Source organism: Scyliorhinus torazame, chromosome 24 (genome assembly GCF_047496885.1).
Source record: "Scyliorhinus torazame isolate Kashiwa2021f chromosome 24, sScyTor2.1, whole genome shotgun sequence".
Classification (NCBI taxonomy): domain Eukaryota; kingdom Metazoa; phylum Chordata; class Chondrichthyes; order Carcharhiniformes; family Scyliorhinidae; genus Scyliorhinus; species Scyliorhinus torazame.
The window spans coordinates 45298604-45551861 of NC_092730.1; the positions used below are offsets into that span (position 1 = coordinate 45298604).

The 253258-nt window shown below is 48.5% G+C and overlaps 2 protein-coding genes, 1 long non-coding RNA gene and 16 other non-coding genes across 20 annotated transcripts; 3 read left to right on the forward strand and 16 right to left on the reverse strand.

Moving 5' to 3' along the window:
- Positions 1-1543: 1543 nt before the first annotated feature.
- Positions 1544-1626, reverse strand: trnal-aag (transfer RNA leucine (anticodon AAG)). Its single transcript has one exon. It is a non-coding gene; the product is annotated as a tRNA-Leu (tRNA).
- A 1153-nt stretch (positions 1627-2779) lies between these two features.
- On the reverse strand, positions 2780-2851 carry trnag-ucc (transfer RNA glycine (anticodon UCC)). Its single transcript has one exon. It is a non-coding gene; the product is annotated as a tRNA-Gly (tRNA).
- A 3121-nt stretch (positions 2852-5972) lies between these two features.
- Positions 5973-6055, reverse strand: trnal-aag (transfer RNA leucine (anticodon AAG)). The gene has a single exon. It is a non-coding gene; the product is annotated as a tRNA-Leu (tRNA).
- A 700-nt stretch (positions 6056-6755) lies between these two features.
- Positions 6756-6838, reverse strand: trnal-aag (transfer RNA leucine (anticodon AAG)). The gene has a single exon. It is a non-coding gene; the product is annotated as a tRNA-Leu (tRNA).
- A 377-nt stretch (positions 6839-7215) lies between these two features.
- Positions 7216-7287, reverse strand: trnag-ucc (transfer RNA glycine (anticodon UCC)). The gene has a single exon. It is a non-coding gene; the product is annotated as a tRNA-Gly (tRNA).
- A 675-nt stretch (positions 7288-7962) lies between these two features.
- Positions 7963-8045, reverse strand: trnal-aag (transfer RNA leucine (anticodon AAG)). The gene has a single exon. It is a non-coding gene; the product is annotated as a tRNA-Leu (tRNA).
- A 701-nt stretch (positions 8046-8746) lies between these two features.
- Positions 8747-8829, reverse strand: trnal-aag (transfer RNA leucine (anticodon AAG)). The gene has a single exon. It is a non-coding gene; the product is annotated as a tRNA-Leu (tRNA).
- A 377-nt stretch (positions 8830-9206) lies between these two features.
- On the reverse strand, positions 9207-9278 carry trnag-ucc (transfer RNA glycine (anticodon UCC)). The gene has a single exon. It is a non-coding gene; the product is annotated as a tRNA-Gly (tRNA).
- Positions 9279-9953: 675 nt separating this feature from the next.
- Positions 9954-10036, reverse strand: trnai-aau (transfer RNA isoleucine (anticodon AAU)). The gene has a single exon. It is a non-coding gene; the product is annotated as a tRNA-Ile (tRNA).
- Positions 10037-21257: 11221 nt separating this feature from the next.
- On the reverse strand, positions 21258-21340 carry trnal-aag (transfer RNA leucine (anticodon AAG)). The gene has a single exon. It is a non-coding gene; the product is annotated as a tRNA-Leu (tRNA).
- Positions 21341-40713: 19373 nt separating this feature from the next.
- trnas-uga (transfer RNA serine (anticodon UGA)) lies at positions 40714-40781 on the forward strand. The gene has a single exon. It is a non-coding gene; the product is annotated as a tRNA-Ser (tRNA).
- A 7021-nt stretch (positions 40782-47802) lies between these two features.
- trnak-cuu (transfer RNA lysine (anticodon CUU)) lies at positions 47803-47875 on the forward strand. Its single transcript has one exon. It is a non-coding gene; the product is annotated as a tRNA-Lys (tRNA).
- Positions 47876-62938: 15063 nt separating this feature from the next.
- Positions 62939-63011, reverse strand: trnak-cuu (transfer RNA lysine (anticodon CUU)). Its single transcript has one exon. It is a non-coding gene; the product is annotated as a tRNA-Lys (tRNA).
- A 6514-nt stretch (positions 63012-69525) lies between these two features.
- trnal-cag (transfer RNA leucine (anticodon CAG)) lies at positions 69526-69608 on the reverse strand. Its single transcript has one exon. It is a non-coding gene; the product is annotated as a tRNA-Leu (tRNA).
- A 4072-nt stretch (positions 69609-73680) lies between these two features.
- Positions 73681-73752, reverse strand: trnaw-cca (transfer RNA tryptophan (anticodon CCA)). The gene has a single exon. It is a non-coding gene; the product is annotated as a tRNA-Trp (tRNA).
- Positions 73753-74191: 439 nt separating this feature from the next.
- Positions 74192-74263, reverse strand: trnag-ucc (transfer RNA glycine (anticodon UCC)). Its single transcript has one exon. It is a non-coding gene; the product is annotated as a tRNA-Gly (tRNA).
- A 6758-nt stretch (positions 74264-81021) lies between these two features.
- LOC140400035 (histone H2B-like) lies at positions 81022-173955 on the reverse strand. Of its 2 annotated transcripts, XM_072489519.1 has the most exons (5): positions 172991-173955; positions 164315-164399; positions 128094-128178; positions 112261-112337; positions 81022-83071 (listed from the first exon to the last, which is right to left on the reverse strand). In XM_072489519.1, exon 5 carries the CDS (start codon positions 82997-82999, stop codon positions 82613-82615), a length of 387 nt encoding a protein of 128 aa, XP_072345620.1. In that variant the 5' UTR covers positions 83000-83071; positions 112261-112337; positions 128094-128178; positions 164315-164399; positions 172991-173955; the 3' UTR covers positions 81022-82612. The 2 variants fall into 2 exon arrangements, 1 of the variants encoding a protein (XP_072345620.1); XR_011937991.1 differs by lacking the exons at positions 128094-128178; positions 164315-164399; positions 172991-173955 and adding an exon at positions 112677-112742.
- A 17693-nt stretch (positions 173956-191648) lies between these two features.
- Positions 191649-200286, reverse strand: LOC140400038 (uncharacterized). Its single transcript, XR_011937992.1, has 2 exons — positions 199393-200286; positions 191649-193802 (listed from the first exon to the last, which is right to left on the reverse strand). It is a non-coding gene; the product is annotated as an uncharacterized lncRNA (long non-coding RNA).
- Positions 200287-239866: 39580 nt separating this feature from the next.
- Positions 239867-252540, forward strand: LOC140400036 (histone H2B-like). The gene is made up of 2 exons (XM_072489520.1): positions 239867-239887; positions 252029-252540. The coding sequence occupies exon 2, from the start codon at positions 252101-252103 to the stop codon at positions 252485-252487; it is 387 nt and encodes a 128-aa protein (XP_072345621.1). The 5' UTR covers positions 239867-239887; positions 252029-252100; the 3' UTR covers positions 252488-252540.
- The last annotated feature ends 718 nt before the right edge of the window (positions 252541-253258 follow it).

Below are 253258 nucleotides of genomic sequence, written 5' to 3' on the forward strand. Positions count from 1 at the left end.
TAACTTCGGTAGTAGGGAAGATGCTGGTATCTATCATCAAGGAAGAAATAGCGAGGCATCTGGATGGAAATTGTCCCACTGGACAGACGCAGCATGGGTTCATAAAGGGCAGGTCGCGCCTAACTAATTTAGTGGAATATTTTGAGGACATTAACAGTGCGGTAGATAACGGGGAGCCAATGGATGTGGTATATCTGGTATATCTGGATTTCCAGAAAGCCTTTGATAAGGTGCCACACAAAAGGTTGTTGCATCAGATAAAGATGCATGGCATTAAGGGGAAAGTAGTAGCATGGATAGAGGATTGGTTAATTAATAGAAAGCAAAGAGTGGGGATTAATGGGTGTTTCTCTGGTTGGCAATCAATAGCTAGTGGTGTCCCTCAGTGATCAGTGTTGGGCCCACAACTGTTCACAATTTACATCGATGATTTGGAGTTGGGGACCAAGGGCAATGTGTCCAAGTTTGCATACGACACTAAGATAAGTGGTAAAGCAAAAAGTGCAGAGGATATTGGAAGTCTGCAGAGGGATTTGGATAGGCTAAGTGAATGGGCTAGGGTCTGGCAGATGGAATACAATGTTGACAAATGTGAGGTTATCCATTTTGGTAGGAATAACAGCAAAAGAGGTTATTATTTAAATGATAAAATATTAAAACATGCTGCTGTGCAGAGAGACCTGGGTGTTCTAGTGCATGAGTCTCAAAAAGTTGGTTTTCAGGTGCAACAGGTGATTAAGAAGGCAAATGGAATTTTGTCCTTCATTGCTAGAGGGATGGAGTTTAAGACTGGGGAGGTTCTGCTGCAATTGTATAAGGTGTTAGTGAGGCCACACCTAGAGTATTGTGTTCAGTTTTGGTCTCCTTACTTGAGAAAGGACGTACTGGCACTGGAGGGTGTGCAGAGGAGATTCACTAGGTTAATCCCAGAGCTGAAGGGTTTGGATTACGAGGAGAGGTTGAGTAGACTGGGACTGTACTCATTGGAATTTAGAAGGATGAGGGGGGGATCTTATAGAAACATATGAGATTATGAAGGGAATAGAAAGGATAGATGCGGGCAGGTTGTTTCCACTGGCGGGTGAAAACAGAACCTGGGGGCATAGCCTCAAAATAAGGGGAAGTAGATTTAGGACTGAGTTTAGAAGGAACTTCTTCACCCAAAGCGTTGTGAATCTATGGAATTCCTTGCCCAGTGAAACAGTAGAGGCTCCTTCATTAAATGTTTTTAAGATAAGGATAGATAGTTTTTTGAAGAATAAAGGGATTAAGGGTTATGGTGTTCGGGCCGGAAAGTGGAGCTGAGTCCACAAAAGATCAGCCAAGATCTCATTGAATGGTGGAGCAGGCTCGAGGGGCCAGATGGCCTACTCCTGCTCCTAGTTCTTATATTATCCAGTTATGAACTGGGGTTCTCCCTGTGAGGTCTTGCTGTGCGAATGTAAGCAGGAATCTCATTCCCGGAGGCCACCGCTTCCCCATTGAATCTTCCTGGGGTTGCACATTTTGCTGGAGAAACGTAACCACGTGGAGGAAAAGTTAATGTCAGAAGTAGGATTCGAACCCACGTCTCCAGAGGAGACTGCAACCTTAACGCAGCGCCTTCGACCGCTCGGCCATCCTGACGCGCTGTAACCAAAGATATGCTCCATCGGCGAATCGATTTAAATTCAATTTTCATCTTCATTTCATTTCAAACTCGATGTGGTTTTACTATTTTTGAACGCCAGCCAGACTCTTGTATCTGAGTGCGATCGTTCTCCAACACGCTGTGTGTTAAGGAGCTCTCATTTCTGCATTGATCAGTTTGCTCTATTCAACAAAGTCCGTACTGCCGCCTATCTGTTCCTCACACGAAGGTATTAAGAATCTAAGATCTGAGCGGCGTGATGGATCCAATTAGACAGTTGCATCTTGGCGACTGGAATCTCTCTGCACAGCTGCTTCTGGTGCTGCTTTCACAGGCTAGTAGCCTAATAAACCCTCCAGTGTCCACACACGAGGATGTTCATGCTGTAAAGGCTGCAGACGAACATTCTGGGAGAAGCCAACTTGTTTACATCCGCCAATACAACATGCCAGACTATTTACAACAAGGGAAGTGGAAATTTACGCGGAGTCCTGGGATCATTATTAATTCCTGATCCAGAGTTACTGAGCAGATCATGCCGTCATGAACTTGGCTTCTGCCTGTGGGAACTTGCTGTGCGAATTTAAGCACGAATCTCACGTCCCGAGGCCACCGCTTCCCCTTTGAATGGGAGGTGTTGGATCTTCCTGGGCCTGAACATTTTGCTGGAGAAATGTAAGCACGTGGAGAAAAGTTAATGTCAGAGGTGGCATTCGAACCCTCGCCTCCAGCAAGACAGTTTGGCCATCCTGACGAGCTGGGGGAAATGTTATGCTCCGTGCACAAATAGACATAGACATAGAACATACAGTGCTGTAGGAGGCCATTCGGCCCATCGAGTCTGCACCGACCCACTTCAGCCCTCAATTCCACCCTATCATCCTCATCCCGCAACCGGATAATCCTTCCTACCTTTGTGGACACGAAGGGCAATTTTGCATGGCCAATTCACCGAGCCTGCACGTCTATGGGATGGAGGAGGAAACCGGAGCACCCGGGGTGAAATTCACGCAGACACAGGGAGAACATGCAGACTCCGCACAGACAGTGACCGAAGCCAGAAATCGAAACTGGAACCCTGGTGCTGTGAAGCAACTGTGCTAACCACGATGCTACCTTGCTGTCCAAAATTTCGAAATAAATTTCTTCTGCGATGGCCGAGAATCGAACACGGGTCAACTGCTTGGAAGGCAACTATGCTCACCACTGTACCACCATCGCTCACAGACCCGCTTTAAATTATATCTTCATTCGCATTTTATTTCTAATCAGTTGCGCTTTTCCTATTTTTGAACACCAGCCATAATCCTGAATCTGAGTACCGTCCTTCTCCAAGCCGCTGGGGGTTAAGGAGCTTCGCATTGATGCATTGATCATGTTGCTGCAATCAACAAAGACCGAACTCCCGCCGACCTGTTCCTCACACGAAGGTATTGAGAGTCTAAGATCTGAGCGGCGTGAAGGATCCAATTATACAGTTGCATCCTTGCGACTGGAAACTCTCTCCACAGCTGATTCTGGTGCTGCTTTCACAAAAAAGTAGCCAGAGAACCCTTCAGTGTCAAAACAGGAGGTCGCTCATGCTGTAAAGGCGGCAGAAGAACTTTCTGGAAGAAGCCAACTGATTCACGTCCGACAATCCAACCAGCCAGACTATTTACAACAAGGGAAGTGGAAATTTACCCGGAGTCCTGAGGTCAGTATTAATTCCTCAACCAGAGTCACTGAGCAGATCATCCCGTCATGAACTGGGCTTCTGACTGTGGGGTCTTGCTGTGCGAATTTAAGTGCCAATCTCACGTCCCGAGGGCACCGCTTCCCTCTTGAATGGGAGGTATTAGATCTTCCTGGGGTTGAACATTTGTTGGAGAAATGTAACCTCGTGGAAAAAAAGGCAATGTCAGAAGTAGGATTCTAACCCACGCCTCCAGAGAAGACTGCGACCTTAACGCAGAGCCTTCGACCGCTCGGCCAGCCCGACGAGCTGGCGACAACGTTATGCTACGTGCACAAATAGACATAGACAGAGAACATACAGAGCAGAAGGAGTCTATTCGGCCCATCGAGTCTGCACCGACCCACTTAAGACGTCAATTCCATCCTATCACACTCACCCCGCAACCCAATAATCCTTCCTACTTTTTTGGACACTAAGGGCAATTACGCATGACCAATTCCCCTAGCCAGCGCGTCTTTCTGCTGTGGGAGGAAACCGGAGCACCCGGGGTGAAATTCACGCAGACATGGGGAGAACGTGCAGACTCCGCACAGACAGTAACCCAAGCCGGGAATCGAACCTGGAACCCTGGAGCTGTGAAACAACTGTGCTAACCACGGCGCTACCTTGCTGCCCAAAATTTCGAAATAAGTTTTTTCTGCGATGGCCGGGCATCGAACCTAGATGAAATGCTTGGAAGGCAGCTATGCTCACCACTATACCACCATCGCTCACTGAAGAATTTTAATTCTATCTTCATTGTCATTTCATTTCTAATCAGTTGTGCTTTTCCTATTTTTGAACACCAGCCAGAGACCTGTATCTAAGTGCCGTCCTTCTCCAAGCCGCTGGGGATTAAGGAGCTTCGCATTGTTGCATTGATCAGTTTGCTGCAATCAACAAAGACCGAACTCCCGCCGACCTGTTCCTCACACGAAGGTATTGAGAGTCTAAGATCTGAGCGGCGTGAAGGATCCAATTATACAGTTGCATCCTTGCGACTGGAATCTCTCTCCACAGCTGGTTCTGCTGCTGCTTTCACAAACAAGTAGCCAGAAAACCCTTCAGTGTCCAAACAGGAGGACGTTCATCCAGTAAAGGCGGCAGTAGAGTTTTCTGGGAGATGTCGACTGAGACACCTCGACAATCCAACCAGCCAGACTATTTACAACAAGAGACGAGACATTTACCCGGAATCCTGGGATCATTATTAATTCCTCAAATAGAGTCACTGAGCAGATTATCCAGTTGCGAACTGGGCTTCTGCCTGTGGGGTCTTGCTGTGCGAATATCAGCAGGAATCTCATTCCCGGAGTCCACCGCTTCCGCATTGAATGGGAAGTATTGGATCTTCCTGGGGTTGAACAATTTTTGGAGAAATGTAACCTCGTGGAAAAAAAGGCAATGTCAGAAGTAGGATTCTAACCCACGCCTCCAGAGGAGAGAGCGTCCTTAACGCAGCGCCTTCGATCGCTCGGCCCTCCTGACGAGCTGCAGAAAATGTTATGCTCCGTGCACAAATAGACATAGAACATACAGTGCAGAAGGAGTCTATTCGGCCCATCGTGTCTGCACCGATCCACTTAAGACCTCAATTCCATCCTGTCACCCTCACCCTGCAACCCAATAATCCTTCCTACCTTTTTGGCCACTAAGGGCAATTACGCATGACCAATTCCCCGAGCCAGCTCGTCTTTATGCTGTGGGAGGAAACCGGAGCACCCGGGCTGAAATTCACGCAGACATGGGGAGAAAGTGCAGACTCCGTACAGACAGTGACCCAAGCCGGGAATCGAACCTGGAACGCCGGAGCTGTGAAACAACTGTGCTAACCACGGTACTACCTTGCTGTCCAAAATTTCGAAATAAGCTTTTTCTGCGATGGCTGGGAATCGAACCCAAGTCATCTGCTTGGAAGACAGCTATGCTCACCACTAGACCACCATCGCTCACCTAAGAACTTTAAATTCTATCTTCATTGTCATTTCATTTCTAATCAGTTGTGCTTTTCCTATTTTTGAACACCAGCCAGAGTCCTGTATCTGAGTGCCGTCCTTCTCCAAGCCGCTGGGGGTTAAGGAGGTTCGCATTGCTGCATTGATCAGTTTGCTGCAATTAACAAAGACCGAACTCCCGCCGACCTGTTCCTCACACGAAGGTATTGAGAGTCTAAGATCTGAGCGGCGTGAAGGATCCAATTATACAGTTGCATCCTTGCGACTGGAATCTCTCTCCACAGCTGCTTCTGGTGCTGCTTTCACAAACAAGTAGCCAGAAAACCCTTCAGTGTCCAAACAGGAGGACGTTCATCCAGTAAAGGCGGCAGAAAAGTATTCTGCGAGAGGTCAACTGAGACACCTCAATAATCCAACCAGCCAGACTATTTACAACAAGAGAAGAGAAATTTACCCGGAATCCTGGGATCATTATTAATAGCTCAAACAGAGTCACTGAGCAGATTATCCAGTCATGAACTGGGCATCTGCCTGTGGGGTCTCGCTGTGCGAATATCCGCAGGAATCTCATTCCAGGAGGCCACCGCTTACCCATTGAATGGGAGGTATTGGATCGTCCTGGTGTTGCAAATTTTGCTGGAGAAAGGTAACTACGTGGAGGAAAAGGGAATGTCAGAAGTGGGATTCGAACCCACGCCTCCAGAGGAGACTGCGACCTTAACGAAGCGCCTTCGACCGCTCGGCCATCCTGACGCACTGTGGCCAAAGATATGCTCCATGCCCAAATCGATTTAAATTTAATTTTCATCTACATTTCATTTCAAACTAGATGTGGTTTTACTATTTTTGAACGCCAGCCAGACTCTTGCATCTGAGTGCGATCGTTCTCCAACGCGCTGTGTGTTAAGGAGCTCTCATTTCTGCATTGATCAGTTTGCTCCAATCAACAAAGTCCGTACTCCCGTCTAACTGTTCCTTACAGGAAGGTATTAAGAGTCTAAGATCTGGGTGGCGGGAAGGATCCAATGAGACAGTTGCATCCTGGCGACTGGAATCTCTCTGCACAGCTGCATCTGGTGCTGCTTTCACAGACAAGTAGCCGAATAACGCCTCCAGTGCCAAACACGAGGATGTTCATGCTGTAAAGGCGGCAGAAGAACTTTCTGGAAGGAGCCAGCTGATTCACGTCCGACAATCCAACCAGCCAGACTATTTACAACAATGGAAGTGGAAATTTACCCGGAGTCCTGGGATCAGTATTAATTCCTCAACCAGAGTCACTGAGCAGATCATCCAGTCATGAACTGGGCTTCTGACTGTGGGGTCTTGCTGTGCGAATTTAAGTACGAATCTCGCGTCCCGACGCCACCGCTTCCCCATTGAATGGGAGGTATGAGATCTTCCTGGGGTTGAACAATTTTTGAGTAATGTAACCTCGTGGAAAAAAAGGCAATGTCAGAAGTAGGATTCTAACCCACGCCTCCAGAGGAGACTGCGTCCTTAACGCCGCGCCTTCGACCGCTCGGCCACCCTGACGAGCTGCAGAAACGGTTATGCTCGGTGCACAAATAGACAAAGAACATACAGTGCAGAAGGAGTCCATTCGGCCCATCGAGTCTGCACCGATCCACTTAAGACCTCAATTCCATCCTATCACCCTTACCCCGGAACCCAAAAATCCGTCCTACCTTTTTGGACACTAAGGGCAATTACGCATGACCAATTCCCCTAGCCAGCTCGTCTTTATGCCGTGGGAGGAAACCGGAGCTCCCGGGGTGAAATTCACGCAGACATGGGGAGAACGTGCAGACTCCGCACAGACAGTGACCCAAGCCGGGAATCGAACCTGGAACCCTGGAGCTGTGAAACAACTGTGCTACCTTGCTGCCCAAAATTTCGAAATATGGCTTTTCTGCGATGGCTGGGAATCGAACCCAGGTCAACTGCTTGGAAGGCAGCTATGCTCACCACGATACCACCATCGCTCACTGACGAACTTTAAATTCTATCTTCATTGTCATTTCAATTCTAATCAGTTGTCCTTTTCCTGTTTTTGAACAACAGCCAGAGTCCTGTATCTGAGTGCCGTCCTTCTCCAAGCCGCTGGGCGTTAAGGAGCTTCGCATTGTTGCATTGATCAGTTTGCTGCAATCAACAAAGACCGAACTCCCGCCGACCTGTTCCTCACACGAAGGTATTGAGAGTCTAAGATCTGAGCGGCGTGAAGGATCCAATTATCCAGTTGCATCCTTGCGACTGGAATCTCTCTCCACAGGTGCTTCTGGTGCTGCTTTCACAAACAAGTAGCCAGAAAACCCTTCAGTGTCCAAACAGGAGGACGTTCATCCAGTAAAGGCGGCAGAAGAGTTTTCTGGCAGATGTCGACTGAGACACCTCGACAATCCAACCAGCCAGACTATTTACAACAAGAGACGAGACATTTACCCGGAATCCTGGGATCATTATTAATTCCTCAAATAGAGTCATGAGCAGATTATCCAGTGATGAACTGGACTTCTGCCTGTGGGGTCTTGCTGTGCGAATATCAGCAGGAATCTCATTCCAGGAGGCCACCGCTTACCCATTGAATGGGAGGTATTGGATCGTCCTGGTGTTGCAAATTTTGCTGGAGAAACGTAACCACGTGGAGGAAAAGGGAATGTCAGAAGTGGGATTCGAACCCACGCCTCCAGAGGAGACTGCGACCTTAACGCAGCGCCTTCGACCGCTCGGCCATCCTGACGCACTGTGGCCAAAGATATGCTCCATGCGCAAATCGATTTAAATTTAATTTTCATCTTCATTTCATTTCAAACTAGATGTGGTTTTACTATTTTTGAACGCCAGCCAGACTCTTGCATCTGAGTGCGATCGTTCTCCAACGCGCTGTGTGTTAAGGAGCTCTCATTTCTGCATTGATCAGTTTGCTCCAATCAACAAAGTCCGTACTGCCGTCTAACTGTTCCTTACACGAAGGTATTACGAGTCTAAGATCTGGGTGGCGGGAAGGATCCAATGAGACAGTTGCATCCTGGCGACTGGAATCTCTCTGCACAGCTGCATCTGGTGCTGCTTTCACAGACAAGTAGCCGAATAACGCCTCCAGTGCCAAACACGAGGATGTTCATGCTGTAAAGGCGGCAGAAGAACTTTCTGGAAGAAGCCAGCTGATTCACGTCCGACAATCCAACCAGCCAGACTATTTACAACACTGGAAGTGGAAATTTACCCGGAGTCCTGGCATCAGTATTAATTCCTCAACCAGAGTCACTGAGCAGATCATCCAGTCATGAACTGGGCTTCTGACTGTGGGGTCTTGGTGTGCGAATTTAAGTACGAATCTCGCGTCCCGAGGCCACCACTTCCCCATTGAATGGGAGGTATGAGATCTTCCTGGGGTTGAACAATTTTTGGAGAAATGTAACCTCGTGGAAAAAAAGGCAATGTCAGAAGTAGGATTCTAACCCACGCCTCCAGAGGAGACTGCGTCCTTAACGCCGCGCCTTCGACCGCTCGGCCACCCTGACGAGCTGCAGAAACTGTTATGCTCGGTGCACAAATAGACATAGAACATACAGTGCAGAAGGAGTCCATTCAGCCCATCGAGTCTGCACCGATCCACTTAAGACCTCAATTCCATCCTATCACCCTTACCCCGCAACCCAATAATCCTTCCTACCTTTTTGGACACTAAGGGCAATTACGCATGACCAATTCCCCGAGCCAGCTCGTCTTTATGCCGTGGGAGGAAACCGGAGCACCCGGGGTGAAATTCACGCAGACATGGGGAGAACGTGCAGACTCCGCACAGACAGTGACCCAAGCCGGGAATCGAACCTGGAACCCTGGAGCTGTGAAACAACTGTGCTACCTTGCTGCCCAAAATTTCGAAATATGGCTTTTCTGCGATGACTGGGAATCGAACCCAGGTCAACTGCTTGGAAGGCAGCTATGCTCACCATTATACCACCATCGCTCACTGAAGAACTTTAAATTCTATCTTCATTGTCATTTCATTTCTAATCAGTTGTGCTTTTCCTATTTTTGAACACCAGCCAGAGTCCTGTGTCTGAGTGCCGTCCTTCTCCAAGCCGCTGGGGGTTAAGGAGCTTCGCGTCGTTGCATTGATCAGTTTGCTGCAATCAACAAAGACCGAACTCCCGCCGACCTGTTCCTCACATGAAGAGATTGAGAGTCTAAGATCTGAGCGGCGTGAAGGATCCAATTATACAGTTGCATCCTTGCGACTGGAATCTCTCTCCACAGCTGCTTCTGGTGCTGCTTTCACAAACAAGTAGCCAGAAAACCCTTCAGGGTCCAAGCAGGAGGACATTCATCCAGTAAAGGCGGCAGATGAGTTTTCTGGGAGATGTCGATTGAGACACCTCGACAATCCAACCAGCCAGACTATTTACAACAAGAGACGAGACATTTACCCGGAATCCTGGGATCATTATTAATTCCTCAAATAGAGTCATGAGCAAATTATCCAGTGATGAACTGGGCATCTGCCTGTGGGGTCTCGCTGTGCGAATATACGCAGGAATCTCATTCCCGGAGGACAACGCTTCCCCATTGAATGGGAGGTATTGGATCTTCCTGGCGTTGCAAAGTTTGCTGGAGAAATGTAACCACGTGGAGGAAAAGTTAATGTCAGAAGTGGGATTCGAACCCACATCGCCAAAGGAGACTGCGATATTAACGGAGCGCCTTCGACCGCTCGGCCATCCTGACGCACTGTGGCCAAAGATATGCTCCATGCGCAAATCGATTTAAATTTAATTTTCATCTTCATTTCATTTCAAACTAGATGTGGTTTTACTATTTTTGAACGCCAGCCAGACTCTTGCATCTGAGTGCGATCGTTCTCCAACACGCTGTGTGTTAAGGAGCTCTCATTTCTGCATTGATCAGTTTGCTCCAATCAACAAAGTCCGTACTGCCGCCTACCTGTTCCTCACACGAAGGTATTAAGAGTCTAAGATCTGAGCGGCGTAAAGGATTCAATTTGACAGTTGCATTCTGGCGACTGGAATCTCTCTCCACAGCTGCATCTGGTGCTGCTTTCACAGACAAGTAGCCGAATAACGCCTCCAGTGTCCAAACACGAGGAAGTTCATGCTGTAAAGACGGCAGAAGAACTTTCTGGGAGAAGCCAACGGATTCACCTGCGCCAATCCAAGCAGCCAGACTATTTACAACAAGGGAAGTGAAAATTTACCAGGAGTCCTGTGATCATTATTAATTCCTCAACCAGAGTCACTGAGCATATCATCCCGTCATGAACTTGGCTTCTGCCTGCGGGGTCTTGCTGTGCGTATTTAAGCAAGAATCTCACGTCCTGAGGCCACCGCTTCCCCATTGAATCGGAGGTATTGGATTATCCTCGGGTTCAACACTTCGCTGGAGAAATGGATCCTCGCGGATGAAAGTTGAATGTCTGAAGTGAGATTCGAACACTCGTCTCCAGAGGAGACTGTGACCGAAACGCAGCACCTTCATCCGCTCGGCCATCGGTACGCGCTGTGACAAACGGTGTGTTCCGTGCACGAATCGATTTAAATTCTATCGTCATTGTCATTTCATTTCAAACAAGAACAAAGAACAAAGGAAAGTACAGCACAGGAACAGGCCCTTCGGCCCTCCAAGCCCGTGCCGACCATGCTGCCCGTCTAAACTAAAATCTTCTACACTTCCTGGTTCCGTATCCCTCTATTCCCATCCTATTCCTGTATTTGTCAAAATGCCCCTTCCATGTTACTATCGTCCATGGTCCCACCGCCTCCTCCGGCAGCGAGTTCCAGGCACCCACTACCCTCTGTGTAAAAAACGTGCCTCGTACATCTCCTTTAAACATTGCCCCGCGCACCTTAAACCGATGCCGCCCAGTAATTAACACCCCTACCCTGGGCAAATGCCTCTGACTATCCACTGTGTCTATGCCCCTCATAATTTTGTAGACCACTATCAGCTCGCCCGTCAACCTCCGCCGTTCCAGTGAGAACAAACCGAGTTTATTCAACCGCTCCTCATAACTAATGCCCTCCATACCGGGCATCATCCTGGTAAATCTCTTCTGCACCCTTCATAAAGCCTCCACACCCTTCTGGTAGTGTGGCGACCAGAATTGAACACTCTACTCAAAGTGTGGCCAAACTAAGGTTCTATACAGCTGCAACATGACGTGCCAATGCTTGTACTTAGTGCCCCGGCCAATGAAGGCAAGCATGCCGTATGTCTTTCTGACTACCTTCTCCACCTGTGTTGTCCCTTTCAATGACCTGTGGACCTGTTCACCTTGATCTCTCTGACTTTCAATACTCTCGAGTGTTCTACCATTCACTGTATATTCCCTACCTCCATTAGACCTTCCAAAATGCATTACCTCACGTTTGTCCGGATTAAACGCCATCTGCCATCTCTCCACCCACGTCTCCAAACGATCTAAATCCTGCGGTATCCGCTGACTGTCCTCATCTCTATCCGCAATTCCACCAACCTGTGTGTCGTCTGCAAACTTACTTATCAGACCAGTTACATTTTCCTCCAAATCATTTATGTTTTCTACGAACATCAAAGGTCCCAGCACTGATCCCTGCGGAACACCACTAGTCACAGCCCTCCAATTAGGAAGGCACCCTTCCATTGCTGCACTCTGCCTTCTATGACCTAACCAGTTCTCGATCTAACTTGCCAGCTCACCCCTGATCCCGTGTGACTTCAACTTTTGTGCCGGTCTACCATGAGGGACCTTGTCAAAGGCCTTACTGAAGTCCATATAGATAACATCCACTGCCCTACCTGCATCAATCATCTTTGTGACCTCTTCGAAAAACTGAGTTTACCTTGACAATCCAACCAACCAAACTACTCACAACAAGAGAAGAGGAATTTTACCCGGAGTCCTGGGATCAATGTTAATTCCTCAACCAGAGTCACTGAGCAGATCATCCAGCCATGAATTGGGTTTCTATCTGTACGGTCTTCTTGTGCGAATCGAAGCAGGAATCTCATGTCCTGAGGCCACCGCTTCCCCATTGTATCTGAGTTATTGGACCTTCCTGAGGTTGAACATTTTGCTGCAGAAATTTAACCTCGTGGACGAAAAGTTAATGTCAGCAGTGGGATTCGAACACACGCCTCCAGAGGAAACTGCCACCTGAATGCAGTGTCTACGATCGCTCGGCCATCCTGAGACGCTCTGGCAGAAGCCCTCCTCCGTGCACAAATCGATTTGAGATCTTTCTTAATCATCATTTCATTCTAAACTCGATGTGATTTTCCTATTTTTGAACCACAGCCAGAGTCTTGCATCCGACTGGCATCGTTCTCCAAGCCGCTGGGGGTTATGGAGCTTCTCAACGCTGCATTGACCTGTTTGCTCCAATCAACAAAGACCAAACTGCCGCCGACCTGTTCCTCATTATTGAGAGTCGAAGATCTGAGCGGCGTGAAGGATGCAATTAGACTGTTGCATTCTTGCGACTGGAATCTTTCTCCACAGCTGCTTCTCTTGCTGCTTTCACAGACAAGTAGCCAAAGAACCCCTGCAGTGTACAAACAGGAGGACGTTCATCCAGTAAAGGCAGCAGAAGAGGATTATGTGAGAGGTTAAATGAGTCACCTCGACAATCCAACCAGCCAGACTATTTACAACAAGTGAAGAGGAATTTTGACCGGAGTCCTGGGATCCATATTAATTCCTCAACCAGAGTCACTGAGCAGATTATCCGGTCACTAGCTGGAATTTTGCCAGTGGGGTATTGCTGTGCCAATTTAAGCAGGAATCTCACGTCCTGAGGCCAACGGTTCCCCATTGAATGGGAGGTATTGGATGTTTGGTGGTTGAACATTTTGCTGGAGAAATGTAACCTCGTGGAAGAAAAGTTAATGTCAGAAGTGGGAGTCGAACACAGGCCTCAGAGAAGACTGCGATCTTAATGCTGCGACTGGGACCTTAAAGCAGCGCCTTCGAACGTTCGGCCACCCTGCCGCGCTGTGGCAACAGATATGCTCCGTGCACAAATCGATTTAAATTCTATCTTCATCGTAATTTCCTTTCAAACAAGATGTGCTTTTCCTATTTTTGAACCCCAGCCAGAGACCTGCATCTGAATGCGATCTTTCTCCAAGCCGCTGGGGGGTTAAGGAGCTTTTCATTGCTGCATTGATCAGTTTGCTCCAATCAACAAAGACCGAGCTGCCGCCTACCTGTTCCTCACGCGAAGGTATTGAGAGTCTAAGATCTGAGCGGCGTGAAAGCTCCAATTAGACAGTTGCATCCTGGCGACTGGAATCTCTCTCCACAGCTGCTTCTGGTGCCGCTTTCACAGACAAGTCGCCAAAGAACCCCTTCTGTGTCCACACAGGAGGAAGTTCATCTCATGTCCTGAGGCCACCACTTCCCAATTGAACCGGAGGTATTGGATCTTCCTGGGGTTGAACATTTTGTTTGAGGAACATAACCTCGTGGAAGAAATGTTAATGTCAGAAGGGAATTCGAATGCACGCTTCCAGAGGAGACTGCAAACTTAACGCAGCGCCTTCGACCGCTCGGCCATCCTAACGCTTTGTGACAAAACATATGCTCCGTGCACAAATCGATTTAAATTCTATATTCATCGTAATTTCTTTTCACACTTCATGTGCTTTTCCTATTTTTGAACCCCAGCCAGAGTCCTCTATCTGAGTGCCGTCCTTCTCCAAGCCGCTGGTGTTTAACGAGCTTCTCATTGCTGCATTGATCAGTTTGCTCCAATCAACAAAGACCGAGCTGCCGCCTACCTGTTCCTCACGCGAAGGTGTTGAGAGTCTAAGATCTGAGCGGCGTGAAAGCTCCAATTAGACAGTTGCATCCTGGCGACTGGAATCTCTCTCCACGGCTGCTTCTGGTGCTGCTTTCACAGACAAGTAGACAAAGAACCCCTTCAGCGTCCAAACAGGAGGACATTCATCCAGCAAAGGCGGCACAAGAGGATTCTGGGAGAGGTCAACTGAGTCACCTCGACAATCCAGCCAGACAGGCTATTTACAACAAGAGAAGAGGAATTTGACCCGGCGTCCTGGGATCAATATTAATTCCTCAACCACAGAGCAGATCATCCAGTCATTAACTGTGCCATTGCCTGTGGGGTTTTGCTCTGCCAATTTAAGGATGATTCACATGTTCTGAGGCCACCGCTTCCCCATTGAATCGGAGGTATTGCATCTTCCTGAACTTCAACGTTTTGCTGCAGAAACGTAACCTCGTGGAGGAAAAGTTAATGTCAGAAGTGGGACTCGAAGCCACGCCTCCAGAGGAGACTGTGACCTTAACGCAGCGCCTTCGGCAGCTCGGCCATCCTGACGAGGTGTGGCCAAATATATGCTCCATGCACAAATCGATTTAAATTCTACCTGCATTTGCATTTCTTTTCAAACTTGATATGCTTTTCCTATTTCTGTAACCCAGCCAGAGCCCCGTATCTGGGTGCCATCCTTCTCCAAGTCGCTGGGGTTTGAGGAGCTTCTCATTGCTGCACTGATCAGTTTGCTCCAATCAACAAAGACGGAACTGCCGCCGACCTGTTCCTCACACGAAGGTATTGAGAATCTAAGATCTGAGCGGCGTGAAGGATCCAATATAACAGCTGCATCGTGGCGACTGGAATCTCTCTCCACAGCTGTTTCTGGTGCTGCTTACACAGGCAAGTAGCCGAATAACCCCTCCAGTGTCCAAACAGGAGGAAGTTGATCCAGTAAAGGCGGTAGAAGAGGATTCTGGGAGAGGTCAACTGAGTCATTTCGACAATCCAACAAGACAAGCTATTTACACCAAGAGAAGAGGAATTTTACCCGGAGTCCTGGGATCAATATTAATTTGTCAACTAAACTCACTGAGCATATCATCCAGTCATAAGACCATAAGACATAGGAGCGGAAGCAAGGCCATTCGGCCCATCGAGCCACTCCACCATTCAATCATGGCTGATTTCAACTCCATTTACCCGCTCTCAATACAAACCCTTCATTCCTCGAGAAATCAAGAATTTATCAACTTCTGTCTTAAAGACACTCAACGTCCCGGCCTCCACCGCCCTCTGTGGCAATGAATTCCACAGACCCACTACTCTTTGGCTGAAGAAATTTCTCCTCATCTCTGTTCTAAAGTGATTCCCTTTTATTCTAAGGCTGTGCCCCCGGGTCCTAGTCTCCCCTGCTCATGGAAACAACTTCCCTACGTCCACCCTATCTAAGCCATTCATTATCTTGTAAGTTTCTATTAGATATCCCCTCAACCTCCTAAACTCCAATTAATATAATCCCAGGATCCTCAGACGTTCATCGTATGTTAGGCCTACCATTCCTGGGATCATCCGTGTGAATCTCCGCTGGACCCGCTCCAGTGCCAGTATGTCCTTCCTGAGGTGTGGGGCCCAACATTTCTCACAGTATTCTAAATGGGGCCTAACTAACGATTTATAAAGCTTCAGAAGTACATCCCTGCTTTTATATTCCAAGCCTCTTGAGATAAATGACAACATTGCATTTGCTTTCTTAATTACGGACTCAACCTGCAAGTTTACCTTGAGAGAATCCTAGACTAGGACTCCCAAGTCCCTTTGCTCTTCAGCATTATGAATTTTGTCCCCGTTTAGAAAATAGTCCATGACTCTATTCTTTTTTCCAAAGTGCAAGACCTCGCACTTGCCCACGTTGAATTTCATCAGCCATTTCTTGGACCACTTTCCTAAACTGTCTAAAACGTTCTGCAGCCTCCCCACCTCTTCCATACTACCTGCCCCTCCACCTATCTTTGTATCATCGGCAAACTTAGCCAGAATTTCCCCAGTCCCGTCATCTAGATCGTTAATATATAAAGAGAACAGCTGCGGCCCCAACACTGAACCCTGCGGGACACCACTCGTCACCGGTTGCCATTCCGAAAAAGAACATTTTATCCCAACTCTCTGCCTTCTGCCTGACAGCCAATCGTCAATCCATGTTAGTACCTTGCCTCGAATACCATGGGCCCTTATTTTACTCAGCAGTCTCCCGTGAGGCACCTTATCAAAGGCCTTTTGGAAGTCAAGATAGATAACATCCATTGGCTCTCCTTGGTCTAACCTATGTGTTATCTCTTCAAAGAACTCTAACAGGTTTGTCAGGCACGACCTCCCCTTACTAAATCCATGCTGACTTGTCCTGATCCGACCCCGTACTGACAAGAATTTAGAAATCTCATCCTTAACAATGGATTCTAGAATCTTGCCAACAACCGAGGATAGACTAATTGGCCTATAATTTTCCATCTTTTTCCTTGTTCCCTTCTTGAACAGGGGGGTTACAACAGCGATTTTCCAATCCTCTGGGACTTTCCCTGACTCCAGTGACTTTTGAAAGATCATAACTAACGCTTCCACTATTTCTTCAGATATCTCCTTTAGAACTCTAGGATGTATCCCATCTGGGCCCGGAGATTTATCAATTTTTAGACCTCTTTGTTTCTCTAGCACTTTCTCCTTTGTGATGGATACCATATTCAACTCTGCCCCCTGACTCTCCTGAATTGTTGGGATATTACTCATGTCTTCTACTCAGGCCACACTTGGAGTATAGTGTTCAATTCTGGTCGCCACACTACCAGAAGGATGTGGAGGCTTTAGAGAGGGTGCAGAAGAGATTTACCAGAATGTTGCCTGGTATGGAGGGCATAAGCTATGAGGAGCGATTGAATAAACTCGGTTTGTTCTCACTGGAACGAAGGAGGTTGAGGGGCGACCTGATAGAGGTATACAAAATTATGAGGGGCATAGACAGAGTGGATAGTCAGAGGCTTTTCCCCAGGGTAGAGGGGTCAATTACTAGGGGGCATAGGTTTAAGGTGAGAGGGGCAAGGTTTAGAGTAGATGTACGAGGCAAGTTTTTTACGCAGAGGGTAGTGGGTGCCTGGAACTCGCTACCGGAGGAGGTAGTGGAAGCAGGGACGATAGGGACATTTAAGGGGCATCTTGACAAATATATGAATAGGATGGGAATAGAAGGATACGGACCCAGGAAGTGTAGAAGATTGTAGTTTAGTCGGGCAGTATGGTCGGCACGGGCTTGGAGGGCCGAAGGGCCTGTTCCTGTGCTGTACATTTCTTTGTTCTTTGTTCTTTGTACTGTGAAGACTGACGCAAAGTACTTATTTAGTTCCTTAGCTGTTTCCTTCTCTCCCATCACTAGATTACCAGGGACATTTTGGAGCGGCCCAATGTCTACTTTTGCCTCCCGTTTGTTTTTAATGTATTTAAAGAAACTTTTATTATCAATCCTAATGTTACTTTCTGGCCTACCTTCATAATTGATCCTCTCTTTCCTTATTTCTCTCTTTGTTATCCTGTTTGTTTTTGTAGCCTTCCCAATCTTCTGACTTCCCACTACTCTTTGCCAGATTATAGGCTTTCTCTGTTGCTTTGGTGCATTCCCTAACTTCCTTTGTCAGCCATGGCTGCCTAATCTCCCCTCTGATAACCTTTCTTTTCTTTGGGACGAACATCTGTACTGTGCCCTCAATTACTCCCAGAAACTCCTGCCATTGCTGTTCTACTGCCTTTCCCACGAGGCTCTGTTCCCAGTCGATTTTCGTCACTTCCTCCCTCATGCCCCTGTAGTTACCCTTATTTAACTGTCACACCTTTACATCTGATTCTATCTTCTTTCTTTCAAATTGGAGATTGAATTCTACCATGTTATGATCACTGCCTCCTAAGTGTTCCCTTACTTTAAGATCTTTAATCAATTCTGGCTCATTACATATAACTAAGTCCAGAATGGTCTGTCCCCTCGTGGGCTCCATCACAAGCTGTTCCAAAAAGACCCCTCCTGGAAACATTCAATTAATTCCCTTTCCTTGGGTCCACTGGCAGCATTATCTACCCTGTCCACCTGCATATTAAAGTCCCCCATGATCACTGTGACCTTGCCTTTCTGACACGCACTTTCTATTTCGTGGTGCATTTTGTGACCCTGGTCCTGACCACTGTTAGGAGGCCAGTACATAACACCCATTATGGGTTTTTTTTGCCTTTGTGGTTCCTCAACTCTACCCACGCAGACTCCACATCATCTGACCCTATGTCGTTTAGTGCTATCGATTTAATTTCATTCCTAATTAACAAGTCAGCCCCGCCCCCTCTGCCCACCTCTCTGTCTCTTCGATAGGTTGTGAATCCCTGGAGGTTTAAATGCCAGTCCTGAACCCCCTGCAACCACGTCTCTGTGATGCCTACCACATCATACCTGCCAGTCACAATCTGGGCCACAAGCTCATCTACCTTGTTCCGTACACTGCGCACATTTAAATATAGCACCTTTAATTCTCTATTGACCGTCCCTTTTTGTTTTCTTAGTGTGGTGGACCTTGGTTTACTGAGGCTTTCCATACACTGTGTCATATTTTGTGGGACGGGAACTATCGTAACCTCTCCTGAGTTCTGTCTTTTCGTGCGTTATTGTATTCCTAAGCAGCTACGCTTCCCACTGATTACTTCACCTCATGGTTCCCTGACTCCCCTCGCCCCCCCCCCCCCATTCTCTAGTTTAAAGTCCGACTGACCACCCTATTTACTTTTTTCGCCAGAACATTGGTCCCAGCTCGGTTCAGGTGGAGACCATCCCAACGGTATAGGTCCCCCTGTCCTAAAACTGATGCCAGTGTCCCATGAAAAGGAACCCCTCTTTCCCACACCACTCTTTCAGTCACGTATTATCTTCCCTTATTCTTGCCTCCCTCTGCCAATTTGCACGTGGCTCGGGCAGTAATCCGGAGATTATGACCCTTGAGAACCTGTTTTTTAATTTGAATCCTAGCTCTTTATAATCTCTAAACAGGTCCTCTTTTCTAGACTTTCCTATGTTGTTGGTATCGACATGGACCACAACAACTGGGTCCGCCCCCTCCCTCACCCGTATCCTTTCAAGCCGGTCAGAGATGTCCCGCACCCTAGCACCGGGCAGGCAACTTATAATGTGGGACCCTTTATCCTGCTCACAAAGGATACTATCTATCCCCCTGATAATAGAATCCCCTACAACTACAACTTGCCTATTTACTCCCTCCCCTTGAATGGCCTGCTGAACCATGGTGCCCTGGTCAGCTGACTCATCCTTCCTGCAGCCCTGTTCGCCATTCACACAGGGAGCAAGTGCCTCATACCTGTTGGACAGGGTCAAGTGCTGAGGCTCCTGAGTTCCTGACTGCTGCTTCCCGTTACCTGCCTGACTTGCAGTCGCACCCTGCTGTCCCTGGCCACCGGCAGGATTTAAACTACTCCTGTCATGAACTGGGCTTCTGCCTTTCGGGTCATGCTGTACGAATTCAAGCAGGAATCCCATGTCCTCAGCTCACCGCTTGCCCATTGAATGTGAGGTATTGGATCTTCCTGGGGTTGAACATTGCGTGGAGGAAAAGTTAATGTCTGAAGTGGGATTCGAACCCACGCCTCCAGAAAAGACTGAGACCTTAACGCAGCGCCTGCGACCGCTCGGCCACCCTGCCACGTTGCGACAAAATGTATGCTCCGTGCACAAATCTATTTAAATTCTATCTTCATTGTCTTTACATTCCAAGCTTGATGTGATTTTACTATTTTTGAACCCCAGCAGAGTCTTTTGTCTGAGTGCCATCCTTCTCCAAGCCGGTGGTGTTTAAGAAGATTCTCATTGCTGCATTGAACAGTTTTCTCTAACCAAGAAAGTCCGAACTGCCGCCTTACTGTTCCTCACACAAAGGTATAGAGAGTCTATGATCCGAGCGGCGTGAAGGATCCAACTAGACAGTTGTATACTGGCGACTGGAATCTCTCTCCACAGCTGCTTCTGGTGCTGCTTACACAGACAAGTAGCCGAATAACCCCTCCAGTGTCCAAACAGCAGGAAGTTGATCCAGTCAAGGCGGCAGATGAGGCTTCTGGGAGAGGTCAACTGAGTCACTTCGACCACCCAACAAGACAAGTTATTTACAACAAGAGAAGAGGAATTTTACCCGGAGTCCTGGGATCAATATTAATTTGTCAACCAGACTCGCTGTGCATATCATCCAGTCATGAACTGGACTTCTGCCTGTGGGGTCATGCTGTGCCAATTTAAGCAGGAATCCCATGTCCTGAGCTCACCGCTTGCCCATTGAATGTGAGGTATTGGATGTTCCTGGGGTTGAACATTTCGTGGAGGAAAAGTTAATGTCAGAAGGGGGATTCGAGCCCAGCCTCCAGAGGAGCCTGCGACCTTAACGCTGCGCCTGCGATGCTCGGCCAGGCAAAACACATGCTCCATGCACAAATCGATTTAAATTCTACCCTCACCGACATTTCATTTCAAACTTGATGCTCTTTTCCTATTTTTAAACGCGAGACAGAATCCTGTATCGGAGAGCCATGCTTCTCCAAGCCCCTGGTCGTTAATGACCTCCTCATTGATCAGTTTTCTCCAATCAACAAAATCTGAACTGCCGCCTAACTGTTCCTCACACGAGGTATTGAGAGTGTAAGATATGAGTGGAGTGAAGGATCCAATTGGAGAGTTGCATTCTGGCGACTCGAATCACTCTCCATTGCTGCTGCTTTCACAGACAAGTAGCCGAAGAACCCTTAAGTGTCCAAACAGCAGGAAGTTCATCCAGTAAAGGCGGCAGAATAGGATTCTAGGAGAGGTCAACTGAGACACCTCGACATTCCAACCAGCCAGACTATTTACAACAAGAGAAGAGAAATGTTACCCGGCGTCCTGCGATCAATATTATTTCCTCAACCAGGCTGACTGAGCAGATCATCCAGTCATGGGCTGGGCTTCTGTCTGTTGGGCCTTGCTTTGCGAATGTGAGCAGGAATCTCATGTCCTTACGTCACCGCTTCCCAATTGAATCGGAGGTATTGGATTTTCCTGGTGTTGAACGGTTTGCTGGAAACACGTAACCTCGTGGAGGAAAAGTTAATGTCAGAAGTGGGATTCGAACCCACGCCTCCAGAGGAGACTGCAATCTTAACGCAGCGCCTGCGACCGCTCGGCCATCCCGACGCGCTGTGATCAAAGACATGCTCCATGCGCAAATCGATTTTAATTCAATTTTCATCTTCATTTCATTTCAAACTAGATGTGGTTTTAATATTTTTGAACGCCAGCCAGACTCTTGTATCTGAATGCCATCCTTCTCCAAGACGCTGTGTGTTAAGGAGCTCTCATTTCTGCATTGATCAGTTTGCTCCAATCTACAAAGTCCGTACCACCACTTGCCCATTGAATGTGAGGTATTGGATCTTCCTGGGGTTGAACATTTCGTGGAGGAAAAGTTAATGTCAAAAGTGCGATTCGAACCCACGCCTCCAGAGAAGACTGCGACCTTAACACAGCGCCACAGCCACTCGGCCATCCTGATGCGCTGGCGTCAAAACTACGTTCCGTGTACAAATCGACTTAATTTCTATCTTCATCGTCATTTCATTTCAAACAAGATATGCTTTAGCTACTTTTGAACCCCACCCAATGTCCTGTATCTGAGTGCCATCCTTGTCCAAACTGCTGGGGGTTAAGGAGCTTCTCATTGCCGCATTCATCAGTTTCCTCCAATCAACAAGGACCAAAGTCCCGCTCAACCTGTTCCTCGCACGACGGTATTGAATGTCTAAGATCTGAGAGACGTGAAGTATCCAATTGGAGAGTTGCATTCTGGCGACTGCAATATCTCTCCACAGCTGCTCCCTGTGCTGGTTTCAGAGACATGGAGCCGAACAACCCCTCCAGTGTCCAAACAGGTTAACGGTCATCCAGTCGAGGCGCCAGAAGAGTGTTCTGGGAGAAGTCAACTTAGTCACATCGACTGCAGTGTGGGTAGCTGAAGAACAGGTGTCCAAGACCGGATCAGACTGAAAGCAAAACTTTGATACCAATAAAGAAAATCGCAGATGTGCTGCTGACAAATAGCAACTTGTTTCCGTTTGGTGTGAGTGAGAACACGAATAGCAGAGGATGGTTTCAATCCATCGACTTCTGGGTTATGGGCCCAGCACGCTTCCGCTGCGCCACTCTGCTCGTGGTTGACTCTCTTCGGGGTCGGACTTGAGGCAAGATTTGAAGAAATCAGTAACAGCGTGATTAATGTTCCCAGAGAGTGAAACTTCCGTCACGAACTTCATTCTATGAAAGTGATTCCAGTCACTCCCCACTTTCCCATCAGAATAACGTCACAGAATCAATCACATCACGTTAACAGAACAACCATTCAGCACGAAAATAAATTATCTGAACTATGCTGACCAGTATTAGTGCGTTCAAAAGTGTGTTCCTGTTGAAAGAAAAAATACGGAAGTGAATAGTTGTGTGGCTACCGCAAGGCAGTAATGTTGTAGCTCCTGATTTAAGGAGCAGAGTGCGCAGTGGAAGCGTGCTGGGCCATTAGCCAGAGGTAGAGGAATCGAGGCTATTCTCTGCTATTTACGTTCTCCCTCACACCAAAAGTTAACATAACGCAGATTCATGTTTGCTTTGCAGCAAATACCTATCAGAAACTTTTTGCAGTCTCATCCTGACATTAGTCCCAGGAATGAAGGAGGCAGCATGGCACATTACAACATTGTAAAGCTCACACATAGGGAACCACAGAGAAAATTCTTTAAAGTCTCAGACGGTCTGACAGCATCTGAAGGGAGAGAAAAGAGCTAACGTTTCGAGTCCAGGTGACCCTTTGTCAAAGCTGGACGGAAACGTTATCGAGCAGTACCCCACAGAGGGGCAATATAGATATAGAACGATATCCAGTAATAACTCACAGGGGGCCAACAAGGAAATAAAGCTTTATCGAGCAATGAATCACAATAGAAACAGATTTCCCATTTTCCCTCTCGGACGGATGTGAACAATCCAACCAGCCAGACTACTTACAAGAAATGAAGACGAATTTGTCCCGGAGTCCTGGGATCAATATTCATTCCTCAACCAGTTTACTGAAGCAGGTTATAGAGTCATTAACTGCGCTTTTGCCTGTGGAGTCTTGCTGTGCGTATTTAAGCGGAATCTGATGCCCTGAGACCAATGTTTTTCCACTGAAAGGGAGCTATTGGATCTTCCTGGAAAAATTTAACCTCGTGGAGGAAAAGTCAAAATCAGGGGTGTGAGTGGAACCCACGCCTCCAGAAGGGACTGCGACCTGAATGTAGCTCCTTAGCCGCTCGGCCATCCTGATGCTCTCGCGTCAAATTTAAGATCCGTGCACAAATCGACTTAAATTCTATCTTCATCGTCATTTCCTTTCAAACAAGATATGCTTTTCCTAATTTTGAACCCCAGGCAGTCCTGTATCTGAGTGCCATCTTGTCCAAACTGCTGGGGGTTAAGGATCTTCTCATTGCTGCATTCATCAGTTTGCTCCAATCAACAAGGACCAAATTCCCGCTCAACCTGTTCCTCGCACGACGGTATTAAATGTCTAAGATCTGAGAGACGTGAAGTATCCAATTGGAGAGTTGCATTCTGGCGACTGCAATATCTCTCCTAAGCTGCTCCCTGTGCTGGTTTCAGAGACATGGAGCCGAACAACCCCTCCAGTGTCCAAACAGGTGAACGGTCACCCAGTAGAGGCGCCAGAAGAGTGTTCTGGGAGAAGTCAACTTAGTCACATCGACTGCAGTGTGGGTAGCTGAAGAACAGGTGTCCAAGACCGGATCAGACTGAAAGCAAAACTTTGATACCAATAAAGAAAATCGCAGATGTGCTGCTGACCAATAGCAACTTGTTTCCGTTTGGTGTGAGTGAGAATATAAATAGCAGAGGGTGGTTTCGATGCATCGACCTCTGGGTTATGGGCCCAGCATGCTTCCGCTGCGCCACTCTGTTCGTGGTTGACGCTCTTCGGCGTCGGTCTTGAGGCAAAGCTTGAAGAAATCAGTAACAACGTGAACAACGTTCCCAAAGAGGTGAAACTTTCTTCCCGAACTTCATTCTATGAAGGTGATTCCAGTCACTCCCACTTTCCCATCAGAACAACGTCACAGAAGAAATCACATCACCTTCACAGAACAACCACTGAGCACGAAGGTAAATTAACTGAAATATGCTGACCAGAATCAGTGTGCTAAAAAGTGTGTTCTTGTTGAAAGAATAAATGAGGAAGTGAATACTTGTGTGGCTACCGCAGAGCAGTAATGTTGTGTCTCCTGGTTTAAGGAGCAGAGTGCGGCAGCGGAAGCGTGCTGGGTTATTAGCCTGAGGTCGAGGATTCGAGGCTGTTCTTTGCTATTTACATTCTCCCTCACACCAAAAGTAAACATAACACACGTTCCTGTTTGCTTTGAAGCAAATACCTATCAGAATGTTTCTTGCAGTCTCATCCCGACATTAGTCCCATGAATGAAGAAGACATAAGAACATAAGAACTAGGAACAGGAGTAGGCCATCTGGCCCCTCGAGCCGGCTCCGCCATTTCATGAGATCATGGCTGATCTTTGTGGACTCAGCTCCACTCTCCGGCCCGTTCACCATATCCCCGAATCCCTTTATTCTTTAGAAAGGTATTAATCTTTTTCTGAAAAACGTTTAAAGAAGGAGCCTCAACTGCTTCACTGGGCAAGGAATTCCAGAGATTCACAACCCTTTGGGTGAAGAAGTTCCTCCTACACTCCGTCCTAAATCTACCTCCCCTTATTTTGAGGCTATGCCCCCTGATTCTGCTTTCCCCGACCAGTGGAAACAACCTGCCCGCATCTATCCTATCTATTCCCTTCATAATTTTATATGTCTCAATAAGATCCCCCCCGCATCCTTCTAAACTCCAATGAGTACAGTCCCAGTGTGCTCAACCTCGCGTCATAATCTAATCGCCTCAACTCTGGGATCAACCTAGTGAATCTCCTCTGCAGTCCCTCCAGTGCCAATATGTCCTTTCTCAGGTAAGGAGACCAAAACTGAACACAATACTCCAGATGCGGCCTCACCAACACCCTATACAATTGCAGCATAAACTCACTAGTCTTGAACTCCATCCCTCTAGCAATGAAAGACAAAACTCGATTAGCCTTCTTAATCACCTGTTGCACCTGCACACCAACTTTTTGCGACTCGTGCACCAGCACACCCAGGTCCCTCTGCACAGCAGCATGTTTTAACATCTTACCGTTTAAATAATAATCCATTCTGCTGTTATTCCTCCCAAAATGGATAGCCTCAGACTTGGCAACATTGAACTCCATCTGCCAGACCCTATCCCATTCACCTAACGTATCCAAATCCTTCTACAGACTTCCGGTATCCTCTGCACTTTTTGTTTTACCACTCATCTTAGTGTCGTCTGCAGATTTTGACACATTGCACTTGGTCCCCAACTCCAAATAGTCTATGTAAATTGTGAATAACTGCGGGCCCAACGCTGATCCTTGAGGGACCCCACTAGTTACAGGTTGCCAACCAGAGAAACACCCCTTTGATCCCCACTCTCTGCTTTCTGTTAGTTAACCCATCCTCTACCCATGCTACCACTTTACCCTCAATGCCATGCATCTTTAGTTTATGCAGCAACCTTTTGTGCGGCACCTTGTCAAAAGCTTTCTGGAAATCCAGATATACCACATCCATTGGCTCCCCGTTATCTACTGCACTGGTAACGTCCTCAAAAAATTCTACCAAATTAGTCAGACACGAACTATCCTTTGCGAACCCATGCTGCGTCTGCCCAATGGGACAATTTCCCTCCAGGTGCCCCGCTATTTCATCCTTAATGATAGATTCCACCATTTTCCCTACAACCGAAGTTAAGCTTACCGGCCTATAATTACCCGCTTCCTGCCGACCTCCTTTTTTAACCAGTGGTGTCACGTTTGCTACTTTCCAATCCTCTGGGACCACCCCAGAGTCTAGTGAATTTTGGTAAATTAGCACTAGTGCGTTTACAATTTCCCTAGCCATCTCTTTTAACACTCTGGGATGCAGCCCATCAGGGCCAGGAGACTTGTCCACCTTTAGCCCCATTAGCTTGCCCAATACTGCCTCTTTAGTGATTACAATCATCTCAAAGGTCCTCACCAATCATATCTTTATTTCCATCAGTCACTGGCATGTTATTTGTGTCCTCCACTGTGAAGATTGACCCAAAAAACCTGTTCAGCTCCTCAGCCATTTCCCCGTCTCCTATTATTAAATCTCCCTTCTCGTCTTCCAAAGGACCAATATTTACCTTAGCCACTCTTTTTTGTCTTATATATTTGTAGAAGCTGTTACTATCTGCTTTTATGTTCTCAGCCAGTTTACTTTCATAGTCTACCTTACTCTTCTTTATGCCTTTTTTTAGTAGTTTTCTGTTGTCCCCTAAAGACTTCCCAGTCCTCTAGTCTCCCACTAATTTTTGACACTTTGTATGTTTTTCCTTCAATTTGATACTCTCCCTCACCTCCTTAGATATCCACGGTCGATTTTTCCCCTTTCTGCCGTCTTTCTTTTTTGTCAGTATGAACCTTTTCGAAACACTGTGAAAGATCGCTCGGAAGGTTCTCCACTGTTCCTCAACTGCTTCACCATGAAGTCTTTGCTCCCAGTCTACCTTAGCTAGTTCTTCTCTCATCCCATTGTAATCGCCTTTGTTTAAGCACAAAACACTAGTGTTTGATTTTACCTTGTCATCCTCCAACTGTATTTTAAATTCCACCATATTCTGGTCGCTCCTTCCAAGAGGATCCCGAACTATGAGATCATTAATCAATCCTGCCTCATTACACAGGACCAGATCTAGGACCGCTTGTTCCCTTGTAGGTTCTATTACATACTGTTCCAGGAAATTATCCCGGGCACATTCTATAAACTCCTCCTCAAGGCTGCCTTTACCAACCTGGTTAAACCAATCGATATGCAGATTAAAATCTCCCATGATAACCGCTGTACCATTTCTACATGCATCTGTTATTTCTTTGCTTATTGCCTTCCCTACCATCCTGTTACTATTTGGTGGCCTATAGACTACTCCTATCAGTGCCCTTTTCGCCTTACTATTCCTGATTTCCACCCAAATTGATTCAACCTTGTCCTCCATAGCACCAATATCATCTCTTACTATTGCCCGGACGCCATCCTTAAACAACAACGCTACACCACCGCCCTTACCGTCCATTCTACCCTTTCGTATAGTCTGAATCCCTTGAATATTTAACTCCCAGTCGTCACCATCTTTTAACCATGTTTCAGGAATGGCCACTAAATCATAGTCATTCACGATGATTGGCGCCATCAACTCATTTACCTTATTTCGTATACTCCGAGCATTCAGGTAAAGTACACTTATGCTGTTTCTTACGTCTTTGTTATGAATCCTAACACCTTGATCAGTAACTTTTCGCAATTTATTTTTCCTCTTACCATTTCTCCCATTTTTCCTTGTCTTTGAACCCATATCTCTACATAATAACCTGTCACGTAACCTGCTGCCTTAATCTCCATTAACCATCATACTGTCCATAGCTTTACATTTCCCTTCCCCCCAACCTGCTAGTTGAAAGTCCTTGTGACCAACCTATTTATCCTATTCGCTAGAACACTGGTCCCAGAATGGTTCAGGTGAAGTCCGTCCCAACGGTACAGGTCCCTCCTGCCCTATTACTGATGCCAATGCCCCATGAAATGGAATCCCTCTTTACCGCACCACTCCTTTAGTGCGGGAAACTTCTCTAATTTTCTCAACCCTATGCCAATTGGCACGTGGCTCGGGTAGCAATCCAGAGATTATAACCCTGGAAGACCTGTTCTTTAATTTAGTCCCTAGTGTTTGATAATCCCCAAACAGGTGCTCTTTCCTAGTCTTACCTATGTTGTTAGTCCCCACGTGGACCACAACAACTGGATCCTCCCCCTCCCTCTCCAAAATCATTTCAAGCCGATCAGAGATGTCCCTCACCCTGGCATCGGGCAGGCAACATACCATGTGGGACTCTCGATCTGGCTTACAAAGGATGACATCAATCCCGCTAATTATAGAATCCCCTACAACTACCACTTGTCTTTTTGCTCGCCACTCTTGAATGGCTTCCTGTACCACGGTGCAGTGGTCAGTCAACGCATCCTCCCTACAGCCCTCTTCCTCATCCACACAGGGAGTAAGTACCTCCTGCCTGTTGGACAAGGTCAAGGGCAGAGGCTCCTCAACTCCTAAACTCAGGATCCTCCTACATGCCTCCCTTGCAGTCACACCACTCTGTCCCTGACCACTGTCCGAATTAACAGTACTTATTCTACCGGGTGTGACTGCCTCCTGAAACAAAGCGTCCAGCATGAAACATTGCAACATTGTAAAGCTCACACAGAGGGAACCACGGAGAAAATGTTTTAAAGTCTCAGCAGGTCTGAAAGCATCTGCAGGGAGAGAAAAGAGCTAACGTTTCGAGTCCACGTGACAATTTGTCAAAGCTGCACAGGAAACGTTATCCAGTAGTACCCCATAGAGGGGCAATATTGATATATAACGATATTCAGTAATACCTCACAGTGGGGCAATAAGAAAATAAAGCTTATCGAGCAATAAATCACAATAGAAACCGAGTTCCCAACTTCCCCTCTCGGACGCATGTGAACAATCCAACCAGCCACACTATTTATAAGTTGAGAAGACGAATTTTACCCGGGGTCCTGAGATCAATATGAATTCCTCAACCAGAGTCACTGAAGCAGGTTATCGAGTCATTAACTGGGCTTTTGCCTGTGGGGTCTTGCTGTGCATATTTAAGCAGGAATCTCATGACCTCAGGCCAACGCTTTTCCAATGAAATTCCTGAGGTTGAAAATCTTGCTGGAGAAATTAAATCTCGTGGAGGAAAAGTCAATATCAGGAGTGGGATTCTAACCCACGTCTCCAAAAGCGACTGCGAGCTGAACGCAGCATTCTCGACCGCCTGGCCATCCTGATGCGTCGTCGTCAAAACTAAGCTCCGTGCACAAATCGACTTAAATTCAATCTTCATCGTCGTTTCATTTCAAACAAGACATACGTTTCCTCCTTTTGAACCCCAGCCAGAGTCCTGTATCTGAGTGACATCCTTCCCCAAGCCGCTGGGGGTTAAGCAGCTTCTCATTGCTGCATTGATCAGTTGCTCCGATCAACAAAGACCGAATTCTTTCTATCCGTTCCTCACACGAAGGCACTGAGAGTCTATGATCGGAGCGACGTGTAGTATCCAACTGGAGAGTTGCATCCTGACGACTGGAATTTCTCTCCACAGCTGCTTCCGGTGCTGCTTGCACAGACAAGTCGCCGAGAGAAATCCTCCAGTGTCCAAACAGGTGAACGTTCATCCAGTAGAGGGAGAAGAGTGTTCTGGGAGAAGTCAACTTAGTCACCTCGCTGCACTGTGGGTCGCTGAAGAACAGGTATCAAGGAGCGGATCAGACTGAAAGCAAAACTTTGATACGAATAAAGAAAAAGGCAGATGTGTTGCTGACAAATAGCGACTTGTTTGCTTTTGGTGTGAATTAGAAAATAAATAGCAGAGAATGGTTTCGATCTATCGACCTCTGGGTTATGGGCCCAGCACGCTGCCGCTGCGCCACTCTGCTCGTGGTTGGTTCTTTGCGGGGTCGGACTTGAGGTAAAGTTTGAAGAAATCAGTAACAACGTGATCAATGTTCCCAGAGAGGTGAATCTGTCGCGCCGAACGTCATTCTATGAAGGTGATTGCAGCCATTCCCCACTTTCCCATCAGAACAACGTCACAGAAGAAATCACGTCACCTTCACAGAACAACCATTCAGCACGAAACTGAATTATCTGAACTGTGCTGACCAGAATCAGTGTGCTCAAACGTGTATTCTTGTTGAAAGAAAAAATGAGGAAGTGAACAGTTGTGTGGCTGCCGCAGGGCAGTAATGACGTACCTCCTGGTTGAAGGAGCAGAGTGCGGTTGGGAAACCGTGCTGGGCCATTACCCTGAGGACGAGGAATCGAGGCTGTTCTCTTCTATTTACATTCTCCCACGCACCAAAAGTAAACATAACACACGTTCCTGTTTGCTTTGCAGCAAATACCTATCAGAAATTTCTTGCAGTCTCATCCCGACATTAGTCCCAAGAATGAAGGAGACAGCATGACACAGTGCAACATTGTAAAGCTCACACATAGGGAACCACGGAGAAAATGCTTTAAAGTCTCAGCAGGCCAGGCAGCATCTGGAGGGAGAGAAATGAGCTAACGTTTCTAGTCCACGTGACAATTTGTCAAAGCTGCACGGGAAACGTTATCCAGTAGTACTCCACAGAGGGGCAATATTGATATATAACGATATCCAGTAATACCTCACAGTGAGGCAATAAGGAAATAAGGTTTATCGAGCAATAAATCACAATAGAAACCGAGTTCCCAACTTCCCCTCTCGGACGCATGTGAACAATCGAACCAGCCACACTATTTATAAGTTGAGAAGACGAATTTTACACGGGGTCCTGGGATCAATATGAATTCCTCAACCAGAGTCAGTGAAGCAGATTATCGAGTCATTAACTGGGCTTTTGCCTGTGGGGTCTTGCTGTGCGTATTTAAGCAGGAATCCCATGACCTCAGGCCAACGCTTGTCCAATGATCTTCCTGAGGTTGAAAGTCTGTCTGGAGAAATTAAATCTCGTGGAGGAAAAGTGAATATCAGGAGAGAGATTCTAACCCACGTCTCCAAAAGAGACAGCGAGCTGAACGCAGCATCTTAGACCGCCTGGCCATCCTGATGCGTCGTCGTCAAAATTAAGCTCCGTGCACAAATCGACTTAAATTCAATCTTCATCGTCGTTTCATTTCAAACAAGACATGCGTTTCCTCCTTTTGAACCCCAGCCAGAGTCCTGTATCCGAGTGCTCCAAATATGGCCTTACCAAAGTTTTGTACAGCTGCATCATCACCACACGGCTCTTAAATGCAACCCCTCTGTTAATGAACGCTAGCACACCATTGGCCTTCTCCACAGCTCTATCCACTTGAGTGGCAACTTTCAAACATCTATGAACATAGCCCACAAGATCTCTCTGCTCCTCCACATTGCCAAGAACCCTACCGTTAACCCATTAATCCGCATTCATATTTGTCCTTCCAAAATGGACAACCTCACACTTTTCAGGATTAAACTCCATCTGCCACTTCTCAGCCCAGCTCTGCATCCTATCTATGTCTCTTTGCAACCGACAATAGCCCTCCTCACTATCCATAGCTCCACCAATCTTCGTATCGTCTGCAAATTTACTGACCCACCCTTCAATTCCCTCATCCAAGTCATTATTGAAAATCACAAACAGCAGAGGACCCAGAACTGATCCCTGCGGTACGCCACTGGTAACTGGGATCCAGGCTGAATATTTGCTATCCATCACCACTCTCTGACTTCTATCGGTTAGCCAGTTCGTTATCTAACAGGCCAAATGTCCCACTATCCCATGCCTCCTTACTTTCTGCATAAGCCTACCATGGGGATCATTATCAAATGCCTTAGTAAAATCCATGTACACTACATCCACTTCTTTACCTTCATCCACATGCTTCATCACCTCCTCAAAGAATTCAATAAGACTTGTTAGGCAAGACCTACCTCTCACAAATCCATGCTGACTATCTCTAATCAAGCAGTGTCTTTCTAGATACTCAGAAATCCTATCGCTCAGTGCCCTTTCCATTACTTTTGCCTACCACCGAAGTAAGACTAACTGGACTGTAATTTCCAGGGTTATCCCTATTCCCTTTTTTGAACAGGAGAACGACATTCGCCACTCCCCAATCCCCTGGTACCACCCCTGCTGACAGTAAGGACGAAAAGATCATTGCCGACGGCTCTGCAATTTCATCTCTTGCTTCCCATAGAATTCTTGTATATATTCCGTCAGGCCCGGAGGACTTGTCTATCCTCAACTTTTACAAAATGCCCAACACATCTTCCTTCCAAACAAGTATTTCCTCGAGCTTACTGTTTCACACTATCCTCTCCAACAATGTGGCCCCTCTCATTTGTAAATACTGAAGAAAAGAACTCGTTCAAGACCTCTCCTATCTCTTCAGACACAATACACAATCTCCCGCTACTGTCCTTGATGGGACCTACCCTCGCTCTAGTCATTCTCATATTTCTCACATATGTGTAAAAGGCCTTGGGATTTACCTGGATCCTACCCGCCAAAGATTTTCCTTGCCTCTCTTAGCTCTCCGAATCCCTTTCTTCAGTTCCCTCCTGGTTATCTTGTATCCCTCCAGCGCCCTGACTGAAATTTGTTTCCTCAGCCTTACAGATGTCTCCTTCTTCCTCTTAACAAGACATTCAACCTCTCTTGTCAACCATGGTTCCCTCACTCGACCATCTCTTCCCTGCCTGGCAGGGACATACATATCAAGGACACGTAGTACCTATTCCTTGAACAAGTTTCACATTTCACTTGTGTCCTTCCCTGCCAGCCTATGTTCCCAACTTATGCACTTCAATGCTTGCCTGACAACATCGTATTTACCCTTCCCCCAATTGTAAACCTTGCCCTGTTGCACGCATCTATCCCTCTCCATTACTAAAGTGAAAGTCACAGAATTGTGGTCACTATCTCCAAAATGCTCCCCCACTAACAAATCTATCGCTTGCCTTGGTTCATTACCAAGTACCAAATCCAATATGGCCTCCCCACTGGTCGGACAATCTACATACTGTGTTGGAAAAGCTTCCTGGACACACTGCACAAACTGTGGAGAAGATACTGCGTGATAGGATCTATTCACATTTGGAAGAAAATAGACTTATCAGTGATAGGCAGCATGGTTTTGTGCAGGGAAGGTCATAACTTAGAAACCTAATAGAATTCTTTGAGGAAGTGACAACGTTAATTGATGAGGGAAGGGCTGTAGATGTCATATACATGGACTTCAGTAAGGCGTTTGATAAAGTTTCCCATGGCAGGTTGCTGGAAAAAGTGAAGTCGTATGGGGTTCAGGCTGTACTAGCTAGATGGATAAAGAACTGGCTGGGCAACAGGAGACAGAGAGTAGTGGTGGAAGGGAGTGTCTCAAAACGGAGAAAGGTGACTAGTGGTGTTCCACAGGGATCCGTGCTCGGAGCACTGTTGTTTGTGATATACATAAATGATCTGGACGAAGGAATAGGTGGTTTGATTAGCAAGTTTGCAGATGATATTAAGATTGGTGGAGTTGCAGATACCGTGGAGGACTGTCAGAGAATACCGGGAAATATAAATAGATTGGAGAGTTGGGCAGAGAAATGGCAGGTGGAGTTCAATCCAGGCAAATGCGAGGTGATGCATTTTGGAAGATCTAATTCAAGAGCGGACTTTACGGTCAATGGAAGAGTCCTGGGGAAAATTGATGTACAGAGAGATCTGGGAGTTCAGGTCCATTGTACCCTGAAGGTGGCAACGCAGGTCGATAGAGTGGTCAAAAAAGCATACAGCATGCTTGCCTTCATCGGACGGGGTATTGAGTACAAGAGTCGGCAGGTCATGTAACAGTTGTCTAGAACTTTGGTCAGGCCACAGTTGGAATACTGCGTGCAGTTCTGGTCGCCACATTACCAGAAGGATGTGGATGATTTAGAGATGGTGCAGAGGAGGTTCACCAGGATGTTGCCTGGTATGGAGGGTGCTAGCTATGAAGGAAGGTTGAGTAGATTAGGATTGTTTTCATTGGAAAGACGGAGGTTGAAGGGGGATCTGATTGAGGTCTACATAATTATGAGAGGTATATACAGGGTGGATAGCAACAAGCTTTTTCCAAGAGTGGGGGTATCAATTACAAGGGGTCACGATTTCAAGGTGAGAGGTGGAAAGTTTAAGGGAGGTGTGCGTGGAAAGTATTTTACGCAGAGGGTGGTGGGTGCCTGGAATGCTTTGCCAGCGGAGCTGGTAGAGGCGGGCACGATAGCGTCATTTAAGATGCATCTAGACAGATATATGAACGGGCGGGGAACAGAGGGAAGTAGATCCTTGGAAAATAGGCGACAGGTTTTGGTGAAGGATCTGGATCGGCGCAGGCTGGGAGGGCCGAAGGGCCTGTTCCTGTGCTGTAATTTTCTTTGCTCTTTGTTCTTTGTAAAGAGTTTCCACTCAATGTTTGGGAAGTTGAAGTCACCCATGACTACTACCCTGTGATTTCTGCACCTTTCCAAAATCTGTTTCCCAATCTGTTCCTCCACATCTCTGCTAATATTTGGGCCCACAGAAAACTCCCAACAAGGTGACCGCTCCTTTCGTATTTCTGACTTCAACCCATACTACCTCAGTAGGCAGATCCTCCTCGAACTGTCTGTCTGCAGCTGTTATACTATCTCTAATTAGCAATGCCACCCCCCCCCCCCACCACCTCTTTTACCACCCTTCCTAATCGTATTGAAATATCTATAACCAGGGACCTCCAACAACCATTTCTGCCCCTCTTCTATCCAAGTTTCTGTGATGGCCACCACATCGTAGTCCCACGTACCGATCCATGCCTTAAGTTCACCCACCTTATTCCTGATGCTTCTTGCGTTGAGGTATACACACTTCAACCCATCTCCGTGCCTGCAAGTACTCTCCTTTGTCAGTGTTACCTTCCCCACTGCCTCATTACACGCTTTGGCGTTCTGAATATCGGCTACCTTAGTTGCTGGACTACAAATCCGGTTCCCATTCCCCTGCCAAATTAGTTTATACCCTCCCGAAGATTACTAGAAAACCTCCCTCCCAGGATATTGGTGCCCCTCTGGTTCAGATGCAACCCATCCTGCTTGTACAGGTCCCACCTCCCCCAGAATGCACTCCAATTATCCAAATACCTGAAGCCCTCCCTCCTACACCATCCCTGCAGCCACGTGTTTAACTGCACTCTCTCCCTATTCCTAGCCTCGCTATCACGTGGCACCGGCAACAAACCAGAGATGACAACTCTGTCTGTTCTGGCTTTTAATTTCCAGCCTAACTCCGTTTATTACCTCCACACCCTTTTTCCGACCTACCTCGTTGATCGCAATGTGCACCACGACTTCTGGCTGCTCACTCTCCCCCTTAAGGATCCTGAAGACACGATACGAGACATCCCTGGCACAGGCACCCGGAAAGCAACATACCTTCTGGGAGTCTCGCTCGCGACCACTGAATCTCCTATCTATTCCCTTAACCATTGAATCTCCTATTACGATTACTTTTCTCTTCTCCCCCCTCCCTTCTGAGCCCCAGACCCAGACTCAGTGCCAGAGAGCTGGCCGCTAAGGCCTTCCCCCGGTAGGTCACCCCCCCCCCCCCCAACAGCATCCAAAACGGTATACTTGTTTTGAAGAGGAACGGCCACGAGGGATCCCTGCACTGTCTGCCTGTTTGTTTTCTTTCCCCTGACTGTAATCCAGCTACTCTTGTCCTGCACCTTGGGTGTGCTTACCTCCCTGTAACTATTCTCTATAACCCCCTCTGCCTCGCGGATGATCCGAAGTTCATCCAGCTCCAGCTCCAGTTCCCTAACACGGTCTCTGAGGAGCTGAAGTTGGGTGCACTTCCCTCAGGTACAGTCAGCGTGGACACCGTATCCCTCACCACCCACATCCTACAGGATGAGCATGTAACTGCCCTAGCCTCCAACCCTTCTTATCTTACAGAATATAGCTGCCCTGTGGATCAACTGGACTTCCGGCCTCTGACTCTGCTCCCAGTCAGCTGCACACTATATAAACTCCTGGTTCCGTTCTCGCTCTTTGCTGAAATGAAATTAAAGGAGCACCTTACTAACTCCTCACCTAACTCCCTCAGTCACCAAACACTCACTGTAGCAGTCAAATGCACCAAATTCATCACTCAGAGGAAACAAAGTGTGCACTGTAGCTGGATCACTTTTATACCGTGAATCTAGCCTCTGGAGACTGGCCTAATCCAATTAGCTAATTAATAAGCTCCAGCTGCAAGTACCTACAAGTAGAACCTTTGTTTAAAGCTTGATGAAAATTCACCTTCTCAACCAAACAGGAACTTTTAGGTTAATTAACTAAATAAAAGAAAGACTAGACTTTAGATCAAAATTAACCCTTATACACCCTCAGTCACGAAACTCTCACTATAGCACGCAAATGCACCAAATTCAGAACTCAGTGAAGAACGCCTCCAGTGGACAAACAGGAGGAACTTCATTCAGTGGAGGCAGCAGTGGAGGATTCTGGAAGAGGTCAACTGAGTCACCTCGACTGTACTGTGGGCAACCGAAGAACAGGTGTCAAGGAGCGGTTAAGCGCCAAACACGTCCCTCCCTACTTTTCCTCAAAACTGCTCCCGCGTTCAGTCAATGGTACCATATCGATCGCACAGATGTTAAAAAGTGCTTTGCAGGGTTCGTCCGGGATTGGAACCCGGGACCTCTGGTATTTTATCGCAGCAGAATTTCCTACGTGAGAATCGCCAAAGCGAGAATCATACCCTTAGACAAACGAGCCACCTTCTGATCAACGTCCCGCTGAAACAATCTTACCATTACTTCCCAACCGAAGCTTATTTTATTAACTCAATGGGCTTCTTAATTCCTGTTGAATTTGGTTTGGTTGTTAAAGTAAAATCCAAATAAACTATTTTTTGTCCCTTGCTTATCTTATCGGGATCATTAGGTCAATTTGGTTCTTTCTGGTTTGTTGGCCTCCACTGCGAACAGAACAATAGACATCCGGGACCAATCTTTATAAATAGAAGCGTCGAGCACATTCTTCATAATGCAGATTCTTCATAAAATCCTGAAAGAGAATTGGAAAATGTTGGATTACTCGGCTGGTCTGGCAACATCTGTGGAGAGAGAAAGAGAGTTACAGTTCCGAGTCAAGTATGACCCTGCTTCTCATACTCTGTTTCCCTCTCTACAGATGCTGCCAGGCCTACTGGGATTTTCCAGCATTTTCTATTTTTATCACGGGACTACCGCCAGCTCTCGGCGACCAACGTGGACACCGTGGGCAAAATGGATTTCGCCTGATCTGTAACTATTCAATGATTCTCTAAACGAGAGTGTAAGATCTGATCAAAGTGAAGTATCCAATTGGAGAGTTGCATCCTGGAGATTGGAATCTGTCTCCACAGCTGCTTCCGGTGCTGCTTTCACAGACAAGTAGCCGAAGAACCCCTCCAGTGGACAAACATGAGGAAATTCATCCAGTGGAAGCGGCAGAGGAGGATTCTGGAAGAGGTCAACTGGGTCACCTCGACTGTACTGTTGGCAGCCGAAGAACTGGCGTAAAGAAGTGGTTAAGCTCTAAACATGACCCTCGCTCCCTCCCTCCCTTTCCTCCAAACTACTCCCGATTTCAGTCAATGGCACCATATCGATCGTACAGATTTAAAAAAGTTATTTGCACAGTCCGCAATCTGAACCCGGGATCTCTCTCATTTTATGGCAGCAGAAGATCCTAACCGAGAATCATACCACTAGACCAACGAGCCAGCCGGTGGTCAGCGTGCCGCTGACACCATTTTACCATTACCTCCCAAGCAAAATTTATTTTATCAACTCAATGGGCTTTTTAATTCCTGTTCAATTTGGTTTGGTTGTTAAAGTAAAATCGAAAGAAACTCTTTTTTGTCCCTTGCTTTTCTTATCGGGGTCATTGGGTCAATTTGGTTCTTTCTGGTTTGTTGGCCTCCGCTGCGAACAGAACAATAGACATCCGGGACCAATCTTTATAAATAGAAGCGTCGAGCACAAGGGCAATGCCGTTATGGAGATTCTTCATAAAATCCTGAAAGAGAAATATAACATGTTGGATAACTCGGCTGGTCTGGCAACATCTGTGGAGAGAGAAAGTTACAGTTCCGAGTCCAGTATGACATTGCCTCCCATTCTCGGTTTCCCTCTCAGTCAATGTCTGGTACTGTATGTGAGGGTGGGATTCAGTCTCTATCAGACATTGGTACTGAATGTCAGTGTGGAAATCTTTCTGTATTTATCAATCACAATTCTTGTTTGGGAAACGTGAGATGAATACGTAACATCCGCATGGCTGTAAGAGATAGAGAAAGTCACACAGAAAGAGACTATCAGGATACACACAGTGACACACAGAAAAGGTTCAGTGCAAACCAGCAAGATACTGAGATGGAGAAATTGGGTATTTAGGAAAATGTGTTTTCTGCTGCACACAGAGAGGCCCTGTTTGTAAATGTATATCCTGCTGTGTAACCGTGCTCTCTGATGTGTAACTGAGCTCTCAGCCGTGTAACTGAGCTCTCTGCTGTGTGACTGTTCTCTCTGTCGTGGAACAATGACTCTGCCGGTGACAGATCTGCACTGCACTGCACTAATTGGAGGGCTGTGACCAGTGGTGTTCCACAGGGATCAGTGCTGGGACCTTTGCTCTTTGTAGTATATATAAATGATTTGGAGGAAAATGTAACTGGTCTGTTGAGTAAGTTTGCAGACGACACAAAGGTGGGTGGAATTGCGGATAGCGATGAGGACTGTCAGAGGATACAGCAGGATTTAGATTGTTTGGAAACTTGGGCGGAGAGATTGCAGATGGAGTTTAATCCGGACAAATGTGAGGTAATGCATTTTGGAAGGTCTAATGCAGGTAGGGAATATACAGTGAATGGTAGAACCCTCAAGAGTATTGAAAGTCAAAGAGATCTAGGAGTACAGGTCTACAGGTCATTGAAAAGGGCAACACAGGTGGAGAAGGTAGTCAAGAAGGCATACGGCATGCTTGCCTTCATTGGCCGGGACATTGAGTATAAGAATTGGCAAGTCATGTTGCAGCTGTATAGAACCTTAGTTAGGCCACACTTGGAGTATAGTGTTCAATTCTGGTCGCCACACTACCAGAAGGATGTGGAGGCTTTAGAGAGGGTGCAGAAGATATTTACCAGAATGTTGCCTGGTATGGAGGGCATTAGCTATGAGGAGCGATTGAATAAACTCGGTTTGTTCTCACTGGAACGAAGGTGGTTGAGGGGAGACCTGATAGAGGTCTATAAAATTATGAGGGGCACAGACAGAGTGGATAGTCAGAGGCTTTTCCCCAGGGTAGAGGGGTCAATTACTAGGTTTAAGGTGAGAGGGGCAACGTTTAGAGTAGATGCACGAGGCAAGTTTTTTACGCAGAGAGTAGTGGGTGCCTGGAACTCGCTACCGGAGGAGGTGGTGGAAGCAGGGACGATAGTGACATTTAAGGGGCATCTTGACAAATACATGAATAGGATGGGAATAGAGGGATACGGACCCAGGAAGTGTAGAAGATTGTAGTTTAGTCGGGCAGCAAGGTCGGCACAGGCTTGGAGGGCCGGTTCCTGTGCTGTACATTTCTTTGTTCTTTGGTTGTGTCAAATCATTCCCTATTGTGTAAATGTGTTCCCGGTTGTGGAAATCGATCCGTCTGAAGCAGAACCTTTCTGCGCCATTACGGAGACGAAATTTCAATTCCAGATTTATTCAATCTTGTCACCAAGGGTTAGTTCACACCCCTGGATTCCCAGTCAAGCGACATAGTATTATGAAGACAGTTAATTCAGCATGAATATTTGAAGATACTAATATGGAAGCGCCCAACGTGGGGCTCGAACCCACGATCCTGAAATTAAAAGTACCATGCTCTACCGACTGAGCGAGCCGGGATGGTGCTGCCCTATTGATTAAACCTCTTCTTGCAGAGTAGCGGCGGTGCTCATTCGGAGGGTCAGTGTTGACTCGTTGGGTCGAATGGCCTCCTTCTGCGCTGGAGATTTTACGATTGGATGATACAAGGAGGTTGATGCGGTGGAGTCCTTCTGCCATACCGCCCACTCCTGACACCATGTAAAAATGCTGGTCTCTCAATGACTGGCGACCAAGGTCTTGTAATAACAAATAATTAAATTAATAATTGAGCAGCCCCTCCTGGATTGTGCTCTGGCCGCGATCCGGGGAGAACTGCTCGAATCCAGACACGTGATCATGTTAGTTGCGTCATCAGGTCATCACGTGACTATTCGGCCTGCACAGGTCTCCTTCTGTGCCGTAATTTCTAGATTCCATCATTTTAATTTTCTCCCAGACTGGGAAGCGTGGTCCTGTTCCATTTGAATTTCTAATATATTTCCAATGTAACTGATGTTGTTACACAAACTATTTAATCAGTGGAATTGTGCGTTTAGGGAGTTGAGATTTTCGAGTCTCTCAAGGCTTCTCTCCAAATCCAATGGCCATTTTCCACGAAGTTTCAACCCCACCTCACATAAACACTATTAGAACATAGAAAAATACAGCACAGAACAGGCCCTTCGGCCCACGATGTTGTGCCGAACCTTTTTCCTAGATTAATCATAGATTATCATTGAATTTACAGTGCAGAAGGAGGCCATTCGGCCCACCGTGTCTGCACCGGCCGACTATTGGTCGCTCGAATGGAATAACTTCCTGGAGTGATTCCAGGCTGGTTTTAGAATGTATTCCATCGACCAAATAACTAATGAATGACACAATGAACGCAGCTGCGATGGCCGAGTGGTTAAGGCGTTGGACTTGAAATCCAATGGGGTTCGAATCCTGCTCGCAGCGACTGTGATTCGAAATGTTTGCTCTACTCCCCGCACAAGCCGCTGACTCGAAAATTAATACGTTTTCCGATTGTTTGTAAATAAGCGGTTTCAACGTTAATCAAGTTCAGTCAGATATTTAACATTTTCGGGGGGGGGGGGGGGGGGGGGGACACTGAACGAAATATTCAGATGAATAAGGAACTCACACCCAAAACAGCAATCAGGAAATAATAAGGGAAGGGAAAGTCTGGGAACCAAGAGGTGAAGTAATCAGTGGGAAGCCTAGCTGCTTAGGAATACAAAAAAGCATGAAAAGACAAAACTCAGGAGAGGTTACGATAGTCCCCATCCCACAAAATATGACACAGTGTATGGAAAGGCTCAGTAAACCAAGGTCCACCACACTAAGAAAACAAAAAGGGACGGTCAATAGAGAATTAAAGGTGCTATATTTAAATGCGCGCAGTGTACGGAACAAGGTAGATGAGCTTGTGGCCCAGATTGTGACTGGCAGGTATGATGTGGTAGGCATCACAGAGACATGGTTGCAGGGGGTTCAGGACTGGCATTTAAACATCCAGGGATTCACAACCTATCGAAAAGACAGAGAGGTGGGCAGAGGGGGCGGGGTTGCCTTCTTAATTAGGAATGAAATTAAATCAATAGCACTAAATGACATAGGGTCAGATAATGTGGAGTCTGTGTGGGTAGAGTTGAGGAACCACAAAGGCAAAAAAACCATAATGGGATTATGTACAGGCCTCCTAACAGTGGTCAGGACCGGGGGCACAAAATGCACCACGAAATAGAAAGTGCATGTCAGAAAGGCAAGGTCACAGTGATCATGGGGGACTTCAATATGCAGGTGGACTGGGTAAATAATGCTGCCAGTGGACCCAAGGAAAGGGAATTCATTGAATGTTTACAGGAGGGCTTTTTGGAACAGCTTGTGATGGAGCCCACGAGGGAACAGGCCATTCTGGACTTAGTGTTATGTAATGAGCCAGACTTGATTAAAGATCTTAAAGTAAGGGAGCACTTAGGAGGCAGTGATCATAATATGGTAGAATTCAATCTCCAATTTGAAAGAAAGAAGGTAGAATCAGATGTAAAGGTGTTACAGTTAAAAAAAGGTAACTACAGGGGCATGAGGGAGGAACTGACGAAAATCGACTGGGAGCAGAGCCTAGTGGGAAAGACAGTAGAACAGCAATGGCAGGAGTTTCTGGGAGCAATTGAGGACACAGTGCAGAGGTTCATTCCAAAGAAAAGAAAGGTTATCAGAGAGGGGATTAGGCAGCCATGGCTGATAAAGGAAGTTAGGGAATGCATCAAAGCAAAAGAGAAAGCCTATAAATGTGGCAAAGAGTAGTGGGAAGTCAGAAGATTGGGAAGGCTAAAAAAACAAACAGAGGATAACAAAGAGAGAAATAAGGAAAGAGAGGATCAAATATGAAGGTAGGCTAGCCAGTAACATTAGGAATGATAGTGAAAGTTTCTTTAAATATATTAAAAACAAACGGGAGGCAAAACTTGACATTGGGCCGCTCCAAAATGACGCTTGTAATTTTGTGATGGGAGACAAGGAAATAGCTGAACAACTAAATAAGTACTTTACGTCAGTCTTCACAGTAGAAGACATGAGTAATATCCCACCAATCCCGGAGAGTCAGGGGGCAGAGTTGAATATGGTAGCCATCACAAAGGAGAAAGTGCTAGAGAAACTAAGAGGTCTAAAAATTGATAAATCTCCGGGCCCAGATGGACTACATCCTAGAGTTCTAAAGGAGACAGCTGAAGAAATAGTGGAGGCGTTAATTATGATCTTTCAAAAGTCACTGGAGTCCGGGAAAGTCCCAGAGGATTGGAAAATCGCTGTTGTAACCCCCCTGTTCAAGAAGGGAACAAGGAAAAAGATGGAAACTTATAGGCCAATTAGCCTAACCTCGGTTGTTGGCAAGATTCTAGAATCCATTGTTAAGGATGAGATTTCTAAATTCTTGGAAGTGCAGGGTCAGATTAGGACAAGTCAGCATGGATTTAGTAAGGGGAGGTCGTGCCTGACAAACCTGTTAGAGTTCTTTGAAGAGATAATAAATAGGTTAGACCAAGGAGAGCCAATGGATGTTATCTATCTTGACTTCCAAAAGGCCTTTGATAAGGTGCCTCACGGGAGACTGCTGAGTAAAATAAGGGCCCATGGTATTCGAGGCAAGGTACTAACATGGATTGACGATTGGCTGTCAGGCAGAAGGCAGAGAGTTGGGATAAAAGGTTATTTTTTGGAATGGCAACCGGTGACGAGTGGTGTCCCACAGGGTTCAGTGTTGGGGCCACAGCTGTTCTCTTTATATATTAACGATCTAGATGACGGGACTGGGGGCATTCTGGCTAAGTTTGCCGGTGATACAAAGATAGGTGGAGGGGCAGGTAGTATGGAGGAGGTGGGGAGGCTGCAGAAAGATTTAGACAGTTTAGGAGAGTGGTCCAAGAAATGGCTGATGAAATTCAACGTGGGCAAGTGCGAGGTCTTGCACTTTGGAAAAAACAATAGAGGCATGGACTATTTTCTAATACTGGCATTGGAGCGGGTCCAGCGGATATTCAAACGGATGATCCCAGGAATGGTAGGCCTAACATACGATGAACGTCTGAGGACCCTGGGATTACATTCATTGGAGTTTAGGAGGTTGAGGGGAGATCTAATAGAAACTTACAAGATAATGAATGCCTTAGATAGGGTGGATGTAGGGAAGTAGTTTCCATTAGCAGGGGAGACTAGGACCCGGTGGCACAGCCTTAGAATAAAAGGGAGTCACTTTAGAACAGAGATGAGGAGAAATTTCTTCAGCCAGAGAGTAGTGGGTCTGTGGAATTCATTGCCACAGAGGGCGGTGGAGGCCGGGACGTTGAGTGTCTTTAAGACAGAAGTTGATAAATTCTTGATTTCTCGAGGAATTAAGGGCTATGGAGAGAGAGCGGGTAAATGGAGTTGAAATCAGCCATGATTGAATGGTGGAGTGGACTCGATGGGCCGAATGGCCTTACTTCCGCTCCTATGTCTTATGGTCTTAATATTTCCTGCAACGTTTGGAAGGAGAAGCAGCAACGGCAGCGAATGGAAACGTGGTTTGGTTTCATTCAGCTGAATGTATTTCTGGGTAAAAAGATCGTGGCAGAAATCGAACATATTTTTAAAATATTTTCTTGTTCTCTTTCCTTTGCCTCTCTATCTGTTTCTTTGTTTCTTTCTCTCTCCCTCGCTCATTGTTTTTGTGCTTCTCCGAGGACTGACTGGATACACAGTGAAACTCAGCCCCATCTCATCCCAACTCTTTTGGACCAACACGTCCTGGTGATGGGCGGTCCTGAATCAGTGGAAGAATCGACAACCTATTCCAGAGTCAGATTCATTCCATATTTGTAATATACCAATCATTCTTCGGATTGTTACATATCTTCTGCAACAATCTGTCTTTGTATTCAGTTAAATCGCTTTGCGAGAGTCTCTGGGACTGTATGAGAGTCTGTCATTCATTCAATATCTTTCATTCTCTGAAAATCTGTGTTAAGGTTGAACTAAATCTGTAATGATCAATCTCTGATATTGTTATTGAGTGAATAAAATCATTATGTTGTTTGCTAGTTTCCGTTAAAACGTCTGCATATCAGAATCAGGACAAAACTTTCAGTGGCAGTGGGCATGCGCGTGTGTTGGGGGAGGTGCATTTCGACATTTGGGTGGTGAATGACTCTTTCTCTGTCAGCCCCTGCTGTGCACAGTAACAAGTCTGACAACACCAGGTTAAAGTCCAACAGGTGTGTTTCAAACACTAGCTTTCGGAGCACTGCTCGTTCCTCAGGTGAATGAAGAGGTATGTTTCGGATACATATATAGAGGCAATGTCAAAAATGCAAGACAATGCTTTGAATGCCAGCATTTGCAGGTAATTAAGTCTTTACAGGTCCAGAGATTAAATGAAAATGAAAAAGAAAATCGCTTATTGTCACAAGTAGGTTTCAAATTAAGCTATCGTGAAAAGCCACATTCCGTCGCCTGTTCGGGGAGGCTATTCCGGGAATTGAACCACGCTTCTGACCTGACTCGGTCGGCTTTTAAAGCCAGCGATTTAGCCCTGTGCTAAACCAGATAGGGGTAACCCCAGGTTAAAGAGGTGTGAATTGGCTCACACTAGGGCAGTTGGTAGGATTTCGCAAGCCCAGGCGAGATGGTGGGGGATAAATGTAATGCGACATGAATCCAAGGTCCCGGTTGAGGCCGTACTCATGTATGCGGAACTTGGCTAGAAGTTTCTGTTCGGCGATTTTCCTTGTCGCGCGTCCTGAAGGCCGCCTTGCAGAACGCTTACCCGGAGATCAGAGGCTCAATGCCCTTGACTGCTGAATTGTTCTCCTACGTGTTCTCTGGTGTGACATGTGAATATTCGATTTATTCTCTATCTGCAGACTCTGTTGCTTTGTGTGGCACAGGTCTCCCCAGACCAACGAGCCAGCCGCTGATTTGATCTCACTTGAAGCAACTTTTAATTGCGTCCAAAGCCCATCAGTTTCCCCACACAATTATAAATTAGAAATATGAAAGGACAATGTGACATTTATCTCTCTGTTCTGGAGCTGATCAGAAGCAGTGATGTCAGTTTGCACCACTCGCCAAGTCGGTCTGTGGATGCGCTTCGCCAATCACGTGGGTAATGTAACTCTGCCAGCCAGTGGGTTCATTTGGCATTTTAGGAGAAATTCGAAGCCATCATGACTTCATCAGTGGCCTCATGGTTAAGGTGTGAGTGATGTTAATCATGATGTGATCAAATGAGTGTCTGTTTCAGTCTTTCCGCAGGGAGTTTTCATGCTGAGGAGAAACATGTTGGACATGGTCTGGGAATGTTTCACTCCGGTCCATTCCCAACATATCCTGCCCTGATGGGATGGGCTTTTCCTTCCAATCGTTGCAGAACACTTTTTAAATATTGATTAATATTCGTTAATTATCATGTATTAAGTATTGTTTCATATGTTTAGTGTAGTTTATTTAAAAATACTAATTACCAGACGCGATAAATTTTTACTTTCATTCCCGAAACAGCCAAATTGGGTGAAAACCATCAATGAGATGCAAAGGGAGCCCCGGTCATTTGTGTTGCCAGTGGTTTGTTTGTGGAGCTGAGTAAATATCCCGGAGCAGAGCGGCTGCGAGCGGGGTTCGAACCTCCGCGGGGATACAATAATGTGCGTTTGCCGTTTGTGTCCACACATTTGGCGAGGAATGGAGCTGCTGCTGCCCGGGGAGCTGGACAAGCAAGAAGCACAGATATTGACCAACTGCACCCGCTCCAAATAGATTACCCAAACTACTGGACAAAACAAAAACAAGCACAACTGATCTTTTCAGAAACTATGTCAGTCTCTACGAAAACAATATGCCAACACCGCTTCAAGATTCGATTTGCTGTAAGAATTCACTATGAACTGTCTCAATGTCAGCCGTAATTCCTTACCAGCTCTCAGATAGAAGCTGGCTGTTTAGAAGTTTCCTTCACTTTTCTAGGTCCGGCTCAGTAAAAATCAATCACACCCCCATGATCTGCTTTTCTCCTGTTCTCAGACACATCCACTTTGTACAAGTGCGCACGAAATGATTTGCAGAGTAAGAGTCAGACTCGTTAGCTCTCGATCCCTTTATCCCAGAGCCACCTCACAACCAGGAATGGAACTTCTTACAGAGCAAGAATGGAATAGTTTGTCGATTCTTCTACTGATTCACGGCCGTCCATCACCAGGACGTATTCGTCCAAAAGAGTTGGGATGAGATGGGGCTGAGTTTCACTGTGGATCCAATCAGTCCCCGGAGAAGCACAAAAACAGTGAGTGAGGGAGAGAGAAAGAAACATATAGAGAGACAACAGAAAGAGAACAAGAAAACATTTTTTTAAAATGTTCCATTTCTGCCACGATCTTTTTACACAGAAATACATTCAGCTGAATGAAACCAAACCACGTTTCCATTCGCTGCCGTTGCTGCTTCTCCTTCCGAACGTTGCAGGAAACGTTATTATTTATTGATTGTTGCTTTGAGTGTGAACTCCTCATTTATCTTTATGTTTCGTTTAGTTTCCAAAAAGAACGTTTTTCGAAAAAACTGAATTCGATAAATGTTAATACCGTTAACAGACATCCAACCGAAATTCCGATTCATTGTCGAGCCGGCAGCTTCCCCGGGGAGTTGAACAAACATTTCGAATCACAGTCGAATCTGCGGGGGGGGGAAACGCTATTGGATTTGAAGTCCAACGACTTGACAACTCGGCCATCAAAGCTGCATCATTCAACAGTAATTTGGTCGATAGAATACATTCGAAAGCCGGCCTTGGATCACTCCAGGAAGTCATTGCATTCAAGCGATCAAAGCGTCCGGGGTTTATGTGAGGAGGGGTTGAATCTTGTGGAAAATAACCATTCGATTTGGAAAGAAGCCTTCAGATATTCGAAAATCTGAGTTCCCTAAACGCACAATTCCACTGATTAAATAGTTTGTGTAACAACATCAGTTACATTGGAAAAATATAAGAAATTCATGTTCCTTTTCAAATGCAGCAGCACTAAACTTCCCAGTCTGGATGAAAATTAAAATGATGAATCTAGAAATTAGAGCACCGAGGGAGACCAGTGGAGACCGAATGGTCACGTGATGACGCAACTAAAATGATCACGTGTCTGGATTCCTGCAATTCTCCCCGGATCGCGGTCAGAGCACAAGCCAGGAGGAGCAGCTCAATTATTAAATCAATTATTTTTTTATTACAACTCCTTGGTTTCCAGTGATTCAAAGACAACCATTTCTATATGGTGTCAGGAGTGGACATTATAGCAGAAGCATTTGAACGCATCAACCTCCTTGCTTCATAGAATCGTAGATTCTCCAGCGCAGAAAGCCATTCGGCCCAACAAGTCATTCCTTACCCTCCGAATGAGCACCGCAGCCACTCTCCGCAAGAAGATGTTTCATGGGCAATGCAGCACCAGCTCGGCTAGCTCAGTCGGTAGAGCATGGAACTCTTAATACCAGAGTCGTGGGTTCAAGTCCCATGTTGGGCGCTTCCTTACTATTATCGGAAAAGATTGATGCTGAATGAACTGTCTTCACAACAAGAAGGCAAGGTTATGTCGCTGGACTGGGAATCCAGAGGTCTGGACTAACCCTTGGTGACAAGATTTAACAAATCTGGAATTGAAATTTCGTCTCAGTAATGGCGCAGAAAGGTTCTGCTTCAGGCGGATCAATTTCCACAACTGGAAACACATTTACACAACAGGGAACGATTTGACACAACCACAGTGAAGATCTGTCACCAGCAGAGTGACGGTTCCGACAGAGAGAGCACAGTTACACAGCAGAAAACACATTTTCCGAAAAAAACAGTTTCTTCATATCGGCACCTTTTCTGTGTGTCATTGTGTGTGTGTCCTGATAGTCTCTTCCTGCATTTCTCTGTGTCTTTCTCTGTCTGTCACAGCCGTGATGATGTTACGGATTCATCTCACTTTTCCGAAACAGTAATTGTGATTGACAGATGCAGAAATATTTTCACACTCACATTCAGTACCAATGTCTGATAGAGACTGAATTCCACTCTCACAAAAGGTACCAGACATTGACTCATAATGAAGGCATCCTGCTCTCACAACCTGTTCCAGAGACTGAGGTGCAGACTGTTCCCTCCACTCGCGAACACTACCTGTGATTTACAGATACAGAACAAATCTCAGTCAGGTGAGTAGCAGAGTTTGAAGGGTACGACATGTATTCCACAATCGCCTTCTCTGCGCCAGATAATCAGACGCAGTCGACATACGGTGTCTGTGTTGTTTTAACAAGAGTTTTACACAAGAACCGGAACACATTTACACAATATCAGGGTATAAGACGGAGGAGCAGAAATAGACCATTCAGCCCATCGAATATGCTCCGTATTTCAATGAGATCATGCTTGATCTGATATATGACGTGTTATGACCTCATACGGTGGCACGTTGTCACAGTGGCTACCTCACAGCGCCCGCGATCCGGGTTCAATTCCAGCCTTTGGTCACTGACTGTATGGAGTTTGCACTTTTTTTCTGTGTCTATGGGTTTCCTCCGGGTGCTGCGATTTCCTCGCACGTCCAAATGTGTGTGGGCTAGGTGGAATGCCCATGCTAAATTGCCCCTTTGTGTTTATAAAGTTGGGTAGTGCGTTACAGGGATGTGGTTGGGGCATAGGGACTCTTTCAGAGGGTCGGTGCAGAGTCGATGGGCCGAATGGCCACCTTTTACATTTTAATGATTTCATGATGATCCTCATGCCCACTTTCCCGGCTTTTCATCTCTAGATTTCATGATTAACCTTTTTAACCAATACTCCAACTGAGCCTCAGGTACCAGTAACTCCTCAATGGGCGCTAATTTTCCGGCTGCCAATCATTTGATCAGTCTGAGGGAAGTCGCATCCTGGAAACATCATAAATTGATCCAGTTCCAAAGTAAATTAAGTCGCTTCAGTCCCTGATAACCAAAGGCTGCTTTCCCCGTTGACGGTGAGATCTGACTGATGGTGATTTAACCTGAGGATCACGATACCTCAGCCGAGTGGCAAGGCTGCGAAGGCGGGGTTTTCCTGATTCAGTTCTATTGTAACCGTGTGATCTGAATCTAATTAACCTGGTTCTCACTCTGTTAATATTGTCTCACGCTGATGCAGACCTCACCGATTGGATAGACGAGTGATCGTTCTTCAGTCTCGTCATGGACGAATCCGCTAAATATTAGACCATAAGACCATAAGAAATAGGAGCGGAAGTAAGGCCATTCGGCCCATCGAGTCCACTCCACCATTCAATCATGGCTGATTTGAACTCCATTTACCCTCTCTCTCTCTCCACAGCCCTTAATTCCTCGAGAAATCAAGAATTTATCAACTTCTGTCTTAAAGACACTCAACGTCCCGGCCTCCACCGCCCTCTGTGGCAATGAATTCCACAGACCCACCACTCTCTGGCTGAAGAAATTTCTCCTCATCTCTGTTCTAAAGTGACTCCCTTTTATTCTACGGCTGTGCCCCCGTGTCCTAGTCTCCCCCTGCTAATGGAAACAACTGCCCTACATCCACCCTATCTAAGCCATTCATTATCTTGTAAGTTTCTATTAGATCTCCCCATAACCTCCTAAACTACAATGAATATAATCCCAGGATCCTCAGACGTTCATCGTATGTTAGGCCTACCATTCCTGGGATCATCCGTGTGAATCTCCGCTGGACCCGCTCCAGTGCCAGTATGTCCTTCCTGAGGCGTGGTGCCCAAAATTGCTCGCAGTATTCTAAATGGGGCCTAACTAATGCTTTATAAAGCTTCGGAAGTACATCCCTGCTTTTATATTCCAAGCCTCTTGAGATGAATGACAACTTTGCATTTGCTTTCTTAATTACGGACTCAACCTGCAAGTTTACCTTTAGAGAATCCTGGACTAGGACTCCCAAGTCCCTTTGCACTTCAGCATTATGAATTTTGTCACCGTTTAGAAAATAGTCCATGCCTCTATTCTTTTTTCAAAAGTTCAAGACCTCGCACTTGCCCACGTTGAATTTCATCAGCCATTTCTTGGACCACTCTCCTAAACTGTCTAAATCTTTCTGCAGCCTCCCCGCCTCCTCCATACTACCTGCCCCTCCACCTATCTTTGTATCATCGGCAAGCTTAGCCAGAATGCCCCCAGTCCCGTCATCTAGATCGTTAATATATAAAGAGAACAGCTGTGGCCCCAACACTGAACCCTGCGGGACACCACTCGTCACCGGTTGCCATTCCGAAAAAGAACCTTTCATCCCAACTCTCTGCCTTCTGCCTGACAGCCAATCGTCAATCCATGTTAGTACCTTGCCTCGAATACCATGGACCCTTATTTTACTCAGCAGTCTCCCGTGAGGCACCTTATCAAAGGCCTTTTGGAAGTCAAGATAGATAACATCCATTGGCTCTCCTTGGTCTAACCTATTTATTATCTCTTCAAAGAACTCTAACAGGTTTGTCAGGCACGACCTCCCCTTACTAAATCCATGCTGACTTCTCCTACTCCGACCCTGCACTTCCAAGAATTTAGAAATCTCATCCTTAACAATGGATTCTAGAATCTTGCCAACAACCGAGGTTAGGGGACTTTCCCTGACTCCAGTGACTTTTGAAAGATCATAACTAACGCCTCCACTTTTTCTTCACTATCTCCTTTAGAACTCTGGGATGTAGCCCATCTGGGCCCGGAGATTTATCAATTTTTAGACCTCTTAATTTCTCTAGCACTTCCTCCTTTGTGATGGCTACCATATCCAACTCTGCCCCCTGACTCTCCGGAATTGTTGGGCTTTTACTCATGTCTTCTACACTGAAGACTGACGCAAAGTACTTAGTTAATTCCTCAGCTATTTCCTTGTCTACCATCACTAGATTACCAGTGTCATTTTGGAGCGGCCCAATGTCAACTTTTGCCTCCCGTTTGTTTTTAATGTATTTAAAGAAACTTTTACTATCATTCGTAATGTTACTGGCTAGCCTACCTTCATATTTGATCCTCTCTTTCCTTATTTCTCTCTTTGTTATCCTCTGTTTGTTTTTGTAGCCTTCCCAATCTTCTGACTTCCCACTACTCTTTGCCACATTTATAGGCTTTCTCTTTTGTTTGATGCATTCCCTAACTTCCTTTGTCAGTCATGGCTGCCGAATCCCCCCTCTGATAATCTTTCTTTTCTTTGGGATGAACCTCTGTACTGTGTCCTCAATTACTCCCAGAAACTCCTGCCATTGCTGTTCTACTGTCATTCCCACTAGGCTCTGCTCCAAGTCGATTTTATCAGTTCCTCCCTCATGCCCCTGTAGTTACCTTTATTTAACTGTAACACCTTTACATCTGATTCTACCTTCTTTCTTTCAAATTGGAGATTGAATTCTACCATATTATGATCACTGTCTCCTAAGTCATCCTTTACTTTAAGATCTTTAATCAAGTCATGCTCATTACATAACACTAAGTCCAGTATGGCCTGTTCCCTCGCAGGCTCCATCACAAGCTGTTCCAAAAAGTCCTCCTGTAAACATTCAATGAATTCCCTTTCCTTGGGTCCACTGGCAGCATTATTTACCCAGTCCACCTGCATATTGAAGTCCCCCATGATCACTGTGACCTTGCCTTTCTGACATGCACTTTCGATTTCGTGGTGCATTTTGTGCCCCCGGTCCTGACCACTGTTTGGAGGCCTGTACATAACTCCCATTATGTTTTTTTGCCTTTGTGGTTCCTCAACTCTACCCACACAGAGTCCACATCATCTGACCCTATGTCGTTTAGTGCTATTGATTTAATTTAATTCCTAATTAACAAGGCAACCCCGCCCCCTCTGCCCACCTCTCTGTCTTTTCGATAGGTTGTGAATCCCTGGATGTTTAAATGCCAGTCCTGAACCCCCTGCAACCATGTCTCTGTGATGCCTACCACATCATACCTGCCAGTCATAATCTGGCCCACAAGCTCGTCTACCTTGTTCCGTACACTGCGCGCATTTAAATATAGCACCTTTAATTCTCTATTGACCGTCCCTTTTTGTTTTCTTAGTGTGGTGGACCTTGGTTTACTGAGCCTTTCCATACACTGTGTCATATTTTGTGGGATGGGGACTATCGTAACCTCTCCTGAGTTTTGTCTTTTCGTGCTTTTTTGTATTCCTAAGCAGCTCCGCTTCCCACTGATTACTACTTCACCTCTTGTTTCCCTGACTTTCCCTTGCCCCCCAATCTTTAGTTTAAAGTCCTATTGACCACCCTATTTACTCTTTTCGCCAGAACACTGGTCCGAGCTCGGTTCAGGTGGAAACCATCCCAACGGTATAGGTCCCCCCTGTCCCAAAACTGATGCCAGTGTCCCATGAAAAGGAACCCCTCTTTCCCACACCACTCTTTCAGCCACGTGTTAACTTCCCTTATTATTGCCTCCCTATGCCAATTTGCACGTGGCTCGGGCAGTAATCCGGAGATTATGACCCTTGAGGACCTGTTTTTTAATTTGAATCCTAGCTCTTTATAATCTCTAAACAGGTCCTGTTTCCTAGACTTGCCTATGTTGTTGGTACTGACATGGGCCACAACAACTGGATCCTGCCCCTCCCTCTCCAGTATCCTTTCAAGCCGGTCAGAAATACCAGGCAACGTACCATGCGGGACTCTTTATCATGCTCACAAAGGATACTATCTATCCCCCTGATAATAGAATCCCCTACAACTACAACTTGCCTCTTTACTCCCTCCCCTTGAATGGCCTGCTGAACCATGGTGCCTTGGTCAGCTGACTCATCCTTCCTGCAGCCCTGTTCGCCATCCACACAGGGAGCAAGTGCCTCACACCTGTTGGACAGGGTCAAGGGCTGAGACTCCTGAGATCCTGACTGCTGGTTCCCTTTAACTGCCTGACCTGCAGTCACACCCTGCTGTCCCTGGCCACTGGCAGGATTTAAACTAGTTACTCTGACAGGTGTGACTGCCTCCTGAAACACAGTGTCCAGGTAAGTCTCCCCCTCCCGGATGTGCTTCATTGTTTGAAGCTCAGACTCCAGCTCATCAACTCTGAGCCGGAGCTCTTCGAGCAGCCAACACTTACTGCAGATGTGGTCGCTGCAGCTCGGAATGCGATCTGCCAGCTCCCACATCAAGCAGCTCAAGCACATCACCTGACCAGCCATCACTGATTAATTAATTAGTTTAATTTAAGTTTACGAGTTAAGCTGTGTTTTGTTTTAAATGTGGTGCCGATTTGCTATCAACCACAATATGAAGGCACTTTCTGGAAAGTTTACCTTTCAACCAGCAATAGTCTCATCGTACCACAATAATTTACCATTAATCTGCTCCAAGTATACTTTCACGACTCGCTGAAAGAATATAATCTCTATTTCCTGGGGAATAAAGCCAGGCAGGAGTAGAAACCTGTAACTGAATGATCAGAAAATGTCCATCGTGAAATGTGTGTTCCGATGATCGACGGATTCCTCTGTGAAGCCGGGAGCGTTTGTTTTTGCTGTCAAATGCTGGTTGATTCCAGTCTTTCAGCGGGGGCCTTTCACACTGTGTGGAAACATCTTGGAAATAATATTGAAGTGTTTCACATCAGTCCATTCATAAAAGTCCCTGAATGTGATGGGAATTCATTTTATTGAAAAACACTGCATTTCCAACATTGAACACGGGGCTGGAGTCAAAGATCATGGAATTTACAGTGCAGAAGGAGGCCATTCGGCCCTTCGAGTCTGCACCGGCTCTTGGAAAGAGCATCCTACCGAACGTCAACACCCCCACCCTATCCCCATAACCCACTAACCCCACCCAACACTAAGGGCAATTTTGGACACTATGGACTACATCGACAAACAGTGATTGGTTACAGTGCGGAACAAGTGGACAAACAAAGTAAATCCATGAGCAAGAGCAGCATAGGGCGTCGTGTATAGTGTTCTTACAGGGAACAGATCAGTCCGAGGGAGAGTTGTTGAGGAGTCTAGTAGCTGTGGGGAAGAAGCTGTTCCTATGTCTGGATGTGCGGGTCTTCAGACTTCAGTGCCTTCTGCCTGATGAAATAGTCTGTAAAAAGTCAAACCTGGGTGGGAGGGTTTCTGATAATGTTGTCTGCTGTCCTGAGGGAGCGGGAGTTGTAGGCAGAATCACTGTGCGTGTGGCATGCTTGTGTGATGGGTTGGGCTGAGTTCACCACATTGCAGTTTCTTGCGAAGTTGGACCGAGCAGTTGCCATACCAAGCTGTGATGCAGCCCGATAGGATGCTCTCTATGGCGCATCTGTACAAGTTTGTGAGAGTCGAAGCAGACATGACGAATTTCTTGTCCTTCCTTCGGAGATAGAAACGATGTTGGGCTTTCTAGATTGTTGCATCAACGTGAGTGGACCAGGACAGACTGTTGGTGATGGCGACCACCAGAGTTGTAAAGCTATCGACCATCTCCACTTAGCACCCATTGATGCAGACGGGTGTGTGTGTTGTGCAACGCTTCATGGCGTCGATGATCAGTTCCTTGGTCTTTCCGATATTTAGAGACAGGCTGTTTTAGGTACTGTTATGGGCGAGGCGTTTTCCGAACCCCAAAATGTATCAGAAAGTTCTACCGATCTCTCCCTTAAATTGATTTGTTGCTTTTGCTAGCACATGGCTTTTTCCCTAGGTGTGGGATTACAATTATGGACACGTGGGTTTTTAAACACAAAACATTGTTTATTCCATGAACTCAACTGAACATCTTAAATAAACATTGGATCTCTTACCACAGCTTACTTCAAAGATAACTCAGAAAATATCGCAACAGTAAATAATTCCTTAAACTGTTCCTTCAAACTTCCAAGAGACTTAACACCTTGAAACAGAATCACATCAGGTTAAAGGCTTTACAATCATCAGTTTAAATCACCCAAATGATCCAAAGATGGTCTTTTATGTCAGAGATCCAGCTCCCTGCTAACACAGACACTCCCAAGCTCTTTTCAAACTTGCAGCTCCCTGGAAACACACAGACACACACAAGGTGCTTTTTAAACTGAAAGTAAAAACCTGAAAAATGGCTGACCTAAAGCCCAGCTCCACCCACTCTCTGGCATCACTGTTTTCTTAAAGGTACATTGCTCAAACATCCATGTCTTAAAGGTACTCTTACATGACACCTCCACCCAAGAAAAAAAAACTTCAATTTCAAGATGGTTTCATTTTTCACTTTTGCACCATTCACTAAGAAATATACACAGTAAATATACACTTTCGCTTAAAAAAAAACAACACATGCAAACAGGTATAATAATATAGTCCATTTTTTCTTTGTTATTCTTCCTCCAACCGAAATCCTTCTCGATTGACAGTCTCTTTGAACAAAATCTCTGCACGAGATCTCTGCACGGGGGCAGCACGGTAGCCTTGTGGATAGCACAATTGCTTCACAGCTCCAGGGTCCCAGGTTCGATTCTGGCTTGGGTCACTGTCTGTGCGGAGTCTGCACATCCTCCCCGTGTCTGCGTGGGTTTATCTCCGGGTGCTCTGGTTTCCTCCCACAGTCCAAAGATGTGCGGGTTAGGTGGAATGGCCATGATAAATTGTCCTTAGTGTCCAAAATTGCCCGTGGGGTTACTGGGTTATGGGGATAGGTTGGCGGTGTTGACCTTGGGTAGGGAGCTCTTTCCAAGAACCGGTGCAGACTCGATGGGCTGAATGGCCTCCTTCTGCTCTGTAAATTCTGTGATAATGATCCATCCATTCCTCTACTACTCTGCATTTCTCTTTAGAATCAGATACTTTAGTTCAATCTGACCACATAGTCCCTTGCAATTCTCCAATACAGGGACATTGGTGATCACAGCTTTCAGGCAGTCAAATGCCTGTTGAAAGTACGCTGTCCATTGAATATTTTTACGTTTCTTCAGCAATTCCATCAGTGGAGTAATCACGCCACAAAACGTTTGCACTAAAGTTCGATTAAATCCACTCATTCTAAGAAATCGCATTATTTCCCTTCCCCTTGAGGATATCAGAAACTCCTCAAGGAAAGTGACTCGGGCTCCTGCAAATTCACTTTCGGCTAGTTTCATTACCAACCCCGCCACCTGAAGTCGATCGAAGAACTCCATACGATGCTTTAAATGTTCTTTCCATATCTGGAAGTTGGAAATAAAAGCAGATTGTCCTACTTTCTCAATGCAATCATTCGAACGTGGGATAGGGTAAGAGTCAGTTCTTGTAACTGCATTCACCTTTCTATAGTCCACATACAACCGTTGGGTACCGTCTGGTTTAGGTACCATCACTATGGGTGAGCTCCATTGGCTGCTACCCACTTCAATTATGCCATTTTAAGCATACTCTCAATCTCTTTGTTAACCTGTGCCAATTTTAAAGGATTAAGTCTATATGAATGTTGTTTGATAGGAACAGCATTTCCTACATCTACATCATGTATAGCCATTTTAATACTACCCAATTTATCACTACAAACTTGCCCATGTGATTTCAATAACTCTCTCTGGTCAGTTCGTTTTTCCTCTGGAAGGTAACTTAACAATTCATACCAAATTTTAAGAACATCCTCATTATCCAATTTAATTTGAGGATGTCAAATTCACAGTCATCTGGATTTGGTTCGTCACTTTGAGTTAGAATCATTAAAACCTCCTTTTTCTCTCCTTCCCTTTCAAAGTACCTTTTAAGCAGATTCACATGACACACTCGGTGAGTCTTCCATCTATCTGGTGTTTTTACCACTTAATTCACCTCATTTAATTTCCTTTCAATCTGATACTGTCCACAAAACCTAGCTTTTAAAGGCTCCCCTGCCACTGGTAACAACTTTATCCCCACTGGCAAAACTACGAACTTTGGATTTCTTGTCCGCTACCCATTTCATTCCATTTTGTACAACTTTCAAATGTTGTCTAGCCAATTCACCTGCTCTATTTAATCGTTTCCTAAAATTTGACACGTAATCCAACAGTGTAATTTCCGATTTCGCACCCACCAATTTTTCCTTAATCAATTTAGGCGGACTAAAGGACTAAATTTGGTAGACTCATTAGGTGCATCCCTAATTGCAAACAATACGAATGGGATTCATTTATCCCAATCCTCTGGTTAACCTTGACAATACGGCCGCAACATTGGCTTTAATGTCTGATGCAAACTTTCTGACGCTCCCTGCGATTCTGGATGGGACGCAGTTGATTTAAATTGTTTTATTCCTAAGCTATCCATAACTTCTTTGAATAACTTTGAAGTAAAATTAGTTCCTTGATCGGGTTAAATTTCTGGTGGTAGTCCATATCTAGTAAAGAAATGAAGTAACTCCTCCACAATCCTTTTAGCTGTAATATTACGTACTGGAATGGCCGCTGGAAACCTAGTAGTCACATCCATTACAGTCAAAAGATATTGATTCCCACTTTTTGTTTTAGAAAGCGGTCCTACACAATCGATTAGGACCCTTGTAAAAGGTTCCTTAAATGCTGGAATGGGTATTAAGGGCGCTGGTTTTATCATTGCTTGAGGTTTCCCTATCACTTGACATGTGCGACATGATTTATAAAATTTAACTACATCTTTATGTAGTCCAGGCGAGTAAAACAATTTTGGATTTTAGCTTGTGTTTTCCTTATTTCCAAATGACCTCCCACTGGTACCTCATGTGCAACTCGCAACACCTCCTTTCTATACCCTATCGGCAATTCTACTTGATGATCTTCTGCCCACTTTTCATCCGCCTGCATATGTACAGGTCTCCATTTTCTCATCAGGCCATCATGTTTACGGTAATAACACACTGGTATACTCTCAGATTCCTCTTCCGTATATGCTTTCTGATATATCCGTTTTATTTCTACATCTTTCTGTTATAACTCCGCAAATATTCCTGAACTAAAAATATCCGCCTCATCCTCCACCTGTTCTTGTTCTTTTTCAACCATCTGATCAAAAATTGTTGCTGATAATTGCACTTCAACTTCACCTTTACTCTTTGATTTCTCCTCTTGTCTTAACCTGTAACTTTGCGACCTTGTTACGACACAAACCGGAAAAATCCCAGGATATTCGTCCTTCAACACTTCAGTTGACTGATTTTCCACTGGCTTATCAACCACAGTAGGCATCACTCCCACCCGCGATGCAGGTATATCATTACCCAAGATAAACTGTATTCCTGGACAAGATAGTTTATCTATTACTCCTACTACCTCTTCACCATTCTTCACTGGACTTTCCAACTTCACCTTATACAATGGAACGCGGCTCCTCTCACCCTGAATTCCACATATCACCACCTTTTCTGGCAACATTCTTCCCAAACTACATAATTCCTCATTTTTACCATTAAAGATTGACTAGCCACTGTATCTCAAAACATTGTGACTTCTTCACCTGCTCCTCTTGATACACATAAGTAAATTCTACCCACACAAGTAAATTCTTTAAATACATCTGGCACCTTCTTAACAATTACTTCTTGAACAGGCTGTACAATTGTTTGCACCTCCTTCGCGTCCCTTGGGATTTCCTTTACCACTCTTACAAACCCCACCGTCTTATCCTGTTTTACCACATCACCCTTCTCAGTGCTTGTCTTCAACCACCAACACTGTGACTTTAATGACCTTGTTTATTACAGTGAAAACATTTGAAACTTTTCATTTCTTTTCCACCCTCCTGGATTTCTTTTTTAATCAGAGGTACACTCCCTTGATTGTCTCCCATCATATCACCTTTACCTTTACCACTTGAGTATTTCTCATGTCCCCAGTTTCTATCCCTCATCGGCTGAAACTGATGTCGGAAAACAATCTTTGATTTATGAACGTATTCATAATCATCTGCCATTTCTGATACTAATTTCGCAGCTCTAACCTTCTGTTCTTCCACATGAGTTCTCACTACATCAGGAATTGAATTTTTAAACTCCTCCAAAAGTATAATTTTCTGAGAACGTAATACATTTGGTCTATTTTCAAAGCCCTTATCCACCTATCAAAATTACTCTGTGTCAGCCTTTCAAATTCCATGTATGTTTGACCAAATTATTTCCTTAAATTTCTAAACCTTTGTCTATAAGCTTCAGGCACTCGCTCAGATGCACTTAAGATGTGTTTCTTCACCTGCTCATACGTTCCAGATTCCACCTCCGGTCGTGATGCAAACACTTCACTAGCTCTACCTACCAGCTTTGTTTGAATCAGTAACGCCCACATGTCCTGTGGCCATTTCATTTGTTTAGCTACCTTCTGAAATGAAATGAAAAAGGCTTCTACTTCCTTCTCGTCAAACCGTGGCAGTGCTTGGACATATTTAAATAGATTCCCACCAAGCCTTCGACTATGACGCGCTTTCACACTATCCTCATCACTATCATCCAGCTGTACGTTTCCCTTTACGTCTGCCAATTTTAACTGATTGTCATGTTTCATGGCCATTTTCTGAAGTTCAAACTCGCTCTCTTTATCTTTTTCCCTCCTCTGTATTTCCATTTCTTTTTCTTTTCGTTCTGCTAGGACTATTCTTTCTTTTCGCCTTTCTGCTCTCTCCGTTTCTTTTTCCTCTCTCTCTCTCTTTCTCTTTCTTTTTCCTCTCTCTCCCTCTCGTATTCAAGCCGCTTTCATTCTTTCTCATGTTCCATTTGTTTAATTTGCAACTGAATTTTTGCCATTTCCAATGAATCAAACTCTATCGCATGCAAATTTAAATGCTTAACCACCACCATAATTACTTCACCTTTTCGCATTTTGTCAGGTAAGGTTAACTGCAATGTTCTTGCCAAATCTAACAGTCTGCTTTTCGTTTCTGCCCGTAAAGTACTTCGTGTGACATTCTCCACCCCCAAAAACTTCTGAGCCTCTGAAAGAGCCATTGTTCACAACACTCTCCCCACGTAAACTAAAATACCACACCGGAAAAGGAACAATCCTTCACTGTCTTTAAGTTCACAAAAGCCAATCCAATAGATAGACTTTTATCCCGGACGAGCCCCCAATTTCTATGGGTGAGGCGTTTTCAGAACCCCAAAATGTATCATGGAGTTCAACCAACCTCTCCCTTTAATGTATTTGTTGCTTTTCCTAGCACACGGCTTTTTCCCGAGGTGTATTATTATTATACAATTATGGACTCGTGGGCTTTTAAACACAAAGCACTGTTTATTCCATGAACTCAACTTAACATCTTAAATAAACATTGGATCTCTTAACGCCCCTTACTTCAAAGATAACTCAGAAAATATTGCAACAGAAACAATTACTTAAAATGTTCCTTCAAACTTCCAAGAGACTTAACACCTTTAAACAGAATCACATCAGGTTGAAGGCATTACAATTATCAGTTTAAATCACCCAAATGATCCAGAGATGGTCTTTTATGTCAGAGATCCAGCACCCTGCAAACGAAGACACTCCCAATCTCTTTTCAAACTTGCAGCTCTCTGGAAACACACAGACACACACAAGCTGCTTTTTAAACTGAAAGTAAAAATCTGCAAAATGGCTGACCTAAAGTCCAGCTCCACCCTCTCTCTGACATCACTGTTTTCTTAAATGTACATTGCTTAAACTTACATGTCTTAAATGTACACTCACATGACAGTGCACTATGCAACTATGTGATTTATCTACCTTCTGTATCTGATTCGTCATTGTTTGGGATACGACCTACCGCAGTGGTATTATCCACAAACGTATAGCTTGAGTTGGAGCTAAATCCTGCCACACAGGATATGCCTCCATATTCAGCGGGACCGACAATGACAAGACTGAAGAACGATCACTCGTCTATCCAATCAGTGAGGTTTGCCTCACTGTGAGACAAGATTAGCAGAAGGAAAACCAAATTAATTAGATTCAGATCACACGGTTATACTAGACCTGAAACATGAAAACCCCGCCATCTCACAATTCCCGTTCCAGCCTCCCCGAACCGGCGCCGGAATGTGGCAACTCCGGGCTTTTCACAGTAACTTGATTGAAGCCTACTTGTGACAATAAGAGATTATTAGTATTATTATTATTGCTCCTCGCCTGAAGTATGGTGATCCTCAGGTTAAATCACCACCAGTCAGATCTTACACTCAAAGGGCCTATGGTCATCAGGGACTTGAGCGACTTAATTTATTTTAGAACTGGATCAATGTATGACATTTCCAGGATGTGACTTCACTCAAGACTGGCCAAATGACTGACAGCCGGGAAATTAACGACCATTGAGGAGTTACCGCTACCTGAGGCTTGGTGGGATTGCTGGTTTTAAAGGTTCATCATGAAATCTAGAGATAAAAAGCCGGGAAAGTGGACATGAGCATTATCATGAGATCATTAAAATGTAAAAGGAGGCCATTCTGCCAATGGACTCTGCAACGATATTCTGAAAGAGCCTCTGTGTCCCCATCACATCCCTGTAACACCACCCAACTTTCTGAACACTAAGGGTCAATTTAGCATGGACAGTCCACCTAACCCGCACACATTTGGACTGTGCGAGGAAATCGGAGCACCCGGAGGGAACCCACACAGACACGGAGAGAAAGTGCAAACTCCACACAGTCAGTGACCAAAGGCTGGAATTGAACCCGGATCGCGGGCGCTGTGAGGTAACCACTGTGACAACGTGCCACATTATGAGGTCATAACACGTCATACATCAGATCAAGCATGATCTCATTGAAATACGGAGCATATTCGATGGGCTGAATGGCCTACTTCTGCTCCTACGTCTTATACCCTGATATTGTGTAAATCTGTTCCTGTTCTTGGGCAAAACCCTTGTTAAACCAACACAGACGCCGCATGTCGTCTGCATCTGATTATCTGGTGCAGAGAAGGTGATTGTGGAATACATGTCGTACCCATCAAACTCTGCTACTCACCTGATTGAGATTTGTTCTGTATCTGTAAATCACAGGTAGTGTTCGCGAGTGGAGGGAACACTCTGCACCCCAGTCTCAACAGTTTGTGAGAGCAGGATTCCTTCATTATGAGTCAATGTCTGGGACTGTATGTGAGGGTGGGTTTCAGTCTCTATCAGACATTGGTACTGAATGTCAGTTTGGAAATGTTTCTGTATCTATCAATCACAATTACTGTTTGGGAAAAGTGAGATTAATACACAACAGCAGCACTGCTGTGACAGACAGAGAAAGATACACAAAAAAATCAGGAAGAGACTATCAGGACACACATACAATGACACACAGAAAAGGTGCCGAGATGGAGAAACTGTTTTTTTAGGAAAATGTGTTTTCTGCTGCACACAGAGAGGTCTTGTTTGTAAAATTATATCTTGCTGTGTAACCGTGCTCTCTGCCATGGAACCGTGACACTGCCGGTGACAGATCTTCACTGGAGTTGTGTCAAATCATTATCTGTTGTGTAATGTGTTCCCAGTTGTGGAAGTAAGATCCGTCGGAAGCAGAACCTTGCTCCGCCGTGACTGAGAAGCAATTTTAATTCCATATTTATTAAACTTTGTCACGAGGTTAGTTCAGACCTCTGGATTCCCAGTCAAGGTTATGTCCCTGTTATGAAGACAGTTCATTCAGCGTCAACATTTTCAGATAATAACAAGAAAGCGCTCAACGTGGGGCTCGAACCCACGACCCTGGGATTAAGAGTCGCATGCTCTACCGACTGAGCTAGCCGGGTTACTGAGGCGCTATTTATTAAACCTCTTTTTGAAGAGAGTTGCTGCGGTGCTCATTCGGAGGGCCAGTGCTGACTTGTTGGGCCGAATGGCCTACTTCTGAGCTGGATATTCTACGATTCTGTGATACAAGCATGTTGATGCGGTAAGTCCTTCTGCCATACTGCCCACTCCTGACACCATGTAGATATGCTGGTCTCTCAATGACTGGCGACCAATGACATGTAACTGACTTAATAATTGAGCAGCTCCTCCTGGCTTGTGCTCTGACCGCGATCCGGGGAACTGCCGGAATCCCGACACGTGACCATTTTAGTTGCGTCATCAGGTGACCATTCGGCCTGCACAGGTCTCCTTCTGTGCTGTAATTTCTAGATTTCATCATTTAAATTTTCTTCCAGACTGTAAAGTGTGGTCCTGTTCCATTTGAATTTCTAATATATTTCCAATGTAACTGATGTTGTTCCACAATCTATTTAATCGGTGTAATTGTGCGTTTAGTGAGCTGAGGTTTTCGAGTCTCTCAAGGCCTCTCTCCAAATCCAATGGTCATTTTCCACGAAGATTCAACCCCTCCTCACATAAACACCGGGGCCCCGTTGATCGTTTGAATGCAATAACTTCCTGGAGTGATTCCAGGCTGGTTTTAGAATGTATTCTATCGACCAAATTACTAGCGAATGACACACTAGACACAGCTGCGATGGCAGAGTTGTTAAGGCGTTGTACTTGAAATCAATGTGGTTTCCCCGGGCTGGTTCGAGCCTTGCTCGCAGCGACTGCGATTCGAAGTGTTTGCTGAACTCCCCGCGCAAGCCACTGAATCGGAATGTTTGTAAGTGAACGGTTTGAACCAAGATCAGAATCGGTCAGCATTTGTTTTGGAAACTGAACGACATATAAAGAAGCTCGCACTCAAAACAACGATCAATAAATAATAACGTTTCCTGCAATGTTTGGAAGGAGAAGCAGCAACGGCAGCGAATGGAAACGTGGTTCGGTTTCATTCAGCTGAATGTATTTCTGGGTAAAAAGATCGTGGTAGAAATGGAACATATTTTATCTCTCTATCTGTTTCTTTGTTTCTTTCTCTCTCCCTCACTCACTGTTTTTGTGCTTCTCCGGGGACTGATTGGATACACAGTGAAACTCAGCCCTATTTCATCCCAACTCTTTTGGACGAATACATCCTGGCGATGGGCGGTCCTGAATCAGTGGAAGAATCGACAAACTATTCCATTCTTGGCTCTGTGAGAAGTTCCATTCCTGGTTGTGAGGTGGCTCTGAGATAATGGGATCGAGAGAGAACGAGGTGACTGCAGTCTGACTCTTACTCTGAAAACCAGTTAGTGCGCCCTTGTACAAAGTGGATGTGTCTGAGAACAGGAGGAAAGCAGATCACGGGCCTGTGATTGATTTTATTGAGCCGAACCTTGAAAAGTGAACCAAACTTCTAACCAGTCGGTGCCTGTATGAGAACTGGTAAGGAATTACGGCTGATATTGAAACGGTTCATCTTTAATTAGTTACAGCAAATCGATTCTTTCAGAGGTGATGGTGTATTGTTTTCAGAGTCACTGTCATAGTTTCTTAAAATATGATTTGTGCTTGTTTTTGTTTTGTTCAGTAATTAGGGGAATCTATTTGGAGCGGGTGCTGTTGGTCAATATCTGTGCCTCTTGCTTGGCAGCTCCCCGGGAAGCAGCAGCTCCATTCCTATCCAGATCTGTGGACACAATCAGGAGATCCAAACTATTGCGCACTGCTGCCATCTCCTGGCTGAAAGCAAGTTGTGCAACAAGGGAACGAGGTATTCGTGACACGTTTCAATTGGAGCAAAATAACATTAACATGGTTAAATATTATTACTGTAGTAATCACATTTAAATCCCCAGATATCTGATTTCTGACTGAGCGATCCAGCTCATCCCGATTTATCGGAAAATGAAGGATTCCCATTACAACCGTATTGGTTACAAGAATATCCAATCTCTGATTTAATACATTCTCTCTCTTCATTGCTTGTGTATTCGTTCTATAAATACAGGCAAAGTTTGAAGAAATCAGCAACAGAGTGATCAATGTTCCCGGAGAGGTGAAACTGCCGCCCCGAACTTCATTTTATGAAGGTGATTCCAGTCACTCCCCACTTTCCCATCAGAACAACGTCCCAGAAGAAATCAAATAACCTTCACAGAACAACCATTCAGCACGAAAGTAAATGATCTCAACTATGCTGACCAGAATCAGTGTGCTCAAACGTGTGTTCTTGTTGAAAGAAAAAATGAGGAAGTGAATAGTGTGGCTACCGCAGGGCAGTAATGGTGTAGCTCCTGGTTTAAGGAGCAGAGTGCCGTAGCGGAAGCGTGTTGGGTGATTAGCCCGAGGTCGAGGAATCGAGGCTATTCTCTGCTATTTACATCCTCCCTGACACGAAAAGTAAAAATAACGCACGTTCCTGTTTGCTTTGCAGCAAATACCTATCAGAAACTTTCTTGCAGTCTCATCCCGACATTAAACCCAGGAATGAAGCAGACAGCGTGACACATTACAACATTGTAAAGCTCACACAGAGGGAACCACAGAGAAAATGCTTTAAAGTCTCAGCAGGTCTGACCAGATCTGTAGGGAGAGAAAAGAGTTAACGTTTCGAGTCCAGATGACACTTTGTCAAAGCTGGACCGGATACGATATCCAGTAGTACCCCACAAAGGGGCAATATAGGTATAATGCGATATCCAGTAATAACTCACAAGGGGCATATAAGGAAATAAAGCTTTATCGAGCAACAAATCACAATAGAAACCAAGTTCCCATCTTCCCCTCTCGGACGGATGTAAACAATCGAACCTGCCGGACTATTTACAAGAGAAGACGAATTTTACCCGGAGTCCTGGGATCAATATTAATTCCTCAACCAAAGTCACTGAAGCAGATTATCGAGTCATTAACTGCGCTTTTGCCTGTGTGGTCTTGCTGTGCGTATTTAAGCAGGAATCTCATGTCCTGAGACCAACGCTTTTCCATTGAAAGGAAGGTATTGGACATTCGTGAGGTTGAAAATCTCGCTGGAGAAATTTAACCTCGTGGGGGAAAGGTCAATGTCAGGAGTGGGATTCGCACCCACGCTTCCAAAAGAGACTGCGACCTGAACCTTTGACCGCTCGGTCACCCTGATGCGTTGTCGCCGAAACTAAGATCCGTGCACAAATCGACTCAAATTCTATGTTCATCATCATTCCATTTCAAACAAGATATGCTTACCCTACTTTTGAACACCAGCCAGAGTCCTGTGTCTGAGTGTCATCCTTGTCCAGGCCGCTGAGGGTTAAGGAGCTCCTCATTGCTGCATTGATCAGTTTGCTCCAATCAACCAGGGACGAATTCCCGCTCTACCTGTTCCTCACTCGAAGAAATTGAGAGCCTAAGATCTGAGCGACGTGAAGTATCCAATTGGAGAGTTGCATCCTGGCGACTGCAATCTCTCTCCACAGCTGCTCCCGGTGCTGCTTTCACAGACAAGTAGCCGAAGAATCCCTCCTGTGTCCAAACAGGAAAACGTTCATCCAGGAGAGGTGCCAGAAGAGTGTTCTGGGAGAAGTCAACTTTGTCACTTCGACTATACTGTGGGTAGCTGAAGAACAGGTGTCAAAGAGCGGATCAGACTGTAAGTAAAACGTTGATACTAATAAAGAAAAAGGTAGATGTGCTGCTGACAAATAGCGACTTGTTTCCGTTTGGTGTGATTGAGAATATGAATAGCAGAAGATGGTTTGGATCCATCGACCTCTGGGTTATGGGCCGCTGCTCCACGCTGCTCGTGCTTGACCCTGTTCGGGGTCGGACTTGAGGCAAAGTTTGAAGAAATCTCGAACAGCGTGATCAATGTTCCCAGAGAGGTGAAACTGCCGCCCCGAACTTCATTCTATGAAGATGATTCCAGTCACTCCCCACTTTATCATCAGAACAACGTCACACAAGAAATCACATTACCTTCACAGAACAACATTCAGAACGCAAGTAAATTATCTGAAATCTGCTGACCAGAATTACTGTGCTCAAACGTGTGTTCTAGTTGAAAGAAAAAATGCGGAAGTGAATAGCTGTGTGGCTACCGCAGGGCAGTAAAATCGTAGCTCCTGGTTTAAGGAGCAGAGTGCCGCAGCGGAAGCGTGTTGGGGCATTAGCCCAACGTCACGGAATCGTGGCTATTCTCTGCTATTTACATTCTCCCTGACACAAAAAGAAAACATAACGCACGTTCCTGTTTGCTTTGCAGCAAATACCTATCAGAAACATTCTTGCAGTCTCATCCCGACATTAAACCCAGGAATGACGCAGACAGCATGACACATTACAACATTGTAAAGCTCACACATAGGGAACCACAGAGAAAATGCTTTAAAGTCCAGGTAACTGTTTGTCAAAGCTGGACTGGAAACGTTATCCAATAGTACCCAACAGAGGGGCAATATAGAGAAATAACGTTATCCAGTAATACCTCACAGGGGGCCAATAAGGAAATAAAGTTTTATCCAGCAGGACATCACCATAGAAACCGAGTTTCCAACTTCCCCTCTCGGACGGATGTGAACACTCTAACCAGCCAGACTATTTACAAGAAGATAAGACGAATTTTACCCGGAGTCCTGTGCTCAATATTAATTCCTCAACCAGAGACACTGAAGCAGATTATCGAGGCATTAACTGCGCGTTTGCCTGTGTGGTCTTGCTGTGTGTATTTAAACAGGAATCTCATGTCCTGAGACCAACGCTTTTCCACTCAAAGGGAGGTATTGGATCTTCCTGATGTTGAAAATCTTGCTGGAGGAATTTAACCTCATGGAGAAAAAGTCAATATTAGGAATGGGAGTCGAACCCACGCCTCAAGTGGAGACTTCGATCTAAACGCAGCAGCTTAGACCACTCGGCATTGATCAGTTTGCTCGAATCAGCAAGGTCCAATATCCCGCTCTACCTGTTCCTCAGACGAAGGTATTGAAAGTCTAAGATCTGAGCGACGTGAAGTGTCTAATTGGAGAGTTGCATTCTGGCGACTGCAATCTCTCTCCACAGCTGCTTCCGGTGCTGCTCTCACAGACAAGTAGCCGACGAACCCCTCCAGTGTCCAATCAGGTGAACGTTCATCCAGTAGAGGCGGCAGAAGAGTGTTCAGGGAGAAGTCAACTTAGTCACCTCGACTGTACTGTGGCTAGCTGAAGAACAGGTGTCAAAGAGTGGATAAGACTGAAAGCAAAACTTTGGTACCAATAAAGAAAAAGGCAGAGGTGCTGCTGACAAATAGCAACTTTCTTCCGTTTGGTGCGATTGAGACTATGAATAGCAGAGGATGGTTTCGATCTATCGACCTCTGGGTTATGGGCCCAGCACGCTTCCGCTGCGCCACTCTGCTCGGTGCTATTTATTTTTGTGGTCGGACTTGAGGCAAAGTTTGAGGAAGTCTGTAACTGCGTGATCAATGTTCCCAGAGAGATGAAACTGCCGCCCCGAACTTCATTTTATAAAGGTAATTCCAGTCACTCCCCACTTTCCCATCAGAACAACGTCACAGAAGAAATCACATCACCTTCCATAGAACAACCATTCCGCACGAAAGTGAATTATCTGAACTGTGCTGACCAGTATCAGTGTGCTCAAACGTGTGTTCTTGTTGAAAGAAAAAAATGAGGAAGTGAATAATTGTGTGGTTACCGCAGGGCAGTAATGTTGGAGCTCCTGGTTTAAGGAGCAGAGTGCCGCAGCGGAAGCGTGCAGGGCAATTAGCCCGAGGTCGAGGAATCGAGGGTATTCTCTGCTATTTACATTCTCCCTCACAACAAAAGTAAACATAACACGCGTTCCTGTTTGCTTTGCAGCAAATAGCTATCAGAAACTTTCTTGCAGTCTCATCCCGACATTAGTCCCAAGAATGAAAGAGACAGCATGACACATTACAACATTGTAATGAACATATAGGGAACCACAGAGAAAATGCTTTAAAGTCTCAGCAGATCTGACAGCATCTGGAGGGAGAGAAATGAGCTGACGTTTCGTGTCCAGGTGACCCTTAGTCAAAACTGCACGGGAAGCATTATCCAGTAGTACCCCACAGAGGGGCAATATAGATATATAGCGATATCCAGTAATAACTCACGGGGGGCCAATAAGGAAATGAAGCTTTATCGAGCAAGGAATCACAATAGAAGCAGAGTTCCCAACGTCCCCTCTTGGACGGATGTGAACAATCCAACCAGCCAGACTATTTACAAGAGAAGACGAATTTTACCCTTCTGTTTGGATCAATATGAATTCCTCAACCAGACTCACCGAAGCAGATTGTCGAGTCATGAGCTGGGCTTCTGCCGGTGGGGTCCTGCCGGTGGGGTCTTGCTGTGCATATTTAAGCTGGAATCTCATGTCCTGAGACCAACGCTTTTCCATTGAAAGGGAGGTATTGGATCTTCCTGAGTTTGAAAATTTTGCTGGAGAAATTTAACCTCGTGGAGGAAAAGACAATATCAGGAGTGGGATTCGAACCCACGCCTCCAGAAGAGACTGCGACCTGAACGCAGCGCCTTAGACCGCTCGGCCATCCTGATGCGTTGAAGCACAAACTAAGATCCGTGCACAAATCGACTTAAAGTCTGTCTTCATCTTTATTACATTTCAAACAAGACATGCTTTCCCTACTTTTGAACCCCAGCCAGAGTCCTGTATCTGAGTGCCATCCTTGTCCAAACCGCTGGTGGTTAAGGAGCTTCTCATTGCTGCATTGATCAGTTTGCTCTAATCAGCAAGGTCCGATATACCGCTCTACCTGTTCCTCAGACGATGGTATTGAAAGTCTAAGATCTGAGGACGTGAAGTATCCAATTGGAGAGTTGCATTCTGGCAACTTTTTCCTTTGGACCCACGGCGAAGAATCACTGAAACGACTGCACGATGACATCCATAAGTTCCATCCAACCATCAGGCTCACCATGGACTACTCTCCAAAATCAGTTGCATTCTTGGACACACTCGTCTCCATCAAGGGCGGTCACCTCAGCACTTCGCTTTACCGCAAACCCACGGATAACCTCACACTTCTCCAGCTTCCACCCTAAACACATTAAAGAAGCCATCCCCGATGGACAAGCTCTCCGTATACACAGGATCTGCTCAGACGAGGAGGAGCGTAACAGACATCTACAGACATTGAAAGATGCCTTCGTATGAACGGGATATGGCGCTCGACTCATCGATCGACAGTTCCAATGCGCCACAGCAAAAAAACGCACTGACCTCCTCAGAAGACAAACATGGGACACAACCGACAGAATACCCTTCGTCGTCCAATACTTTCCCGGAGCGGAGAAACTACGACATCTTCTTCACAGCCTTCAACACATCATCGATGAAGATGAACATCTTGCCAAGGTCATCCCCACACCTCCACTACTTGCCTTCAAACAACCGCACAACCTCAAACAAACCATTGTTTGCAGCAAACTACCCAGCCTTCAGAACAGTGACCACGACACCACACAACCCTGACATGGCAATCTCTGCAAGACGTGTCAGATCATCGACATGGATACCACCATTACACATGAGAACACCACCCACCAGGTACGCGGTACATACTCGTGCGACTCGGCCAATGATGTCTACCTCATACGCTGCAGGAAACGGTGTCCCGAAGCATGATACATTGGCGAGACCATGCAGACGCTGCGACAACGAATGAATGGACATCGTGCGACAATCACCAGGCAGGTATGTTCCCTTCCAGTCGGGAACACTTCAGCAGTCAAGGGCATTCAGCCTCTGATCTCCGGGTAAGCGTTCTCCAAGGCAGCCTTCAGGACGCGCAACAACGCAGAATCGCTGAGCAGAAGCTTATAGCCAAGTTCCGCACACATGAGTGCGGCCTCAACCGGGACCTGGGATTCATGTCGCATTACATTCATTCCCCACCATCTGGCGTGTGAAATCCTACCAACTGTCCTGGCTTGACACAATTCACACCTCTTTAACCTCAGTCTAACGCCGGCATGTCCACATCAGAATGATACAGGCATAGATGGTTTCAATTATGAGGACAGTTTAGAATTATAGATGATGGCTTGACACAATTCACACCTCTTTAACATGGGGTTACCCCATCTCTGGATCTGTAAAGATTTAATCACCAGCTAATGCTCGCATTCCGTGTCCAAGCATTGTCGGGCATCTTTGAATCTGTCTATATATATGTTTGTGGACCATACCTCTTCATTCACCTGAGGAAGGAGCAGCTCTCCGAAAGCTAGTGAAATCGAAACAAACCTGTTGGACTTTAACCTGGTGTTGTAAGACTTCTTACTAGAATTATAGAATGGTTCCAGCACAGGGTGCGGCCATTCCGCCCACCGTGTCCATGAGCCCAGAGCTGGAAAATCTCAGCAGACCTGGCAGCATCTGTGGAGCGGGAAACAGAGAATGGGAAGCATGGTCAGACTGGACTGGAAACTGTAACTCTGTTTCTCTCTCCACAGATGCTGCCAGACCAGCCGAGTTATCCAACATTGTCTATTTCTGTTGCAGCCTTGCCTTTGTGCTGGGCGGTTCTATTTATTTATTTCTGTGTAAATTTAGAGTTCCCAATTCTTTTTTTTTTTCCGATTAAGGGCCAATTTTGCGTGGCCAATCCACAGACCTTGCACATCTTTGGGTTGTGGGGGGTGAAACCCAGGCACACATGGGAAGAATGAGCAAACTCCACATGGGCAGTGAGCCAGGGCCCGGATGACGCTTCTATTTATGAAGACTGGTCCCGTATGTAACGTATGGGCACTGAGTGCAATTTAGGACGGCCAATCCACCTAATCCACCTAATCCACGACTTTGCACTGTGGGAGGAATCCGGAGCACCCGGAGAAAACCCACGCAGACACGGGCAGAAAGTGTAGACTCCGCACAGACAGTGAATCGAACCTGGTACCCTGGCACTGTGAAGCCACAGTGCTAGCTACTTGTGCTACCGTGGTTTGTGCCCAGAGAAGTTATTGCAGCGAATATATCAGTGGAGAACACGTGAAGAAATGAAAACGACATTTTAAGACCGTTTCACTATGGTGTGGAACTGATATATCAAATAAAAAACCGCACGCTTGTGCACCCAGGTAACTGGCTGAATGCAATGGTTGTATGCAACCCCGATAAACCTTTGATTTATTTGCTGAACAAGAATTTCCCCATCTCCGCCTTAAAAATAATCAATGTCCCGCTTCCGCGGCCTTCTGAGGCAGAGTTCCAAAGTCGCACAACTTTGAGAGGGAGAAATTTCCTCATCTCCGTCCGAAAAGAGCGACATCCTTGCTTTTAACTGCCCAGTAGTTCTGGAGCAGTGAGATTGAACCAACTGTTTGGGCAGCACGGTAGCACAATGGTTAGCACAGTTGGTTCAATATTCTCAGATAATAATATGGAAGCGGCCAACGTGCGGCTCGAACCCTCGATCCTGGGAGGTAGACTCCCATGCTCTACCGACTGAGCTATCCGAGCTATATCTTTGCACTGTGGGACCCACGCAGGCACGTGCAGAACGTTCAGACTCCGCAGAGAGAGTGAATCGAACCTGGTACCCTGGCGCTGTGAAGCCACCGTGCTAGCCACTTGTGCTACCGTGCTTTGTGCCCAGAGAAGTTATTGCAGCGAATATATCAGTGAAGAACACGTGAAGAAATGAAAACGACATTTTAACACCGTTTCACCATGGTGTGGAACTGATAGTCAGTTTTGGATAGTCAGAGGCTTTTCCCCAGGGTAGAGGGGTCAATTACTAGGGGGCATAGGTTTAAGGTGAGAGGGGCAAGGTTTAGAGTAGATGTACGAGGCAAGTTTTTTACGCAGAGGGTAGTGGGTGCCTGGAACTCGCTACCGGAGGAGGTAGTGGAAGCAGGGACGATAGGGACATTTAAGGGGCATCTTGACAAATATATGAATAGGATGGGAATAGAAGGATACGGACCCAGGAAGTGTAGAAGATTGTAGTTTAGTCGGGCAGTATGGTCGGCGCGGGCTTGGAGGGCCGAAGGGCCTGTTCCTGTGCTGTACATTTCTTTGTTCTTTGTTCTTTGATATATCAAATAAAAAACCGCACGCTCGTGCACCCAGGTAACTGGCTGAATGCAATGGTTGTATGCAACCCCGATTATTTGCTGAACAAGAATTTCCCCATCTCCGCCTTAAACATAATCAATGTCCCGCTTCCGCGGCCTTCTGAGGCAGAGTTCCAAAGTCGCACAACTCTCTGAGAGGGAGAAATTTCCTCATCTCCGTCCGAAAAAGAGCGACGTCCTTGTTTTTAACTGCCCAGTAGTTCTGGTCTCACCCACGAGCAGTGAGATTGAACCAACTGTTTGGGCAGCACGGTAGCACAATGGTTAGCACAGTTGGTTCAATATTCTCAGATAATAATATGGAAGCGGCCAACGTGCGGCTCGAACCCTCGATGCTGGGAGGTAGAGTCCGATGCTCTACCGACTGAGCTATCCGAATGTTTGATGAAACTGCTCAAAAATATAAACTGAGCGGGTCAATCTGAAATATCCGGAAAGATATACCAGCATTGCGGCTTTGAACGGAGTCATTTCAGGAACATTCCCACAGAGAGAAATTCCTGGAACCAGCGGCAGAAAAACATCCTGAGCTTGACGTGATTTGAACACGCAACCTTCTGATCTGGAGTCAGACGCGCTGCCGTTGCGCCACAAGCCCAAGTGCGGACCACTGCGGGTTTCTCCTCATAGATTTATGTTTTATTTATACCCAACTGTGTGAAAGAAACGCAGAGAAGTCAGATTGAGGGATATTAAAGGACCATGAAGTAAAGCAGCTGTACCACGTGGTTAAGGTGATGCACAATAATCCATTGTGCTCTGTACACGTGGCTTCAAATCCCATCCTCGTCTGTCACGTGTCTGTTGTGTCTGGTCCACTTCATGAGGCTGAAGTGAAAATGCTGTGATTTTTAGCTTTTGTCGGAGGGCTTGGACAGTGAATAGTCGAACACTGTCCATATTGAAACCACATTAAAAATGTTCAGAAAGTTACTTATTTCACTCCTCGCTGTACTTGCCACTAAATTCTGAGTGAGAAACTTTCTCTTCCTCAGTTTGAAACTCACAAAGAGGTGCAAAAATTGCAAATTTATTATTGCGATGGCCGGGAATCGAACCCGGGTCAACTGCTTGGAAGGCAGCTATGCTCACCACTATACCACCATCGCTCACGGGATGGAAACGTGTCCTTTTGGTTCTTTAGATCAGTTTGATTAACTGTTTCGTAACAAATACTTACTTTGCGTAAGTTATTTCACTCCAATTTAAAATGCTCCTGAATGAAAGTGTCCGTGTCGCACGGCTCCTGTTCAGCCAGGAGATGGCACCAGTCCACAATAAATGTACATTCTATGTGTCATTACACAGGACACTTCCTCTCGCCTGAGACCTTAACTCGTCCCTGTGTCCTGATGCTGCCATTTTCACCCTATTTCAGTAATCATAGAATGCCTCCAGTGCGGAAGGAGGCCATTCGGCCCATCGAGTCGGCACCGACCCTCGGAAAGAGCACCCGATTTCGGCCCAATCGCACCTAACCTTTCGAATACGTCAGGATGGCCGAGCGCAGGTCGCAGTCTCCTCTGGAGGTCAGGGCTCGAATCCCACTCCTGAAATTGACTTTTCCTCCGCGAGGCACCATCCAAACCTGGAACCCCTCCCTAACAGCACTGTGTGTGTACATACACCATATGGACTTGCAGCGGTTCCAGAATCCCCTCACCGCCCATTCTCACGGTCAATTAATGATAGATTGTAAATGTTTGGCCGAATCAGCGACAATCACAGCCAGAGAGACCTGCAATAACCCTCAGGGCAGGAAAGGCAACTCATTGTCCTTTGACCCAAAAGCAAAATACTGCGGATGCTGCAAACCCGAAACAAAGACAGAACATGCTGGAAATATTCAGTTGATCCGGTAGCTTCTGTGGAGAGAGAAACAGGTCGTTCCAACGAAAGGTCAGGTTGTGAAATGTTAACTATTTCTCTTTTCACAGATACGACAGATCTGTACAGTATTTCCAGTATTGCCCTGTGATTAGCTGAACATCCTCAGACTCTGTACCTTCGTCCAGTAAAGTGTCTGTTCACTGAAGAAAAATCTGGACTCAAATCCCAGCCCAGCCTTATTGCGTTTGACCACCTGTGCGATTGAGAACTTCCTCCACAACAGGGGAAAATGTGTTGGATTTCTAGTCGGAAAATATGCCTTTTGCAGGGTTAAATTCAGTAGAATATCTACAGAGATTGTAACGCAAGGACTGATTTCAGCTGCCATCATCCAGTTGTTAAATCTCTCCACTAGAAACCCACTGGATTTTCCCCTTTGACTTGAGTCCTGCTCCCAGAGGATCTGTTCAGTATTTTCAATAATATTATATTTTGAATGCTCTGTATCCAGAGAATTGTGACGCTGAAATTGCTCACCCTTCTCCTCATTGTTATCTACTCTGCAGGTATTGACTACACCGTCTAATGGAGACACGCTCACAGGGCTGTGAGAGAGGCTTTCTTTCAGGCGTGAGGCCTCTTTTGGTCCATCAACAGCAACCGGATGCCTGCAGAGAAACTCGGAATACCGAGCCCCTCTTCCCAGGATGAACTTAATCAGGGACAAGATGTTGTTTGAAGAGATAATCAAAGGTCTGAGGATTTGGGTTGAGGTTCCTGGACTTTTGTGAAGAGACCAAGGTGGTGGAGCAATGTGACAATAGCAGGATACGAGTTTGGGATATTATCCAGTCTGTGCTGGGGGGCTGCGGGAAGGACGTTGTCTTGTCTGCCCACCCAAGCTGAATGTTGGGATTGAGCTGGTGTTCAGATTCCGAGAGGAATGTGAAATCCTTTCACTGAGTTTCAAGCCCACAGTGCGGTTGAGTGTCTTGAGTTACAGGAAGATACAGACGGGATGGTCAAATGGGCAGAAAAGTGGCTGATGGAATTTAACGCTGAAAAATTAGATGTGATCCATTTGGTAGGGATTTTCGCAGCAACTTCATTGCAGTGTTAATATAAGCCTATTTGTGACAATGAAGAATATTATATTATTATTGTAGAACTAATGTGAATGGCCTGACACTGGAAAGTCCTGAGGAACAAAGGTCATAGATCTCTGAAGGCAAGGTTAATAGGGTGGTGGAAAAGGCATTTGAGATACTTGTCTTTATCAATCGGGGCATGGATTACAAAAGCAGAGAGGTCATGGTGGAGTTGTATAGAATGTTGGGGAGGTCACAGCTGGAGTACCGTGTGCAATTCTGGTCACCACATTCTAGGAAATATGTGACTGCACTGGGTGCGTTGCAGAGGTGATTCAGCAGGATGTTGCTTGGGATGTAGCATTTAGGATATGAAGAGAGGTTGGATAGGCTTGTTTTCTCTCTCTCGCGGGAACAGAGATGACTGAGGGGTGATCTCATCGAGGTGTACAAGATTATGATAGGTATAGACAGGGCGGATAGGGAGCACCTGTTCCCTTCAGTCACAAGGGGACACTGTATTATTCTGTGATTCTGTTACAGATCAGATCTTGGAGGTATCGCTGCTGTATTCCCAGGAGGTGGTGGTCTGATCCGGAGAGCAAAAGCTTCCATCGAGGACGGGGTTCTCAATAAGAACAAACTGGAGGTGTGGGATGTTAGAATTGTGCTCAGCACTGATTCATTTTTATTCATTGTTGTGTCCTAGAATAAACACGTGGATTGTAGCTGTCCATTAAAAACAAAAATAGAATTCGGAAATTTCTGGCCAGTAACTTCACCATGTCCACGTTACATCACTCAGCACCCTCAGCTGCATCACATCTGGTCCACGTTTCCTCAGCAGAGAGCACAGTTTCACAGCAGAGAGCACAGTTTCACAGCAGAGAGTACATTTCCACTGGAGAGATCGCAGTTTCTCAGCAGAGCACACAGTTTACGGCAGAGAACACAGTCCCACAGCAGAGAACACAGTAACACATCATAGAGCACAGTTTCACAGCAGAGAGCACATTTCCACAGGAGAGGTCGCCGTTTCCCAGCAGAGGCACAGTTCACAGCAGAGATCATATTCCACAGCAGAGAGCAGTTACACAGTAGAGATCTCGGTTCCACAGTAGAAATCACAGTTCAGCGGGAGAGAATATACTGAAATATCGGAAAGCAGTTTAATTAACATCAGGGAAGACCTGTCAATAACAGAGTGAAGATGCAGATAACACAGTTACACAAGAGGAAAGAGGGGAGATTTTACAACAAAGAACAAAGACAAAGAAAAGTACAGCAGAGGAACAGGCCCTTCGGCCCTCCAAGCCTGAGCCGACCATGTTGCCCACCTGAACTAAAATCTTCTAGTCTTCCTGGGTCTGTATCCCTATATTCCCATCCGATTCATGTATTTGTCAAGATGCCCTTCAATGTCACTATCGCCCCTGCTTCCACCACCTCATCTGGCAGCGAGTTCCAGGCACCCACTACCTTCTGTGTAAAAAACTTGCCTCGTACATCTCCTGTAAACCTTGCCCCTCACACCTTAAACCTATGCCCCCTAGTAATTGACCTCTCTACCCTGGGAAAAAGCCTCTGACTATCCACTCTGTCTATGCCCCTCATAATTTTGTAGGCCTCTTTCAGGTCTCCCCTCAACCTCCGTTGTTCCAGGGAGAACAAACCAAATTTATTTAACTGCTCCTCATAGCTAATGCCCTCCATACCAGGCAACATCCTGGCAAATTTCTTCTGCACCCTCTCTAAAGCCTCCACATCCTTCTGGTAGTGTGGCGACCAGAATTGAACACTATACTCCAAGTGTGGCTTATCTAAGGTCCTATACAGCTGCAACATGACTTGCCAATTCTTATACTCAATGCCCCGGCCAATGAAGGCAAGCATGCCATACGCCTTCTTGACTACCTTCTCCACCTGTGTTGCCCCTTTCAGTGACCTGTGGACCTGTACACCTCGATCTCTCTGACTGTCAATACTCTTGAGGGTTCTACATTTCACTGTATATTCCCTACCTGCATTAGACCTTCCAAAATGCATTACCTCACATTTGTCCGGATTAAACTCCATCTGCCATCTCTCCACCCAAGTCTCCAAACGATCTAAATCCTGCTGTATCCTCTGACAGTCCTCACGCTATCCGCAATTCCACCAACCTTTTTGTTGTCTGCAAACTTACTAATCAGACCCGCTACATTTTCCTCCAAATCATTTATATATACTATGAACAGCAAAGGTCCCAGCACTGATCCCTGCGGAACACCACTAGGCATAGCCCTCCAATCAGAAACGCACCCTTCCATTGCTACTCTCTGCCTTCTATGACCTAGCCACGTCTGTATCTATCTTGCCAGCTCACCCCTGATCCCGTGTGACTTCTTCACCTTTTGTACCAGTCTGCCATGAGGGATCTTGTCAAATGCTTTACTGAAGTCCATATAGACAACATCCACTGCCCTCCGTGCATCAATCATCGTTGTGACCTCTTCGAAAAACTCTGTCAAGTTAGTGCGACACGACCTCCCCTTCACAAAACCGTGCTGCCTCTCTCTAATACGTCCATTTGTTTCCAAATGGGAGTAGATCCTGTCTCGAAGAATTCTCTCCAGTAATTTCCCTAACATCGACGTAAGGCTCACCGGCCTGTAGGTCCCTGCATTATCCTTGCTCCCCTTCTTAAACAAAGGAACAACATTGGCTATTCTCCAGTCCTCCGGGGCGTCACCTGAAGACAGAGAACACTGGAACTTAATGGGAGCACTTTCTATATATGATCAGTCAGTCGATGCTTGTGTGCGTGTGTGTTTTCTTGTGTAAGGTGAGAGTGTCCAGCTGCTGCGCGTGTGTGTGTGTGTGTTCAATTGTTGGTGAGTGACACAGTGGAATTGTGCCGCCAGGGTGCGCTGTCGAGCACATGTGGTCCTGATGAACAACATTGCGGAAGTGAGGAATTGTGTCGCTTCAACGCAATACTAATAATCATAGAGCAGAGTGTGCTGGGCCCATAACCCAGAGGTCGATGGATCGAAACCATTCTCTGCTAGTTATTTTTTATACTTTCCGTTACAGTAAAAAGAAACATTTAGCTTCTCACCACAAGTGTATCTGACATTTCTTTCCAGGAAACGGGTTTTTTACTCGGCTGGAAGGGGGTTCCAGCAAACACTTAATTTGTGCAACCAATGTCTGAAATGGCATTTACTCCCACAGGGACACACGCTGTAAATGCTGCAAACACACACAGGCTTTCCATGATTGCAGAATGTTCAGCACCATTCACAACTCCTCTGTTAATGAAACAGTCCATGTCCAAATGCAGCAACCTGGACAATGTCCAGGCTTGGGCTGAAAAGTTCCAGGCAAAGACCATCTCTAATAAGTGAAAATCTAACCATCGCCCCTTGACATTCACCGGAATTCCCATCACTGAAACCCCACTGCCAACATCTGACTGATTGCCACTGGCCAGAAACTGAACTGGCCATATAAACACTGTGGCTAGAAGGCAGGCCAAAGACTCGGACTCCTGTGGCGAGGCACTCACTCCCTGACTCCCCAAACCCTGTCGACACAGCATAAATCAGGAATGTATTGGAATAATTTCCATTTCCTTTAATAGTTGCAATTTCAACAACACTGAATAGGTTTGACACCATCTAGGACCAGGCATCCTGCTTGATCGGTACCCCATCCATAAACACTCACTCGCTCCACAACTGATGCAGAGTGGCAGCATGTATACCAGCTACAGGATTCACTGCAGGAAGTCACCAAGGCTCCTTTGGCAACACCTTCCAAACCCACATCCACCACCATCTAGAGAGGGACAAGGGCGGCCGACACCGCGACCTGGAGGCTCTCCTCCAGCCACTCACCATCCTGTATTAGAACTATATCTCTGTTACTTCACTGCAGCTGGATTAATTATTTCTCTGATGTAGTGTATCTGTCTCTGTGTATATCTGTGTCTGTGAGCACATGCGTGTTTCTATATATGTGTGTGTATTTGAGAATTTGTGTGAATGTTTATGTGCCTGTGTGTGTATACCTGTGTGTGCGGGTGTGTACAACTGTTTGTGTATAACGCGTTTGACTCTGTATACTGTGTGTGTACACGTGTATATACCTGTGTGTCTATGTTTGTGTATCTGTGTGTGTGCAACTGTATGTATAATGTGTGTGGGCCTGTACACTGTGTGTGTATCTCTGTGTATACGTGTGTAAAGCTCTGTGTGTATACCTGTGTGTGTGTATGGGAATACGTTTGTGTGGTGTGTGTGCACGCAGTCTTCCGTTTGTATGTCATTATTGTTTCCTCTCTGAGAGTCTTTTAACCATTTCTAAATCTCTCAGAGGTACAATTGTTGAGTCTGATTGCTTTTTGTGATTGCTATTTATGAGTGAGTACAGTGTCTTTCAGCATCTTACTCTGAACAACCGTTTGAGAATAATCCTGAATCTGTCATGCTCCAGGGCTCAGTGTGAGGATGGATCTTAATCTAAACATGTGTTTGGGGATTATCCTGTACCTGTCAGGCTCTGTGACTCAGTGGGAGGATGCGATTCAGGATGTGACCTTTCAATCTCTGGGACAGTTTATAAATTTGCATTCATTCCACGTAAATTTCCAGCACAGAAAGAAACCATTGCTGTGGGAGGTTTGAAGCAAACAATGTGAGAATTTTGGACCAGCATTTAATATCAGAACACAATTGTGAAAGATAATGTAACCTTCAATCTGATACTGGATTGCTCTGGAAGTGAAACTCAGGTTGTACACATGATTTGATCTGTGACACTCAGTCTGATTCGGAGTCAACATTTTGACATGAATGTAAAATGGACCACAGTCTGGAATTGCTGCAGTATCTTCCATCTGGAACAGATTCAGTGAGGATTTTGCAATAGTTTGCAAGTTACAGCTCAGTTCATAGTCAGCGAAATGAGATTGTATCTTTTATTTTCATAAACTTTGTCGCTTTCAGCATATCTCAATCTGAGAATGCACCTGATATTTGTGTTTGCAACTAATGTATTTGAGAGGACACACTCGGAGGATTAGTACAGCCACCCCTGATGTGAGTGATGTGGCTGGTATTTAACTCGAATCCCAGAGTACATTATTAAGATTAATTGTGTAATTCTTAACCGGAATCCATGTGTCAGTTTTCTCTGATATTGATTATTTCACTAAGCTGCTCCATTGTGGAACTGATACAGTGATGATGAGAATGGGTGAGAATTTGCACTGGGATTTATGGGGCCTCCTGTCAGTGGTACTGTGTTAGGGTGACATGGACACAGCGTCTGTCTCTCCTGCTGTTTGATTGATGGGTTGAAACTGTGTCCCTGGAACGATTTCTGCTGCCTGAGACTGTGGAACTGATGATCTGTCTGTGTCTCTTTGCTCTGTCAGTGACAATGTACGGATTGTGTGTGACAAGGAGCTGGCGACACTCTTCCCAAAAACTTGTTTGGAGGAAACATCACATTTATTCATCTGCAGAATATTCTGGTATTTGTCGGTGGAAACAAATTATATTTAAAACTCAAGGACAGTCAACAATTAACCAATCACAGGCCAGGGAGAAGAATGTGGAGGTTTTGATTGGCTGACATTTTCAAATTCGAAACTCCCGCCAATTTCAGTTCAGGAAAATCCCAAATAACGGAACGGCTCCATGTTCAGGAAACTATTTTCCCTCCCAGAATCCGGGCGCTATTTTCGGAACAGTTTGATTTTGTCAATCTCTTCTCTGTAACCGGCGACCCCGTTCAGCAATTTAAAACGGAGCAAATCTCAGCTCACTGCAAAAGCAGAAACATCGAGATTACCAACCAACTCCTTCACACAGGCTTCACAGGGACAGAGAGAAAGGGCTGATTTCGGAACCTCTCTCCTGAAAGCGGCCGGGAATGTTACTGGGAAGTGTGGAGAGAATCACCGACTCTATCCAGCCGGTGGAACAGGCAGCTTTGTGTCCGGAGAATAGGGAGGGCCGGGGAGAGGCAGATCTTAAAGCGCGGCAATGGACTCAGGTCCTGTGTGTGCTCAAATCTCGCTGGTTCCGTCCCCTGGGAAAACTGCGGAACAACAGATCAGCCCGAAAATAACCTCTCAATTCCCGCCTTTACTGTGTCCCGAGAGCGGGAAACACATCACCCGAAAGAAAAAAATAATAATTTCCTTATTAATTTAACTCACCAGTTGTTAAACTCTGAATATGGTTATCATTAAATAGAAAGAATTCCCTCCTGAAATTGTGTTTCTCCTCATTGTCCGTCACAAATGCCAGACTGCGTTAAAAATCCGCTCTCAATTCAGTTTGATTCTCTTCTGTGTGAAAGTGTCTGTGACGGGCGGGTATGAAGCCACATTCACAACATTCTGGAACGGGACAAATCTCTCTCCTCCACAAAGAGATTTCTCATCAAGTCAATGCGGGAAAAGATGGTGCAGCTTTTTCACAGAGATTGTGGGTGGCTCTTAAAAGAGCCGTTGTGTTTGGGGTGGTTTTCAGTCCTTGTGGAGTTTTACTTGGAGCTGGTGTACTTGGTCACCGCCTTTGTCCCTTCCGACACGGCGTGCTTGGCCAGTTCCCCGGGCAGCAGCAGGCGCACGGCGGTCTGGATCTCCCGGGAGCTGATGGTGCTGCGCTTGTTGTAATGGGCCAGGCGGGAAGCCTCACCCGCGATGCGCTCGAAAATATCGTTGACGAAGGAGTTCATGATGCTCATGGCCTTGGAGGAGATGCCGGTGTCGGGGTGAACCTGCTTCATCACTTTGTAGATGTAGATGGAGTAACTCTCCTTCCTCGACCTACGCCGCTTCTTGCCGCCCTTTACTGCCGGTTTCTTAATGACTTTCTTGGCTCCCTTCTTGGAAGCTGGTTTCGATGTTGGTTTCTTCTCATCAGCCATCGTCAATTTCACCCAGAAATAAAGCAAACCCCTTCCGAGCGCTGATTAAATAGACAGAGCCTCACGTCTATGCTAATGAGGAATGGGGAAAGGAATGATTGTGATTGGACATTGTGAAAATGAGGACAGCCAGTTACGTTCTGTTTATTTGATTGGAGATGTAAACAGACCAATCACATTTAGGAATTTCCCCCAATCAGAAACCTTCTTAATACAAACAGGGAATCCATTTCAGAAAGAATGTCTCCAGTCCCAGTTTGTCAATGTGTAAAGATTCACCGGGAAATGTGACCTAGCTGTCGGTGAGAGGGATTGTGCGGCAGTCTGGGATTCCTTCAGGAACTGTGAGTGTCTTGTAATGTGTGTGAGTGTGGGATTTACTCACTCTCCGATACTGTGTGTGAGTGTGGGATTTACTCACTCACTGATACAGTGTGTGAGTGTGGGATTTACTCACTCTGATACAGTGTGTGAGTGTGGGATTTACTCACTCTCCGATACTGTGTGTGAGTGTGGGATTTACTCACTCTCTGATACAGTGTGTGTGTGTGGGATTTACACACTCTCTGATACAGTGTGTGTGTGTGGGATTTACTCACTCTCTGATACAGTGTGTGAGTGTGGGATTTACTCACTCTCTGATACAGTGTGTGTGTGTGGGATTTACTCACTCTCTGATACAGTGTGTGAGTGTGGGATTTACTCACTCTCTGATACAGTGTGAGTGTGGGATTTACTCACTCTCTGATACACTGTGTGAGTGTGGGATTTACTCACTCTCTGATACAGTGTGAGTGTGGGATTTACTCACTCTGATATAGTGTGAGAGTGTGGGAATTACTCACTCTCTGATACAGTGTGTCTGTGGGATTTACTCACTCTCTGATACAGTGTGTCTGTGGGATTTACTCACTCTGATACAGTGTGTGAGTGTGGGATTTACTCCCTCTCTGATACAGTGTGAGAGTGTGGGATTTACTCACTCTCTGATACAGTGTGTCTGTGGGATTTACTCACTCTCTGATACAGTGTGTGCGTGTGGGATTTACTCACTCTCTGATACAGTGTGAGTGTGGGATTTACTCACTCTCTGATACAGTGTGTGAGTGTGGGATTTACTCACTCCCTGATACAGTGTGTGAGTGTGGGATTTACTCACTCTCTGATCCAGTGTGTCTGTGGGATTTACTCACTCTCTGATACAGTGTGTGAGTGTGGGATTTACTCACTCTCTGATACAGTGTGCGTGTGGGATTTACTCACTCTCTGATACAGTGTGTGAGTGTGGGATTTACTCACTCTCTGATACAGTGTGTGAGTGTGGGATTTACTCACTCTATGATACAGTGTGTGAGTGTGGGATTTACTCACTCTCTGATACAGTGTGCGAGTGTGGGATTTACTCACTCTGATACAGTGTGAGAGTGTGGGATTTACTCACTCTCTGATACAGTGTGAGTGTGTGATTTACTCACTCTCTGATACAGTGTGTGAGTGTGGGATTTACTCACTCTCTGATACAGTGTGAGTGTGGGATTTACTCACTCTCTGATACTGTGTGTGAGTGTGGGATTTACTCACTCTCTGATACAGTGTGAGAGTGTGGGATTTACCCACTCTGATACAGTGTGAGTGTGTGGGATTTACTCACTCACTGATACTGTGTGTGAGTGTGAGATTTACTCACTCTCTGATACTGTGTGTGCGTGTGGGATTTACTCCCTCTCTGATACAGTGTGTGAGTGTGGGATTTACTCACTCTCTGATACAGTGTGTGAGTGTGGGATTTACTCTCTCTCTGACACAGTGTGCGAGTGTGGGATTTACTCACTCTCTGATACAGTGTGTGAGTGTGGGATTTACTCACTCTCTGATACAGTGTGAGAGTGGGGATTTACTCACTCTCTGATACAGTGTGTGAGTGTGGGATTTACTCACTCACTGATACAGTGTGTGAGTGCGGGATTTACTCACTCTCTGATACAGTGTGTGAGTGTGGGATTTACTCACTCTCTGATACAGTGTGTGAGTGTGGGATTTACTCACTCTGATACAGTGTGTGAGTGTGGGATTTACTCACTCTCTGATACAGTGTGTGAGTGTGGGATTTACTCACTCTCTGATACAGTGTGTGAGCGTGGGATTTACTCACTCTCTGATACAGTGTGTGTGTGTGGGATTTACTCACTCTCTGATACAGTGTGTGAGCGTGGGATTTACTCACTCTCTGATACAGTGTGTGAGTGTGTGATTTACTCACTCTCTGATACAGTGTGTGAGTGTGGGATTTACTCACTCTCTGATACAGTGTGTGAGCGTGGGATTTACTCACTCTCTGATACAGTGTGTGAGATTGTGATTTACTCACTCTCTGATACAGTGTGTGTGTGTGGGATTTACTCACTCTCTGATACAGTGTGTGAGCGTGGGATTTACTCACTCTCTGATACAGTGTGTGAGTGTGTGATTTACTCACTCTCTGATACAGTGTGTGAGTGTGGGATTTACTCACTCTCTGATACAGTGTGTGAGTGTGGGATTTACTCTCTCTCTGATACAGTGTGTGTGTGTGGGATTTACTCACTCTCTGATACAGTGTGAGTGTGTGGGATTTACCAACGTTTTACAGTTCCAGCAGAACCTGCCTGTTCTTAAACTCTGTGCCTCGGCTAATATAGTCTGTGGTATCATGGGCCTGGCATTTTTAAGCTCAGGGTCGTGTCCTGTGGGTGGATCTCGGGAAGGTTCCAGGATGGTGGCGGTAATCAAGATTGCGGGGGGAAGCTGCAAGCTGACCTGAGGGCCTGTATCAAAGATGAATTCTAGCAGCAGAGGGAACAACTGTGAAAAGACCTCATCAAGGCCACTGAAGGGACTTCCGGTTGCGGTGATGCCTAGCTAGCCGCACGTTTTGGCGGCTCCAGCTCCGACGGACCTTCGGGCTCTTTTAAGAGCCCCAACGGGGAATTTTTCGACGCGCAACCCGGTGTGGGGTGTGTGAGAAGGGAGTCCCCCCCAAATGAAGGAGGAAAAAACCGGCGGCGGCGGCTGCAGCGCGAGGAATCGTCGACCAAAGGGTCAGAAAGAGAGAAGTACAAGATGGCGGCGGAGAAAGCGCAGGCGACATGGAGGCCTGAGCAGGATGAAATTGTGAGATGGTGCGTGGAGCTGCTGAAGAGGGAGGTGCTGACCCCGTTGCTACAGGCAATTGAGGGGCTCAAGGAGACATTAAAGACCCAGGAGACTGAGCTCCACGTGGTGGAGCAGAAGGTGACAGACATTGAGGACGAGATCCTGGGCCTGGCGGTTAAGACACATACGCATGAGGCACTTCATTAAAAGTGTACTGAAAGGATCGAAGCCCTAGAAAATGGAGCGCGAAGGAAGAACCTTCGGATACTGGGTCTCCCTGAGGGTGTGGAAGGAGTGGACTGTGGAGCGTATGCAAGTACGATGCTGAGCTCACTGATGGGTGCTGAGGCCCCTACCGGCCCCTTGGAGGTGGAGTGGGCAAATCGGATTCCGGCGAGAAGACCAAAAGCGGGAGAACCACCCAGGGCGATAATCGTGCGATTTTACCGCCTTAAGGATAGAGAAGAGGTCCTGAGATGGGCTAAAAAGGTGCAGAGTAGCAGATGGGAGAATGCAGTGGTACGGGTATACCAGGATTGGAGTGCGGAGGTGGCGAGAAGGAGGGCGAGCTTCAACCGAGCCAAAGAGTTGTTGCATAAAAGGAAGGTGAAGTTCGGGATGCTGCAGCCGGCAAGACTATGGGTCACGTATCAGGAGAGACACCATTATTTCGAGATGGCGGAGGAAGCATGGACCTTCATCAAAGAAGAGAAATTGGATCGGAACTGAGGGACTGATGCTGCAGGAAATGTTATTGTTAATGTTATGGTTGAAGTTAATTGAGAAGTAAATTGGGAAGGGGGGAGACATTGGGAAAATGTGGGCGCCGGTGAGGGAGGAAAGACGGAACATAGTTGGGGAATGGGGAAGGGGAGGGGGAGGGGAAAGGGAGCTGCGCCATAAGAGGCGGGTCAGGTAAAGGGATGTTACCGCACCAGAAAGAATAAGGCGGGAAGACAGGCGCAAGGCGGATGGGAGTTCCCCACACGGGGGGGTCGAGGAGTGAGCAGGAGTAGCCGGGGTCAGTTGAAGTCAGCTGACTTACGGAAGTAATATGGGGGGGGAGCAATCATGCTAGAAAGAGATCTAGCGGGGAGGGGGGTAGGGAGGCGGAGGGGGGGGGGGACAACTGGGTTGCTGCTGCGGAAATCCAAAAGGAAATGGCTAAAGAGTGGGTGGGCGGGGATGGTGTGCGACGCTGGGGGAGCGAGCGGGAGCGCGGAGGCGGGATATGGGACTGGCCTAGAGAAGGTAATGGCTAGTCGACACGGGAGGGGGGCAGGTAGCCCCTCAGTGAGGCTGATCACGTGGAACGTGAGAGGCCTGAACGGACCGATTAAAAAGGGCCCGACTGCTCGCGCATTTGAAAGGACTAAGGGCAGACGTGGTTATGCTCCAAGAGACGCACCTAAAGGTGGCAGACCAAGTTAGGCTAAGGAAAGGATGGGTGGGACAGGTGTTCCACTCAGGACTGGACGCAAAGAATAGAGGGGTGGCCATTTTGGTGGGGAAACGGGTAGCATTTGAAGCAAAGAACATCATAGCAGATAGCGGAGGTAGATATGTAATGGTGAGTGGCAGGCTGGAGGGAATGGAGGTCGTGTTGGTTAATGTGTATGCCCCAAACTGGGACGATGTGGGATTTATGAGACGGATGCTGGGGCGTATACCGGACCTGGAGGTAGGAAACTTGATTTTAGGAGGGGACTTTAATACGGTGCTGGACCCGGGGCTAGATAGATCCAGCTCAAGGACCGGAAGAAGGCCGGCAGCGGCCAAGGTACTTAAGGGGTTTATGGACCAAATGGGGGGAGTGGATCCATGGCGATTTCTTAGACCTAGGGTTAGGGAGTTATCTTTCTTCGCCCATGTCCATAAAGTGTACTCCCGGATAGATTTTTTTGTTTTGGGAAGGTCGTTGATCTCTAGGGTGGAAGAAGCTGAGTACTCAGCCATAGCGGTTTCGGATCATGCCCCACATTGGGTGGACCTGGAATTAGGAGAGGAAAGGGAGCAGAGAACACTCTGGCGATTTAGATGTGGGACTGATGGCGGATGAGGGAGTGTGTGCAAGAGTGCGGGTGTGTATTGAGAGATACCTGGAGGTCAATGACGACGGCGAGGTCCCTGTGGGAGTGGTATGGGAAGCACTAAAAGTGGTGGTCAGAGGAGAGCTGATCTCCATTGGGGCCCACAAAAGGAAAACAGAGGCCAAGGAAAGGGAAGGATTACTGGGGGAGATTTTAAGGGTGGATAGGGAATTTGCAGAGACCCCGGAGGAGGAATTGTACAGGGAGAGGAGACGACTCCAGACGGAATTTGACCTTCTGACCACCAGAAAGGCGGAGGTACTGTGGAGGAAGGCACAGGGGAGGAGGTATGAATATGGGGAAAAGGCTAGTCGCCTGTTGGCTCATCAATTGCGAAAGAGGGCAGCAGCGAGGGAGATAGGAGGAATTAGAGACAAAAGGGGAGACACGGTGCGAAGGGCAGGAAAGATAAATGAGGTGTTCAAGACCTTCTATGAGGAACTGTATAGGTCTCAACCCCCAGAGGGAGAGGAGGGGATGCGGCAATTCCTGGACCAATTGAGGTTCCCAAAAGTGGAGGAGCGGGGGGTGGTAGGCCTGGGGGCACCGATTGGGGTGGACGAGGTTATTAAGGGACTGGGAAGCATGCATGCAGGGAAGGCCCCAGGACCAGACGGGTTCCCGGCGGAGTATTACAGAAAATATGTGGACTTGTTGGCCCCGTTGATGGTGAGGATGTTCAATGAGGCCAGGAAAGGGGGTCTCTACCCCCAACGATGTCGGAGGCAACGATATCGTTAATTTTGAAGAGGGATAAAGATCCGTTGCAGTGCGGGTCCTATAGACCCATTTCATTATTGAACGTGGACGCCAAATTGTTGGCAAAGGTACTGGCATCGAGGATAGAGGACTGTGTCTCGGGGGTGGTGCACGAAGACCAGACAGGGTTCGTAAAAGAGAGACAACTGAATGTTAACGTGTGACGACTATTAGGGGTGATAATGATGCCCCCAGTGGAGGGGGAGGCAGAGATAGTGGCGGCAATGGACGCAGAGAAGATTTGATAGGGTGGAGTGGGAGTATTTATGGGAAGTGTTAAGGAGGTTTGGGAACGGGTTTATTAGCTGGGTTAGACTTCTTTATGGGGCTCCAACGGCAAGCGTAGTTACAGTTCGACATAGATCGGAGTATTTCCGACTATATAGGGGAACAAGACAGGGATGCCCGCTGTCTCCATTGTTGTTCGCGTTGGCAATTGAACCTCTGGCCATGGCATTGAGAGACTCCAGGAATTGGAGAGGGGTGATTAGAGGGGGAGAAGAACACCGAGTCTCGTTATACACGGATGACCTATTGTTATACGTGTCGGACCCAGCGGGGGGGGGGGGGGGGTGATAGAGGTTATGCGAATTTTGAGGGGGTTCGGGGATTTCTCAGGGTATAGGCTAAACATGGGGAAGAGTGAATTATTTGTGATACATCCAGGGGACCAGAGTAGAGAGATAGAAGGCTTGCCTCGAAGGAAAGTGGAAAGAAACTTCCGATACCTGGGGATTCAGATCGCTAGGAGCTGGGGAACCTTGCACAGACTTAATCTGACACGGTTGGTAGAACAAATGGAGGAGGACTTCAAGAGGTGGGACATGCAGCCTCTATCGCTGGCGGGCAGGGTGCAAGCAATTAAGATGATGGTCCTCCCGAGGTTCTTATTTGTATTGCAATGTCTCCCTATACGAATCACCAAGACCTTTTTTAATAAAATAGACAGGAGCATCACGAGCTTTGTGTGGGCAGGGAAAGTTCCGAGAGTAAGGAGGGGGTTCCTTCAGCGGAGTAGGGACAGAGGAGGATTGGCACTACCGAACTTGGGAGATTACTATTGGGCTGCCAATGTGGCAATGATACGTAAATGGATGATGGATGATGGAGGGTGACGGAGCGGCGTGGAAAAGACTGGAGAGAAAGTCCTGTAAAGGGACGAGTTTAGAGGCGCTGGTGATGGCGCCGCTACCGATCTCACCTAAAAAGTTTACCACAAACCCGGTGGTGGCGGCAACATTGAATATCTGGGGACAGTGGAGGCGACAGAGAGGGGTGCGGGGAGCCCTGGTGGGGTCCCCAATCGGGAACAACCATAGGTTCGCCCCAGGAAGAATGGATGGAGGATTTCAGAGCTGGTACCAGTTGGGAATTAGGAGGGTGGGAGATTTATTTATAGATGGGACTTTTGCGAGCTTGGGAGCATTGGAGGAAAAGTATAAGTTGCCCCGGGGAAATTTCTTGAGATATATGCAGGTGAGGGCGTTTACTAGACAACAGGTGAGGGAATTTCCGTTGCTCCCGGCACAGGGGATACAGGACAGGGTGCTTTCAGGGGTGTGGGTCGGAGAGGGCAAGGTGTCAGAGATTTACCGAGAGATGAGGGAAGAGGGGGATGAGTCGGTGGGCGAACTAAAAGGAAAGTGGGAAGAAGAACTAGGGGAGGAGATAGAGGAGGGTATGTGGGCTGATGCCCTAAGCAGGGTAAATTCCTCTTCCTCATGTGCCAGGCTTAGCCTGATTCAATTTAAGGTGCTACATAGAGCACACATAACGGGAGCAAGATTGAGCAGGTTCTTTGGAGTGGAGGACAAATGTGGGAGGTGTGGCGGGAGCCCGGCAAACCACGCACATATGTTTTGGACGTGCCCGGCAGTGGAAGGGTATTGGAAGGGAGTGACGGGAGTGATTTCGCGGGTGGTGAAGGCCCGGGTCAAACCAGGTGGGGGTTAGCTCTATTTGGAGTTGCGGAAGAGCCGGGAGTGCAGGAGGCGAAAGAGGCCGACGTTGTGGCCTTTGCGTCCCTAGTAGCCCGGCGCAGGATCCTACTCATGTGGAAGGAGGCGAAACCCCCCCGGACTGGAGGCCTGGGTAAATGATATGGCGGGGTTCATTAAACTGGAGCAGATAAAGTTTGCCCTGAGAGGATCGGCTCAAGGGTTCACCAGGCGGTGGCAGCCATTTCTCGACTACCTAGGGGAACGTTAGAGGGAAGACAGATGACCAGCAGCAGCAACCCAGGGGGAAGGGGGGGGGGTGGGGGTTAGTTTAGTTTAGGTCAAAGATAAAGGGGTTTTGCTACTTGTGTATTGTTAAAAATTTCTGTATTGTTATTGTTGCGTTTGTTTTGTAAGAGGGGAAAAATTGTTGTTTGGGAAAAAAATTTCAATAAAACATATTTTTTAAAGAACATATTGCGGGGGGAATGGCCAATGGTCACGACCAGCTTTTAAAAGTGCCGGCCGTGAGGCCGTTTTAAGATTAACTGCCATCCGCGCCTGCCCACCTTATCAAGTAGTGCGCAAGGTGGACCGGCTCCTCCTGATGTCAGTGCACAATCCCAGGCCAGTTATTTTCAGCAAATTCTGGACTCCTCCCACCGGAGGCGGCGCCAGAGAGCAGGTCACATGCCCCGTACGCTGACATCACGTGTTCTGGGCCCGAGAGAGATTCCTCCATTTTGCAGCTGCCAGCAGTGCTGGAGTGAACTCCAGGGCCTCTGGTGAACAACCCATGAAGAAGCTGAAAACAGGAACAAAGCACCACAATGATGATTAGGGGCAGCACGGTAGCATTGTGGATAGCACAATTGCTTCACAGCTCCAGGGTCCCAGGTATGAATCCGGCTTGGGTCACTGTCTGTGTGGAGTCTGCACATCCTCCCCGTGTGTGCGTGGGTTTCCTCCGGGTGCACCGGTTTCCTCCCACAGTCCAAAGATGTGCAGGTTAGGTGGATTGGCCATGATAAATTGCCCTTAGTGTCCAAAATTGCCCTTAGTGTTGGGTGGGGTTACTGGGTTATGGGGATAGGGTGGAGGTGTTGACCTTGGGTAGGGTGCTCTTTCCAAGAGCCGGTGCAGACTCAATGGGCCAAATGGCCTCCTTCTGCACTGTAGATTCTATGATAATCTATGATTATTTCAGGGGTGGGTTTATAAATTGTGCCACCGCAATCAGGAGTCAAATTTCATGGGTGTTACATGTCGGGAATTACTGGCAAATGAATGTTTAAAACCTCAAATTGTCAAAGACATTTGAAGAGTAAGCAGGGCGAGTTCAAGGACAAACCTCTGTATTTTTTTCAACGGATGCAGTGAGATCTTCAATCATCAGCTGAAGTCATTATCAGAAATGTAACATTGAATAACAAAGCAAGTGAGATCGTGGGGACCGAGCAGGCCCACCTGTCACATTAAAGTCAAGTGAAAATGGTGGGTCGCGAAGATCAGCCGGCGATGGTCGCAAAGGCCGCCCAGCGAGGGTCCCGAAGGATGGCCGGTTGGTAAAAATGGGACCCCAGTTAAAAAGTTTGATCCACACTGCCATAGGCTTCCTTACCCATTGTATCCAGCTGCTCTGCCACCTTGAGGTACTGGTGTACATGCACACCAAGATCCCTCCGGTCCTTCGAGCCTCCCAGCGTCCTGCCATTTATCATGTATTCTCTTGCTTGTTTGTCCTGCCCAACTGCATCTCTTCCAGATTGAATTCAGTTTGCCACTGATCAGTCCATCTGTGTCATCCTGTATTCGAAGGCTATCCTCCTCAATATTTACCACCCCACCAAATTTCATATTCGCAGCAAACTTACTGATCAACCCTCCTATATTCATATCTAAAGCATTTGTATCAACCACAAACAGCAAGGGCCTCAACACTGATCCCTGTGGAAAACCACTGGACATAATCTTCCAATCAGAGGCTAGGGGCTGGTTTAGCACAGTGGACTAAACAGCTGGCATGTAATGCAGAACAATGCCAGCAGCGCGGGTTCAAATCCCGTACCGGCCTCACCGAACTGGTGCCGGAATGTGGCGACTTGGTGCTTTTCACAGTAACTTCATTGAAGCCTACTTGTGACAATAAGCAATTATTATTATTATTATTAGAAAAACACTCCTCCACCAACAGCCTCTGCTTCCTGCCACTCAGCAATTTTGGATCCAATTTGCCAAATTTCCTTCAGTCCCTGGGGCATGTGTCTTCACATCAGTCTCCCATGTGGGACCGGAGGAAAAGCCTTGCTGAAGTCCAAGTAGATTACGTCAAATGCATTTCACTCATTGACACACCTGTTCAACTCTTCGAAAAATTCAATCAAGTTGGTCAGACATCTCCTCCCCTTAACCAAACCACGCTGATCTTTTAATATCTGCCTCTACAAATGCAGATTAATTCTGTGTCTCAGATTTGCTTCCAATAGTTTCCCCACCACACAGGTTAGACTGACTGGCCTGTAGTTTCCTGGTTCATCCTTTCCTCCCTTCTTCAATAATGGTACCACATTGGCGATCCTCCAATCCGCCAGCACCTCTGCTGTGGCCAGAGAGGAATTGAAAATTATTGCCAGTGTCCCTGCTATTTCCTCGCTTGCCTCACTCATCAGCCTGGGATACATTTCATCTGGCCCTGGAGTTTTGTCTACTTTGAAGCCTCCCAGTCAGAACCTCCTCTCTGTCTATATTAATCTCTTTAGTTTTATTACAGTCCTTCTCCCTGATATCTATACCCACACTGTCTTTCTCACGGGTGAACACTGACACAAAATACCCTTTTAGAACTCCACCTACATCACCCGGCTCTACACACAAGTTACCACTGTGATCCATCATGGGCCTTACTCTGCCCCAAGTTATCATTTTACACTTAATGTACTTGTAGAACAACTTAACAACTTTATTTTACCTGCCAGTATCCTTTCAGTATCTGGTGCGACCGCATTTGGAGTATTGCGTGCAATTCTGGTCGCCGCATTATAGAAAGGATGTGGAAGCATTGGAAAGGGTGCAGAGGAGATTCACCAGAATGTTGCCTGGTATGGAGGGAAGATCTTAAGAGGAAAGGCTGAGGGACTTGAGGCTGTTTACGTTAGAGAGAAGAAGATTAAGAGGTGACTTAACTGAGACATACAATAGGGCAGCACGGTGGCACAGTGTGTTAGCCCTGCTGCCTCACGGCGCTGAGGTCCCAGGTTCGATCCTGGCTCTGGGTCACTGTCCATGTGGAGTTTGCACATTTACCCCATGTTTGCGTAGGTTTCGCCCCCACAACCCAAAGATGTGCAAGTTAGGTGGATTGGCCCCACCAAATTGCCCCTTAATCAGAAAAATGAATAGGGTACACTACAAAAAATTAAAAAAAAATAAAATAAATTGAGTCATGCAGGATGATCAGAGGATTGGATAGGGTGGACAGTGAGAGCCTTTTTCCTTGGGTGGTGATGTCTTGCACGAGGGGACATAGATTTAAATTGAGGGGAGCTAGATATAGGACGGATGTCAGAGGTAGATTCTTTACTCAGAGAATAGTAAGGGCGTGGAATGCCCTGCCTGCAACAGTAGTGGACTCGGCAACACTAAGGGCATTCAAATGGTCATTGGATAGACATATGGACGATAAGGGAATAGTGTAGATGGGCTTTAGAGTGCTTTCACAGGTCGGCACAACATCGAGGGCCGAAGGGCCTGTACTGCGCTGTAATGTTCTATCTTCATGTCTCCTTTTTGCTCTCCTCATTTCCGTTTTAAGTCCCCTCTTGCACATTCTGTACACCTCTAGCACTTCTGCTGTTTTGAGCCCTTGATATCTGCCACAAGCCTCCCCTTTTCTACTGATCCAATGCTGTATATCCCTCCATATACATGGTTGACTGGATTTGTTGGTCTCACCCTTTTCTTGATTGGAACATGTTGGCCGTGTACTCTCCTATTTCCTTGCTGAATGTGTTCCACTGTTCTGTCACAGATTTACTGAAAGGTGTCTGCTACCGATCCACTCTGGCCAAATCATATCTGTTCTTATTAAAATCAGCCTTCCTCCATTTGTGAACTTTGATCTCAGGTCCATCCATCTCCTTTTCCAGAACTATCTTGAATCTAATGAAGTTAAGATCACTGTCTGCAAAATGCTCCCCCAACGATACTTCAACCACTTGTCCAGCTTCGTTACTGAAAGTGAAGCCCAAGACCGCTCCTCTCTTGTCTGTCCTTCTACGTACTGGCTTAAAAAGTTCTCATGGATGCATTTTAAGAATTACGCTCCCTCTAAACCGTTCACACTATGACTACCCCAGTTCATATTGAGGAAGTTGAGATCCCCCACTGTTCCCACTATCACAACCCTATTACTGTTCCACTTCTCTGAAATTTGCCTCCATATTCACTCTTCTATTTCTCTCGGATGGTTAGGGGGCCAATGGAAAACTCCAGCAATGTGATTGCTCCTTTTTGGTTTTTAAGTTCTACCCATTTGGCTTCAGTATAGTTCTAATATCTGGGCCCCGCAAGGCTGCCTACTTAGCCCCTTACTATCCTCCCTGTGCACACATGACTGCGTGGCCAAATTTGGTTCCAACCCCATCTACAAGTTTGCTGACGATACGATCATAGTGGGCCGGATCGCAAATAATGACGAGTCAGAATACAGGATGGAGATCGAGAACCTAGTGGAGTGGTGTAGCGACAACAACCTCTCCCTCAATGCCAGCAAATCTAAAGAGCCGGTCATTGACTTCAGAAAGCTAACAACTGGACACACCACTGTCAGCATCTATGAGGCCGAGGTGGAGATTGTTCGCAGTTTCAAATTCCTAGTGGTTCACATCTCCAAAAATCTGTCCTGGTCCACCCACATCGATGTTACCACCAAGAAATCTCAACAGGGCCTTTACTTCCTCAGGAAACTAAGGAAATTCGGCATGTCCACATTAACTCTTACCAACTTTTACAGATGCACCATAGAAAGCATCCTAGCTGCTGCATCACGGCCTGGTATGGCAACCGCTCGGCCCAAAACCGCAAGACACTTCAGAGAGTCGTGAACACAGCCCAGTCCATCACACGAACCTGCCTCCCATCCATTGACTCCATCTACACCTCCCGCTGCCTGGGGAAAGCGGCAAGCACAATCAAAGACCCCTCCCACCCGGCTTACTCACTCTTCCAACTTCTTCCATCGGGCAGGAGAAACAAAAGTCTGGGAACACGCACAAACAAACTCAAAAACAGCTTTTTCCCCACTGTTACCAGACTCCTAAACCACCCTCTTATGGACTGACCTCATTAATACTACACCCCTGTATGCTTCACCCGATGCCGGTGTCTATGCAGTTACATTGTGTACCTTGTGTTGCCCTATTATGTATTTTCTTTTATTTCCTTTTCTTTTCATGTACTTGATGATCTGTTGAGCTGATCGCAGAAAAATATTTTTCACTGTACCTCGGTCCACGTGACAATGAACAAAATCCAATCCAGTTGAAGAGCTTTCTAAGATGTCATCTCTCCTTACTGCTGTAATTCATTCTCTGATCAAAATTGTTACACTCCCTCCTCTTTTACCTCCTGCCCTATCTCTCCTGGAGATCCTGTATCCTGGAATATTGAGATCCCAATCCTTCCCCTCTCCCAAGCGTGATTCAGTGACAGCAAATACATTATAACCCCATGTTCTCACTTCATCTGCCTTGTTCGTCTAACTCGAAATCTCGCTGTGATATAGAACGCATACTTACTGTTTACTGCTAAGTTAGTGTGTGTGAGTTTTATCCTCAATGTCCCTGTGATATATAATGCATATTTTACTGCTTCCTGCTCAGTTACTGGTGTGTCAGAGTGAGAGAATGTGAGTGTGTGTGCGTGTGTTTTATTTTCAATGTCACTCTATGATATATAACACGTATTTTACTGCTTACTGATCAGTTATTGATGAGTGAGTGTGTGTTTGTGGGTGTGAGAGAGTGTGAGTGACCGCATTAATGTGTGTGAAAGTGTGTATCACCCTCACTGTCTCTCCTTGATACAGAACACATATTTTACTGCTTGCTGCGCAGGTACTGGTGTGAGTGTACGTGAGAGAATGTGTGTGAGAGAGAGGGCATGTGTGTGAGAGCGAGCACGTGTGTGTGAGAAAGAGCGAGCGCGTGTGAGAGCGCGCGTGCGCATGTGAGAGTGAGCGCGCGTGAGAGAGCGAGCGCGCGTGTGAGAGCGCGCGCGCGTGAGAGCGATTGCGTGCGTGAGAGCGAGCGCGTGAGAGCAAGCGCGCCTGTGAGAGCAAGCGCGCCTGTGAGAGGGAGCGTGCGTGCAAGAGGGAGTGCGCAGGGGCGTGCGATAGAGAGCGCGCGTGTGAGAGGGAGCGCGAGTGAGAGCACGCGCGCGTGAGAACGAGCGCACCTGTGAGAGGGAGCGCGCCTGTGAGAGGGAGCGCGCCTGTGAGAGGGAGCGTGCGTGCAAGAGGGAGCGCGCAGGGGCGTGCGATAGAGACCGCGCGTGCGAGAGGGAGCGCGCGTGCGAGAGGGAGCGCGCGTGCGAGGGGGAGCGCGCGTGCGAGGGGAGCGCGGGTGTGCGAGAGGGAGCGCGTGTGCGAGAGGGAGCGCGTGTGCGAGTGGGAGCGCGTGTGCGAGAGGGAGCGCGTGTGCGAGAGGGAGCACGTGTGCGAGAGGGAGCGCGTGTGAGAGAGGGAGCGCGTGTGAGAGAGGGAGCGCGTGTGAGAGAGAGAACGCGTGTGTGTGAGAGCGTGTGTGTGAGCATGTGTGTGTGAGCATCTGTGTGTGTGAGCATGTTTGCATTTTACCCTCTTTATCTCTCTTTGACATATTACACATATTTTACTGTTCATGCCCAGTTACTGGTGTGTGTGAGAGAGAGAGTGCGAGCGTGTGTTTTCCCATCATTGTCTCTCTATGATAGATGATGCATTTTTTACTCAGGAACTCTTGTGTCAGAGAGTGTGAGTGTCAGAAAGTGTGTGAATATGAAAGAGTGCGAGTGTGTGAGGGAGCGTGTGCAAGTGAGTGTGTCAGTCTGTGTCAGGGAGAGTGAGAGAAATAGTCTGCAGGAGTGTGAGTGTGTGGGGAGAGAGTGTGTGTTTTACCTTCATTGTCTCTCTGTGATATATAACATATTTTACTGCTCAGTCACAGGTGTGTGAGTGTGTTTTATCCTCACTGTCTGTCTATCAGAAATAACATATTTCACTGCTTACTGCTCAGTAACTGGTGTGTGTGTGAGAGAGAGATTGTGGGGAGAGCGCGTGTGAGCATGTGTTGAACCCTCACTGTCCCTCTGTGAAATCAGCAAGAAGTCTTGCTGGAGAGGGATAGGGCCATACGGCAGGGCAAGGTTTATAATTGGGGGAGGGGGGAATTTCCGGTTGCGGCTATGCGGAGCTAAGTCGCACATTCGGCGGTTCCCGCAAAAACAGACTTTTGGGCTCTTTTCAGGGCCCCTAACGGCACTTTTTCGACGTTTCCCGGTGTGGGAAGGAGTCTACAACAGCTCCCCGTCAGTATATGGCTTCAACTAGGAGCGGGGCGAAAAAAAAGGTGGTGGACCCGACGAAGGTGTGAGGGAAGAAGGACAAAATGGCGGCGGGCGGAGACCAGGCAGCGTGGATGCAGTGGGCGGAAGAGCAGCAGGAGGGTATCCAGCGCTGCTTCAGAGAGATTAAAACGGACCTGCTAGAGCCGATGAAGGCGTCGATTGATAAGCTGCTGGAGACACAGACGGCCCAGGGAGTGGCGATCCGCGAGGCTCGACAAAAGACCTCTGACAATGAGGACGAGATCTCAGGCCTGCCGGTAAAGGTGGAGGCGCACAAGGCGCTCCACAAGAAATGGCAGGAGCGGTTCGAGGAGATGGAGAATCGGTCGAGGCGGAAGAATCTGCGGATTCTGGGCCTCCCGGAGGGGCTGGAGGGGCCGGACGTGGGGGCCTATGTGGTCACCATGTTGAACTCACTGATGGGAGCGGGGTCCTTCTAGGAGCCCCTGGAGCTGGAAGGGGCCCATCGAGTGCTGGCGAGGAGGCCCAAGGCTAACGAGCCTCCGCGGGCAGTGCTGGTGAGGTTCCATCGGTTCGTCGATCGGGAGTGTGTGTTCAGGTGGGCCAAGGAGAGGAGCAGCAGGTGGGAGAACGTGGAGGTTCAGATATATCAGGACTGGAGTGCGGAGGTGGCGAAGAGGAGGGCCGGGTACAATTGAGCGAAGGCGGTGCTGCACAGGAAGGGGGTGAAGTTTGGCATGTTGCAGCCGGCGCGACTGTGGGTTACCTACAAGGACCGGCACCACTATTTTGAGTCTCCGGAGGAGGTGTGGGCCTTTGTTCAGGTCGAGACGTTGGACACAGATTGAGGGTTGGGACGGGTGATTGGGGACTATGGTTGATATGCTATGTTTATTTTTGTTTCGAGGGGGGGGCTTTTGTATTGCTCCGGGTTTCTTTTTCTTTGTGTTTTCCTCTTTTAGGTCGGAGAAGGTGGCTGGGGCGGGTTGGGCACTGTTTTGGTTGGGTTGGTCGGGGGGGGGCTCTTGAAGGTGAGATGGAGCCTTGCGGGGCAGGGTGAGGCCCGAGTCAGGGGTGAGGGGACAGGGCCTGTAAAAGGAGCTGCGTCAGAGGTGGCGGGGCCTGGTAGGTGGAAAGCGCGGGCTTTATCCCACGCTGAAGACTGGAGGGGGCGGGGCCGGGGCAGGGAAGCGAGGGTTGTTTCCCGCGCTTAGAACAGAAGGCGGAGGGGGAGAGTGTAAGGTTTTCGGGCAATTCGGCCCTTTTTGGACTGCCCAAGAATAAAACCCAGAGACTGTAAACTGGACATTTCTCAGCCAAAAGAACGTAACCAGATTTCCCAGCAGGCTTGGTCCGCTGAGCCGAGTAGGGGCATAGGTATTTACAAACCCCCCCCAGGAGCTACAAGGAAGAAGGAGCCAGACAACTAGATAAGATTAAACACAGAGACAAAGGGGCATGGTAATGCTGTAAGGGGCCTGCCTGCAAGCAGGACAATGGGATGGTCATAGCCCCATGCAGATGTAAATGACTTTGCCTCCACCAGAGCAGTATCCAATCAACACCCCATCAACATAGCAGCGATCTCCAGAGCAGATGGAAGACTTTGAAAATCTTCACAAGAGAGCTTAACCTTGTTATCCCAAAAAGCAGACTGTCTGGGCTCAGTATATTGCGCTGGAAAAGCCCCTTGAAGATAAACGGTAGAAAAAACCAAGTTGGAGGCGGACCTGGGGGAGGTACTCCAATCCTGACAGAAGCCACCGGCAGGAACTCACTGGGTGGAGGGGGCGGAGTCGGCGCCAAATTCAAATCGCGGCAGGTCTGCCTGGCTGGAAGAGCGGACCTGCGAGGAGAACCCGGAAGCTAACAGCTCTGACCGGCTCAAAGGGGGCGGGACCAGCGGGAACTTTAAACTTGGACCGATACAACGCAAAGGGGGAGGAAAACCCGGAAGTCGACAGCTCTGACCGGCTCAAAGGGGGCGGGACCAGCGGGAACTTTAAACCTTATGGATTCAATGCAAAAGGGGCTGGCCGAACACAGGAAAAAGCCAGGTAAAACATATATAAAAGGGGCTGTGTTTCGATTGAGGGTCTCTTGGCTTGACCTCTCCACCTTTGACTTGACCTCCTGCAGCCTGTGACTGTAAGTACCCTGCAGCAGCTTGCAAAACTCCCTTGACCTTGATAGTGGTTGAGGCTTTGGGGAAGGGGACTTGATTTGTGTTCTGTGTCATTGCTAAAACTGTGTAACAATAAGATTTTACGTTGTGTCCGTTATAGTACTTTCTGAATAGACTTAGTTTGTGTTAGAGTTTAAGATTTCATTATAATTTCTTCTGTTTGATGATTTTGACCTGGGTTTTGCAATAAACCTTGATTTGCTGATAATTGGAGTCGTTTAAATTCTTCAATCTCTCACCAGCGATCTCTGACCAAGTCATTGTTAAGATATTCCTCACCTTAATTCCGGGATCGAGAATCTAGGGTCATCTTGAACGATTCACTCAGGACAGGCTGCTGGTTAGGTAATAAACAGCAGTGTCCTATTCTCTCTCTTGGGAAAGCTACTCCAGCGAAGTAGGAACCGGGTGGGTGTTGCACCACCGGCAAGAGAGAGAATCACCTGGGCATTGGTGGGGGTCTGGATATCTGTGTGATATAAGCCTCAGGCTTCCGGTTAGGGATAAACGGCAGGCTTGATTCAGTGCTCTCTTCCGTGGAGGTGTCCCAGTGCGGCATTCCCTGGCCTCTGAAGTTTCAGTGCCAGCTGGAGAGAGACACACACAGATACTCAAACCCCAGATATCGGCCCAGTAGTGGAGTAGCAGAGATGGCACCCTCTACAAGAGCCTATGGATGGGGACGGGAGAGGAGGGTGTGCCACACAATGGGAGGAGTCGAAGGAGAGGCGGGAGTGGCCGGGGTCAGCAGGAGTCAGCTGACTTGCGGAAGGGCAATGGGGGGAGTAAATCAGCTAGGATGGGTCCTAGCCGGGGGAGGGGGGTTGGGTGGGGGGGAATCGAGTTGTTGCTGCTATGGTCAAGGAGGAGCTGGAGCGAGTGAGGGGGGGTCGAGACGGGGGTATGCCGCTGTGGGGAACGGGCTGGGTGTGGGGTGCGGGCGCGTTGCTGGCCGAGGAAGGGTCATGGCTAGTCGGCGGGGGAGGGGGGCGGGTAGCCCCCTGATCCGGCTGATAACCTGGAATGTAAGGGGACTGAATGGGCCGATTAAGCGGGCCCGCGTGTTCGCACACCTGAAGGGGCTCAAGGCGGATGTGGTTATGCTTCAGGAGACACACCTGAAGGTGGCAGACCAAGTAAGACTGAGGAAAGGGTGGGTAGGTCAGGTGTTTCACTCGGGACTGGATGCCAAAAATCGAGGGGTGGCGATCTTGGTGGGAAAGAAGGTGTCGTTTGAGGCGTCGAGCATTGTGGCAGGTAATGGCGGCAGGTACATAATGGTAAGTGGTAAGTTACAGGGAGAGAGGGTGGTACTGGTCAATGTGTATGCTCCGAACTGGGACGATGCAGGTTTTATGCGGCGTATGTTGGGTCGGATCCCAGACTTGGAAGTGGGGGGCCTGATAATGGGGGAGACTTTAACACGGTGCTGGACCCGGCACTGGATCGCTCCAGGTCTAGGACGGGTAGGAATCCGGCGGTGGCTAGAGTGCTGAGCGGGGTTTATGGACCAGATGGGAGGGGTGGACCCTTGGGGATTTGCAAGGCCGGGGGCTTGGGAATTTTCATTCTTCTCACATGTCCATAAGGCTTATTCCCAAATCGACTTTTTCACCTTGAGTAGGGCGTTGATAGCGAGAGTAGAGGATACTCAGTATTCAGCAATAGCCATTTCGGACCACGCCCCGCATTGGGTGGACTTGGAGATGGGGGAGGAGAGGGACCAGCGCCCGCTGTGGCGCTTGGAGGTGGGGCTGTTGGCGGACGAGGAGGTGAGCGAGTGGGTCCGAGGAAGTATAGAGAGGTACGTGGAGACCAACGCCAACGGGGAGGTCTGAGTGGGGATGGTATGGGAGGCACTGAAGGTGGTGGTGAGGGGAGAGCTGATCTCCATTAGGGCCCACAAGGAGCGGAGGGAGTGGGGGAAGAGGCTGGTGGGGGAGATGGTGAGGGTAGACAGGAGGTATGTGGAGGAGCCCGAGGAAGGATTGTTGAGGAAGAGACGTAGCCTCCAGGCCGAATTCGACCTGGTGACCACCAGGAAGGCGGAGGTGCAGTAGAGGAAGTCCCAGGGGGCGATTTACGAGTATGGGGAAAAGGCAAGCCGGATGCTGGCGCATCAGCTTCAGAAGCGGGACGCAGCTAAGTTAAGGACAGGGGGGGCGGGGGCGGAGTGGAGCTGGCTTCACTGGGGTCTTCAGGGACTTCGACGAGGAATTGTACTGATCCGAGCCCCCACGGGAGGAGGGAGGGATGGGCCGCTTCCTGGACCAATTGAGGTTTCCAAAGGTGGAAGAGGGACTGGTGGCGGGATTGGGGGCCCCGATTGGGCTGGAGGAGCTGATCAAAGGGATAGGAAGCATGCAGGCGGGGTAGGCACCGGTGCCGGACGGTTTCCCGGTCAAATTCTATAAAAGGAAAATGGACCTGTTGGGCCCGCTGTTAGTTAGGACCTTCAATGAGGCAAGGGAGGGGGGGGTTTGCCCCCGACGATGTCCCGGGCACTGATCTCCTTGATCCTGAAGCGGGACAAGGATCCCCTGCAGTGTGGGTCTTACAGACCGATTTCCTTGCTAAATGTAGATGCCAAGGTGCTGGCGTAGGTCTTAGCCATGAGGATTGAGGATTGTGTGCTGCAGATAATCCATGAAGACCAGACGGGGTTTGTGAAGGGGAGACAGTTGAACACGAATGTGCGGAGGCTTTTGAACGTTATCATGATGCCGGCGAGGGAGTGGGAGGCGGAGATAGTGGTAGCGATGGACGCTGAGAAAGCCTTCGATAGGGTAGAGTGGGGGTATCTGTGGGAGGTGCTGAAGAGGTTCGGGTTTGGGGAGGGGTTTGTCAGGTGGGTTAGGCTGTTGTATGAGGTCCCGATGGCGAGTGTGGCCACAAACAGGAAGAGGTCCGAGTACTTTTGGTTGCACCGAGGGACGAGACAGGGGTGTCCCCTATCCCCCCTGCTCTTCGCACTGGCGATTGAACCGCTGGCTTTGGCACTGAGGGAGTTAAGGAACTGGAGGGGGTTGGTGCGGGGTGGGGAGGAGCATAGGGTGTCACTTTATGCGGACGACCTGCTGCTGTATGTGGTGGACCCGGTGGGAGGAATGCCGGAGATAATGAGGATTCTTAGGGAATTCAGGGACTTTTCGGGGTACAACCTCAACATGGGGAAGAGCAAGCTGTTCGTAGTTCACCCATGGGACCAGGAGATGGGGATTGGCGAGCTCCCACTAAAAAAAGCAGAGAGGAGCTTCAGGTATCTGCGAGTCCAGGTGGCCAGGAGCTGGGGGGCCCTGCATAGGCTTAACTTTACAAGGCTGGTGGAGCAAATAGGGGAGGAGTTCAAGAGGTGGGACGCGTTGCCGCTGTCCTTGGCGGGTCGGGTGCAGTCAATCAAAATGAAGGTGCTCCCAAGGTTTTTGTTCCTGTTCCAGTGCCTCCCCGTGTTTATCCCGAAGGCTTTTTTCAGGCGGGTTAACAGGAGTATAATGGGGTTTGTGTGGGCGCGAGTACAGATAGGGGGGCACTGGCGCTGCCCAACCTCTGTGGATACTTTTGGGCCGCCAATGCGACGATGGTGTGCAAGTGGGTGATGGAGGGGGAGGGGACCGCATGGAAGAGGCTGGAGACGGCATCTTGTGTGGGTACGAGTCTGGGGGCGATGGCAACAGCGCCGCTGCCGCTCCCTCCAAGGAGGTATACCACGAGCCTGGTGGTGCTGGCTTCCCTCAAAATTTGGGGGCAGTGGAGGTGGCACAGGGGGGAGGTGGCGGCCTTGGCAGGGACCCCATTACGGGGGAACCACCGGTTCGCCCCAAGAAGAACAGGTGGAGGGTTTGCGGGGTGGCACAGGGCAGGGATATGAAAGTTGGGGGACCTGTTTGTGGACGGGAAGTTTGCGAGCCTGGGTGAGCAGGAGGAGAAGTACGGGCTCTCCCCAGGGAACACCTTCAGGTACTTACAGGTAAGGGTGTTTACCAGACGGCAGGTGACGGAATTCCCACGGCTACGGCCACACACAGTACAGGACAGGGTGCTCTCGGGGGGGTGGGTGGGAGTGGGGAAGATCTCGGAAACTAAACAGGTGATGCAGGAGGAGGAGAAGACCTTGGTGGTGGAGGTAAAGGGTAAGTGGGAAGGGGATTTGGGAGAGGAAATTGAGGAAGGGACGTGGGCAGACGCCCTGGGGAGGGTGAACCGTTCCTCATCGTGCGCGAGGCTCAGCCTCATACAGTTTAAGATGCTGCACAGGGCACACACACCGGGACAAGGATGAGTCGGTTTTTTGGGGGTGAGGACAGGTGTGTTAAGTGCTCAGGGAGCCCAGCAAACCACACCCATATGTTCTGGGCATGCCCAGTGCTGGAGGAATTTTGGAAGGGCGTTGCGAGGACGGTGTCGAGGGTGGTAGGATCCAGGGTCAAGCCGGGCTGGGGGCTCGCAATATTTGGGGCGGCAGAGGATCCGGGAATGCAGGAGGAGAAAGAGGCCGGAATTCTGGCCTTTGCATCCCTGGTAGCCCGGCGAAGGATTCTTCTTCAGTGGAAGGATGTGAGGCCGCCAAGCGTGGAATCCTGGATCAACGATACGGCGGGGTTTATTAAGTTGGAGAGGGTGAAATTCGCCTTGAGAGGGTCGGTACAAGGGTTCTTTAGGCGGTGGTAACCGTTCTTAGACTTCCTGGCAGAGCGGGAGACATTGGTCAATGGCAGCAGCAACTCGGGGGTGAGGGGGTCACTTTATTTTTTTGTTTTTGTTATTTACACTGGAGGGTCTCAGGGGTTGTATATACTTGTTGTATTAAGTCAGGGCGTTAATCTTAATTTATTATTCATGTACAGGGTGGGGGGGGAGGGGATATGGAGGGTTGTTTTTCTGGACTGTGTTTTGTACTTAACCCTGGTGGGTTTCTTTTTCATTTTGTTATTGATATTTTATGAAAACCTTTAATAAAAATGTTTTAAAATAAAAAAAATAATTGTGGGAGGGTTAATGATGATGTGATTAGGCAAGAATTAGGAAGCATAAGATGGGAACAGAAACTGTCAGGGAAAAGCACAAATGAAAAGTGGAGCTTGGTCAAGGAACGAATACTGCGTGTCCTTGATAGGTATGTCCCTGTCTGGCAGGGAGCAAATGGCCGTGTGAGGGGACCATGGTTCACAAAAGAGGTTGAATGTCTTGTCAAGAGGAAAAAGGAAGCGTATGTAAGGATGAGAAAACAAGGTTCAGTTGGGTCGTTTGAGGGTCAGAAGGTGGCAAGGAATGAGCTTAAAAAAGGGCTTAGGAGAGCTAGGAGGGGGCAGGAGAAGTACTTGGCGGGTCGGATCAAGGAAAACCCCAAGGCATTTTCCTCTTATGTGAGAAATAAAAGAATGACCAGGGTGAGGTTAGGGCCGGTCAAGGACAGTAGTGGAAACTTCTGTGTGGCATCGGGATAGGAGAGGCGTTGAATGAATACTTTTCTTCAGTATTCACCGAAGACAGGGGCTCTGCTATTTGTGATTTTAATAAATGACTTGGAGGAGGGGACTGAAGGGTGGGTCAGTAAATTTGCTGCTGACACCAAGATTGGTGGAGTAGTGGATGAGGTGGAGTGCTGTTGTAGGTTGCAAAGAGACATTGATATGATGCAGAGCTGGGCCGAAAAATGGCAGATGGAGTTTAACCCCTGATAAGTGCGAGGTGATTCATTTTGGTCGGACAAATTTGAATGCGGATTACAGGGTCAACGGCAGGGTTCTGAGGAATGTGAAGGAACAGAGAGGTCTTGGGGTTCATGTCCACAGATCTCTGAAGGTTGCCACTCAAGTGGACAGAGCCGTGAAGAAGACCTATAGTGTGTTAGTGTTTATTAACAGGGGGCTTGAGTTTAAGAGCCGTGCGGTTATGCTGCAACTGTACAGGACCCTGATGAGACCACATTTGGAGTACTGTGTGCAGTTCTGGTCACCTCATTATAGGAAGGATGTGGAAGCATTGGAAAGGGTGCAGAGGAGATTTACCAGGATATTGCCTGGATTGGAGGGTAGGTCTTATGAGGAAACGTTGATGGATCTAGAGCTTTTCGCATAGGAGCGAAGGAGGATGAGAGGCGACTTAATCAAGGTTGAAAGATGATGAGGGGGATAGATAGAGCGGACGTTCAGAGACTATTTCCTCGGGTGGATGTAGCTGTTACAAGGGGGCATAACTATAAAGTTTGGGGTGGGAGATATAGGAGGGATGTCCGAGGTAGGTTCTTTACTCAGAGAGTGGTTAGAGTGTGGAGTGGACTGCCTGCTGTGATAGTGGAGTCGGACATTTAGGAACTTTCAAGCGGTTATTGGATAGGCACATGGAGCACACCAGAATGACAGGCAGTGGGATAGCTTGATCTTGGTTTCGGACAAAGCCCGGCACAACATCGAGGGCCGAAGGGCCTGTTCTGTGCTCTGCTGTTCTATGTTCTAACAACACCAGGTTCAAGTCCCACAGGTGGTGCTTCGAAACAAACCTTTTGGACTTTAACCTGGTGTTGTGAGACTTCTTACTGTGCTCACCCTAGTCCAACGGTGGCATCTCCACATCATTTCTGTGATATATAACACATTTTACTGCTCAGTAACAGGTTACATAGATTACATAGAACATACAGTGCAGAAGGAGGCCATTCGGCCCATCGAGTCTGCACCGACCCACATTAATCCCTCACTTCCACCCAATAACCCCTCCCAACCCTTATGGACACTACGGGTAATTTAGCATGGCCAATCCACCTAACCTGCACGTCTTTGGACTGTGGGAGGAAACCGGAGCACCCGGAGGAAACCCACGCGGACACGGGGAGAACGTGCAAACTCCGCACAGACAGTGACCCAGCGGGGAATCGAACCTGGGACCCTGGCGCTGTGAAGCCACAGTGCTAATCACTTGTGCTACCGTGCTGCCCGTGTTGGAGAGTGTGCGAGTGTGTGTTTTATCCTCACTGTCTGTCTATCATACACAACATATTTTGCTGCTCCCTGCTCAGTTGCTGGAGTGTGTGAGTATGTGAGAGTGGCGAGAGTGTGTTTTACCCTCACTGTCCCCCTGAGACATACAATGCATATTTAACTGCTTACTGCTCAGTGACTGGTGTGTGTGAGAGAGCTTGAGTGTGTGTGAGAGATAGTGTCTGTATGAGAGTGTGAAGTTGTGATTTGCCCTCATTGTTTCTCCGTGATATATGATGCTTACTGGCGTGTGTGAGTGAGAGAGTGTGTGAGTGAGAGAGTGTGTGAGATCTCTCAGTGATGTCTAACACATTGTAATATTCTGTTACCGGTGTGTGTGTGAGCGAGAGAGTGTGAGCAGCAGTGTGTGTGTGGGTATCAGTTTTCTCCTCACTGTCTCTGTGATATATAATGCATATATTAGTGTCTGCTGCTCAGTCACTGATATGTTTCAGACTGGGTGTGCGTGAGAGAGAGCTGGTGTGCATGAGAGAGAGAGCGGGTGTGCATGAGGAGAGCGGGTGTGCGTGAGAGAGAGCGGGTGTGCGTGAGAGAGAGCGGGTGTGCGTGAGAGAGAGCGGGTGTGCGTGAGAGAGAGCGGGTGTGCGTGAGAGAGAGCGGGTGTGCGTGAGAGTGGGTGTGCGAGCGAGTGAGTCTATGTGTATTTAACCCTCATTGTCTCTCTTTGATATATAACACATATTTTGCTGTTGCTGCTCAGTTACTGGGGTGTGTGGTGAGTGTGTGAGAGAGAGAGTGAGAATCTATTTGACCATCACTGTCTCTGTGATATATGATGCATATTTTACTGCTCACTGCTCAGTTACTGTTGTGAGAGTGTGTGAATATGAGAGTATGTGAATATGAGAGTGTGTGTGAGAGAATGTGTCACTGTGTGTTTGGGAGTGTCTGAGTGGGAGAAATAGTCTGTGTGAGTGTGTGTGTGTTTTACCTTCATTGTCTCGGTGATATTAAACACATATTTTACTGCTCAGTTACTGGTGTGCGAGTGTGTGTTTTACCCCCACTGACCCTCTGCGATATAAAATGCATATTTAACTGCTTACTGCTCAGTGACTGGTGTGTATGTGTGTGTGTGAGAGAGAGTCTGCGAAAGAAGCAGCAAGAGTGAGAGAGAGAGACAGCGTGAGTGTGTGGGAGAGTTAGTGTTTGCAAGAGAAATAGAGTGTGAGTTTTACCCGCACTGTCTCTCCGCGATATATAATGCATATTTTTCCGCTCAGTTACTGGTGTGAGTGTGTGAATGAGATAGCGTATGAGTGTGTGAGAGACAGAATGTGTGAGAGAGAAGTAAATATGAGTTATATAGCATAAAGAGTCAGTGAGGGTAAAGACACACTCTCACTCTCAACACTCACTATCTCTCACACACACAGACCTGTAACTAAGCAGGAAGCACAAGAATATTCATTATATGTCACAGAGAGACAGTGAGGTAAAAACACACACTCATGGATAGATAGTCCCAAAAGACGTGCTGTTAGGTAATTTGGACATTCTGAATTCTCCCTCCGTGTACCCAAACAGGTGCCAGAATGTGGCGCCTAGGGAATTTTCACAGGAACTTCATTGCCGTGTTAATGGAAGCCTACTTGTGACAATAAAGATTAGAAGATAGAGTCATATTAACCTCAATGTCTCTCTGCGATATATAATGAATATTTTACAGCTTACTGCTCAGTTAATGGTGTGTGTGGGAGAGCATGAGAGAGATAGTGTGTGTGAGATGGAGGGAGTGTGGGTGAGATTTTTATCCTCACTGTCTCTCTATGATATAGACACATATTTTACAGCGTACTGCTCAGATAATGGTGTGTGTGAGTGCCAGTGTGTGTGTGGGAGACATTGAGTGGAAGTTTTATCCTCAGTGTCTCTGTGATGTATTACACATATTTTACTGCTTATGGCTCAATTCCTGGTGTGTGAGAGTGTGTGTGAGAGGGTGAGTCTGTGAGTATGTGTGAGGGATGGTGAATGTGTGTGAGAGCAACAGGGTGAAAAGTTGATGTGCTGCTGATGGGCAGCAGGGTGGCACAGTGGTTAGCACTGCTGCCTCACAGCACCAGAGGCTGGGTTTGATTCTGACCTCAGGCGCCTGTCTGTGCGGAGTTTGGGTTTCCTCCGGGTGCTCCAGTTTCCTCCCACAGTCCAAAGAAGTGTAGGTTAGGTGGATTCAATATGCTAAACTGTCCCTTGGTAGGGTTACAAGGAGATGGTGGGAGATTTGTCTTCGGGTAGCATGCTCATTCAAAAGGTCAATCCAGACACGATGGGTTGAATGGCCTCCTTCTGCACTGTAGGGTTTCTATGAGAGAGAGTGTTTTACCCCCTCCCCCCCCACCCACCCCATCTCCTTTGATACACTTCGCCCTGAGTGCTAAATCTATCTGTTTCTTAAAAAGGGCAGCACAGTAGCAATGTGGATAGCACAATTGCTTCACGGGTCCCAGGTTCGATTCCGGCTTGGGTCACTGTCTGTGCGGAGCCTGCACATCCTCCCCATATGTGCGTGGGTTTTCTCCGGGTGCTCCGGTTTCCTCCCAAAATCCAAAGATGTGCAGGTTAGGTGGATTGGCCATGATAAATTGCCCTTAGTGTCCAAAATTTCCCTTAGTGTTGGGGGGGGTTACTGGGTTATGGGGATAGGGTGGAGGTGTGGGATTAAGTAGGATGCTCTTTCCAAGAGCCGGTACAGACTCGATGGGCTGAATGGCCTCCTTCTGCACTGTAAATTCAATGATAAAAAAAAAGACCCTCACTGATTCTCTCTGATTTATAACAAATATTTTACTGCTTACAGCACACACACACTCTCTCCCTCTCACACACACACTCCAGTCACTGAGCAGTAATCAATTAAATATGCAATATATACCACAGAGATACAGCGAGGGTAAAACATGCACTCACTCTCTCACTCACACTCACTCAGTCACACAGCAGTAACTGAGCAGTAAGCTGTAAAATATGTGTTATACATCATAGAGAGACAGTGAGGGTAAAGCACACACACACATATTTTACAGCTTACTGCTCAGTTACTGCTGTGTGACTGAGTGAGTGTGAGTGAGAGAGTGAGTGCATGTTTTACCCTCACTGTATCTCTGTGATATATGTCACATATTTAATTGATTACTGCTCAGTGACTGGTGTGTGTGTGTGAGAGAGGGAGAATGTGTGTGTGAGAGAGAGAATGTGAGTGAGTGTGTATTGACCTCACAGTCTCTGTGATATACAATTAATATATTCTTGATTACTGCTCAGTTATTGATTTGTGAGTGTGTGGGAGAGACAGTGCGTGGGTGTGTGTGAGAGAGAGAGTGTGAGAGACAGAGTGTGAGTGAGTGTGTATAAACCTCTCTGTTTCTGTGTGCGATATATGACATATTTTACTGCTTAATGCTCAGTTATTGGTGTGTGTTTCACCCTCAGACTTTCTGTGATATTCACTGCATATATAGTGCTTCCTGCTGAGTTACTTGTGAGTGAGCATGTGCATGAGAAAACGTGAGTGTGTGTTTTACCCCCACTGTCTATTTATGATATATGGCATATTTTACTGCTTACTGCTCAGTTGTTGGTGTGCGAGTGTGAGTGTGTGTTTTCCACGGTAGCTGTCTGTCTCAGTTATGGGTCAAGTGTTAGGGGGAAACTTAATTTGACTCACTAACACTCTGTCTCTGTGCTTGCATTTGTAGCTGTCTGTCTCTGTTATGGGATTCTGGGTTTAATCTCCGTCTGTAATATTATTTACATTTACACGAGAAGACAGGTAATCTCAGTCTGTCCACCTCTCTGATGTGCAAGATTTTATTGTGTTTTCTGTACTTGTCAATACCTGTTTTGTGAGTTAAGGGTGAACATTCTGTTCAGTATTCATCCTCCATTATTACTTTTAGTGATAACATTGATATGTTAAATGATCTATTTCCATGTCTGTTTCATGAGAATGACACTGTACCATTATATCTGAGATTGTGTGAGATATTTGGATGGGAATTTTATATTTTGTTTTGGGAGGTGTCTCGGTAGAAGTTTATGATTAATTCGGCACTTTTCAATAAGCTGTACTATCCGACCTTTTACTTGTACCAAAGGTTCACAACTTGTGAGATGAAAGGATGGCCTGACAATTTGATAAGTGTCCCTTTGGAGAACAATTTAAATGTATCATTTTTCTGTTAATGCCTTATTCAAGTGCTTTGCTTCTGAAATATTTTAAACTAAGAAAGTTACAAAAAAGTGCCAATGGATACTTGCACATTGATTGCTGAATCTATAGCCTAATTAATACTATACTGATTACTTTACAGATGAAACGCTGTTGTCAAAAGTTGATCCAACGTTCCATGAGAGAGTAGGGGTGAATTGTGGAAAATTATCCCACCTGCCCTCTCGTGTATCTGTAAATAATATTTACATTTTCTCCAGAAGTCCAGATTTACTTGAATTTCTTCAATTGGATAAAGAGGACTGTTGGATTGGACATGTTCATCTGGGACTTGAGGTCTCTGCGAATCTGACTGCTTCTGCTCAGTGACGGTGGAGCTGATGTTGTGTTTGTGTCTCTGCAATGTTGCATTAATATTGTACTTACAGTCAGTTAGAAGGAGACGGCTGCACATTCACGTTGCTGAGGAATCATCATCACCATCTTGGAACTCATCTTTTCGTCTGTTGAACGAGGAAGAAGAAAACAAATTTCTTGTAAGTTAGGGTCAGATGAGGTCAATGATAGATCAATCCATTCTTTCAACTGATAATCAGTAAAATAAAGAAAATACTCTCCAAATCCTAACCCAGAATCAGACAAATAAGCCAGGCCCAGAAAGAGCTCTCCCTTCCCCCCGCTCACTGCAAGTCCCGGAACAAGATCGTGCTCCGCTGCGCCTCTTGCAAACAGCCCCCGATTCTCACTGAACTCCCCCCGAGTCAGTAATGATCTCTGAGCCTCTTTCCTCACACTCCCAAATGGAGGTGCTGCTGCAATGAGAACGCTGTTTCCTCGCTGACCTGGGCTCTGACATTGACATTTCCCTCAGTTTCAACAAAGCGATTCCACTCACTGACCAAATGGAGTGTGCGGGAGAGGGGCTGCGCATGCGCTCTAAATCTCGGAATGACGACAGGCAAGCGGTTACGCCGGGCATGCGCAGATCCCCAAGCAATTCCGCGTTGAGAATCAATGGGAGTATTCCCCATTTCACTGTCATCGCATAGAGAGCAAAACCTCCTACAGAGCCCGTGTTGGGGGGACTGTGTGTGTGGCTGCAAATGGCCCTGTGCCCTCGGGCTCAACCAGTCACCTTTTGTAGCTGTGTGTTTGTCCCAACAAGATATTCAATTTGCAGTCATTGCCTGCAGCTTGTTTGTTATTACACTGTCACTCAGCCCCTCAAACTCACACTTTCTGCAAACTACCATTTCACTGACTGACTTCATTTTTCATAGAAGCACACAAGTTATTTTCAAAAATATACTTTATTTATAAAATCCCTTGAAATAAACATGGTCAAACATTTCAAATTGTCATCACAATAACATCGTTTTGTACAATAATATTTACATTTTCTCCAGAGGTCCAGATTTACTTGAATTTCTTCAGTGAGATAATGAGGACATTACACACATTTCAATATTTACATTACAATTCTTCTCAAAATATTTACATCAGTCATGTTCCACCCTGTAAAGCTTCAATAATTTTAAACATTTCGTGTTAATCACACATACGAGGTGGATTTTACACAGTTACCAGCCCCTCTTTAGTGTTACTCACACAGACCCGGGGTTTTACCCGGTTACCAGCCTCTTGGTGTACATTTGCTGCAAGAACTTACACAGTGGCCTTTCCCCATTGAGCCTTGGTGCCGGGTACCCCAAGCTTGAGTGCGTCCCTCAACACGGAGTCCTGGACTTTGGAATGTGCCAGTCTGCAACACTCAGTCGAGGACAATTCTTTACCCTGGAAGATCAACAGGTTACAGGCAGACCAAAGAGAGTCTTTCACCGAGTTTATGATCCTCCAGCAGCAGTTGATGTTTGTCTCAGTGTGTCCCCCTGGGAATAGCCCGTAGAGCACAGATTCCTGTGTCACAGAGCTGCTCGGGCTGAACCTGGACAAATCCCACTGCATCTCTCAAACAAAGAACAATACAGCACAGGAGCAGGACCTTCGGCCGTCCAAACCTGTACCGGTCATGATACCAAACTTTGCCAAAACCCTCAGCACTTCCTTGTGCCGTATCCCTCTCTACCCATCCGATCCATGTGTTTGTCAAGATGATTTTTGACCGCAGTAATGCAGCTGCTTCCACAACCTCCCCTGGCAACGCGGTCCATGCTCTCCCCACTGTCTGTGTAAAAAAACCTGCCTCGCACATCCTCTGTAAACTTTACCCTGTACACCTTAAATCTATGCCCCCTGGTGACTGGCCCCTCCACCCTGGGAAAGATTGCCTGCCCATTCACTCTATCCATGCCGCTCATAATTTGGTCGGCCTTTATCAGATCACATCTCCGTCTTTCTAATGAAAACAGTCCGAGTCTATTCAGCCTCTCCATAAAGCTCACTTTCCAGACCAGGCAACAGCCTGATAAACCTCCTCTACATCCTCTCCAAAGCCTGCACAGCCTTCTGGTAAGGTGGCGACCAGAATTGTGCACAATATTCCATTTGCGTCCTTACCAAGGTTCTGTACAGCTGTAGCATAACTTGCCAGTTTTTATATTTAATGCCCCGTCCAATGAAAGCTGGCATTCCGTCTGCTTTGTTGACAACCTTGTCCACTTCCATTGCCACCTTCAAAGATCTGTGGACCTGCGTGTCCAGATCTCTCCGACTTTCTATATTCCTAAGAGTTTTGCCATTTACGGTATATTTCCCCTCTATGTTAAACCTACCAAAATGCATTACCTCCCATTTGTCCAGATTAAACTCCATTTGCCATTTCTCTGCGCAAGTCTCCATCCTTTGTATGTCCTGCTGTATCCTCTGACAATCCTCAACACTCTCTGCCGCTCCCACCAACCTTGGTGTCATCCATGAACTTTCACTCTCCAGACCTTATTTGGAAAGGCACATTCCACATGGAGGTGAGTGACCATTTCGCGCCTCCCCCCCACCCCCCCCCCCAGCCACTTCGAGGGCAGCGTGTGACGGCGTTGAGACTTCGGGAGTGCATGAAGGATCTGCCGGGAGAGTCCTGCTCACCACCAGCCAAGCTGGGGCTTGGTGCTTGTTTGAACGTTCTGGTGATGAGATGATCTGCCAGATGCCTCTGAGAGTCCGCTCAGGGGAACCATCTGACATGATCCACCGTCTCTTTTTCCCTAAGGGCCTCGAGGACATTACGTGCAGACCACTGCTTGATCGCCTTGTGGTCAGAGGTGTTTTCCTGAACAAATGTTTCCATGAGGGACAGGTGTTACGACATGGTCCAACTACCAGAGCATCCTGCGGCAATGAGGCCAGACACATCGTTCGTAACACCGGGGGCAGGTAGAACCTCAGTACGTAGTGACACTTGGTGTTTGTGTACTGGGGGTACACGCACAGCTTGATGTAGTCACACACAAAGGTGAACATCGGGGAGGCCGGCCTTGTGTATGTTTCTCCCTCCATTATCCAGAGATTTGTACATGCTGTCCCTTCTGTTTGTATATGGGTCCCTGTGATCTCCAGATGAACCTGATGATGACTCGGGTGACTGCTGCGCGCAGGACTGGGGAATGGGCCAGACCTGCGCCACGTCCAGCAACACCGAGATCCTTCCCATATAATTACTACAGTGCAGAAGGCCATTCAGTCCATCGAGTCCACAGCGACTCTCTGAAAGAGCAAACCTACCCAGGCCCACTCCCTCGCAACTCCACCTAACACACACCCCGAGACACAAAGGGTTAATTTCGCATGGCCAATCCACCGAACCTGCGTATCTTTGACTGTGGGAGGAAACCCACACAGACACAGAATGTCAGGGTCAGAGTGAACCCGGGTCCCTGGCGCTGTGAGGCAGCAGTGCTGACCACTGTCCAGCCCATCATGTTGCAGTTTATACGTGTTGTTCAGCGCGCTCTTTTCACTTCTGTTTGGAATATAAAATGTGGGTTGGAGCAGGCAGGAGGAGGAGCTGGCTGATCAAAGACATTTCACTGCTCCCTCTGTCACTCAGTCTGCTCCCCGCCTCTCTTTCTCAGTCAGGTCGGGGCGGGCTGTATAATAAAGGAAAGAGCAGCAGCTCGTCTCTCATTCAGCAGCGATTTGACTGAACAAGCATCATGTCTGGCAGAGGGAAAGGAGGCAAAGGACTGGGTAAAGGCGGAGCAAAGCGGCACCGCAAAGTGCTTCGTGATAATATCCAGGGCATCACCAAACCAGCAATCCGCCGCCTGGCTCGCCGTGGCGGCGTCAAGCGCATCTCGGGTTTGATCTATGAGGAGACTCGCGGGGTGCTGAAGGTTTTCCTGGAGAATGTGATCAGGGACGCCGTCACCTACACTGAACACGCCAAGCGCAAGACCGTCACCGCCATGGATGTGGTTTACGCTCTCAAACGCCAGGGCCGCACTCTCTATGGATTCGGCGGCTGAGGAAATCCATTTGACAATTTAACAAAACACAAAGGCTCTTTTAAGAGCCGCCCAAATCCTCACATTGAGAGCACTGACCTGAGAATGGCAGCAGCATAATGTACCGAGCAGGTTTACGAGTAAGGAGGCAGTGTAGCGTTAAAATAGACCAATATTTCCCATCATTGATCTCTCTTTTCACATTCCAAGGCGACATGAACCTGCTGTAGAGTCTGAATCACAACAGCTTTCTCCCAAGTCAGACCTGAACCGCACATAGTGAATATTGTAATGAGAGCGGGAATGAAATCTGAAACCCCATTGCACATAAATGGTCAGTTTAGGAAAGCCTGCCCGCTAAACACTGCCGTCCCCCGGTAAATACCAACCATACAGGGTAAGCTCATTCCAGCCGGAAGCCTCTGGGAAATTCTCACAAACACGGCACTAAGCTGATCGAGAACAGGTCACCCTTTTTCAGATAAAGTGAGTGGCTCTGAAAAGAGCCTTTGGGTTATTAGGTTAAAGAATGGTCGCTTCACTTCTTGCCGGCGCCAGCGCTGCTTTTCTTGGGCAGCAGCACTGCCTGGATATTAGGCAGCACCCCGCCCTGAGCGATGGTCACCCCTCCCAGCAGCTTGTTGAGCTCCTCGTCGTTGCGGACGGCCAGCTGCAGGTGCCTGGGGATGATGCGGGTCTTCTTGTTGTCCCGGGCCGCGTTGCCGGCCAGCTCGAGGATTTCAGCGGTCAGATACTCGAGCACAGCAGCCAGATAGACCGGGGCTCCGGCCCCCACACGCTGGGCATAGTTGCCCTTTCTCAGGTGCCTGTGAACACGGCCCACCGGGAACTGCAGTCCAGCCCGGGAGGAGCGAGACTTGGCCTTGGCCCGAGCTTTACCGCCGGTCTTTCCTCTTCCAGACATTGTCCCAATCTCACAAACACTTTCCCACAGAATGAGGAAACCCGCCCACATTCACTTCTCTTATAGCTTCAGGAGGAATGGCGGTGCACACATTGCTGATTGGTTATCTGAACAACATTGTGGAGCCTGGCAAAAACTGACCAATCAGATGTCTGTTTGAAGCACCAATCAGGAGACTCCACGGTGCTCAGGGCGGAAAGTTTGGGCGCCAAATGTTCCGATTCCAACCGAATATTTATTTCAAAGCTTAAAAGAGCGCGAAAAGATAAGAGATCAAATTAAACAGGGACCGTAAAACATGTGAATAAATCATTTGAGTTTTGAGTATAAGATTGTTGGATTTTCTCTCTTTCCCGAGTCCAGTTTCCCTTTATCGGTCAGTTTCTGATTTCAGGTTTTCTCTCGAACAGAACAAACCCAAAATAAATTAAAGCAAAATAATGCGGATGCTGCAAATGTGAATTAATGAGAAAATGCTGGAAAAACTCAGCATATCTGGGAGAATCTGTGGAGAGAAACGTTTAAGATCTGTAGAAGGGACATTTAGATCCGAAACGTTAACTGACTCCACAGGTTTAATCCGGCTGCTGTTTAAAACGCTCTCAGCCGTCGGCAGTGTCTAATTTAGAGCCATCTGCAAACAATAACATTTGTTCCCATTGTAGACTGCTCCCGCTTCCTCAGTGTTAAAAGTGGAGTGAGCAGTTTGGAGCTAGTGTCAGTATTGAAATGGAGTTTTCCCACCACCGGGGTGCTCCAAATAAACTGATCGATTATTGAGAGGAAACCCGAACATAAATGCAAAAGGAGGTTTTGGACTTCTATTCTCTCCAAATCCAGCTGCAGCGCCGAGTATGAACGAGTCAGAGGCCAAAGAGTCACCGAGCAGTAACTAAATGATGGGACTTTATAGACAAGACACAAAGATCGACAGGACGATAACTCGGCATTACACAGGATGTTGTTCTAGTGAAACGCTATTAAAACAGGTTTGGCTATTCACAATAGAAATAAACCAGTAATTAAAAAAATTATGGTTTGGCTGCTTTCCAGAAGTTGTGAGTGGCTCTTAAAAGAGCCGTTGGGTTTGATGAGTTTGAGAACAGTTTTACTTGGAGCTGGTGTACTTGGTCACCGCCTTTGTCCCTTCCGACACGGCGTGCTTGGCCAGTTCCCCGGGCAGCAGCAGGCGCACGGCGGTCTGGATCTCCCGGGAGCTGATGGTGTGGCGCTTGTTGTAATGGGCCAGGCGGGAAGCCTCACCCGCGATGCGCTCGAAAATATCGCTGACGAACGAGTTCATGATGCTCATGGCCTTGGAGGAGATGCCGGTGTCGGGATGAACCTGCTTCATTACTTTGTAGATGTAGATGGAGTAACTCTCCTTCCTCGACCTTCGCCGCTTCTTACCGCCCTTTACTGCCGGTTTCTTAATGACTTTCTTGGCTCCCTTCTTGGAAGCTGGTTTCGATGTTGGTTTCTTCTCGTCAGCCATCGTCAATATCACCCAGAAATAAAGCAAACCCCTTCCGAGCGCTGATTAAATAGACAGAGCCTCACATCTATGCTAATGAGGAATGGGGAAAGGAATGATTGTGATTGGACATTGTGAGCATGAGGACAACCAGTTATGTTCCGTTTATTTGACTGGATATAAAAACAGACGAATCAGAATTAGGATTTTGCACCAATCATAAACCTCAGATTACAATCATATTACAGTACGAAGTCTTACAACACCAGGTTAAAGTCCATCAGGTTTGTTTCCATGTCACTAGCTTTCGGAGCGCTGCTCCTTCCTCCGGTGTACTCACTCTCTGATACAGTGTGTGTGTGGGATTTACTCTCTCTGATACAGTGTGTGAGTGTGGGATTTACTCACTCTGATACAGTGTGTGAGTGTGGGATTTACTCACTCTCTGATACAGTGTGAGTGTGAGTATTACTCTAGCTGAGGCCTAACCAATGTTTTATACAGTTCCTGCATAACCTGCCTTTTCTTAAACTCTGTGCCTCGGCGAATAGAGACAAGGATACCATCGGCCCGGAGGTTTCAAGCTCAGGGTCGTGACCTGTGGGTGGATCTCGGGAAGGTTTCAGGAGGGTGGTAGTTATCCAGATCGCGGAAGGAATGGCCAATGGTCACGACTAGTGTTTACAAATGCCAACCATGATGGACGTTTGAGATTGTCGGCCATTCCGCGCATGCGTCTCTTATCAAGTAGTGCGCAGGTCCGGAGCCCAGCAAGTTGGACTGGCTCCTCCTGATGTCAGTGCGTTGTCCCGGGCCTGTTTTGTTCAGCAAATTCTGGAGTCCTCCCACCGGAGGCGGCGCCAGAGAGCAGGTCACACGACCCGTATGCTGACATCACGTGTTCTGGGGCCGAGTGAGATTCCTCCATTTTGCAGCTGCCAGCAGTGCTGGAGTGAACTCCAGGGCCTCTGGTGAACAACCCATGAAGAAGCTGAAAACAGGAACAAAGCAGCACAACGATGATTATTTGAGGGGTGGGTTTATAAATTGTGCCACTGCAATCAGGAGTCAAATTTCCTGGGTGTTACATGCAGGGAATTACTGGCAAATGAATGTTTAAAACCCTCAAAATGTCAAAGACGTTTGAAGAGTAAGCAGGGCGAGTTCCAGGACAAACCTCTGTAATTTTTTTCAACGGATGCAGTGAGATCTTCAATCATCAGCTGAAGTCATTATCAGAAATGTAACATTGAATAACAAAGCAAGTGAGATCGTGGGGACCAAGCAGGCTCACCTGTCACATTAAAGGCAAGTGAAAATGGTGTGTGTGTGTGAGAGAGAGTGGGTGTGTGTGAGAGAGAGTGGGTGTGTGTGAGAGAGAGTGGGTGAGTGTGAGAGAGAGTGTGTGTGTGTGAGAGAGTGGGGGTGTGTGTGAGAGAGTGGGTGTGTGTGAGAGAGAGTGGGTGCATGTGAGAGAGAGTGGGTGGGTGTGAGAGAGTGGGTGTGTGTGAGAGAGAGTGGGTGTGTGTGGAGAGCGGGTGGGTGTGAGAGAGAGTGGGTGGGTGTGAGAGAGAGTGGGTGTGTGTGTGAGAGAGAGTGGGTGTGTGTTTGGGAGAGAGTGGGTGTGTGTGAGAGAGTGGGTGTGTGTGAGAGAGAGTGGGTGTGTGAGAGAGAGTGGGTGTGTGTGAGAGAGTGGGTGTGTGTGAGAGAGAGTGGGTGGGTGTGAGAGAGAGTGGGTGGGTGTGAGAGAGTGGGAGTGTGTGAGAGAGAGTGGGTGTGTGCGGAGAGTGGGTGTGTGTGAGAGAGAGTGGGTGGGTGTGAGAGAGAGTGGGTGTGTGTGTGAGAGAGAGTGGGTGTGTGTTTGTGAGAGAGTGGGTGTGTGTGAGAGAGTGGGTGTGTGTGAGAGAGAGTGGGTGTGTGTGAGAGAGTGGGTGTGTGTGAGAGAGAGTGGGTGTGTGTGAGAGAGAGTGGGTGTGTGTGAGAGAGAGTGGGTGTGTGTGAGAGAGAGTGGGTGTGTGTGCGAGAAAGAGTGGGTGTGTGTGAGAGAGTGGTTGTGTGTGAGATAGAGTGGGTGTGTGTGAGAGAGAGTGGGTGGGTGTGAGAGAGAGTGGGTGGGTGTGAGAGAGTGGGTGTGGGTGTGAGAGAGTGGGTGGGTGTGTGTGGAGAGTGGGTGTGTGTGAGAGAGAGTGGGTGGGTGTGAGAGAGAGTGGGTGTGTGTGTGAGAGAGAGTGGGTGTGTGTGAGAGAGAGTGGGTGTGTGTGCGAGAGAGAGTGGGAGTGTGTGAGAAAGAGTGGGTGTGTGTGAGAGAGTGGGTGTGTGTGAGAGAGTGGGTGTGTGTGAGAGAGAGTGGGTGTGTGTGGAGAGTGGGTGTGTGTGAGAGAGTGGGTGGGTGTGAGAGAGTGGGTGGGTGTGAGAGAGAGTGGGTGGGTGTGAGAGAGAGTGGGTGTGTGTAAGAGAGAGTGGGTGTGTGAGAGAGTGTGTGTGTGTGTGAGAGAGAGAGTGGGTGTGTGTTTGTGAGAGAGTGGGTATGTGTGAGAGAGAGAGGGGATGTGTGTGTGTGAGAGAGAGTGCCTGTGTGTGAGAGAGAGTGGGTGTGTGTGAGAGAGTGGGTGTGTGTGAGAGAGAGTGGGTGTGTGAGAGAGAGTGGGTGTGTGTGAGAGAGAGTGGGTGTGTGTGAGAGAGAGTGGGTGTGTGTGAGAGAGAGTGGGTGTGTGTGAGAGAGAGTGGGTGTGTGTAGAGAGAGTGGGTGTGTGTGAGAGAGTGGATGTGAGTGTGTGTGTGTGAGAGTGCATGTGTGTGAGAGAGTGTGTGTGTGTGTGAGAGAGTGGGTGTGCGTGAGAGAGACTGGGTGCGTGAGAGAGAGACTGGGTGCATGTGAGAGAGAGTGGGTGTGTGTGAGAGAGAGTGGGTGTGTGAGAGAGAGAGTGGGTGTGTGAGAGAGAGTGGGTGTGTGCGAGAGGGTTGGTGTGTGAGAGAGAGAGAGTGGATGTGTGTGTGAGTGTGTTTGTGAGAGAGTGGGTGTGTGTGAGAGAGTGCGTGTGTGAGCGAGTGAGCCTCTGTATTTTACATTGTCACTCTTTGATATGTAACAAATATTTTACTCTTGCTGCTCTGTTACTGGGGTGTGTGTGTCTGTGAGAGAGAGAGTGTGTTTTACCATCACGGTCTCTGTGATATATGATGCATATTTTACTGCTTACTGCTCAGTTACTGTTGTGTCAAAGAGTGTGTGAATATCAAAGTTTGTGAATATGTGAGTGTGTGTGAGGAAGTGTGTGCGAGGGAATGTGTCACTATGTCTGCAAGAGTGTATGAGTGTGAGAAATAGTCTGCGTGAGTTTGTATGTGTTTTACCTTCATTGTCTCTGTGATATTTCACACATATTTTACTGCTCAGTTACTGGTGTGCGAGTGTGTTTATCCTCACTATCTGGCTATCATATATAATATATTTTACTGCTTACTGCTCAGTTACTTCAGTGTGAGAGTGGCGAGAGTGTGTTTTACCCTCACTGTCCCTCTGCGATATATAACACATATTGAACTGCTTACTGCTCAGTGACTGGTGTGTCCATGTGTGAGGCAGTCTGAGAGAGAGGGACTAGGAGTGTGAGAGAATGAGTGTGTGTGAGAGTTAGTGTTTGCCAGAGAAATAGTGAGTGTGTGTCACACTGTCTCTCATTGTCCCTCTATGATATATAAAGCATATTTTACCACTCAGTTACTGGTGTGTGTGTGTGTGTGTGAAGAGAGAGTGTATGAGTGTGTGTGAAAGAGAATGTGTGAGAGAGAGTGAAATACGAGTTATATAGCACAGAGACAGTGAGGGTTAACACAAACTTACACTCTCTCTCTCACACGATCTCTCATACACACGCACTCTCTCTCTCTCTCTCACACACCAGTTACTGAGCAATAAGCAGTAGAATATTCAATATATATCGCAGAGAGACAGTGGTTACTATCACAGAGGTTACCACACACACTCATAGGTCGATTGTCCCGAAAGACGAGTTGTTAGGTAATTTGGACATTCTGAATTCTCCCTCCCTGTACCCAAACAGGCGCCAGAATGTGGTGACGAGGGGCTTTTCACAGAAACTTCATTGCAGTGTTAATGTAAGCCTACTTGTGACAATAAAGATTATTATAAGACAGAGTCATAGTCTATCTATGACTCTATCTGTGTGTATGTGTTAACTTCACTGTCTCTCTGTGATATATAATGAATATTTTACTGCTTACTGCTGTGTGGGTGTGTGAGTGAGACAGTGTGTTTGGGAGTGAGACAGTGTGTTTGGGAGTGTGTGTGTGAGTGAGACAGTGTGTTTGGGAGTGTGTGTGTGAGTGATACAGTGTGTTTGGGAGTGATACCGTGTGTTTGGGAGTGTGTTTGTGAGTGAGACAGTGTGTATGGGAGTGTGTGTGTGAGTGAGACAGTGTGTTTGGCAGTGTGTGTGTGAGAGTGAGACAGTGTGTTTGGGAGTGAGACAGTGTGTTTGGGAGTGTGTTTGGGAGTGAGTGTGTGAATGAGACAGTGTGTTTGGGAGTGTGTGTGTGAGTGAGACAGTGTGTTTGGGAGTGTGTGTGAGTGAGACAGTGTGTTTGGGAGTGTGTGTGAGTGAGACAGTGTGTTTTGGGAGTGTGTGTGTGAGTGAGACAATGTGTTTGGGAGTGTGTGTGTGAGTGAGACAGTGTTTTTGGGAGTGTGTGTGTGAGTGAGACAGTGTGTTTGGGAGTGTGTGTGAGTGAGACAGTGTGATTGGGAGTGTGTGTGTGAGTGAGACAGTGTGTTTTGGAGTGTGTGTGTGAGTGAGACAATGTGTGTGTGAGTGAGACAGTGTGTTTGGGACTGTGTGTGTGAGTGAGACAGTGTGTTTGGGAGTGTGTGTGAGTGAGACTGTGTGTTTGGGTGTGTGTGTGTGAATGAGACAGTGTGTTTGGGAGTGTGTGTGTGAGTTTTACCCTCACAATGTATCTGTGATATATAACACATATTTTATTCTTACAGGTGTGTGTGAGTTTTACCCTCACTATGTATCTGTGATATATAACACATATTTTACTCTTACAGGTGTGAGTGTGTTTTACCCTCACTCTGTATCTGCGATATATAACACATATTTTACTCTTACAGGTGTGTGTGTTTTACCCTCACTATGTATCTGTGATATATAACACATATTTTACTCTTACAGGTGTGTGTGAGTTTTACCCTTACTATGTATCTGTGATATATAACACATATTTTACTCTTACAGGAGTCTGTGTGTTTTATCCTCACTATGTGTCTGTGATATATAACACATATTTTACTCTTACAGGTGTGTGTGTGTTTTACCCTCACTGTGTATCTGTGATATATAACACATAATTTACTCTTACAGGTGTGTGTGTATGTTTTACCCTCACTATGTATCTGTGATATATAACACATATTTTACTCTTACAGGTGTGTGTGTGTTTTTTTCTCACTATGTATCTGTGATTATATAACACATATTTTACTCTTAAAGGTGTGTGTGTGTTTTACCCTCACTATTTATCTGTGATATAGAACACATATTTTACTCTTACAGGTGTGTGCGTGAGTTTTACCCTCGCTATGTATCTGTGATATATAACACATATTTTACTCTTACAGGTGTGTGTGTTTTTCCCTCACTATGTATCTGTGATATATAGCCCATATTTTACTCTTACAGGTGTGTGTGTGTGTTTTACCCTCACTATATATCTGTGATATATAACACATATTTTACTCTTACAGGTGTGTGTGAGTTTTACCCTCACTGTGTATCTGTGATATATAACACATATTTTACTCTTACAGGTGTGTGTGTGTGTTTTACCCTCACTATGTATCTGTGATATATAACACAAATTTTACTCTTACAGGTGTGTGTGTGTGTTTTACCCTCACTATGTATCTGTGATATATAACACATATTTTACTCTTACAGGTGTGTGTGTGTGTTTTACCCTCACTATGTATCTGTGATTATATAACACATATTTTACTCTTACAGGTGTGTGTGTGTTTTACCCTCACTATGTATCTGTGATATATAACACATATTTTACTCTTACAGGTGTGTGTGAGTTTTACCCTTACTATGTGTCTGTGATATATAACACATATTTTACTCTTACAGGATTCTGTGTGTTTTACCCTCACTATGTATGTGTGATATATAACACATAATTTACTCTTACAGGTGTGTGTGTGTTTGTTTTACCCTCACTATGTATCTGTGATATATAACACATATTTTACTCTTACAGGTGTGTGTGTGTTTTACCCTCACTATGTATCTGTGATATATAACACATATTTTACTCTTACAGGTGTGTGTGTGTTTTACCCTCACTATGTATCTGTGATACATAGCACATATTTTACTCTTACAGGTGTGTGTGTGTGTGTTTTACCCTCACTATGTATCTGTGATATATAACACATATTTTACTCTTACAGGTGTGTGTGTTTTACCCTCACTATGTATCTGTGATATATAATGCCTATTTTACTCTTACAGGTGTGTGTGTGTGTTTAATGCTCACTATGTATCTGTGATATATAACACATATTTTACTCTTACAGGTGTGTGTGTGTTTTACCCTCACTATGTATCTGTGATATATAACACATATTTTCTCTTACAGGTGTGTGTGTGTTTTACCCTCACTATGTATCTGTGATATATAACGCATATTTTACTCTTACAGGTGTGTGTGTGTGTTTAATGCTCACTATGTATCTGTGATATATAACACATATTTTACTCTTACAGGTGTGTGTGTGTTTTACCCTCACTGTGTATCTGTGATATATAACACATATTTTACTCTTACAGGTGTGTGTGTGTTGTACCCTCACTATGTATCTGTGATATATAACACATATTTTACTCTTAAAGGTGTGTGTGTGTTTTACTCTCACTATGTATCTCTGATTATATAACACATAATTTACTCTTACAGGTGTGTGTGTGTGTGTTTTACCCTCACTATGTATCTGTGATATATAAAACTTATTTAACTGCTTACTGCTCAGTGACTGGTATGTGTGTGAGTGAGAGTGACTGAGTGTGTGTGAGAGAGGAAACATCTGTGTGTGAGAGAGAGTGTAAGTGTGTGTGACAGTCGTGCGAGTGTGTGTATTGCCCTCATTGTTTCTCTGTGATATGTAACAAATATTATACAGCGTACTGCTCAGTTAATAGTGTGTGTGTGAGTGAGATAGTGTGTGTGAGTGAGTGAGTGTGTGAGAGGGAGTGAGATAGTGTGAGAGAGAGGCAGGGAGTGATTGTGTGTGTGTGAGAGGGAGTGAGTGTGAGTTAGATAGTGTGTGTAAGTGAGAGTTTGTGAGTGACTGTCTGTGATATATACCACACATTTTACTGTCTACTGCTCAGTTATTGGTGTGTGAGTCAGTGTGAGAGTTTGTGTGAGAGTGTGCATGTGTGTGTGTGAAAGAGAGTGTGTAAGTTTGTGTTTTACCCTCACTGTCTTTCTCTGATGTATTACACATATTTTACTGCTTATGGCCTAGTTCCTGGTGTGAGAGTGTGTGTGTGTGTGAGAGAATGTGTGAGCGAGAGTGAGTGAGTGTGTGTGTGAGGGAGAGTCTGTGTGAGGGCTAATGAGTGTATGTGTGTGTGAGAGCAATAGAGTGAAAAGTGGATGTGCTGCTGATAGGCAGCAGGGTGGCACGGTGGTTAGCACTGCTGCCTCACAGCATCAGAGACCTGGGTTTGATTCCGACCTCGGCGACTGTGCGGAGTTTGTACATTCTTCCCGTGTCTGTTTGGGTTTCCTCCGGGTGCTCCGGTTCCCTCCCACAGTCCAAAGATATGCAGGTTACGGGGGTTTGGATATGCTGAACTGACCCTCGGTGGGGTGACAAGGAGGGGGTGTGAGATTGGTCTTAGCGTGGCGTGCTCATTCAGAGGGTCAATGCAGACACAATGGGTTGAATGGCCTCCTTCTGCACTGTAGGGTTTCTGTGAGAGAGAGAGTGTTTGTGAGTGTGTGAAAGAGACAGTGTGTGTGTGTTTTACCCTCACTGTTTTTCTCTGATATATAACAAATATTTCACTGCTTACTGCTCAGTTACTGCTGTGTGTCTGTCTGAGTGAGCAAGTGAGTGAGAGAGTGAGTGCATGTTTTACCCTCACTGTATCTCTGTGACATATGTCACATATTTAATTGCTTACTGCTCAGTGACTGGTGTGTGTGTGTGAGAGAGAGTGTGTATGTGGGAGAGTGTGAGTGAGTGTGTGTGTATTAACCTCTGTGATATACAATTTATATTTTCACAGAATTTACAGTGCAGAAGGAGGCCATTCGGCCCATCGAGTCTGCACCGGCTCTTGGAAAGAGCACCCTACCCAAGATCCACACCTTCACCCTATCCCGATAACCCAGTAACCCCACCCAACACTAACGGCAATTTTATTGATTACTGCTGTGTTCTGGATTTGTGAGTGAGTGTGGGAGAGACAGTGCATGGATGTGTGAGAGAGAGAGAGAAAGTGTATGAGAGACAGAGTGTGAGTGAGTGTGTACAAACCTCACTGTTACTCTGTGCTCTATATAACATATATTTTACTGCTTCAGTGATTGGTGTGTGTGTGTGTGTTTCCCCCTCAGACACTCAGCGATATATAATGCATATGTAATGCTTACTGCTAAGTTACCTGTGAGTGATCATGTGCATGAGAAAATGTGAGTGTATATGATATATGGCATATTTTACTGCTTACTGCTCAGTTGTTGGTGTGCGAGTGTGAGAGTGTGTTTTCCACTGCAGCTGTCTGTCTCTGTTATGGGTCAAGTGTTAGGGAAAAATCTATTTGATTCTGTAACTCTGTCTCTGTTCTGTGTGCTTGCATTTGTAGCTGTCTGTCTCTGTTATGGGATTCTGGGTTTAATCTCTACCTGTCCACCTCTCTGATGTGCGTGATTTTATTGTGTTTTCTGTACTTGTCAATATCTGTTCTGTGAATTAATGGTGAACTTTCTGTTCAATATTGATCTTCCATTATTACTTTTAGTGACAAAATTGATATAACAAATGATTTGTATCCACGTCCGTTTCCTACTTGTGACAATAAGCGATTATTATTATTATGTATTTTGACCTAAGAAAGTTGTAAAAAAGTGCAAATGGATTGCATCCACATTGATTGCTGAATCTGCAGCCACATTAACACTGTGCTGATTACTTTACAGATGAAACGCTGTTAACACAAGTTGTCCAACGATCCATGATATGGAGGGGGGGGGGGTGAATTGTGGAAAATTACCCCACCTGCCCTCTCGTGTATCACTGTTGGATTGGACATATTTATCTGGGACTTGAGGTCAATGTGAGTCTGACTGCTTCTTTTCTCTGTGACGGTGGAGCTGATGTTGTGTCTGTGTCTCTGCAATGTTGGATTAATATTGTACTTACTGTCAGTTAGAAGGAGATGGCAGCACATAAATTTTGCTGAGGAATCATCATCTTGTTCTTGGAACTCATTTCTTCATCTGTTGAACTAGGGGGAAGAAAGCATATCTCTTGTAAATCAGGGTCAAATGAGGCCAATGATAAATCAATCTATTCTTTCAACTGATAATCACAGAATTTACAGTGCAGAAGGAGGCCATTCGGTCCATCGAGCCCATCTTTGTAAAGAGCATCTCACGCCTCCACCCTAACCCAGTAATCCATGCCTCCACCCTAACCCAGTAACCCATGCCTCCACCCTAACCCAGTAACCCATGCCTCCACCCTAACCCAGTAACCCCAACTAACCTTTTTGGACACTAAGTGCAATTTATTAGGGCCAATCCACCTAACCTGCACATCTTAGGACTGTGGGAGGAAACCGGAGCACCCGGAGGAAACCCACACAGATACGGGGAGAACGTGCAGACTCCGCAGATAGCAACACAAGCCTGGAAATCGAACCTGGTACCATAGAGCTGCGAAGCAGCCGTGCTAACCACTATGCTACCTTGCTGCCCCTAATCAGTAAAAGAAAGAAAATACTCTCCAAATCCTAACCCAGAATCAGACAAATAAGCCAGGCCCAGAAAGAGCTCTCCCTTCCCCCCGGCTCACTCCAAGTCCCGGAACAAGATCGTGCTCCGCTGCGCCTCTTGCAAACAGCCCCCGATTCTCCCTGAACTCCCCCCGAGTCAGTAATGATCTCTGAGCCTCTTTGCTCACACTCCCAAATGGATGTGCTGCTGCAATGAGAACGCTGTTTCCTCGCTGACCTGGGCCCTGACATTGACATTTCACTCAGTTTCAACAAAGCGATTCCACTCACTGACCAAATGGAGTGTGTGGGGGAGGGGCTGCGCATGCGCCCCTAATCTCAGAATGATGTGGAGATGCCGGCGTTGGACTGGGGTGAGTACAGTAAGAAGTCTGACAACACCAGGTTAAAGTCCAACAGGTTTGTTTCGATGTCACTAGCTTTCAGAGCACTGCTCCTTCTTCAGGTGAATGAAGAGATATGTTCCAGAAATATAAATAGAGACAGATTCAAAGATGCCAGACAATGCTTGGAATGTGACCATTAGCAGGTGATTAAATCTTTACAGATCCAGAGATGGGGTAACCCCAGGTTAAGGAGGTGTGAATTGTCTCAAACCAGGACAGTTGGTAGGATTTTGCGGGCCAGATGGTGGGGGATGAATGTAATGTGACATGAATCCCAGGTATTACATTCACCCCCCACCATCTGGCCTGCAAAATCCTACCAACAGTCCTGGCTTGACATAATTCACACCTCCTTAACCTGGGGTTACCCCATCTCTGGATCTGTAAAGATTTAATCACCTGCTAATGCTCGCATTCCAAGCATTGTCTGGCATCTTTGAATCTGTCTATATATATGTTTCTGGAACATACCTCTTCATTCACCTGAGGAAGGAGCAGCGCACCGAAAGCTAGTGACATCGAAACAAACCTGTTGGACTTTAACCTGGTGTTGTAAGACTTCTTACTGTGCTCACCCCAGTCCAACGCCGGCATCTCCACATCACGACTAGCAGGGGCGGGGTTACACCGGGCATGCGCACATCCCCGCAGCAATCCCGCATTGAGAATCAATGGGAACATTCCCCATTTCATAGTCACCACACGTGGAGCAAAACCTCCTCTCGAGCCCGTGTTGGGGGGACCGTGTGTGTGGCTGCAAGTGGCCCTGCGCCCTAGGGCTCAACCAATCACCTTTATAGCTGTGTGTTTGTCCCAATGAGAGATTCAATTTGCAGTCATTGCCTGCAGCTTGTTTGTTATTACACTGTCACTCAGCCCCTCAAACTCACACTTTCTGCAAACTACCTTTCCACTGATTTACTTCATTTTCCTGAGAACCATAGAATTACCACATTGCAGAAGGAGGCAATCTGGCCCATCGAGTCTGCACTGACACTCAGAAAGAGCAGCCCACCTAGGACCACTCCCCACCCGACCACCATAAATCTGCATCCCTACGTAATCTACACACCCTTTGATACAAAGCGGTAATTCAGCATCGCCAATCCATCTAACCTGCACATCTTTGGCTTGTGGGAGAAAAACAGAGCACCCGGAGGAAATCTACACAGACACAGGCAGAATATGCAAACTCCACACAGACAGTCACCCAACGCTGGAATTGAACCAGGATCCCTGGCACAGTGAGGCAGCAGTGAAACCAATGTTCCCCTTCCAAATGTATTCACTCCCCTGGTTCACTCGCTCTCCAGGTTTACTCGCTATCCAGGTTCACTCACTCCCCTGGTTCACTCACTCCCCTGGTTCACTCACTCCCCTGGTTCACTCACTCCCCTGGTTCACTCACTCCCCTGGTTCACTCACTCCCCTGATTCACTCACTCTCCTGGTTTACTCACACCCCTGGTTCACTCGCTCCCCTGGTTCACTCACTCTCCTGGTTCACTCGCTCCCCTGGTTCACTCGCTCTCCTGGTTCACTCGCTCTCCTGGTTCACTCACTCCCCTGGTTCACTCACTCCCCTGGTTCACTCACTCCCCTGATTCACTCACTCTCCTGGTTTACTCACACCCCTGGTTCACTCCCTCCCCTGGTTCACTCACTCTCCTGGTTCACTCACTTCCCTGGTTCACTCACTCTCCTGGTTCACTCATTCCCCTGGTTCACTCACTCTCCTGGTTCACTCTCTCCCCAGATTCACTCACTTTCCTGGTTCACTCACTCCCCTGGTTCACTCTCTCCCTGGTTCACTCACTCCCCTGGTTCACTCCAAGATCGATACCGGCAGCCATCAGCAGAACAAAACACCATCCATCTGCATATTAATGAGCAATCCCCGGGAACAATGAGCAACATTTAGACACATGAAGCCAAACCAGACTCTTTGGCGCCAGCAGAAGCCTACACAATGGGAGGTGAACGACTACCTCAGGACTGCCCATCGATCAGGGAACCGCTCCAGCATTGGAGAAAATCGAACCAAGTGATTGGGACAAAGTCCAATCACTTGGAACCAGGTACAGGGTCCACCCCGAAAGGCGGGAAGCCCCTGGGGACTATAAGAATCAAGCTCAAGTTCAAATCGCCCCTCTGCTTGACCGGGTCACTCAGCAACACGAACCAACCCTCGACAGTTACCGGTCCAGCCACCGCTGATATCTAGTAAGTCTTACTTCAACGCTCGCTACGAGATAGGCGCTCCGAGCTACCAATCTGTACCAACTTCGAATCCCCAGGCTCAGAACACGAACCAAAGGCCATTTGTTTCCCTGACCTGGTGGGCCAGTTCCAAGTTAAGTATTGGCCTGTTAGTCGTAGAAGTAGCTCACACGGAGAATTTATACATGAGTAGTGATTACTGTGTATAATAAATGTGCTTTGATTTAAATCTTACTAAGCGGTGTATTGGATTATTGATCATTACTCGGACTTGAACCACATGGCGGTATCAGAAAGATACCTGGCGACTCAAGAGCAAAGGTGATAAAAAAGAGCAATTAAACTAAGGCAAAAGTTAGCAACAGCCCTCACTGTGAACACTGGACACAGTGATAACACGTGTAACACTGGCCCTCACTGTGAACACTGGACACAGTGATAACACGTGTAACACTGGCCCTCACTGTGAACACTGGACACAGTGATAACACGTGTAACACTGGCTCTCGCTGTGAACACAGCTGCCGTGTTGTGGGTGAAACGGTCACTGTCCCTCCTCCACACAGAAAGTCCAGGTCTATCAGATCATCTTTATTTTTAAAATTTGCTGTTTGGATCAGAATGGTCAGAATCTGTGTCACTGTGAAAAGCTCCACTCTCAGAGGGGGTGGGATTATTCTTTAACTGGGGGTCCCTGCTTGTTGAGTTTGCGGTTCAGTGTTACCGGGCAGTGCAGGAGGATAACATTAAACCGGAAAATCTCCACTGATAGAGAGGAGATCAATTGTATTTTCACCTTCAAGGGAGGTGTGTCATCAATGAATTTAGATTTTAAAATATGACTGGCTGCTGCCGGGTATTTAGGTAAACAGAAAATAGGGAGCAGAAAACTCAGAGAGTTGAACAGTAATTAAGACACGGGTTGGGAACAAGTGTTGAGAAGAGGGAGAATTCTGCCCTGGGAAATGTCATTTCCAGACCTTGTGTGTGGATGTGAATATTGTGGAAGAGAGAGTGTGTGAAAGGGGCGGGCCAAACAGGAGAAACCAACTGTGTTTGTGTGTCCGCTCTGACCAGGAGATCTCCCAATCCCTCTGGGACTAAATGAAAATATTTTTCATTCCAACAATCCCCCTGTTCCCCTCCTACTTTTCCAAGATGGATTTCAGGGCAGTTTCGATGCTGCTTTCCAGATTTCTGTGGAAAGGTTGGGAAAATGAGAGCGATCGGGTGAGAGAGCGCGAACAGTGCATCAGTAAAACGGGGTTAAATGCAAAATGGAGCCTTCAAATCGCGTTAAACCTTTTCTACAGCAAACATGAGAGTGTGAGAGACAGGAAGGAATTATCCTGGGACACTGTGGAGCTGGAATTTGAGTGGAATTGGAGAGTTTGGGACGAGAGAAAAACACAGAGAGCAGCAGCAGCCTGGAGCTGAGAGCAGGTTGTCTCCGCCCCGTCCGCTCGCTGCCTTTAAGTTGCTCAGTGCCGCCACCAGAGGCTTCATTTCTCACCCACATTGACGGAGAGATTTTGTGCAGAGTCTCGGACATGAGCGATAGTGCAGCCGCCGAAACGGCTCCTCCAGCCGCCGCCCCAGTCAAGGCTGTCAAGAAGCAGAAGGCGGTTCCCCGGAAGAAACAAGAAGGTCCCGGGCTGGGCGAGCTGATCCTCCAGATTGTGGCGGAAAGCGGCGATCGCAAGGGGGCTTCCTTACAGGCCATAAAGAAGGCGCTGCGGAGCAAAGGGGTCGATGTGGATAAACGGGGGGCCCAGATCAAGCAAAGTGTCAGGAGGAGTGTGGACAACGGCAGCTTGGCTCAGGTCAAGGGCACGGGCGCCTCCGGCTCCTTCAAGATCGTTAAGAAGACAACCGGGGGGAAAGTGAGAAAGACCGGAGCAGGCCAGAAACCTTCAGTGAAGAAAACAGCAGCCAAGAAATCTCCCAAAAAAACAGCAGCCAAGAAATCTCCCAAGAAACCAGCAACCAAGAAATCTCCCAAGAAACCAGCAGCCAAGAAATCTCCCAAGAAACCAGCAACCAAGAAATCTCCCAAGAAACCAGCAGCCAAGAAGGCGGCAACTCCCAAAAAGAGCGCGAAGAAAGCAGCCCCGAAGAAAAAGTCACTTGTGAAAAAGACCACGGGCAGAATAAATCCGACCCAATTGAAGGCCAAGCCCAAAGTGAAATCAGCAACGGCTAAGAAACCAGCAAAGAAGTGAAAGAAGGCGAGCAAATTGTAAACCTCTGAACCCAAAGGCTCTTCTCAGAGCCACCCACATCTCTCAGGAAAGAGCTGATCCCCCGACCAATGAATCGCTGTCCCGGTGCTGGGAGCAGATTTCAGACAGAAATGTCAATCCAGTATTGCCGCTCACTCGCTGACATGCTCTGCACCGGGCCTCTCCCCCCACTCTGCACTAAAACACAGGGATGTTGCTGCCTCTTCCTAAACGGGGATGTGTCCGGGGGAACAGTCACAGTTTGTGTTAGTTTCATTATTCACAGATTCAGGGGAGAGTCTGTAAAAGAGTTAACATGGCGGAGAAATCCCGCCTCACAACTTAAACACTATATCAGCTGGAAGGGGTGTTAGTAAAATTCCCAACCGTCTGGGAGAGGAGTTGTGGAGATGGAATCGGAGCTGGGGTTGAAATGGGAGCAGATAGTTGGGCTGGGTCTTCAAAGGAGTGAACTGAGGCGGGAATATTACTGACAAGTCTGGATTTAATAGATCCGCGTTTCTAACTAGCTGCTGTCTGATGTTGCAGTTTGTACGTGTTGTTCAGCGCCCTCTTTTCACTTCTGTTTGGAATATAAAATGTGGGTTGGAGCAGGCAGGAGGAGGAGCTGGATGATCAAAGACATTTCACTGCTCTGTCTGTCACTCAGTCCGCTCCCCGCCTCTCTCCCTGACTCAGTCAGGTCGGGGCGGACTGGATAATAAATGAATGGAAGGACTTGGTTTCACGCGTCATAAATGAGATACCACGATTTTGTTAAAGTTTGTACTGTTATAACAGGAACTCCTTTCCTATCACTGATTTCTCTTTTCACATTATAAGGCGACATTGATGTGCTGTACAGTCTGAAACAAAACCTTTCTCCAAAGTCAAACCTGTAACCGCACATAGTGAACACTGACATTGTAACGAGAGCGGGAATGAATACCTGCACAGTTTTATGCATCGAATGTGACAAAAAAGGGACCAGGAATCATCGAGAAGTTTTTGATGTTTCCAATTTGGGACTGATTTTCTCAAATATCCGTTACTTGTCCCTGTGAAATTGTACCTGCTGGATTTTATTAGTCTACTTTCGGACATGAATGTTCAGCGTCAGAATTTGATCAGAAGCTCGGTTTACATAACTGATCTGTAAACACCGCCTCCTCCATCCATCTCCCACAGAACAGTCGCTGAACGAATCAGCCAATTTTCCCTTTAATATCTATCGCTCTTTGCATTGAAAGAACCGATATCGCTGATCAGATAAAAATGAGACAGAATTCCGCCCCTCAATACGAGCTTTATCCCAGTCTGTTGTAGAACAATCAGGGAGTGAATCTGAATTTAATCCGGGTGCTCAGGCAGTGGGTCGAATCTGAGACAAAAATGGGACCAGGAATCATTGAGAAGTTTTTGATATTTACAACTTGAGGTTGAGTTTGTCAGTTTTCTCAAATATCCGTTCCTTGTCCCTGTGAAATTGGCGGGCTTTTTGAAATTGATGGGGTGTCAGTTGCAGGTCCACCAATCAGGGCCCTGATATCCTTCCCAATCATCGCTCTTTTCAAACTTGTCCACGGGATCGGGCTGCATCCAATGAGGAGAAGTGGGCGGTCACTATAATGTCTTAAATAGGCAGCGAGAGAGCGGCGCCAGCATTCTCAGCGTGTGCCTTTCCCCCAGTTTCACATCATGGCCAGGACCAAGCAGACAGCGCGCAAATCGACCGGAGGCAAAGCTCCTCGCAAACAGCTGGCTACCAAAGCGGCCCGCAAGAGCGCTCCAGCCACGGGCGGAGTGAAGAAGCCCCATCGCTACAGACCCGGCACTGTGGCTCTGAGGGAGATCCGCCGCTACCAGAAATCCACCGAGCTGCTGATCCGCAAACTGCCCTTCCAGCGCCTGGTGCGAGAGATCGCTCAGGACTTCAAGACAGACCTGCGCTTCCAGAGCTCCGCCGTCATGGCCCTGCAGGAGGCCAGCGAGGCTTACCTGGTGGGGCTCTTTGAGGACACCAACCTGTGCGCCATCCACGCCAAGCGAGTCACCATCATGCCCAAAGACATCCAGCTGGCCCGCCGCATCCGCGGGGAACGCGCCTAAAACTCTGCTTCACCAATAACAGCAACAAAGGCTCTTTTAAGAGCCACCAAGTCTGTCAGGAAAAGAGCTTCAACACCCAATCCCCCAGTTGAGATGCGGTGATTTAGAATATTATCATCGGCAGTATCCCTGCATTCGGAAGCTTTAGTGAGAATTAAGCGAATGGACAACAGGTCACCCTTGTCCGGAGGGAGTGGGTGGCTCTGAAAGAGCCTTTGGGTTATTGGATTCCTCCCGGTCCCAGCGCTGGTTCAGAATCGCTCAATCGACAAATAAAAGCTGCGACCTCCTGTTACTGATTCCAATGCCTCCAAGTTACAATTAACGCTTCATTGCAATGGAGTTTCTCTCGTCTCATGGCTCCGACTAAGAAACGAATCACATACATTAACCCAGATAGTTATTGCAGAAACATCTACACATTAAGTAGCAGAACAGAATCTGAGTGACACAAAACAATTCGCTCTTTTTCCGATAAAGTGAGTGGCTCTGAAAAGAGCCTTTGTGTTATTAGATTAAAGAATGGTCGCTTCACTTCTTGCCGGCGGCAGCGCTGCTTTTCTTGGGCAGCAGCACGGCCTGGATATTAGGCAGCACCCCCACATTCACTTCGCTTCAGGAGGAATGGCGGTGCACACATTGCTGATTGGTTATCTGAACAACATTGTGGAGCCTGGCACAAACTGACCAATCAGATGTCTGTTTGAAGCACCAATCAGGAGACTCCACGGTGCTGAGGGCGGAAAGGTTGGGCGCCAAATGTTCAGATTCCAACCGAATATTTATTTCAAAGCTTAAAAGAGCGCGAAAAGTTAAAACAGAAAATTGAACAGGGACCGTAAAAACGAGACTAAATCACTGAGTATAAGATTGTTGGATTCTCTGTCCGTAATCTACAGTTTCCCTTTATCTGTCAGTTTCTCATTTCGGGTTTTCTCTCTAACAGAACAAACCCAAAATGAATTAAAGCAAAATAATGTGGATGCTGCAAATACGAATTGAAGAGAAATGCTGGATAAACTCAGCATGTCTGGGAGAATCTGTGGAAATGTTTCGGATTTATAAAAGGGGCATTTAGATCCGAAACTGTCTCCACAGATTTTTACAACCTGGAGTCCAATCGAGTTTAATCTGGCTGCTGTTTAAAACGCTCTCAGCCGCAGACAGAATGTCTAATTTACAGCCAACTACAAAACTTATTTTAAAAATTCCATATTGTAGACTACTTCAGTGTTAAAAGTGGAGTGAGCAATTTGGAGCTCGTGTCAGTATTGAAATGGAGTTTTCCCACAACACTGGTGTGCTCTCAATAAACTGATCGATTATTGAGGAAGCCTGAAAGAGAAAGGGAGGTTTTTGGAAACCTGAACACAAATTGAAAGGGAGGTTTTGGAGTTCTATTGTCTCTCCAAATCTAGCGACAGGGACTGAATATGAACAAGTCAGAAACCAAAGACACACAGGGACACCGAGCAGTCACTAAATGATGAGACTTATTTTCAAGGCACGAAGATCGACCGGGCGATAACTGGACATCACCCAGGATGTTATGTTCCAGTGAAACCCTATTTGAACCGATTTGGCTATTCATAGTCTAATAATAATTTAAAAACGATGGTTTGGCTGCTTTCCAGAAATTGTGGGTGGCTCTTAAAAGAGCCGTTGGGTTTTGATGAGTTTGAGAACAGTTTCACTTGGAGCTGGTGTACTTGGTCACCGCCTTTGTCGCTTCCGACACGGCGTGCTTGGCCAGTTCCCCGGGCAGCAGCAGGCGCACGGCGGTCTGGATCTCCCGGGAGCTGATGGTGCTGCGCTTGTTGTAATGGGCCAGGTGGGAAGCCTCACCCGCAATGCGCTCGAAAATATCGTTGACGAACGAGTTCATGATGCTCATGGCCTTGGAGGAGATGCCGGTGTCGGGGTGAACCTGCTTCATCACTTTGTAGATGTAGATGGAGTAACTCTCCTTCCTGGCTCGTCTCCTCTTCTTGTTGCCTTTTACTGGTACCTTCTTCTGGGTTTTCTTAGCGCCCTTCTTGGGAGCTGGAGCTTTCTTGTCCTCAGCCATGGTCGGAGCAAACTGCAGACACACAATAACTGAGAACTGCCACACCTGCCCTTTTCCAGAATAATCCGCATTAGCTATGAGGAGCGGTTGAGGAAACTCGGTTTGTTCTCACTGGAACGACAGGTTGGGGGCGACCTGATAGAAGTCTACAAAATTATGAGGGGCATAGACAGAGTGGATACTCAGAGGCTATTCCCCAGGGTAGAGGGGTGAATTACGAGGGGGCATAGGTTTAAGGTGTGATGGGCAAGGGTTAGAGGAGATGTACGAGGCAAGCTTTTTTACACAGAGGGTAGTGGGTGCCTGGAACGCGCTGCCAGAGGAGGTGGTGGAAGTAGGGTGGAAGCTGGCCAGTCAGATTCCCCCTAATTGACACATTGCTTTGACTCTGGGCCTCCCTCTGCAGCAGCACATTCTCTCTGCTGGTAATAACACGTCACTCTCCAGGGTCTGTCCTGGGTGCCGGCTATACCGCGCATGCGTGCCCACTCAGCCCGATCAGGCAGTGCGCAGGCGCGGTACACACCGGGCCGGACCGCCTCCTCCTGACGTGGATGATTGCTTATGGCGGTGAAGAATTTGATGCTTTCCAAAAGTAATTGAACGTTAGGAAACTGCGTGTAGAAAGCCAAACCTACTACATGTTCCCCACACTGCAATGACATATTCAAGAAAATGGTTAGTTAGGGAACTGCCAATACACTGGCTGCGCTGAACAACAGTTTTATCGCTATTTTCCAGAGGAGAAGTTTCAGATTTTGAGGGAGAATTGATTGGTGAAAACTGCTTCGAGACCCCAGACTCAAATACTAACTTAAAACTGACTCCAAATGTACAAACTGAGCTTCTCTTACCTGTGACAGCGCATTAAAAATACGGCACAACTCCATGAGGTTTTCAGAGTTCCAGCGTAGCGTGTCCGAGGAGTGCCCAGTACGGAGTAAAACAAGCATTCTTTTGCTATTACACATCACAAGGATCCACATGTTCAAGGTTGGATTTTTCATCCTCAAAAGGATGAAGACAGCACAAAGGAACCAGCTGAACTCTGCACCTGATACACGCACTGCCCTCACCTCTAAACCTGATTGGAGTGAGATCATAAGGACCAAGCAAGTTCACCTACTGGATTAAAGGTAAGAGAACATAGTGGGTCACGGAGGTCAGCTGGTGTGGGTCCCAAAGGCTGGCCAGCATGGGTCCCAAAGGATGGCCGGTTGGTTAAAATGGGTCGCAGGTAAAATACAGTTTAAAAGTACTGCTCTGTAAAATACTGCTGATTCAGTTCATCCATTTTCCCTTCATTTACCAGGACTAACTGATGTTTATTAATCCCGCCCTTCATCCGGAAGTAGAATCCAGAATGTTTGATTTCAAACTGGGGCTCATGTGAACATTGCTGCGAATGTTTTGGATAAAATGTGAGAAGAGCAGTGACAACAACATTGTGAAAAACCTGACTGAAATAAAACCCTGCTGTGGGTTTATGGGCCACCTGTCTGTTTACAATCCAGATGTATGGATTCATCTGTAATACACATTTTTTTGTTTATTACACTATTCCATAATGCTCAGATTCTGGCAGAGAATGATTTATTTTAACTCCAGCATTTTGCCCGTGTATTCTGCGTGGCTTTAAAATGAATATGATAGTTGCACAAATCTGGCAGCTCCTAATCGATGTGTGTAAGTTTACTATGAAAACTTCTTGGAATACATGAACTGGAGTCGCAGATATTAAAGATATTCTCAATGTATTACGGCTGGAATGTATTTTTCAATTATACAAAAAATGTCAGCAAAATCCAGCTCCATCACTGTGCCATAGACAGTATCGGTCATTGATGTAGTACATACTAATGTAATTGATGTAGTACATACGTTACAGATAAGAACATTCATACCTTAAGCAGAATGGAAAAGGCAGTTTCAGACACCAGGACGAGACCAGGTCTCATGCAACAAGAGACCTGAGCAATGACATATTATAAGAATTATTATTGGTAAACATGCAGTAACGGAAGAAGAAACTGAAGAAGAATTTTAAAATCCAGGTTTGGCAGTATGTCATGGTGCACCTGACAGAGAAAGTGCTGCAAGCTGCTCAGAACTGGATGTCAACTATTCAAGTGGGGACTGGAGAAGCTTTCAACTGGAGCAGAGTTCATAGATTTCATAGCATTTACAGTGCAGAATGTGGCCATTCGGCCCATCAAGTCTGGAATGGCCCTTGGAAAGAGCAAACTAATAATAATAATCGCTTATTGTCACAAGTCGGCTTCAATTAAGTTACTGAAAAACCCCTCGTCGCCACATTTCAGCGCCTGTTCGGGGAGGCCGGTACGGGAATTGAACCCACGCTGCTGGCCTTGTTCTGCATTACAAGCCAGCTGTTTAGCTCACTGTGCTAAACCAGCCCCACAACTACCTAAGCCCACACCTCAACCCTCTCCCCGGAAACCTTCCCTAACCTTTTTTGGACACGAAGGACAATTTAGCATAGCCAATCCACATAACCTGCGCATCTTTGGACTGGGAGGAAACCGGAGCACCCAAAGGAAACATGGGGAGAACGTGTGACTCAGTTGACTGTGTAAACCAGGGGAGTGTTCAAATCATATTCAATTACAAATTGGAAACCAGGGGAGTGACTACATCAGTGGTGTGGGTAAACCAGGGAGTGTGGAAATCAGGGGAGTGTTTAAAACCAGGGGACTGTCCAAGACCAGCCAATTGTCCAAAGCCACTGAAATGTATCAGCCAGCGCACTGTGTGAGCCAGGATAGTGTATAAACTAAATTCAATTTCAAATTGGAAAGGGGTGAAAATGAAGTCAATCAATGAAATGTTTTGCTGCTGGAGGAGAGAGTGGGACCACCTGGGGCCGGTAGCTGCCCCCTCCCGGGGTGAAGACCCTGCCTCCAGCCTTTTGTCTTTCCACCGCCGTGCCTGAGGTGGGAGTGGGTCCACCTGGGGACTGTTGCTGTGCCCCCTCCCTGGGTGAAGGCCCTGACCTCTGTCCTCCCACCCCTCTGCCTGAGGTAGGACCACCTGGGGCCTGGTGCTGTTCCCCCTCCCGGGGTGAAGACCCTGCCTTTTGTCCTCCCGCCCCTCTGCCTGAGGTGGGAGTGGGACCGCTTGAGGCTGCTGTGAAGACAAAGGACTTTGTCTTGGGCCCCCACAGGGCTGAAGAGCGCCGCCCGCCCACTTCTTTCACCCCCTGTGGCGGGTGTGGCAGTTGCCACTCTGCTTCAGGCCCCTCCGGGTCTGAAGAGCGCTGCCCGTTTACAGTGACTATCTGCTGTTGCCCTGCAGCACCTTCCCCTGTGGCACCTGCTGTTGTGCCACGTCCTTCCCCCAGTACTCGGATTTCAGTTACATGGCTGTGCTGTACCAAGTGTGGGCATGGTCAGTACCCCAGGGGCATCCTCCACTCTGCCGGGGGCAGGGCGGCCAAGAATCTATGTGGGGGCAACAGCCTCTCGACCCTCGGCGGCCCCCTCGCCCTTCCGCCTACTAACGCGGCAACTTGGGGTCAAATGTTATGCCCACCCCACCATGGCCATCGAGGCGTGCACTCGTGCGATGGCCGAGGTCATCGGCCTCTTGGCCATCGTAGCCGCCTCTAGGATGTACGGCAAAGCCGTGTTTTTCCTGCGGGCCGAGCAGGCGGTCTACCGTGTCCTGGAAAGGGGGCTCACAGTGGGTGGGACACACATGGCCGTGGACCCGCTGGAGGCCATCGCCGAACGTGTCTCCTCCTCCCCCATCTCAACCTCCTGGGGGAGGTCAGGTCCGGGGTGGCGCCGCTGACACTCGGCCTCGGGACCCTTCCCTCCGTCATGTATACTCGGAGCGTCAGGCTTTTGCCCGCCTGACCCGGGAGGAGGTCACGCTGGGAGGTTTTGTGGTTCCCCACCAAGGGAAGGATCATAAAGTGATCTGGTCTGCGGTGCCATGCCTGAAGTGGGCTGGGGCATATTCGCCGGAACTGCCCCACCCTAACGGCCGCTGCCAACACCATCTCCAGGTCGGCCGTGGCTGGCACTGCCTCCCTCTCCTCTACCACCTCTTCGTCTGCCCAGCAGCCGGCCCCCGACAACACCGCGGCTGCTGGCGGGGGAGAGGGAGACTCCAATAGACCAGAGGCAGCCTAAAAAGGCCAAACGGAAGACGGCGTGACGGTCAGACCGAATCCATCCACACCTTGGCCCCATCACGAGTACTGACCCCGTGCCCGTCCAGGGGCCTGCGGCAGCCACCAGAGTCCCTATATCTTCGGGTCGTGGGCGGACGACGGCGAGGAAGGCTCCCCGCTCACAAGGCCCAAGCAGATGATGCCAAGGAGCCCAGGATCCAACCCGGAGCTGTTCCCGGGGTCTTTCCGGGTCTCTCCGAGGGCCCGGCATCGGCGGCGGGGTCAGTGTCGCCACGGAGGGGCGGGAGGGGGAGCCTGCGAGGAACCCGCCTGAGGGTGATCCTGGGGGTGGGATCGACTCGGACCAGGGGGAGCAGCGACAGGCTGTTCTGTTCCTTGGGGGGCTCCTGAGGGAGTGGAGGGGGCGACAACCCTCTAGTCCCTCTGAGCAGAGTTATGGGTGATTGGTGAAGGACACACGCTACAACTGACTTGGAGGTAACCATAGCCAGACTCAACATCCACGGCAGCAGGGACGCGCATCACCGTTTCCAGTGCTTCTCTGTCCTCCGGGACGCATAGTACGGGGTGTGCGTCCTGCAAGAAACCCACGCCATTCCGGGGGACAAAGCTAAGTGGACCCTGGAGTGGCAAGGGGGAGTCTTCATGAGTCACTTGGCCCCACGTTCGGGCGGGGTGGCTATCTTGCTGGCTCCACATTTTCAGCCAGAGAGCTGGAGGGTCAAGGAGCCAGTGCCAGGCCGTCTGTTGCATTTATCGGTCCTCGACGGGGACATGGTGCGTCACTTTGTGAATGTATACGCTCCCTGGCCGGGCCACAGCAAACGGCTTTCGTTGACAAAGTGTCCACTCTTCTTGGCACCATCCCTGTGGGCGAGTGCATCATCCTTGGAGGGGATTTCAATTGCACCCTCCAGGACAAGGACCATGGTAGAGTCCAGTGCAGCACGCAGGCGGTGGTGAAGTTAAGGGACCTGGTCAGGTCCTTCGACTTGGTGGCCGCCTGGAGAACTCTCCATCCTGAATCGCAGGTGGACACATTTGTGGGCCCTCAATTGGGAGCGTCCAGAATCGACCGTCTTTACATGTCTAGGACGTACTTGCCCAGCGTTCCGACGGCCTCTGTGGAGCAGGTGCCGTGCTCGGATGACCACCTGGTGTGGGCGGGGCTCGGCCAGCTCCGCGCTCAGGTACGGTCCGCGTACTGGCACTTTAACAACCTGCTGCTGGAGGACAAGCGGTTCCTGGACTGGATTCGCCTTTTCTGGGCCGGCTGCAGAAAGAAGCGGGGTGCCTTCCCCTCCTTGAGGCTATGGTGGGACGTGGGCAAGACTCATGCCCGCGCCTTCTGTCAGAGGTACACAAAGCGGTCGACGGCAGGGCGGAAATCCACGATCGCCAACTTGGCTGAAGAGGTCTTCGATCTAGAGTCACGTCTCGCTCAGCCTGATGAGGACCCGGCCCTGGGGCTGCTGTACAGAGAGAAGACGGGCGTGCTGCGGGACCTGCAACTTGTCGGGTCCCACGGCGCATACGTGAGGTCGCGGATCAGTTTCCTGACAGACATGGACCGTGGCTCCCCCTTCTACTCGCTGGAAAGAGGATGCAGGGCCCGTCAGCCGACGACGGTCCCTCGTCTCGGATCCGGAGGGGGTCAGGAACCTAATAAGGGACTTTTATTCTGACCTCTATACTCCGGATCCGTGCAGCGAGGACGCTTGCAGAGTGCTGTGGGAGGACCTGCCGCAGGTCGGCCCGGAGCAAGTCAGGAGGCTCGACCAAACCGTCAATCATCAAGACCGGCGCCCTCGACAGCTTGTCAAGGGGCAAGACCCCAGGGCTGGATGGGCTGACCGTGGAGATCTTCAGTGCGTGCTGGGACGTCCTGGGGAGTGACTACGCTGTGTCCTGGGGAATGTATCGTGACCGGGGAGATGCCCCTTTCGTGGTGCAGGGCCGTTATGGCGACCGGTCTCCCTCCTCAGCACGGACTACAAAATATTTGCCAAGGTCATGTCTTTGCGCCGTGGCCCTGTGCTGGACCACATGATCCACCCTGACAGTCCCACACCGTCCCGGACCGCACCATTTACCATGATCCACCCTGACAGTCCCACACCGTCCCGGACCGCACCATTTACCATGATCCACCCTGACAGTCCCACACTGTCCCGGACCGCACCATTTACCATGATCCACCCTGACAGTCCCACACCGTCCCGGACCGCACCATTTACCATGATCCACCCTGACAGTCCCACAACGTCCCGGACCGCACCATTTACCATGATCCACACTGAAAGTCCCACACCATCCCGGACCGCACCATTTACCATGATCCACCATGACAGTCCCACACCGTCCCGGACCGCACCATTTACCATGATCCACCATGACAGTCCCACACCGTCCTGGACCGCACCATTTACCTAGATCCACCCTGACAGTCCCACACCGTCCCGGACCGCACCATTTACCATGATCCACCCTGACAGTCCCACACCATCCCGGACCGCACCATTTACCATGATCCACCCGGACAGTCCCACACCGTCCCGGACCGCACCATTTACCATGATCCACCCTGACAGTCCCACACCGTCCCGGACCGCACCATTTACCATGATCCACCCTGACAGTCCCACACCGTCCTGGACTGCACCATTTACCATAATATCCATCTGGTCCGGGACATCCATCATTCCCAGACGACTGGGATGTTGAGCGCCTTCCGGTCTCTTGACCAGGAGAGGGCGTTCGACAGGGTGGGGCACGAATATTTGCTCGGCCCTCTGCAAGCCTTCAGGTTCAGGACGCACTTTGTCGCCCGGATCCGATTACTGTACGCTGCCTCGGAGTGTCTGATTAAGGTTAACCTGTCCCTGACGGCGCCCCTTCGCTTTGGGAGAGGAGTGCGTCAGGGCTGACCAACTTTATTCTCTCTGCGTGGAGCCTTTCCTGCGCCTCCTGCGGAGGAGGTTGTCGGGGCTGTTTCTGTGCGAGCCGGGCATGGCGGATGTAGCCATCTGGGATGGCCACTTCCAGAATACAAAATGGACTCTCGCAAAGAATATAGGGAACTGTGGACAATGCTAGAAAACAAGCAGGCACAGAGCCTGAATGGATATTTGGGAAACAGCTCCCAGACGGAATTGAAACTATGGGTCGATTAGCATATTGATGGCCCATCTCCGGGAAACAAAGGAATGACACTCAGGTCACCGATACTATTGCAGGCATCCCGGCGCCAGTTCCCCAACCGAAAAGCACAAACAAAGCAAGGCCAACGGCCACCTGAGACACGCCCAGCCATCAGGGCACCCACCCCTTTATTGGTCAAGATCGATAACAGTGATCGAGAAGCGGCCCAATTAATTGGGACCAAGTTTAAGGCCCACCTAAAAGCGCGCAAAGCCCCTCCAAGGATAAGAAGGAACCCCCAGGAGAGATTCACTCTCTTGGACTTGGCTCTCAAAGCACAGAGACCCATCCACCAGCATCACCAGAAGCAAGTAAGTTCAAGGTCAACGCTCGCTACCAGACGGACGACCTTCGCTGTTCTCCTGTGTATCTTCAAACCCAACAGCCTCAGATCCAAACAACGGCCATTGTTCCTCTGACAAAGTGGGCACCCGAAGTTAAGTACAGGCGTTAGCGTTAGAGATAGTTTAGTTTGTAGTACTGTTGTGCATGAGTAGAGCTGACTGTGTGTGTAAATATATAGTATTGACTTTGAACTAACTAACTTGTGTATTGGCTCTTTGATCAGTATTCGGGATTGAACCTTGTGGTGGTATCGAGAGATACCTGGCGACTCTAAAGTAAACATAATTAGGATTAAGGAAGGCGACCATATTGACTGCCATATTGATTTTCCAAGTGATTTTTCACAGTGCTCTGCAAAGGTTTATACCAACAAAAAGGAAGGACGGTAAAAAGAGAGACAATCGACCGTGGATATCAAAGGAAATAAGGGAGAGTATCAAATTGAAGGAAAAAACATACAAAGTAGCAAAGATCAGTGGGAGACTAGAGGACTGGGAAATCTTTAGGGGGCAACAGAAAGCTACTAAAAAAGCTATAAAGAAGAGTAAGATAGGTTATGAGAGTAAACTTGCTCAGAATATAAAAACAGATAGTAAAAGTTTCTACAAATACAAGGAAACCGGGTTCTCCGGTTTCCTTGGTGCAGCACGGTAGCATGGTGGTTAGCACAATTGCTTCACAGCTCCAGGGTCCCAGGTTCGATTCCGGCTTGGGTCACCGTCTGTGCGGAGTTTGCACGTTCTCCCCGTGTGTGCGTGGGTTTCATCCGGGGTCTCCGGTTTCCTCCCATAGTCCAAAGATGTGCGGGTTAGGTGGATTGGCCATGCTAAATTGCCCATAGTGTCCAAAATTGCCCGTAGGGTGGGGTTACTGGGTTATGGGGATTAGGTGGGGTTACTGGGTTATGGGGATAGGGTGGAGGTTTGGACCTTCGGTAGGGTGCTCTTTCCAAGAGCCGGTGCAGACTCGATGGGCCGAATGGCCTCCTTCTGCACTGTAAATTCTATGTCTATGTAAAACAAAAAAGAGTGGCTAAGGTAAATATTGGTCCTTTAGAGGATGAGAAGGGAGATTTAATAATGGGAGATTAGGAAATGGCTGAGGAACTGAACAGGTTTTTTGGGTCGGTCTTCACAGTGGAAGACACAAATAACATGCCAGTGACTGATGGAAATGAGGCTATGACAGGTGAGGACCTTGAGAGGATTGATATCACCAAGGAGGTAGTGATGGGCAAGCTAATGGGGCTAAATGTAGACAAGTCTCCTGGCCCTGATGGAATGTATCCCAGAGTGCTAAAAGAGATGGCTAGGGAAATTGCAAATGCACTTGTGATAATTTACCAAAATTCACTAGACTCTGGGGTGGTCCCGGCGGATTGGAAATTAGCAAACGTGACACCACTGTTTAAAAAAGGAGGTAGGCAGAAAGTGGGTAATTATAGGCCAGTGAGCTTAACTTCGGTAGTAGGGAAGATGCTGGAATCTATCATCAAGGAAGAAATAGCGATGCATCTGGATGGAAATTGTCCCATTGGACAGACGCAGCATGGGTTCATAAAGGGCAGGTCGTGCCTAACTAATTTAGTGGAATTTTTTGAGGACATTAACAGTGCGGTAGATAACGGGGAGCCAATGGATGTGGTATATCTGGATTTCCAGAAAGCCTTTGACAAGGTGCCACACAAAAGGTTGTTGCATAAGATAAAGATGCATGGCATTAAGGGGAAAGTAGGAGCATGGATAGAGGATTGGCTAATTAATAGAAAGCAAAGAGTGGGGATTAATGGGTGTTTCTCTGGTTGGCAATCAGTAGCTAGTGGTGTCCCTCAGGGATCAGTGTTGGGCCCACAACTGTTCACAATTTACATAGATGATATGGAGTTTGGGACCAAGGGCAATGTGTCCAAGTTTGCAGACGACACTAAGATAAGTGGTAAAGCAAAAAGTGCAGAGGATACTGGAAGTCTGCAGAGGGATTTGGACAGGCGAAGTGAATGGGCTAGGGTCTGGCAGATGGAATACAATGTTGACAAATGTGAGGTTATCCATTTTGGTAAGAATAACGGCAAAAGGGATTATTATTTAAATGATAAAATATTAAAACATGCTGCTGTGCAGAGAGACCTGGGTGTGCTCGTGCATGAGTCGCAGAAAGTTGGTTTTCAGGTGCAACAGGTGATTAAGAAGGCAAATGGAATTTTGTCCTTCATTGCTAGAGGGATGGAGTTTAAGACTAGGGAGGTTATGCTGCAATTGTATAAGGTGTTAGTGAGGCCACACCTGGAGTATTGTGTTCAGTTTTGGTCTCCTTACTTGAGAAAGGACGTACTGGCACTGGAGGGTGTGCAGAGGAGATTCACTAGGTTAATCCCAGAGCTGAAGGGGTTGGATTATGAGGAGAGGTTGAGTAGACTGGGACTGTATTCGTTGGAATTTAGAAGGATGAGGGGGGATCTTATAGAAACATATAAGATTATGAAGGGAATCGATAGGATAGATGCGGGCAGGTTGTTTCCACTGGTGGGTGAAAGCAGAACTAGGGGGCATAGCCTCAAAATAAGGGGAAGTAGATTTAGGATTGAGTTTAGGAGGAACTTCACCCAAAGGGATGTGAATCTATGGAATTCCTTGCCCAGTGAAGCAGTAGAGGCTCCTTCATTAAATGCTTTTAAGATAAAGATAGATAGTTTTTTGAAGAATAAAGGGATTAAGGGTTATGGTGTTCGGGCCGGAAAGTGGAGCTGAGTCCACAAAAGATCAGCCATGATCTCATTGAATGGTGGAGCAGGCTCGAGGGGCCAGATGGCCTACTCCTGCTCCTAGTTCTTATATTTATAACCAGATAAACAGAGCAACACAGTGGTCCTTTCGGCTTACGCTGATGATGTGCTGCTCATGTTCATTGACCCCGGTGACCTGCGGAGGATGCGAGAGTGCCAGGCTGTGTACTCCGCCGCATCTTCTGCTGGGATCAACCGGGCTAAATGTTCCGGACTCCTGGTCGGTCCGTGGCAGATGGACCCCCTCCCAGAGGAGCTCAGGCCCTTCAGCTGAAGCCGGACCAACATCCTCTACTTGGACCAACATCCTCGACTTGGGAGTCTATCTTTGCCCGGCAGAGGAAGCCTGGCCGGCGAACTGGCAGGAGTTGGCGACCAAGGTCACCGCTCGCCTGGGACGCTGGACAGGACTGCTCCGAGTGATGTCCTACAGGGGTCGAGTTCTCATCATAAACCAGCTGATAGCCTCCATGTTGTGGTACCGGCTGGTCACTTTGACCCCTCCCCCTGACTTTGTCACAGGCATCCAGAGAACTCTGATTCGGTTCTTCTGGGACAATGGATTGCACTGGGTCGCTGCGGAGGTCTGCAGTCTCCCGCTTGCGGAGGGCGGTCAGGCGCTGGTGTGCCTTCGCATCCAGATCACGACTTTACGCCTTCAGACTCTGCAGCGATACCTGGACGTTGAGCATCCTCCACGATGGTGTGCCCGGGCGAAGTATTTCTTCCCCCAGGTGCACGGCCTGAACTACGATGTGCAGCTCCTGTTCGTTGACCAGCAAGGTCTTCAGAATTCTTTGTTGATGCTGCCTGTCTTGTACCAGGACCTTCTCAAAGTCAGGAACAGGGTCCCCACGTGCCACAGCTCTCCGCTGTCAGGAGTAGTGGCTCTCGTAAGGGAGCCGCTGCTCAGGAATCCGCACCTCTGCCAATAACCATTCCGGTGGCTGGCGGAGCGGAGGGCTGCGGATGCCGGGGTGACCAGGATCGGGGACGTGCAGGGTGGCAGAGGAGTGGACTGGATGACGCCCTACGAGCTCTCCGAGCACGGTGCTGTGTCCATCCAGCACGCGGCCAAGCCCATCCGAGGCCTCAAAACGGTCGTGCTCGGCCCCTTGGACTCGAGACGGCGCAGTTGTGCGGTGGCATCCCGTCTGAGCGGACCCCTGCTGAGACGGAATTCCATGTTGGTCTCAGGCCCCGGAACCTCCTCCGGCCGCCGGTACCCCACAACCCCAGCCGCCACACGGAAACACTCCCCCGTGCCTTTTCGTACCACGCAGATGGGTTTCCTGTGCGGCCTGCTCCCAACTGGGACAACGTAAAATTCATGAAAAAGACCATGGCAGAAAGATCCTACATAGCGACGCACCAACTGATCATGGTGGGGTGTGGGGGGACTTTAACTGTGTCCAGGACCCAAGGACAGACAGGTCAAACCCCAGAGCAGGGAAGACCTTGAACATGGAGAAGGAACCCGGTCGCTTCATGGGGCAGAAGAGGGTGGTGGACACATGGAGGATCACCCACCCAGGGAAGAAGGAGTTCTCCTTCTTCTCCTCAGTCCACAACGTATACTCGAGGATTGACTTCTTTGTGGTTGGAAAATCGGTGCTCCAAGGGCTGGTCAAGGCAGAGTACTCCGCAATCATAATCTCCGACCACGCTCTACAGTACATGGAAGTGAGGTTGGGGACGGGCACTACCCAATGCCCCACATGGACATTGGACACTGCCCTATTGGCCAACAAGGACTTCAGTGAGAGGGTTTCACAGGCCACAGCGGAGTATACGACAAACAAGATTGGTAGAGGTCTCATCCTCCACGTTCTGGGAGACGCTGAAGGCCGTGATTAGAGGGGAAATTGGGCAGAACGGTGGCGCAGTGGGTTAGCACTGTGGCCTCACTGCGCCGAGGCACCAGGTTTGATCTCGGTCACTGTGTGTGGAGTTTGCACATTCTATCCGTGTTTGTGTGGGCTTCGCCCCCACAACTCAAAGATGTGCAAGTTAGGTGGATTGGCCACGCTAAATTGCCCCTTAATTGGAAAAAAAATAAAAATTAATTGGGTACTCTAAATTTTAAAAAGAAAATTGGGAAATTATTGCCTTTAAAGCGCAAAGGGAGAGCGGCTAGGCCTCAACAGCAGAGCTCTTGGCGGAAAGGAAAAAGCTACAAATGGACTTTGACCTGCTCTCCACGAGGAAAGCAGTGCACCAACTCCGCCAGGCATGGGGACGCCTACAAAAAAACAGGGACAAAGCCAGCCGCCTGTTGGCACACCAGCTGAGAAAGCAGGCAGCCACCAGAGTGATCGCGCAAATTAGGGACAACAGAGGCACACTAGAAACAGACCCAAACAAGGTTAACAAGACCTTCGAGGACTTTGACTGGCGACTGTACACCTCAGAGCCCCCAACAGGGGGCTCAGGGATGAAACAGTTCCTTGATAGACTAGACATGCCAGTCGTGGGGGAGGACAGAAAATGGGGCCTGGGAGAACGGCTAGAACTGGGAGAGATCATGGAGAGTATAAGCTCCATGCAGGCAGGTTCCGGGCGGACTTCTACGAAACATTTGTGACAGCACTGGCCCCACACCGGAGGAAGATGTTCACAGACTCGCTGGCAAGGGGCAGACTGCCACCTATACTAGCACAAGCCTCAATCTCGCTAATACCTAAGAAAGACCCGACTGAATACGTTTCATACAGACCCATTTTGCTACGAAAAGTAGACTCCAAAATATTGGCCAAGATCCTCGCCAAAAGACTGGAAGACTGCGTACCAGAGGTGGTCACAGAGGATCAAACGGGCTTTGTCAGAGGTAGACAGCTAACATCGAACATCAGGCACCTGCTGAACGTGATCATGATCCCATCTGGGGTCAGAGCACCCGAGGTGATCGTTTCCCTGGATGCAGAAAAGGCCTTCGACAGAGTCAAGTGGAAGTACGTTATAGAGGTGCTGGAGCAGTTCGGGCTCGGATCAGGGTTCACCTCCTGGGTGGAGCTCCTGTACAACGCTCCAATGGCGAAGCAACACCAGCTCCCAGTACTTCCAGCTCCACAAGGGCACCAGGCAGGGATGCCCGCTGTTACAGCTGCTGTTCGTTCCAGCGATCGAATAATTAGCGATCGCTCACAGAACAGCAAAGAACTGGAGAGGGATCCGAAGAGGAGGCAGAGAGCATAGAGTCTCACTCTTTGCAGATGGCCTGCTCCTCTACATCTCGGTCCCACAAAGCAGCATGAAAGGAATCATTGCGCTCCTGAAAGAGATTGGTGCCGTCTCGGCCAATTAAACACAATATGAGCAAATGTGAGATTTTCCCGGTGAACCCGCAAGAGGGAGGGGCAGCACTGGTGGGACTGCCGTTTAAACAATCCCAACACAAATTCCACTACCTGGGGATCCTAATCGCTCATCACTGGATGGGGATCCACAAATGGAACATGACCAGTCTGGCAGAGGAAGTCAAAAAGGACCTGCAGAGATGGAACACACTCCCACTCTCCCTGTTGGGGAGAGTACAGACAATCAAAATGGACGTTCTGCCCAGAAACCTCTTCCTATTCAGATTGATCCCAATCTATATCCCCAAGGCCTTTTTTAACTCACTGGACAAGTTAATCATGGCGTTTGTATAGGGGGAAAAGAATGCTAGGATCACAAAGAAGGTCCAACAGAAACCAAAATCCAGGGGAGTGCTAGCCCTCCCAAATCTTCAATTCTAACACTGGGCAACGACAGCGGCATCTTTTACCAAGATGGCGCCGCAGCGAGGCAACTCTCAGCGAGCTCTCCCAAACAGATCCACTTTTTACTTAACTTATACTCGTTCTAATCTTTTAAAAATTAATTCTAAAACTAACATTATTACTAACCTCTCTCTTTTATCTTCTCTTGCAGGCTTGAACATCCTCCGAAGCCCTTGGAGACCTTTTGACCCAACCCGACCTGACCTCCGCGACCTGGAAGAAGATCGGGCCCAAACCGGAAGTGAAGCCCCGACCTCGATTTGGAGCCGACCCGGACCTCGGAGCTCCAAACCCGGCCTAACTACCGACGCCAGCCCCCGGATCGCCTTGCCCAGTCCCCAGAGCTCCCGACCCCCGACGGCAAGACCCGGCCCAACGCGACCCCCAGAGACCCGCCCAGCGACCCGACCCTGAGAGGCCCGCCCAACAACCCGACCTACCTGGTGATGGAAGAAAGAAAAATCCACGTGGAGGCCCGAACGGGCCCACTTCAAAATTCTACCGCAGCAGCACCCAGGGAGGGAACAGACCATGGGACCCAGCCCAACCTGCCTCAGGAAACCCCTGCCCACGACCCAGGACTCCCGAAACGGCGGAGACCCCGTGCGAGGACCCAAAAGTGCTGCAAGGTATTCCCGTGCCCGCAGAAGGCCGGGACCCATCCGGATCGCAAACGTGCCCCCCTTGCAACCCCTCTACCTCAACCAGTGCCCGGGACCCTGCCAGACGCGACCCCAGTTACGTAAACAGCACCCTTGTCCCCGCCAGCACCCTGGACCCCGCCAGACACGACCACCTACCTTCCACATGAACTGACATCTGCCATCGGATCCCAGGATCATCCAGCAGCAGCCGCCAACCGAGGAAGCGAGGGAAACGCGGCGGTCTGCAGGTTAGACTGAAGCAACGTGGTTTCAAGACCCCTCTCCCCAGCATACTCCTGGCAAACGTCCAAGCGATCGAAAACAAGCTGGATGAACTTAACACCAGACTTACCTCTCAGAGGGAAGTAAGAGACTGCTGTTTGCTCTGTTTCACAGAGACATGGCTCACCCCCGCCTCACCGGACTGTGCCATACAACCTGAAGGCTTCTCAATTCACCGGGTGGACCGCACGGCATCATCAGGCAAAGCGAAGGGTGGAGGGGTTTGCCTCCTCATCAATTCCTCCTGGTGCTTGGATGTGACGACTCTGGCGACCCACTGCTCCCAGACCTGGAATACCTGACCGTGAAGTGCCGCCCATATTATCTTCCACGTGAGTTCACTTCAGCCATTATCACAGCGGTCTACATCCCACCCCAGGCAGTAGTGAGGAAGGCGATGGACGAACTATACACAGTAATAAACAACTACGAAACAGAACACCCGGAGGCCTTGTTCATCATGGCTGGAGACTTCAACAAGGCCAACCTCAAGAGTGTACTGCCAAAATTTCACCAGCACATCTCCTGTCCCACCAGAGGCGACAACACTCTTGACCACTGCTACTCAAAAATCAAGGGTGCCTACCGTTCCATCCCCCGACCGCACTTTGGGAAATCAGACCATAGGACGGTGCTCCTTCTCCCGGCATACAAGCAGAAACTCAAGCGGGAGAATCCAGCTAAGAAGGTTGTGCAGTGCTGGTCCGAGGAGACAGAAGAGCTCTTAGAGACAGTGGACTGGTCCTTATTTAAGAACTCAGTGCCCAACTTAAATGAGTGTGCCACCACCGTCACAGACTTCATCAGCAAATGTGTGGACGACTGCATGCCAAAGAAAGCAGTACGTGCGTTCCCCAGCCGGAAACCATGGCTCAATCGCGAGACTGACTCCCTACTGAAGGACAGATCTGAGGCGTTCAAGGTAGACGACCCTGACCTATACAAGAAATCCAGGTACGAGCTCCGCAAAGCCATCCGGAATGCCAAGAGAGAAGATCAAACCAAGCTAGAGTCAGACAGACTCTCGGCGGCTGTGGCAAGGACTAAACAATATAACGGGCTACAAAGCGAAGCCGAACAGTATCTCTGGCAGCAGCGCACCCCTCCCCGATGAACTTAATGCATTCCATGCTCGGTTCGAGCAGGTAACCAACAATCCGCTGGCGAGTGCCCCAGCAGCCCATAATTCACCCATACCCACCATCACAGCTTCCGAAGTCAGATTGGCCTTCCTGAAAGTGAACCCTCGGAAGGTGACGGGCCCAGACGGGATCCGTGGTCGTGCACTCAGAGCCTGCATGGAGCAGCTGACAGGTATTCACGGACATCTTTAACCTGTCCCTACTCCATTCCGAGGTCCCCACCTGCTTCAAGAAGACCACCATCATACCGGTACCAAAGAAGAACCAGGCAACGTGCCTCAATGACTACCGACCAGTGGCCCTGACTTCAGTCATAATGAAGTGCTTCGAGAGGTTGATCATGAAGTGCATCACCTCCAGACTCCCAGAACGCCTTGATCCACTGCAATTCGCATACCGCTGCAACCGGTCCACATCAGACACCATTTCCCTGGCCCTACACTCATCCCTAGAGCATCTCAAAAACAAGGACTCCTACATTAGACTCCTATTTATTGACTACAGCTCCGCCTTCAACACCATAATCCCAGCCAAGCTCATATCAAAGCTCCAAAACCTAGGACTTGGCTCCCCACTCTGCAACTGGATTCTCGATTTTCTTACCAACAGACCACAATCAGTAAGAATGAACAACAACACCTCCTCCACAATAGTCCTCAACACCGGTGCCCCACAAGGCTGCGTACTTAGCACCCTACTCTACTCCCTGTAAACACACGACTGCGTGGTAAAACTTGGTTCCAACTCCATCTACAAGTTTGCTGATGACACGACCATAGTGGGCCGGATCTCGAATAACGGTGAGTCCGAATACAGGAGGGAGATAGAGAACCTAGTGGAGTGGTGTAGCAACAACAAACTCTCCCTCAATGCCAGCAAAACTAAAGAGCTGGTAATTGACTTCAGGAAGCAAAGTACTGTACACACCCCTGTCAGCATCAACGGGGCCGAGGTGGAGATGGTTAGCAGTTTCAAATTCCTAGGGGTGCACATCTGCAGAAATCTGTCCTGGTCCACCCACGTCGACACTACCACCAAGAAAGCACAACAGCCCCTATACTTCCTCAGGAAACTAAGGAAATTCGGCATGTCCACATTGACTCTTACCAACTTTTACAGATGCACCATAGAAAGCATCCTATCAGGCTGCATCACAGCCTGGTATGGCAACTGCTCGGCCTAGGACCGCAAGAAACTTCAGAGAGTCGTGAACACCGCCCAGTCCATCACATGAACCTGCCTCCCATCCATTGACTCCATCTAAACCTCCCGCTGCCTGGGGAAAGCGGGCAGTATAATCAAAGATCCCTCCCACCCGGCTTACTCATTCTTCCAACTTCTTCCATCGGGCAGGAGATACAGAAGTCTGAGAACACGCACAAACAGACTCAAAAACAGCTTCTTCCCCACTGTCACCAGACTCCTAAACGACCCTCTTATGGACTGACCTCATTAACACTACACCCTGTATCCTTCATAAGATGCCAGTGCTTATGTAGTTACATTGTATATGTTGTGTTGCCCAATTATGTATTTTCTTTTATTCCCTTTTCTTCTCATGTACTTAATGATCTGTTGAGCTGCTCGCAGAAAAATACTTTTCACTGTACCTCGGTACACGTGACAATAAACAAATCCAATCCAATCCAAGAGAGATGGGATGGACAAAGGGGGCAGAAGCCGAGTGGATGCACGCAGAGGAGACCCCCTCAAGGGGACCTCCCCCCGGGCCCTCACCAAGGCGGCTCTCCCAAGAAACACTCCAGCAGCCCAGTGGTGATAGCCACCTCCAGACGTGGAACCAACTACGGCAGCAATTCGGACTCACCAAAATATCCGACAAAGCCCCCATCTGCAATAACCACAGGTTCACACCAGCACTCACCGACGCCACCTTCAAAAGGTGGAGACAGGATGTGGGGGACATTGACAGTCAGGGACCGATACACTGACGGTAGGGTCACAACACTGGAAGAACTGACGCAGAGATTCCAACCAGCTAAAGGCAACAAACTCAGATACCTGCAGCGACAAAACTTCCTCGAGGAAGGAGACAAGGACATAACCACGACCACCATGACAGACACTATTGGAAGAGCTACTGGGCGCAGACATCCTAGGCAGAGGGAACTGTAGTGACATGTACGAACAACTGCTAGAGAGGACCGACACCGAACTGGACACGACAAGGAGGAAATGGGAAGACGACTTGGGGTTCGAAATAGGGTGGGGATTCTGGAACGACGCACTGCACAGGGTCAACTCTCCCTCCGAGGCTCAACCTAACGCAGCTAAAAGTGGTACACAGAGCCCACTTGACCAGAACCCGAATGATCAGGTTCTTCCCAGAGGTGCAGGATAGGTGTGACCCCTGCCAAGGAGGCCTGGCCAACCACGCCCACATGTTCTGGTCTTGCCCCAGACTTGGTGGGTAGTGGACAGCCTTCTTCGAGGCAATGTCCAAAGTGTTAGGGATGAGAGTGAAGACATGCCCGAAAGTGGCAGTCTCTGGGGTATCAGACCAGCCAGATCTCTTCATGGGGAGGAGGGCGGATGCCTTTACCTCCCTGATCGGCTGCCGTAGAATTTTGCTCGGCTGGCGATCAGCAGCACCACCTAAAACTGCAGACTGGCTTCCCGGCCGATCGGAATTTCTCCAAATGGAGAATATCAAATTCACCATCCTTGGTCGGAAGAGCGCTTCCACAAAACATGGGAGCCATTCACCCGACTGCTCCGAGACCGGTTTGTGGCCAACACATGAATAAATAGCGAGTAGCCCGGGAGAAATAGCCAGGACGAGACAGAAAGAGGAAACCGAGGGAGGGGTGGGGGGGGAAGGTGATGTAACAAAAGCCAGCCAGCAAGAAAGAATGGGGGCAGCAGTGAAGGGGAGAAACGGGACAAAAAGGGGTAGCCAGAAGGGGGAAGAGAAGGAAACTAAAACGGGCGAGGGGGGGGGGGGGGTGTGCAGAGCACAGGGGAAGACGACAGGAGGAGCAACCACAGCACGGTGAGAGAACGCAAAGAAAACTGGGAAGGGGAAACGAACAATTGCCCAGTTAGATGATTAGTGAAAAGGAAAGAAGAGAGGGGAGGAAAGACCCCTCCTGTCTGGGTATATTTCCTGGAGCCTGTGTTTTGTTTTGTCAGGTATATACCTTTATCCACAACCTGGACAAAACTGTATTTTAAATCAATTATTAAAAAAAAGGAGACCATCGGGGCGGGGTGTCAGGGAGAGGGGAACTGGGCGGGGGGGTCAGGGAGAGGGGAGCTGGGCGGGGGGGTCAGGGAGAGGGGAGCTGGGCGGGGGGGGGGGGGGTGTCAGGGAGAGGGGAGCTGGGCGGGGGGGGGAGGGGGGAGGGGAGCTGGGCTGGGGGTGTCAGGGAGAGGGGAGCTGGGCGGGGGGGTCAGGGAGAGGGGAGCTGGGCGGGGGGGGGGGTGTCAGGGAGAGGGGAGCTGGGCGGGGGGTGTCAGGGAGAGGGGAGCTGGGCGCGGGGGGGGTTAGGGAGAGGGGAGCTGGGCGGGGGGGGGTCAGGGAGAGGGGAGCTGGGCGGGGGGGGTCAGGGAGAGGGGAGCTGGGCGGGGGGGGTCAGGGAGAGGGGAGCTGGGGGGGGGGAGGGGAGTTGGGCGGGAGGGGCGGGAGAGGGGAGCTGGGCGGGGGAGGGGAGCTGGGCGGGGGGGGAGCTGGACGGGGGAGGTGGGTCAGGGAGAGGGGAGCTGGGCGGGGGGGGAGCTGGACGGGGGAGGGGGGTCAGGGAGAGGGGAGCTGGGCGGGGAGAGGGGAGCTGGGCCGGGGGGGGGGATCAGGGAGAGGGGAGTTGGGCGGGGGGAGGTTAGGGAGAGGGGAGCTGGACAGGGGGGGGGGGGGGCGGGGGTCAGGGAGAGGGGAGTTGGGCGGGGGAAGGGGAGCTGGGCGGGGGGGGGGGTCAGGGAGAGGGGAGCTGGGTGGGGGGGGGGTCAGGGAGAGGGGAGCTGCGCAGGGGGGGGAGGGTCAGGGAGAGGGGAGTTGGGCGGGGGGGGGGGTTAGGGAGAGGGGAGCTGGACGGGGGGGGGGTCAGGGAGAGGGGAGTTGGGCGGGGGGGTTAGGGAGAGGGGAGCTGGATGGGGGGGGTGGGGGGGTCAGGGAGAGGGGAGCTGGGGGGGGGGAGCTGGGCATGGGGGGTCAGGGAGAGGGGAGCTGGGTGGGGGGGGTCAGGGAGAGGGGAGCTGGGTGGGGGGGTCAGGGAGAGGGGAGCTGGGCGGGGGGGGTCAGGGAGAGGGTAGCTGGGCGGGGGGGGTCAGGGAGAGGGGAGCTGGGCGGGGGGGTCAGGGAGAGGGGAGCAAGGTGGGGGGGGTCAGGGAGAGGGGAGCTGGGTGGGGGGGTTCAGGGAGAGGGGAGCTGGGTGGGAGGGGGTCAGGGAGAGGGGAGCTGGGTGGGGGGGGTCAGGGAGAGGGGAGCTGGGCGGGGGGGGGTCAGGGAGAGGGGAGCTGGGCGGGGGGGTCAGGGAGAGGGGAGCTGGGCGGGGGGGGGTCAGTGGGAGGCGAGCTGGGTGGGGGGGGGGGAATAGGGAGGATTGTTTGCTGAGCCAGATGGCGACAGTCTGTTATTAGAGACAGCGAAGAAGAAGCCTTTGTTTCTGGACAATAAATGAAAACGAACGGCAATTTTTTTTGTTTTTTGAAAGTGTGAAAACAGAGGGATGTGCGCAACAAGAAAGTGTGGAAACCAGTGGAGCTTCTAAACGATTGGAAGTGGTTCAAGCAGGGGAGTGCATAAATCAAATGAAAATCGCTTATTGTCACAAGTAGGCTTCAAATGCAGTTACTGTGAAAAGCCCCTAGTCGCCACATTCCGGCGCCTGTTCGGGGAGGCTGGTACGGGTTTCGAACCGTGCTGCTGGCCTGCCTTGGTCTGCTTTAAAAACCAGCGATTTAGCCCAGTGTGCTAAACCAGCCCAGCAAATACACCCTTTATACGCTAAAGCAGAGGATGTATGAAGCCGGGGAGTGTGTAAAGCAGGGGAGTGCGTAAAGCCGGGGAGTGCGTAAAGCAGGGGAGTGCGTAAAGCCGGGGAGTGCGTAAAGCCGGGGAGTGCGTAAAGCCGGGGAGTGCGTAAAGCCGGGGAGTGCGTAAAGCCGGGGAGTGCGTAAAGCCGGGGAGTGCGTAAAGCCGGGGAGTGCGTAAAGCCGGGGAGTGCGTAAAGCCGGGGAGTGCGTAAAGCCGGGGAGTGCGTAAAGCCGGGGAGCGCGTAAAGCCGGGGAGCGCGTAAAGCCGGGGAGCGCGTAAAGCCGGGGAGCGCGTAAAGCCGGGGAGCGCGTAAAGCCGGGGAGCGCGTAAAGCAGTGGAGCGCGTAAAGCAGGGGAGCGCGTGAAGCAGGGGAGCGCGTAAAGCAGGGGAGCGCGGAATGCAGGGGGGTGCGTAAAGCAGGGGAGTGCGTAAAGCAGGGGAGTGCGTAAAGCAGGGGAGTGCGTAAAGCAGGGGAGTGCGGAATGCAGGGGAGTGCGTAAAGCAGGGGAGTGCGTAAAGCAGGGGAGTGCGTAAAGCAGGGGAGTGCGTAAAGCAGGGGAGTGCGTAAAGCAGTGGAGTGCGTAAAGCAGGCGAGTGTATAAAGCAGGGGAGTGCATCGAGCAGGGGGATGTATAGAGCAGGGGGATATACCAAGCGGGGGGGTGTGTGGAGGGATGGGTTGTGGAGGGGGGGGGGGAGGGGGGGGGACTGTGGGAGGGGGGGGTGGGAGGGGGGTGAAGGGGGGGGGTGGAGGGGGAGGGGTGTGGAGGGGGAGGGGTGTGGAGGGGGAGTGTGTGGAGGGTGGGGTGGAGGGGGGTGTGTGGAGGGGGGGGTGGGGGGGGGTGGAGGGGTGTGTGTGTGTGGGGGGGTGTGTGGGGCGGTTGGAGGGGGGGATGTGTGTGGAGGGGGGAGTATGGAGGGGGGGTGGAGGGGGTGGGGGTGTGTGGTTGGGGGGGGTTGTGGTGGGGTGTGGGGGGGTGGGGTGGGGTGTGTGTGGAGGGGGCATGTATGAAGCAAGGGTGTGTATGAAGCAGGGGGGTGTACAAAGCAGGGGGTTGTATAAAGCAGGGGGGTGTATAAAGCAGGGGGGTGTATAAAGCAGGGGGGTGTATAAAGCAGGGGGGTGTATAAAGCAGGGGGGTGTATAAAGCAGGGGGGTGTATAAAGCAGGGGGGTGTATAAAGCAGGGGGGTGTATAAAGCAGGGGGGTGTATAAAGCAGGGGGGTGTATCAAGCTGGGGGGTGCATCAAGCAGGGGAGTGCATCAAGCAGGGGGGTGCATCAAGCAGGGGAGTGCATCAAGCAGGGGAGTGCATCAAGCAGGGGAGTGCATCAAGCAGGGGAGTGTATCAAGCAGGGGAGTGTATCAAGCAGGGGAGTGTATCAAGCAGGGGAGTGTATCAAGCAGGGGAGTGTATCAAGCAGGGGAGTGCATAAAGCAGGGGACTGTATAAAGCTGGGGACTGTATAAAGCTGGGGAGTGTATGAAGTAGGGGACTGTATAAAGCTGGGACGGTATAAAGCATGGGAGTGTAGAAAGCGGGGGGGAATAAAGCAGGGGGATGTACAAAGCAGGGGGGTGTATCAAGCAGGGGGGTGTATAAAGCAGGGGGGTGTATAAAGCAGGGGAGTGCATAAAGCAGGGGGATGTACAAAGCAGGGGGGTGTATGAAGCAGGGGGGTGTATGGAGCAGGGGGGTGTATGAAGCAGGGGGGTGTATAAAACAGGGGGGTGTATGAAGCAGGGGGGTGTATGGAGCAGGGGGGTGTATGAAGCAGGGGGGTGTATAAAACAGGGGGGTGTATAAAGCAGGGGGGTGTATAAAGCAGGGGGGGTGTATAAAGCAGGGGGGTGTATAAAGCAGGGGGGTGTATAAAGCAGGGGGGTGTATAAAGCAGGGGGTGTATAAAGCAGGGGAGTGCATAAAGCAGGGGACTGTATAAAGCAGGGGACTGTATAAAGCAGGGGACTGTATAAAGCTGGGGAGTGTATGAAGCAGGGGACTGTATAAAGCTGGGGACGGTATAAAGCAGGGGAGTGTAGAAAGCGGGGGGGTGTATAAAGCAGGGGAGTGCATAAAGCAGGGGGATGTACAAAGCAGGGGAGTGCATAAAGCAGGGGGATGTACAAAGCAGGGGAGTGTATCAAGCAGGGGGAGTGTATGAAGCAGGGGGGTGTATGAAGCAGGGGGGTGTATGAAGCAGGGGGGTGTATGAAGCAGGGGGGTGTATGAAGCAGGGGGGTGTATGAAGCAGGGGGGTGTATACAGCAGGGGAGTGTATACAGCAGGGGAGTGTATACACCAGGGGAGTGTATAAAGCAGGGGAGTGCATAAAGCAGGGGGATGTACAAAAGCAGGGGGTGTACAAAGCAGGGGAGTGTATAAAGCAGGGGAGTGCAGAAAGCAGGGGGATGTACAAAGCAGGGGAGTGTATAAAATAGGGGGTTTATAAAGCAGGGGGGTGTATGAAGAATGGGGGTGTATGAAGCAGGGGGGTGTATGAAGCAGGGGGGTGTATGAAGCAGGGGGGTGTATGAAGCAGGGGGGTGTATGAAGCAGGGGGGTGTATGAAGCAGGGGGGTGTATGAAGCAGGGGGGTGTAGGAAGCAGGGGGGTGTAGGAAACAGGGGGGTGTAGGAAACAGGGGGGTGTAGGAAGCCGGGGGGTGTATGAAGCCGGGGGGTGTATGAAGCCGGGGGGTGTATGAAGCCGGGGGGTGTATGAAGCCAGGGGGTGTATGAAGCCGGGGGGTGTGTGAAGCCGGGGGGTGTGTGAAGCCGGGGAGTGTATAAAGCAGGGGTATGTACAAAGCAGGGGAGCGCATAAAGAGGGGAGAGCGCATAAAGCAGGGGTATGTACAAAGTATGGGAGCGTATCAAGCAGGGGAGTGTATAAAGCAGGGGGACTGTCTAAAGCTGGGGGAGTGTATAAAGCAGGGGGTTGTATAAAGCAGGCGGGTGTATAAAGCAGGGGGGTGTATAAAGCAGGGGGTTGTATAAAGCAGGCGGGTGTATAAAGCACGGGGAAGTATAAAGCAGGCGAGTGTATAAAGCAGGCGAGTGTATAAAGCAGGGGGGTGTATAAAGCAGGGGGTTGTATAAAGCAGGCGGGTGTATAAAGCACGGGGAAGTATAAAGCAGGTGAGTGTATAAAGCAGGCGAGTGTATAAAGCAGGGGGGTGTATAAAGCAGGCGGGTGTATAAAGCAGGGGGGTGTATAAAGCTGGGGAGTGCATCAAGCTGGGGGATGTATCAAGCAGGGGAGTGTATCAAGCAGGGGAATGTATCAAGCAGGGGAGTGTATCAAGCAGGGGAGTGTATAAAGCAGGGGGGTGGATAAAGCAGGGGGGTGGATAAAGCAGGGGGGTGGATAAAGCAGGGGAGTGGATAAAGCAGGGGGGTGGATAAAGCAGGGGAGTGCATAAAGCAGGGGAGTGCATAAAGCAGGGGAGTGCATAAAGCAGGGGAGTGCATAAAGCAGGAGAGTGCATAAAGCAGGGGAGTGCATAAAGCAGGGGAGTGCATAAAGCAGGGGCGTGCATAAAGCAGGGGCGTGCATAAAGCAGGGGCGTGCATAAAGCAGGGGCGTGCATAAAGCAGGGGAGTGCATAAAGCAGGGGAGTGCATAAAGCAGGGGAGTGCATAAAGCAGGGGGATGTACAAAGCAGGGGGATGTACAAAGCTGGGGGGTGTATAAAGCAGGGGGATGTACGAAGCAGGGGAGTGTACGAAGCAGGGCGGTGTACGAAGCAGGGCGGTATATGAAGCAGGGGGGTGTATGAAGCCGGGGGGGGGGTATGAAGCCGGGGGGTGTATGAAGCCGGGGGGTGTATGAAGCCGGGGGGTGTATGAAGCCGGGGGGTGTATGAAGCCGGGGGGTGTATGAAGCCGGGGGGTGTATGAAGCCGGGGGGGGGGTTTATGAAGCCGGGGGGGTGTATGAAGCCGGGGGGGTGTATGAAGCCGGGGGGTGTATGAAGACGGGGGGTGTATGAAGCCGGGGGGTGTATAAAGCCGGGGAGCGTATAAAGCAGGGGGATGTACAAAGCAGGGGAGCGCATAAAGCAGGGGTATGTACAAAGTAGGGGAGCGTACAAAGCAGGGGAGCGTATAAAGCAGGGGGATGTACAAAGCAGGGGAGCACATAAAGCAGGGGTATGTACAAAGTAGGGGAGTGTCTAAAGCAGGAGGAGTGTCTAAAGCAGGGGGAGTGTCTAAAGCAGGGGGAGTGTCTAAAGCTGGGGGAGTGTCTAAAGCTGGGGGAGTGTCTAAAGCTGCGGGATGTATCAAGCAGGGGGATGTATCAAGCAGGCGAGTGTGTCAAGCTGGGCGAGTGCATCAAGCAGGGGGATGCATCAAGCAGGGGGATGTATAAAGCAGGGGTGTGTGTGAATCAGGAGAGTGTATAAAGCAGGGGAGTGTATGAAGCAGGGGGGGGGTGTAAAGCACGGGGGTGTATGAAGCCGGGGAGTGGAAAAGCAGGTGGATGTCTAAAGCAGGGTGGTGTATAAAGCAGGGGGTGAATAAAGCAGGGGGTGTTTAAAGCAGGGGAGTGTATAAAGCAGGGGGGTGTATAAAGCAGGGGAGTGTATAAAGCAGGGGAGTGTATAAAGCAGGGGGCTGTATGAAGCAGGGGAGTGTCTCAAGCCGGGGAGTGTATAAAGCAGGGGGATGTATACCAGGGGATTGTGTAAATCAGGGGATTGCTTCACAGTGCCAGGTTCCAAGGTTTGATTCCCGCTTGCGTTGCTGCCTGTGCAGAGTCTGCACGTTTTCCCTGTGTCTGTGTGGGTTTCCTCCGGATGCTCCGGGTTCCTCCCACAAGTCCCGAAAGACATGCTTGTTATGTGAATTGGACATTCCCCCAATATCTTGTTTTCTGACTTGTCTCAGTAGAAACTTACGAATAATTCTGTATTTTTAAATCAGCTGTACTATCTGACTTTTTACTTGCACCAAAGGTTCACAACTTGTGAGGTTAAAGTGTTTCTGATACATTTTAATCCAACAAAGTTACAAAAAAGTGCAAATGGCTACTTACACATTGCTGAATCTGTACCAAATTAATTCTATACTGATTACTTTACGAAAAGCTATTATCACAACAAGTTGATCCAACGTTCCATGATATGGCGGGGGGGGGGGGTGAATTGTGGAAAATTACCCCACCTGCCCTCTCGTGTATCACTGTTGGATTGGACATGTTTATCTGGGACTTGAGGTCAATGTGAGTGTGACTGCTTCTGTTCTCTGTGACGGTGGAGTTGATGTTGTGTCTGTGTCTCTGCAATGTTGGATTAATATTGTACTTACTGTCAGTTAGAAGGAGACGGCGACACATACATTTTGCTGAGGAATCATCATCTTGTTCTTGGAACTCATTTCTTCATCTGTTGAACTAGGGGGAAGAAAGCATATCTCTTGTAAATCAGGGTCAGATGAGGCCAATGATAGATCAGTCTATTCTTTCAACTGATAATCACAGAATTTATAGTTCAGAAGGAGGCCATTCGGTTCATCGAGCCCATCTTTGTAAAGAGCGTTCCACGCCTCCACCCTTACCCAGTAACCCCACCTAACCATGTGAAATGAAATGAAAATCGCTTCTTGTCACAAGTCGGCTTCAAATGAAGTTACTGTGAAAAGCCCCAAGTCGCCACATTCACGTTGCTGAGGAATCATCATCTTGGAACTCATCTCTTCATCTGTTGAACTGGGCGGAAGATACCATCTCTCTTGTAAATCAGGATCAGATGAGGCCAATGATAGATCAACCTATTCTTTCAATTGATTATCAGTAAAGTAAAGAAAATACTCTCCAAATCCTAACCCAGAATCAGACAATAAGCCAGGCCCAGAAAGAGCTCTCCCTTCCCCCCGCTCACTCCAAGTCCCGGAACAAGATCGTGCTCCACTGCGCCTCTTGCAAACAGCCCCCGATTCTCCCTGAACTCCCCCCGAGTCAGTAATGATCTCTGAGCCTCTTTGCTCACACTCGCAAATGGATGTGCTGCTGCAATGAGAACGCTGTTCCTGGGCTGGAGGGGCTGCACATGCGCTCTCACCTTCAGTGACGACAGGCAGGGGGCGGGGTTACGCCGGGCGTGCGCAGATCCCCGCAGCAATTGCGCATTGAGAATCAAGGGGAATATTCCCCATTTCACTGTCATCACATATAGAGCAAAACCTCCTATAGAGCCCGTGTTCGGGGCACAGTGTGTGTGGGGTTTTTTCGGGTTTAACAACTGTCATAATATTTTTGTGTTGTTTTTTTTTCTTGTGTTTTTTTCCCTTGTGAGTGATGACCTGCTGCATTTATCTCCACGCAGCAGGATTAAAACCCTGCATCCACCGACTATTCTGGAGTGATGCACGGCGTGACAACGAAAGTAAAAATACAAAAACTAACTGAGGGACAAAAGCAAACCGGGGGGTGCTCCAAAAAGAAAGCAACTGGAGCAGAGCCCAAAAAGGAATCAGAAAGGAAACGGAATCGGAACAAAACCCGTTAAATTAAAGTGTGAAAATCAGGGTGGATGGGGCAGTCCAACCCCTACGGCAGCCACCGAGCACGGAAGGCCTCAAGTGTGCTCGTGGTCACCACAAGCTCCCACTCCAGGGACACCCGGCCGCGAACGAGGCTGCGGAGGAGGGGCAGACAGTCAGGCCGGACGACCCCCTCGGTCGCCCGCTGCCTGGACCTATTAATGGCAAGTGTGGCCAGGCCCAGGAGCAGGTTCACAAGGAGGTCGTCCGCCTTCCCCGCTTCCCCACCTTCCCACACCAGATGTCCATAGATCAGGAGCGTGGGGCTTAAGTGCAAAGAAAACCTCAACAAGAATATCGTCAAAAAACTAAAAAAGGAATGCAGCCTAAGAGAGACAACAAACACATGCTCCACAGACTCCACCAGGCCGCAAAAGTGGCAGGTCTCTGGGGAGGCCGTGTGGTGATTTAACCTACGGTTGCACGACACTGCCTTGTGCAGCACCCTCCATCCCAGGTCCCCAAGTCTTATAGGGAAGACGCCTCCGTAGAGGGAACTCCAGTTGGGACCTCCGCTGCCGGACTGCAGCAAGGCACGCCAAGCCATGTCCGGATGGCGGGCGAGGGCAAGGAGGTGGAAGGTGTGCAGCAGCAGGCCATACAGGAAACACATCTGCGCGGTACGAAAAGGCACGGGGGGTGTCTACATGAAGCGACTGGGGTTGTGGGGTACCGGCGCCCGGAAGGGGTTCAGGGTCCTGGGACCAACGTGGCATTCCATCCGAGCAGGGGTCCGCTCAGACGGAATGCCACCGCACAACTGCGCCGTCTCGAGTCCAAGGGGCCGAGCACGACCATTTTGAGGCCTCGGATGGCTTTGGCCGCGTGCTGGATGGATACAGCACCGCGCTCGGTGAGCTCGTAGGGCGTCATCCAGTCCACTCCTCTGCCACCCTGCATGTCCCCGATCCTGGTCACCCCGACATCCACAACCCTCCGCTCCGCCAGCCACCGTAATGGATATTGGCTGAGGTGCGGATTCCTGAGCAGCGGCTCCCTTACGAGAGCCACTACTCCTGACAGCGGAGAGCTGTGGCATGTGGGGACTTGGTCCAGACTTTGAGATGGTCCTGGTACAAGACGGGCAGCGCCAACAAAGAATTCTGAAGACCTTGCTGGTCAACGTCATAGTTCAGGACGTGCACCTGGCAGAAGAAATATGTCGCCTGTTCCTGACTTTGAGAAGATCCTGGTACAAGACAGGCAGCGTCAACAAAGAATTCTGAAGACCTTGCTGGTCAACGAACAGGAGCTGCACATCGTAGTTCAGACCGTGCACCTGGGGGAAGAAATACTTCGCCCGGGTACACCATCGTGGAGGATGCTCAACGTCCAGGTATCGCTGCAGAGTCTGAAGGCGTAAAGTCGTGATCTGGATGCGAAGGCACACCAGCGCCTGACCGCCCTCCGCAAGCGGGAGACTGCAGACCTCCTCAGCGACCCAGTGCAATCCATTGTCCCAGAAGAACCGAATCAGAGTTCTCTGGATGCCTGTGACAAAGTCAGGGGGAGGGGTCAAAGTGACCAGCCGGTACCACAACATGGAGGCTATCAGCTGGTTTATGATGAGAACTCGACCCCTGTAGGACATCACTCGGAGCAGTCCTGTCCAGCGTCCCAGGCGAGCGGTGACCTTGGTCGCCAACTCCTGCCAGTTCGCCGGCCAGGCTTCCTCTGCCGGGCAAAGATAGACTCCCAAGTCGAGGATGTTGGTCCAAGTAGATGTTGGACCGGCGCCAGCTGAAGGCCTGAGCTCCTCTGGGAGGGGGTCCATCTGCCATGGACCGACCAGGAGTCCGGAACATTTTAGCCCGGTTGGTCCCAGCAGAAGATGCGGCGGAGTACACAGCCTGGCACTCTCGCATCCTCCGCAGGTCACCGGGGTAAATGAACATGAGCAACACATCATCAGCGTAAGCCAAAACGACCACCGTCATGCCCAGCTCACGCAAAACCAGCCCCGACAACCTCCTCTGCAGGAGGCGCAGGAAAGGCTCCACGCAGAGAGAATAAAGTTGAACGGGCAAGGGGCAGCCCTGACGCACACCTCTCCCAAAGCGAAGGGGCGCCATCAGGGACAGGTTAACCTTAATCAGACACTCCAAGGCAGCGTACAGTAATCGGATCCGGGCGACAAAGTGCGTCCTGAACCTGAAGGCTCGCAGAGTCCCGAGCAAATACTCGTGCCCCACCCTGTCGAACGCCCTCTCCTGGTCAAGAGACCGGAAGGCGCTCAACATCCCAGTCGTCTGGGAATGATGGATGTCCCGGCCCGGATGGATATTATGGTAAATGGTGCGGTCCAGGACGGTGTGGGACTGTCAGGGTGGATCATGGTAAATGGTGCGGTCTGGGACGGTGTAGGACTGTCAGGGTGGATCATGGTACATGGTGCGGTCCGGGACGATGTGGGACTGTCAGGGTGGATCATGGTAAATGGTGCGGTGTGGGGCTGTCAGGGTGGATCATGGTAAATGGTGCGGTCCGGGACGGTGTGGGACTGTCAGGGTGGATCATGGTAAATGGTGCGGTCCGGGACGGTGTGGGACTGTCAGGGTGGATCATAGTAAATGGTGCGGTCCGGGACGGTGTGGGACTGTCAGGGTGGATCATGGTAAATGGTGCGGTCCGGGACGGTGTAGGACTGTCAGGGTGGATCATGGTACATGGTGCGGTCCGGGTCGATGTGGGACTGTCAGGGTGGATCATGGTAAATGGTGCGGTCCGGGACAGTGTGGGACTGTCAGGGTGGATCATAGTAAATGGTGCGGTCCGGGACGGTGTGGGACTGTCAGGGTGGATCATGGTAAATGGTGCGGTCCGGGACGGTGTGGGACTGTCAGGGTGGATCATGGTAAATGGTGCGGTGTGAGGCTGTCAGGGTGGATCATGGTAAATGGTGCGGTCCGGGACGGTGTGGGACTGTCAGGGTGGATCATGGTAAATCGTGCGGTCCGGGACGGTGTGGGACTATCAGGGTGGATCATGGTAAATGGTGCGGTGTGGGGCTGTCAGGGTGGATCATAGTAAATGGTGCGGTCCGGGACGGTGTGGGACTGTCAGGGTGGATCATGGTAAATGGTGCGCTCCGGGACGATGTGGGACTGTCAGGGTGGATCATGGTAAATCGTGCGGTCCGGGACGGTGTGGGACTATCAGGGTGGATCATGGTAAATGGTGCGGTCCGGGACGGTGTGGGACTGTCAGGGTGGATCATGGTAAATGGTGCGGTCCGGGACTGTGTGGGACTGTCAGGGTGGATCATGGTAAATGGTGCGGTCCGGGACGGTGTAGGACTGTCGGGGTGGATCATGTGGTCCAGCACAGGGCCAAGGTGCAAAGACATGACCGTGGCAATTATTTTGTAGTCCGTGCTGAGGAGGGAGACCGCTCGCCTGTTTTGAGTCGGCGGAAATCCCCTTTCTTGGGCAGCAGGGCAATAACGGCCCTGCGCCACGAAAGGGGCATCTCCTCGGTCACGATACATTCCCCAGGACCCCCGCGTAGTCGCTCCCCAGGACGTCCCAGCATGCACTGAAGAACTCCATGGTCAGCCCGTCCAGCCCTGGGGTCTTGCTGTCGAGGGCGCCGGTCTTGATGATTGACGGTTTGGTCGAGACCCCGACGCTCTCCGGGCCGACCTGCAGCATCTTCCCACAGAACTCTGCAAGCGTCCTCGCTGCACGGATCTGCAGTAAAGAGGTCAGAACAAAAGTCCCTGATTAGGGTCCTGACCCCCTCCGGATCCGAGAAGAGGGACCGTCGTCGGCCGACTGGCCCTGCATCCTCTTTCCAGCGAGTAGAAGGGGGAGCCACGGTCCATGTCTGTCAGGAGACGGATCCGTGACCTCACATACACGCCGTGGGACCCGACAAGTTGCAGGTCCCGCAGCACGCCCGTCTTCTCCCTGTACAGCAGCCCCAGGCCCGGGTCCTCATCCGACTGAGCGAGACGTGACTCCAGATGGAAGACTTCTTCAGCCAATTTGGCGATCGTGGATTTCCGCCCTGGCATCGACCTCTTCGTGTACCCCTGACAGAAGGCGCGGACATGAGTCTTGCCCAAGTCCCACCATAGCCTCAAGGAGGGGAAGCCACCCTGCTTCTTTCTCCAGCCGGCCCAGAAATGGCGAAGCGATTCCAGGAACCTCTTGTCCTCCAGCAGCAGGTTGTTAAAGTGCCAGTACGCGGACCGTGCCTGAGCGCGGAGCTGGCCGAGCCCCGCCCACACCAGGTGATCATCCGAGCACCACACCTGCTCCACAGAGGCCGTCTGAACGCTGGGCAAGTACGTTCTAGAAATGTAAAGACGGTCGATTCTGGACGCTCCCAACAGAGGGCCCACAAATGTGTCCACCTGCGATTCAGGATGGAGAGTTCTCCAGGCGCCCATCAAGTCGAAGGACCTGACCAGGTCCCTTAACTTCACCACCGCCTGCGTGCTGCACTGGACTCTACCACGGTCCTTGTCCTGGAGGGTGCAATTGAAATCCCCTCCAAGGATGATGCACTCGCCCACAGGGATGGTGCCAAGAAGAGTGGACACTTTGTCAAAGAAAGTCGTTTGCTGCGGCCCGGCCAGGGAGCGTATACATTCACAAAGTGACGCACCACGTCCCCGTCGAGGACCGTTAAATGCAACAGACGGCCTGGCACTGGCTCCTTGACCCTCCAGCTCTCTGGCTGAAAATGGGAAATCATCAAGATAGCCACCCCGCCCGAACGTGGGGCCAAGTGACTCATGAAGACTCCCCCTTGCCACTCCAGGGTCCACTTAGCTTTGTCCCTCGGAATGGCGTGGGTTTCTTGCAGGAAGCACACCCCATACTTTGCGTCCCGGAGGACAGAGAAGCACTGGAAACGGTGATGCGCGTCCCTGCTGCCGTGGATGTTGAGTCTGGCTATGGTTACCTCCAAGTCAGTTGTAGCGTGTGTCCTTCACCAATCACCCATAACTCTGCTCAGAGGGAGTAGAGGGTTGTTGCCCCCTTCACTCCCTCAGGAGGCCCGTGAGGAACAGAACAGCTGCTCCCCCTGGTCCGAGTCGATCCCACCCCCAGGATCACCCTCAGGCGGGTTCCTCGCAGGCTCCCCACCCTCGATTCAGAGTCCGTGGTGACACCGACCCCGCCGCCGATGCCGGGCCCTCGGAGAGACCCGGAAAGACCCCCGGGAACAGCTCCGGGATGGATTCTGGGCTCCTTCGCATCGTCTGCTTGGGCCTTGTGAGCAAGGAGCCTTCCTCCCCGTCGCCCGCCCACGACCCGAAGATATAGGGGCTCTGGTGGCTGCCGCCGGCCCCCAGCGGTGAACAAAAGGTAATTGGGGAGTAATGCAAGCATTGGGGGGGGGGGGCTCGTCTGCGCCCGCCCCCAGGCCTCCCTGCTCGGGGGACGACGGCAGCTCGGTCGCCTCGGCGGCTGCTTTGGCCTTCTTTTTAACGGGGCTGGGTATCAGGGTGATGGAAATAAACACAGGAGATACTCAAACCCGCTCGCCTGGGGAGGGAGTAGCGAGATCCACCACGAGACCCCCCCCCCCCCCCCCCCCCAATGCTTGCATTACTCCCCAATTACCTTTTGTTCACCGCTGGGGGCTGGCGGCAGCCACCAGAGCCCCTATACCTTCGGGTCGTGGGCGGGCGACGGGGAGGAAGGCTCCCCGCTCACAAGGCCCAAGCAGACGATGCGAAGGAGCCCAGAATCCATCCCGGAGCTGTTCCCGGGGGTCTTTCCGGGTCTCTCCGAGGGCCCGGCCTCGGCAAGCTGATGTTGCTGCAGGGCCACCACTGCTGGAGGGCCCTCGGCAGCATCCCCCCCACCCTCTGCAACAGCCCCCCCGCCCCCTCCGCATCGCCGAGCCCCTGGGACTGTGGTGGGGCCGGAACAGCATCCAGCTCGGGACTGTACACAGGGTCCCCACCGCCCTCCGGAGCCCGTGTGTTGGTCTCTCCAGACCCCTCATGTTGTTGTGAGGTGGTGGCAGCATCGCGAGGTGAGGCTGCAGCCTCTGTGTTGGTTGGGACGGGCACGGGGTCAGTACTCGTGATGGGGCCAAGATGTGGGTGGGCCCCGTCCGACCATCGCGCCGTCTTCCGTTTGGCCTTTTTAGGCCGCCAACAGCCGAGGTGTTGTCAGGGGCCGGCTGCTGGGCAGACAGAGGTGGTGGAGGAGAGGGGGGCAGTGCCAGCCATGGCCGGCCTGGAGATGTTGTTGGCAGTGGCCGTTAGGGTGGGGCAGTTCCGGCGAATATGCCCCAGCCCACTTCAGGCATGGCAGCGCATGCCATCCGCAGACCAGATCACTTTATGGTCCTTCCCTTGGTGGGGAGCCACAAATCCTCCCTCCATGACCTCCTCCCGGGTCAGGCAGACAAAACCCTGACGCCAGAAGGAGTATTCATGACAGAGGGAAGTGTCCCGCAGGCCAAGTGTCAGCGGCGCCACCCCGGACCTGACATCCCCCAGGAAGTTGAGATGGGGGAGGAGGAGCTCGGTGGGGAGGTAGAGCGGGACGTTTGAAGGAACGACACATTCGGCGGTGGACTCCAGTGGGTCCACCGCCACGTGTGTCCCACCCACTGTGAGCCCCCTTTCCAGGACACGGTAGACCGCCTGCTCGGCCCGCAGGAAAAGCACGGCCTTACCGTACATCCTAGAAGCGGCTACGATGGCCAAAGGGCTGATGACCTCGGCCATCGCACGAGTGCACGCCTTGATGGCCATGGTTGGGTGGGCATAACATTTGACCCCAAGTTGCTGCGTTAGGAGGCGGAAGGGCGAGGAGGCTGTCTTCCCCGCATAGTGACTTGTCCACCGTGCCCCCGGCAGAGTGCAGGATGCCCCTGGGTTACTGGCCCTGGTACGGCATGGCCTTGTAACTGAGATCAGGGTACATGGGGAAGGACGTGGCACAACAGCAGGTGCCACAAGGAAAGGAGCTGCAGGGCAACAGCAGATAGTCACTGTAAGCGGGTCAGTGTTCTTCAGCCCTGGAGGGGCCGAAATCAATATCCCAAGCTGCCCCATACCCGCCACAGGGGGTGGAAATGGTGGGCGGACGGCGCTCTTCAGCACTGTGGGGGCCTGAAACAAAGTCCTTTTCTTAACAGCAGCCTCAAGCGGTCCCACTCCCACCTCAGGCAGAGGGGCGGGAGGACCAAAGGCAGGGTCTTCACCCCGGGAGGGGAAACAGCACCAGGCCCCATGTGGTCCCACCTCAGGCATTCTACCTCCGGATGAAGGGCGGGATTAATAAACATCAGTTAGTCCTGGTGAATGAAGGAAAAGTGGATGAACTGAATCAGCAGAATTTTACAGAGCAGTACTTTTAAACTGTTTTTACCTGCGATCATTTTAACCAACCGGCCATCCTTTGGGACCCATGCTGGCCAGCCTTTGGGACCCACACCAGCTGACCTCCGCGACCCACTATGTTCTCTTACCTTTAATCCAGCAGGTGAACTTGCTTGGTCCTTATGATCTCACTCCAATCAGGTTTAGAGGCGAGGGCAGTGCGTGTATCAGGTGCAGAGTTCAGCTGGTTCCTGTGTGCTGTCTTAATCCTTTTGAGGATGAAAAATCCAACCCTGAACATGTAGATCCTTGTGATGTGTAATAGCAAAAGAATGCTTGTTTTACTCCGTACTGGGTACTCCTCGGAGACGCTACGCTGGAACTCTGAAAACCTCATGGAGTTGTGCCGTATTTTTAATGTGCTGTCACAGGTAAGGTGCAGAAGCTCAGTTTGTACATTTGCAGTCAGCTATAAATCAGTAAATTGAGTCTGGGGTCTCGAACTCAAAGGGAGTTTTCACCAACTAATTCTCTCTCAAAATCTGAAACTTCTCCTCTGGAAAATAGCGATATAAACTGTTGATCAGCGCAGCCAGTCTATCGACAGTTCCCTTCCTAACCGTTTTCTTCGAGATGTCATTGCAGTGTGGGGAACATGTAGTAGGTTTGGCTTTCTACGCGCAGTTGCCTAACATTCAATGACTTTTGGAAAGCATCAAATTCTTCACAGCGCCAAAAGCAATCATCCTCCTTCCCTGACAATTTGCGGTTCAGTGTGTTTAGAATTGAAAAGATGTCTGCAAGGTAAGACATAGAGAGCTTCCACGTTTCATCAGCAAACAAATCAGCCAGAGGGGATCCTGATTTGCATTGGCACAATTTATAAAGACATACCTTCAAATATCACCTTTATTCTGCTGTGTTCCTGTCTCCAGCTTCTTCTTAATGGGTTGTTGAGCAGAGGCCGTGGAGCTCACCCCAGCTCTGCTTTGTGTTGCTGTGGACTCTCCTCAGCGACTCTCTCCCACAGATTTAGATGTGTGATCCGGGCCTGTTTGTGTCTCTGACCCTCTCTTCCTTATTACAAAACCGTCCATTTTCAATTCTTCACAGCTGCCAGCTGCAAAATGGAGGATCTGCTCTCTGGCGCCGCTTCAACCTGCTGTTGCTTCACAGAGGACAGCCCGGTGACGTCAGGAGGAGGCGGTCCGGCCCGCTGTGTACCGCGCCTGCGCACTGCCTGATCGGGCTGAGTGGGCACGCATGCGCGATATACCCGGCACCCGGGACAGTCCCTGGAGAGTGACGTGTTATTACCAGCAGAGAGAATGTGCTGCTGCCGGCAGAGGGAGGCCCAGAGTCAGAGCAATGTGTCAATTAGGGGAATCTGACTGGCCACAGAAGTTTGTGGATGGGCGGGGCAGTTGCTCTAATTGGGTACCTGAAACAACCAATCAGATGCTCATAAATGTCTGAGCATTCTAAATTCACCAATGGTGACTTGGTCTCTCACCCATCCTTCATTAACATAGTTCACTGAGTTAGTCGAGAAAAGAACAGTTGTGTGGCAATTCTCAGTTATTGTGTGTCTGCAGTTTGCTCTGACCATGGCTGAGGACAAGAAAGTTCCAGCTCCCAAGAAGGGCGCTAAGAAAACCCAGAAGAAGGTACCAGTAAAAGGCAACAAGAAGAGGAGACGAGCCAGGAAGGAGAGTTACTCCATCTACATCTACAAAGTGATGAAGCAGGTTCACCCCGACACCGGCATCTCCTCCAAGGCCATGAGCATCATGAACTCGTTCGTCAACGATATTTTCGAGCGCATCGCGGGTGAGGCTTCCCGCCTGGCCCATTACAACAAGCGCAGCACCATCAGCTCCCGGGAGATCCAGACCGCCGTGCGCCTGCTGCTGCCCGGGGAACTGGCCAAGCACGCCGTGTCGGAAGGGACAAAGGCGGTGACCAAGTACACCAGCTCCAAGTAAAACTGTTCTCAAACTCATCAAAACCCAACGGCTCTTTTAAGAGCCACTCACAACTTCTGGAAAGCAGCCAAACTATCATATTTTCAATTATCAGTTTAAGAATAGCCAAATCCGTTCAAATACCGTTTCACTGGAACATAACACCCTTCGTGCCTTGATAATAAAGTCCCATCATTTCGTGACTGCTCGGTGTCCCTGTGTCTTTGGTTTCTGACTTGGTCATATTCAGTCCCTGTCGTTAGATTTGGAGAGAATAGAACTCCAAAACCTCCCTTTCAATTTGTGTTCAGGTTTACTCAATAATCGATCAGTTTATTGAGAGCACACCAGTGGTGTGGGAAAACTCCATTTCAATACTGACACGAGCTCCAAATTGATCGCTCCACTTTTAACACTGAGGAAGCAGTATACAATATGGAAACAAATTATAAAATTTTCACTTGGCCGTATATTTGACATTCTGTCGGCGACTGAGAGCGTTTTAAACAGCAGCCAGATTAAACCCGACTGGACTGCAAATTGTAAAAATATTTGAAGACAGTTTCGGATCTAAATCCACGTTCTGCAGATTCAAAACGTTTACAAAGATGCCCCCGGACATGCTGAGTTTATCCAGCACGTTCTCCTTAATTCACATTTACAGCAACGCATTATTTTGCTTTAATTTATTTTGGGTTTGTTGTCAGTTACAGAGAAAGCACGAAATCAGAAACTGACAGATGAAGAGAAACTGTGGTCTAGGGAAAGAGAGAGAATCCAACATTCTTACACTCAAAATTCATCGATTTATTCACATTTTTTACGGTCCCTATTCAATTTTCTCTTTTTTAAATCTTTTCGCGCTCTTTTAAGCTTTGAAATCAATCTTCGGTTGGAATCCGAACATTTGGCGCCCAAACTTTCCGACCTCAGTACCCTGGATCCCCCTGATTGGTGCTTCAAACAGATATCTGATTGGTCACGTTGAAGCAGACTCCGCAATGTTGTTCAGATAACCAATCAGCAATGTGTGCACCGCCATTCCTCCTGAAGCTATAAGAGAAGTGAATGTGGGCGGGTTTCCTCATTCTGTGGGAAAGTGTTTGTGAGATTGGGACAATGTCTGGAAGAGGAAAGACCAGCGGTAAAGCTCGGGCCAAGGCCAAGTCTCGCTCCTCCCGGGCTGGACTGCAGTTCCCGGTGGGCCGTGTTCACAGGCACCTGAGAAAGGGCAACTATGCCCAGCGTGTGGGGGCCGGAGCCCCGGTCTATCTGGCTGCTGTGCTCGAGTATCTGACCGCTGAAATCCTCGAGCTGGCCGGCAACGCGACCCGGGACAACAAGAAGACCCGCATCATCCCCAGGCACCTGCAGCTGGCCGTCCGCAACGACGAGGAGCTCAACAAGCTGCTGGGAGGGGTGACCATCGCTCAGGGCGGGGTGTTGCCTAATATCCAGGCCGTGCTGCTGCCCAAGAAAAGCAGCGCTGGCGCCGGCAAGAAGTGAAGCGACCATTCTTTAATCTAATAACCCAAAGGCTCTTTTCAGAGCCACTCACTTGATCTGAAAAAGAGCGAATTATTTTTTGACACGAGATTCTGCTCTGCTTCTTAATATGAAAATATTTAACGCTTTATGGTATCAACCCGTAGCGCGTTCCAATAATATTGCTCAAATAAGGAAGCCTGTGATCCAATCTATCCTGTCGTTTCTGCTCTGCTATTTAATGTGTAGATGTTTCTGCAATGGCTATCTAAGTGGGTTACTATGTGACTCGTTTCTTACTCAGGACCGGGAATAATCTAATCCGGGCTGGTTTAACAGAGGGCTGGTTTTTAAAGCAGACGAAAGGCCAGCAGGACGGTTCAATTCCCTTCCAGCGTCCCCGAACATGCGGCGGAATGTGGTCTATCCACAGTAACTTTATTTGAAGCCTACTAGTGACAAGCGATGTTCATTTCATAAATGCATTCCATGCTATTAATTCTGGTATGTGATTTCAATAAAGCTTCCTAAAGCCTATGCTTATATTCGAAATCACGTCAAATGAGTATTGGGTGGTGAAGCTCCCTTCCTGACAGACTTGGTGGCTCTTAAAAGAGCCTTTGTTGTTGTTGGTGCTGAAACTGGGCTTTAGGCGCGTTCCCCGCGGATGCGGCGGGCCAGCTGGATGTCTTTGGGCATGATGGTGACTCGCTTGGCGTGGATGGCGCACAGGTTGGTGTCCTCAAAGAGCCCCACCAGGTAAGCCTCGCTGGCCTCCTGCAGGGCCATGACGGCGGAGCTCTGGAAGCGCAGGTCTGTCTTGAAGTCCTGAGCGATCTCTCGCACCAGGCGCTGGAAGGGCAGTTTGCGGATCAGCAGCTCGGTGGATTTCTGGTAGCGGCGGATCTCCCTCAGAGCCACAGTGCCGGGTCTGTAGCGATGGGGCTTCTTCACTCCGCCCGTGGCTGGAGCGCTCTTGCGGGCCGCTTTGGTAGCCAGCTGTTTGCGAGGAGCTTTGCCTCCGGTCGATTTGCGCGCTGTCTGCTTGGTCCTGGCCATGATGTGAAACTGGGGGAAAGGCACACGCTGAGAATGCTGGCGCCGCTCTCTCGCTGCCTATTTAAGACATTATAGTGACCGCCCACTTCTCCTCATTGGATGCAGCCCGATCCCGTGGACAAGTTTGAAAAGAGCGATGATTGGGAAGAATATCAGGGCCCTGATTGTTGGACCTGCAACTGACACCCCATCAATTTCAAAAAGCCCGCCAATTTCACAGGGACCAGGAACGGATATTTGACAAAACCGAAAAAATCAAAACTCAATCTCAAGTTGTAAATGTGAAAAACTTCTCAATGATTCCTGGTCCCATTTTTGTCTCGTATTGAGGGGCGGAATTCTGTCTCATTTTTATCTGATCAGCGATATCGGTTCTTTCAATGCAAAGAGCGATAGGTATTAAAGGGAAAATTGGCTGATTCGTTCAGCGACTGTTCTGGGGGAGATGGAAGGAGGAGGCGGTGTTTACAGATCAGTTATGTAATCAGTGTCTCTGATCAATGTCAGTGTTCATTGTGCGCGGTTACAGGTTTGACCTCGGAGAAAGGTTTCGTGTTTCAGACTGTACAACTATGTCGCCGAATTATAGAATTTATACTGCAGACCATTCGGCCCATCGAATCTGCACCGGCTCTTCAAAAGAGTGAAAACAGAAATCAATGCTCGGAAAGGATTTCCTGCTCTAACGCCACCCGTTTTAACAGGAAATCGAGGTTTCCAAGCTATGACTCGCTAAACCAGCTCGATGAGTTATGCTGCTGCCATTCTCAGGTCAGTGGTCTCAATGTGAGGATTTGGGCGGCTCTTAAAAGAGCCTTTGGATTTTGTTAAATTGTCAAATTGATTTTCTCAGCCGCCGAATCCATAGAGAGTGCGGCCCTGGCGTTTGAGAGCGTAAACCACATCCATGGCGGTGACGGTCTTGCGCTTGGCGTGTTCAGTGTAGGTGACCGCGTCCCTGATCACATTCTCCAGGAAAACCTTCAGCACCCCGCGAGTCTCCTCATAGATCAAACCCGAGATGCGCTTAACCCCGCCACGGCGAGCCAGGCGGCGGATTGCTGGTTTGGTGATGCCCTGGATGTTATCACGAAGCACTTTGCGGTGCCGCTTTGCTCCGCCTTTACCCAGTCCTTTGCCTCCTTTCCCTCTGCCAGACATGATGCTTGTTCAGTCAAATCGTTGCTGAACGAGACGAGCTGCTGCTCTTTCCTTTATTATACAGCCCGCCCCGACCTGACTGAGAGAGAGAGGCGGGAGCGGACTGAGTGACAGACAGAGCAGTGAAATGTCTTTGATCATCCAGCTCCGCCTCCTGCCTGCTCCAACCCACATTTTATATTCCAAACAGAAGTGAAAAGAGGGCGCTGAACAACACGTACAAACTGCAACATCAGACAGCAGCTAGTTAGAAACGCAGATCTATTAAATCCAGACTTGTCAGTAATATTCCCGCCTAAGTTCACTCCTTTCTAGAACCAGCCCAACTATCTGCTCCTATTTCAACCCCAGCTCCTATTCCATCCCCACACAACTCCTCTCCCAGACGGGTTGGGGATTTACTAACATTCCTTCCAGCTGATATAAAGTGTTTAAGTTATGAGGTGGGATTTCTTCGCCATGTTAACTCTTTTACAGACTCTCCCCTGAATCTGGGAATGATGAAACTAACACAAACTGTGACTGTTCCCCCGGACACATCCCCGGTTAGGAAGCGGCAGCAACATCCCTGTGTTTTAGTGCAGAGTGGGGGGAGAGGCCCGGTGCAGAGCATGTCAGCGAGTGAGCGGCAATACTGGATTGACATTTCTGTCTGAAATCTGCTCCCAGCACCGGGACAGCGATTCATTGGTCGGGGGATCAGCTCTTTCCTGAGAGATGTGGGTGGCTCTGAGAAGAGCCTTTGGGTTCAGAGGTTTACAATTTGCTCGCCTTCTTTCACTTCTTTGCTGGTTTCTTAGCCGTTGCTGATTTGACTTTGGGCTTGGCCTTCAATTGGGTCGGATTTATTCTGCCCGTGGTCTTTTTCACAGGTGACTTTTTCTTCGGGGCTGCTTTCTTCGCGCTCTTTTTGGGAGTTGCCGCCTTCTTGGCTGCTGGTTTCTTGGGAGATTTCTTGGCTGCTGGTTTCTTGGGAGATTTCTTGGCTGCTGGTTTCTTCACTGAAGTTTTCGTGGCTGATGTTTTCTTGGGAGATTTCTTGGCTGCTGGTTTCTTGGGAGATTTCTTGGCTGCAGTTTTCTTCACTGATGGTTTCTTGCCTGCTCCGGTCTTCATCACTTTCCCCCCGCTTGTCTTCTTAACGATCTTGAAAGAGCCGGAGGCGCCCGTGCCCTTGACCTGAGCCAAGGTGCCTTTAGCCAATTCCCTCCTGACACTTTGCTTGATCTGGGCCCCCCGTTTATCCACATCGACCCCTTTGCTCCGCAGCGCCTTCTTTATGGCCTGGAAGGAAACCCCCTTGCGATCGACGCTTTCCGCCACAATCTGGAGGATCAGCTCGCCCAGCCCGGGACCTTCTTGTTTCTTCCGGGGAACCGCCTTCTGCTTCTTGACAGCCTTGACTAGGGCGGCGGCTGGAGGAGCCGTTTCGGCGGCTGCACTGTCGCTCATGTCCGAGACTCTGCACAAAATCTCTCCGTCAATGTGGGTGAGAACTGAAGCCTCTGGTGGCGGCACTGAGCAACTTAAAGGCAGCGAGCGGACGGGGCGGAGACAACCTGCTCTCAGCTCCAGGCTGCTGCTGCCTCTGTGTTTTTCTCTCGTCCCAAACTCTCCAATTCCACTCAAATTCCAGCTCCACAGTGTCCCAGGATAATTCCTTCCTGTCTCTCACATTCTCATGTTTGCTGTAGAAAAGGTTTCACGCGATTTGAAGGCTCCATTTTGCATTTAAACCCGTTTTACTGATGCACTGTTCGCGCTCTCTCACCCGATCGCTCTCATTTTCCCAACCTTTCCACAGAAATCTGGAAAGCAGCATCGAAACTGCCCTGAAATCCAACTTGGAAAAGTAGGAGGGGAACAGGGGGATTGTTTGAATGAAAAATATTTCCATTCAGTCCCAGAGGGATTGGGAGATCTCCTGGTCAGAGCGGACACACAAACACAGTTGGTTTCTCCTGTTTGGTCCGCCCCTTTCACACACTCTCTCTTCCACAATATTCACATCCACACACAAGGTCTGGAAATGACATTTCCCAGGGCAGAATTCTCCCTCTTCTCAACACTTGTTCCCAATCCGTGTCTTAATTACTGTTCAACTCTCTGAGTTTTCTGTTTACCTAAATACCCGGCAGCAGCCAGTCATATTTTAAAAACTAAATTCATTGATGGCCCACCTTTCGTGAAGGTGAAAATAAAATTGATCTCCTCTCTATCAGTGGAGATTTTCCTGCTTGATGTGATCCTCCTGCACTGCCGGGTAACACTGAGCCCCAAACTCAACAAGCAGGGACACCCAGTTAAAGCATAATCCCACCCCCTCTGAGAGTGGAGATTTTCACAGTGACACACATTCTGACCATTCTGATCCCAACAGCAAGTTTTAAAAATAAAGATTGACTCACAGAGCCGAACTTTCTGTGTGGAGGTGGGACAGTGACCGACTCACCCACAACACGGCAGCTGTGTTCACAGTGAGGGCCAGTGTTACACGTGTTATCACTGTGTCCAGTGTTCACAGTGAGTGCCAGTGTTATACGTGTTATCGCTGTGTCCAGTGTTCACAGTGAGGGCCAGTGTTACACGTGTTATCACTGTGTCCAGTGTTCACAGTGAGGACCAGTGTTACACGTGTTATCACTGTGTCCAGTGTTCACAGTGAGGACCAGTGTTACACGTGTTATCACTGTGTCCAGTGTTCACAGTGAGGGCCAGTGTTACACGTGTTATCACTGTGTCCACAACACTCCTGATGACATATTGAAAATGAGAGAGAAAGACAAGAAAAATAGAGAGTGTGACAGAGAAACAAGGATAAGGATGAACTCAGAGCTGGACTTTCTGTGTGGAGGGGAGGCACTTCCACAATCCGGGCACCAGGAAATCAGAGGAATGTTTACAACCAGGGGAGTTTCCATCCAGGAGAGTGTTTAAAATTAGTGAGTGTAAAGCAGGAGAGTGTGCAAAACCATGAGAATGTGCACACTAAAAATTATGTAAACCTGAGAGTTTGTAAACCAGAGAGTGTGTAAACCAGGGCAGTGTGTACAACAGGGGAATGTATAAAGCAGGGAGTGTATTCATCAGAAGATTGTGTGAATCATGAGAATGGTGATACCAGAGAAGTGTGTCAATCGAAAGGAGAACAAAGAAAAGTACAGCACAGTAACAGGCCCTTCGGCCCTCCAAGCCCGTGCCAACCATGCTGCCCGACTAAACTACAACCTTCAACACTTCCTGGGTCCGTATACCTCTATTCCCATCCTATTCATGTATTTGTCAAGATGCCCCTTAAATGTCAATATCGTCCCTGCTTCCACCACGTCCTCCGACAGCGAGTTCCAGGCACCCACTGTGCTCTGTGTAAAAACACTTGCCTCGTACATCTACTCTAAACTTTGACCCTCGCACCTTAAACCTATGCCCTCTAGTAATGGACCCCTCTACCCTGAGGAAAAGCCTCTGACTATGCCCCTCATAAATTTATAGACCTCTAACAGGTCGCCCCTCAACCTCCGCCGTTCCAGTGAGAACAAACCAAGTTTATTCAACCGCTCCTCATTGCAAATGTCCTCCATACCAGGCACCATCCTGGTAAATCTCTACTGCACCCTCTCTAAAGCCTCCACATACTTCTGGTAGTGTGGCGACCAGAATTGAACACTGAACTCCAAGTGTGGCCTAAGGTTCTATACAGCTGCAACATGACTTACCAATTCTTGTACTCAATGCCCCGGCCAATGAACGCAGGCATGCCGTATGCCTTCTTGACTACCTCTCCGCCTGTGTTGCCCCTTTCAATGACCTGTGAACCTGTACTGCTGGATCTCTTTGACTTTCAATACTCTTGAGGGTTCTACCATTCACTGAATATTCCGGACCTGCATTAGACCTTCCAAAATGCATTACCTCACATTTGTCTGGATTAAACTCCAACTGTCATCTCTCCGCCCAAGCCGCCAAACGATCTAACTCCTTCTGTATCCTCTGACAGTCCTCATAACTATCTGCAACTCCACCAACCATTGTGTCATCTGCAAACTTACTAATCAGACCAGTTACATTTTCCTCCAAATTATTTATATATACGATGAACAGCAAAGGTTCCAGCACAGATCCCTGTGGAACACCACTAGTCACAGTCCTCCAATTAGAAAAGCACCCTTCCATTGCTACTCTCTCCCTTCTATGACCTTGCCAGTTCTGTATCCACCTTGCCAGCTCACCCCTGATCCCGTGTGACTTCAACTTTTGTGTCAGTCTTCCATGAGAGACCTTGTCAAAGGCCTTACTGAAGTCCAGAAGACAACATTCACTGCTCTACCTGCATCAATCATCTTTGTGAACTCTTCGAAAAACTCTATCAAGTTAGTGAGACATGACCTCCCCTTCACAAAACCATGCTGCCTCTCAACCAGGAGAGCGAGTAAACCAGGGGAGCGAGTAAACCAGGAGAGTGAGTAAACAAGGGGAGTGAGTGAACCAGGAGAGTGAGTGAACCAGCAGAGTGAGTGAACCAGGAGAGTGAGTGAACCAGGAGAGTGAGTGAACCAGCAGAGTGAGTGAACCAGGAGAGTGAGTGAACCAGGAGAGTGAGTGAACCAGGAGAGTGAGTGAACCAGGGGAGTGCGTGAATCAGGAGAGTGCGTGAATCAGGAGAGTGAGTAAACCAGGAGAGTGAGTGAACCAGGGGAGTGAGTGAACCAGGGGTGTGAGTGAACCAGGAGAGTGAGTGAACCAGGAGAGTGAGTGAACCAGGGGAGTGAGTGAACAAGGGGAGTGAGTAAACCCGTGGAGTGAGTGAATCAGGGGAGTGAGTGAATCAGGGGAGTGAGTGAACCAGGGGAGTGAGTAAACCCGTGGAGTGAGTGAATCAGGGGAGTGAGTGAATCAGGGGAGTGAGCGAACCAGCGGAGTGAGCAAACCAGGAGAGTGAGTAAACCAGGGGAGCGAGTAAACCAGGAGAGTGAGTAAACCAGGGGAGCGAGTAAACCAGGAGAGTGAGTAAACCAGGGGAGCGAGTAAACCAGGAGAGTGAGTAAACCAGGGGAGTGAGTGAAACAGGAGAGTGAGTGAACCAGGAGAGTGAGTGAACCAGGAGAGTGAGTGAACCAGGAGAGTGAGTGAACCAGGAGAGTGAGTGAACCAGGGGAGTGAGTGAACCAGGGGAGTGAGTGAACCAGGAGAGTGAGTAAACCAGGAGAGTGAGTGAACCAGGGGAGTGAGTGAACCAGGGGAGTGAGTGAACCAGGAGAGTGAGTGAACCAGGAGAGTGAGTGAACCAGGAGAGTGAGTGAACCATGAGAGTGAATAAACCAGGGAGTGAGAGAATCAGGATGAGTGAGTAAACCAGGGGAGTGAGTAAACCAGGAGAGTGAGTGAACCAGGAGAGTGAGTGAACAAGGGGAGGGAGAGAACCAGGGGAGTGAGTGAACCATGGGAGTGAGTGAACCAGGAGAATGAGTGAACCAGGGGAGTTAGTGAACCAGGAAAGTGAGTGAGCCAGGGGAGTGAGTGAACCAGGGGAGTGAGTGAACCAGTGGAGTGAGTGAACCAGTGGAGTGAGTGAACTAGAGGAGTGAATGAACCAGGAGAGTGAGTGAACCAATGGAGTTAGTGAACAAGGAGAGTGAGTAAACCAGGGGAGTGAGTGAACCAGGAGAGAGAGTGAATCAGGAGAGTGAGTGAACCAGGAGAGTGAGTAAATTAGGGGAGTGAGTGAACCGCGAGAGTGAGTAAATCAGGGGAGTGAGTAAATCAGGGGAGTGAGTGAACCTGGAGAGTGAGTGAACCAGGGGAGTAAGTGAACCAGGAGAGTGAGTGAACCGGGAGAGTGAGTGAACCGGGGGAGTGAGTGAACCGGGGGAGTGAGTGAAGCGGGGGAGTGAGTGAAGCGGGGGAGTGAGTGAAGCGGGGGAGTGAGTGAAGCGGGGGAGTGAGTGAAGCGGGGGAGTGAGTGAACCGGGGGAGTGAGTGAAGCGGGGGAGTGAGTGAAGCGGGGGAGTGAGTGAACCGGGGGAGTGAGTGAACCGGGGGAGTGAGTGACCCGGGGGAGTGAGTGACCCGGGGGAGTGAGTGACCCGGGGGAGTGAGTGGACCGGGAGAGTGAGTGGACCGGGAGAGTGAGTGGACCGGGAGAGTGAGTGGACCGGGGAGGTGAGTGAACCGGGGGAGTGAGGGAACCGGGGGAGTGAGGGAACCGGGGGAGTGAGGGAACCGGGGGAGTGAGGGAACCGGGGGAGTGAGTGAACCAGGGGAGTGAGTGAACCAGGGGAGTGAGTGAACCAGGGGAGTGAGTGAACCAGGGGAGTGAGTGAACCAGGGGAGTGAGTGAACCAGGAGAGTGAGTGAACCAGGAGAGTGAGTGAACCAGGAGAGTGAGTGAATCAGGGGAGTGAGTGAACCCGGGGAGTGAGTAAACCCGGGGAGTGAGTAAAATAGGAGAGTGAGTGAATCAGAGGAGTGAGTGAACCAGGGGAGTGTGTGAACCAGGAGAATGAGTGAACCAGGGGAGTTAGTGAACCAGGAGAGTGAGTGAACCAGGGGAGCGAGTTAACCAGGGTAGTGAGTAAACCAGGGGAGTGAGTGAACCAGGAGAGTGAATGAAGCAGGGGAGTGAGTGAGCCAGTGGACTCAGTGAACCAGGAGAGTGAGTGATCCAGGAGAGTGAGTGAACCAGGAGAGTGAGTAAACCAGGGGAGTGAGTGAAACAGGGGAGTGCGTGAACCAGGGGAGTGAGTAAACCCGGGGAGTGAGTGAACCAGGAGAGTGAGTGGACCATTGGAATGAGTGAACAAGGGGAGTGAGTGAACCAGGGGAGTGAACCAGGGGAGTGAGTAAACCCGGGGAGTGAGTAAACCAGGGGAGTGAGTGAACCATTGGAAAGAGTGAACCAGGGGAGTGAGTGAACAAGGAGAGTGAGTGAACCAGGAGAGTGAGTGAATCAGGGGAGTGAGTGAACCAGGGGAGTGTGTGAACCAGGAGAATGAGTGAACCAGGAGAGCGAGTGAACCAGGAGAGTGAGTGAGTGAACCAGCGGAGTGAGCAAACCAGGAGAGTGAGTAAACCAGGGGAGTGAGTAAACCAGGAGAGTGAGTGAACCAGGGGAGTGAGTGAACCAGGGGAGTGAGTGAACCAGGGGAGTGAGTGAACCAGGGGAGTGAGTGAACCGGGAGAGCGAGTGAACCGGGGGAGCGAGTGAACCGGGGGAGCGAGTGAACCGGGGGAGCGAGTGAACCGGGGGAGCGAGTGAACCGGGGGAGCGAGTGAACCGAGGGAGCAAGGGAACCGGAGTAAACCAGGGGAGTGAGTGAACCAGGGGAGTGAGTGAACCAGGAGAGTGAGTGAATCAGGGGAGTGAGTGAACCCGGGGAGTGAGTAAACCCGGGGAGTGAGTAAACCAGGAGAGTGAGTGAATCAGAGGAGTGAGTGAACCAGAGGAGTGTGTGAACCAGGAGAATGAGTGAACCAGGGGAGTTAGTGAAACAGGAGAGTGAGTGAAGCAGGGGAGCGAGTGAACCAGGGTAGTGAGTAAACCAGGGGAGTGAGTGAACCAGGAGAGTGAATGAAGCAGGGGAGTGAGTGAGCCAGTGGAGTCAGTGAACCAGAAGAGTGAGTGATCCAGGGGAGTGAGTGAACGAGGAGAGTGAGTGAAACAGGGGAGTGAGTGAACCAGGGGAGTGAGTAAACCAGGGGAGTGAGTAAACCCGGGGAGTGAGTAAACCAGGGGAGTGAGTGAACCATTGGAATGAGTGAACCAGGGGAGTGAGTGAACAAGGAGAGTGAGTAAACCAGGAGAGTGAGTAAACCAGGGGAGTGAGTAAATCAGGGGGGAGAGTGAACCGGGAGAGTGAGTGAACCAGAGGAGTGAGTGAAGCAGGAGAATGAGTGAACCAGGGGAGTGAATGAACCAGGGGAGTGAGTGAACCGGGAGAGAGAGTAAATCAGGAGAGTGAGTAAATCAGGGGAGTGAGTGAACCGGGAGAGTGAGTGAACTAGGGGAGTGAGTAAGCCCGGAGGTGGAACAGTGATTTCCACTGCTGCCTCACTGTGGCAGGGACCCGCGTTGAGTGACTACCTGTATGGCGTTTGCATGTTCTCCCCATGTGTGTAGGTGGGTTTCCTCCGGGTGCTCCGATTTCCTCCCACAGGCCATAGATGTGCAGGTTATGTTGGTCGGCAATGCTGAATTCCCCTTGTGTCCAAGGGTGTGTCGGTTCAGTGGGGTTACGGGTTTATGGGGATAAGGCGACGAGTGGGCGGAGCTGGGGCGCTCTTTCAGAGGGTCGCTGCAGACTCGATGGGCCGAATTGCCTCCTTCACACTGTAGTAATTCTGTGGTTCAGTGGAAAGGTAGTTTGCAGAAAGTGAGAGTTTCAGGGGCTGAGTGACAGAGTAATAACAAACAAGCTGCAGGCAATGACTGCAAATTGAATCTCTCATTGGGACAAACACACAGCTACAAAGGTGATTGGTTGAGCCGGAGGGCGCAGGGCCATTTGCAGCCACACACACAGTCCCCCCCAACACGGGCTCTCTAGGAGGTTTTGCTCCACATGTGATGACAGTGAAATGGGGAATATTCCCATTGATTCTCAATGCGGAATTGCTGCGGGGATCTGCGCATGCCCGGTGAACCACGCCCCAGAGACGTCACTCTGAGATTAAGCGCATGCGCAGCCGCTCCCCTAGACATTCTCCATTTGGTCAGTGAGTGGAATCGCTTTGTTGAAGCTGAGGGAAGTTTCAATGTCAGGGCCCAGGACAGCTAGGAAACAGCGTTCTCATTGCAGCAGCACCTCCATCTGGGAGTGTGAGCAAAGAGGCTCAGAGATCATTACTGACTCGGGGGGAGTTCAGGGAGAATCGGGGGCTGTTTGCAAGAGGCGCAGCGGAGCACGATCTTGTTCCGGGACTTGGAGTGAGCGGGGGGAAGGGAGAGCTTTTTCTGGGCCTGGCTTATTTGTCTGATTCTGGGTTAGGATTTGGAGAGTATTTTCTTTCTTTTACTGATTATCAGTTGAAAGAATAGATTGATCTATCATTGGCCTCATCTGACCCTAACTTACATGAAATTTGTTTTCTTCTTCCTCGTTCAACAGATGAAAAGATGAGTTCCAAGATGATGATGATGATTCCTCAGCAACATGAATGTGCAGCCGTCTCCTTCTAACTGGCTGTAAGTACAATATTAATGCAACATTGCAGAGACACACACACAACATCAGCTCCACCGTCACAGAGCAGAAGCAGTCAGATTCGCAGAGACCTCAAGTCCCAGATGAACATGTCCAATCCAACAGTCCTCATTATCCAATTGAAGAAATTCAAGTAAATCTGGCCTTCTGGAGAACATGTAAATATTATTTACAGATACACGAGAGGACAGGTGGCATAATTTTCCACAATTCACCCCTACTCTCTCATGGAATGTCGGATCAACTTTTGACAACAGCGTTTCACCTGTACAAAGAACAAAGAAATGTACAGCACAGGAACAGGCCCTTCGGCCCTCCAAGCCCGTGCCGACCATACTGCCCGACTAAACTACAATCTTCTACACTTCCTGGGTCCGTATCCTTCTATTCCCATCCTATTCATATATTTGTCAAGATGCCCCTTCAATGTCCCTATCATCCCTGCTTCCACTACCTCCTCCGGTAGTGAGTTCCAGGCACCCACTACCCTCTGCGTAAAAAACTTGCCTCGTACATCTACTCTAAACTTTGCCCCTCTCACCTTAAACCTATGCCCCCTAGTAATTGACCCCTCTACCCTGGGGAAAAGCCTCTGACTATCCACTCTGTCTATGCCCCTCATAATTTTGTATACCTCTATCAGGTCGCCCCTCAACCTCCTTCGTTCCAGTGAGAACAAACCGAGTTTATTCAATCGCTCCTCACAGCTTATGCCCTCCATACCAGGCAACATTCTGGTAAATCTCTTCTGCACCCTCTCTAAAGCCTCCACATCCTTCTGGTAGTGTGGCGACCAGAATTGAACACTATAAAGTAATCAGTATAGTATTAATTAGGCTATAGATTCAGCAATCAATGTGCAAGTATCCATTGGCACTTTTTTGTAACTTTCTTAGTTTAAAATATATCAGAAGCAAAACACTTGAATAAGGCATTAACAGAAAAATGATACATTGAAATAGTTCTCCAAAGGGACACTTATCAAATTGTAAGGCCATCCTTCATTCTCACAATTTGTGAACCTTTGGTACAAGTGAAAGGTCGGATAGTACAGCTGATTGAAAAGGGCTGAATTAATCATAAACTTCTACTCAGACACCTCCCAAAACAAAATATTAAATTCCAATCCAAATATCTCACACAATCTCAGATATAATGGTACAGTGTCATTCTCATGAAACAGACATGGAAATAGATCATTTAACATATCAATGTTATCACTAAAAGTAATAATGGAGGATGAATACTGAACAGAATGTTGACCCTTAACTCACAAAACAGGTATTGACAAGTACAGAAAACACAATAAAATCTTGCACATCAGAGAGGTGGACAGACTGAGATTACCTGTCCTATCGTGTATCTGTAAATAATATTACAGACGGAGATTAAACCCAGAATCCCATAACAGAGACAGACAGCTACAAAGGCAAGCACAGAAACAGGAGTTAGAGAATCAAATTAATTTTTCCCCTCACACTTCTAACAGAGACAGACAGCTACCGTGGAAAACACACTCTCACACATTCAGACACCAACGACTGAGCAAGTAGTAGTAAAATATGCCATATATCATAAATAGACAGTGAGGGTAAAACACACACTCGCGTTTTCTCATGCACATGCTCACTGACAAGTAACTCAGCAGGAAGCACTTTCTATGCAGTGTATATCACAGGGACTCTCACACCAATAACTGAGCATTAAGCAGTAAAATATGTCATATATCGCACACATAAACAGAGAGGTTTATACACACTCACTCACACTCTGTCTCTCACACACTCTCACACACCCACGCACTGTCTCTCCCACACACTCACAAATCAATAAATGAGCAGTAATCAAGAATATATTAATTGTATATCACAGAGAGACTGTGAGGTTAATACTCACTCACTCACACACTCTCTCTCTCTCACACACACACACACACTCTCCCTCTCACACACTCACCAGTCACTGAGCAGTAATCAATTAAATATGTGATATATACCAGAGAGATACAGTCAGGGTAAAACGCACTCACTCTCTCACTCACACTCTCTCCCTCAGTCACACAGCAGTAACTGAGCAGTAAGCTGTCAAATATGTGTTATACATCATGGACAGTGAGGGTAAAGCACACACACTCACATATTTTAACTCTCACACACACTCACGCTCTCTCTCTCACACTCTTGTTCCTTCTCTCACAGACTCTCTCTCACACACACACACACATACACACCAGTCACTGAGCAGTAAGCAGTTAAATATGCGTTTTATATCGCAGAGGGACAGTGGGGGGTAAAACACACATTCGCAGACCAGTAACTGAGCAGTAAAATATGTGTTTTTTATCACCGAGACAATGAAGGTAAAACACACAAACTCACGCAGACTATTTCTCACACTCAGACACTCCCAAACACACAGTGACACATTCTCTCACACACACACTCTCATATTCACATACTCTCATATTCACACACTCTCACAACAGTAACTGAGCAGTGAGCAGTAAAATATGCATCATATATCACAGAGACAGTGATGGTCAAATAGATTCTCACTCTCTCTCTCACACACTCACCACACACCCCAGTAACTGAGCAGCAACAGCAAAATATGTGTTATATATCAAAGAGAGACAATGAGGGTTAAATACACATAGGCTCACTCGCTCGCACACCCACTCTCTCACGCTCGCCCACTCTCTCTCACGCACACCCGCTCTCTCTCGCGCACACCCGCTCTCTCTCGCGCACACCCGCTCTCTCTCGCGCACACCCGCTCTCTCTCGCGCACACCCGCTCTCTCTCGCGCACACCCGCTCTCTCTCGCGCACACCCGCTCTCTCTCGCGCACACCCGCTCTCTCTCGCGCACACCCGCTCTCTCTCGCGCACACCCGCTCTCTCTCGCGCACACCCGCTCTCTCTCGCGCACACCCGCTCTCTCTCGCGCACACCCGCTCTCTCTCGCGCACACCCGCTCTCTCTCGCGCACACCCGCTCTCTCTCGCGCACACCCGCTCTCTCTCGCGCACACCCGCTCTCGCGCACACCCGCTCTCTCTCGCGCACACCCGCTCTCTCTCGCGCACGCACGCCCACTCCCCTCATGCACACCCACTCTCAAACATATCAGTAACTGAGCAGCATAAACTAATATATGCCTTATGTATCACAGAGACAATGAGGAGAAAAATTCTTGGAAGTGCAGGGTCGGATTAGGACAAGTCAGCATGGATTTAGTAAGGGGAGGTCGTGCCTCGCAAACCTGTTAGAGTTCTTTGAAGAGATAACAAATAGGTTAGACCAAGGAGAGCCAATGGATGTTATCTATCTTGACTTCCAAAAGGCCTTTGATAAGGTGCCTCACGGGAGACTGCTGAGTAAAATAAAGGCCCATGGTATTCGAGGCAAGGTACTAACATGGATTGACGATTGGCTGTCAGGCAGAAGGCAGAGAGTTGAGATAAAAGGTTCTTTTTCGGAATGGCAACCGGTGACGAGTGGTGTCCCGTAGGGTTCCGTGTTGGGGCCACAGCTGTTCTCTTTATATATTAACGATCTAGATGACGGGACTGGGGGCATTCTGGCTAGGTTTGCCGATGATACAAAGATCGGTGGAGGGGCAGGTAGTATGGAGGAGGTGGGGAGGCTGCAGAAAGATTTAGACAGTTTAGGAGAGTGGTCCAAGAAATGGCTGATTAAATTCAACGTGGGCAAGTGCGAGGTCTTGCACTTTGGAAAAAAGAATAGAGGCATGGACTATTTTCTAAACGGTGACAAAATTCATAATGCTGAAGTGCAAAGGGACTTGGGAGTCCTGGTCCAGGATTCGCTAAAGGTAAACTTGCAGGTTGAGTCCGTAATTAAGAAAGCAAATGCAATGTCGTCTTTTAAAATCTTTCCTACTTCAAGACTGTGAAAAAAACAACTTTACACCTTGGTTTCGATAAAACTAACTTTGTCTTTATTGACCAAAGTCTGCATGCAGATGGCTACAGGTTAGAGAGAGAGAGAGCTGTTAAGGTAAACCTGCTCATTCTTTCTCAAGCTCGCAAAGACATGGAGAAAACGTTCAATATTTATACAAAAGCTGTATCATTTTACAAAAACAGACCTTGTTCAAAAATGTCAATACAGTCATAACTTCTGATCAAACATGTTGTCATGGAAAGACCCTGACTCGGCTTATTTGCAGTATTTTGTCTTTAGAGGGTTTAAGACGTGGTCCTATTTTGTTTTTACCTCTGCCCTCATGATGCCTTGACGCAGATGGACCTAGGTCATGAGGAAGTTGTGTTATTAGGACATTCCTAGATCGTGGCTTTGTTATCAGGTTTTAATAAGGTCAGGCACTATTTTCCCTCTTCTGGCCTTGTATGATACAATTATGTGGATTCTTAGCTTTGTCTAGTTTGTCAGGGTCTGATCTTGGCACTTAGCTGACACAGCTGTCTCACACTTGGTTACATCAATTGGCTATTTTTCCCATCATGCTATTGCTGAGTTTGTACACTTTCACATTCCCTCCTGTTGTCCCATCAGGACAACCACTCAATTTGTTCAAATAGGGATATTCAGGAGACGGGTGTAAATACATTGACACAAGCATCCAAGCAATCCTATTGCTAATAGTAATACTAGTAATAATATGAAGGCCTTAAAGATCCAATCGAACAATCCGTGTCCCAGCCAACCTAACCAACCTGGTGGGTTATAATTGTGAAATTCTTGGCCAATTTCTTGAAGTTGATCCGCCTGTCTTCTTATATGGTCAGCTAGGTTGGTAATATTTTCAGAGGCATCTGGGATATAAGTACAGCATTCCTGACCTATAATGGCACACGTTCCTCCCTGCGAGGCTAACGGATAATCCAGAGCCATTCGATTTTATAATGCCACAGTCCGGACAGCCACCAGCTCAGCCGAGACCTCGGCTAGTGCCCGTCCGGTTGCCCTGGATTCTGCTGCCGTTATGTTCGACAGTTGTTCCAATGCCGAGGCCATAAGGATCAGTTCGTTTGCTGCCTTGCCTGTTCCGTATTGTGGAAAGGCGGTCATAAAGAACTCCTCGGTTTTACTAATGGTCCTCCTGATTCGTGAGGAGTGTTGTTTAAGGGAGAGTAGGTGGTGCACGCAGGGTACGACATATCCTAGATAACAGGACCCTGTCCAATTTCTGGGAAGCCAGGAGGAGTATGCTTTAGTGCCACATATGAAATAGGTCCCGTTATAGGCCGTAAAATTCTCAGCCATTGTCATTCAGGGTACCTGGGAATTCTGCGTCCATGAGCTATTTGATGTTTTATTCCACACCCTGGACCAATCAAGAACAAACATACCCTTGTTGGAGATGTTTGGTATCGGTCCCTGCCATTCAGTTGTAAGATTACACCTACTCTGCCCCATTGATGGTCCTTCTCCTGATTTACTAAAACATAGGGATCCCTGCGCAGTGCTCGATGGGATGGTAAGGGCAGGGGGATTCAAAACATGGGGGTATCCAGGTTGATACCAGGCTAAAAATCTAGTCATCCCATAGCCAGCCGATCTCCAAATTTTCATATCTCCACCGAACCCCTGTGTTCGGTTTTGACGCAGTATCCACTCAACTATTTCTGCTAAGTGGAATGGGAGTGATTGGAGAGGTAGCCCCTCCTTGGAATGGATGGAGATACGGGTACAAACCCAACAGTTACTTACATTCAATCTGTCAGCATAAATATATGACATATATAGAAAGCTATTAGCACGCAGCTCTTTGTCAGTTTGTTCGCCTACTGTCGAATGGCCATTAAGACCAATTAGTCCAAATAGTCCAAATGTGATAATGAAGATCCTCATTCTGCGTCCTTGTTGGGGCTGGAACCAATCTTCTTACAATCCGATAGGTGTACCCAACTCGAACGTCCTTCGAGTTTAACGGCAGTCGGTGTAGTCAGCAATACTTGAAAAGGGCCGCTCCAGCGTTGCCCTAACTTCTCTCTGTCCCAATTCTTTATCAGCACGTAGTCTCCTGGTTTGACTACTGGATATCGAGGGATCTTTGTTCCGGCTGTTGCTGGGAGATGGGCCTGTTTTACCTGCGAGTGGAGAAACTTCAAAGAAAATGTTAATTGCTTCAAATAACTCAGCATTTTATCTCCCATAACTTGGAGGTCTACTCCCTCTAGGGGTTCTTCATGGGCATCCCAGGGAGTGCTCATTGGCCGACCGTAGACTATCTCTGCAGCTGACAGTCCGGACCGCGACTGTGGAGTAACCCTCATGTGAAACAGTGCCAAAGGCAATATCTTTAGCCAATTTAATCCAGTTTCTTCGGTCAATTGAGATAATTTTTCTTTTAAGGTCCCATTTGCTCTTTCTACAATTCCTGCTGCCTGTGGATGATACGCGCAGTGCAGTTGTTGTTTAATTTTGAGTGCTTCGCATAATTCAGAATTGATTCGAGCCACAAAATGTGTCCCATTGTCTGAGCTCATCGTTCTGGGAATCCCAAATCGGGGAATAATTTCTGTCAATAGTAATTTTACCACCGTATGTGCAGTACAGTTGGTGGTGAGGAAGGCTTCAATCCATTTACTAAATACATCAATGATCACTAAACAATATTTATAGCATTGTACTTTAGGTAATTCAATAAAATCAAGCTGTATGCAGGCAAAAGGACCATCTGGCAAGGGGGTTGTTCCGGGAGGGCATTTGATGCCTTTACCCTTATTATTTTTCATGCAAATAAGACATCGATCTGAATACAGATCTGAAAAATGCTGTATTCAGATCTGGGTGCCACCAAGTTTTCAAAAGTAGCTGTACCATTGCCTCCTTGCCAAGATGGGTACAAGAATGCAAATAATCAATAAGTATCGGCGATAACGAATCTGAACACAAACTTGACCTACTGGGGTAAGCCAGAGGTTTTGTGTCAACGAGTGCGAACACCCCATTGACTTCCATAGTGTGCGCTCAGAATCAGAGGCGTCCCTCTGTAACCTTTGAATTTCAGCTAACTCTGGCATGCCCTTTTTTGCTAGAATAGGTAGCTGATTTAAAGCCTGTGTACCCCCTGCGGGAACAACCATCGAGGCTGATGCAGACGCTGCCTTAGCGGCTGAATCCGCACGGGCGTTTCCTAATTGCACAGGAGTGTCCCCGGAAGTGCGCGCAGCACATTTAATGATAGCCAATTGACGAGGAAGTTGAATAGCAACGAGGAGATTTTTAACCCAAAGAGCATTTAGAATGGGAGAGCCTGCAGAGGTAAGGAATCCACGTTGCTGCCAGAGGCGGCCAAAATCGTGGATGACACCAAAAGCGTACCGAGAGTCTGTGTACACATTCGCACTTTGGTCTTTGGCCAGAACACAAGCTCTAGTAAGGGCGAATAGCTCAGCTTTCTGTGCCGAGACTGGAATCTGGAAAGCAGCTGCTTCCAGAATGTCAGTGTCTGTAACAATGGCATACCCCGATTGCGGGACCCCCATTTGGGAAATAGAAGAACTGCCATCAACATAAAAAGTGAGATCAGGATTATCAAGAGGGTGGTCAGTTAAATCGGGACGAGGTGCGGTAAGGAAGTGATTCCTCAGCAAACAATCATGTGGTGGATCAACAAGTACATCAGGGGGATGTTCGAGGAATGCTGCGAGATTTAAAGTGGAACAGTAATGGAAAGACAGATATGGGTTCTGTAATAGTGAGACCTCATATCGGCTCAAGCAGGCCTGTGTCAGATGCTGGGTCTGCTGAGATGGAAGGAGAGCCACAACAGAGTGTGAGGTATACACATGCACGGGCTGATGAAGGGTTAGATTAGAGGCTGCCTGAGCTAACACATGTACAGCAGTGAGAATTTGAGTGCAGGGGGGCAAACCACAAGCTACTGGAACCAATTTAGTAGAATAATAGGCAATCGGACGGCGTTGGTCACCATGTTCCTGTGTCAAGACACCCGTGGCACATAGGTCAAGGACACTAACATACAACTGGAAGGGCCTGTCATAAAGAGGTCATCCTAGAGCCGGAAGCCAGCGCGTTCTTGAGAGTAACAAAAGATTGCTGTGCTAAATCGGGTAGTTCAAACTTAAGGGGTGAATTCTGGGAGGAATAAGGAGTAAGCTCCTTGGTATGAGCAGTAACATTTGGAATCCATTGTCTGCAAAAGTTCACTAAACCTAAAAAGGCTCTCATCTGCTTTGGCGAGGTAGGAAGTGCGGTTTGCAAAATGGGAGTAATACGATCCTGCGTAAGGGAACGTTCAGTAGCGCTTATCAGAACGCCCAGAAATTTAACCTGCCTCTGTCCTTTGTGTACTTTATTAGGTGGTATTACATATCCCCAGGAAGGGAGACGGGTGAGCAGATAAATGGAGTCGCGTTCGTTAGAAGCAAAGTCAGGGCTAGCAAGGAGTAAGTCATCGACATACTGTATAATAGTAGATAAATCGGGCGTGTCAAAGTAGCTAATTGGGAGTGCAGTGCCTGTGAGAAGAGTGTCGGTGAATGAATGAAACCTTGCGGTAGCCTAGTCCAAGTGTACTGGTGCCCTTTGAATGTGAAGGCAAACAAATACTGGGATTCAGCGGCAAGGGGTATCGCAAAAAAGGCGTGTTGTAAGTCCACAAGGGTAAAGACAGCTGCCTCAGGCGGGATATTACTGAGGATTGTAGCCGGGTTAGGGACCAGGGGATGCAAGGGTTCAACGATCTGATTGATACGGCGGAGGTCGTGGACCAAACGCCATTCAGACGGCCGCCCAACCTTAGGAACGGGAAGAATAGGGGTGTTACAGGGCGATTGGCACGGAACCAAAATTCCCTGTTGAAGGAAGGACTGTATCATGCTGGAGATTCCTTCCTCAGCGTCAGGGCGAATAGGGTACTGAGAAATGGAGGGCAGGGGCACACCGGACTTAACCTTAATGAGAACTGGAGGCACATTAGTAAGACCAACTTCGTGTTTGGACGCAGCTCATAAGTCTGCAGGAATCTCTGGGGATGGGGAACGGTTGGTCCGATGGTGGTTCAATGTACCATCAACAGAAAAGGGCTGTGAAAAATACTGTAACGTGCCTTCAGGGAAGGTCTGTCGTCCAGTATAAAAAGGATCACATTTTCCTTGGAGGGTAGCAATCAGAAAGCCCAGTGACCTGGCACTGTAGCCTGCATTGACGGTGAGGGTAATGTGAGGTGCCACTAGTCATAGCAAAGGGTCACTTGTGGATGAGGAACATGCAAGGGAGGTGAAAAATTGGAGGGATCAAAATCAACGGACCACCATTGGGGAGTGAAAAAAAGGGGTAAATTTCGAGGCTGGACTTGTGGAGCCTTGGAGATCGTGACGCCGTCGTCAAGGCAAACAATCTCAACTTGTAAGGGACATAACAGATCACGGCCAGCAAGATTAACACCGAGGGTACGCGTGACAGTGAAGGGAATACAACATTGACGGTCATTAAATTGAACCAGAAGGGGTTTCGTGAGTTGGTATGTAGCCCTCTCACCCATAAAACCAGAAAGTTCCACATATTCATCTGAGAGAGGAAAACAATACTGTTTAACTAACGTCAAATTGAACGTAGAAGCATTTGCCCCTGTATCAATGAGGAAGGGGACGGGAATACCCTCAATGTGAATTGTAGCTGTGTGTTCCTCAGAGTGGTCGCCAGAGAGAACCGGGAAATTGGAGCGGGCCAGTCAATAGGGGTGGGAGTCAGTGAAAGGAGCATACCGCCGTGGAGGGAGTGCCCTGTCTCTGCGTGGAGCAGGGCAATCCCTAGCGTAGTGACCCGTCCGTCTGCAATTAAAGCAAGTGACACTGTCTCGGGTTGGAGGACAAGGCCGGGGAGGGCCATGGTGACGTTCATAGGGTGGGGGGTTCCTGCGAGGGGGTCGCTGGACAAACTCCGACTTTATTTTGGGTGTAGGAGGGTCCCTTCCGAAAGCTGCTCTGTCACGGCCATTGCTCCAGTAATAAGAGATAGCACGTCGCATGTGGGATTTGGAGCTATCAGACCAATCCATATTATTAGTTTTAATACTGGTTGCTATGCGGTCAGGCACGACCTGCATAAGCAGCGCATTGAACTGGGGAGATTTCAAGCCCGCATTAAAAGTCTCATCACCGGAATAAAGAGTGTAAATTCCACAAAAGCGGTCAAAAAATTCAGGACCCTCCTCCTTATGAGTGGGTGTACAATCAAGAATTTTGGAGATATCTACAGGTTTACGGAGAGCACGCTTAAGTGCTGGGAACATTAAAGCGAGTTGAGCCGCATCTGATGGATTGTTGGTTTTAAACGCATCCCATGATCCCCTAATTCCCGTTTCCATTTCTCACCTAAATCTGGGGGAAGGGATGAAAAAATAAGGGAATACTGATCCCTAGGGGTAGCACCATACACAGTCGCAGTTCTCCTCAGATATTCAGTAAAGCCCTCTGGGTCCGTTTTATGTGACGGACAGTGAGCCATGATCAAACAGAGCTCCTGAGGTTTAAAAGCCTGCCATGTCTCAATAAATTGGTCGTCGTCATCAGTCGCTCGAGGGTTAACGAGACGTCGGATTGGAAAATTTGCAGGGGGAGGCGGTGGTGGAAAAGGCTCCTCTACTGGTGCGGTACTGATAGTTAATTCTTGGAAAGCCTGATTAACAGAGGTAACGGGCTGATCGAGGAAGGTGGTTGGTGCTTTTGAGCGAGTGCGTGTTGCAATGGGAGAAATAGCAGAAGGGAAATTATCGGCAGCAAGGTTGTTACAAGGGGGAGGGTGAGAAAGGGGCTGCTGCACCGTGGAGCTGGGAAGAGGTGGCCATGGGGGCATCGTGGGATTTAATTCCTCCTCCTCCTTCTCCTCTGTATCAATCAAATAGGGAAACAACGGCATGCCAGAGGTAGTGGGAGGATCCTCCTGATTTTTAATCTGATGGACTATTCCGACCTGCTTAACACCCGATGCAGTATTATCCCCCCCTTGATTCTTAGGATCTTTCCTGTCCCATTGTTCACATTCGAATTTCAACGTTTCCCAGTCTTTGGTTTCTCTGTCTTTATAATCAGCAATCCCTCTCCTACGTGCATTGTCCCTCCAACTCATTAACAAGGACAGTTTGTGTCGTCTGTCTGATTCTTTTTGCCATTTGGTAATTAATTTCTTCCATTTGGCTCTGGCATTCCGAGACCAAATGGCTGTCTCTGCCGCGGTGCAGTTTTCTAAATTCCAGGTACCTCCTAGTGGCCAAATTTCAGATCCGAATTTCTTATTTAAAGCTGAAGACAAGAGGCGTAAATTGCGTTCCTGATCAGTGAACACTTTGCACATAAAAAGCAAGGGAGAATTGTCCTCCGTTTTGTCCAGGCTCTGGCCCAAGATTTTTTAAGGAGTGGAAAAAAAATTAAAAGAGAGAGAGAAGAAAAAAAATGGGGAAAAACTGCCTTGTAAATTTAAAAGTCAAAAATCCAAATCTGGTCCCTGACCTAGCCAAGCCTGTGTATCCCTGTCCTGGGAAAAAAAACAAGAGCAGGTGGTCCCTGACCTTAGGCTTTGAACGACAACCGGGTCCCAGACCCTAAGAACATTACTCACAGTCAAATTTAGATTCGAACACCGTCACCTGTCAGCGTTATCCATCAGGGACGAGGGGTCACAGCACCGATCCGAGAGAGAGAGAGAGAGACCAAGGTTAAAGCTTACCTTGTTGCGCCGTCCGTCTCCGCTCTCCGGGTTCGTGCTCGATCACTTGTTCGGTCCCCCACGGAAGCCACTCAGGATATTGGTGAGGGCTCGCAGCGCCACTGTCGTCTTTTAAAATCTTTCCTACTTCAAGACTGTGAAAAAAACAACTTTACACCTTGGTTTCGATAAAACTAACTTTGTCTTTATTGACCAAAGTCTGCATGCAGATGGCTACAGGTTAGAGAGAGAGAGAGCTGTTAAGGTAAACCTGCTCATTCTTTCTCAAGCTCGCAAAGACAGGGAGAAAACATTCAATATTTATACTAAAGCTGTATCATTTTACAAAAACAGACCTTGTTCAAAAATGTCAATACAGTCATAACTTCTGATCAAACATGTTGTCATGGAAAGACCCTGACTCGGCTTATTTGCAGTATTTTGTCTTTAGAGGGTTTAAGACGTGGTCCTATTTTGTTTTTACCTCTGCCCTCATGATGCCTTGACGCAGATGGACCTAGGTCATGAGGAGGTTGTGTTATTAGGACATTCCTAGATCGTGGCTTTGTTATCAGGTTTTAATAAGGTCAGGCACTATTTTCCCTCTTCTGGCCTTGTATGATACAATTATGTGGATTCTTAGCTTTGTCTAGTTTGTCAGGGTCTGATCTTGGCACTTAGCTGACACAGCTGTCTCACACTTGGTTACATCAATTGGCTATTTTTCCCATCATGCGATTGCTGAGTTTGTACACTTTCACATCAAGAGGCTTGGAATATAAAAGCAGGGATGTACTTCTGAAGCTTTATAAAGCATTAGTTAGGCCCCATTTAGAATACTGTGAGCAATTTTGGGCCCCACACCTCAGGAAGGACATACTGGCGCTGGAGCGGGTCCAGCGGAGAGTCACACGGATGATCCCAGGAGTGGTAGGCCTAACATACGATGAACGTCTGAGGATCCTGGGATTATATTCATTGGAGTTTAGGAGGTTGAGGGGAGATCTAATAGAAACTTACAAGATAATGAATGGCTTAGATAGGGTGGATGTAGGGAAGTTGTTTCCATTAGCAGGGGAGACTAGGACCCGGGGGCACAGCCTTAGAATAAAAGGGAGTCACTTTAGAACAGAGATGAGGAGAAATGTCTTCAGTCAGAGAGTGGTGGGTCTGTGGAATTCATTGCCACAGAGGGCGGTGGAGGCCGGGACGTTGAGTGTCTTTAAGACAGAAGTTGATTAATTCTTGATTTCTCGAGGAATTAAGGGCTAAGGAGAGAGAGCGGGTAAATGGAGTTGAAATCAGCCATGCTTGAATGGTGGAGTGGACTCGATGGGCCGAATGGCCTTACTTCCGCTCCTATGTCTTATGGTCTTATGGTCTTAAAACTGACACCCACACACACTCTTCTGCTCACACACTCTCTCTCACACACACACACCGTTAACTGAATATTACAAGGTTTTAGACATCACTGAGAATCTCACACACTCACTCACGCACACACTCATAAACGATTAACTGAGCAGTAAGCAGTAAAATATATGTTATGTATTATAGAGTGACAGTGAGGATAAAGAACCCACTCATACACACACACACACTCACACACTCTCTCGCACACACCAGTGAGCATCATATATCACGGAGAAACAATGAGGGCAAATCACACCTTCACACTCTCCATACAGACACTATCTCTCACACACACTCATGCTCTCTCACACACCAGTCACTGAGCAGTAAGCAGTTAAATATGCATTGTATGTCTCGGGGATAGTGAGGGTAAAACACACTCTCGCCACTCTCACATACTCACACACTCCAGCAACTGAGCAGTGAGCAGCAAAATATGTTGTATATGATAGACAGACAGTGAGGATAAAACACACACTCGCACACTCTCCAACACCTGTTACTGAGCAGTAAAATATGTTATATATCACAGAGATGATGTGGAGATGCCGCCGTTGGACTACGGTGAGCACAGTAAGAAGTCTTCCAACACCAGGTTAAAGTCCAAAAGGTTTGTTTCGAAGCACCAACTGTGGGACTTGAACCTAGTGTTGTTAGAACATAGAACAGTACAGCACAGAACAGTGCCCGATGTTGTGCCGGGCTTTGTCCGAAACCAAGATCAAACTATCCCACTCCCTGTCATTCTGGTGTGCTCCATGTGCCTATCCAATAACCGCTTGAAAGTTCCTAAATGTCCGACTCCACTATCACAGCAGGCAGTCCATTCCACATTCTAACCACTCTCTGAGTAAAGAAACTACCTCGGACATCCTTCCTATATCTCCCACCCCGAACCTTATAGTTATGCCCCCTTGTAACAGCTACATCCTCCCGAGGAAATAGTCTCTGAACGTCCGCTCTATCTATCCCCCCTCATCATCTTATAAACCTCTATTAAGTCGCCTCTCACCCTCCTTCACTCCTATGAGAAAAGCTCTAGATCCATCAACCTTTCCTCATAAGACCTACCCTCCAATCCAGGCAGTATCCTGGTAAATCTCCTCTGCACCCTTTCCAATGCTTCCACATCCTTCCTATAATAAGGTGACCAGAACTGCATACAATACTCCAAATGTGGTCTCATCAGGGTCGTGTAAATTGCAGCATAACCCCACGGCTCTTAAACGCAAGCCCCTGTTAATAAACACTAACACGCTATAGATCTTCTTCACGGCTCTGTCCACTTGAGTGGCAACCTTCAGAGATCTGTGGACATGAACCCCAAGATCTCTCTGTTCCTCCACATTCCTCTGAACCCGGCCGTTGACCCTGTAATCCGCATTCAAATTTGTCCGACCAAAATGAATCACCTCGCACTTATCAGGGGTTAAACTCCATCTGCCATTTTTTGGCCCAGCTCTGCATCTTATCAATGTCTCTTTGCAGCCTACAACAGCCCTCCACCTCATCCACTACTCCATCAATCTTGGTGTCATCAGCAAATTTACTGACCCACCCTTCAGCCCCCTCCTCCAAGTCATTGATAAAAATCACAAATAGCAGAGGACCCAGCACTGCTCTCTGTGGTACACCGCTGGTAACTGGTCTCCAGTCTGAAAATTTTCCATCCACCACCACCCTCTGTCTTCTATGTGATAGCCAGTTACTTATCGAATTGGCCAAATTTCCCTCGATCCCATACCTCCTTACTTTCTTCATGAGCTGACCATGGGGATCCTCATCAAAAACCTTACTGAAATCCATGTATAGTACATCAACTGCTCTACTTTCATCTGCACACTTAGCTCCTCAAAGAATTCAATCAAATTTGTGAGGCAAGAACCTTCACGAATCCTTGTTGACAATCCCGGATTATGCATCTTTCCACATGGTCATTAATCCTATCCCTCAGTACACTTTCCATGAACTTATCGATCACCGAGGGCAGCACGGTGGCACAGTGGTTAGCATTGCTGCCTACGGCGCTGAGGACCCGGGTTCGAATCCCGGCCCTGGGTCACTGTCCGTGTGGAGTTTGCGCATTCTCCCAGTGTCTGCGGGGGTTTCACCCCCACAACCCAAAGATGTGCAAGTTAGGTGGATTGGACACGCTAAATTGCCCCTTAATTGGGAAAAATAATTGGGTACTCTGTGCTGCATCTTTCCAAATGGTCATTAAACCTATCCCTCAGGACCCTTTCTACTAACCTACCGACCACCGAAGTAAGACTAACTGGCCTATAATTACTAGGGTCATTCCTATTGCCTTTTTAGAACAGAGGAACAACATTCGCCACTCTCCAGTCCTCTGGCACTATCCCCGTGGACAGTGAGGACCCAAAGATCAAAGCCAAGGGCTCTGCAATCTCATCCCTTGCCTCCCAAAGAAACCGAGGATATATCCCATCTGGCTCAGGGGACTTGTTGCCCCTCAGATTTTTCAAAATAGCTCATAAATCTTCCCTCAGATCATCTACCTCCTCCAGACTACCCGCCTGTCTCACACACTCATCCTCAAAAACATAGCCCCTCTCTTCGGTGAACACTGAAGAAAAGTATTCATTCAACACCTCTCCTGTCTCTTCTGATGCCACACAGAAGTTCCCACTACTGTCCTTGACCGGCCCTAACCTCACCCTGGTCATTCTTTTATTTCTCATATAAGAGGAAAAAGCCTTGGGGTTTTCATTGATCCGACCCGCCAAGGACTTCTCATGCCCCCTCCTAGCTCTCCTAAGCCCTTTTTTAAGCTCATTCCTTGCTACCTTCTAACCCTCAAGCGACCCTACTGAACCTTGTTTTCTCATCCTTACATACGCTTCCTTTTTCCTCTTGACATGACATTCAACCTCTTTTGTGAACCATGGTCCCCTCTCACGGGCATTTGCTCCCTGCCAGACAGGGACATAACTATCAAGGACACGCAGTATTTGTTCCTTGACCAAGCTCCACTTTTCATTTGTGCTTTTCCCTGACAGTTTCTGTTCCCATCTAATGCTTCCGAATTGTTGCCTAATCGCATCATCATTACCCCTCCCACAATTATTATTATTTTTTTTTAAATAATTTTTATTAAAGGTTTTCATAAAATATCAAGAACAAAATGAAAAAGAAACCCAACAGGGTTAAGTACAAAACACAGTCCAGAAAAACAACCCTCCATATCCCCCTCCCCCTGTACATAAATAATAAATGAACATTGACACCCTGACTTAATACAACAAGTATATACAACCCCTCAGACCCTCCAGTGTAAATAACAAAAACAAAAAAATAAAGTGACCCCCCCCCCCCCCACCAGAGTTGCTGCTGCCATTGACCAATGTCTCCTGCTCTGCCAGGAAGTCTAAGAACGGTTGCTACCGCCTAAAGAACCCTTGTACCGACCCTCTCAAGGCGAATTTCACCCTCTCCAACTTAATAAACCCCGCCATATCGTTGATCCAGGATTCCACGCTTGGCGGCCTCGCATCCTTCCACTGAAGAAGAATCCTTCGCCGGGCTACCAGGGACAAAAAGGCCAGAATTCCGGCAACTTTCTCCTCCTGCATTCCCGGCTCCTCTGCCACCCCAAATATTGTGAGCCCCAGCCCGGCTTGACCCTGGAACCTACCACCCTTGATACCACCCTCGCTACGCCCTTCCAAAATTCCTCCAGCACTGGGCATGCCCAGAACATATGGGTGTGGTTTGCTGGGCTCCCTGAGCACCTAACACACCTGTCCTCACCCCCAAAAAACCGACTCATCCTTGTCCCGGTGTGTGTGCCCTGTGCAGCACCTTAAACTGTATGAGGCTGAGCCTCGCGCACGATGAGGAACAGTTCACCCTCCCCAGGTCGTCTGCCCATGTCCCTTCCTCAATTTCCTCTCCCAACTCCTCCTCCCACTTATCTTTTACCTCCACCACCGAGGCCTCCTTCTCCTCCTGCATCAACTGTTAAGTTTCCGAGATCTTCCCCACTCCCACCCACCCCCCCGAGAGCACCCTGTCCTATACTGTGTGTGGCCGTAGCCGTGGGAATTGTGTTACCTGCCGTCTGGCAAACACCCTTACCTGTAAGTACCTGAACGTGTTCCCCGGGGAGAGCCCGTACTTCTCCTCCAGCGAACTTCCCGTCCACAAACAGGTCCCCCAACTTTCGTATCCCTGCCCTGTGCCACCCCGCAAACCCTCCACCTGTTCTTCCTGGGGCGAAGCGGTGGTTCCCCCGTAATGGGGTCCCCGCCGAGACCCCCACTTCCCCCCCCCCCCCCCCCTGTGCCGCCTCCACTGCCCCCAAATTTTGAGGGCAGTCACCACCACCGGGCTCGTGGTATACCTCCTTGGAGGGAGCGGCAGCGGCGCCGTTGCCAGCGTCCCCAGACTCGTACCCACACAAGATGCCGTCTCCAGCCTCTTCCATGCGGCCCCCTCCCCCTCCATCACCGACTTGCGCACCATCGTCGCATTGGCGGCTCAGTAGTATCCACAGAGGTTGGGCATCACCAGTGCCCCCCTATCTCTCCTCCGCTCCAGGAACACCCTTCTCACCCTCGGAGTCCGTCGCGCCCACACAAACCCCATTATACTCCTGTTAACCCGCCTGAAAAAGCCTTCGGGATAAACACTGGGAGGCACTGGAACAGGAATAAAAACCTTGGGAGCACCGTCATTTTGATTGACTGCACCCTACCCGCCAAGGACAGCAGCAACGCGTCCCACCTCTTGAACTCCTCCTCCATTTGCTCCACCAGCCTTGTAAAGTTAAGCCTATGCAGGGCCCCCCAGCTCCTGGCCACCTGGACTCCCAGATACATGAAGCTCCTCTCCGCCTTTTTTAGTGGGAGCTCGCCAATCCCCCTCTCCTGGTCCCCTGGATGAACTACGAACAGCTCGCTCTTCCCCATGTTGAGGATGTACCCCGAAAAGTCCCTGAATTCCCTAAGAATCCTCATTACTTCTGGCATTCCTCCCACCGGGTCCACCACATACAGCAGAAGGTCGTCCGCATAAAGTGACACCCTATGCTCCTCCCCACCACGCACCAACCCCCTCCAGTTCCTTGACTCCCTCAGTGCCACAGCCAGGGCTTCAATCGCCAGTGCGAAGAGCAGGGGGGATAGGGGACACCCCTGTCTCATCCTTCGGTGCAACCGAAAGTACTCGGACCTCTTCCTGTTTGTGGCCACACTCGCCATCGGGACCTCATACAACAGCCTAACCCACCTGACAAGCCCCTCCCCAAACCCAAACCTCTTCAGCACCTCCCACAGATACCCCCACTCTACCCTATCGAAGGCTTTCTCAGCGTCCATCGCTACCACTATTTCCGCCTCCCCCTCCCTCGCCGGCATCATGATAACGTTCAAAAGCCTCCGCACATTCGCGTTCAACTGCCTCCCCTTCACAAACCCCATCTGGTCTTCATGGATGATCTGCGGCACACAATCCTCAAGGCTAAGACCTACGCCAGCACCTTGGCATCTACATTTAGCAAGGAAATCGGTCTGTAAGACCCACACTGCAGGGGATCCTTGCCCGCTTCAGGATCAAGGAGATCAGTGCCCGGGACATCGTCGGGGGCAAAGCCCCCTCCTCCCTTGCCTCATTGAAGGTCCTAACTAACAGCGGGCCCAACAGGTCCAGATATGTTTTCAAGAATTGGACCGGGAAACAGTCCGGCCCCGGTTCCTACCTTGCCTGCATGCTTCCTATCCCTTTGATCAGCTCCTCCAGCCCAATTGGGGCCCCAAATCCCGCTACCAGTCCCTCTTCCACCTTTGGAAACCTCAATTGGTCCATGAAGCGGCCCATCCCTCCCTCCTCCCGTGGGCTCGGATCGGTACAATTCCTCGTAGAAGTCCCTGAAGACCCCATTGATGCCAGCTCCACTCCGCGCCCCCCCCCCCCCCCCCCACACTGTCCTTAACTTAGCTGCGTCCTGCTTCTGAAGCTGATGTGCCAGCATCCGGCTTGCCTTTTCCCCATACTCGTAAATCGCCCCCTGGGCCTTCCTCCACTGCACCTCCGCCTTCCTGGTGGTCACCAGGTCGAATTTGGCCTGGAGGCTGCGCCTCTTCCTCAACAATCCTTCCTCGGGCTCCTCCGCATACCTCCTGTCTACCCTCACCATCTCCCCCACCAGCCTCTGTCCCCACTCCCTCCGCTCCTTGTGGGCCCTAATGGAGATCAGCTCTCCCCTCACCACCGCCTTCAGTGCCTCCCATAGCATCACCACTCGGACCTCCCCGTTGGCGTTGGTCTCCAGGTACCTCTCTATACTTCCTCGGACCCACTCGCTCACCTCCTCGTCCGCCAACAGCCCCACCTCCGAGCGCCACAGCGGGCGCTGGTCCCTCTCCTCCCCCATCTCCAAGTCCACCAAATTCGGGGCGTGGTCCTAAATGGCTATTGCCGAATACTGAGTATCCTCTACTCTCGCTATCAACGCCCAACTCGAGATGAAAAAGTCGATTCGGGAATAACCCTTATGGACATGTGAGAAGAATGAAAATTCCCTCGCCCCCGGCATTGCAAATCCCCAAGGGTCCACTCCTCCCATCTGGTCCATAAACCCCCCTCAGCACTCTCGCCGCCGCCGGCTTCCTACCCGTCCTAGACCTGGAGCGATCCATTGTCGGGTCCAGCACCGTGTTAAAGTCTCCCCCCATTATCAGGCCCCCCACTTCCAAGTCTGGGATCCGACCCAACATACGCCGCATAAAACCCGCATCGTCCCAGTTTGGGGCATACACATTGACCAGTACCACCCTCTCTCCCTGCAACTTACCACTTACCATCATGTACCTGCCGCCATTATCTGCCACAATGCTCGACGCCTCAAACGACACCTTCCTTCCCACCAAGATCGCCACCCCTCGATTTTTGGCATGCAGCCCCGAGTGAAACACCTGACCTACCCACCCTTTCCTCAATCTTACTTGGTCTGCCACCTTCAGGTGTGTCTCCTGAAGCATAACCACATCCGCCTTGAGCCCCTTCAGGTGTGCGAACATGCGGGCCCGCTTAATCGGCCCATTCAGTCCCCTTACATTCCAGGTTATCAGCCGGATCAGGGGGCTACCCGCCCCCCTCTCCCGCCGACTAGCCATGGCCCCTCCTTGGCCAGCCACGTGCCCACACCCCACACCCGGCCCGTTCCTCACAGCGGCATACCCCCGTCTAGTCCCCCCCCACCCCCACTCTCTCCAGCTCCTCCTTGACCATAGCAGCAGCTCGATTTCCCCCCCCACTCAACCCCCCTCCCCCGGTTAGGACCCATCCTAGCTGATTTACTCCCCCCATTGCACTTCTGCAAGTCAGCTGTCTCCTGCTGACCCCGGCCACTCCCGCCTCTCCTTCGACTCCTCCCATTTTGTGGCACACCCTCCTCTCCCGTCCCCATCCATAGGCTCTCCCCCTCCCCCTTCTGTTCTAAGCGCGGGAAACAACCCTCGCTTCCCCGCCCCGGCCCCGCCCCCTCCAGTCTTCAGCGTGGGAAAAAGCCCGCGCTTTCCACCTACCAGGCCCCGCCACCTCTGACGCAGCTCCTTTTACAGGCCCTGTCCCCTCACCCCTGACTCGGGCCTCCCCCTCCCCCGCGGAGCCCCATCTCACCTTCAAGAGCCCCCCCCGACCAACCCAACCAAAACAGTGCCCAACCCGCCCCAGCCACCTTCTCCGACCCAAAAGAGAAAAAACACAAAGAAAAAGAAACCCGGAGCAATACAAAAGCCCCCCCCTCGAAACAAAAAGAAACATAGGATATCAACCATAGTCCCCAATCGCCCGTCCCGACCCTCAATCTGTGTCCAACTTCTCGGCCTGAACAAAGGCCCACACCTCCTCCGGAGACTCAAAATAGTGGTGCCGGTCCTTGTAGGTAACCCACAGTCGCTCCGGCTGTAACATGCCAAACTTCACCCCCTTCCTGTGCAGCACCGCCTTCGCTCGATTGTACCCGGCCCTCCTCTTCGCCACCTCCACTCTCCAGTCCTGATATATCCGAACCTCCGCGTTCTCCCACCTGCTGCTCCTCTCCTTCTTGGCCCACCTGAACACACACTCCCGATCGACGAACCGATGGAACCTCACCAGCACCGCTCGCGGAGGCTCGTTAGCCTTGGGCCTCCTCACCAGCACTCTATGGGCCCCTTCCAGCTCCAGGGGCTCCTGGAAGGACCCCGCTCCCATCAGCGAGTTCAACATGGTGACCACATAGGCCCCCACGTCCGGCCCCTCCGGGAGGCCCAGAATCCGCAGATTCTTCCACCTCGACCGATTCTCTATCTCCTCGAACCGCTCCTGCCATTTCTTGTGGAGCGCCTCGTGCGCCTCCACCTTTCCTGCCAGGCCTAAGATCTCGTCCTCATTGTCAGAGATCTTTTGTCGAGCCTCGCGGATCGCCACTCCCTGGGCCGTCTGTGTCTCCAGCAGCTTATCAATAGAAGCCTTCATCGTCTCTAGCAGGTCCATTTTATTCTCTCTGAAGCAGCGCTGGATACCCTCCTGCTGCTCTTCCGCCCACTGCATCCACGCTGCCTGGTCTCCGCCCGCCGCCATTTTGTCCTTCTTCCCTCGCACCTTCTTCGGGTCCACCACCACCTTTTTTTTCACCCCGCTCCTAGTTGAAGCCATATACTGACGGGGAGCTGTTGTAGACTCCTTCCCACACCGGGAAACGTCGAAAAAGTGCCGTTGGGGGCATTGAAAAGAGCCCAAAAGTCCGTTTTAGCGGGAGCCGCCGAATGTGCAACTTAGCTCCGCATAGCCGCAACCGGAAGTTCCCCCCTCCCCCAATTATAAACCTTGCCCTGCCGTATGGCCCTATCCCTCTCCAGCAAGACTTCTTGCTGTTTTCACAGAGGGACAGTGAGGGTACAACACATGCTCACACGCGCTCTCCCCACACACACACTCTCTCTCACACACACGCCAGTGACTGAGCAGTGAAATATGTTATTTTTGATAGACAGACAGTGAGGATAAAACACTCACACACCTGTGACTGAGCAGTAAAATATGTTATATATCACAGAGAGACAATGAAGGTAAAACAAACACTCTCTCCCCCCACACACTCACACTCCTGCAGACTATTTCTCACACTCACACACTCCCTCACACAGACTGACACACTCACTTGCACATGCTCCCTCACACACACACTCTTTCATACTCACACTTTCTGATACTCACACTCTCTGACACAACAGTTACTGAGTAAAAAGCAGTAAAATATGCATCATCTATCACAGAGAGACAATGATGGTAAAACACACGCTCACTCTCTCATACACACACCAGTAACTGGGCAGGAACAGGAAAATATGTGCAATATATCAAAGAGAGATAGAGGGTAAAATGCAAACATGCTCACACACACACATGCTCACACTCACACATGCTCACACTCACACATGCTCACACTCACACATGCTCACACTCACACATGCTCACACTCACACATGCTCACACTCACACATGCTCACACACACACATGCTCACACACACACATACTCTCTCACGCTCTCACGCGCGCGCTCTCACACGCGCTCGCTCTCACACGCGCTCGCTCTCACGCACGCGCTCGCTCTCACGCGCGCGCTCGCTCTCACACGCGCGTTCGCTCTCACACGCGCGCTCGCTCTCACACGCGCGTGCGCTCTCACACACGAGCTCGCTCTCACACACGCGCTCGATCTCACACACGCGCTCGCTCTCACACACGCGCTCGCTCTCACGCGCGCGCGCTCTCACACACATTAATGCGATCACTCACACTCTCTCACACACAGAAACACACACTCACTCATCAATAACTGATCAGGAAGCAGTAAAATACGTCTTATATATCATAGAGTGATATTGAAAATAAAACACACGCACACACACTCACATTCTCTCACTCTGACACACCAGTAACTGAGCAGGAAGGAGTAAAATATGCATTATATATCACAGAGACATTGAGGATAAAACTCACACACACTAACTTAGCAGTAAACAGTAAGTATGCGTTCTATATCACAGCGAGATTGCGAGTTAGACGAACAAGGCAGATGAAGTGAGAACATGGGGTTATGATGTATTTGCTGTCACTGTATCACGGTTGGGAGAGGGGAAGGATTGGAAGCTCAATATTCCAGGATAATTAAACTAATGCAGCAGGGGCATGGGAACCTGGATTGTAGTTTTAGGGTAAGGGAGAATGAGAGTATAGAGGTCAGGAGCACAGATTTGACATCGCAGGAGGGGGCCAGTGTTCAGGTAGGTGGTTTGAAGTGTGTCTACTTCAATGCCAGGAGTATACGAAACAAGGTAGGGGAACTGGCAGCGTGGGTTGGTACCTGGGACTTCGATGTTGTGGCCATTTTGGAGACATGGATAGAGCAGGGACAGGAATGGATGTTGCAGGTTCCGGGGTTTAGGTGTTTTAGTAAGCTCAGAGAAGGAGGCAAAAGAGGGGGAGGTGTGGCGCTGCTAGTCAAGAGCAGTATTACGGTGGCGGAGAGGATGCTAGATGGGGACTCTTCTGCCGAGGTAGTATGGGCTGAAGTTAGAAACAGGAAAGGAGAGGTCACCATGTTGGGAGTTTTTTATAGGCCTCCTAATAGTTCTAGGGATGTAGAGGAAAGGATGGCGAAGATGATTCTGGATATGAGCGAAAGTAACAGGGTAGTTATTATGGGAGATTTTAACTTTCCAAATATTGACTGGAAAAGATATAGTTCGAGTACAATAGATGGGTCGTTTTTTGTACAGTGTGTGCAGGAGGGTTTCCTGAAACAATATGTTGACAGGCCAACAAGAGGCGAGGCCATGTTGGATTTGGTTTTGGGTAATGAACCAGGCCAGGTGTTGGATTTGGAGGTAGGAGAGCACTTTGGGGACAGTGACCACAATTCGGTGACGTTTACGTTAATGATGGAAAGGGATAAGTATACACCGCAGGGCAAGAGTTATAGCTGGGGGAAGGGCAATTATGATGCCATTAGACGTGACTTGGGGGGGATAAGGTGGAGAAGTAGGCTGCAAGTGTTGGGCACACTGGATAAGTGGGGCTTGTTCAAGGATCAGCTACTGCGTGTTCTTGATAAATATGTACCGGTCAGACAGGGAGGAAGGCGTCGAGCGAGGGAACCGTGGTTTACCAAGGAAGTGGAATCTCTTGTTAAGAGGAAGAAGGAGGCCTATGTGAAGATGAAGTGTGAAGTTTCGGTTGGGGCGATGGATAGTTACAAGGTAGCGAGGAAGGATCTAAAGAGAGAGCTAAGACGAGCAAGGAGGGGACATGAGAAGTATTTGGCAGGAAGGATCAAGGAAAACCCAAAAGCTTTCTATAGGTATGTCAGGAATAAGCGAATGACTAGGGAAAGAGTAGGACCAGTCAAGGACAGGGATGGGAAGTTGTGTGTAGAGTCTGAAGAGATAGGCGAGATACTAAATGAATATTTTTCGTCAGTATTCACTCAGGAAAAAGATAATGTTGTGGAGGAAAATGCTGAGCCCCAGGCTAATAGAATAGATGGCATTGAGGTACGTAGGGAAGAGGTGTTGGCAATTCTGGACAGGCTGAAAATAGATAAGTCCCCGGGACCTGATGGGATTTATCCTAGGATTCTATGGGAGGCCAGGGAAGAGATTGCTGGACCTTTGGTTTTGATTTTTATGTCATCATTGGCTACAGGAATAGTGCCAGAGGACTGGAGGACAGCAAATGTGGTCCCTTTGTTCAAAAAGGGGAGCAGAGACAACCCCGGCAACTATAGGCCGGTGAGCCTCACGTCTGTAGTGGGTAAAGTCTTGGAGGGGATTATAAGAGACAAGATTTATAATCATCTAGATAGGAATAATATGATCAGGGATAGTCAGCATGGCTTTGTGAAGGGTAGGTCATGCCTCACAAACCTTATTGAGTTCTTTGAGAAGGTGACTGAACAGGTAGACGAGGGTAGAGCAGTTGATGTGGTGTATATGGATTTCAGCAAAGCGTTTGATAAGGTTCCCCACGGTAGGCTATTGCAAAAAATACGGAGGCTGGGTATTGAGGGTGATTTAGAGATGTGGATCAGAAATTGGCGAGCTGAAAGAAGACAGAGGGTGGTGGTTGATGGGAAATGTTCACAATGGAGTACAGTCACAAGTGGAGTACCACAAGGATCTGTTCTGGGGCCGTTGCTGTTTGTCATTTTTATCAATGACCTAGAGGAAGGCGCAGAAGGGTGGGTGAGTAAATTTGCAGACGATACTAAAGTCGGTGGTGTTGTCGATAGTGTGGAAGGATGTAGCAGATTACAGAGGGATATAGATAAGCTGCAGAGCTGGGCCGAGAGGTGGCAAATGGAGTTTAATGTAGAGAAGTGTGAGGTGATTCACTTTGGAAGGAATAACAGGAATGCGGAATATTTGGCTAATGGTAAAGTTCTTGAAAGTGTGGATGAGCAGAGGGATCTAGGTGTCCATGTACATAGATCCCTGAAAGTTGCCACCCAGGTTGATAGGGTTGTGAAGAAGGCCTATGGAGTGTTGGCCTTTATTGGTAGAGGGATTGAGTTCCGGAGTCGGGAGGTCATGTTGCAGCTGTACATAACTCTGGTACGGCCGCATTTGGAGTATTGCGTACAGTTCTGGTCACCGCATTATAGGAAGGACGTGGAGGCTTTGGAGCGGGTGCAGAGGAGATTTACCAGGATGTTGCCTGGTATGGAGGGAAAATCTTATGAGGAAAGGCTGATGGACTTGAGGTTGTTTTCGTTGTAGAGAAGAAGGTTAAGAGGAGACTTAATAGAGGCATACAAAATGATCAGGGGGTTGGATAGGGTGGACAGTGAGAGCCTTCTCCCGCGGATGGATATGGCTGGCACGAGGGGACATAACTTTAAACTGAGGGGTAATAGATATAGGACAGAGGTCAGAGGTAGGTTCTTTACGCAAAGAGTAGTGAGGCCGTGGAATGCCCTACCTGCTACAGTGGTGAACTCGCCAACATTGAGGGCATTTAAAAGTTTATTGGATAAACATATGGATGATAATGGCATAGTGTAGGTTGGATGGCTTTTGTTTCGGTGCAACATCGTGGGCCGAAGGGCCTGTACTGCGCTGTATTGTTCTATGTTCTATGTTCTATGATACAGGATCTCCAGGAGTGATAGGGCAGGAGGTAAAAGAGGAGGGAGTGTCACAATTTTGATCAGAGAATGAATTACAGCAGTAAGGAGAGATGACATCTTAGAAAGCTCTTCAACTGGATTGGATTTTGTTCATTGTCACGTGGACCGAGGTACAGTGAAAAATATTTTTCTGCGAGCAGCTCAACAGATCATCAAGTACATGAAAAGAAAAGGAAATAAAAGAAAATACATAATAGGGCAACACAAGGTACACAATGTAACTACATAGACACCGGCATCGGGTGAAGCATACAGGGGTGTAGTGTTAATGAGGTCAGTCCATAAGAGGGTCGTTTAGGAGTCTGGTAACAGTGGGGAAGAAGCTGTTTTTGAGTTTGTTTGTGCGTGTTCCCAGACTTTTGTATCTCCTGCCCGATGGAAGAAGTTGGAAGAGTGAGTAAGCCGGGTGGGAGGGGTCTTTGATTGTGCTTGCCGCTTTCCCCAGGCAGCGGGAGGTGTAGATGGAATGAATGGATGGGAGGCAGGTTCGTGTGATGGACTGGGCTGTGTTCACGACTCTCTGAAGTGTCTTGCGGGTTTGGGCCGAGCGGTTGCCATACCAGGCCGTGATGCAGCAGCTAGGATGCTTTCTATGGTGCATCTGTAAAAGTTGGTACGAGTTAATGTGGACATGCCGAATTTCCTTAGTTTGCTGAGGAAGTAAAGGCCCTGTTGAGATTTCTTGGTGGTAGCGTCGATGTGGGTGGACCAGGACAGATTTTTGGAGATGTGAACTACTAGGAATTTGAAACTGCTAACCATCTCCACCTCGGCCTCATAGATGCTGACAGTGGTGTGTCCAGTTCTTAGCTTTCTGAAGTCAATGACCGGCTCTTTAGATTTGCTGGCATTGAGGGAGAGGTTGTTGTCGCTACACCACTCCACTAGGTTCTCGATCTCCATCCTGTATTCTGACTCGTCATTATTTGCGATTCGGCCCACTATGATCATATCATCAGCAAACTTGTGGATGGGGTTGGAAACAAATTTTGCCACGCAATCATGTGTGTACAAGGAGGATAGTGAGGGGCTAAGTAGGCAGCCTTGCGGGGCCCAGATATTAGAACTATACTGAAGCCAAATGGGAAGAACTTAAAAACCAAAAAGGAGCAATCACATTGCTGGAGTGTTCCATTGGCCCCCTAACCATCCGAGAGAAATAGAAGAGTGAATATGGAGGCAAATTTCAGAGAAGTGGAAAAGTAATAGGGGTGTGATAGTGGGAACAGTGGGGGATCGCAACTTCCTCAATATGAACTGGGGTAGTCATAGTGTGAACGGTTTAGAGGGAGCGTAATTCTTAAAATGCATCCATGAGAACTTTTTAAGCCAGTACGTAGAAGGACAGACAAGAGAGGAGCGGTCTTGGACTTCATTTTCAGTAACAAAGCTGGACAAGTGGTTGAAGTATCGTTGGGGGAGCATTTTGCAGACAGTGATCATAACTTCATTAGATTCAAGATAGTTCTGGAAAAGGAGATGGATGGACCTGAGATCAAAGTTCACAAATGGAGGAAGGCTGATTTTAATAAGATCAGATATGATTTGGCCAGAGTTGATAGGGAACAGACACCATTAGGTAAATCTGTGACAGAACAGTGGGACACATTCAACAAGGAAATAGGGAGAGTACACGGCCAACATGTTCCAATCAAGAAAAGGGTGGGACCAACATATCTAGTCAACCATGTATATTGAGGGATATACAGCGTTGGATAAGTAGAAAAGGGGAGGCTTGTGGCAGATATCAAGGGCTCAAAACAGCCGAAGTGCTAGAGGTGTATCGAATGTGCAAGAGGGGACTTAAAACGGAAATGAGGAGAGCAAAAAGGAGACATGAAGATAGAACATTACAGCGCAGTACAGGCCCTTTGGCCCTCGATGTTGTGCCGACCTGTGAAACCACTCTAAAGCCCATCTACACTATTCCCTTATTGTCCATATGTCTATCCAATGACCATTTGAATGCCCTTAGTGTTGGCGAATCCACTACTGTTGCAGGCAGGGCATTCCATGCCCTTACTACTCTCTTAGCAAAGAACCTACCTCTGTCCTATATCTATCTCCCCTCAATTTAAATCTAAGTCCCCTCGTGCTAGACATCACCATCCAAGGAAAAAGGCTCTCACTGTCCACCCTACCCAATCCTCTGATCATCTTGTAGGCCTCAATTTAAAAAAATAATAAAATAAAAAAAAATTTTGTGTACCCTATTCATTTTTTCCAATTAAGGGGTAATTTGGTGTGGCCAATCCACCTACCCTGCACATCTTTGGGTTGTGGGCGCGAAACCCACGCAAACATGGGGAGAATGTGCAAACTCCACACGGACAGTGACCCAGTGCCAGGATCGAACCTGGGACCTCAGCGCCGTGAGGCAGCAGGGCTAACCCACTGCGCCACTGTGCTGCCCTATTGTATGCCTCAATTAAGTCACCTCTTAACCTTCTTGTCTCTAACGAAAACAGCCTCAGTCCCATAGCCTTTCCTCATAAGATCTTCCCTCCATACCAGGCAACATGCTGGTGAATCTCCTCTGCACCCTTTCCAATGCTTCCACATCCTTCCGATAATGCGGCGACTAAAATTGCACGCAATACTCCAAATGCGGTCGCACCAGATACTGAAAGGATACTGGCAGGTAAAATAAAGTTGTTAAGTTGTTCTAAAAGTACATTAAAGGTAAAATGATAACTTGGGGCAGAGTAAGGCCCATGATGGATCACAGTGGTAACATGTGTGTGGAGCCGGGGGATGTAGGTGGGGTTCGAAATGGGTACTTTGTGTCAGTGTTACCCCGTGAGAAGGACAGTGTGGGTATAGAAAGCAGGGAGAAGGAATGTAATAAAACTAAAGAGATTAATATAGACAGAGAGGAGGTTCTGAGTGGGAGGCTTCAAAGTAGACAAAGCTCCAGGGCCAGATGAAATGTATCCCAGGCTGATGAGTGAGGCAAGCGAGGAAATAGCAGGGACACTGGCAATAATTTTCAATTCCTCTCTGGCCACAGGAGAGGTGCTGGCGGACTGGAGGATCGCCAATGTGGTACCATTATTGAAGAAGGGAGGAAAGGATAAACCAGGAAACTACAGGCCAGTCAGTCTAACCTGTGTGGTGGGGAAACTATTGGAAGCAAATCTGAGACACAGAATTAATCTGCATTTGTAGAGGCAGATATTAAAAGGTCAGCGTGGTTTGGTTAAGGGGAGGAGATGTCTGACCAACTTGATTGAATTTTTCGAAGAGGTGAACAGGTGTGTTGATGAGTGAAATGCATTTGACGTAATCTACTTGGACTTCAGCAAGGCTTTTCATCAGGTCCCACATGGGAGACTGATGTGAAGACACATGCCCCAGGGACTGAAGGACATTTGGCAAATTGGATCCAAAATTGCTGAGTGGCAGGAAGCAGAGGCTGTTGGTGGAGGAGTGTTTTTCTAATAATAATAATAATTGCTTATTGTCACAAGTCGGCTTCAATGAAGTTACTGTGAAAAGCACCAAGTCGCCACATTCCGGCACCAGTTCGGGGAGGCCGGTACGGGAATTGAACCCGCGCTGCTGGCATTGTTCTGCTGTTTAGTCCACTGTGCTAAACCAGCCCCTAGCCTCTGATTGGAAGATCATGTCCAGTGGTTTCCCACAGGGATCAGTGTTGAGGCCCTTGCTGTTTGTGGTTGATACAAATGCTTTAGATATGAATATAGGAGGGTTGATCAGTAAGTTTGCTGCAAATATGAAATTTGGTGGGGTGGTAAATGTTGAGGAGGATAGCCTCCGAATACAGGAGGACACAGATGGACTGATCAGTGGCAAACGGAATTCAATCTGGAAGAGATGCAGTTGGGCAGGACAAACAAGACCAGAGAATACATGATAAATGGCAGGACGCTGGGAGGCACGAAGGACCTGAGGGATCTTGGTGTGCATGTACACCAGAACCTTAAGGTAGCAGAGCAGCTGGATACAATGGGTAAGGAAGCCTATGGCAGTGTGGATCAAACTTTTTAACCGGGGTCCCATTTTTACCAACCGGCCATCCTTCGGGACCCTCGCTGGGCGGCCTTTGCGACCATCTCCGGCTGATCTTCGCGACCCACCATTTTCACTTGACTTTAATGTGACAGGTGAGCCTGCTTGGTCCCCACGATCTCACTTGCTTTGTTATTCAATGTTACATTTCTGATAATGACTTCAGCTGGTGATTTAAGATCTCACTGCATCCATTGAAAAAATTACAGAGGTTTGTCCTCGAACTCGCCCTGCTTACTCTTCAAATGTCTTTGACAATTTGAGGGTTTTAAACTTTCATTTGCCAGTAATTCCCGACATGTAACACCCATGAAATTTGACTCCTGATTGCAGTGGCACAATTTATAAACCAAACCCTCAAATACTCATCATTGTGCTGCTTTGTTCCTGTTTTCAGCTTCTTCATGGGTTGTTCACCAGAGGCCCTGGAGTTCACTCCAGCACTGCTGGCAGCTGCAAAATGGAGGAATCTCTCTCGGGCCCAGAACACGTGATGTCAGCGTACGGGGCGTGTGACCTGCTCGCTGGCGCCGCCTCCGGTGGGAGGACTCCAGAATTTGCTGAAAATAACTGGCCTGGGACTGTGCACTGACATCAGGAGGAGCCGGTCCACCTTGCGCACTACTTGATAAGGCAGGCATGCGCGGGATGGCCGTTAATCTTAAAACGGCCATCACAGCCAGCACTTTTAAAAGCTGGTCGTGACCATTGGCCATTCCTCCTGCAATCTGGATTATCGCCACCCTCCTGTAACCTTCCCGAGATCCACCCATAGGTCACGACCGTGAGCTTTAAAATGCAAGGCCTATGGTACCCTTGTCTCTAATAGCCGATGCACAGAATTTAAGAACAGGCAGGTTCTGCTGGAACTATAAAAACGTTAGTTAGGCCTCAGCTGGAGTAATACAACCACACTCACAATGTATCAGAGAGTGAGTAAATCCCACACTCACACACTGTATCAGAGAGTGAGTAAATCCCACACTCTCACACTGTATAAGGGAGTGAGTAAATCCCACACTCACACACTGTATCAGAGAGTGAGTAAATCCCTCACTCACACACTGTATCAGAGAGTGAGTAAATCCCCCACACACTCTATCAGAGAGTGAGTAAATCCCACACTCACACACTGTATCAGAGAGTGAGTAAATCCCACACTCTCACACTGTATAAGGCAGTGAGTAAATCCCACACTCACACACTGTATCAGAGAGTGAGTAAATCCCTCACTCACACACTGTATCAGAGAGTGAGTAAATCCCCCACACACTGTATCAGAGAGTGAGGAAATCCCACACTCACACACTGTATCAGAGAGTGAGTAAATCCCACAGTCTCACACTGTATCAGGGAGTGAGTAAATCCCACACTCTCACACAGTATCAGAGAGTGAGTAAATCCCCCACACACACACTGTATCAGGGAGTGAGTAAATCCAACACACACACTGTATCAGGGAGTGAGTAAATCCCACACTCTCACACTGTATCAGAGAGTGAGTAAATCTCACACTCGGGCACTGTATCAGAGAGTGAGTAAATCCCACACTCACACTACATCAGAGAGTGAAGAAATCCCACACTCTCACACTGTATCAGAGAGTGAGTAAATCTCACACACACACTATCAGAGAGTGAGTAAATCCCACACTCGCACAGTATCAGTGAGTGAGTAAATCACACTCTCACACACTGTATCAGACAGTGAGTAAATCCCACACACACACACTGTCTCAGAGAGTGAGTAAACCCCACACTCACACACTGTATCAGAGTGAGTAAATCCCACACTCACACACACTGTATCAGAGAGAGAGTAAATCCCACACTCACACACTGTATCAGAGAGTGAGTAAATCCCACACACACACACAGTATCAGAGAGAGAGTAAATCCCACATTCACACACTGTATCAGGGAGTGAGTAAATCCCACACTGTATCAGAGAGAGTAAATCCCACACACACACACACACTGTATCAGAGAGAGAGTAAATCCCACACTCACACACTGTATCAGGGAGTGAGTAAATCCCACACTCTCACACAGTATCAGAGAGTGAGTAAATCCCACACTGTATCAGAGAGAGTAAATCCCACACACACACACTGTATCAGAGAGTGAGTAAATCCCACACTCTCACACTGTATCAGAGAGAGTAAATCCCACACTCACACACAGTATCAGAGAGTGAGTAAATCCCACACTCTCACACTGTATCAGAGAGTGAGTAAATCCCACACTCTCACACAGTATCAGAGAGTGAGTAAATCCCACACTCTCACACAGTATCAGAGAGTGAGTAAATCACACACTCTCACACTGTATCAGAGTGAGTAAATCCCACACTCACACACTGTATCAGACAGTGAGTAAATCCCACACACACTGTATCAGAGAGTGAGTAAATCCCACACTCACAAACTGTATCAGAGAGTGAGTAAATGCCACACACTCTCACTGTATCGAAGAGTGAATAAATCCCACACTCACACGCTGTATCAGAGAGTGAGCAAATCCCACACTCACACACTGTATCAGAGAGTGAGTAAATCCCACACTCACACACTATCAGAGAGTGAGTAAATCCCACACTCACACACTGCATCAGAGTGAGTAAATCCCACACTCATACACTGTATCAGAGTGAGTAAATCCCACACTCACACACTGTATCAGAGAGTGAGTAAGTCCCACACACTCACACTGTTTCAGAGTGAGTAAATCCCACACTCACACACTGTATCAGAGAGTGAGTAAATCCCCCACACACACGGTATCAGTGAGTGAGTAAATCCCACACTCACACACTATCAGAGAGTGAGTAAATCCCACACACACTGTATCAGAGAGTGAGTAAATCCCACACACACACGCTATCAGAGAGTGAGTAAATCCCACACTCTCACACTGTATCAGAGAGTGAGTAAATCCCACACTCTCACACGGTATCAGAGAGAGTAAATCCCACAGTCACACAATGTATCAGAGAGTGAGTAAATCCCACACACACACTGTATCAGAGAGTGAGTAAATCCCACACACACACTGTATCAGAGAGTGAGTAAATCCCACACTCTCACACTATCAGAGAGTGAGTAAATCCCACACTCACACACTGTATCAGAGAATGAGTAAATCCCACACTCACACACTGTATCAGAGAGTGAGTTAATCCCACACTCACACACTGTATCAGAGGGTGAGTAAATCCCACACACACACTGTATCAGAGAGTGAGTAAATCCCACACTCTCACACTATCAGAGAGTGAGTAAATCCCACACTCACACACTATCAGAGAGTGAGTAAATCCCACACACACACTGTATCAGAGAGTGAGTAAATCCCACACTCTCACACTATCAGAGAGTGAGTAAATCCCACACTCACACACTGTATCAGAGAATGAGTAAATCCCACACTCACACACTGTATCAGAGAGTGAGTTAATCCCACACTCACACCCTGTATCAGAGAGAGAAAATCTCACAGTCACACAATGTATCAGAGAGTGAGTAAATCCCACACTCACACACTGTATCAGAGAGTTAATAAATCCCACACTCACACACTGTATCAGAGAGTGAGTTAATCCCACACTCACACACTGTATCAGAGAGTGAGTAAATCCCACACTCACACACTGTATCAGAGTGAGTAAATCCCACACTCACACACTGTATCAGTGAGTGAGTAAATCCCACACTCACACACTGTATCAGAGAGTGAGTAAATCCCACACACACACTGTATCAGAGAGTGAGTAAATCCCACACTCACAGACTGTATCAGAGAGTGAGTAAATCCCACACTCACACACTGTATCCGAGAGTGAGTAAATCCCACACACACTGTATCAGAGAGTGAGTAAATCCCACACACACTATCAGAGAGTGAGTAAATCCCATACACACACTATCAGAGAGTGAGTAAATCCCACACACACACTATCAGAGAGTGAGTAAATCTCTCACTCACACACTGTATCAGAGAGTGAGTAAATCCCACACTCACACACTGTATCAGAGAGTGAGTAAATCCCATACTCTCACACAGTATCAGAGAGTGAGAAAATCCCACACTCTCACACAGTATCAGAGAGTGAGTAAATCCCACACTCTCACACAGTATCAGAGAGTGAGTAAATCCCACACTCTCACACAGTATCAGAGAGTGAGTAAATCCCACACTCACACACTGTATCGGAGAGTATGTGTATTCCACACTCGCACTACATCAGAGAGTGAAGAAATCCCACACTCTCACACTGTATCAGAGAGTGAGTAAATCCCACAGTCACACTGTATCAGAGAGTGAGTATCAGAGAGTGAGTAAATCCCCCACACACACTGTATCAGTGAGTAAATCCCACACACACTATGTCAGTGAGTGAGTAAATCACACACTCACACACTATCAGAAAGTGAGTAAATCCCACACTCACACTGTATCAGAGAGTGAGTAAATCCCACACTCACACGCTGTATCAGAGAGAGTAAATCCCACACTCACACACTGTATCAGAGTGAGTAAATCCCACACACACACTGTATCAGAGAGTGAGTAAATCCCACACTCACAGACTGTATCAGAGAGTGAGTAAATCCCACACTCACACACTGTATCCGAGAGTGAATAAATCCCACACACACTGTATCAGAGAGTGAGTAAATCCCACACACACTATCAGAGAGTGAATAAATCCCATACACACACTATCAGAGAGTGAGTAAATCCCACACACACACTATCAGAGAGTGAGTAAATCTCTCACTCACACACTGTATCAGAGAGTGAGTAAATCCCACACTCACACACTGTATCAGAGAGTGAGTAAATCCCACACTCTCACACAGTATCAGAGAGTGAGAAAATCCCACACTCTCACACAGTATCAGAGAGTGAGTAAATCCCACACTCTCACACTGTATCAGAGAGAGTAAATCCCACACACACACACTGTATCAGAGAGTGAGTAAATCCCACACTCACACACTGTATCAGAGAGTGAGTAAATCCCACACTCACACACTGTATCAGAGAGTGAGTAAATCACACACTCTCACACTGTATCAGAGTGAGTAAATCCCACACTCACACACTGTATCAGACAGTGAGTATATCCCACACACACAGTATCAGAGAGTGAGTAAATCCCACACTCACAAACTGTATCAGAGAGTGAGTAAATCCCACACTCACACACTGTATCAGACAGTGAGTAAATCCCCCACACACACTGTATCAGAGAGTGAGTAAATCCCACACTCACACACTGTATCAGAGAGTGAGTAAATCCCACACTCACACACTGTATCAGAGTGAGTAAATCCCACAGTCACACACTGTATCAGAGAGTGAGTAAATGCCACACACTCACACTGTATCAGAGAGTGAGTAAATCCCACACTCACACACTGTATCAGAGAGTGAGTAAATCCCCCACACACACTGTATCAGTGAGTGAGTAAATCCCACACTCTCACACTATCAGAGAGTGAGTAAATCCCACACACACTGTATCAGAGAGTGAGTAAATCCCACACACACACACTATCAGAGAGTGAGTAAATCCCACACTCACACTGTATCACAGAGAGAGATAATCCCACACATACACTGTATCAGAAAGTGAGTAAATCCCACAGTCACACAGTGTATCAGAGAGAGAGTAAATCCCACAGTCACACAATGTATCAGAGAGTGAGTAAATCCCACACACACACACTGTATCAGAGAGTGAGTAAATCCCACACTCTCACACTGTATCAGAGAGAGTAAATCCCACAGTCACACAATGTATCAGAGAGTGAGTAAATCCCACACACACACTGTATCAGAGAGTGAGTAAATCACACACTCACACACTGTATCAGAGAGTGAGTAAATCCCACACACACACTGTATCAGAGAGTGAGTAAATCCCACACACACACTGTATCAGAGAGTGAGTAAATCCCACACTCTCACACTATCAGAGAGTGAGTAAATCCCACACTCACACACTGTATCAGAGAGTGAGTAAATCCCCCACACACACACTGTATCAGAGTGAGTAAATCCCACAATCACACACTGTATCAGAGGGTGAGTAAATCCCACACACACACTGTATCAGAGAGTGAGTAAATCCCACACTCTCACACTATCAGAGAGTGTGTAAATCCCACACTCACACACTGTATCAGAGAGTGAGTAAATCCCACACACACACTGTATCAGAGATTGAGTAAATCCCACACTCTCACACTATCAGAGAGTGAGTAAATCCCACACTCACACACTGTATCAGAGAATGAGTAAATCCCACACTCACACACTGTATCGGAGAGAGTAAATCCCACAGTCACAAAATGTATCAGAGAGTGAGTTAATCCCACACTCACACACTGTATCAGAGAGAGAAAATCTCACAGTCACACTGTATCAGAGAGTGAGTAAATCCCACACTCACACACTGTATCAGAGAGTGAGTAAATCCCACACACACACTGTATCAGAGAGTGAGTAAATCCCACACTCACACACTATCAGAGAGTGAGTAAATCCCACACACACACACTGTATCAGAGAGTGAGTAAATCCCACACTCACACACTATCAGAGAGTGAGTAAATCCCACATTCACACACTATCAGAGAGTGAGTAAATCCCACACTCACACACTGTATCGGAGAGTATGTGTATTCCACACTCGCACTACATCAGAGAGTGAAGAAATCCCACACTCTCACACTGTATCAGAGAGTGAGTAAATCCCACAGTCACACTGTATCAGAGAGTGAGTGTCAGAGAGTGAGTATATCCCACACTGTATCAGAGAGTGAGTAAATCCCCCACACACACTGTATCAGTGAGTAAATCCCACACACACTATGTCAGTGAGTGAGTAAATCCCACACTCACACTGTATCAGAGAGTGAGAAAATCCCGCACTCTCACACTGTATCTGAGAGTGAGTAAATCCCACACTCTCACTGTATCAGAGAGAGTAAATCCCACAGTCACACACTGTATCAGAGAGTGAGTAAATCCCACACTCACACGCTGTATCAGAGAGAGTAAATCCCACACTCACACACTGTATCAGAGTGAGTAAATCCCACACTCACACACTGTATCAGTGTGAGTAAATCCCACACTCACACACTGTATCAGAGAGTGAGTAAATCCCACACACACACTGTATCAGAGAGTGAGTAAATCCCACACTCACAGACTGTATCAGAGAGTGAGTAAATCCCACACTCACACACTGTATCCGAGAGTGAGTAAATCCCACACACACTGTATCAGAGAGTGAGTAAATCCCACACACACTATCAGAGAGTGAGTAAATCCCATACACACACTATCAGAGAGTGAGTAAATCCCATACACACACTATCAGAGAGTGAGTAAATCCCATACACACACTATCAGAGAGTGAGTAAATCTCTCACTCACACACTGTATCAGAGAGTGAGTAAATCCCACACTCTCACACTGTATCAGAGAGTGAGTAAATCCCACACTCACACACTGTATCAGAGAGTGAGTAAATCCCACACTCACACACTGTATCAGAGAGTGAGTAAATCCCACACTCACACACTGTGTCAGAGAGTGAGTAAATCCCACATTCTCACACTATCCATGAGTAAATCCCACACTCGCACATTCCAAGACACTCCCAGTTCCTGAAGGAATCCCACACTCCCGCACAGTCTCTCTGTGGTGAAGGGTCCCTCTCACCGACAGCCAGGTGACTTTTCCCGGTGAATCTTTACACACTGACAAACTGGGACTGGAGACATTCTTTCTGAAATGTACTTCCTGTTTGTAATATGATTGTAATCTGAGGTTTATGATTGGTGGAAAATCCTAATTCTGATTGGTCTGTTTTTATATCCAATCAATTTAGCAGAACATAACTGGCTGTCCTCATTCTCACAATGTCCAATCACAATCATTCCTTTCCCCATTCCTCATTAGCATAGATGTGAGGCTCTGTCTATTTAATCCGCGCACGGAAGGGGTTTCTTTTATTTCTGGGTGATATTGACGATGGCTGACGAGAAGAAACCAACATCGAAACCAGCTTCCAAGAAGGGAGCCAAGAAAGTCATTAAGAAACCGGCAGTAAAGGGCGGCAAGAAGCGGCGAAGGTCGAGGAAGGAGAGTTACTCCATCTACATCTACAAAGTGATGAAGCAGGTTCACCCCGACACCGGCATCTCCTCCAAGGCCATGAGCATCATGAACTCCTTCGTCAACGATATTTTCGAGCGCATCGCGGGTGAGGCTTCCCGCCTGGCCCATTACAACAAGCGCAGCACCATCAGCTCCCGGGAGATCCAGACCGCCGTGCGCCTGCTGCTGCCCGGGGAACTGGCCAAGCACGCCGTGTCGGAAGGGACAAAGGCGGTGACCAAGTACACCAGCTCCAAGTAAAACTCCACAATGGACTGAAAACCACCCCAAACACAACGGCTCTTTTAAGAGCCACCCACAATCTCTGTGAAAAAGCTGCACCATCTTTTCCCGCATTGACTTGATGAGAAATCTCTTTGTGGAGGATCGAGATTTGTCCCGTTCCAGAATGTTGTGAATGTGGCTTCATACCCGCCCGTCACAGACACTTTCACACAGAAGAGAATCAAACTGAATTGAGAGCCGATTTTAAACGCAGTCTGGCATTTGTGACGGACAATGAGGAGAAACACAATTTCAGGAGGGAATTATTTAAATTTAATGATAACTATATTCCGAGTTTAACAACTGGTGAGTTAAATTCATAAGGAAATTATTATTTTTTTCTCTCGGGTGACGTGTTTCCCGCTCCCGGAACACAGTAAAGGCGGGAATGAAGAGGTTATTTTCGGGCTGATCTGTTTGTTCCGCAGTTTTCCCAGGGGACGGAACCAGCGAGATTTGAGCACACACAGGACCTGAGTCCATTGCAGCGCTTTAAGATCTGCCTCTCCCCGGCCCTCCCTATTCTCCGGACACAAAGCTGCCTGTTCCACCGGCTGGATAGAGTCGGGGATTCTCTCCACACTTCCCAGTGTAACATTCCCGGCCGCTTTCAGGAGAGAGGCTCAGAAATCAGCCCTTTCTCCCTGTCCCTGTGAAGCCTGTGTGAAGGAGTTGGTTGGTAATCTCGATGTTTCTGCTTTTGCAGTGAGCTGAGATTTGCTCCGTTTTAAATTGCTGAACGGGATCTTATTACCGCCGGTTACAGAGAAGAGATTGACAAATTCAAACTGTTACTAAAATAGCGCCCGGATTCTGGGATGGAAAAATCAATAAACAGATAAGAAAGTGTGAGATTCAAATAGTTTCCTGAACATTGAGCCGGTCCGTTATTTGGGATTTTCCTGCACTGAAATTGGCGGGAGTTTGGAATTTGAAAATGTCAGCCAATCAAAACCTGGAGCTCCTTCTCTCCAGCTGGTTCAGGCAGAATTCACTCCGCCGCCTTGGCTTGGTGCTGAAAGCTGTTATTATTCTGTTATTTTCACAGCCCCCAAATCACCTCATTAGCAGCTGTTTTTAGCGGGAACGGAGCCTTCTCCCAATTCCTGAAATGTTCATTGATCCATCATTTTATTCCCAGTAATTCTCCGCAGGGTAACAGTCCGGAGTGGGATGATTCCAGAGCGGAATAAGGAGAGTCTGAGGACTCAATCCCACTCCCTGTTTTCAGTGAAGGACACTCGGTCCTGACTGAAGACTAAACGGAGCGTTTTCCTTCCGGGAATGCTGTGAACAGGGATTGATTCCCGCCCGGGACAGTTAGAAAGCGAGAGGAGAATGAATCACATTTAAACTAAATGTTAAACCCGCGCCTGTGATTGGTGACGGGAAGCGCTGAATTAAACCAAATAAATCGAAGGGATTTGAAATCTCTGACTAAGGACGACATTTATTTGAATTCGCTCCTTTGCCACAATGAAATTGGCGGCTTTTTGAAATGGACAAATTCTCAGCTTCTGCCGGTTGTTGTGGGTAAATCCCGCCCTCTTCTGTTTTCAGTGAGCTGATTGGTGTAGAATATAGGCAAATGAGGTGAACTGAGCAGCGACCAATCAGAGGAGCCGTCAGTTTATAAAAGAGTAAATGCTGCAGAAATTGTTCATTGTGTGAAAGTGTTTGTGAGATTGTGACAATGTCTGGAAGAGGAAAGACCGGCGGTAAAGCTCGGGCCAAGGCCAAGTCTCGCTCCTCCCGGGCTGGACTGCAGTTCCCGGTGGGCCGTGTTCACAGGCTCCTGAGAAAGGGGAACTATGCCCAGCGTGTGGGGGCCGGAGCCCCGGTCTATCTGGCTGCTGTGCTCGAGTATCTGACCGCTGAAATCCTCGAGCTGGCCGGCAACGCGGCCCGGGACAACAAGAAGACCCGCATCATCCCCAGACACCTGCAGCTGGCCGTTCGCAACGACGAGGAGCTCAACAAGTTGATGGGAGGGGTGACCATCGCTCAGGGCGGGGTGCTGCCTAATATCCAGGCCGTGCTGCTGCCCAAGAAAACCAGCGCTGGCGCCGGCAAGAAGTGAAGCGACCATTCTTTAATCTAATAACCCAAAGGCTCTTTTCAGAGCCACTCACTTTATCTGAAAAAGGGCCAACTATTGTCTGTCCCTCAGATTCTGCTCTGCTACTTAATGTGCAAACGTTTCACGCTTTATGACATCAATCCGCAGCGCATTCTGTGCAGATTATTTACATGTTCAGTATTTATGATACATGTGAATTGACGGTGTTTATTGAGGATAAAAGTCTGTGAACTGAATTGATCTTAGTTTCAATAATATTCCTCAAAGAAGGAAGTCTAACTTGTAATCTATCCGCAATTGATTCCGCTCTATTTACTGTGTAGATGTTACTGCGATGACTATATCTGAAAGTGGGTTACTGTGTGACTCGCTTCATACTCGGAGCCTCAGATTAACCTCAACCCCTGGCTCAATTTGCAGGAAAGTTTTTATGGAAGCAGTTTATTGGGTAAGAAATCCTGGGTAACTGAAATTGTAGATCCAATAAAAATGTTTTGATATTGCATACTGTGCGGCAAAACTGACACCATCGTTTATAAACTATGAATTTTCTTTGAGATATGGAGACGAGAAACGTCATTATGATGCAGAGTAAATTGTGAGAATTCCCCTCAAGCCTCCTCGTGCTGTGATGGCAACTTTTCTGTGAGTGAGTTGGCCTTTACGGTCTTTCTACTTTTCTATCGAACCATCCATTTATCTATGCAAGTTTCTACCTCACTATCTACATATCTATCATTGGACTCGAAACCTTAGCTCTTATCTCCCTACATATGCTGCCAAACGTGCTGAGATTTTCCAGCATTATCTCTTTCGTATTTATCCCTCCATATCTGTCGGTCCGTCTTTCTACCCATTAATCTAAGTTACTCTTTCGAAGGGTCGGTGCAGTCTCGATGATTCCATGAGATATTGTTGATGTTTGTATTAGCAATCACCGCAAGTCTAGTGAATTGGGCTGAAATTAAATACAGGCTGGCCCACAACTGAGAACGGATCCAGGGGAATGAGGAAACAGATAGCAGGGAGAAAAAAATAAAGGCAATAAAATAAATTCCTGAATCGAAACACTGGATGTGGAAGCTCTTTTCCTGACAGACTTGGTGGCTCTTAAAAGAGCCTTTGTTGTTGTTGGTGCTGAATCCGGGCTTTAGGCGCGTTCCCCGCGGATGCGGCGGGCCAGCTGGATGTCTTTGGGCATGATGGTGACTCGCTTGGCGTGGATGGCGCACAGGTTGGTGTCCTCGAAGAGCCCCACCAGGTAAGCCTCGCTGGCCTCCTGCAGGGCCATGACGGCGGAGCTCTGGAAGCGCAGGTCTGTCTTGAAGTCCTGAGCGATCTCTCGCACCAGGCGCTGGAAGGGCAGTTTGCGGATCAGCAGCTCGGTGGATTTCTGGTAGCGGCGGATCTCCCTCAGAGCCACAGTGCCGGGTCTGTAGCGATGGGGCTTCTTCACTCCGCCCGTGGCTGGAGCGCTCTTGCGGGCCGCTTTGGTAGCCAGCTGTTTGCGAGGAGCTTTGCCTCCGGTCGATTTGCGCGCTGTCTGCTTGGTCCTGGCCATGATGTGAAACTGGGTGAAACGCACACGCTGAGAATGCTGGCGCCGCTCTCTCGCTGCCTATTTAAGACATTATAGTGACCGCCCACTTCTCGTCATTGGATGCAGCCCGAACCCGTGGACAAGTTTGAAAAGAGCGATGAGCGGCAAGGATATCAGCGCCCTGATTGGTGGACCTGCAAATGACACCCCATCAATTTCAAAAAGCCCGCCAATTTCACAGGGACCAGGAACGGATATTTGAGAAAACTGAAAAAAATCAATCTCAAGTTGTAAATATCAAAAATGATTCCTTCTCCAATTTTTGTCTCGGATTGTACGCAACCGAGAGAAGATGAATAAAATCGAGCAGGTCCATAATTCCCGCTCGCATTACAATGTCAGTGTTCACTATGTGCGGTTACAGGTTTGACTTTGGGGAATGGTTGTTTCAGACTGTACAACGCATCTATGTCGCCTTGTAATGAGAAAACAAATCAATGATGGGAAAGGATGCTCTAACGCTACCCGTCTTAACAGAAAACCGCGGTTTCCAAGCTGACTCGCAAAACCAGCTCGATGAGTTATTCTGCTGCCATTCTCAGGTCAGTGCTCTCAATGTGAGGATTTGGGCGGCTCTTAAAAGAGCCTTTGGGTTTTGTTAAATTGTCAAATGGATTTCCTCAGCCGCCGAATCCATAGAGAGTGCGGCCCTGGCGTTTGAGAGCATAAACCACATCCATGGCGGTGACGGTCTTGCGCTTGGCGTGTTCAGTGTAGGTGACCGCGTCCCTGATCACATTCTCCAGGAAAACCTTCAGCACCCCGCGAGTCTCCTCATAGATCAAACCCGAGATGCGCTTGACGCCGCCACGGCGAGCCAGGCGGCGGATTGCTGGTTTGGTGATGCCCTGGATGTTATCACGAAGCACTTTGCGGTGCCGCTTTGCTCCGCCTTTACCCAGTCCTTTACCTCCTTTCCCTCTGCCAGACATGATGCTTGTTCAGTCAAATCGCTGCCGAATGAGAGACGAGCTGCTGCACTTTCCATTTTTATACAACCCGCCCCGACCTGACTGAGAGAGAGAGGCGGGGAACAGACTGAGTGACAGACAGAGCAGTGAAATGTCTTTGATCATCCAGCTCCTCCTCCTGCCTGCTCCAACCCACATTTTATATTCCAAACAGAAGTGAAAAGAGCGCGCTGAACAACACGTACAAACTGCAACATCAGATAGCAGCTAGTTAGAAACGCAGATCTATTAAATCCAGACGTGTCAGTAATATTCCCGCCTCAGTTCACTCCTTTCAAGAACCAGCCCAACTATCTGCTCCCATTTCAACCCCAGCTCCGATTCCATCCCCACACAACTCCTCTCCCAGACGGGTTGAGAATTTTAGTAACATCCCTTCCAGCTGATATAAAGTGTTTAAGTTGTGAGGCGGGATTTCTCCGCCATGTTAACTCTTTTACAGACTCTCCCCTGAATCTGTGAATAATGAAACTAACACAAACTGTGACTGTTCCCCCGGACACATCCCCGGTTAGGAAGAGGTTCTAGTAAGGAGTGAACTGAGGCGGGAATATTACTGACAAGTCTGGATTTAATAGATCCGCGTTTCTAACTAGCTGCTGTCTGATGTTGCAGTTTGTACGTGTTGTTCAGCGCCCTCTTTTCACTTCTGTTTGGAATATAAAATGTGTGTTGGAGCAGGCAGTGTCTTAGTGCAGAGCGGGGGGCGAGGCCCGGTGCAGAGCATGTCAGCGAGTGAGCGGCAATACTGGATTGACATTTCTGTCTGAAATCTGCTCCCAGCACCGGGACAGCGATTCATTGGTCGGGGGATCAGCTCTTTCCTGAGAGATGTGGGTGGCTCTGAGAAGAGCCTTTGGGTTCAGAGGTTGACTATTTGCTCGCCTTCTTTCACTTCTTTGCTGGTTTCTTAGCCTTTACTGATTTGACTTTGGGCTTGGCCCTCGCTTGGGTCGGATTTTTTACACCCTTGGTCTTTTTCACGGGAGACCTTTTCTTCGGGGCTGCTTTCTTCGCGCTCTTTTGGGGAGTTGCCGCCTTCTTGGCTGCTGGTTTCTTGGGAGATTTCTTGGCTGCTGGTTTCTTGGGAGATTTCTTGGCCGCTGGTTTCTTGGGGGATTTCTTGGCTGCTGGTTTCTTGGGAGATTTCTTGGCTGCTGGTTTCTTGGGAGATTTCTTGGCTGCTGGATTTTTGGGAGATTTCTTGGCTGCTGGTTTCTTCACTGAAGGTTTCTTGCCTGCTCCGGTCTTTCTCACTTTCCCCCCGGTTGTCTTCTTAACGATCTTGAAGGAGCCGGAGGCGCCCGTGCCCTTGACCTGAGCCAAGCTGCCGTTGTCCACACTCCTCCTGACACTTTGCTTGATCTGGGCCCCCCGTTTATCCACATCGACCCCTTTGCTCCGCAGCGCCTTCTTTATGGCCTGTAAGGAAGCCCCCTTGCGATCGCCGCTTTCCGCCACAATCTGGAGGATCAGCTCGCCCAGCCCGGGACCTTCTTGTTTCTTCCGGGGAACCGCCTTCTGCTTCTTGACAGCCTTGACTGGGGCGGCGGCTGGAGGAGCCGTTTCGGCGGCTGCACTGTCGCTCATGTCCGGAACTCTGCACAAAATCTCTCCGTCAATGTGGGTGAGAAATGAAGCCTCTGGTGGCGGCACTGAGCAACTTAAAGGCAGCGAGCGGACGGGGCGGAGACAACCTGCTCTCAGCTCCAGGCTGCTGCTGCCTCTCTGTGTTTTTCTCTCGTCCCAAACTCTCCAATTCCACTCAAATTCCAGCTCCACAGTGTCCCAGGATAATTCCTTCCTGTCTCTCACACTCTCATGTTTGCTGTAGAAAAGGTTTCACACGATTTAAAGGCTCCATTTTGCATTTCAACCCGTTTTACTGATGCACTGTTCGCGCTCTCTCACCCGATCGCTCTCATTTTCCCAACCTTTCCACAGAAATCTGGAAAGCAGCATCGAAACTGCCCTGAAATCCAACTTGGAAAAGTAGGAGGGGAACAGGGGGATTGTTTGAATGAAAAATATTTCCATTTAGTCCCAGAGGGATTGGGAGATCTCCTGGTCAGAGCGGACACACAAACACAGTTGGTTTCTCCTGTTTGGTCCGCCCCTTTCACACACTCTCTTCCACAATATTCACATCCACACACAAGGTCTGGAAATGACATTTCCCAGGGCAGAATTCTCCCTCTTCTCAACACTTGTTTCCCAATCCCTGTCTTAATTATAGATTTTCATCTCACTTACTGATCAATTCTCTGAGTTTTCTGTTTACCTAAATACCCGGCAGCAGCCAGTCATATTTTAAAATCTAAATTCATTGATGACACACCTTCTTTGAAGGTGAAAATACAATTGATCTCTCTCTCAGTGGAGATTTTCCAGCTTGATGTGATCCTCCTGCACTGCCCGGTAACACCGAGCCCCAAACTCAACAAGCAAGGACACCCAGTTAAAGAATAATCCCACCCCCTCTGAGAGTGGAGATTTTCACAGTGACACAGATTCTGACCATTCTGATCCCAGTAGCAAATTTAATAAATAGAGATGGACTCGCAGAGCCGGACGTTCTGTGTAGAGGAGGTACAGTGACCGTCTCACCCACAACACGGCAGCTGTGTTCACAGTGAGGGCCAGTGTTTCTCGTGTTATCACTGTGTCCAGTGTGCACAGTGAGAGCCAGTGTTACACGTGTTATCACTGTGTCCAGTGTTCACAGTGAGGGCCAGTGTTACACCAGTTGTCACTGTGTCCACAACACTCCTGATGAAATATTGAACATTTGAGACAGAGAAATATAGAGAGTGACATAGAAACAAGGATAAGGATGAACTCATAGAGCTGGACTTTCAGTGTGGAGGGGAGACACTTCCACAATCCGGGCACCTGGAAATCAGAGGAATGTTCACAACCAGGGGAGTTTCCATCCAGGAGAGTGTTTAAAATAGTGAGTGTAAACCAGGAGAGTGTGCAAAACCATGAGAATGTGCACAATAAAAAGTGTGTAAACCAGAGAGCGTGTAAACCAGGGTAGTGTGTAAACCAGGGTAGTGTGTTTAACAGGGGAATTTATAAAGCAGGGAGTGTATTCACCAGAAGATTGTGTGAATCATGAGAATGGTGATACCAGAGAAGTGTGTAAATCTAAAGGAGAACAAAGAAAAGGACAGCACAGGAACAGGCCCTTCGGCCCTCCAAGCCTGTGCCGACCATGCTGCCTGACTAAACTACAACCTTCTACACTTCCTGGGTCCGTATCCCTCTATTCCCATCCTATTCATGTATTTGTCAAGATGGCCCTTAAATGTCACTATCGGCCCTGCTTCCACCACGTCCTCTGGCAGCTAGTTCCAGGCACCCATTACCCTCTGTGTAAAAAAACTTGCCTCGTACATCTACTCTAAACTTTGCCCCTCGCACCTTAAACCGATGTCCCCCAGTAATTGACCCCTCTACCCTGGGGATAAGCCTCTGACTATCGACTCTGTCTGTGCCCCTCATAATTTTGTCGATCTTGTCAGGTCGCCCCTCAACCTCCGTCGTTCCAGTGAGAACAACCCAAGTTTATTCAACCGCTCCTCATAGCTAATGCCCTCCATACCAGGCAACATCCTGGTTAATCTCTTCTGCACCCTCTCTAAAGCCTCCACATCCTTCTGGTAGTGTGGCGACCAGAATTGAACACTATACTCCAAGTGTGGCCTAACTAAGGTTCTGTACAGCTGCAACATGACTTGCCAATTCTAATACACAATGCCGCGGCCAATGAAGGCAAGGATGCCGTGTGCCTTCTTACCTACCTTCTCCACCTGTGTTGCCCCTTTCAGTGACCTGTGGACCTGTACACCAAGATCTCTCTGACTTTCAATACTCTTGAGGGTTCTAATATTCAATGTCTGTTCCCTACCTGCATTAGACCTTACAAAATGCATTATCTCACATTTGTCTGGATTAAACTCCATCTGCCATCTCTCCGCCCAAGTCTCCAAACAACCTAAATCCTGCTGTATCCTCTGACAGTCCTCATCACTATCCGCAATTCCACCAACCTTTGTGTCATCTGCAAACTTACTAATCAGAAGTTACATTTTCCTCGAAATCATTTATATATACTACAAACAGCAAAGGTCCCAGCACTGATCCCTGTGGAACACCACTAGTCACAGCGCACCAATTAGAAAAGCATCCTTCCATTGCTACTCTCTGCCTTCTATGACCTAGCCAGTTCTGTATCCACCTTGCCAGCTCACCCCTGATCCCGTGTGACTTCACCTTTTGTACCAGTCTACCATGAGGGACCTTTGACAAAGGCCTTACTGCAGTCTATATAGACAACATCCACTGCTCTACCTGCAGCACTCATCTTTGTGACCTCTTCGGAAAACTCTATCAAGTTAATGAGACACAAACTCCCCTTCACAAAACCATGCTGCCTCTCACTAATATGTCCATTTGGATAGAGAGTAAACGAGGAGAGTGAGTAAAGCAGGAGAGTGAGTAAACCAGGAGATGGAGTGAACCAGGAGATTGAGTGAAGCAGGGGAGTGAGTGAACCGGGGGAGTGAGTGAACCGGGGGAGTGAGTGAACCGGGGGAGTGAGTGAACCGGGAGAGTGAGTGAACCGGGAGAGTGAGTGAACCGGGGGAGTGAGTGAACCGGGGGAGTGAGTGAACCGGGGGAGTGAGTGAACCGGGGGAGTGAGTGAACCGGGGGAGTGAGTGACCCGGGGGTGTTGAGCGAACCAGGAGAGTGAGTAAACGTGGGGAGTGAGTGAACCAGGGGAGTGAGTGAACCAGGGGAATGAGTGAACCAGGGGAGTGAGTGAACCAGGAGAGTGAGTGAACCAGGGGAGTGAGTGAACCAGGGGAGTGAGTGAACCAGGGGAGTGAGTGATCCAGGGGAGTGAACCCAGAGGTGGAACAATGGTTCGCACTGCTGCCTCACTGTGCCAGGGACCTGGGTTCAATTCCAGCATTGGGTGACTGCCTGTATGGCGTTTGCATGTTCTCCCCGTGTGTGTGGGTGGGTTCCCTCCAGGTGCTCCTCTTTCTTCCCACAGGCCATAGATGTGCATGTTAGGTGGGTCGGCAATGCTGAATTCCCGCTGTGTCCAAGTGTGTGTCGGTTCAGTGGGGTTACGGGTTTATGGGGATAAGGCGGCGAGTGGGCGGAGCTGGGGCGCTCTTTCAGAGGGTCGCTGCAGACTCGATGGGCCGAATTGCCTCCTTCACACTGTAGTAATTCTGTGGTTCAGTGAAATGGTAGTTTGCAGAAAGTGTGAGTTTGAGGGGCTGAGTGACAGTGTAATAACAAACAAGCTGCAGGCAATGACTGCAAATTGAATCTCTCATTGGGACAAACACACAGCTACAAAGGTGATTGGTTGAGCCCGAGGGCGCAGGGCCATTTGCAGCCACACACACAGTCCCCCCAACACGGGCTCTATAGGAGGTTTTGCTCTCTATGCGAAGACGTTGTGGGTGAGCTTGCTGTCCGCCCCCGGGCCGATTCGAAAGGCAGGCCGCGTCTGGGAGCTTCCTGGATGGGGTGGAACAGCAACACGGTGCCCATCGCTCCCGGTCCCGAGGGCAGTGGAGATGACTGGTTTCGGAGTACTGCGACCAGTCGCGTTTCAAGACAGCGGCCGAGCTGCGGAGACGGTGCTTTGAGCTGCGGAGACGCTGCTTCGGACTGCAAAGTTTGCTGTCGGCGGTTTGAGTTTGCGGAATAGAGGACGAAGGAATGGAGGAAGGAGGGCAGCTGGATATGCTGCTGGAAGCGGCGTGTTGGAGCCAGGATTGGAGGCCCGGCGGGCGCCCGCGGTGGGTTGCTGCCGTTCCTGGTGTTTCTGAGGGTTCGGCCCCCTTGGACGCCCCTTGGACGGTTGGGACTGACTCTGGGACTTTCTTTCCCATTGCTGGTTGTTGCCTACATTGGAGCGACTCTGGCCGTTGCCATTGCAGGACTTTGAGGACATGTTGCTTCTTGTGAATTTCGGCTAAAGCTCCTGGGCCGGGGTCACAACATGGAACGTGTAAATTGATGGACTTTTTGGTGTACTAATGGAGTTGTTTTATTTTTGAGTCTAGGACAGACAACTCTTTTTGGTTTTCTTTGAAATGTTATTTAATTCTGTTGTTTAGAATGTTAAACTAATGTGAAACTGCTCTGCCTCCGAATGGTCCCGTGCCTCTGGGCGGGGTCCAGGAAGGGGGACTCTCTCTCCTCTGCCGTACCCGGGTCTGGCTCTCTCCGGTGGTCTGTGCTCCTAGCGAGGAGGGGCCTTTCCTCCGGTGTGTCGGCTGCCGGGCGGGGTGGAGGGGGGTGGGTGAGCGGGGAATGGACTAGTTGCTTGCTGGCTTTCTGCCAAGTGGCTTAGCACGGTTGTTACAAGTTTTGACTACGAACCCCTTGGGTAACGGGGTGATTACACACCTTTCCGTCCGGGTGGTTTCCTGTGTTTAGTGGGTGTTTTCGACATGATATTGGTTATTGTTGTATGACTGCACCGTTGTCGAATTGTTTTAGTGTTGTAAGATTCGGTTGGGTTATTCTCGTTCGCTCTGATTGTGTAGTTGGACCGCCCAGCCTAACAACGGCCCCTTGCCGGTTGAGTGGGTTTCCACGGTCCCATGATTGAGAGTGCCTCTCTCCTCTACCATGCCTGGATGTGACTCTTTCCGGCGGTCTGTGCTCCTTGCGGAGGGAGTCTTTCATCCGATGTGTAGACTGCCGGGCTGGGGGTAGAATGAAGCAGCCACTTGCTGGACCTTTCTGGCGGGCGGCTTGGGGCCGTCGTTTGCGTTGAACTGGGGACCCCTTCCTTAGGGGGTGACGAACAGGGGGTGGTTGAGTTTGCCCATGGGCGGCCCTTCGCAATCAGTAAATGTTTCTTTTCTGTCGGTTTTGTTTGTTTTGTCTTTGTGAGTGGGTGGATTTCTGGCAGTGTTTTTCATATCTCGTAACGGTTCTTTTCTTGTTATATCATGGTTGAAATGTGTCACATTGGGTTCGGTGATTGATTTTACCCTGTTAATCTTTTAAAGGTGAATTAAGGACTGGTGCCTGGTGATTGGTGTTGATATGTCACTGTTAAGATGTACTGAAGCTTTGTGGGTAATATTTGTTCGGAAGCGGCCGTATTGTATCGGGGCCTTGTGCCTCGCGACTGCTTGTCTTATGTGTTTCGAGGTTGTTACCTCAAAATGTACTTGTGTCTTGTGGTTTTTTTGTTCCTTTTCTTTTTGGAATGGTCGTATGGTATCGAGGCCTTGTGCCTCGCGACTGTTTGTGTTATGTGGCTGTTCGATTGTTACTTTGAACTATGCTTAGGGCCTGTGCCTTGCAGCTGTTTGTGTTCAGTGACTGTTTGATCGTCAATTTGAAGTGTAATGAGGCCTGGAGCCTTGTAAATTGTCTTTGTTGTAACTGTGACCACAATAAAATATGGAGAGTGACAGTGCAATAACAAACAAGCTGCAGGCAATGACTGCAAATTGAATCTCTCATTGGGACAAACACACAGCTACAAAGGTGATTGCTTGAGCCCTAGGGCACAGGGCCACTTGCAGCCACACACACACAGTCCCCCCAACACGGGATCTCTTGGAGGTTTTGCTCCACATGTGATGACTATGAAATGGGGAATGTTCCCCTTGATTCTCAATGCTGAATTGCGGCGGGGATGTGCGCATGCCCGGTGTAACCTCGCCCCTGCTGGTCGTCATTCTGAGATTGGGAGAGCATGCTCAGGCCCTCCTCCACACACTCTCCATTTGGTCACTGAGTGGAAACGGTTTGTTGAAACTGAGGGAAATGTCAATGTCAGCGCCCAGGTCAGCGAGGAAACAGCGTTCTCATTGCAGCAGCACCTCCATCTGGGAGTGTGAGCAAAGAGGCTCAGAGATCATTACTGACTCGGGGGAGTTCAGGGAGAATCGGGGGCAGTTTGCAAGACGTGCAGCGGAGCACGATCTTGTTCCGGGACTTGGAGTGGGTGGGGGAGCGTGGAGGGAGAGCTCTTTCTGGGCCTGGCTTATTGTCTGATTCTGGGTTAGGATTTGGAGAGTATTTTCTTTCTTTTACTGATTGGGGGCAGCACGGTTGCTTAACAGCTCTAGGGTCCCAGGTTCGAATCCCGGCTTGGTCACTGTCTGTGCGGAGTCTGCACGTTCTCCCCGTATCTGCGTGGGTTTCCTCCGGGTGCTCCAGTTTCCTCCCACAGTCAGATGTGCGGGTTAGGTGGAATGGCCATGATAAATTGCACTTAGTGTCCAACACTGTCCAACAGCGCACATGGGCTGGTTTAGCACACTGGGCTAAATCGCTGGCTTTTAAAGCAGACCAAGTGCAGGCCAGCAGCACAGTTCACTTCCCGTACCAGCCTCCCCGAACAGGTGCTGGAATGTGGCGACTAGGGGCTTTTCACAGTAACTTCATTTGAAGCCGACTTGTGACAATAAGCGATTTTCATTCCATTTGACATGGTTAGGTGGGGTTACTGGGTACGGGTGGAGGCGTGGAACGCTCTTTACAAAGATGGGCTCGATGGACCGAATGGCCTCCTTTTGCCCTATAAATTCTGTGATTATCAGTTGAAAGAATAGATTGATCTATCATTGGCCTCATCTGACCCCGATTTACAAGAGATATGCTTTCTTCCCCCTAGTTCAACAGATGAAGAAATTAGTTCCAAGAACAAGATGATGATTCCTCAGCAAAATGTATGTGCTGCCATCTCCTTCTAACTGACAGTAAGTACAATATTAATCCAACATTGCAGAGACACAGACACAACATCAACTCCACCGTCACAGAGAACAGAAGCAGTCACACTCACATTGACCTCAAGTCCCAGATAAACATGTCCAATCCAACAGTGATACACGAGAGGGCAGGTGGGATAATTTTCCACAATTCGTCCTCCCTCCATATCATGGAACGTTGGATCAACTTGTGATAACAGCTTTTCATCTGTAAAGTAATAATTAGGTATAGATTCAGCAATCAATGTGGATGTAATCGATTTGCACTTTTTTTGCAACTTTCTTAGTGCAAAATACATAATAATAATCGCTTCTTGTCACAAGTAAGCTTCAATAAAGTTACTGTGAAAAGCCCCTAGTCGCCACATTCTGGCACCTGTTCAGGGTGGCAGTTACGGGATTGAACCCGCGCTGCTGGCCTTCTTATGCATTAAAAGCCAGTTGTTTAGCCCACTGTGCTAAACCAGTCCCTGGTTTATCTCGAACGATCTCGGATATAACGGTACAGTGTCATTTTCATGAGACGTGGATACAGATCATTTGTTATATCAATATTATCACTAAAAGTAATAATGGAAGATCAATATTGAACAGAAAGTTCACCATTAACTCACAGAACAGATATTGACAAGAACAGAAAACACAATAAAATCACGCACATCAGAGAGGTGGACAGATAGAGATTAAACCCAGAATCCTCTAACAGAGATAGACAGCTACAAATGCAAGCACACAGAACTGAGGCAGAGAGTTATAGAATCAAATTGATTTTTCGCTAACACTTGACCCAAAACAGAGACAGACAGCTACAGTGGAAAACACACACTCTCACACACATTCAGACACCAACAACTGAGCAGAAAGCAGTAAAATATGCCATAGATCATACACAGACAGTGAGGGTAAAACACACTCACACATCCTCTCACAGTAAGCAGTAAAATATGCATTATCATAGAATTTACAGTGCAGAAGGAGGCCATTCGGCCCATCGAGTCTGCACTGGCTCTTGGAAAGAGCACCCTCCCCAAGGTCAACACCTTCACCCTATCCCCATAACCCAGTAACCCCACCCAACACTAAGGGCAATTTTTGACACTAAGGGCAATTTATAATGGCCAATCCACCTAACCTGCACATCTTTGGTGGCCAATGTGAGGAAACAAGGTACAGACAGGGCATTGGAGGGATACAAGATAGCCAGGAGGGAACTGAAGAAAGGGATTAGGAGAGCTAAGAGAGGGCATGAACAATCTTTGGCGGGTAGGATCAAGGAAAACCCCAAGGCCTTTTACACATATGTGAGAAATATGAGAATGACTAGAGCGAGGGTAGGTCCGATCAAGGACAGTAGCGGGAGATTGTGTATTGAGTCTGAAGAGATAGGAGAGGTCTTGAACGAGTACTTTTCTTCTGGATTTACAAATGAGAGGGGCCATATTGTTGGAGTGTGAAACAGATTGGTAAGCTCGAGGAAATACTTGTCAGGAAGGAAGATGTGTTGGGCATTTTGAAAAACTTGAGGATAGACAAGTCCCCCGGGCCTGACGGGATATATCCAAGGATTCTATGGGAAGCAAGAGATGAAATTGCAGAGCCGTTGGCAATTATCTTTTCGTCCTCACTGTCAACAGGGGTGGTACCAGGGGATTGGAGAGTGGCGAATGTCGTGCCCCTGATCAAAAAAGGAACTAGGGATAACCCTGGGAATTACAGGCCAGTTAGTCTTACTTCGGTGGTAGGCAAAGTAATGGAAAGGGTACTGAAGGATAGGATTTCTGAGCATCTGGAAAGACACTGCTTGATTAGGGATAGTCAGCACGGATTTGTGAGGGGTAGGTCTTGCCTTACAAATCTGATTGAATTCTTTGAGGAGGAGACCAAGCATGTGGATGAAGGTAAAGCAGTGGATGTAGTGTACATGGATTTTAGTAAGGCATTTGATAAAGTTCCCCATGGTAGGCTTATGCAGAAAGTAAGGAGGCATGGGACAGTGGGAAATTTGGCTAGTTGGATAACGGACTGGCTAACCGATAGAAGTCAGAGAGTGGTGGTGGATGGCACATATTCAGCCTGGATCCCAGTTACCAGTGGCGTACCGCAGGGATCAGTTCTGGGTCCTCTGCTGTTTGTGATTTTCATTAATGACTTGGATGAGGGAGTTGAAGGGTGGGTCAGTAAATTTGCAGACGATACGAAGATTGGTGGAGTTGTGGATAGTAAGGAGGGCTGTTGTCGGCTGCAAAGAGACATAGATAGGATGCAGAGCTGGGCTGAGAAGTGGCAGATGGAGTTTAACCCGGAAAAGTGTGAGGTTGTCCATTTTGGAAGGACAAATATGAATGCGGAATATAGGGTAGAGTTCTTGGCAATGTGGAGGAGCAGAGAGATCTTGGGGTCTATGTTCATACATCTTTGAAAGTTGCCACTCAAGTGGATAGAGCTGTGAAGAAGGCCTACGGTGTGCTCGCGTTCATTAACAGAGGGATTGAATTTAAGAGCCGTGAGGTGATGATGCAGCTGTACAAAACTTTGGTAAGGCCACATTTGGAGTACTGTGTACAGTTCTGGTCGCCTCATTTTAGGAAGGATGTGGAAGCTCTGGAAAAGGTGCAAAGAAGATTTACCAGGATGTTGCCTGGAATGGAGAGTAGGTCTTACGAGGAAAGGTTGAGGGTGCTAGGCCTTTTCTCATTAGAGCGGAGAAGGATGAGGGGCGACTTGATAGAGGTTTATAAGATGATCAGGGGAATAGATAGAGTAGACAGTCAGAGACTTTTTCCCCGGGTGGAACAAACCATTACAAGGGGACATAAATTTAAGGTGGAAGATATAGGAGGGATATCAGAGGTAGGTTCTTTACCCAGAGAGTAGTGGGAGCATGGAATGCACTGCCTGTGGAAGTAGTTGAGTCGGAAACATTAGGGACCTTCAAGCAGCTATTGGATAGGTACATGGATGACGGTAAAATGATATAGTGTAGATTTATTTGTTCTTAAGGGCAGCACGGTAGCATTGTGGATAGCACAATTGCTTCACAGCTCCATGGTCCCAGGTTCTATTCCGGCTTGGGTCATTGTCTGTGCGGAGTCTGTACGTCCTCCCCGTGTCTGCGTGGGTTTCCTCCGGGTGCTCCGGTTTCCTCCCACAGTCCAAAGATGTGCGGGTTAGGTGAATTGGCCAATGATAAATTGCCCTTAATGTCCAAATTGCCCTTGGTGTTGGGTGGAGGTGTTGAGTTTGGGTAGGGTGCTCTTTCCAAGAGCCGGTGCAGACTCAAAGGGCCGAATGGCCTCCTTCTGCACTGTAAATTCAATGATAATCTATGATTAATCTAGGACAAAGGTTCGGCACAACATCGTGGGCCGAAGGGCCTGTTCTGTGCTGTATTTTCTATGTTCTATGTTCTTTGGACTGTGGGAGGAAACCGGAGCACCTGGAGGAAACCCACGCATACACGGGGAGGACGTGCAGACTCCACACAGACAGTGACCCAAGCCAGAATCGAACATGGGACCCTGGAGCTGTGAAGTAATTGTGCTATCCACAATGCTACCGTGCTGCCCTTAAGAACAAATAAATCTACACTATTTCATTTTACCGTAATCCATGTACCTATCCAATAGCTGCTTGAAGGTCCCTAATGTTTCCGACTCAACTACTTCCACAGGCAGTGCATTCTATCACAGAGAGACAGTGAGGGTAAAACACACACTCATATTTTCTTATGCACATGTTCACTCACAAGTAACTTAGCAGTAAGCACTACATAAGCATTATATAGCGCAGAGTCTGAGGGTGAAACACACACACACCAATCACTGAGCATTAAGCAGCAAAATATGTTATATTGAGCACAGAGTAACAGTGAGGTTTATACACTCACTCACACTCTTTCTCTCATACACTCTCTCTCTCACACACACACCCATGCACTGTCTCTCCCACAGACACTCTCAAATCCAGAACATATATAATTAATATTTTATTGATTACTACTATCACAGAGATACAGTGAGGTTAATACTCACTCACTCACACACTCTCTCTCTCTCTCACACACACACACACCACTCACTGAGCAGGAAGCAATAAAGTATGCAATATATACCACAGAGATACAGTGAGGGTAAAACATGCACTCACTCTCTCACTCACACTCTCTCACTCAGTCAGACAGCAGTAACTGAGCAGTAAGCTGTAAAATGTGTTATACACCATAGAGAGACAGTGAGGGTAAATCACACGCTCACGCTGTCTCTCACACACTGTCTCACATTTTACTGCATACTGAGCAGTAAAATATTTGTTACATATCAGAGAGAAACAGTGAGGGTAACAGGCACACACACACACTGTCTCTTGCACACTCTCTCAGACACAGTCACACACACTCACAAACACTCTCTCTCTCATAGAAACCCTACAGTGCAGAAGGAGACCATTCAACCCATCGTGTCTGCATTGACCCTCTGAATGAGCACGCCACGCTAAGACCAATCTCCCACCTTCTCCTTGTAACCCCACCGAGGGTCAGTTTAGCATATCCAAACCCCGTAACCTGCATATCTTTGGACTGTGGGAGGAAACCGGAGGAAACCCAAACAGACACGGAAGAATGTACAAACTCCACACAGTCGCCCGAAGTCGGAATCGAACCCAGGTGTCTGACGCTGTCAGGCAGCAGTGCTAACCACTGTGCCACCCTGCTGCCCATCAGCAGCACATCCACTTTTCACCCTGTTGCTCTCTCACACACCTACACAAACACTCACTATCCCGCACACATACAGGCTCTCACTCCCTCACACAGACTCTCACTCACACTCACTCCCTCACACAAACACTCCCCATCTCACTCACATACTTTCACTCACTCACATTCCCTCACTCACACACTCTCACTCACACTCCCTCGCTTTCACACACACACTCTCACTCACACTGTCACTAACACTCACTATCTCACTCACACACTCACAGTCACTGCCTCTCACACACACTCTCTCTCACACACACTCAGTCACTCTCACTCACACACATACCAGTCACTGAGCAGTAAGCAGTTAAAAATGTGTTATATATCACAGATACATAGTGAGGGTAAAACTCACACACACCTGTAAGAGTAAAATATGTGTTATATATCACAAATACATAGTGAGGGTAAAACACACACACACCTGTAAGAGTAAAATCTGTGTTATATATCACAGATACATAGCGAGCATTAAACACACTCACACACCTGTAAGAGTAAAATATGTGTTATATATCACAGATACATAGTGAGGGTAAAACTTACACACACCTGTAAGAGTAAAATATGTGTTATATAATCACAGATACATAATGAGGGTAAAACACACACACACCTGTAAGAGTAAAATCTGTGTTATATATCACAGATACATAGTGCGCATTAAACACACACACACCTGTAAGAGTAAAATATGTGTTATATATCGCAGATACATAGTGAGGGTAAAACACACACACACCTGTAAGAGTAAGATATGTGTTATATATCACAGATACATAGCGAGCATTAAACACACTCACACACCTGTAAGAGTAAAATATGTGTTATATATCACAGATACATAGTGAGGGTAAAACTTACACACACCTGTAAGAGTAAAATATGTGTTATATAATCACAGATACATAGTGAGGGTAAAACTCACGCACACCTGTAAGAGTAAAATATGTGTTATATATCACAGATACATAGTGAGGGTAAAACACACACACACACCTGTAAGAGTAAAATATGTGTTATATATCACAGATACATAGTGAGGGTAAAACACACACACACCTGTAAGAGTAAAATATGTGTTATATATCACAGATACATAGTGAGGGTAAAACACACACATACACCTGTAAGAGTAAAATATGTGTTATATATCACAGATACATAGTGAGGGTAAAACTCACACACACCTGTAAGAGTAAAATATGTGTTATATAATCACAGATACATAGTGAGGGTAAAACACACACACACACCTGTAAGAGTAAAATATGTGTTATATATTACAGATACATAGTGAGGGTAAAACACACACACACACCTGAGTAAAATATGTGTTATATATCAAAGACAGTGAGGGTAAAACTGACAGCGAAACTCACTCTCTCTCACACACACACACCACTCACTCTCCCAACAATGATGTGGAGATGCCGGCGTTGGACTGGGGTGAGCACAGTACGAAGTCTGACAACACCAGGTTAAAGTCCAACAGGTTTGTTTCGATGTCACTAGCTTTTGGAGCGCTGCTCCTTCCTCAGGTGAATGAAGAGGTATGTTCCAGAAACACGTATATAGACAAATTCAAAGATGCCAAACAATGCTAGGAATGCGACCATTAGCAGGTGATTAAATCTTTACAGATCCAGAGATGGGGTAACCCCAGGTTAAAGAGGTGTGAATTGTGTCAAGCCAGGACAGTTGGTAGGATTTCGCAGGCCAGATGGTGGGGGATGAACCTCAAACAAACCATTGTCTGCAGCAAACTACCCAGTCTTCAGAACAGTGACCACGACACCACAGAACCCTGTCATGGCAATCTCTGCAAGACGTGCCAGATCATCGACATGGATACCACCATTACACGTGAGAACACCACCCACCAGGTACGCGGTACATACTCGTGCGACTCGGCCAACGTTGTCTACCTCATACGCTGCAGGAAAGGATGTCCCGAAGCGTGGTACAATGGCGAGACCATGCAGACGCTGCGACAACGAATGAACGGACATCGCGCAACAATCACCAGGCAGGAATGTTCCCTTCCAGTCGGGGAACACTTCAGCAGTCAAGGGGATTCAGCCTCTGATCTCCGGGTAAGCGTTCTCCAAGGCGGCCTTCAGGACCCGCGACAATGCAGAATCGCCGAGCAGAAACTTATAGCCAAGTTCCGCACACATGAGTACGGCCTCAACCGGGACCTGGGATTCATGTCGCATTACATTCATCCCCCACCATCTGGCCTGCGAAATCCTACCAACTGTCCTGGCTTGACACAATTCACACCTCTTTAACCTGGGGTTACCCCATCTCTGGATCTGTAAAGATTTAATCACCTGCTAATGGTCGCATTCCTAGCATTGCTTGGCATCTTTGAATTTGTCTATATATGTGTTTCTGGAACATACCTCTTCATTCACCTGAGGAAGGAGCAAGCTAGTGACATCGAAACAAACCTGTTGGACTTTAACCTGGTGTTGTAAGACTTCGTACTGTGCTCTCCCAACAATAACTGAGCAGGAAGCAGTAAAATATGTTATACATCATAGAAACAATGAGGGTAAAACTCACACTCTCTCACTTACACACTCTCACTCACCAGTACCTGAGCAGTAAGCAGTAAAATATGTGTTCTATATCACAGAGAGATATTGACGGTCAAACGCACACTCACACACTCTCAGTCACGCACTGTCTCTCACAAACCAGTACCTGAGCAGTGAGCAGTAAAATATTCATTTTCTATCACAGAGAGACAGTGAGGTTAACACATACACACACATAGATAGAGTCGGAGATAGACTATGACTCTATCTTATAATCATCTTTATTGTCACAAGTAGGCTTACATTAACACTGCAATGAAGTTCCTGGAAAAGTCCCCAGTCGCCACATTCTGGCGCCTGTTTAGTTACACGGAGGGAGAATTCAGAATGTCCAAATTACCTAGCAGCTCGTCTTTCGGGACAATCGACCTATGAGTGTGTGTAGTAACCTCTGTGATAGTAACCACTGTCTCTCTGTGATATATATTGAATATTCTACTGCTTATTGCTCAGTTACTGGTGTGAGAGAGAGAGTGAGTGTGTGTTAACCCTCACTGTCTCTGTGCTATATAACTCGTATTTCACTCTCTCTCACACATTCTCTCTCACACACACTCATGCACTCTCTCTTCACACACACACCAGTAACTGAGTGGTAAAATATGCTTTATATATCACAGAGGGATAATGAGAGACAGTGTGACACACACTCACTATTTCTCTGGCAAACACTAACTCTCACCCACACTTGCACACTCACTCTCTCACACTCCTAGTCCCTCTCTCTCAGACTGCCTCACACATGGACACACCAGTCACTGAGCAGTAAGCAGTTAAATATGTGTTATATATCGCAGAGGGACAGTGAGGGTAAAACACACTCTCGCCACTCTCACACTTAAGTAACTGAGCAGTAAGCAGTAAAATATATTATATATGATAGCCAGATAGTGAGGATAAACACACTCGCACACCAGTAACTGAGCAGTAAAATATGTGTGAAATATCACAGAGACAATGAAGGTAAAACACACACACACTCACGCAGACTATTTCTCACACTCATACACTCTTGCAGACATAGTGACACATTCCCTCGCACACACTTCCTCACACACACTCACACTCTCATATTCTCATACTCTGATATTCACACACTCTTTGACACAACAGTAACTGAGCAGTAAGCAGTAAAATATGCATCATATATTACAGAGACCGTGATGGTAAAACACACTCTCTCTCTCACAGACACACACACCCCAGTAACAGAGCAGCAAGAGTAAAATATGTGTTACATATCAAAGAGTGACAATGTAAAATACAGAGGCTCACTCGCTCACACACGCACTCTCTCACACACCCACTCACACACACATCCACCCACTCACACACCCACACACTCTCTCACACACACATCCAGCCACTCTCACACACATCCACCCACTCTCACACACATCCACCCACTCTCACACACATCCACCCACTCTCACACACATCCACCCACTCTCACACACATCCACTCTCTCACACACATCCACTCTCTCACACACATCCACTCTCTCACACACATCCACTCTCTCACACACATCCACTCTCTCACACACATCCACTCTCTCACACTCATCCACTCTCTCACACACACCCACTCTCACACACATCCACTCACTCTCACACACATCCACCCACTCTCTCACACATCCACTCTCTCTCTCACACACCCACTCACACACACATCCACCCACTCTCCCACACATCCACCCACTCTCCCACACATCCACCCACTCTCACACACATCCACCCACTCTCACACACATCCACCCACTCTCACACACATCCACCCACTCACACACATCCACTCTCTCACACACATCCACCCACTCTCACACACATCCACCCACTCTCACACACATCCACCCACTCTCACACACATCCACCCACTCTCACACATATCCACCCACTCTCACACACATCCACCCACTCTCACACATACACACACACTCTCTCTCATGTAGACACCCATCTTTCACTCGCACCCACTCTCTCTCTCACACACACACACTCTCTCACTCGCACCCACTCTCTCACTCGCACCCACTCTCTCACTCGCACCCACTCTCTCACTCGCACCCACTCTCTCACTCGCACCCACTCTCTCACTCGCACCCACTCTCTCACTCGCACCCACTCTCTCACTCGCACCCACTCTCTCACTCGCACCCACTCTCTCACTCGCACCCACTCTCTCACTCGCACCCACTCTCTCACTCGCACCCACTCTCTCACTCGCACCCACTCTCTCACTCGCACCCACTCTCTCACTCGCACCCACTCTCTCACTCGCACCCACTCTCTCACTCGCACCCACTCTCTCACTCGCACCCACTCTCTCACTCGCACCCACTCTCTCACTCGCACACACTCTCTCACTCGCACACACTCTCTCACTCGCACCCACTCTCTCACTCGCACCCACTCTCTCACTCGCACCCACTCTCTCACTCGCACACACTCTCTCACTCGCACACACTCTCTCACTCGCACACACTCTCTCACTCGCACACACTCTCTCACTCGCACACACTCTCTCACTCGCACACACTCTCTCACTCGCACACACTCTCTCACTCGCACACACTCTCTCACTCGCACACACTCTCTCACTCGCACACACTCTCTCACTCGCACACACTCTCTCACTCGCACACACTCTCTCACTCGCACACACTCTCTCACTCGCACACACTCTCTCACTCGCACACACTCTCTCACTCGCACACACTCTCTCACTCGCACACACTCTCTCACTCGCACACACTCTCTCACTCGCACACACTCTCTCACTCGCACACACTCTCTCACTCGCACACACTCTCTCACTCGCACACACTCTCTCACTCGCACACACTCTCTCACTCGCACACACTCTCTCACTCGCACACACTCTCTCACTCGCACACACTCTCTCACGCGCACACTCTCTCACGCGCACACTCTCTCACGCACCCTCTCTCTCACACACACCCTCTCTCTTACACACACACTCACTCTCTTACACACACACACTCACTCTCTCACACACCCACTCTCTCTCACACACACCCACTCTCTCTCACACACACCCACTCTCTCGCTCACACACCCACTCTCTCGCTCACACACCCACTCTCTCGCTCACACACCCACTCTCTCGCTCACACACCCACTCTCTCTCACACACACCCACTCTCTCTCACACACACCCACTCTCTCTCACACACACCCACTCTCTCTCACACACACCCACTCTCTCTCACACACACCCACTCTCTCTCACACACACCCACTCTCTCTCACACACACCCACTCTCTCTCTCACACACACCCACTCTCTCAGACACCCACTCTCTCTCTCACACACCCACTCTCTCTCTCACACACCCACACACTCTCACACACACCCACTCTCTCACACACACACGCACCATTTTCACTTGCCTTTAATGTGACAGGTGGGCCTGCTTGGTCCCCACGATCTCACTTGCTTTGTTATTCAATGTTACATTTCTGATAATGACTCCAGCTGATGATTTAAGATCTCACTGCATCCGTTGAAAAAAATACAGAGGTTTGTCCTGGAACTCGCCCTGCTTACTCTTCAAATGTCTTTGACATTTTGAGGGTTTTAAACTTACATTTGCCAGTAATTCCCTGCATTTAACACAAATGAAATTTGACTCCTGATTGCAGTGGCACAATTTATAAACCCACCCCTCAAATACTCATCATTGTGCTGCTTTGTTCCTGTTTTCAGCTTCTTCATGGGTTGTTCACCAGAGGCCCTGGAGTTCACTCCAGCACTGCTGGCAGCTGCAAAATGGAGGAATGTCTCTCGGGCCCAGAACACGTGATGTCAGCGTACGTGTGACCTGCTCGCTGGCGCTGCTTCCGGTGGGAGGAGTCCAGAATTTGCTGAACAAAACAGGCCCGGGACAGCGCACTGACATCAGGAGGAGCCGGTCCACCTTGCTGAGCTCCAGGCCTGCGCACTACTTGATAAGAGACGCATGCGCGGAATGGCCGACAATCTCAAACGTCCATCATAGTTGGCATTTGTAAACACTAGTCGTGACCGTTGGCCATTCCTTCCGCGATCTGGATAACTACCACCCTCCTGAAACCTTCCTGAGATCCACCCAAAGGTCATGACCCTGAGCTTGAAACCTCCGGGCCTCTGGTATCCTTGTCTCTATTCGCCGAGGCACAGAGTTTAAGAAAAGGCAGGTTATGCAGGAACTGTATAAAACATTGGTTAGGCCTCAGCTAGAGTAATACTCACACTCTATCAGAGAGTGAGTAAATCTCACACTCACACACTGTATCAGAAAGTGAGTAAATCCCACACTCTCACACTGTATCAGAGAGTGAGTAAATCCCACACACACTGTATCAGAGAGTGAGTAAATTCCACACTCACACACTGTATCAGAGAGTGAGTAAATCCCACACACACTGTATCAGAGAGTGAGTAAATCCCACACTCACACACTGTATCAGAGAGTGAGTAAATCCCGCACTCCCGCACATTCTCTCTGTGGTGAAGGGTCCCTCTCACCGACAACTAGGTGACATTTCCCGGTGAATCTTTACACACTGACAAAATGGGACTGGAGACATTCTTTCTGACATGTATTTCCTGTTTGTAGTAAGAAGGTTTCTGATTGGTGGAAATTCCTAAATGTGATTTGTCTGTTTACATCTCCAGTCGAATAAGCCGAACATAACTGGCTGTCCTCATTCTCACAATGTCCAATCACAATCATTCCTTTCCCCATTCCTCATTAGCATAGATGTGAGGCTCTGTCTATTTAATCAGCGCTCGGAAGGGGTTTGCTTTATTTCTGGGTGAAATTGACGATGGCTGACGAGAAGAAACCAACATCGAAACCAGCTTCCAAGAAGGGAGCCAAGAAAGTCATTAAGAAACCGGCAGTAAAGGGCGGCAAGAAGCGGCGAAGGTCGAGGAAGGAGAGTTACTCCATCTACATCTACAAAGTGATGAAGCAGGTTCACCCCGACACCGGCATCTCCTCCAAGGCCATGAGCATCATGAACTCCTTCGTCAACGATATTTTCGAGCGCATCGCGGGTGAGGCTTCCCGCCTGGCCCATTACAACAAGCGCAGCACCATCAGCTCCCGGGAGATCCAGACCGCCGTGCGCCTGCTGCTGCCCGGGGAACTGGCCAAGCACGCCGTGTCGGAAGGGACAAAGGCGGTGACCAAGTACACCAGCTCCAAGTAAAACTGTTCTCAAACTCATCAAAACCCAACGGCTCTTTTAAGAGCCACTCACAACTTCTGGAAAGCAGCCAAACTATCATATTTTAATTTACTGGTTTATTTCTATTATGAAAAGCCAGATCTGTTTTAATAGCGTTTCACTACATCAACAACTGTGTAATGCCGAGTTATCGTCCTGTCGATCTTTATACGTTGTTTACAAAGTCCCATCATTTAGTGACTGCTCGTTGACGCTTTGGCCTCTGACTCGTTCATACTCGGCGTTGTAGCTGGATTTGGAGAGAAGAGAAATCCAAAACCTCCCTTTGCATTTATGTTCGGGTTTACTCTCAATAATCGATCAGTTTATTTGGAGCACCCCGGTGGTGGGAAAACTCCATTTCAATACTGACACTAGCTCCAAACTGCTCACTCCACTTTTAACACTGAGGAAGCGGGAGCAGTCTGCAATGGGAACAAATGTTATTGTTTGCAGATGGCTCTAAAATAGACACAGCCGACGGCTGAAAGCGTTTTAAACAGCAGCCGGATTAAACCTGTGGAGACAGTTAACGTTTCGGATCTAAACGTCCCTTCTACAGATCTTAAACGTTTCTCTCCACAGATGCTCCCAGACATGCTGAATTTATCCAGCATTTTCTCATTAATTCACATTTGCAGCATCCGCATTATTTTGCTTTAATTTATTTTGGGTTTGTTCTGTTAGAGAGAAAACCCGAAATCAGAAACTGACAGATAAAGGGAAACTGGAGACTCGGGAAAGAGAGAGAAT

Bases quoted from the DNA above. Each gene is read 5' to 3' on its own strand.
- LOC140400036 (XM_072489520.1), top strand. From the start codon at position 252,101: ATGGCTGACGAGAAGAAACCAACATCGAAACCAGCTTCCAAGAAGGGA.
- LOC140400035 (XM_072489519.1), bottom strand. From the start codon at position 82,999: ATGGCTGATGAGAAGAAACCAACATCGAAACCAGCTTCCAAGAAGGGA.